The following is a 250,999-nucleotide window of genomic DNA, read 5'->3' as shown; positions in this document are numbered from 1 at the left end:
AAGACATCTGGTAAACAGGGAGTTGGTATTTCAAGCCGAGATGCTGGCAGACCATTTCTAAAGTAGGAAAATCGGAGTGATTAAACATAGTGAGGTTGTACGACTAGAGGTCTAAAATAAACTTTGGCTCATGAATCCAGTGAAGAAAATGATTAAAAATAATTGAAGCCAGTTTTTCGGTAATTTTTAAATTATTTTAGTTATTCAATATTTATCTCTAGTCTTCTTAGAACAAGTGTGAGGACCATATGATTGCAACTAAATATCTTACATGGACCAAATTTTTCTTTCTTAATATAGGCAATAGTTGGAGCTTTTTCAGATTTTACGTTAGAGCTAATTGCCATATGGAATATTATTGGGCTAGGAAATACCCTTTGAAAAAAGTGATGTTGGTATGAATAAATGTTTTTGAATGAATGAATAAAGCATTCTTTATTAGATGTTTTCTTTAAAATGAGTTAAAACTCTTCAAAGCTAGATAAATTAACAAGTTCTTTTTAGTTGAATTTTGCTACAGTATAGGCTTTTAATGTTTTCCTTTTGAAAGTTCCATGGCTACTATATAATCGTAAGCATAAGAAATATTTTACTTACTCTACAATCATTTTAAATTTCTTGGGCCAAATTCTCCCCTCAGATGTACTTTTTATAACTCCCACTGAAGTGAGTGGAAATTTAGTTACACTATCTGAGGGCAAAATTCGGAATCACATTTGCAAAATACTGACTTTTCCTGATTCGTGTTTTATTGAGTAATTGGACATTTAAATTGGCTAGGATTAACTGTAATAAAGCATTTGAACTGGATGCCATTTTGACATATTGGGAAAAGAAGAAAAATAATGTTTTACTGCAGGTTGCTAGTTTTCAGATTTTGACTTTCATTTCCCATGAAAAAATAAAAAACTGGAGAATTAAACACCTCTACATTTTCTCCTACTGAGCTTGAAAGTTAAAGAGCATTTCAATTGCATGAGTAAAATATTTTTTATAGCATTTAATAACAGTGGAGCTCCAGGAGACTGGCAGGAAAAGGGAAAGGAAATAGAGGGTGGAAGAGGGGAATGTATGTGAAATAACCGGACCCAGGAATTCAAAGTAAATGAACCAAATAGTTTTAAGATTAACTCATATTATTTCATCTCCACATTCTCATTGTGTGAAAACTATTACAAAGATTCCAAATAGTTCCATTTCTTTGGTGTTGACTTTAATTATCTTTTCTAAATCTCAAAGTAACAGCATATCCAGAAAAATTTAAGTCCTATGTAGACAGAATTTTGCAAGGCGTGTTGCTGATTGTGTGTTGTTTACTCTGGGCATCAGACCTTTATGGCAAAGCATGGATAAAGGTCATTCAGTTCTGGGTTGATAGTTAATTAACTTTGGAGGAACTTTTTGAGTACCTAATGAAAGATCTATTTAAGATGATAGGGCTCATTCTCTCAATGAGAACAATCTTCAGTTTATTCCTCACAACAGTATATCATGTGCTATGTGTACAATTTACTACATATGCTATGTACGTGTTGGGTTCTAGTATTTGTTCCATGTCTTCCCATTTCCCGGTGTGTAAAGAATCAGTTCCGGCCCTTGTGAATCCTCTTCTGTGTCTATCATGTCTAATATGTACCTCAAAATTGTTCTTTCCAGTTAAAATGTCCTATCAACTTCCACCTTTAGGAATTTTGCAGCCGAGTCTCCTCTTTGCTTGGGCACTTGCTCAAATACAAAGTGTTAATGCTGAGTTGTTATCAGTTGATGCTTAGGAAAGGCTGTCTTCTGTCCTGTGAACTCTGCCGGATGCTTGCTGTGTCCCTGCAAGACTACGGTGCTCTGTCTCTAATGTGACTTCTCCATTTCTCTGTTCCCTCTCTACTAGTAAAATAAAGGCTATAGTGACAGAAATGCTGATGAAGCCTCCTTGTCAGGAAGACTTTATTTCCCCACAAAGTCTCTGTCTCCAACTGGACAGCAACAAGGACTGCATGGGACATCCCTTGTAGCACATTAAAGAGGCTCCTTTTCTCCTCATCCCACCCTGAAGTAGTGTGTGTTACAGTGAAATTTTCACGCGCTCTTAAGTTTGCAAAGTCTGATAACTTGTATTGCTTGTTCCTTATGCTTGGCACAGAGTTAGGAGTTCTAGAAATACTTGTTGCAGGAATATATAATGCTCTTAAGGATTTACTTTTTAAATGGATGCCACATAATTTGAGTTAAAAAATTGAAGAACTTACGAAGTTTTACATAAATTGGGAGTATTATCAAGGACTTCAAACTAACAAAATATGTTCAACAGAATTTAACTACTGGTAGGTTTCTTTTCTCCCCCTTTGAGAGACACAGATGATCTATGAGCCCAGGGAAGAAAAGAGTTTCCTACAAGCTCTCACTGGGAATTTTTAGGGTACGGCTTGTCTCTGTGGAAGCAGCATTGTCTTATAGCTTGCATTATACAGATATTAAAGACATCGTTCTTGCCCTGGAAGGATGACTGGGGGCTGCCCTGTGCCTCAGTACAAGTTAATAGACTCACTTCTGTGTCATTATAGCAAAATCCAGATGGCTTGGTGAAGAACGCTGAAGTGTAGCTATGAAACTTAGTCCTGATCCATGGTAATAATAATAATAACTTCAATTTATTTTGAACCTATTTTGTGCCTGGGGCTCTGCAAAATAGGCATTCTCATCCTCATTGTACAGACAAGGAAATAGAGTTTTCAAGTGGTTATTAACCTTTCCTATGGTCTCATGTTAATACTTCTCATCTCTGTGATTCAAACTCCATATTTCCTGATTCCAAAATTCTTGCTGTTTCCATGGCTCCTCACCACTCCAATAGAGAGACTGGGAAGCTCTCCTAATAGAAGGGAGTTCCCCATGGTAGGAGCAATGGAGGGACACTCTTCTGGCAGTTATGTCTGGAGGAAGAGGTTTCCAGAAGCTATTTTTGTGGGTAGCCTGTATAATTTAGCACAGACTCTGGCACGATCTGTATGATTTTTTTACAAAGTCTTTTTGCTTCCTTCTGGTCTAAGGTTCTTTGTGGTAAAATTTTGCAGAAACATTCAGAAATGATGACTTGAGGAATCAGCATGATGCCAGTTTTTTCTTCACAGCTGCATAGTGGCCTTTTATAAAGAGAGACTTATAATAACTGAATTCCTCAGGCAAAGAGAACAGCAGTGCAAAGGCCGGCTGGATTATAATTCACGGAGGAAACATTTGACCCAATGATATAAGAGAATCTGTTATTTTTGCCGTATTTGATTATTTAAAATTTTGGGGGTATCTTTTCTCCAGAGAATACACCTGTCACACAGCCAGAAGCCTTCCAATTTCGTTTTCCATATGTTGACAAGTTTCTTATAACACAGGATTTAAGTTACCTTCAGGGCAAGCAGTATTAGTAACTTTCAGAATAATATATTGTTTCTTATTTCAGTCACGTATTCTATTTAAATACTATACTTCACAAGTTAGGTGTGGATATAAAAGCTTAAGATCTGCAGACCTGTTTCAGCAACAGAAAATTTTGTTGATGTGTTAGAAATAAGTGACATCCATATACCATTGCCAGTTACAAAGACTTTGAAACTAGGTAAACCAATGTTGATGTACATTATTTTCCTGAACTCACCTAAAAGGCTAAGTAAAAAATAATGTTCTTCATTCATATGTAAACATATGTTAATACGGTACTTGGTTGCAATTGGAAACTACAGAGGAAATTTTAAAATTAATGATCTTCAAACAGTATTAATTTGCTATGATTGCATTAATACTCAGCATAACAGGATGGAGTTAGAAACTTACCTTTCTGATGATGAAATACTATGTGAAACTTCAATCTGCCAAATGTAAGAAGAAAGAAACAGTGGGCAGAGAGGAGACCTCATGGAGACCCCAATTCAGTAGGGAATTACATCATTGGTTGTGTATGCTTCCCTTTGTACTGAGAGGTCACCAAGACATCAGCACTCAACTGTGATGCTTATTTGAAATAACATTTTCTATGGAAAAAGTTGGTTCTTGCCTCTGTGCTAAATAATTAGTAAGACATTACAATTATTATTATCATTATTTTTACTCTCTGCATAGTATCAGAGAGTTTATAGAAAATGATCACTTAAACTAAGTTCCTCCTTACTCATTTGGAATGGCATATTAAGAAGGTGATCCCCTCCCCCCTTTTAATAATAGTTCAGTAACTATTTTATTTTAGTAAGGGAAAAGGGAAACCAGTAGAACAAATTGAGTGGCTCTGACAAACAAGAGCATTGGTATTGCTTTTTGGTTAATTACTGAATCTTTTAAATATTATCATTTCTGTGGATTAAATATTTGTGGATGAGCTAGGCTGTGGTTATAAATAGGCTAAGCCTCAAAATATCTGCCAGGTTCAGAGAAACTTTCTGTAAAAGCAGGGTCTTATCTTATAGCCCTCTCTGCATAGGGGATATCTTTGGAGAATCATATAACTCTGTCTTCTCTTAGACACAGTCATTTGGATCAAACTGGAGCATCTGACCTCAGGATAACTATTTAGTTGACCTTGGCCAGTCAAGTTTTCTGCCCAGTTCTAGAGGAGTTGGAGGTGGATTGGGAGGGGACATGAAAGAGAAGAAGGAGAAGGAGAAAGAGAAGAAGAAGTGGAAGAGGAAGTGGAAGGGGAAGGAGAAGGAGAAGGAGAAGGGGAAGGGGAAGGGGAAGGGGAAGGGGAAGGAGAGAGAAAGATGGAGAGCTCTGCTTGTTCTGGAGGTGCTGCTAAGCCTAGTGGGAAGTGTAACTAGAGAGTGAGCCAGACTGAGTCAGCTGGAGGTAGAATCAAGGACATTGGAAACAAAGTCCTGAGTTTTTTTACCTCCACCACTTCATGGATTCATGAAATTGATTAAGATCAATCACTTCTCTCTTGTGTGTAAAATGGGGTTAGTGACATTTACTTTGCAGGGCTGTTATGGTAGGGCTTTAAGATAATGGATAGGAAGAACCTATCCAGTCCAGTTTCTGGCATATACTAGGCTCAATACATGGAAATAATTATCCTTCTTGGTTTCTTCCTCTCACTTTACTTCAGCTTCATGTTACTTTTCCATACCTGCTCCATGAACAGCACCTGACTTTTGGGGTGAGAGGACCACTGATTAACTCTTTGGCTTTTCTTTTTATAACATCACTCACTGTAGTCCCAACAACTTCTAGCTTTCTTCTAATTAAAGAATTTTATGATTTTTCTCTGGTACTGCATGCAAGTCTTTGGTGTCGTCATTCAAAACCAAGAGACTAAGGAAAATTTAATGTGCAGACTTTTTCAGGTTTCAGTGTCATCTTTCATGGCACTATTGCTACTGTGGAATCAATGCTATGGAGAGGATGGTTTCAGTGCAAGATTCCAACAACCCCACTCCAGATTTTATTTTTAAGGATTTTTTCTTTTCTTTTTTCTTTGAGTCACAGCAAATATTGGGTTGGCCAAAAGATCCATTTGCTTTTTTTCCATAAGATGGCTCAAGTAGCACTTAGTTGTCTTTCACTTCATTCAAAACAGTTTTCTTAGATTGTATGAGACAGCTGTCATATCAGCGTGCATTTAAAAAAAGACATCAAAATTGATGAATTTTTGTGTAGCCATTTTAATATTGAAGATGGAAGAATAAAAGCAACATTTTCAGCATATCATGCCTTATTATTTCAAGAAAGGTAAAAACACAACCGAAACACAAAAAAAGATTTGTGCAGTATATGGAGAAGGTGCTGTGACTGATCAAACGTGTCCAAAGTGGTTTGCGAAGTTTCGTGCTGGAGATTTCTTGCTGGACGATGCTCCACTGTTGGATAGACCAGTTGAAGTTGATAGCGATCAATTGAGACATTAATTGAGAACAATCAACGTTATACCACACGAGAGATAGCCGACATACTCAAAATATCCAAATCAAGCGTTGAAAATCATTTGCACCAGCTTGGTTTTGTTCATTGCTTTGATGTTTGGGTTCCACATAAGTTAAGCGAAAAAAACCTTCTTGACCATATTTCCGCGTGCGATTCTCTACTTAAATGAAATGAAAACGTTCCATTTTTAGAACAAATTGTGACCGGCAATGAAAAGTGGATACTGTACAACAATGTGGAACAGAAGAGATCATGGGGCAAGTGAAATGAACAACCACCAAGCACACTAAAGGCCGGTCTTCATCCAAAGAAGGTGATGTTGTGTATATGGTGGGATTGGAAGGGAGTCCTCTATTATGAGCTCCTTCCGGAAAACTGAACAATTAATTCCAACAACTACTGCTCCCAATGAGACCAACTGAAAGCAGCACTCGATGAATAGTGTCCGGAATTAGTCAACAGAAAACGCATAATCTTCCATCAGGATAACGCAAGACCGCATGTTTCTTTGATGACCAGGCAAAAACTGTTACAGCTTGGCTGGGAAGTTCTGATTCATTCACCATATTCACCAGACATTGCACCTTCGGATTTCCACTTATTTAGGTCTTTACAAAATTCTCTTAATGCAAAAAATTTCAATTCCCTGGAAGACTTGTAAAAGGCACCCACGTGGAACAGTTCTTTGCTCAGAAAGATAAAAAGTTTTGGGAAGATGGAATTATGAAGTTGCCTGAAAAATGGCAGAAGGTAGTGGAACAAAATGGTGAATATGTTGTTCAATAAAGTTCTTGGTGAAAATGAAAAATGTGTCTTTTATTTTACTTAAAAACTGAAGGCACTTTTTGGCCAAACCAATACATCTTTATTCTTTTCTGCTCGGGAAGTTTGGTTTTATATTCATTCACTACAAGTCCTTCTGACTCTCAGGAAACTAAAGATAAATAAACCTCAGTATTTTTTCCTGTCAGGCTTTTAATCTACCATGACAGTTGGAAACAGTCATTAATAATTGAGACACAATCAAAAGATTTTACAGTATGTGTGGTAAAATAATTATTTATTATAGAATTATAGAATTAAGTCTTCCCCTGTAATGAAAAACAAGGACTGCACCAGTACACAAGTTTGAATTCAATAACTAGAGCTTGCTTTAGGCATATCAATGAAAAAAGTTTCCTCCAAAAGCAAATTTGAAAATAAGGAGAAATGTATTTGGAGTCATTTCTCTTGTCTCAAGATAGTGCAATATTTTCTATAGTAAGTAAATCAGGTGCATGGTAGTACTTTAATGTCAATATTTTGATTTTCTTATTTTTTTAAGACTGGATTTAAACTCTTGATATAAAGCAGAATTTTAATTTCCCTTTTTTCAAAGACAATATTGAAAGGTCACTTTCTAGCTTTAAAAGTTTTAAGAAATGACTCATCGTACCACTACTGTCTTACAGGCTTCAAAATCAAATTTCTGGTCAGTGTGGTGCATTTTCATCGGGCAAGCATATATGCTTTTTTATGTGTTGTAAGAGAGATTATTATTAAGAGCTTTTTGTTGCTGTTTTCTATGTTTTAGGTGGTAGATCTTCAGAAAACTCCAACAAATAGATAAAGAGAACATTGCATGCTTTAATGAAATATACTGTTTGTATTAGTTGTAACAAAATCTCTGATAGAGATTCATAAAAGATCTAGAAAGTTTTTCATTTTATTAATCTCAGATTTATCATCACAAACTAATTTATTTTTATCACTGCTTCCTAATTAGTAAAGATGCCTACATTCAGAAAGTTGAGCATTCTCAAGCTGACAACTTCGTTCCCCAGACACATAGCAGCGATCAAAAGGGAGCTATGCCAAAGCAAGGGTCATCAGTGAATGAGGCTTGCGTCAGACCAAGTCCAGAAAACATTTCTTCTTCTCTCTAGTGATCAAAAACTGTGGAAACTTTTCTGCCCAAAGAGACATGGCAGAGCATTTGACTGAGGAGCCAGGGTGGCTTGAGGGCCAGGGCTGAAAAGCTGTGTGTGACAAAGGACTGAGCGCCCTGGGGAAAGTGCCATGGCCACCCTCTGGACTGTGGTCTGGTTCCAGCTGGGCCCAGTGGACCTGGTCTGGCCTTATCTTAGCACTGGCTTAAACGATTCCAGGAAAACCTACTTAGTCCAGATTCTTTGAGGAACAACAGTTGGAGTCTAGGCTCACCGTTGACTAATTTGAAAATCTCAGATTAGCCTCAGAATAGACTTCTAATCAAGACATATTTATTGAATCCCTATTACATGTTTCAAGGCCATCTAATTTCAAATTTCCCCCAAACAAACTTTGTTTATTTATTAATTCATATCCACCTACAGGAAGTTAGATATCTTTAATGGTAGGTCAAAGAGATCATAACTCAAAGAATGATTAAGGCATTGTTCCTCTCACCCCGGCAAAGCTACCTACCCTTCAGTTTAAAAAAAAAGAAGATCATTTATTTATGCTGTTCTTTAAAATCTCCAAATATTGCTATTACATGATTTTCTTCATAATGCTTTTTCAAAAACCTTTTTCTAAACTTTAATAAAATTCTCCTACTTAGGAAATTAGGAACTGTTTGTGTTCCAAAGCTTTCCTTAGTGCGGAAGACACAGGAATCATTTCCATGTGTGTTGCTAAAAACAAGACAACAGGCCCCAAATGGAGTCCCTTATGCTAAACTCTCCATCACCAAACTGAGACTTAATTACAATTTCGGCTCTTCTAGAAATGGAAGCTTAAGCCAGCCAACTGGGAGGTGCCTTGCCTATTCAGCATTAGTTAGGTAATGTGCCTAACAGACTCCCACCATCCCCTAAGAGAAAGATACCTTGCAATAGCCACTCCACTTTTTGCCTGGTATAACTTCCTTGCTCTTGCTCCCTTCTACCCGTAAAAGCCTTTCACTTTGTATAGCTCCTCAGAGCTCCTATCTGCCAGATTGGATGCTGTCCTAAACCGTGAATTGTTGAATAAAGCCAATAAGATCTTTAAAATGTATTCAGCTGAGTTTTTAAAAATAGTGTGGCCTTTAATTTTGTCAAAATTATTATTACTATTAGTTTATCAGAAACATCAAATATTTATTGGGAACATCAAATAGTTCCTGAGAAAAGAACCCAGAGTAGAAAATTATCAAAAATATCAAGAGAAATGAGTAGAGAGCACCCAGTTCCTCTTGAAAGATGAAACATCCTTCTAAAGTTCTTTCTGAGCGCCACTGCGATACCTACTAACTTCCATTAAAAACACTAAAAGAAGACTTATGGTGTTATTTCACGGCCGTGATTCCAGATTCCACTGTTCGGTCATTCCCTCTTATCTCCCCCATCTCTATTGCTCTATGTCTGAAAATCTGGAATTGGTCTGGTGATTTTCAAGGTAGAGAGGACTCAGGAAGAGCTCATCTTTGGAAGTGTAAGAATTTCCCAGGGATTAGGACACCAGAACAGAACTAGTTTCTACTGGATTTAAATATTACAATTGTTCACGACAAATTTTGAGTTAACTTGAAATGGATTAGCTGCAGGCTGCGTATACCCGCTTTCTCTGAACGTGAATCTACATATTTATTGGTCCCCTATGTGTTCGAACCTCTGAAACAAGCACGAAATAAACCAAAGATGCATAACTCAGATGTAAAAGGATTAAAATGTCCTTGACTCTAGGGATTGTTCTCAGTAGTTAGGCAGTAAGTATGCCTTCGGTCTAGAACTTCTAAAGTTGTTTTGGAGGATGGCCCCAGCTCGGTCAAGGCCCATTTCGTTTTGCATCCGAAGAGTGCAAAATTCGCCGACTGGGAGTACAAGCTCCGAGACTCAAAACCCAGAGCTGGTCAAGGGTGGGTCCGCACGCGGCTGCGCGGGGCGCACGGTGCGGGCGGGTCCTTCGGCTCCGCGGCCTCCGGGTTCGAAGCTCAGGGGTCAGCCCTGCCCCGGGCTCCACGCCCGGGAGCGGGTCCGAGCCGCTAACTTCGGGCCAATCAGCGCGCGGCGTCCCCGCGCCCGCAGCGTCCCGGCGCCCGCAGCGCCCGGGCCCGCGCCCCCCACGCCCCCGCGCCAGCAATGGCAGCTGCGGCCTCGGCGGCTCCGGGCCGAGCTAGACCCGGGACGAGGAGGGGCTGAGCCGCGGGGGATCCTGGAATCGGCGGGGAGGTGGGGATTCTGGGAGGAAAACTCCATTTCCTCCTTCCCCGCCGGCCTCTCCCCTCCACCCCGGCACCCCAAATTTCCATGTGTCGCCTCCCGGGCGCAGAGCGCCGGTGTTAAACGAGGCGGCGGCCGCGGCTGGGAAAATGCTGGGCATGTACGTGCCGGACAGGTTCTCCCTGAAGTCCTCCCGGGTTCAGGACGGGATGGGGCTCTACACGGCCCGCAGAGTGAGAAAGGTGGGTGACCCGGCGGCGGCCTGCGCGCCTCTGCTCCCGCTGCGCGCCCTGCGCCTCCCGGGCTCGCCCCTCCGCCGGGCCGGGGGCTCCGCGGGCTTCACTCGCGTCGCCCCTCGCCGGGCCGGCCGGGAGCCCCGCGGGGAGGCTAGGGCGGCGGGGGCGGCCTTCGCCCGCCGCGCCTCGCGAGCGGGCAGCGCCACGTAGGTGTCGGCGGGGCGCGCTCTGCAGCCGGCCGGTCCAGAGGCGGAACTGCCGCCGGCCGCCCTGCGGCAAGATGTCTTTCCTCCCCTGCAGGAAGTGAGTCGGGACGGAGCCTCCCTCTTCCTCGGCTCCGGGAGTGGGCAGCGGCACGCGTGGGCGGGTGTCTTCCCAGGCGCGCACGAGCTCCATCGCCGCCTTTCTTCCTGTAGGGAATGAATGCCTCACTTTCCCTGTGGGGATTGGGGGGAGCTGCCCAGAGCGCAGCTCAACGCAGGCCTTAGCATGTCATTCAGACACCCCGCAGTTCTTTCCTTCCTTCCAAAATGTGTAATGAGAATCCTGGGAGGTGCCAGCTAGATAATGCTTGAATCGTTCAACTTTTTTCTCAGCTTTTTTGGATTTTCCTCGGATCTTTCCTTACAGAGATTTAGAGACACGTGAGTAGGACCAGCACATGGCAGTGGCCCTAAGGGAACGGCCTGGAAATGTTGGATGTTGAAAGCAAAGGCCTAGGAGGAGAGATTACTGGACAATACCAGGTCTTTGGGTTCGATGAGACCTGTGTTATAGCCGTTTCGCAGGATATGTAAAATCTGAAATCACGGAGGCAGTGGTGAAATGCCCAGGGTCATGAGAGCCAGCGTTTACTGAGCAGATACTTGGTGCTAGGGCCCACGCTTGCTGCGTTACCTCTGTTAGTAACTTCACTGGCACAGTACTCCCGTGAGAACAGTCTTAATCCTCTTGTAGGAGAGGAGAAAGCAGAAGTACTTGGAGGTTAAATTTCCTGCTGAGTTAGTGAGTTAGGTTTCAGACCCATCGCTTCTTAGTCCAAAGCTCATGTCCTTCCCAGATCTGTTTCTGCTAGCTTCCCAGCACCCCTCACCCCCACTGTGTAGGGGGGAGGTTTGGGCAGGAGCAGGCTTGTTCAGTTAAGGTGGGCTAACGAGAGGTTCACAAGATGCACCGGAGACACCAGGATGTCTTTCATCTGAGTATGAGTCTTTCCCCACCCCCTCACCTAAGGAGCAGGTGAAGAAAGGTGCACAGGTGCTTCAGAAGGCCTTCATTGACAGCAGGGTCTGTAAGTATCTACCAGGGTAAAATTGGAAACAATAAACCCCGTATTTACTCCTTCAAATGGGAGTTTGGGAGAATGCTCCAAGGAGAAAAGCAGGTGTAAACACTTGATCTGAATAGATGTTTTTGCCAAAAGGGTAAATGTTAAAATCAACATTCTTTCAAAGCAGAAGTTGAGATTCTGCTTTTAATTTTCTCACAAGATATGAAAATTCCCAAATGGAGTTTTCTTGAAGGTCTCAGGACTAAATATAAGTACTTAAAAATTAAACACAGTTCTTAAACATTAGTTTGTTTTATGTTATTAACAGTAATATAGTAAAAATTGTACAAATATTATAATTATTAAATTATCCTTATTTTTTGCCCTATATTATTTAGGTTTTTAGAAACAGCTGGCCGATGTATGTTCTTTTGATATTTTTATTAATTACAAATTCTTTTTCCATGAAATAAGTTATTTGGAAGTTTTAAATTATTTTGGGGTGTAGAATGAACAGCTTCCAAAATCATATATTTCTGCATTTTATTATTGCAGTACTTATAGATACTTATCTTTTCCTGGTTTGTGTAACTTCAACATGTAAAACGCATGGTTTCATCCAGGTCACATCTAGAATGCTTACCTATAGTTCAAGTGAATATGCAGATGTTTGCAATAAATCCAAATGACATAGTGATATAGTTTAGTTGTGATCACAAGATAATCATAAGGTCATTGATCACTGACAGGTTCATTGATGCCAGAAATGACCCTGAAGTAGGCTTCAGCTCCTTTGCCTTCCAGAAGCTGAGGACAAAGCAGAAGCTGAATAGCAGATTTTAGCTATACTGTAAAGCTACAGCTGAATATCAGTGCATCCCTTACCAGTTTGCATATAGTTTCTGGATGCTTAAATATTTTTGAAGTTACCTTGTACTAGCTTTAACTCTGGCCATTAATCAAAGGGTCTGCGAAAAAGTATTTCAGCAGCTCTGTTAAGGACCTCACTTAAAAGTTTTTATGTTCTCTATTCTAAACAAATTTTGGAATGTATCACAGAAGTTTTATCACACTTTTACAACACGTATGCTTGTATAACAATTCTGTTTTTCAAAAACAGTTGCAATTCAAGTCATCTATTGATTTCAGTTCAGAGAATCTAATCCAGAGCTGTACTGAGGTTGGGGGATTTTGCTAGACCCTCTACCCCCGCTACATTCACCATATTGATTGGGGATTCCCTTACCAGTGGGATCCCTAATCCCTTTCTAGACCCACCCCTTTTTGTGCGGAGTCTCCTAGAGTGGGATCCCTGCGGCAGAGTCACCTAATTCCCTGGCTCCACCTTAGTCCCACTCGGTTTCCTTGGCAGTTGTCCTTTTTTGTAGGCCTGGTGCTGCTGCTTTTTTTTTTTTTTTCTTTTCTTCTATAAAATCTACAAAATGACAAGAAGAAGAAATGGGAAAGACTTCTTTTTCTTTTCTTGCCATTATGGAAAGTCCTTTCCTTTTCTTGCCATTATGGAAATTTAGAGATTGCACGAAGAGAGGGTCATCTGGTAGATATTTCTGTGTAAGCCATTATTCTTGGAGAAAGAATGGATGAGAGTCTGCTGGAAAGCCCTAGAGTAGAAAAAGGAGGCCTGAGTTCATTCACATTTATACGCATTGCAATTTGCTAATGATAAGATAAAAAATAATACAAAATACTAAATTTAACACTTTAGCATGCCAGACCCTGTTCTAAGTGCTTGCCATGTGTTATCTCATGAGCACAGTTTAATGTTGTAAAAAAGATGTGGAATTCTAGGTTACTATGCAGATTAAAATTAATGTTAGGTACTCAAAGCTAATATAGGAAGTATACATACAGTGAAAAGTTATGTAAACATCTCACTACATTACATTTTTTATATCATGACCATATTTTTCATTGCCAGCTTATATGCTTAACCAGGCCGTGGTGTGTTTGACATTGTGTTTGAACACAGAAAGTGGAGAGGTAAACCATAAGATTTCTTTGAGCTCTCAGATTCTGTGATTTTATGGAAAGGGTTAAGGTGGCAAATATACCACTACCAGTCTTCGTTTCCTTGAGGTTTGTTGTAGGCTGTTGGTTTTTCTTCCCCTCTGACTTTCAGTCATTTAGTCTTTTCAATTGTGGCAGGTACTGTGCTAGGCCTTGGGGATACAGACGTGTGAGAAACAGACAAGGTCTTTGTCCACATGGAGCTTGTGTTCTTGTGCGGGGAGAGACGTAGCAAACAGGTAAAGAAAGGGAAGATTTCCAAGACAGTTGCAGCCTGTGTTAAGTGAAAGAAATAAACGGGGTGATGCATTAGAGAGTGAATGGAGGGGGGGCCTCCTGGTGGGGCATTGATGAGGCTCAGGTCCCTTGATACACACCAGCCACAGGGAATTGACCCCACTGGGGTAGCTCAGTTCCTGGCTTCCTTCCCTCTCATCCCTGTGCCTTTTTGCCTTAGGGACTCCTGAGTGGCATCCTGTGCCCTTGAACCCTAGGGCAGTCTCCCACTACACTTTGTTCTTCTCTTGAACAAATGCAGGTTCCTAGTTCAAACTTGCCAAATACCCTAGGATCTTATCCACAGCTTCTTTTCAGGGCACAACTTATTGGCAGCACGGAGGCATTAGTTTCCTATTGCTGATTCCAAACTATCACACATTTAGTGGCTTAAAACAATACAGGTTTATTATTTTATGGTTCTGGAGAATATAAATCTAAGATGGGTAGGCAAGGCTGGTTCCTTCTGGAGGCTCTAAAGAGAGAGTTTACTTGCTTGGCTTTTATAGTTTTCTGGAGGCTGCCCACGTTCCTTGGCTCATGACCCCACATCATTCTGACTTCAGCTTTTGTCATCACATCTCCGTCTCTGACTCTGACCCTCCTGCTTCCTCTTACAAGGACCCTTGTGATTAGATTGGGTCCACCCAGATAATGCAGGGTAATCTGCCCAGCTCAGGGTCCCTAATGTAATCCCATCTGCAGAGTCCCTTTTACCATGTAAGTTATAACATACAGATTCTAGGGGTTAGGATGTAAACGTTTTCCGTGGGCCATTATACATCCTACCACAGCTCCAAAGTATAATTCTTCCTTGTCTACATTATGTGGAACATTTTACAGTGCATCCTTCCTCACATACTGGTCCCAATAAAATGTACGCATTACAGATCTACCATGTTGATTACTCTTCTGCCTTGTTTTCAGTGTTGATTCTAGCAGAGGTCAACAAGATTGGCATTCATGCAGTAAAGCCTGGGTGAGTGGTCCCCTTATAAAGAGGAAGAGAAAATATGTACATGAGAAGTAGAATAGGAAATAATAGATTCTGATGGTGTTCTGAATGATGGTGTTTAAAAGAACTTCAGAGGGAATCCAGCTTGCACCTTCTCATCTTACAGATGAAGACATTGAAGCCCAGAGAAGCTTCGCCTGGCATCTTGCTGCTCACAACTGTATTGCAAGCTCCTATTCCTTCCACAGTACCATCTCCTTCTCCCTCTCCTTCACGCCAAGGCAGGCACCTTGATTCTCTTTGAGGGATTTGTGGCAGACATTTGATGAGGTAAAATCCCAAGAGAAAAATAACTGAAATAAGGGTTTAAATCTGAGTTTGTGAAAATACAAGAAGCTAAAAAAAAGAGGCAAGTTGTATAGCGTTAGAAAAACATATGGGAAAGAGAAAACCCCCAAAGAAAAGTAAGTAAAAGCATAGAGGAAGAATCACCATGCATAAATTTTAATACAAGAAGACTAGATTTTGTGGAAGAAGGTGTTTTGTTGATCCACTCAGAAGGTGACTCTTCTGAAGAAATAATGGGTCTTTATACTCTGGCTAAAATTCTGCCAGTAGATGTTTGTTTACTGTTCCTGGTGGCTGGTGATAGCTAATCTGGAAACATAATCAGAGGGAAAATAATCACCATCAATGCCTGCCATATGTGCTATCTCTTTTCTGTGTTCACACATTTACACTCGACAAGAGTGACTCAATGCAGCTTTGTATTTCCTGGTGTTATGACAGATTCAGATTTTGTTTTTTGTGTGTGATTATGACAGCTACAGTTAATTCTTTCAACAAATATTTATTGAGCAATTGCAGTTGTTAGGCACTGGGCTAGTTGCTAGTGACAGAAGGGTGAGTGACAGAATTGTCACTGGATGTGTTACACAGTTTGTATTTAAGCCCTACAACAAGTCTGCGAGGTGGCCATTGTTGTCCTTGTTTTATAGATGAGGACACTGTGAGGAAGGTTATATCACAAGGGGATTAATCAGAATTGGAACTCACATTCTTCCATACATCCCTTTCACTAAAAAAAAAAAAAAAAAATTATTTTTTTCCATACTGATAAAATGCTATATCCATGAGCATTTCCATGAGTACAGACACATACCTATTCACACACTTTTAAAAAGTTATTTTACAAAAAGGAGAAAAGAGTATCATTTAGCAGTATCTCGTAGAAATCCCTCTAGGTAATCTGCTTTGCCTCTAATTTATTATTTTTAATAACTGAACATATTCTATGCAGAGGATATGACATAATTTTCATTTCTTTGGGTCTTGTTTTACACAGTTATTAAGTAAATGTTTATTACCAAGATTTGTACCAGCTGTTTGGAATACAGTAGTGAACAAAATAGAAATTCTGGCTCTTGCAGAGCTTGCATTTTCGTGAGAGGAGAAGAAAATTAACAATGAACGATTAGAAAAGTCTTATACTGTGTTAAAATGTGATAAATGCTGTAGAAAAAAGAAAAAGTAGAGCTGGGTATTGTTGACTTGACAGACTGTATGCGTTTGTGGGAGGATGTTTTTCTACATAGGTGGTTGGTCCAGTTAATCCTCACTAGCCGGGCAATTTGGGTAATGACTTAAAGGATGGGAGGAAAGTAGCCAAACATTTCTAGGGCAAGAACATTCTAGGCAGCAGTTAGAGTAAAGGCTCTAAGATGGGCGTTTGCCTGTTGTGTTCCAGGAATAAGGAGGCTGGGAGGCTGGAACGGACTTACCGAGGGGCCGAGTACTAGGGGAGGAGGTCAGAGAGAGAGTGAAGAGAAGGGTACCAGGCCTACATTTCTTAGGGCATTTTGGGGCATTGTAAAGCCATTGGCTTTACTTTGAGTGAAATGGGGAGCCATTGCAGGGTTTTGAGCAGATGAGTTACATGATCTGACTTGAGTTTATCAGGATCACCCTGATTGCTGTGTGGAGAATAGTTGACCAGAGGGTGAATGTGTAAACTGGGAGACTTATTAGGATTCTTTTTTTTTTTTTTCTAAATTAAATATTTTTTATGATTGTGAAAAAAAGGAAATAGATGTAAATTTAACAAAACATTTACAGTACTTGTATGCAGAAAATTATACAACACTGAGGAAAGAAATAAAAGAAGATCTAAACAAAAGTAGAGACATACGATGCTCATGGATTGGAAGATTCAACATAGGAAAGATGTTAATTCTCCCCAGAGATACATGGGTTTAACACAATTCTTATCGCAATCCCAGCCATATTTTTTTTGTAGATTGAGAAAAGATTATTTTAAAATTTACATGGGATGGCAAAGAAACTAGAATATCTATATTAGTTTTTGAGGGCTGCATAACAGAATACCACAAACTGAGTGGTTTAAACAATAGAAATTTATTGTCTCAGTTCTGGAGATTAGAAATCTGAGATCAGGGTGTCAGCTGGGTTAGCTCCTTCTGCAGGCTATGAGAGGAAATCTGTTTCATGGCCCTCCTCTAACTTCTGGTGATGTTTTTTGGCTTGTAGAAGCATCACTCCAATCTTTGCCTTCATCTTCACATGGTGTTCTTTTCCTGTACGTGTGTCTTCGAATTTTCCCTTTTTGTAAGGACAGTAGCCATTGGGTTAGGGACCACTCTAATGATTCTTTTTTTTTTTTTTTTAAATGCATTAATCTTTTTTTTTTTTTTTAATTTTTATTTATTTATTTATTTATTTATTTATTTATTTATTTATTTTTGGCTGTGCTGGGTCTTTGGTTCGTGCGAGGGCTTTCTCCAGTTGCGGCAAGTGGGGGCCACTCTTCATCGCAGTGCGGGGACCGCTCTTCATCGCGGTGCGCGGGCCTTTCACTATCGCGGCCCCTCCCGTCGCGGGGCACAGGCTCCAGACGCGCAGGCTCAGCAGCCGTGGCTCACGGGCCCAGCTGCTCCGCGGCATGTGGGATCCTCCCAGACCAGGGCTCGAACCCGTGTCTCCTGCATTAGCAGGCAGATTCTCAACCACTGCGCCACCAGGGAAGCCCTCTAATGATTCTTAATTTGATTACTTCTGCAAAGACCCTGTCTCAAAAAACAGTCACATTCTTAGGTTCTGGGGGTTAGGACTGGAATAGATCTTTTTTGGAGGGGAAAGAATGTGACTCAGAACAATAGCCAAAACAATTTTGAAAAAGAATGAAGTGTGAGTAATCAGTCTACTCCATTTCAATATTTACTGTATAGCTATAGTAATCAAGACTGTATGGTATTGGTTGAGATATAAACATATAAGTCAACATAAGAAAAGAGAATCCAAACATAGATCCTTCTTTTGCAATAATCCATGTGAGAAGTGACGGTGTCTTAGACCAAGATGGTGGCAGTGTTGGAAGTGTAGTTTGAAGATAGAATCTGCTGATGAGATAGGTGGAAGAAAGGGAAGATGATTCCAGGGGTTTTAGCCTGAGAAATTGGGAGGATTGGTTTGTCAGCCAGCAACTGAGATAGGGGAAGATTTTGGTGCAACAGGTTTAAATGGGGAAGATCTGCAGTTTGGTTTAAGGCATGTTGATTTTGACAAGTCTGTTAGACAACAGATATCAAAAAGACAGTGAGATATAGTTGTTATACCGGCAATTCCTCCTTCCCATCCTTTATGCCATCATTTTCATCTATTTTGTGTGTTATAAACCTTACAGTACATTTTTACTATTTTCCCTTTATACCATCAGTTACCTTCTAGAACAATTAAAAAATAAGGCAAATTGTGTTATTTACCTTTATTTCCATTTCTGGAGCTCTTCATTTCTTTGTTTTGAGTTACATTTCTGTCTGGTATATTCTGGTACCATATTCTTTGAGCATTTCTTGTATCACAGGTCTGCTGGCAATGAATTTTCTCAGCTTTTGTTTTTCTAAAAAAAGTATTTTGCTTTATTGTTTGAAAGATATCTTCGCTAGGTTGACAGGTGTTTTTTTTTTGTCATTGAAGATATCACTTGTTCTTTTTTTTAGTTTACAAAGTTTCTGACAAGAAGTCTGCTGTAAGTTACATTCTTCACGCATAATCTTTTTTCCTCTATCAAGGTTTTTCTCGTTTTCTTTGCATTTTAACCGTTTGAATAGGATGTCTTTAAAATTTTTTTAAAAACTTGCTTTTTTATTTTATATGTGGTTTGATGTCTTTTATCATTTTTGGAAAATCCTTAGCCATTTTCTCTTCAAATATTACTTCTGGCATAAGCTTTCTCTCTTCTGGGACTCCAATTACATGTATGTCAGACCAATTGATGTGATATTGTCTCACAGCTCTTACATTCTTTGTTCTTCTTTTTCTTTTTTTCTTTTCCCACTTTGTGTTTGTTTAGGTAATTTTTGTTGCCTTATCTTCAAGTTTACTGCTGCTTTTCTCAGCTGTGTTAAGTTACTTGGAGAGTCTGTCAAAGGAATTCATTTTTGAAACCATGATTTTTATATCTAGCATTTTCACTGGATTCTCTCTTATAGGCTCCATGTCTTAGCTGATATTTCCCCTACGTTCTTGCATGTTATCTGCCTTTTCTAGTACATTCTTTAACAAATTAACCATAGTTATTGTTGAAGTCCTTGTCTGATAGTTCTAATGTCTGTGTCATTTCTGCATCTGATTCTGCTGATTGCTCTGTTTCTTCAGAATTTGCTGTTTTTTCCCTTGTTTCCTTGAATGTTTTTATTTTTGTATTTTTGACTGAATGCCAGTGTCATGTGTGATACAATCAGAGTGTGGTAAATAGTATTTATGTTTGGAAATATGCACATGTTTTATTTTGTCAGCCTGTTTAGTGTGGGAGTTTGGGTCAGCCTAGTTAGGAGATAAGGTGGGTTTGCATTATGTTGTTGTTTTTGTTACTTTCAGTGCACCACAGGCTTCAGATTCTTCTAGAGTTGCCTTGTGATTAGGGTGGTGGCTGGAATGTTCCGGGTGTTTCTCAGCGTCTCTCTTCTGCTCTCAGCTTTCTCCTGTCCCTGAGTGCCTGCACCATAGTGGGGTTCTCTCGCCAAGTTGCCATGCTCTCGTCCTTCCCCCATAGTAGATCGCTGTGTTATTCGAGGTCTGTGTTCTCTCTGTTCTCTGTCTTGGTCCAGCTTCACTCTTATCTAGGGTTTATCAGCCTGAGCTCTGGGAGTTGGGTTTCCATAGCATTCCTACCTCTCTTTCCCATAGGAGCCAAACTTTTGTCTTGTATCAGTGATTGGTTCTTTTGTGGGAGAGTGTTTCCTGTACCTCACCCAATGGTAAGAATCCTTTGAGGTTGTGGTATAAATTCCTGAGCCTGTACTGCTTCCTTCAGCAGCAGTTGATCTTTATTTGTATCCTGGAGATGACAGAGTTTGCTACGTTCTTGTAGTAGCTAAAGGCTTCTCCTAATATGAGAGAAAGATAAGGGCAGGAGGTATGGGGTGTTGTGCATTCTTGCAGCGGCTGCTGTTTTCCTTCTGCACCACTGAAGGAGTCTCTCTGTCCTTCTTTCTGTCCCCCAATCTTTCCTATATGGGGAGACCCTTGGAAAAGAGTCTGTAAGTGTGTGTGAACTCCCCTTGGGTCTGGGGCTTCCAGTGGTTCTATACAGTCAAGCTGTCTCACATGCATTCTTCAGCAAACTATTAAAATGTTAATTGATTTCTTACTTGCTTGTGTGGTGGCCGGCAGCTCCTCCTTCTGTGATCCGCCATAGGTAAGCCAGTGCACTCTTCAAGAAAAGTTATGATTTTATAGTTTATCAGACTTTCTTATTATTAGGGTAGGAGTGATAGTCTTTCTAAATCTTTGATGGATATTGAACTTTGAAAGTTTTAAGATTAATGGCATTTTCTGTATATTTTTATTTATTATTTTTTATTACTTAACCTATCTGTCCAATTTTGAAAGGTATTTTAAAATCTCCCACTCTAGTTCTTGCGTTTTTTTAAGATTTCTATGCTACTGGTTTCTCACTGTTCTATGTTCTTCATAAATATGCTTTATATCATTACATAACGTTATGCTTTATTCTGTTTAGTGCATTCAGCTGTTAATTTAACCTTGTATGGTACGCTGTTGCCTTTCTTTTCTTTGCTTTTATCTGTATATCTTTGTCTACTCATTTTAATTTACTTTTTATCATTTTGTTTTATGTTTTTGTAATCATGTTAGCTAGGTTATATTTCATAATGCAGTATTACTATCTCATTTAATAAGAGAATTTAGCCTTTTCATATGTAGTGTAATGACTGATATAATTGATTTTTATTCTTGTCATCTTCACACTCATTACTTATTTTATATTGTTATAACTTATTTTGAATTTTCCTTTTTTTTGCTGTCTGTTCAAGTCACTGTTCGTTCTTTTCCCCCCTCTTGTTAATTTATTAGTTCTACTCTTCTTTTTCTTTAGTGATTTACTTCTTCTTTTCCTCTTTCATAATCAGATGCACATGATTTTTTTATTTGATAGCTAGAGCCTCAACCATTTTCTCCACAAAAAATATGATTTCTTCCACAAGATGTTCATTTCTCTATTAGTTCCCTCTTCTCCTTTCTTCCTGCCACCACTCAGCCCTACCCCCAACCTCTGCCTGCCCTGCAACTTTGGGGATGCTTTTATCTTCCTGCCTTTCTTCCCCCCAGATTCCTAAGTTTTGATGAAATGGTGTGTTACTTAATAGAATTTCTTTTAAAAGTATATCCCTTGTTTAAAGAGTTGTTATTTAACTTGTATATTCTGCATACCCAGGTGTGTATATACACCAGCTATTCATTTTCTTCTAATTTTTGTCCTTTGTTCTGGTTAATTTGTTTAGTGAGAGACTTTTTATGGTTCTTCTTCTCATTAAATCATGTGGATAATATTCTCTCTGAATCTGTGTATATCATCAAGTAGCTCTCCTTCCCATCTGACTGTAAAGGATTTCCTGACTGGGTAAGTGATTCTCAGGTTGTTGTATTTCTCTTCCAATTTATTCTCTAAAAATATTTAACTAGGAAATTATGTTTTTTTCACTTTTAAAAGGTTTTTTTTTTTTTGAGTGCTGTACTTGAATCTCCTTAAATTCTCTTATGTAATTGACATATTCCAATTAATTAATTAATTAATTTTTTTTTTTGGCCACACCACATGGCTTGTCTGATTTTAGTTCCCTGACCAGGGATTGAACCTGGGCCTTCGGCAGTGAGAGCGCGGAGTCCTAACCAATGGACCGCCAGGGAATTCCCGACATAATTCCTTTTAATTAAAGTACTGTGTCTCCTACAGATGTTCTGTTTTACAGAGTATGGATATTATTTTTCTGCTTGGTCTCCTTCATAGGCAGCTGGGCCCCTTTTTACAGGCAATTTGCCTTGGTTGTTTTATCGAAGCTCAAGACTGGTTATTGAAGAACACTCTGTGGTATCACTCCTTCCCTGTAGGCAAAGGGGTCTCTATTGTCATGGGCCTGCAGTGACAGATAGACTGTCAATTCCCTGTTGGCTTTCTGGTCTTCTTGCACTTTCCTGGGCTGCAAGGATGGGAAGGACTGTGGGCTATGGCCCCAGCCTTCTCTGCCTTTCAGGTTCTTCTCAGGATCCCCTAGTTGCCAGTCCTCAGCACTCTTCTGCTGTTTTTCAGTTAATTACTCAGCCCACTTTAGAGAATGCCTCACACCAGTTCTGTGCCAGAACCTAAGGCTTCACTTATACACAGTTACTCATACATGCTAGTAGAAGTTGTTTTGCTCAAGAGAAGCAAGTGGCTTAGAGTTGGGGTTAAAGGAAAAGGTGCTGCGTTCAGGTCACCATGTTCCAGAATCACTTCTCCTTCACAACTCTCCTGCATTTCCCATTTCATATTCATATTATAACTGATGAATTTCATAAAGAATAATTCTGCTATATCCTGGGCACTAGTGCATTTCTTTTGCCTGATATTTGCTGTATCAGCTCAGAGTAACAGAGACTACTGTAGTAATCCAAAGCTTGGGGGTTATGTTCTCTCTATAACAAGGTGAGCATTTGCTGCTATCGGTTCAGTGGCTCAAAATGTCAGGGTGGAAGTCTTTGCAGTTCTCTCGGCCTCAAAATGGCTCCTTTAGCCCCAGCTATCATGCTTTGATTCCAGGTGAGGAGAAAGAGGAAGTAACCAAGACATTAGGGTGTACCTCCTGACTTAGCTCTCATTTAAGAGCTTTTGTAGTAAGTTCATACAGTGATTTCTGCTTCCATGTTGTTAGCTGTCTTCTCTGTCTAAATGGGGAACTGGTAATGTCTTTTTTCTACCTGGATACATTAGTACCCACAACAAGGTCAGCATTCTAGTACTAAGGAGAATGGATATAGGGAAGCAACTTGTCTCTACCTGGGCAGTCATAGTAGGGAAAGAAGATGGGATATTTTTCATATTGAACTTTCTGGAAATGTACTTTATTGATGGCCTACTTGTATTGCAAGAGCACACACATGCATAGTACCTTAGCACTGAAATATAATTATGTTCTAAGTGAGGACTTGATAGACTCCTTCTGTGAAAAACATCATTATTTTACATATAAATGATTCAACTGCAGATTGATTCACTTGAATATAACTTATTTCATCTATATGTATATATTTTTTATTTGCTGAACCATTTCAAAGTAAATTATAGATATTATGACCATTCCTCCATATTTTAGCATAAGGACATTTTCTTAAGTAGCCATACTATCATTTTAACATCCAACGAAAATAATAGTGATTTCCTAATGTCTTTTAATTCCAGCCCATATTCAAATTGCTCCAAGTGCCTCCAGGATGTTTTTTTTTTTTTTTTAAATTTTATTTATTTATTTATTTATTTATTTTTGGTTGTGCTGGGTCTTCGGTTCGTGCGAGGGCTCTCTCCAGTTGCGGCAAGTGGGGGCCACTCTTCATCGCGGTGCGGGGACCGCTCTTCATCGCGGTGCGCGGGCCTCTCACCATCGCGGCCCCTCCCGTTGCGGGGCACAGGCTCCAGACGCGCAGGCTCAGCAGCTGTGGCTCACGGGCCCAGCCGCTCCGTGGCATGTGGGATCCTCCCAGACCAGGGCTCGAACCCGTGTCTCCTGCATTAGCAGGCAGATTCTCAACCACTGCGCCACCAGGGAAGCCCTCCAGGATGTTTTTATAGCTGTTTATTTTCGAACCAGGATCCTCAAGGACCACCTATTATACTTGGTTATGTCTATTAAATCTCTCTTTAACAGTTTCCCTCTTTCCATACTGTTTTTGAAAAAATAAGTTACTTTCTGAAGAGATCAAGCTAATTGTTTGTGGTGTATCTCACAATCTGGATTTATCTGATGGTTTTCCAAGGCACATTATTTAATGTTCCTCTATCTTCTGTATTTCTTCTCATCTGAGAGTTAGATATAGATTATTTTACTTTTTTTTTTTGAAACACACTGACATTGTGTATTAAACACTTCTCTCTACCCTCTGGATACTTTTTATGTTACAGAAGAGAGTGCAGTTTTGGCAGTGGGAGACAGGAGGGAACATAGAAAGCATCCCCTTCCCTCTCTCAACGTGTTTTATCCATGTGCTCTCTTCCTAGGTAGCAGGATCTCCCCAGGCTCTGGGTGAGAGGCAGGACAAGCGGGAAGAGTTCTGTGCGTGTTCACTTGCCCTTTGGCCTCTGGAGGTGCCTGGAGAGTTTAGCAAACACTCCTGTCACCTCCCTATGGCAGACACTGGGGAATGAAGGGCTAGAATGATTTACTTCATACTGTGTTTTAGCAGAGGGCATATAATATCTGGTTTTTCCCTGAGTAATACCAGCACCGGGTTAACGTAATTTTTCCATTGTAAAGATAATTTGTGCTTCACTGGTAACTGTGAGCTGATAGTGTATGAATACCTATTTTACTATCAACCTTTTACCTGATGGTTTTAGCATCCATTGATCATCCTTCCCTGAATCAGTTACATTATTAGGGATTTCAAAATGGGGATTTCACTTGAATGTTCCTCCTTTATTTATAAGCTAGCATTCCTCTGTAAAGAAGAGCCTTCCTTCATCGTTTGCTGCTGTCTGCTTATCCTGAAGTAGCGTAATTGTTGAAAGATAGGACAAGATGCTTAGTTCTTTCTCTTTATTAATTTTAGTAAGCTGTTATGCCAGCAAATGAGACATTTAAAAAATTCTTTTTTTTCCTCTCTCTAGCAATCATTGTGGCCTTAAGAATTTGTTAATGTGTTTCAATCAATTATACTCTTGTTCTCTTTGATCCCCAAATTGTTCTAAATTTGGTCTGTGGAAGCTCTCTCTAATAGGATTTGAGAGCTGGAAGGAATCTTAGAAATCAGCTAATCCAAATTTCTCAGTTCTATAGGTGAGGAAACTGAAGCTCACAAGTTTGTGACATCCTAATGTGTCACAGATAATTAGTGACAGAGCAAGGATTAGGATCCAGATCCCTGGAATACTCAGGTAGTGCTTTTCCCATTATTCTAAGAGAGATATCCGCAGTAAATCTTGGTTTCAAATTCCTGCTAATAATATTAATCAAAATGAGAGAAAATCACCCACATGTTTGCAATCGTACATTTTTTATTAGAAGTTATTGTCTAGCCCAGTGGGTCCCAAATTGAATGGATATTTATCTGCATTTTTTAGAAACAGCAAAGAAGCACCACTGTAGGCTCAGCACTGGGCCAGTCTGAGAAGTGAGTTTGACTTGGACATTTGGTATCTACAGGTTGAATTTATCTTAAAATCACATTTTATTTGATCTGCGCAGAATTTTGAAAACTTGAAATTCATTGCCAATGTGGAATAGTAGTGATTTCACGAACAAATTTGAGTTGTCAGCTTCACTAAAATATTTGCAGATATCTGGCAACACTGGACTCCCCCTGTGATATAGCAACAGTCAGTTGGAGCTGAAAAACTTTTTAAATGGGCATGCCCTCCAACTCACCTCCTGGCCACTCCCTACTGTGTCCTTCACATGCTTGTTGTCTAATGTTGTGCTGCTTTCCTGCCTCACCTTGTAAGCATTTGAGATAGTGACTCTTCAGATTGTTAGAAGTGAAGAATTCTCGGAAGGTTTTTTGTAATGTAGTCACAGGTTGAAGGTAATAATAATAATGCTGACGCACATTAACAGCAAGAAAATGGTAGAGTTGATAGTTTTTCTCCTGCTAGTATGAGATCTTCAGCAGCTAAATCACAAAAAGTAAAACCAATGATGATAGGAAGTCAACTAGAAATTTTTGAAATTTTCAAGATGATAGTTTGAAACATTAGTTTCCTTCCTACCATTAATTATGAACCTCACTTTAGGTGTTTAATATGCTCATGCACATGTATATATAATTTATATTATAATGAATCCTATGAAAAATTTTAATTTTTATAGCTCAAAAATGGTCAAATACTGGCAATATCATATGGTTCAACTCAAAGAAAAAAATTACCCATGGGTGCATGCCCTAAATCTTCCTTTCACGGGTATGTTACCCGAGCAGGTTTGAAGCCTACTGAGGCAGGAGAGGCTTATTCTTAGGTTAGAAATATCATAGGAAATGGTTAGTGAACAAAGCAGTGTATACATTAAAACTGTGATGATAAGAAAGTGCTGTTTGTATAGTAGAAATGACAGTGAACAAAAAGAGAAGGGGGTGGGTAGTAGGTGCTGGGATCTTTGGGGGAAGGCCTGGAGTGGGTCAAGTAAGTATAAAATCCTCATCAAAAACCAAATATAAATTGGTTTAATTATCTGCAGTGTTTCTTACCACAAGTGTATGGATAACTAAGAGTTGACTGTTTATATTTTTGTAATCTTGCAGCCACAGAAACTCAAGTTTATTTGACCACATCATCCCAGTATACTCACTAGTGTACTTTGAAGGCAATTTTACCAAATCGAGAAAGCCAAATATACTTAGAAATTTATCTCCTCCGTCTGTGTTTTTATGTCAGTGTTTTTCAGATTGGATTGCAACCCATTGGTGAGTTGTGAAATTAACTTTATTGGGTCAAAGCTAGTATTTTTTCAAAAGTGAAGTAAAATAGAGTAGACAGTATGGAATACACTGTACAGAGGAAGGGTAGTATTATTTTTAAAAATTTACATGTTAGTTTTATAAGTGTGTTTCTGTGTACACTTGACCTTTGAACAACAAGGGGGTAAATGCACACAGAATTTTTTTTTTTTTTTTTTTTTTTTTTTAGATTTTTTTTTTTTTATTGATTAATTGATTGATTGATTGCTATGTTGGGTCTTCGTTTCTGTGCTAGGGCCTTCTCTAGTTGTGGCAAGCGGGGGCCACTCCTCATCACGGTGCGCGGGCCTCTCACCATCGCGGCCCCTCCTGTTGCGGAGCACAGCTCCAGACGCGCAGGCTCAGTAATTGTGGCTCACGGGCCCAGCCGCTCTGCGGCATGTGGGATCTTCCCAGACCAGGGCTCGAACCCGCGTCCCCTGCATTAGCAGGCAGACTCCCAACCACTGCGCCACCAGGGAAGCCCTCACACAGAATTTATAGTTGGCCCTCCACATCTGTGGTTCTTCCACACTGGTGCATTCAACCGACCAGGATGGTGTAATTAAAATACCTGCATTTAAGTGGACCCACACAGTTCAAACCGTGTTGTCAGCTGTATAGATGTGAATATGCTAGGCTGAGATGCAAAATGTATTTCTTGGCTGAGGAAAAAAAAAATTGAAAGCCGTATTTATTATAGTTAGAGTTTATGATAGAGTGATTGCTCACTATTAATAGCAAGGCTTTAAACTCACGGTCCTGATTCTTATTTTGAATTTTCAAAGCTGTTAAGTCCTTTAATAATCTTCCTAGGCCTGCATCCAAGCAGGCTTTTTTCCCCAAGCCCAGTGCATTTACTTGGGTTTCCATCCCTTTCTTTTCAGTCCTTTGAATGCTGCTGAATTGATTGATACAATTTTCTATTTCCTCCAAATTTGTACTGCAAAGAGGAACTGACTGGCATGGGTAGATCTCTTGCATTGGAAAGCGTGTACTCAGATGATTTCCTTCTGCAATAGTTGATAAAGGCTAAATACATGACAAAGTGGAGTGAAAAGTTGGACTATATATGTATTAATACTAAATCCTCAAATTTATTACCAAAAACACACCTTAGTATTTGGTCTGTCTTCCAGATTGCCTGAAATAGCCAAATAGCAGTCTCCCTGTCTCTTTGGTGTACTTGTTTTTGGTTTATTTAGGATTATCGTCTTGATTTCAGGGATCCCTGTAGCATTTTCTGCCTCCAAGTTAACATTAAACAATAGGTCTTCAAAGCTTTGCCATTACTTGTGACTTTTCAGAACCTCTTTTCTTTGTCTGTAACATGAGGAGCTAGTTGTAAATCCTGTAAGTTTTAACATTTGACTGTTGCCTGGAGTTGGGTTTTCTGTTGTTCATTAAGTCATTTATATGCCTTGAAACATTGTTTTGGTGGTTATTTTTCCCCCTACAATGTTCATCAAAAATTCGTCCACCTCCTTGATCAGCTCGGTGCTTTGTGACCACCTAGAGGGGTGGGATAGGGAGGGTGGGAGGGAGGGAGATGCAAGAGGGAAGAGATATGGGGACATATGTATATGTCTAACTGATTCACTTTGTTATAAAGCAGAAACTAACACACCATTGTAAAGCAATTATACTCTAATAAAGATGTAAAAAAAAAAACTTAAAAAAAAAAAAAGTTCGTCCACCTCCCAATGAAGGGAAGGGTTCTTCTGTAGAATAGTCACAGGCAGGTTTGGAGGAGGCTCACGAGGGCATGCGTGACCCCCTACCCTCTCTGCACACACGTCTGTGGATCGTCTGGCTGGACAAGCGTGATCCCACCCTCTCTGTCTCTCCAGTCCTGCTTTGGTTGCCTTAGTTGTGAGAACAGTTTTGCTTACCCTTTCACCCTGCCTCACGGGTCCCTCCCTGCCGGGGCCACTCCTGGTGTCTGCCAGCAGCTCTCACCTGGGAACTTGTTCAAATGCAGCTCCACACATCCCACTCCCAGAGATTCTGATTTTAATAAGCACAGCATTCTGAATTTGTAATAAGTGACGCTGGTGACCCTCATGCTGGTGATTCGAAGTATGCACTTTGAGAAGCCCTGGTTTATAGAGTGCCCCTTGGTTGTTTGAAAGATTGGCAGGAGAATCTAAACTTTGTTTATGAACAGTCTTCCTCTGAGGATGGGAAGTCTACTTCTTTCTTGTTCATGATTGGGACGAATTTATGATTTTTATGGAAACCAGGTGGTTTTCTGCCTGGTGGGCTTGTCTCAAGTCAGGCAGGACGCAGTGCTTCTCATTTTAAGACCACTTGCCAGTGGCTGCAGAGGTTTGAAACATGTAAGTATAGTGTTCAAGCCTTGTCCGAATATAAATGTTGAGCGATTTAACCCTTTCATGTTGGCTCCTGTGTTGTGGATTTAGGCTCTTCGGCTAAAAATAGATTAAGTTAGATTTTAAATATGTAAATATCTTGTGTTGGGTAAATTAATATTTTAAATGTATCTCAATCATTGGGCATAAGGCTTTGGAGAAAAAAATTTTTCCAGAAGAGAAATAATAGTTTATTTTAGTAACTTGATTATTGATTATTATACTAATCCTTTTTCAATGTAATCATTACTACTCAGGGTGAAAAGTTTGGACCATTTGCTGGAGAGAAGAGAATGCCCGAAGACTTGGATGAAAATATGGATTACAGGTTGATGTGGGAGGTGAGGATGTGATTATTGTTTTAAATATTTAAAATATGTTTTTCTTTGTACTATTTAAGGCATGTATAAAGCTAAGTTAATAGATATTGATTCCAGTTGACAAAGCATTGAAATGTTTGAATTTTAAGGAACCTGAATACCTTGAAAGTTTAGCATTAAAGTTCTGTTGAAATATCTAACTAGACAATTCTTCTATAACTCTGAAGTTTATATACTTCATCATTCAAAAAGAAGTTATCCATGAATAAGGATGTTTGGATTTCAAAATAAGCATATTTTTTTTTTTGCATATTCTTTTTATGGATTTAGAATTTGATTTCTGTAAATGAAATTATACTTTTCCTTTAACTTTTATTTCCCAATTGCAGTGCTAATTGCCCAGAAACATTTCTTTGTTTTTTTTTTTTAAACACCTTTATTGGAGTATAATTGCTTCACAATGGTGTGTTAGTTGCTGCTGTACAACAACGTGAATCAGCTGTATGTGTACATATATCCCCATATCCCCTCCCTCTTGCATCTCCCTCCCACCCTCTCTATCCCACCCCTCTAGGTGGTCACAAAGCACTGAGCTGATCTCCCGCACAGAAACATTTCTGAGCTCTGTGTTAGAATGAAAATCCCAGCTTAAAATGTACCTTACCTTTAAAAACATATAGTTAAAGAGCTATGACTCTGTAGATAGTCTTTTGCAATCTGAAGTCTCTCTGCTGCAGGAATTTGTAATGCAAATATATATCTATATATTATGAGAATTTTCATCCTAGTTTATGCCAATTATTTTCATTACTGTTGTTTCATAATCTTTAGAAAAAGAAGGGCCCGAGGGATGGAAATAGAAAAGCAGAGGTGTAGATATTGTTAAATAAAAACTTGGAAAAGGAAACTCAGTCCCAAGAATTTTATTTGGTGGGTCCCATGAGGAGGATGGGAGCTGAGATGGTATAGGTGGGCCTAAGGGAAGTAGGATCATAAAATCAGAAAGATAAAGAATACTGAAACAGAACTACACATAAAATGTCTCTCTGTGCATTTATCGGTTAGGATCTCCAGAGAAACAGAACCAATGGATGGGTGTGGGGGTGTGTGTGTGTGTGTGTGTGTGTGTGTGTGTGTGTGTGTGTGTGTGTGTGTGTGTGTGTGTGTTTTCAGGGAATTGGCTCACATGATTGTGTGGGTGGCGGGTTGGAATCCGTAGGCTGGAAACTCAGACAGGAGTTGATGACGCTTCAGTCTTGAGGCAGAACTGCTCTGGCAAACCTCAGTTTTTGCAGTTAAGGCCTTTGTTTGGATGAAGGCCACACACAGCTTTGACAGTAATCTCCTTTATTTAAAGTCAACTGATTGTAGATGTTACCCACGTCTATAAAACACCTTCACAGCAACACCTAGGTTACTATTTGATTAAATAGCTGGGTACTACCATCGAGCCAAATTGACACATGAAACATATCATAATGTATTATCTGAAAGCAAAATACATTTTTAAGCATCACCATATTGCTGAAACTGCTTGATGTAGGGAGTGGGGTTGCTTGAGGTTCTTGAAAGATTTCTGAAGTGCAGGTGATGGAAAATGGAAATTCATAATATAGTCTTCACTACAGTTTAAGTAGAAAATGTTATTGGTTTGCCTTATTTTAATATGCTGTTTTAATTGTTTATCTTTATAAACCTGAAAATATTTTTAATGGCTTTTACTATTTTTCTATAAGATCTTAATTTTCTCAGCAGTTAATTTTTTTTTACCATGAAGGTTTTCAAAAGCCAAACATTTATGTGACAAAAAAGATAACCTAAATAAGTCAAAACTGATAAAAATAACAATTTTTAAGGGGTTGTTAATGACTTTTGATATTTGTTTTGTTATCTCTGAAAATTTTAGTGTAGTGGTCAGGTTAATGTCTTGCACAGCTGGTTATGATGCATTGCTAAGCAGATGATGATTATAATTTTTATTTTGAAAAAAAGACTTGCATATAGGAAACCTAAAGAGGCTGACAGTGCTACAGTAGCTCATCTAGTTTTGCATTATGTATTCCTGTGGTTCTTTGATGTCTTTACATTATTATTTGTTTTTACATACCAGTATACCTAGTCCTCTCACTTTACCACCCAAAGAGCTATTGATTTTACACATTTTATGTTCAGGTAATGTTACATTCACATAATGATTGCCATTCTTTATTTTCTTTTACTTCTTATGTTATGCTTGTGTTTTGAATAAGTAATATTTGTACTTTTGACACAATTCAGAAGGGTACTGATGAAGAGTCTCCTTGTCCCCTATAAGCCTGCTCTTTTCACCTAAGACCTTTGATCCCTTTAGCCCCTTAGTTCATGCACCTTTTCCCTCCCTCCTGTAGTTCTTCCTTCTGTGAGTCTGGTCTTCGGGGTGGATTGTCGGCCGGTCTCTGCTCTGTCCAGTTGTGCTGCCGGGCAGGGCAGGGGAAGACACTCTCAGTGGTATATCTTCCTGGGGGAGCACTTGAAAAACAGTCAGTACCTTTTGAACGGCAAAGATTTACTGCTTGCTGGCTTTAGTCCTATTCCTTATTATGTTAACTGAGAGAGCTGCTTCCCAGCCTTGAATTATATTCTTAAAGTCCATTTTTATTATTTTAGCTTTGGAGGTGCCAGGGTTCAGAAGGTGCACAGAGAAAGGAGGTTGACTGGTCCTACCACAGTCTTCTCCTCTTGGAAACTTTTGAGCCTTCTCAAAGGGAGATAATGAGCCTTCCCTCCTCTGTGGGTAAATTGGGACCGGTTATTTAAGTCATTTCTAATATGCCCCATAGCTCCAGAGCGAACTACCTGCAGCTCTCAAATGTGTGGTCCTTCTCCTCAAGCCAGTGGTTACCTATGTTGTGGTTCTGCGACATAAGCCAGGTACTGGGGGTGGTGTCTGGAAAACGATGCCTGCGAGAGAGCACGTGGCATAGCTCTTTCTCATGTTATATTTGCACTCGTGGTGCCAACAGTCCTGGTGGACAAGGCCAAGGGCCCCTGGGTGGCCATTTAACACCAGAGAGCTTGGAGGTACCAGTGAGGATTGCACCTGTTGGTGTGTGTGAGCCCCTGTTAGTTTGGGACGGGGTAGAGAGGCACCTGAGGGTTTCAGTGGGGAGCACTGTCATCGTCTGTTGCATCCTCCCCCCTCCCTCCAGAGGTGCAGCTTGGCACCCACTGATGCCCACTGGTTCAGAGCATTAAACAGCATCTCAGCCTCGTTCTGTGTTGGCCACCAGGATTTGAGATTGGGGTCTGAAGAGACTCAGTCTCCTCTGTCCTTAAGCCTTCTTGATACTTCAGATTTTTACTTTTATTTTAAAATTAACTGCATTAGCAAAAGAATTCTGGATTTCTCAGGCCTCAGGCCAGTTATAGAGCTTGAGCTTGGAAACCAGTGCTCCACTGTAAATGCTTCCCATTGATAATTTGAGGGAACGTGCCCAGTTGTTTGTATCGTAGTCTATCTTCCCTTAGTTAGAAGTCTTTTTGCGTACTTTTTCCCAGGTGGTTTGGAGCTTGAGATACATTTCCTTCCACTGTCTACCTACTCAGACTTGCTCTAAGACCAAAATCCATTCATGTAATGTTGCTAAAACTCTCAACAACCCTTTGTTTTTAAATCTCCAACATCTTCTCTTTCTATAATATTTTCTTTGGTATTTCAAACCACAGTTCAGATACCACCTCTGCAGGCACTGGCTCTTATTCTAGCACATACCTTTAAGTTTTGGTACCTGTAGTTTGCAGCACAGATTGTACATTTTCATCGCCACCTGCTCAGCCTATTATTCAAGTATTCCAAAGGGGCTGTTGATGAATCCAGTGTTTTCTTTTTTTTTTTAAAGGAATTCCTTTGTTTTTATTATTTATTTATTTATTTATTTATTTTTGGCTGTGTTGGGTCTTCGTTTCTGTGCTAGGGCTCTCTCTAGTTGCGGCAAGCGGGGACCACTCTTCATCGTGGTGCGCGGGCCTCTCACTATCGCGGCCTCTCTTGTTGCGGAGCACAGGCTCCAGACGCGCAGGCTCAGCAGTTGTGGCTCACGGGCCCTGTCGCTCCGTGGCATGTGGGATCCTCCCAGACCAGGGCTCGAACCCGTGTCCCCTGCATTGGCAGGTGGATTGTTAACCACTGCACCACCAGGGAAGCCCTTGATGTCCTTTTTCACATCTTCACTTTCATCCTTTTGCTGTTCACTGTGGTTATCATCACTTTCACAGAAATTTTTTAATTTCTTTTTTTCTTTTTTAATCTGTGTACTAGCTTAGCTTATTTAAGTGATTTACTTTCCAATTGTGATTTTCTCTTTCCTATAGATTCTTCTTTTCTGTTTACAGAAGACCTTTCACTGTTTCCTTTAGGATAGGTTTAGTATCGCTGTATTCTTTTCTTTATTTTTTTTATTTAAAATAAATTTATTATTTGGCTGCGCCAGGTCTTAGTTGCGGCACGCAGGATCTTCATTGCCTCATGTGTGATCTTTGTTGTGGCACGTGGGATCTTTAGTTGCGGCACGCGGGATCTTCGTTGCGGCAGGTGGGATCTAGTTCCCTGACCAGGGATCAAACTCGGGCCCCCTGCATTGGGAGCGTGGAGTCTTAACCACTGGACCACCAGGGAAGTCCTGCTGTATTCTTTTGGTTTTTGCTTGTCTGAGAAATTCTTTCTGTCTCCTTCTATTCTAAATGATGATCTTACTGGGTGGAGTATCCTAGGTTGCAGATTTTTCCCTTTCAGGACTTTGACTGTATCTTGCCAGTCCATTCTGGCCTGCAACATTTCTGTAGAGAAATCAGCTAATAGCCTCTGGGGGTTCCTTTGTAATTAACTCTTTGTTTTTCTCTTGCCGCCTTTAGAGTCCTCTCTTTATCTTTAACCTTTGCCATTTTTATTATAATATGTCTTGGTGTAGGTCTGTTTGGGTTTATCTTGTTTGGGACCCTCTATGCTTCCTGTACCTGGATATCTGTTTCCTTCTTCAGGTTTGGGAGGTTTTCAGTCATAATTTCTTCAAATACATTTTTGATCCCCTTTTCACTTTTTTCCCCTTCTGGATCCCTGTTTTGCATAGATTGTCATACTTTATATTATCCCATACGTCTCTTATATTTCTTTCATTTTTTTTTTTTTAATTTGGCTTTCTGTCTGCTGTCCTGATTGGGTGATTTCTGTTATTCTATCTTCCAGGTCACTTATTCATTCTTCGGCATTATTCTTTCTGCTATTCATTGCCTTTAGCTCAGTTTCCGTCTCTGCAAGTGACTTTTCTAATTTTTCTTGGCTCCTCTGTATAGTTTCTAGTTCCTTTTTCCAGTACTCTGCATTTCCATCAATAGCCTTTCTTAATTCCTTCAGTATTTTCATTACCTCCTTTTGGAAATCGGTGTCTATTAGACTGAAGAGGTCTGTTTCATTGTTTGTTCCTTCAGGGGAATTATCTTGGTCTTTTAACTGGGAGTGGTTCCTCTGTTTTTTCGTTTTACTTATGTATTTCTCTTACTCTGTGAGTTTAGGAGAAACAGTTATCTCCTGTGGTCCTGGAGGGCTATTTATATGTCTTGGCATCCCCGTGTAGCTTGTGTGGGTTAATATATTTGGCCCAAGGGCTGTTCTCAGTGTGGATGCCTGTCGCCTCTTTCCTCAGTGTGTGCTGGTTGATACCCCCTTGATGGGGGAGTGCCGACGCATGGCTGGTTTTCAGGTGGAGGCTCAGGCATGCCCCTGGAGCACACGATGGGAGCCGAGGCGGCTCCCGGACACGCCTGGAGTCTGCGAGGGCGGTGGCGGGGGGCTCGTAACCGCTCCTGGCATCTGGGCGGGCAGCAGTGGTGGCTCGCGACTGCCCCCGGAGCCCGTGTAGGCAATGTCCTGCCCGCTGTGAGCATGCGCACGGGTAGAAAGGCTGCAGTCCGGGTTCATCCTCTCCCCTTCTGCACCCTCCAGACCATGGCGACTGGCCAATAAGGTGGCCCAGGCTTCCTCCGCATACACCCTTCGTTGCAGTCGCAGTGGATTCCCCGCCCATGTGGCTCTTTCCACACAGCCATCCCCAGTCCTCTCCCCAGTTCTGATCTCCAAAGCCCGAGTTCCAGCACCCAGCCCCTGCCAGCACGTGTCAGGCTGGGGGGTGCAGGGCAGCGGTACTGACCGTCTGTGCAGTTCTCCCTCTGCTCTGGCTGCCGCAAACCGGCTGCTGATGTTCTCCTCTGAGGGTCTGATGCTCCCCTTCTGTCCCGGCAGATCTACCTGCCAGTGAGGGGGCTTCCCAAGGTGAAGGAACCTTTCCTCTTTCACAGCTCCCTCCCAAGGGTGCAGGTCCTGTCCTGATTCCTTTCTCTCTTTCTTTTTTTTTTTTTTCCTACCCAGTTACACGGAAAGTTTCTTCCCCTTTCAGCAGTCTGAGGTCTTCTGACAGTGTTGAGTTAGATATTCTGTGGGAAATGTTCCACGTGTAGATGTATCTTTGATGTATTTGTGGGAGAAGTTGAGCTTCACGTCCTACTACACCACCATCTGGATCGCTGCCTATACTCTGCTTCTTGAAGCTTTCCCTTTGTACCAGAAGTGTACAGAGTGGGTACTTGATACTCTGCTTCTTAAATCTTGGTCTTTGTGGCAAGAGTTGGGCCTGTAGAGGAGTTCTGAATATATTTGTCCATCAGTCATCGCACAGAGAATTGTGGCCTGACTCACAGGTTCAGTTTGCAGCATCTTAGAGAGCATGGGAGAGAGAGACAGGTCTGCAGTCTGCTGTGGAAGGCACACCCTGAGTCTGATGGCAGGTCTGCTTAATGCACAGCAGGGGGCTGGGCATGGAAAGGAGTGACTGTCAGGGTCTTAACAATTAGATAAAGAGAAGGAACCATGAAGGAGAGAAACCCAAAGTATATTTACTCTAATTTCTCTCTCTCATGGAGGAAAAAGTGAGGACACATGGGAAAAAAGGGAGTAATAGTTCTTTGCTGAGAATATATATATGTAGAATTAGCCTTTCTCTTTTCTCATACTGAGAAATGATGAGGCTCTTTGGAATTCTTTACAAAACAGAAATAGGCAGGGTAAGTGAAACATGATAGAAAGAGGAAGGATACCAGGGTCAGACAATCTTTAGTCTGATTTGGCCCTGAGGATCCAGTAAAGCTTTTGCTGTCTTGGAGTTTATGTTTCAGCAGGGAGAAAGATAGACATAAAACACCTTTAATGAGTAATATAAAGAAAGATAGTGATATGGGTATAAAGAAAATAAAATAGGGCAAGAAAACTTATCTCAGATAAGAACTTGAAAACATTGGTATTACTGCTGAGAGCAGCTACAAAAGACAGATTAAACATAAAAGTGATTGTGTAAGGCCATCAAAGAGCTGTTAAAGCAGAGTTCTTAGAGTACTGTGGTTCCGGAGAGGAGAAAGCTTTGAACAGATGAATCAATAATCTATAGCCTTTTTTTTTCTTGGGGGAGTGGTCAGAGCTTTGCTGATTCTGGATATGGGCAAGAGGCTGAAAATTTGACCTCAGCCTAAGTAGAGGTTAGTGTTTGAGCACAGAGAAACAGGTAGAGCTTTTTGGCAGTCTTGAGAAGTTGGAGTGACAGTATTGGAGACCCAAAGGAACTCAAAAACATTGCTGTCTCCTACTCGAGACATTTGCGGAATTATGAAGCTGCATGACAGGCTGCTGTAAAGTTAAACCACGTACTTCTAAAAGGCAGAGTGTTCTACAGGCTCATGTTGCTGTGGAGGGGCTCAGTGCACATCATACTTTTCATTTGGAAGCACTGTAGGGCGGTGCTGTAGGAATAGGATCGACTGAGGCCCGCCGAGGCCTGCCACAGCTGCAGCCAGCTTTGAATCAGCTCACTGCTTGATTAGCTTGCAGTGAACAGATTCCACTCTGCCTGGCAGAGGTTGGGGTGAGCCTACTCTGGAGAAATATAATATCTGGGTCCTCTAAAGTTCTTTTCCTACACAGCGTCCAGCATCTAATAGAAAATGACTAGATGCTAAGAGATAGGACCATGTGACTAAAACCATGAGAAAAGCTGGACAACGGAAACTGACATAGGATTCAGATATTGATTGGAGTTAGCTGATGAGGACTCTAAAATGAACATGATTGATATGTTCTAGCAAATGGAAGAAAAAAATGAAACAAACAGATGAAAAGGTGGAGAATTTTATTAAAAAATTGGGAGGTATAAATGCCAAATGGAGATTCTAGACAAGAAAAATATATGAACTGAAATTGAGAGCTCAGTGTTTGAATTAGATATTAGATATGACACAGCAAAAGACAGGATTAGTGAAGAGGAAAAGAAGTCAATAGAAAATATTGAAAATGAAGCACAGAGACTAAAAATAAATATGTGAGACAGTGAATACATCTAATGTATCTGTAACGTTAGGATCATTTAGCATTTGAAGGAGAAGAGGGAGAAAATGGGGAAGAAGCAAATTCCATACAGTAATGGCTGAGAGGGCTTCCCTGGTGGCGCAGTGGTTGAGAATCTGCCTGCCAATGCAGGGGACACAGGTTCGAGCCCTGGTCTGGGAAGATCCCACATGCCGCAGAGCAACTGGGCCCGTGAGCCACAATTACTGAGCCTGCACGTCTGGAGCCTGTGCTCCGCAACAAGAGAGGCCGCGATAGTGAGAGGCCCGCGCACTGCGATGTAGAGTGGCCCCCGCCTGCCACAACTAGAGAAAGCCCTCACACAGAAATGAAGACCCAACACAGCCATAAGTAAATAAATAAATTAATTAATTAAAAAAAGAGAAACCTTTCATTAAAAATAATAATAATAATAATGGCTGAGAATTTTCCAGAACTGTTAAAAAAAATTACCTGATGAATTGAAGAAGCTCTGTGAGCCTCAAGCAACACTCCTATAAAGAAAGCCACACTCGGGTATATCTTAGTACAACTATGGAAAACCAAGACAATCTTTAAAGCAGGCAGAAAAAACAGAGACAATACCTTCAAAAATGAAGCAGTAAGACTGATAGCTGCCTTTTAACAGAAAAGATAAAAAAGTAGTAAAGATAGTCAACAACTGAAATATATCTTTAAGGTAATAGAAAATAGTTGCCAATCTAGAATTCTATACCCAGCAAAAATATTTTAAAATGAAGGTATAGTTCTCTGGGCCTCTTCAAATGTGATCATCTCCCTGTGTGACTGTGCTTTGGATTTGTTTCACAGCATTAGCCTCAGCCGTGTCTTCACTCACTCTTCAAATTTGGAAACGAAGACTACGTCCAGATCCCAGACAGAGGAAAAATTTGCTACTCTGGATTTGCTGAAGGGAGGGAAAGAACAATAGGAAGCATTTAGATACACAGATATTGTATAACTTGAAATTGACAAACTTTACAAACTACCAGTGAGGAAAATTTCAAATATAACAAAAGTGTTAACAAACTCTGCAAACTATTCAAAGGAGGTCATAATTGATCTCCCAAGTCCCAAATTTAGGGGCAATGTTTGCTGACCATGTGCAGATGACTCCCTGGCTTGGGGATGAGAATGAAGAGATGCTGAATTATTTTCTCAACTGAAGTGACAGAATTTGAAGATATTAAATCATATTACAGAACATGTTTTAATTTTGCTAAAAATCCTTGCTTTAAAATAAGCTTCTTTGCAACTCATTTTATCTCAGTAAGAGTGGCAACCCATCTTCAATGTTGACTGAAATCAAATGGGAATCTGGGAAGGATCTGATGAAATATTTATGTCAGACACAAAATAAAGCTGTCTTGAAGAGGTAGCATGAAAGAAATCTCAGACCTTCTTCACCTTGTTCACTGATGATATGGATGCAGGTGCATGCAAATTAAGAGAGTTCATCAAAGATGATATTTGGCCATATCTATTGAATCTATTGATGATAAAGAAGGAGAAGGAGAAGCAGCTGATGTTCATAATGATGAAGGAGACTTGGTACATGTTGATGATGAAGAGGATGAAGGTGAAAGAGAAGATGAAGATGGTGATGATGTGGAAGAAGAAGAAAGATTGAAGAGGAAGATGACTAAAAGAATACTAATAGACTCCAACGTTCCTTTTATTTAAAAATTTTTTATATTCTCTTGAGCAAGTTTCCATCTCCAGTTTTTTCCCTCTTATGCTTAGTTCTCTTGTCCTAATGAGGTTTCTGTATTTTTTTGTCTCATAATAAAGAGATTGCCCACTTATTTTGTGGGAGGCTATCTTGAGCAAAATATGATGGGGAAAAATCTCTACACATTTCTTTTTTTTTTTTAAAGATTTTTTTTTTTTTAAATGTGGACCATTTTTAAAGTCTTTATTGAATTTGTTACAATATTGCTTCTGTTTTATGTTTTGGTTTTTGGCCACGAGGCATGTGGGATCTTAGCTCCCAGATCCCTGGTTGAACCCATACCCCCTGCATTGGAAGGCGAAGTCTTAACCACTGGACCTCCAGGGAAGTCCCTCTGCACATTTCTGGTTCAAGTTCCTTTTTATCCCTTCTTGTCTCAAAAAATGTGAAAGTAGTGATGTGGAGTTAACACATCACCATGCACTGTGGGGAAGAAGAAAATTTTCTCCCTTTGTTCTGCCAGAAGCTGGAGGGTGTTCATCTTCCTTGTGCTTGAAATTCTTGATTTTTACTTCTTTAAAGTGCTCAGAGATTACATTGTGACTCTATGTAATATGGGCATTAACATCATCACCATGTACATGCACTTTGTTAAAAAAAATCTAATAAAATGGAATTATATTGAGCGAGGAGAGGATGGGTTTGAGATGTTAGGGCATTTGAGTGTTGGTAGGAGAGGAGAGAGAGAATGGGGCAGAAACAAATTTGAAAAGATAATGGCATTAAAGTGTGTATTTTGACAACATAAATTACAGACCTTACAAATTTCTTTAATAAGTCATACTGTTAAAAAAAATTAAAGATGTTTTCAGACAAGCAAAACCCAGCAGACCTGCACCAAAAGAAATACTAAAGTAAAGCTAGCTCTTCTGGGAGAAGAAAAATGAATCCTGATGGAAACTCAGAAATTCAGAACAGGGCGAAGATCAACAAAGGGCAGATATATGGGTGAGTAAACATAAATATTGATGGTACTAAACAATTATAGTAATGATTCGTGAGTTTAAGAACATACACAATTTATATAATGGTAGAACAATTTGAAAGGCAGGAGGGAAGCAAATGGAATTAAAGCGTTTTGAGGTTCTAGCATTATCAGGTAAATTTATCTAACTAAATTATCTAAAATAATAGTAGAAGGTTGTTGTAACTAACAAGTTAAGAAAAGGAAAATGAGATAATAAGATAATTTTATTAATGAAAAAAGCCAGGCGAGAAGTGAGGAAAAAAGAACTGGGTCATATAGAAAGTAAATACCAAAATTGTATCTATAAATCCAACTAGGTTAATATTTATATAAAATTTAAATGGGTTAAGTGCTTCCATTAAAACACTGTTATTAATGGGTTGGATCCCCAATGAACCAACCAATGTCCCTTAACAGGCAATTTTAAAATATAAAGACAAAGAAAACCTGAAAATAGAAATAGAAAAAGATATATTGTGCCAGTACAAATGGAAAGAAATCAGGTGTAACCTTACTAGTATTTGACAAAGTGGACTTTAAGGAAAAGGCATTACTAAAAATAAAGATGGTCCATACACTAGACGATGTACATGTTCCAAATGTGAAAGCAATCCAGATGGAAGACTTAAGCACATCTTTCTCAACTGCTGATAGAGTAAGCAGGAAGATAAAACTGGAAAGGATAGAAAGATAATCTGATCAATATAATTAACATACATGGTCTAATTGACATATATAGAACACTGTACCCAATGATAGTTGATCAAATAATGCACATGGAACTCTTACCAAATTAACCATATGCTGAGTCATAAAGCACAAGTCAATTGGTTTCAAAAGGTGCAATCTCATTAAAAATTCTAGCAAGTTTTTATTTTTATTTTTATCTTTTGGTGGAAACTGATTCTGAAATTTATGTGAAAATCCGAGGGGTCATGAATTACCAAGGCAGCCTTAAAGTGAAAGAACCGAACTGGAGGACTTATCAAAACATCAAGGCATATTATAAAGGAATTATAATTTAATACTGTTATACTGGCGCAAGGATAGACAAAAAGACATTACTTTTGACAAAAATGTCATTAACAACATGGTGGGAAAAGGATGGCATTTTCAATAATAGTATCAGGTCAAAATAATTTTCTTATGGAAAAAAGGTATTTTATCTCTAACTCATATCATATATAAAAAGGTCAGTTTAATACAATTATAAATGTAAATATGTCAGGTAAAAACAGTAAACCTTTAGAGGAAAATATTGAATACCATAATCTTAGGTTAGGTGGAGGTTTCTTAAATAAGAAATAATAAACACTGTGAAGGGCAAAATGATAAATTGGAGAACAGTAAATACCATAAAGGGAATGAAAAAGCAAATAACTGAGAGGGAGAAGATATTGGTAATGTATTTGTCTCAAAAAGGATTTGTATCCAGAATATATTAAAAACTACAAATCAGTTAAAAAAAAAATGGGCCAAACACTTGAACGGGCACTTCACACAAGAAGATATCTAAATGGCCAGTAAATGTGAAAAGATGGTCATCTTCATTAGTCATCTTGGAAATGCAAACCAAAAGCACAGTGCCATGATATAGTCACCAGAATGACTAAAATTGAAAAGACAGATAATGTCAAATATTTACAAGAATTATCTGAAACTCTCATATGCTAATGCTGGGTTTTTAAATCAGTACAGGCACTTTGGAAAACTAGAGCTGAGTATATGCATGTGATGCAATACAGCAATTCCCTTAGACATATTCCTAGTAGAAATGCGTTCATATATTTACTAAAAGATTTGTACAAGAACTTTCATAGCAACACCATGAGAAGTTGTCTCAAACTGTACAAATGCATATTCATGAAATGGAAGATTACAAAGCTTTATGATAATGTATTACAACTATGCTTAGCAACATGAGTGAATCTCAGAAACATAACACTGAGTGAAAGAAGCTGGAGACAAATGAATTCATATTGTATGATTTTGTTTATATAAAGTTCAAAACCAGGTAAAGGTAATTTATAAATCAGGGTTGTGGTTACCTTGTTGGGAGGATAGTGACAGGAAGTAGGGACCTGGGCAGACTTCTGGGGTGCTGTTTCTTGATCTGTGTGCTAGTTTGTGAGTTTGGTGTGTTTACTTTGTGAGAATTCATTGAGCTGTGCACTTACAGTTTCTCTTTTTGTTGTTGTTGTTGTTGTTGTAATTGTATTATACTTCCACAAAAAGCTTGCTTAAAAAAATGGAACAGAACAGTGGGATAAAATGTCTTGGCCATGAGTGTCTACTTTAGCAATCTAGCTGGGCTATCAGGTTGTTCCGACACCTACACAACGAGGGTGCAGCCATATGAAGAAAACCTGGATAAGAGCCCAGGAAGTAGCAGAGGTGGCAGCGAATTTCAAAGGACAAAAACAAAGCCGGGGAAGCTAGTGGTTAATGGATGATGGGCCAGCGGTAGGGCATGGCATTAGAGAGGTAGTTGTAGGTCAGATTATGAGGTTTATTACAGCAGCAGTAGAAAGTCACAGAAAAGATTTAGTTAGGAGAATGATGTGATTCTGTTCATGCCTTGAGAAGAGCAGTGTGTCTGCTGTTTGGAGAACAGGCTTGAGGGAGCAGACACACCAGGCAGGAGTCTGTTGCTGTAGCGGAGGAGTGATCTGATGGTGACCTGGACTTGGGCCTTAGCAGTGGATTTGGTGAGAAGTGGTCGGCTTCTGGTTGTATGTTATTGGAGATAGGGGGTAGCTAACACCGATAGGGCTTACTCTGATGAATTGTGTGTTGAAAGAGAAAAGTCCAGAATGACTTTTAAATGTTCGGCTTGTGCCATATGGGTGGAAGGTGGTGACATTTCTGAGACAGGACAGCATTTCTGAGATAGGACAGTTGGAGAGTGAGAGTGAAGGGGCTGGGAGGATGGGGTCGTCTACTACATTGTAAACTTTCAAAGACAGTGCGTTGTCTTATTAATCTTTACTCCTCAGGTCTTAGCACAGTATCTGGAACATAAATATAATTAGCTAAAAGTTTGATTCATTTTGTAGTCAGTATTTTATTTTTTTTATATATATTTATTTATTTATTTTTGGCTGCATTGGGTTCCCGCTGCTGCACGCGGGCTTTCTCCAGCTGCGGGGAGCGGGGAGCGGGGGCTACTCTTCGCTGTGGTGTGCGGGCCTCTTACCGCGGTGGCCTCTCATGTTGCTGAGCACGGGCTCCAGGCATGCGGGCCCCAGCAGCTGCGGCATGCAGGCCCAGTAGTTGTGGCTCACGGGCCCAGTTGCTCTGTGGCATGCGGGATCCCCCCGGGCCAGGGATCGAACCCGTATCCCCTGCACTGGCAGGCGGACTCCCAACCACTGTGCCACCAGGAAAGCCCTGTAGTCAGTATTTAATCATTCACATTCAGTGAACATATTGAATAAGTGTATAAGTTATTTTCACCATTGGCCTTCTTAGAAAATATGTAATTTAAGGTTTAAAAAAAAAAACTGTTGATCCCTTGGTATTTTACTACCTTGGGTTTGCCTACTTTGTAGACATTTTTTTTTCTTTTGTCATGAATATGGTGATTTGAGTGAAATACAGCTTTTAAAGAAGCCGATTGGTTGGATATTAAACTGGACATTTTATTTAGACGTTTTTCTCTTTCTTTGCAGTTATTTTGTGATTACAGCTGTTCTGCTGTTTGGGCATTTGATTCAGCACCAGGTTTCCAATGTGTTTTAGTTCTTTGAAGAAATGTTTTCAATTGTTTAAAATCTGTTATTTTTCTTTATTGTTTATGGAAGTCCTTTTAGGTGTTTGGAACAGGAAAGTTTCTTTACCAAATGTTTCTCTTTTGTGGATGATAACATTTTGTTTTAGATTCCAAATGGAACCGCTTAGTGTAGACGTTAGTGGAAAAATACCACCTCAGAAGCCTTGTAGAATGCTGGGAATCCTAGAGCAGATGTCATGGTACATTCTTCCTGGCACTAGTCCTCTAGTTTGGGGTAAATCAAAGCGATTCAGTGTTACATGTCTTCCAGAAGTTCTGCATTTGTTTTGTGGTGGTGGTTTGTCTGCTCCCCACAAGATGGCTCCTGCCTGAGTATGTCAGCCAACTTCTGGCCATTCAGCCAAACCTGAGGTGTGATTAGAAGAACGTTGCGGGGGCTTCCCTGGTGGCGCAGTGGTTGAGAATCTGCCTGCCAATGCAGGGGACACGGGTTCGAGCCCTCGTCTGGGAGGATCCCACATGCCGCGGAGCAACTGGGCCCGTGAGCCACAACTACTGAGCCTGCGCGTCTGGAGCCTGTGCTCCGCAACAAGAGAGGCCGCGATAGTGAGAGGCCCGAGCACCGCGATGAGGAGTGGCCCCCGCTCGCCGCAACTAGAGAGAGCCCTCGCACAGAAACGAAGACCCAACACAGCCCTAAATAAATAAATAAATAAATAAAATTAAAAAAAAAAAAAAAAAAAAAGAACGTTGGGAATCCAGGCTGAGTAGTTTGGTTAAAAAGAAACAATCAAACAAACAAATAATATTTGTATTGTTGTTGAAGTACTTTCATCTTCCTTGTGATTCTGATCACAACTTAACAGCCCCATAGAAATTTTATGAAATAGACGTATTTGGCTACAAACAGCAGCAGCTCTAATTCATTTAAATAAAAAGGACAGTATGTTAAACAAGAGGAAGTTCAACAGTCTAGCAGGCTTCAGGGATGGTTGGTTAGTTAGCTTAATGGTGTCACCCAAGTTCTTTCTACCTCTCCACTTTGCCGACCTTGGTAGTGGCTTATATATTTCTTTTTTTAATTTTTTAATATTATTTATTTATTTTTAATTATTTGCTGCATTGGGTCTTTGTTGCTTCACGTGGGCTTTCTGTAGTTGTGGCTAGCGGGGACTACTCTTCGTTGCGGTGCGCGGGCTTTCTCATTGCGATGCCTTCTCTTGTTGCAGAGCATAGGGTCTAGGTGCGTGGGCTTCAGTAGTTGTGGCTCGTGGGCTCTAGAGCACAGGCTCAGTAGTTGTGGCGCACGGGCTTAGTTGCTCCGTGGCACGTGGGATCTTCCCAGACCAGGGCTTGAACCCGTGTCCCCTGCATTGGCAGGCAGATTCTTAACCACTGCGCCACCAGGGAAGTCCTTGGTAGTAGCTTAATCCTCAAGCTGGTGGAAGGTACCAGGCAAGTTTCAGACAAGGTAGTGTCCATAAAGAGCAAGGACACCTTTTCAAGAACCATCTTCCTGTAGCACCTCTTGCCTAAGATGTCACATCTGATTCCTGAACTGGCAAAGGGAATGGGATTGTTCTTACCCAGTCAGGCATAACCTGGTGCTGGGGTAGGTGAGCTTTTCCTTAGACTTCATAGGGGAGGGTGGACATCAGAACAAGTTTAGTCTTCTTTGAGGAAGGAGGATGGGCAGGGTGTATACTGAGAGGCAATGTCCCCCATGAGAATGAACGCATTGGTTATTTGTTCATTCAACAGCTATGTCTTGAATGCTTACTTTGTCCCAGACAATGTGATAGGTGCTGGGTTTACCTAGACAGATAGAAAAAAGTATTGGATTGGCCAAAAAGTTCATTTGGGTTTTTCGGTAAGATCTTATGGAAAAAACCAAACGAACTTTTAGGCCAACCCAGTATCTGGCAGAGAAGGTAAATCTTAATGTCTGGTAAGGAGTCCAGTATTTGTATCTTTAATTATTTCCATGTTCTGCAAATGATTTGATTGGGGAGCATAGAAAGCACATTTAGTAAAAGTCTTTTTGGTTATTAGAACTCTTAAAAGAACAGTGCTTCTGGGCTTCCCTGGTGGCATAGTGGTTAAGAATCCACCTGCCAATGCAGGGGACCAGGTTCGAGCCCTGGTCCAGGAAGATCCCACCTACGCGGAGCAGCTAAGCCCACGCGCCACAACTGCTGAGCCTGTGCTCTAGAGCCCGTGAGCCATGACTACTGAGCCCGCGTGCTGCAACTACTGAAGCCTGTGCGCCTAGAGCCCGTGCTCCGCAGCAAGAGAAGCCACAGCAATGAGAAGCCCGCGCACTGCAATGAAGAGTAGCCCCTGCTCTCCACAACTAGAGAAAGCCTGCGCACAGCAACGAAGACCCAAACAGCCAAAAATAAATAAACAAATGTATTAAAAAAAACCCAACAAAATAAAACAGTGCTTCTGTAGGTTGGGGAAAGTATTTCCAGTAGAGGGAAAGTGTAAATGAAGGAAGATACGTATATCAACCAAGTTATTAGGTTTTCATAACATTTATTTTTCATTACACAAGTAACACATGACAACATGATGGAAAAATTAGAGCAAAATACATGAAGTTAAAGTTTTACATTATCTTTTTGGTGTGTATCTACTCTTGCAGATCATTTTGTGTGCATTTCCATGATATATTTAAGACCAACAGGAATTATATGAGTTTTTATGTATATCCTGTTTCAACATATGGAACAGTAATATCGCATATCTGATATGTGGTCACTGAGAGAGCCTTGTCTTTTCACTGATAGTTTGTGCATAAATGTAGGAGGCATTTGTGAACTATTTTTATAGCAGCTCTATTGAGATACAATTCACATAACATAAAAGTCACCATTTAATATGTATGAGTAGTTTTCAGTATATTCATAGAATGTGAAGTTATCACCACTATCTAAGTTAGAATATTTTCATCACCGCCTAAAGAAACCCTGTACCTATTAGCATTTGTTTTTGAATATTTTATGTACCCATTAATATCATGTGTAAAATTAAATTTTAAAGTGCCATGTTTCTCTAAATAGTTTTCTGAAGGTGTTAAGTTCTTACACTGAAAGTTCAGTTAATGCTTTAGGGCTAGTTTCAGAGAAATGATTTCAGATCCCTAGAGAGATCTCAGCAATGATTGTATGCATTTTTGGAAGTAAAACCTCTAGCAATGCAGGAAATTTTTTGGTATAAGTTTTGGTGTTTATTGCATAAAAAAATAAGAGTTTCATGAAGTTAGTGGTAATCAGTTTTCCTGTATTTTTAGATTTCTAATTACATAACAGAAAAGACATTTAGCAAAATAAGAAAAAATTAAAGTACAGTGCTAGGAGGATTACAGTAACTGGTCTTTATTACCTTCTAGCCCTATAATAATTAATAATTCTATTTTCTTTACATTGAGAACTTAAAAAAATGAGGGCCAAGGGGGGGAAAAATCTAGGTAACTTACTTGCAATCAAATCTTTCATATCTCTTTTAAAAGAGCACTTTTTTTTAATTAAAAAAATTTTTTTAACATCTTTATTGGAGTATAATTGCTTTACAATGGTGTGTTAGTTTCTGCTTTATAACAAAGTGAATCAGCTATACATATACATATATCCCCATATCTCCTCCCTCTTGCATCTCCCTCCCACCATCCCTATCTCACTTCTCTAGGTGGTCACAAAGCACCGAGCTGATCTCCCTGTGCTATGCAGCTGCTTCCCACTAGCTATCCGTTTTACATTTGGTAGTATATATATAAGTCCACGCCACTCTCTCACTTTGTTCCAGCTTACCCTTACCCCTCCCCGTGTCCTCAAGTCCATTCTCTACATCTGCGTCTTTATTCCTGTCCTGCCCCTAGGTTTTTCAGAACCATTTTTTTTTTTTTTTTAGATTCCATATATATGTGTTAGCATACAGTATTTGTTTTTCTCTTTCTGACTTACTTCACTCTGTATGACAGACTCTAGGTCCATCCACCTCACTACAAATAACTCCATTTCATTTCTTTTTATGGCTGAGTAATATTCCATTGTATATATGTGCCACATCTTCTTTATCCATTCATCTGTCGATGGATGCTTAGGTTGCTTCCATGTCCTGGCTATTGTAAATAGAGCTGCAGTGAACATTGTGGTACATGACTCTTTCTGAATTTAAAAGAGCACTTAAAATAACCTTATTTAACCTTAGGTGTACAGACCTCCACTGTCTAATATTATAGCAGCCAGCTACATGTGGCTATGAGCACCTGAAATCTGGCTAGTATGACTGAGGAAACTGAATTTTAATTTTTATTTAATTTTATTTATTAAAATTTAATTAAAAAAAACTAAAGCAGTGTAAAATATTTTTCTGTTAAATACGGTTTTATTCTTTGGTAGGATAACATTTTACTTTTCCATTACATCATGTGAGATATTGTTGTATTATAGGTGTGTGTCAGCCATGTGCATTGTTTTCAATATTTTATAGAAACATGCCACTGACTTAATACATGTCAGTGGAATGATTCAAATGATTTTTCTGAAGATAAATGATTTTTTCTGTACACCTATGTAACATTGTAATGTGTATCTGAATATTTTATTCAGACAGAATGAGTTGCAATGATACCTTTATAATTAGTAATTACATAGAAGTATTTATTATGTGTCTTTATATATAGTGTTTTTATGTATATTTTTATATATTATAACAAGGTTATTTTAATTACTATGTCATTATATTAGCTTTCTAATATAAAAATGAAGTACGGAAAAATAGTGTATAAAGTATACAACTGATGCAGGATTGAGTGGATTGCAGAAGCTAGCACCACAACCAGAACAATAAAGGATAAAATGAGAATGGAAGAACATATGCCACAGATTTCACAATAATGGCAATTGTGTTTTCTGCAGCTGAGTAAAACAAAATCTATTTTTTAAAATAAAAACGTTAAAAGTAATAAAGATTACAGTATGAAGAGAGATTTTCAGCAAATACAGAGTAAATTTGATGTTTCCTTTCACAATTCAAAGAAGTATGAAATTGGTTGCCAAAAATCAGAAGTAAATGTACGATTAAAGAATTGCATATGATTTCAGCAGTAGCTGAGAGTGTAGTTTTGGCCATCTTGGTTCTTGCTCCAAGGGAAAAAACCCTTTTAAGTTGTAGAGATTACAGGAGAAATTATTTTCATTACTGAAAATTATTTGGAAAATTATGAGGAAAAAACATAAACTGAAAGATCAAATGATTGTAGAGTATGTGGCTGTTCTAATAATAAAGATCAATTGAGCCAAAGTTTGAAACATTGCAAGTCAGTTTGTTTGGCTTTAGATGAGTCATATGACACGCGACACCATAGAATTAATACTTTCTGCATAGTTTGTTTCAAAGGACTTACAAATTTACAAAGAACTGTCAATACATGGCCTAAATAAGTAAACTTTTAGTGTAGATTTTTTTTAAAAAGTTTGAGTGGTATGGAAGGTAAAAAAATCAAGATTTATGGAATATTTTAAAAGAGAGACTAATGTTTCCCTAATTCTCTTTCTCTAATATTGCTTAATTCTATTTCGTGATACATATTGAAAATATTTGCATTCAGTTCTCTGAGTAGGCTTTATGAAAAGTGTTATGGATTCAGTTGTTAAGGTCATTCATTTATGTGTGAATGATTTTAATCATTGCCAGTTTATGGAACTATTAAAAGTAGTAGAAGACAATGAATTTAATGATCTTTGCCAATAATCAGTGGCTCAGCTGTGGAAGAGTTTTACGAGGATCACTGTACTGCTAACTCCAAGATTTTCTTGAAAAAGGAATGCTTGTCAAATGCTCAATACAGACAAAAAAAATTCAGTATGATTTACGTTTTCTTACCAGTATCACACTGCATTAGCTAAATGAAGCTCCAAGGAAAGGAAAAGAGTTTTGTAACTTAGCTCGTTTTTGAAGTTAAAACTTTTAATAATACAAATTAATAAAAATGTCTTTACACATTTTTAAAAATGAAGAAATATGTAGATGATTTTAATTGTACATTGCATCCCTAGTACTTGTTTATCTTATAACTGGAAGATATATATATTGTACCTTTTGACCACCTTCCTCCAGTTTCCCCTCCTGCCCATTTTGTTTTCTTATTGTTGACTTTTAAGAATTCTTTTTATCTGTTAGATACCAGCAAAGATTTTCTCCCTCTGTGTGTGGTTGTCTTTCATTCTTTTCATGTATCTTTTACTGAGCAGAATTTTAAATTTTAATGAATTTATCTAACTTTCCTTTATCTAACAAAATTATCTAACTTTCCTTTCATGGATTGGTGCTTTTGGTATTGTAGCTGAAAAAGCCATCACCAAATCTAAGGTCTGTCTAGGTTTTCTTCCGTGTTATCTTCTAGGAGTTTCATAGTTTTGCATTTTACATTTAGGTCTGTTATGCATTTGGAGAAGTTAATTTTGAAAGTTTTAAGGTCTATATCTGGTTCATTTTTTGTGCATGGGGGGGGGCGTCCAGTTTTTCCGTCACCATTTGTTGAACAGACTGTCTTTTCTACATCGAATTGCTTTTACTCCTTTGTTAACCAGCTTATTTTTTTATTGAAAGTTCTTGCAGATTGCTTTTTAATCAAGCGGTGACTTCAGTGAGCTTGTTTCTTAGGGAATTAAAGTAAAGCACAGAAGTGAAAGTCTACAGAAGTTAGCTGCTCAAAAATTGTATATTCTTCTCTCTGGAATTGTTAGTTACCATATGGACGCATAATATTTATTAGGTATTTAAAATATAATTGAGTGACTTAATTGACATCCAATCTGAAAACAAGGTGGTTAGTTTTGTTTTTTTTTTAAATAATCAGAAACTAGTTACTTATTTTATTCTTCTTTCGTCTTTGTCATGTGGCCAGAAATTTTTGCATACCACATTTTATGATTTCCTGGGCAGTAAACATGAAGTTGGTCTAAAGATAATGTCGTTTTAATTGAAATTGTTCTTTAAACAGCCTGGAGTGAAAAATTGGTACCAGCAGTGGAAAAGCAACTGAATTGGTAAATCGGAAAGTTATCCCAGAAACGGAATGTGGTTATATCGCAGCGGCTGGCCACATAAATGATTGCTAGGTTAAACAAATGTTACGTTGATTACTTCACTGGCAATTCCAACTTGAAGGATGTGGTACATGAAAGTAACCATGGTCAGAAGTACGGGTGATTGAGGAGGAAACTATTTGCTACTGGTAAAGGTCACTTGTGTTTCAGGAACAGAGTCTTCTGTTTATTCGGTGACTTAAAAAATAAAGCTGAACTTGCTTCATGTTCTCTTATGAACCTACTTTGACTCACAGGTAACATTGGAGTCATTTTCAGCAGGCTACTCTTTATTTTTCTCAGGAAAATAAATGTTTTTTTCCGTTTATAATAAATTGTATGTGGTATTTCTCAGATGATTTTTTTTCTGGATAGGTCTTGATGACATAACTATTTTGAGTTTTGCAAGAGAATGTCCTGTAAGAGTTTGTTTTGTTTTGTTTTTAAGGATTCCTCTGAATTCGACTGCTCCCACATGGCATTGTAAGTTTCTGCCAGTATTTTACTAAAGTTACATAAAGCAGAATACTTCCTAGTTACTATAGCAATAGAGAATGAAGGCGGCTTTTATTTTTCTACATTTTTGCATGCATTCCTTCATGTCCTGGGGATTCTAGACTTGTAGTAAATAGAATCCTTGAATTTTTCATCAAATGTATCTCCAATAAATAACACTTACAAAAATTAATCTTATCCTGGAATATGTATCAGACCTGGAATTTATTTGGTGGTCTTAAGTGTTTTCAACTCTTTTCACTCTGTGAGATCTGTATGTTTTTGACCTTGTTTCTCTTCAGCTGTTTGGCTATACAGTTAGTTCTGCTATAAGGTGATGTGCATGTTCTTAAAAATCAGTGTGCTATGCAAAATTGTTCAATTAAAAACCATAAGGCTTATGGGGAAAATAGGGTCAGGAACATGATATGCAAAAACTTTGTCAGTGACACATAAAATAAAAGATAGGAATCTAATAAAAATGGTAGTGTAGTTTTACATATGTTAAATAGTTAAGGAATACATAAATAACTGGATAAATAGGTCAATTTACCTTTAAAAAGACCTGAAGTTTGCTTGTGGATGTGTACATCAGAAGGTTTGCACCTTGTGAGTTCTTATGAAGTGGTGGAAAGAGGGTTGTCTGGAATTGGATAGAAGGTGGCAACACCTGAAGTGGATGGGTGTATCTCATAGCACATATGGTAAACTGAAAAAGGTGGTAGATATTTGAGATGGAGGTGTTTTGTGTATTTCTGGGGCTCATTTCAACTGGGTGCAACTTTCTTTATTCACCTAGGGTTTCTGGGAGACAAAATTGTGAACAAGCGAATGCAAAATGTGTTATGCTCAAATTGTTCCCTAATATATTAGTCACTTTGGAACCAATTGACATTTTCTTTCTTTCTTTTTTGAGTTTAATTGCCATATAACATTAGTTTCAGGTGTACGAAATAATTATTTGCTCTTTGTATATACTGTGAAATGATCACCATGGTAAGTCTAGTTTTCCCTAGTCACCATACAAAGTTACAAAATGTGCAACACAACATTACTGACTCTAGTCATCATGCTGTATATTACATTGCCATGACTGACTTATTTTATGACTGGAATTTTGTACCTCTTGACTTTCTTCACCCATTTGCCCACCCTCCAACCCCACCTCTGGCAACCGCCAATCTGTTCTCTGAATCATTGAGTGTTGTTTTTAAGATTCCACATATAAGTGAGATCATATGGTGTTTGTCTTTCTGACTTATTTAACTTAGAATTATGCCTTCAAGGTCCATCTATATTGTCATAATGGTAAGGTTTTTTTCTTTTTAATGGCTGAGTAGTATTCCATTGTGTGTGTGTGAGAGAGAGAGAGAGAGAGAGAGAGAATCAGTGGACACTTAGGTTGTCTCCATGTCTTGACTATTGTGAATAATGCTCCAATGAACATAGGAGTGCATACATCATTTTGATTTAGTGTTTTTGTTTTCCTTGGATAAATACCCAGAAGTGGAATTGCTGAATCTTATGGTAGTTCTGTTTTTCAGTTTTTTGAGGAAACTCCATACTGTTTTCCGTAGTGGCTGCACCAATTTACATTCCCACCAACACTGCACAAGGGTTCCTTTTTCTCCACATCCATGCCAGCATTTGTCATCTCGTCTTTTTGGTGCTGTCCATTCTAACACCTATGAGGTGAAATCTCATTGTGGTTCTGATTTGCATTTTCTTGATGATTAATGGTGTAGAGCATCTTTTCACATATCTGTTGGCCATGTGTATGTCTTCTTTGGAAAGCTGTTTCTTCAGATCCTCTGCCCATTTTTAAATTGTATTGTTTGTATTTTTGTTACTGAGTTGTATGAGTTCATACAACTCCTTATATTTTGGATATTAACTCCTTATCAGATACATGATTTGCAACCACCTTCTCCCTTTCAGAGGTTCTATTTTTATTTTGTTGCTGGTTTCCTTCACTGTGCAGAAGCTTTTTAGTTTGATATAGTTCCATTTGTTTATTTTTACTTTTGTTGCCATTGCTTTTGGAGTCAGATCCAAAAAATATCTCTAACACCAATGTCAAGGTAACATCTGTGTTTTCTTCTAGGAGTTTTATGGTTTCTGGTCTTGCATTCACATCTTTAATCCATTTAGAGTCACTTTCTGCGTATGGTGTAAGGTAGTAGCCCAGGTTCATTCTTGTGCATGTGGCTGTCCAGTTTCCCCAGCACCACTTATTGAAGAGACTGTCCTTTCCCCATGTGTATTCTTGCCTCCTTTATCGTATTAATTGACCAGATGTGTGGGTTTATTTCTGGACTCTCTATTCTGTTCCACTGATCTATGTTTTTGTTTTTGTGGCAATAGCCTACTGTTTTGATTACTATATCTTTGTAATATAGCTTAAAATCAGGGAGCGTGATGCCTCCAGTTTTGTTCTTCTTAAGATTGCTTTGGCTATTTGGAATCTTTTGTGGTTTCATACAGATTTTATTATCTGTTTCTGTGAGGAATGCCACTGGAATTTTGATAAGGATTGCGTTGAATCTATTCATTGCTTTGGGGAATATGGACATTTTAACAATATTAATTCTTCCAATTCACGAGCGTGGAATATCTTTCTATTTATTTGTGTCTTTGATCTATTTCATCAATGTCTTATAGTTTCCAGTGTACAGGTCTTCTACCTCCTTGATTAAATTTATTTTTGAGTATTTTATTCTTTTCGATGCAGTTGTAAATGGGATTCTTTTCTTCTCTTTCTGGTACTTTGTTGTTAATGTATGAAAATAGAACAGATATTGTATATTGATTTTGTACCCTACAGCTCTACTGAATTTATTTATTCTAACACTTTTTGTGGAGTCTTTAGGGTTTTCTATATATAAAATTCTGTCATCCACAAATAGTGACAGTTTTACTTTTTCCTTTCAAATTTGGATGTCTTATTTCCTGCCTAATTGCTGTGGCTGGGACTTTCAATACTATGTTGAATAAAAGTGGTGAGAATGGGCATGCTTGTCTTGTTCTTGATCTTGAAGGAAAAGCTCTCAGCTTTTCTCCTTTGAGTATGATGTCAGCTGTGGACTTCTCGTATGTGACCTGTATTATGTTTTGGTATGTTCCGTTTATACCCACTTTGTTGAGAGTTTTTATCATAAATGAGTGTTGAATTTTGTCAAATGCTTTTTCTGCATCTTTTGAGGTAATTATATGATTTTTATCCTTTATTTTGTTAGTGTTATGTATCACATTGATTGATTTGTGGATGTTGAATCATCCCTGCATCCCTGGAATAAATCCCACTTGATCAGGGTATATGACCCTTTGAATGTGTTGTTGAACTTGGTTTGTTAATATTTTGATGAAGATTTTTGCATTTATATTCATCAGAGATATTGGCCTGTAATATTCTTTTCTTGTGGCATCCTTGTCTGGTTTTGGCATCAGTGTAATGCTGGCCTCATAAAATGAATTTGGAAGAATTCCTTCCTCTTTAAGTTTTTGGAAGAATTTGAGAAGGATAGGTATTTTTTGAATGTTTGGTAGAATTCCTCAGTGAAGGCTTCTGATCCCTGGCTGTTGTTTGTTGGGAAGCTTTTTTTTGCCATGAGACATGTGGGATCCTAGCTCCCTGACCAGGGATAGAACCCACCCTGCCCACCCCCACCACCATTGGAAGCACGGAGTCCCAACCACTGGACCACCAGGGAAGTCCCTGTTGGGAGGCTTTTGATTACTGATTTAATCTCCTTACCTGTAATCAGTTTGTTCAGATTTTCTGTTTCATCATGATTCAGTCTTGGGAGAGTGTATGTTCCTAGGAATTTATCCATTTCGTCTAGATTGTTGAATTTGTTGGTGTATAACTGTTCATAGTAGTCTCTTATGATCCACTGTATTTTTTTGGTATCAGTTCTGACTTCTCTTTCTTTTCTGATTTTATTTATTTGAGCCCTTTCTCTTTTTTACTTAGTGAATCTAGCTAAAGTTTTGTAAATTTTATCTTTTTGAAAAATTGTTTCTTAGCTTCATTGATCTTTTCTATTTTTTTAATCTCTGTTTTATGTATTTTCACTCTGACCTTTCTTCCTCCTTGTATTAACTTTAGGATTCATTTGTTCTTCTTTTTCTAGTTCCTTTAGGTATAAAGTTAGATTATTTGAGATTTTTCTTGTTTTTTGAGGTAGGCCTGTATCACTATGAACTTCCCTCTTAGAACTGCTTTTGCATCATCCCCTCAATTTGGGAAAGTTGTGTTTCCATTTTTATTTGTTTCCAGGTATTTAAAAATTTTCTCTCATTTCTTCATTGACCCTTTGGTTGTTTAGTAGCATGCTGTTTAGTGTCTGCGTGTTTATGGTTTTTTTTCCAGTTTTCTTATTATAATTGATTACTTCTTTCATACTTTTGTGATCCAAAAAGACGCTTGATATGATTTCAGTCTTCTTAAGTTTATTGAGACTTGTTTTGTGGCCTAACATATGATCTATTCTGGAGGGTGTTATATGTGCACTTGAAAAGAATGTGTAATCTGCAGATTTTGGATGGAATGTTTATATATATCAAGTTTATCTGATCTAATGTGTCATTTAAGGCCAGTGTTTCCTTGTTGACTGGCTGTCTGGATGGTCCGTCCGTTTATGTAAGTGGGGTATTAAAGTCCTCTACTATTATTGTATTACTGAGAACTTCTTTCTTTATGTCCGTTAATACTTGCATTATGTACTTAGTTGCTCCTATGTTGGGTGTATAAATATTTACAAATGTTATATTTTCTTGTTGGATTGACCCCTTTATGATTGTGTAATGCTCTTATATATCTTTTATTATAGTCTTTATTTTAAAGGTTATTTTATGTAAGTATTGCCACCCCAGCTTTCTTTTCGTTACATGTACATGGAATATCTGTTTCTATTCCTTCATTTTCAGCCTCTGTGTTGGTGAGTCTCTTGTAGGCAGCATATAGGCAGGTCTTTTTTTTTAATCCATCCAGCCATCCTGTGTTTTTTGATTGAAGAATTTGGACCATTTACACTTAAAGTAATTATTGGTAGGTATGCACTTACTTCCCTTTTGTTAACTGCTTTCTGGTTGTTTTGGTATTTTTCTGTTACCTTCTTCTCTTGGTCTCTTCCCTTGTGATTTGACGATTTTCTTTAGTGTTATGTTTTGATTCCTTTCTCTTATTTTTTTTTTTGTGTATCCATTATAGGCTTTTGATTTATGTTACAATGGAGTTCATATATAACAATCTATATATAAAGCAGTCAGTTTTAAGCTGATATTTGCTTAAGTTCAACTGCATTCTAAAACCACTACATTTTAATTCCCCAGACCACATTTTATGTTTTTTAGGTCATGTTTTATATCTCTTTATTTTGTTCATCCCTTAACTACTTATTGTTAGAGTTGATTTTACTATTTCTGTCTTTTAATCTTCATACTAGCTTTATAAGTGGTTGATTCACTACTTTTACTGTACATTTGCCCTTACCAGTGAGAGTTTTTTCTTTCATATGTTTTCTTATTTCTAATTATAGCCTTTAATTTTTCAGTTAAAGAATTCTGTTTAACATTTCCTGTAAGGCTGTTTTAGTGGTGATGTACTCGTTTAGTTTTTGCTTGTCTAAAAAACTCTTGCTCTGTCCCTCAATTCTGAATGATAACTTGTCATGTATTTTTAGTTGTACGTTTTTTTCCTTTTCACACTTTGAACATATCATGTCATTCCCTCCTGGTTTCTACAGTTTCTGCTGAGAAATCCACTGATAGTCTTTTGGGTGTTCCCTTATATGTAACTAGTTGGTTTTCTCTTGTTTTTTAAAAAATTCTGTCTTTATCTTTAACTTTTGACATTCTAATTATAATGTGTCTTGGTGAGAATCTCCTTGAGTTCATCTTGTTCGGGACTCTCTGTGCTTCCTGGACCTGAATGCCTGTTTCCTTCCCCAGATTAGGGAAGTTTTCAGCTTTTATTTCTTCAAATAGGTTTTCTGTCCATTTCTCTCTCTCTTCCTCTTCTGGGACCCCTATCATGCAAATGTTAGTATGGTTGATGTTGTCTTAGAGGTCCCTTAAACTGTCCTCCTTTTAAAATATTCTTTTCTCTATTTTGCTGTTCTGATTGGGTGATTTCCATTACCCTGTCTTCCATATTGGTGATCTGTTCTTTTGTATCATCTAATTCACTGTTGATTTCCTTTAGTGTATTTTTCATTTCAGTTATTGTATTCTTCAGCCCTGATTGGTTCTTTCTTATATTTTCTATTCTCTCTCTCTTTTTTTTGGCCATGCCATGTGGCATGCGGGATCTTAGGTCCCTGACCTGGGATTGAACACATGCCCCTGCAGTGGAAGCGCAGAGTCTTAACCACTGGACCACCAGGGAGGTCCCTCTGTTTCTTTTCTGAAGTTCTCACTGTGTTCATCCAAACTCTCCTGAGTTTGGTGAGCATTTTTATGACTATTACTTTGAATTCTTTATCAGGTAGATTACTTATTTTCATATCACTAAGGTCTTTTTCTGAGATTTTGTCTTGTGTTTTTATTTGGAACATATTTTTTTGTTTCCTCATTTTACTTGGCTCTCTGTCATTGTTTCTATGTATTAGGCAAAACTGCCTTCCTTGGTGTTGGATGAGTGTCCTCGTGTAAGTGATGATCTTTCTTGTTAATCCTGCCCTAGCTCTTGTTTGTCTTTTGATTCTTTGTGGTTGTACATACCACCTGATTTATTCTTTTTTTTGTGGGGGGGAGGAGTGAAGATGGTTCTATGATTCTTTCTTTCTTTCTTATTTTAACATCTTTATTGGAGTATAATTGCTTTACAATGGTGTGTTAGTTTCTGCTGTATAACAAAGTGAATCAGCTATACATATACATATATCCCCACATCCCCTCCCTCTTGCGTCTCTCTCCCACCCTCCCTATCCCACCCCTCTAGGTGGTCACAAAGGCGAGTCTCCACGTGATTTATTCTTGATATGCCACTGTTCAAAACTTGTCTGTTCCAAAGGGAGCAATCTCATTTAACACCTAGATTCAGGCTGATTAGAAGCCAGACCCCCAGGCAGCAGCTTTTAAAATATACAGGTATATACAGTCCCGTGGGGCTACAGTTATAATCCCTGCTGACCTCCAGACCAGGAGAACTAGAGTTGTCCCCTGAGCAACAGTTGTAAAAATCAAGGCTTTTGACAAGTGTTTGAGCAGCTTTCTGGGGAGTCTCATTGTGCTGTTGTGAGGCCAAGGGCATGCGCAGGATGGTGTTTCCTTACTTAGATTCCCCGGGGGCCTCTGCCTGTCCTCTAGACATGTGGGAAACCTGAATCCTGTTGCTCAGGGTGAAGCTCCAGGCTAAGTATATACACCTTTTTCACAGGAAGACTGGGGTTGTGTTGTAGTCTGCTGTCTGTGCAGTGTGCTGGTGGTCAAGAACTGTTGGCCTGTCAAGAACTGTTGTTTTCAATTGTTGTGGTCTTGTGGGCTCAGGAAAGCCAGCAGAGCCAGGTGATCATGGGGTGTCCCCTGTGTGGATTGTACCTTTCCCTGCTTTAGCGAGGCAGCTGGAGAGTGAGGGGCGGAGCTTGCATTCTTGCTTCTGGAAGGCAGCGGGAAAATGATTTGACTGCAGCAGCCTGTGGGCTTCAGCATTGCAGCCGGAGAGTGCCTAGTCTGTGTGAGAATGTCGGCCTAAACCACGAGTGTGAGAATACTGTGACTGGCCGCCCCTGCCAGTCCCAGCCAGAGAGCAACTGCCTGAGCTCTCTGGCTTCAGCAAAGTGGCTGGTTAGTGCTGCAGTAATCACTCTCCCTGAGTAGGGAGCACATTAGTGTCTGCTAGCGCCTCCCTGCGTCTGGGGGGAGCATTTCCACCATTCCCCACCCATTCAGCTGATGCTTTTAGATTCACAAATGACTCTCCGTTGCATAGAGTCTTGGCATTTTTCAAACTGCTGTTATTTTGCTGTGTTTCCACCGAGTGAGACCACTTGAGAGCCCTGTAAGAGGGGAGTCTTAGTTTCCTATAGCACTTTGGGACCCTTGCATGTCAACCCTTTTGGTTCTCTAAGATGTTTTGGGGGCTTGTCTTTCCAGTGTATATCCCAGGGGCCAGGGTGCCCAATGTGGGGCACCAACCCCTCAGTCCCCTAGGAGAAGGCCCACCTGGTGAGATGCCTCCCTATCATGTGACCTCAAGCTGGGGGTGGGAATTTTGGCAGTAGTGCTTCTTGGCCTGTCCTACCTGTCATGATGGGATCCTTTTTATCCTTTGCTGTGGAGCAGCTGTTCAGATAGTTCTCAGGTTCTTTCCAAGGGGGTTGATCTATATGTAGCTATATTGGGAAGAGCTAAGTTCAGGTTCTTCCTATGCTGCCATCTTGAATAGCCCCCCCCCCCATTTTCTGTGTATTTCATAGTAGCCATCCTAATGGATATGAAGGATAGATAATATTTTAAGATATATAGTCAATATTCAAAGACTGTTAGTAAGTAGAGTGATGGACCAAATACTTATATGACGGAATTAAACATGGATCAATGTAAAGTCAATTTTCCAAGTTCAAGATGAGGCATACCAGACTTGATACTGACTCATATGCAAATGTCTTAAGGTTTACTTGGTTTATGTGGACATTTTGGTTAGCAGTATTACTTGGTGGCTAGATCAAAAACCCAGACTGCAAATAAAGAAATAGAATCTTGTGATCATGGAGAGAAAAGTGCCATTATACTGCCTACTGGTCAGACCACATCAGGAGAGTCATGTCAAGTTCTGGGTATTAGATGTGAATCTGGAAATTGGTAAACAGGGGACATTCAACAGAGAGCAGCCATACACAAAAAGGGTTTGGAAACTGTGACCTGTCAATCAGTCAGAAGGGAACTGGGGTTCTTAACCTGGAGAAGAACAGGAGCAGAATCAGGTAATTGTCTTCCTGTGATTTAAAGTGTTGTGTGGAGACGGTGCAGGCTTAGCTTTCTTGTTTGAGGACAAAACTAAAAAAAGAAAACAAAAATAATTATGTGGAAGTAGAGAGAAACATGTTTCTAATCAACATGAGGAAAACCTTTCTGACATCAGGAGGACAGAGAGTTCCTGTTGTGGAAAGTGTTTGAGTCAAGCTGGATGAAGGTAGGAGCTTTGCTGGAAAGGATATTCCTCTCCCAGATGGAAACCTGGCACAGTGGATCTACGTAAAAACTGTTCTGTGCCTTCTTCCATGCACAAGAGAGTATGAGATGCTAGACAAAAAATAGTTCCGTACACAAAAGCCTAAAACACAGTAGGTGTCTGGTTTTGCTTGCCCGAGGTTAATCCTACCTGGACTGAGTGAATAAATCTCCCCTTAAGAAGAGTCTGGAACTCTTAGGTGTCCTGACTGCTGGGCATCCACTCAGGGGCGGTGACCCACTGCTGACCTCTCTGCCCTTGTTCTTGATATTTCCCGCTTCACACAGAACTCTTCAGTTTTACGTTTCATTCGCCCGCACACGTGCCTTTGCTTTTGCCAGTCCCTTTACTTTTTTGCCCATGGCCCCCCTTCTTATTCCTGCCAGGCTGGCGGGGGGGCGGCGGGTGAGGGAGCCTCTCCTCACTGCTCTCGGAATACCTGAGGCAGGTCACTGTGTTGGCATTTATTGCACACTGGGGTGTCTGTCCCTGCTCGCTGGGATTAAATGTTGTTGATCTTTGATTTCGTAGTGCAAACGAACCATGTTTATTGAATGGCATGAAAAGGGGCAGAGTCATTCTCCGTGTGCCCCAGTGCCTAGCCCAGTGCTTGGCACACTGTACTTGCTTATCACTTTGGAATAACACAAGAGTTGAATGCATGTTTTTTCAGTTTGGGTCATAACATCTTCATATAGTTCTAGAAACCTTAATCTGGTTGGGACGTATAGGCGGAATCTCAGAGTGGGCATCTCGCAGGCCCTTCTCTCCCATCTTCTTTTCTGCTTCTCTCCATCTTCCTTTTCCTTTCTCCTGCTCATCCCCCTCCCTCCTCCTCCTCCTCCTCCTCCTCCTCCTCCTCCTCTTCCTTCCTCAGCCTCCTCCCTCCTTCCTCCCTCTTTTCCTCTTCTTCCTCCATTTCCTCCCTTTTCCGACTACTACCCCTCCCTGCCTTAAAACCACGCAGCCTCCTTACACAGTGTTCTCATGCAGTTCGGCAGGCTTTTTACTCTGTAGTTCATGTATCAGTTAACTGAGCCTGAGTTTTTCCCAAGACCTCAGATCATAGATCATAACAGAGAGTCCAGATCACTTGTGTGTTGACACAAGGGTTTTTATTTCCAATATGGCAAATGAGGTTCACACATACCTTGTTCAGTTTCTACACATTTATCTTTTTATTTACTTGTCTTTCTAGTTTTTTTGTATTTGTGCCAGTCTCCCGATGCCAACCATCTGTGGATTCTTTAATATTATAGCAACACGGGCTCTGTTTGTATTCAGTGCAGTTTACATTTTTATGTTTGCCAAGACCTTTTGCTGTTATTATGTAGTAAGTTAAATGTGAGGAACAACAGGCAGGCTAGAGTTCTCTTTTTTTAAAAAACTTTTTAAAAAAAATTAATTTATTTATTTTTGGCTGCATTGGGTCTTCATTGCTATGCGTGGGCTTTCTTTAGTTGCATCGAGCAGGGGTTACTCTTTGTGGCAGTGCATGGGTCTCTCATTGAGGTGGCTTCTCTTGTTGTGGAGCACAGGCTCTAAGAGCGCAGGCTCAGTAATTGTGGCACGTGGGCTCAGTAGTTGTGGCTCACGGGCTCTAGAGCGCAGGCTCAGTAGTTGTGGTGCACGGGCTTAGTTGCTCCACGGCATGTGGGATCTTCCTGGACCAGGGCTCGAACCTGTGTCCCCTGCATTAGCAGGCGGATTCTTAACCACTGCGCCACCAGGGAAGTCCTTAGAATTCTCTTTATGAGCAGCTTGATTTATTTGCATCTGAGTATAGAAAATGTGTAACCAGGTTACTTAGTTTTTGGTCTGTTTTAGTAACAGATTTTAGCTCTAATTTATGTTGAATATACAGTGGGTTTAATGAATTTTTTTCTAAGGATAGGTATGGTGTTTCTGTAAGTCAGAAACACCAACACGTATGTAACTACTCTGCACACAGTGGAGGCTCTCCAAACACTAATGAAAGTTTACATAAAATTCTACCTGAGGAGTTTTGTGTTTTCTTTTTATATAAGGAAGCTTAACGCTCATGGACTTGAATACACTCCGGTTAATGATGTGGCCTGTAATTTCCTTACTGTGTGATAAATGACTACCCTGAACGTACATTGTTCTTAGAAGAATTTTTAGGGCAGCTTAGATAATTAACATTTTGATGTGCATATTTGTTATTTTTTAACTTTTGATTAACGAATCACTTTTTTTTTTTTTTTTTTTTTTTTGTCCGCGTTGGGTCTTCGTTGCTGCGCGCGGGCTTTTCTCTAGTTGGCGGCGAGCGGGGGCTACTCTTCGTTGCGGTGCGCGGGCTTCCCACTGCGGTGGCTTCTCTCGTTGCAGAGCACGGGCTCTAGGCGCGCGGGCTTCAGTAGCTGCAGCACACGAGCTCAGTAGTCGTGGCTCACGGGCTCTAGAGTGCAGGCTCTGTAGCAGTTGCTCTGCGGCATCTGGGATCTTCCCCGAACCAGGGATTGAACCTGTGTCCCCTGCATTGGCAGGCAGATTCTTAACTACTGCGCCACCAGGGAAGTCACCGAATCATGTTTTTAAAACACTTTTTCTTCTGTCAGGCCCCAGAGATCAGGTGAAACACATACATATTCCTTTGTCCGTATTGAAGATGGTAATTTTGTGTTTTACAGATGTCAGAGCTTTCAAAGCCCAAAGGAGGGCACCTTGCATGTTGTCTCCACTTTGCATATTAATAAGTAGATTGCAGGTGACCAAAGTGGCATGCGTTCTTACCTAGAGACTGTAGATCTTCACGTTGTGCTTGTGCCTAGTTTTTAATCTATGGGCTTCACTTCCAGGTCAAAGACAGCGTCGGGGTAGTTCTCCACACAGAAATCTGGTTTTTTAGCCCTTTTATAGACTGCCTACTCTCCGTGCAACCTTTTACACATTTGGCACAGTGAGGAACTCTGTTCCCAGGTAAATGAGCATGTTTTTCTTTAATTCTGTGGCACTGTACTATTGCCAGAGCACCTGTTATCATTCTAATACATTTATGTCATCTCTGTGGAGAAAAAGTACTCTAACGGGTTAATTACTCATTTTAACCTCTAGGTCCATAGACCTTTACCTGGAAATCAGAAATCTAAAAAGCTCTGAAAACCAGATTTCTTTTTTTCTTTTTTAATAACATGTTTAGCAGCAGAATCTGACTTGAACTTATGTGAGGCCATTTGTAGCCTTTTGTTTTTATCCTACTTAGATGACTATTCATACTTTTAGTTGCAGAAACATGAATATGTTTGATTGTGGGATGGTGTTCCCAACCCTGTAGAAAGCATTACATAAATACAGTGTATGCACCATATTACTTTTCTAAAATAAACTTTTTAAAAATCAGCTTTCAAAAACATATGGTAAAATGTAAAATGGATGGCTAGTGGGAAGCAGCCACATAGCACAGGGAGATCAGCTCGGTGCTTTGTGACCACCTAGAGGGGTGGGATAGGCGGGCTGGGAGGGAGGCTCAAGAGGGAGGGGATATGAGGATATATGTATACATATAGCTGATTCACTTTGTTGTACAGCAGAAACTAACACAACATTGTAAAGCAATGATAGTCCAATAAAGATGTAAAAAAATATATATATGGTATTGTGATATTGTATAGGGACATTGCCAGTTCTCGTTCAGGTAAAAGCCTAAGAACCGTAGATATTTCTGTAGTAGAGACCTATTAAAGGTAAATATAATTGGGTAATAATAGATGAGTAAAGCAGTCAGTTTTAGAGTCAGTAAGGGACTGTTTGTTAATAAAAGTAAAATCTTTGTATTCATGTTACAGAACATGGTAATAGCCACATGTCTAAGTTGTTTTGACTTGCAGGAGTTCATTGCAGGCAACTTTCCAATGTTGTTTCCATTTCACCCTGTGAACACATTTGGAAGGTGAGGTCCTGGGTCTGGTGAGCTGGTCATTAGAGTTTAATGTTAGGATTTTTGTTTGTGCATAAGACAGGTTTTTCTCATTTTTGAGCTAACAGCTGCCAGTAAAATGAGATATCTCTGGGCAAAGAAGGTGTTTTTGTCACTTTGTAATTTTAGATGACTTATCTTAAAAGGTAGTTTTTTGCAAAATTAAAAACACTCCTTTGGGGAAAGCCCTAGATTTGTAAGCACACTTTTAAAAACTCAAACCAGTGTTATATAATACCTTTTGATTTTCAATTTCCCCAACTTCTCTTCAGTGTGTTCTACATCTGTATTTTTAATGGTTTAATATGTCTTTATGAGGTGAGAAAGTAATAGAAAAATATTTATGGTCAGTAGTTTCCTTATGTGTTAAATTCTTGATACAAGTTTGATGTCTCTATATACACTAGTGAAAATGTACTCAGGCAGCTCTATAATAAATGTAAAAAAACCATAATTTAAAGTTTAAGATTTGGAGAGAACTGATGAAATGGGAAATGTAGAAGCATTTACTTTTTATTTTTTAAGAGGAACTGATTGTTTCTGTAACCTAAGAATTAGAATTAAAATTTAAAAAGAATGCATGTTAGGTCCCTTCCCTATTTTTTCTCTCCCCTTCTTTCATTTACTATAAGACTAAATTCCTTACATTAAACGTAAGTTTATATTATATTTAAAGGCATTCACATTCTTTTTTACATAATTAACATTATTTGCAGATTATAAATCATCATCTATTATGTCATCTAAAGTGAAAGAAGCAAGTCTCTTGGTCCTACAGCTTCAAGGACCTGGAGTTTGTCCAACAACCTGAGTGAACTTGGAAGCATATTCCTGCACAGAGCCTTCTTCACAAACCCTAAGCAGATAATCCCATTGAGCTCATCCAGCCTTCTTACCTATAGAACTGTGAGATAAGAAATGGGTATAGTTTTAAGCTGTTTGTGCTAATTGTTGTGCAGCGATAGAAAACTAATGTAGATTTTTGGTACCAGGAGAGGGTTGTTAGTTTTCTGCTTTTGCCTATAACAAATCACTACAAACTTAGTGGCTTAAAACAACATCCTTTTTTTAATCTTACAGTTTTATTGGTGAGAAGTCTAGGCGGATTCTCTGCTTAAGGGTCTTACAAGGTCATATCAGGGTGTTGGCAGGGCTGAGTAATCTTATCTGGAGGCTTTGAGAATCAGTTTGCTTCCAAGCTCATTGAGGTTGTTGGTTGAATTCAGTTCCTTGAGGTTGTTGGACTGAGTTCTTTATTCTCTTGCTGGGATTGTTTTCAGTCCCTAGGTTTCTTTGGGGTTGCTCTCAGGCTGCCTTGTGGCTTGTCCATCTCAGTAGTGCAGAATCTCCCTCATGTCAAATTCCTCTCATGCTTTCTAGCTCTCTGACTTCTTTTCTGCTATCAGCCAGAGAAAACTCTGCTTTTAAGCATCTTGTGTGATTGGATTAGGCTCCCCAAGGATAGTCTTCCATCTGCAATACAACATAATCATAGTGATATCTCATCATACTCAAGGTTCCACTCACACTCAAACAGGAGGACATTCTACAAGGGTGAGGGTCCTGAGGAGTTATTCTTAGAATTCTGCATATCGGTCAGCAACTGGTGACCCAAGGTTGTAAGTATATTGAGGTAGTGTAATGTGGTGGGCTTAGGAATTAGATTGTCTTGGTTCAGACTCTAGCTGTAGTACTTAACTAACTGTGAAACCTTGGACAAATTATTTATTCTCTTTGTGCCTCAGTTTCATCATCTGTTAAATGTAGTTAATATGTAACACCTACCTCATAGGTTATTTCAAGGAGTAAATTATATAGCATCTGTAAAGGTGCTTAGCAAAGTGCCAGATACATAATAAACACTCAACTAACAGTTAGCTGTTTCTGTTATTATTATTTGTTATTTAAAGCAGTATCATTTTCTTTTATGTTTTGATTTTCATGGAGTGAATTTGACTAAATCAAAGGCATATTTTCAGTAAGAGTGACATGATACCCAAAGGAGAGCCTTTTGTCATGGACTCTGACTCATGTGCGCGTCGCTCAGGTGGAAGTGTGAGCACTTCTCCCCTCTTCCAGGCAGAAGATGTGTGTTCTTAGATGGCCCGGGCCACGTGTGTGTAGGTGTGTACCTGTGTGCAGTGCCGTGGGAGATGGGTAGAGTGACCTGAGCTGAGACAAGACAAATCAGCACGTGAAGGGCCTCCTATGTCATGCCGAGGACTTCTGGCAGAAAATAGGCAGCTTCTAAATAGGCGTTAGCAGGGGGAGATGGGTGAATTACAGAGAGAACTCTGAGGAGAGTGGAGCATGGGTTTGAAGATGGCTTTTGAGTCAGTGTGGAAAAATACTCAATTAGGAAAATGCTCTTTATGTTCAGGTAGTAGATCATGGCCAGAACATGCCCCAAATCCAGTAGTTTTTCTTGACATCCTAACAAGAAAAGTTTAGGACGCTCTGATGGAGCTGAGGGTGGGTCAGTCCTGATGTATATGCTCTTGGTCAGAAAGAGGCAGAGCATCTGATCCAGAAGCAGGTCCAGGTTTGGGATTTGAGTCCAAGGGTAGATAAGAATCCAGGAGATCAGTCTTTGAGGAGCATCTGAGCTGATGCCCAGGAACTATAATCTGCCGTCCGGCTTACCCATCCCCGAGGAGTGGGACTGCTGGCATGTAGAGGACCAAGGAGCACCAGCTGGCAGGGACCTGGGCTGGCCTCCATCTGGCCTTGGACGCATCCAACAGTGCATGACGGCGCCCTGTTAAAAAAAAAAGTCGGGATTGAGGGAAAGGAATCCAATGAATAGAGTGAGGACGTTGTATGTAAAGCAAGCTGAATAGGATCCCAGTCACTTAGGGACTTGGTTGGGAATGAGATAGCAGATTAGCCCATGAGAGAACAAATCAAAAATGCAGTTCTAGGATTTTGTAGTACCGGAGTTGGAGCAGAATTGATATCAGGGCTGATTTAGCAATAGCACGGACTGAATAATCTCAGTGTCTGCCCATATCCTTCTCAAGTAGGCCATGAGCTGGCCTCAGAGGTGCAGAGATTTGGGAGTGAGGATTAAGTGGCCTGAGTGGTAGAGTCAGAGGGCCCACAAAGATAGCCCAGTAAGCCCCGGGTCTTTGGAAGGGACCACACTCCGGAAGAGTCCCTTGGATTCTCCAAGATTCTTTTTCTGAAGGGCTCTTTCCCAGGGGGATTTCTCATTTCCGTTGACTCCCTAGGCCTGGGCGTGTATGGCCAGCTGCAAAGAAATCAGATCAAGGGGAAAGCCCCAGCTTTCTTTATCAGAAAACATCCTCTGCTGCAATATTTGTGTTCCAGGTTTGGATGGCATTCCTTGCCAGGCCTTTTGTTGCCAGAGCATTACTGATGCCAGACGCAGCTTGGTCTGCAGCAGGGAGATACTCCTGTTCCAGTGATCCTGCTTCCTGGCAGCATGAGCCTTTTGGCAGAATTCTAGAAAATGAGCTGCAGTAAGAGAGAATTATGTACGACATGGATGTTGTGACCCCTTCTGAGGCTGTCCTTCTGTTCACATTTGGATGATAGGAAGCAAGAACTTTCTCTGGAAATTTTGAGTGAGAAACCTAAATCTTTCAGGAGCAAGTGAAGATCCACTCCTTGAAGAAGACTTCTTTTTCTGAACACTCCTTAATTCGGAGGATATACTGTTAATTACCCTTACCGATACTGTCCTGTGATACTCAAGGGCCTTCTATGAATTATACGTGAGGGTCATATTCCAACATCTTTCCACTGTACCACGACAACTATAGAGAGTAGGGAATCCTTGGCCAACCCACCTGAAGGGCTAGATGTGTGGGAGGAGGATTTGAGAAGAATTTTCTACTTTCTTCTCTGCTTGCATGTGACATAAATATTATTTAAATTTTGTGTTTGTATTTCTTCCTATAACTACCTTAAATATGCCTGTCTATCTTGTTTTGTCTGCTTTGGATTCAGACCTTCTAGGGGAATGGTCTGTCTGATTTTCCTTCTTCTATACTCTTTTTTTCAGGTATTAGGTGCCAACTTTCAAGGCTTCTAAACTTCCTACCCTTACCTCTTTCCAGAGCCTTATTATTTCACACCTAGGTCATGGTAATAGCCTATTTAATTCTTTTTCCTTTCTTAAAATTTTCCCTCCACACACAATCCATCCTGCGTATTAGAGTTGTTGGATGCCTACCCATCATCCATTCTCCTTCCTCCTTCCCAGTTGAATCCTCTTTCCTACTTTCCACTCTTCCTCCATGTAGTAGTACATTATTACCAAGAAGATGATTCCTGCTGGGCCGCATCCTGATTAGCCTTTGCACTTTCTGCTAGGTGAAGCACAAAACTTCCTAATTGACACATTTCCTGTTTATTTCCTGTTATTTCTCTGATTTTGCTGCTTGAACCACCACATTTGAGTCCCCTTGTTCTTTACTAGCTGTGTCTTCCCAACCAAATTTACCAGTATCGTTCATCTTGACTCCTTTGCACAAAATGACTCAGCTGCTCTACCATTCTTTCATTGGGATAACATTCCCTGCAGTGGAATCACAGCTTATGCAGGGCTTAGATTCTGAAACCAGTTCATATGGCAACAATCTCATGTCATTAAAATTATGGACCATGAAAAGGAACAGTCCTAACTATAATATTTATTTTCTTTCTTTGATTTTTTCTTACTTATTTTTTTCCTTTCATTGAATGGATGTGGTTTAATTTGTGTAATTTAAATATGAGTATGATAAAACTGTTGATCTTGAAATGATTTTCTACCTCTTCTGTTGACAAATTTGTATGCCATTCATTCAGCAACTGGAACTAACCTCATCTTGTGTGTTGGGGATTCCCAAGACTACCTCGCATTCAGAGATTCACTAGAAGACTCATGGGACCCAGTATGTAGTTGTACTCATGGGTAAGATTTATTTCAGTGATGTAGCAAGGCAGTACAGCTGGATCATAAGGGAAGAAGGCTCGGGTAGAGTCTGGAGGAACCCGTGTATAGATTTCCTTACGCTTTCTCCCTCCCGTGACGGGTCACACAGAGCTCACTCTTCTCCCAGTGATGAAAAAGCAGCCACACACATGTGATGTTTCTGTGCAGGGAGACCCATCGGAAATTCAGTACCCAAGATTTTTACTGGGGGCTGGTAGGCACCTTCTGCCTTAGCATGTACCAAAATTCCAGAGTCCCGGAAGAAAAGCAGGTGTTCAGCATAAACCGTAGTGTTTACACTGTCTAGGAACAGTGAACCACCCTTACCCATTAACTATTTACTGGGGGCACCCTGAGAACACAAGTTCCCATATGCCAGTCAAGGGCCAATCTTACAAGCAGGCCTCTGAGGCCTGCTAGGTTTACTCCTTTTGCAAACCTTGTCTGTTGAAAGATTTTCATAACATACTCTTTTCTAATATTTTATTTTCACTTCGGTCCATCCTCAGGACTTGGAACTGTATGTTTACATCTGTATGTACTAAATGTGTTTTTCGTTTTTTTTTTAAAAAATTATTTATTTATTTATTTATGACTGTGTTGGGTCTTCGTTTCTGTGCGAGGGCTTTCTCTAGTTGCGGCAAGTGGGGGCCACTCTTCATCGCGGTGCGCCGGTCTCTCATTATCGCGGTCTCTCTTGTTGCGGAGCACAGACTCTAGACGCGCAGGCTCAGTAATTGTGGCTCACGGGCGTAGTTGCTCCGCGGCATGTGGGATCTTCCCAGACCAGGGCTCGAACCTGTGTCCCCCGCATTAGCAGGCAGGCTCTCAACCACTGCGCCACCAGGGAAGCCCTGTACTAAATGTTTTTGAAATGAATGAAGTTTATTTGTATATCTACTTTATAATAATCAGGCATTGCTTTGTGAGTTTTTTGTTTAAGTCATGTTTTGTTTCTTTATTAATACTGAAGATGTTGAATAAAGGAACTATATTCTAGAATTTCATTTGTTGCTTCTCATGGCATATTTTTAAATAACCGATAAAGAACTGCACAGTAGATGTTGTTAAATAAATGTTGTTTACTGATAACTAATGTTACCTTTTAGAATTCTTCAGCACAGAACTGTGGTTGTTGGATGATAAGAAGGGAAAGGATGAACTTTAGTGATTGGGAAATACTTGATTACCTTAGGTGTGTTCTTATAATAAGATAATTTATTTGTTTCTTTATCGAGGAAGTTGCATATATTTTGAAGATGTGAATGAAGAGAGTACAGTTAATTTAAATGGGCTGGGCAGATTCAATTTTAATAGCTGTAGAAAAGCTATATATTTAGGAAAAATCTAAAAACAGTGACTACACCAGTGGAATTTGGGTTAGGAGATAAGAATCAAAGGAAAAATGGATCTTTCTTTTTTTTTTCATTTTTTCTCCCAGTGGACTGCACAGTGCTCTTTGTTATTCAGTGTTTCTATAACCCTTGCCCAGAAATGTTCAGATACAAAGCATCATCTTTTAAAAACAATATCAAAACTATGATCTCTGGATCTTGGAGATTATCATTGTTTTTTTACATGACCAACTCTTTGAAATGCTTTCATGTCTGATAAGTAGAATTTTGCTACTAAAATTTTCTTATTTTTGGCATATTTTCTGTGCCCTTTTAATATACCATAGGGAGGGTTCTCCAAAAGCTGACTTCAAGGCTTTGTCTGTCTAAGTCTCAAATCTGTATTAAAAATTGAGCAACGCTATAGGCTCATAAAACTTTAACCAGATTTAAAGTTTTGTGAATCATTTCTAATGGATCTGATGGATCACACCAAATTGTCAGAAGACATGCTGACTTTATTAATGTGGTTTTCTAATCCCTTGGTGAAATAACACTTTACTTATAGAGAAGTTACCTGCCTTATGATATTGACAAAATCAAAATGTAAAAAAAAAAGCCACTAAGCAGTCCAAATGGATGCCACAGTATTTATACACTATCCTTTGCATGTTCTTTACAGAAAACCCCTAAAGCAGTGGGTATTATAAGCTAATGCCAGCTATATTTACTTTATTCTGTATGCAGTAAAAAACTAGTCTATCCAAAAATGTCACTGAAATCTGACTGTCTGAGCATGTTTGTAAAACTGTAGAAAGGGACAGTGGCTACACTGCTAAGACTCTCTCATAAATTTACCATGGAAAAGATGATATGCTTTTCACTGTGTCTTTCACGTTGTCATGTCAGTTATTTCTTCTTTTAAAAAATTAGCCCAATTTAAAAAGTACTTTGAAAAGCAAGATATGGAGTGCTTTTAAAGTAAGTCTCTCATTACCTCTTATAAATTATTTTTGAACTTTTAAAGGAAATAAAGGCAAGACAGTTAAAAAAAAAAAAGACACATTAGCTGAGCTTTTAGTGAATAAAATATTTATTGAGACAGTACCAAGTAAAAGGTTTCCATCTCTGAAACAATCTGTACAGGTGCCCAAGAACAGGATTTGCTTACCTACAGAAACCTAACCGAGTTCCTCAGTTAAACTTGCCTTTGTGTCTTTGACAGTATCAGGGGAACTTCCTTGATACAGCTTAGGTGATTGAAAAGGCAACCTCAGCTAATAAGTGGCAACCAAAAAAGCTTTTGTGATTTTAAATTGCATCAGTAGAGACAGTGCCCAGATCATAATAGTCCTTTGTGTGCTGACTTCTGTCCCGTGTTAAGAGAGTTTTGACAAATTAGTGTACATCTATAAGGGGACAACCAGGATAGTGAAAGGAACGTTTATCACATCAGACAAGGAAAGAGTTATTTTCTTATAGAAGAGAAAATGTAGAGGAGGAGGAAGGACTCCTGCCTTCAGAAATTTGAAGGGCTATATGTAGGAGAGAAATTAAAACTACTGAAGGGACAGAGCTGGGATTGAAGGCAGTTGGTCACAGAGCAACATGTTTGAATTTGACGTAAGGAAGAGTGTCAACTCAGCTGAAACTACACCTGGATTTGCTACTACCTAGTAATGGCACCTGTTCTTACTTCAGGTGTCCAAGCAGAGGCTACTTGTATGTATTTGGGTTTGAATAGGGGTTTTTAGGATATCCTTCATGTTTGTTCCTTGAAAAAGTTGACGTGGCAGAAACATGGTACATGTGTGCCCAGCTGTGCTGTTGAAAGCAGTGTTCGTCTTTAAGAATGTCTGCTAGTTGCTGTGAGCCTCATTTTCCTCAGTGTACTGGTAACTTTGTGATTGCAGAATATTCATTGGTATAAAGAAGTCATGCATCTTATTCCTTTGATGCTCACGCAGTGTCTGTGGGGTCACAGGGCAGGGACTGTCATCCCCATTTTAGAGGTCAGGAGACCATGGCTCAGCTCAGCTAGAGGAAATGACTCACCCTATGCGATACAGTCAGAGCTTGGATCACATCTGGCCTTTTGATTCCTGGTCCAGCATTTTTACCATTTTTTACCACTCTAGAATGCCTTCTTGAGGTTCCTTCCAGCTTGAAATATTTAGGGCCCTAATTATTTATAATGAAAAAGAGACTTTATTTTTCTCATCAGTCTTTTTAAGTTATTTAATTTTGTGTGTATTACATTCTGGATGTTATTCAGTAAAGAGGCATCTGTAAAAGCCTGTGTTTTCTCTCCGTGTGCTTTCCCGTCTGAGGACGGGGATTCTGTGGATTAGGGTCACGAGATAGTATGTGGGGGAGACATAAGTAGATACGCTACGGTGATATGTGGGTGTGTGTGTGTTTAAAGGCACCAAAGCCGGGAAGAATTTTAGACTGAATACTTTGAAAAATCAACAGGAAAAACCATCCCTTTGCTTAGAAACTGTAAATCATTAGCATTTCCTAGGGATGATCTTTGCTGATTTCTGAAAGTGTGTCTCTTTAGTTTAAATCTGACAACAGTGTGCTGTCAGAATTGATTATTTGAGCACACTTAGTTTTTTGTGGTCCTAAAGATATGCTGAAGCCTGGGTAATTAAATACTGAAGGCAGGGCATCTGGCCTTACTTCAGTTAAAAACAATTGCCGAAAGAATGCCTGTAATTTAAATACAAAAATATGATGACATTTTATCCTCTAAAGACATCCATACTCTAAATCTTAGTTCTTAAAACTACCTTCTTTGAAAAGTCTTGTTGAAAGACAGAAAGGAAAATATATTTTCTTTAATAAATCAACATAACATATTGTGACTTCTAATTAAGGATATTATTTCTATATTTTTGGAACTGACTATATTTCACTGCCATGAAATTTTACCATATGTTAAATAAAATTCCATTGGGTAGATTTTGCCATGTCTGGGGACCAATCTCGTTGATTAGCTTTGCTCTGGGAACCCTGATGTCCTGTATGTGTTGAGTGAAAGATTCCTCAGGCATTCAAAATAATTGAAGGAAAATAGTAGAGTAACATTGTAGACCCTTCTACTGTGAAAATGAACCATCCAAGTAATAAATAAGCTTTTCTGTCTATAGTTGACACAATTTAACAGAGAAAATATTTAAATTTAAGGAAAGAAAAATTCTTTATATATTTGATTTGATTACATATTTCCATTTCTTTCATTTACATGTTAGGGTTTACTTTTGTAGAGCTGAATCTTTTTGTGATTTCTTCTGTCCTTTGCTGGGTGGGAAGACAAACTGTGACATATTTAATGCTGCTAATCTTTAATCTGGAAAAAAAGACAGATCCAGTGTAGCACATGTCCTGGACCTTGAAAAATGATGTCGGTAGCATCTGACAGAGAGTAGAGCCTGCCAAGTTCCTGCACAGTGATAATTTTCATTTAATTACAGTGACAAAGTCCTAGAGATATGAATGACTGGATTAAAGGGGGAAGGTTTTCATTTTCACATGAGGGTTTCTTTCCCTTTCCTACTTTAGCTAACTTATTTTTGTGTAACTGGCTTAGGAAGACTGTGCAGATCAGAGTTTGGAATTGAGATGGTTTTTACTGCAAGATGAGAATTTGACTTCTTTGTAGGCCCCAGGTATTCAGAAGATGATCCTCAGTAGGACAGCACCAATACACTTCATTTCCATGAAAATTCAAATAGAATAAGATGGCATTTGGAAGACTAGTTTTGAAAGGAAAAACAATACACATTGGCTGCAAAGGTCAGTTAGATGCTGGAACGTGATACTAAGAGGAATTTCGGATCTTCTTTATTCATTAGTCTTTAAAAAAATGTTCAATTTATTACCTCAGGGTTCAGTATCAAATTAAAATAGATAAATGGAGACTTTACTAATAGCCATCTGTCTAGAGTTTTTTTGATTTGGTTTCTCTGGAAAGAGGAAAGATGGGTTAGATTATCCTTGGATGTCTCTTAGATATTTCAGTGAGGAGAATGCCGGGGTTAGGGTAGGAAGATAAAAGTCATGTGAGCAGATAATCCAGCAGCTTCAGTGAAGTGTTGAAGACTGGAATGGAGGAACGGGGAAAGGACCAGCCACTCGAAAGCTGGAGAAAACAGGTAGCCTGCAAAGACTGTGTAGGGACTTAAGAGTCACTTGGGTAAGGATGTTTAGAGTAAAATAAATGGGCAGTGGCTCTGTTAATGAACAAAAAAAGTTATCTCAAATATGAATGTGTAGGCCACTGCAGTATATCATTATAGTGTTGTTATGAGAGTGTAAGCGATAATATATACATTTAGATTATTGAAAGTGACAAATCTTGTAAGAATTTCAATAAAAAATTAAATTGTGCATGTCTTTTAAGCCAGAATATGATGTGAGAAGGTAAAAGACAACCAGAAAGTGCATACATCTAATGGACTGGAAATGAGTTCCTGAGTCATTCAACACAGCTGGAGCCAAAGGGCCTGGGAAAAAGCTGAAAAAATAAGGAACAAACAATGCCCCTGGTAAAATGGGCTTATTATAATAAGTCACAGAGAAATCTTTGTTGTGTTTCACATCTTTGAAGAAAGAATTTCAAATGTCAAACACATCTGATATATATTGTACTTAATACTGGGTAACAAATGTATAACTGAGAAGAGCCATTAACTGCTTTCTGTAGGTAGTTCTCTCCTCTCAAATGCAGTCTGCCATGGGCAAGCACGCTGGTGTTTCCCTACATAGAATTAGTTGGACTGTGTGGATTTCAACAACAGTTGTAGGTTTTAGATTTCAGTTCTGAGAAAATTTATCTTTCGGGTATCTGGTGGTGATGCCACTTGTTCTGCTTAATTTAGTTGTTTGTCAATATAAACAGTTCTGTTACTGTAGCTGTGGAGGAGCCTGGAAAGGAGACTTTATACCCAGATATTTAGGATTACCTTTTTACTCTGCTTAAAGACATGTGAACTGGTGTCCTCTTTGAGGCGGGGGGGGGGGTTGTAGAGTGTCCTATTTTTCCCAGCAGTGTGGCTGGACATTTTTGGCAATACCCAGTGGGCAGTGAGGGTTCCGAGTTGACGGGTAAGCAGGAAGGCAGGACAGTTTTCAAGGGCCTCCCAAAGCAGATCTCAGCGTGAGATTGTTACTTAGTGAGAAATTCCCATAGCTTCACACCTAAACATACGAGATGTAAATATGAGGTATTTTATAGTCCTAAGTTCTTCTAGCAATTACAGTATTGAAAATTAAATCCCTGCTTTCCAGTGAGGGTCTGCCATTTATTAGAGAGATTTTTAAATGATTATGGAGGATCCTTGGACCCTTAAGAAAACAGGGATTGTTTGAGAAACATGGCAGATATAAGATACAAGGAGCAGGCTAACTGTATTTTTTCCCAGACTATATGTATTAGAATCTTGAATATCAGGCCTTGCAGTGCCCGCAGCAGATGTTTTTATACAGCAGCTTTTGGGTAACTTGACCCGTAGGGGTGGCTTCTTGGTTTCCGGGTCAGTGCATGGTCTGGCCTATGCCAGCCTGTCTGATCTCAACGCCCACCATTTTTCTTGGTGCTCCTTCTGTTCCAGCCTCATGACCTTCTTGCTGTTCTTAATTTGTTTCCAACTCAGGGCCTTTCCATTTGCCCTTTACTTGCTGTTCCCTCTAGCCTGGACCCACGCTTTCCTGAGCTCTCCCCTGGCCTGTGCCCTCCCTTCATTTAGGACTCTTTTCAGGTCATCTCATCAGAGAGGCTTTGCCTGACCACCTCATCTGGAAGAGCCCTTCTCCCCTCACTCTGCCTCCTCCTCTTACGCTTTAGTTGTCTTCACAGCACTTACCTGTACCTGAAGTGATATCCTGTGCTTGTTTGCTCTTAAGTGCTGTGAGGTCAGGCTTCACCTGTCTGTCTTGTTCACTGAAAGACTCCCAGTGCATCAGCAGTCCTTGGCACCATGGTAGGGACTCAGTCAGTATTTGTTCAGTGAATGAATGATTGTCCAAATGTACCATGACAATACGTACCTTATTAGGCTAGTTGTGCTTTACTTTGTAAAATTCTGGAGCTCTGGAATTTGTTTTTTTCCCACTCCAAGTCAGTGAAGGTATAGTGTTTATACTTGTGTTACTTGGTGTTAGAGATGTGGAGTGCTAATCACTCATTGCTTCCCCCCACTCCTCTCCTCGATTCCAATGGAAGATAAACACAAAATGAACATTGGGTAGAGATCGGTACATGTTTTATTAAACTGAGCAAGTGCCCAGTACCCTACAATGCAGAGGTTTTGAGAAGCTAGGTTCGAAGCAACTTGGATTCAAGAATGCCCAGTGGAGTCCTTGCTCCTTTGGCAGTTACCCTCCCCCCTTGATTGAGAGTTGAGTAAATCTGTCCGGGAGGGTTTATGGCAAGAAACGAAAAACAGAGAGCCCACCGTCGTTCTCAGCAAGACATAAGCAGGCCATGAAAAGACAAAATTGAACTTGTTTTATTCATCCACTAGTTAAAAATGTGAATTGTGGCCCAGGGGATGTCAGATTCCACTGGTTATATTAGCAAATTCTCCGCATATGGAAATGATTCAGTAAGCAGGTGGAAAGAGACATTGAAAGGATTTATCCAGCTCCACCCCCTCCCACTTGGGGAACCAAGCAGCCCTGCCCTCTTGGGTGGAAAGAAAGGGGATGGTTTGCAATTATAGTTATCCCCTGAACAATTGCATTTGTGACACATATATTAAAATACACCTACAAATAAATAATCTTGACCAGAAAAGAGCTATCAACACAGGATGTTTCTGAGAGTTGATCGCCATTGTGAGTCATCTAGACATCTGCCAAATTAAAGTAGGCTCTGTTTGTACATATGTTTAAAGGGAAGAACGGATGTTAATCGAGCATCTATTCAACACCTGTTAATAAGTAAAGGTAATACTTACGAAAAAATATCATGTTATTTTTTTAGTATGGGTAATCTATTTAGTATGGTTAAGATTAACTTCAAGTATAAATTCAGGAGCTTTTATGTTTCAGGTTCGTGGGAGTAAGGGAGAAGTTCTGTACATTTTGGATGCTACCAACCCACGGCACTCCAACTGGCTTCGCTTTGTTCATGAGGCACCATCGCAGGAGCAGAAGAACTTGGCTGCCATTCAGGTGAGCTTGTTTGCTTCTCATTTGTGCTCTGTCCTGCGAGGGGAATGAACTTATTTATAACTGTACTCCCTGTTTTAGATTTATTTCCCAATGACCTGCTTCAAATAACAGTAACTAACTCATAAAAGCAGAGAAATCTCATCTAGGCAGCATATGCAGGAAAGGGCAAGCCTAGCTGTAAATGGACACCAGATCACTCACTTAATGAGAATCCTTGAGGGAATGAATTACATGGGCTGATATTGTCCTTGGCGGATTCCGCTTTCAAGTCCTTTTAATTCACTCAGTGAATGTTTATTGATAGTTTTTCTGTTTGATGGTTTATTTGGCTCATAGCACCATATTCTATGTTATCGTTTGGGAAAGGCTTCATGGAGAAAGTTTATTTGGGTATATCCCTATGACTGTACTCTGAGCTTCTTGAGGGTATTGTATTACTCAGGGTTTTCAGAGAAGCAGAACCAATAGGATCTATATATCTATATCTGTATCTATGATGTATAGCTATCTATCTGTCAGTCCGTCCATCCATCCATCCAGAGAGAGAAAGAGAGAGACTGAGAAAGAGGTTCATTTAAGGAATTGGCTTATGTGGTTATGGAGGCTGGCAAGTCCATAATCTGCAGAGCCAATGTCCCACTTTGAGTCCAGAGGCAACAGGCTGCTGTAGAACAAGGAACAGCTGATGGTCTAGTTCAAGTCTCATGATCGGAAGGCTGCTGTAGAATCAGCAAGAGCTAGCGTCCCGCTTGAAAGGCTGTCAGGCCTGAAGGGTGGATATTCCAGTTTAACAGCCATCAGGCAAAAGAATTCTCTTTCACTTGGGGGAAGGAGACCCTTTTTGTTCTTTTCAGGGCTTCAACTGATTGGCCGAGACCCACCTACATTGTGGAGGGCAATCTACTTTACTCAAATTCATGCATTGAAACGTTAATCTCATTCAAAAACACCCTCACAGAAAAACCCAAAGTAATGTTTGAACAACTGTCTGGGTGCCCTGTGGCCCAGTCAAGCTGACACATAAAATTAACTCTCCCAGGTGGGATCAATGTTTTCTTGAATTCTGTATCCCTATATCTTAGTATAGTGCTACACACAACATTAGGCTCTAATACAAACTGTGAGTTGAACTTCGGTGATCCCTCAGTGGAAAATAAGGGAAGAAGAGAAAAAGTCAAGGCAAGGAATTTTTAGAGGGGCTCTGTAATTAAAACTCACTGAACAGATCGTTAATAAAGAGGGGCTTCCCTGGTGGTGCAGTGGTTGAGAATCCACCTGCCAATGCAGGGGACACGGGTTCGAGCCCTGGTCTGGGAAGATCCCACATGCCGCGGAGCAACTGGGCCCGTGAGCCACAACTACTGAGCCTGCGCGTCTGGAGCCTGTGCTCCACAACAAGAGAGGCCGCGATAGTGAGAGGCCCGCGCACCGCGATGAAGAGTGGCCCCCACTTGCCGCAACTGGAGAAAGCCCTCACACAGAAATGAAGACCCAACACAGCCATAAATAAATATATTAATTAATTAAAAAAGAGAATAAAGAAACATTACATTCTGTTGGGGAATTAACTTATCACATGTGAAAACTCAGCTCCTGAATCCTAAACTGCAGAAGAGGAAGTAAAGCTATGGTTGGCAGAAGCAAGAGGGAAGGGAAAAGAATAAGGGAACTAACAATTCTTTGAGTATTTACCCAAAGAATTTACCCAAAGCACTATTCTAGAAGCTTCATATATATTATGTTATTTATTCAAAACTCTGAGAGCTTATACTGATTTCACTCAATTCCAAGTCTAAAACCAACAGGGGCAAGAGGGAAAATGCACAGAATTAGGTTTTAAAGTAACCAGAAAACACAGTCATTTAGAATATTTCATTTCCTGATGTTATTAGCTAACCAGATTTTTTCAGTGAAAATAAGTAGTGGATCACCAGTGTGATTACTGTTTCTTTTTGTATGGATAAATGAGTGATGACTTACCAAAGGGCCACGTGGGGGATGGAAAATAGGATCTTTTGGCAGCCAGCTGTATTCAAGCCACTTTTTAGATTGTTCATGACATGTGTTGATCCAATCACACATTTAAGTTGATCTCTTTTTTTTTAATGCATAGACATTATTTTTTTTCAAGTATTTTATATTTTTTTATGGTTTTCTGAGGCATACTCATCTCACAGGATCTTCAGTTATATCCTAATTTTAATTTACAGACTCAGTTTAAGTGTTTCTTTGTACATGTTAACAATATCAAAATAGGCTGTAGAACCATGAAATCTAATTTAGGCAAACCCATTGTTTTGTAGGTTCTTCATTATTGTGTTTTAGAGAATATTATTCTGTTTAAACTAGATTCTTTTCTTCTTATGCTTAAATAATGATTTTAAGCTTTTCTCAAACTCCTTTTTTGGGCATTTCGTCCTATTGGCTGTTATTTCTGTAGCATCAGTAGCTGTCTCCATTTGCCCAAACTTTCAAGGTGTGATATGCTCAGCTTTGAGTTTTGCCTCAGAATCTCTCAGGTTATCCTTGTTGAAGAGTTCCCTTTAACTGTACAATTTGCTTATACTGAATTCCTTAGTTAACGGATTACTGTCAGTAAGTGTTTGTCTCCATCTTTCGCTACCCACATTTGCTACTCTATGCCCTGTTTATTTCATCATATTGTAGCCACCTACAATTCTCTCCTTTTTAGTAACCACGATTTCTAAGACTTACACAGTTTTCATGTTAATTTGGTGTATTCAATGCAGTACTTTTCTTCCTCTATTTCAACTGTGTTTCTTTCCTTGAAAGCAAATAGGAATCTACAAAAGATGACTGTCGCAACTTTGGTACTCCAAGACGTTATTGTTTGACTTACTACTAGGGGATGAAGTGGGAGTGGGATTAGAGTAGGACTCATAAACTAGCTAGAGGCTATGTGAAGTTTCACACTTGAATTTAATTAGAATCTCTGACTGTTCAGAGGCCACTGTGGGAGTCTTTGGGTGCAGAAGTGATGACAGTGCCTTTAATTCCTTTTAACATGGTTTTGGCCTCTCCTAAGAGGGGGGTTGAGTGCGGTGCTACCATGTTTCTTGCCATGGAGCACAGTATGGATCTTTGCTAACTCCCTTGAGGTAACGTCTTTCTTACTTGAACAGTAGCTGGAGAAGCGGATTGCTCAGGGTTCAAAATCACATCTGAGCTAGAGGCAGAGAGCTTAATATTTGGGTCATATGGCTGACAGTGATATCATCCTTCTGATTAGTTGGGATTATCTCCTGAGGACTGCGTTCTAGAAACACTGAATTGGTAAGAGAAGATCATAATGTTTCCTGCAAAGCATTATGAATCACTTGCATTCCAAATTGCATCTGAAATTTGGGGTATTCAGGAAATTTTTTATTTGAGCTGTACGTCCCAGGAGTGAAGTAAATGAGAAACATTTGTGGCTATGTGGCTTGCTTGGTGGAAAACGTCAATACTTGGTCCAGTTTTTTTGGACAAGGGATTAAGAATTCGAGGTCTGTTTTGGCAGAGGATGGGAACTCTTTTGGAGACTCAGTTATGCTTCTAGTTTTGCAGTTTATTTGATTTTGGAAGACTTGCTTTGGAAATGATGATTTAAATATCTGAATTACTGAAGAAGGGTCTCATAGGCTAACAATTCCTCCCACATGCGCACATTTCAGAATAATCAGTTGAACTGGATGTTCAGACCCATGAAAACTATTTCCAACTAAACCAGAAAATTCTAAGCATGCAAGATTTGGCTTAAAATGAACCAAGAGAATTCTTAAGCTCCGTAAGAAACGGATGATTCTTATTAAATGCTAATTTTATTATACTAAACGAAAAAAATATGTAATATTTGAAAAGTAATTGAACTACTTAGTGTTTTGCAGGCTTTTGAAAATTTCTGATCTTTTGGTAGAAAACTATTTGTTTAAATACAGAATTATGTCATTTAAAGTTAAAACTTGGAATTCTTTAGTCATTTCAGAGCTAGAGTATTATATCTCATGTTCTTAAGACATATGTCCAGACATACCTTTCCTGGGACTTTTCACAGTATATTATCTTATCAACGTAATGAAAGATGGCTTGTTGTTCTAAAAAAAAAAAAAAAATGGAGCATATGGAAGAATATTTGGGTCTTGGTCCACTACTCCGTGAGGGGTGCCAGGGTATGGGGATGGTCTAACTAAGTCTAGAGGGCACTGGGCTTTGAGCTGAGCTTGTGGTATCAACACAGCTCCACCCTGATTCCAATGTCAGTTTGGTTTCCCCATTACCAGGAAAGCTATTTTATTACATATTATTTGCTCTCCTACCTGTGCCTTGTGAGAGGATGGACAGTCTTAGGCAGTTTATCCCAGAGTCTTTTCTGGTGACACGTGGCATTTCAGTATGAAGAAGTGGGAGATCAAATGTGGCTCTCCAAGGAGAGCAGCAACTTGTGTGTTTTTAGAGCCCAAATAGAACTTTCTCCATTGTCATCAAGCCACCAAGGTCAACAGGCTTATCAAATAGTGTTGATGCAGAATGGTACCAGCCAAGCAGCCAACCAAAAGAAATATCAAAAGGATTTATCACTTATACCCAAAATTATACATAGTTTCCTCTAATTCTGTTTCTTCCCTATTTCTATTTTTTTCCTATCAGATTTATACAAATGGTATTTCTACAATATTTTCTAGACTCTGTATGTTACAGAATTGTAAGGTGCAGCTCTCTAGCGATTTTCTTCAATAAAATATCAGTTAAATAACTTGCAGGTCTGTCTTTTAATGGGTTATCTTCCAGTAAGGTACATATTTGTCTTTCACTAGGGTAAAAATTTAAATTAAATTAAAATCACAAGTAATTGGTCCTATGAGGTTTTAAATACCAACCCTGCTGTTGCCATATGTTCCTACAGGGAGTGGGGGAATTTTATTACTGATCAGTTTATTATTTTCAATGAGGTTGTAGTTTATTGGTAGGGAAAATGAATATGTATAGAGAGATCTTTAAGATATATAGTGATACCTTGAAGGATGAGTTAATCCTTAATAATGATGATGTTGGCAGCTAACCCTTTCTGCATGCTTACTATACGCCAGTAAATGGTGATATGTATTAAAACCTTGATACTTACTGTGACACTATAATTATCATTTCCCTTTGTCACCTGAGGATACTGGCACACAGAGAGTCTAAGTGACTTGTCTGAGCCACACAGCCTTTGGGTAGCTGGATAGGATTTGAACCCTGGTGAATTATCTCCCGTGTGTACTCTCTGAACCTCTGTGCTCTAATACCTTAGAGTTGAGATAAATTATAAAGGAGTAAAGTCAGATTTAAAAAACCTTCCGGGGGGAGGGATAAATTGGGAGATTGCGATTAACATGTACACACTGCTATATATAAAATAGTTAACTAATAAGGCCCGACTGCATAGCACAGGGAATCCTACTCAATACTCTGCAGTGACCTATATGGGAAAAGAATCTAAAAAAGAGTGGGTATATGTATATGTATAACTGATTCACTTTGCTGTACACCTGAGACTAATACAACATTGTAAATCAACTAACTATACTCCAATAAAAATTAAAAAAAAAAACTTCCATATATCTGAATTTGCTATTTAGATATTTTGAAACTGCTGAAAATTTGCAAAACAATTTAATTTTTTAAAATATATTTTAAAGTTATTTACATCACATATTCCTTGATCTTTTTTAAGTTCCCCAGCTACCCATAATTCATTACAAAGCATTGCACCTTCTTCTCTTCATATAGAGGTGATGTCTAGGCAATATCTGTCCTGGCCTCTTTTTCCCTTTGGTTCCTTTCTTTTTGTCTTAGCTGCTAGCTAATGTGTTAAAAATGAGATAAAGGTAACATTTAGATCTCTTGAAATTAAAAATAGTAAAATTTCAGAATCAGAGCATGTCAGGTTGGGTATAGGGGAAGTTTTCGAATGGGTAGGATTTTCTGTGTCTCTCAATCCAGAAACCATACAGGTAGTTTTCTCAACTACCTCCATTGAAGACCATCCTGCTTCCCAGTGTCCTTGTGTCACCCAGCAATAAAGTAGAATGTGTTGTTGCCTTTTGACTTATTCGAGGGTTCTACGAATCACTTTAGAGCTTTATTGGAGCTTGACTTTTGAGCTATTTTTTTTTTTTGCATTGACAATCATTTATTTCTTTTCTTTTTAAAAAAAATTTTATTGGCGTATAGTTGATTTACAATGTTGTATTAGTTTTCAGATGTACAGCAGAGTGAATCAGTTAGACATATACATGTAGCTACTCTTTTTTTTTTTTTTAGATTCTTCTCCCATATAGGCCATTACAGAGGATTGAGTGGAGTTCCCTGTGCTCTACAGCAGGTTCTTATTAGTTATCTATTTTATATATAGTAATGTGTCTATGTCAGTCCCACTCTCCCAATTTATCCTCCCCCGCCCCGCCTGCTATCCCCTGGTAACCGTTAAGTTTGTCTTCTACGTCCATGCCTCTACTTCTGTTTTGTAAATAAGTTCATTTGTACCTTTTTTTTTTTTTTTTAAGATTCCATATATAAGTGATATCACATGATATTTTTCAGAATGATTTTTATCTAGCCTATCTTATCTGTATGTATTTGTGGTTACATTAGTTATATATTTGCTGTGTAACAAATTTCCCCCACATTTTAACAGCTTAAAACAACAAACATTTATAATTCATACCTTTTCTGAGGGTCAGGAATTCAGGAGCAACTTAGCTGGGCGGTTCTGGAGTTCTGGCTCCGGGACTGTCACGAGGTTGCAGTCAGGTAGTCAGCTGGGGCTGTTTGGTCTCGGAAGACTTGATTAGATTCCACTTCCAAGTTCACTCACATAGCTATCAGCAGGAGGCTTCAGTTCTTAACCGTGTAAACCTTCCCTAGGACTCCTCACGACAGAGAGAAGCAGCTTGCTTCTCTGAGAGTGATGTGAGAGAGAGAAAGCGTCAGTCTTTTATAACCTAATTTTGGAAGTGACCTACCATGCCATCATTTCTGTAGGATGCTGTTAGTCACACAGACGCAGACCAGCATGGTACAGTGCAGGAGGAGACTTCACAGGAGTGTGGATACCAGGAGGTGGGTCATCACTGGAGGCCGTCTTCAAGGCTGGCTACAGCAGTGATCAGCGGGGGAAATGTGCTTTATAGAAGGATGGGGTAAGGTTAGAATCAATGACAAAACGAGGCCTTGATATAGAATCAGAAGGAATGCAGAACCCAGCCCAGTTCGGATACTGTTAAGGAAGGCCATTTTAAACAGTAGGTAGGTTCCTGACCCTTAACCTCACTGGCTGAGCAATTTATTTAACTCATTCAGTCAACCGATAGCTCCCAAGCGTCTGCTGTGTGCCAGGGCCTGTGCTCAGCATTGGAGATATTATAGTTAAAAAGATGATCTAGTTCCTGTTTTCATAGCAGTAAAAATAATCTTTAAAGCTCTTTGTCTCTTTTTGAATTAGTGGTAATAATACCTACCTCACTGGATTTTTGTGAGGATTACATGAAATAAGATAACATATGCAAAACCCCTGACCCCTATATGTGCCAATGTATGTTAGCAAGTATTTGCATTATCACTACCCCTGCCAGGTCCGTAGTTGTTGTCTTTATAGTTTTGTCTCTATGTAAAACAGAACGAAATCTGTTTTATTTCCTCTAAATTCCTCTCAAGGTAGCTAGTATAATTCTAAGCATGTAGAAGACTTCTCAGTAAATGTTCACCACTGACAGGACAGCCTGCTGGAGGGAATGATGGAACCATGAGGGGCCCGCTCCTGACTGTGGCTGCGGCCGCCTGGGTCCCGGCTCCTGGGCACCTCGGTTGTTGGATGCACAGGGACACACGCGTCTGCTAAGGCCACTGGACCACTGTTTACTGTGACTTTGCTGGCTGTGGCTGTGTGGCTTGTCTTCCCCTAGGAAAGATAATTAGGACTTTATAGACACAAGAAATGTCCTGACGTAGAAGATGTCTTGTGCTGTGCAGAGACCTTTACTAGGTACAGTGGTTTGGCAGCCTTAGAGATAGGTTTGGGATCATTATGATGTTTGTGCTAAGCCACTTTTCAGCTTTTTTAAAGAAGCAGGTTTTGTGCAGGTTGGCTGTTTCCTAGAGAACACATCTGCATTCTGCCTGCTCTCAGCTGTCTTTCAGAATGGTGAATGCTGGATACTAGTAGGGAGCGTCCCTAGAAATCATTTAAAAGGCTCATAATTTTGTAACCCAGCAAAGCATTAACCAAAAGGAAGCCAGAGGGCTGAAGAGTGTGTGTTTCCTAATTGATTTGGGGTCTTTGGTAACAGGGTGTTAGAGATAGTGAATGTATGAAATAGAATTGAAAATAGAAATTCTGTGAAATGATTCTTTGTGGAGGAAAAGGTGCTGAGTCTTATATTTAATATTTAATTTAAATTTATTATTATTCATTTAGAATTAAATTCTATTTAATATTGGATTTAAAACTTAAAATTTAAAACTTAAAAAATATTTAATTAAAACTATTCCCCACACCACCAGAACAGAAACCCAAACCACCTAATATATCGATGGTCTCACTTAGAGAAATGATTTATTTACCTATGAATTTCTGTCACTAGTCTGAGTTCCTCAAGAACGGTCTGTGTCAGTTTTGTTTGTTTGCACCCTGCCCACCCTGCATGGATGCGTCTAGTGGGGCCCAGTGGGTGCTTGCTCACGTCACTCCTCTGCTGACTTTTTCCGGAAGTGGTACACCTAGTTGCATGCGCCTTGTCAACTTGGAAAACCCTTATGTCTATTTCCTTTGAAATGACCAAGAGCAAACGCTTCCACTTGAACTCTGGCCTGCAGTTTGCGTGCATGTGAGTATTTGGTCTGGCAGGGACACTTTCACTCTGTCCCTGCTGAGTATGTATGGTACATGTGTACACATCTCAGTCTACAGTGTAGGCATTTTTATCTCTTAGCCAGACGACTGTGCAGCCAATAGCACCTCATCATTATGTCAAATCTTTTCTTTCTTTCTTTCTTTATTTATTTATTTATGGCTGTGTTGGGTCTTCGTTTCTGTGCAAGGGCTTTCTCTAGTTGTGGCAAGCGGGGGCCACTCTTCATCGCGGTGCGCGGGCCTCTCACTATCGTGGCCTCTCTTGTTGCGGAGCACAGGCTCCAGATGCGCAGGCTCAGTAATTGTGGCTCACGGGCCCAGTTGCTCCGCGGCATGTGGGATCTTCCCAGACCAGGGCTCGAACCCGTGTCCCCTGCATTGGCAGGCGGACTCTCAACCACTGCGCCACCAGGGAAGCCCATGTCAAATCTTTTTACAGACATAACCACAGACAATCAGAGTCTTAAATTCAGATACTCTGTTGAGTAACAGCTAGACAGTCCAGTCTGGACTAACTCAGAAACCTGGGATATAGAGGAATGAAATAGCAAAGGTTAATGGGACAGGAGGTCTTTGCTGTGAAGTGGTAGGGTTCTTTCAAATCACACTTAACAAATGTAATAATGAAAGATTGGTATTTGAGAATTAATCAACATTGCATTAAATACACTGGAACCAGCCTATGCCATTACAAAGTTTAAGAAGAGGTATGGTAGAAATTAAAAAGAAGAAAAGTTTAAAATCTTTTAGTTGCTAAAAAATGTAGTGAAAAGAAGAGGTAGTTGTTATTGATGCAGTGAAGCAAACAACATGAATACCCCATTTATCAGAGGAAGAAATTAAACTAATAAATATAAATATTATATATATATTATATATGAAATTTATTTTTAAGTGTTAAAACTAAAATCTAGACACCTAAAATTAAGTATACATACTACTTGTTGCCAGGCAAGATTTTTTGTGTGTGTGAACATAAAGAAGGAAATGATTTGTTTTTGTTTTTCAAAATTGGAGATATATTTTATGATGTGTTTTAGATTTAGTTTTTAATGATTGGTATTAAAATAGGTAATAAACTGCAAAGTGCAATCAATTTAATGCATATAACAGAAAACACTAGAATTAGCCACACTTATTTATTTATCAGTGACAGTTGGGTTTTCTACGGAAATTTCTATTTAGAGAAAACTGCTCTATCCAGTTCATGAACAGATTCTCATAAAAGGTTCAGCTACTACTAGTCAATAAAAAGTAAAATGTGAAGTTCCACATTCCATCACTGAACTGATAAAATATTCAAAAGAAGGTGTACAGTTTCTCTTACAATTTATGTATCTTTCAATTAATGTAAGCTGCACAACAAAGTTACACTGTATTCAGCTAAGTGTGTTAAATTCAAGATTTTGAGGAAACTGGCTCACAAAGCCTTAGGAGAAATGTTACCTTAGAACCTAATCTAATCATCCTTAATTGTGTCTTCGTTGTCTTTGGAAATCTCACATGATTCAAAAAAGACAGGTTGGGGAAAGGAGAAAGGACGACTGCTTACTGGGGTGCTTCATTGCATCAAGAGAAACAGAGTCCAGTGGAAGAGGAGTTCTGAGATTGAGTATGGCGTTTCCTTTCACTTGGAACTTTGTTTAACAGGAGTCTAGAAAGTAATTAAATGTATCATTATCATGACTGATTTATGTCAAAACTATACACACTTTTTATCACACAGTCATCCTTCAGTATCCGTGGGAGATTGGTTCCAGGACCCCTATATATACTGAAATCTGTGGGTATTCAAATCCCTTATGTATAAAATGGTGTAGTATAGTCAGCTCTGTGTATCCTCAGATGCAGAACCCATGGATGCGGGATACGGAGGGCCTACTGTACTTAATTAAATGGGTAATCAATTGACTAATGTGTCTGTGATTTCTTAAGTTGGTATTTAATGAACATTTTTATTAAATTCACCTCAGTGCGCAGAGATTAAAGCAGCATTTCCTGGTTTCTTTTCCTGTGGTAATTAAGTCCTTTGAGATATGGTTGTGTACACTTTATGGTGGTTTACACATCTGTCTGTTCTATTAGTTTTTCAGACAGGAGACAGGAACAAAAAGGCACATGGTCATTCTTGCTGAGAATTTACCCTACTTTTCTTCAAGCAATAGCATGTAAAGCCAGCTAGGCTTTTGAGAGCTTTCCCTATGTGATTTAATTCTGTGCCCATTTCTAGACTTTGGAATGTAGTGTGCTTATATGTAGCTTTTATTTTTCTACTTTTTCAGATTTAAAATGCTTATTATCAAGCATTTATATGCTTGTATTAAACTTCTATAAATATGTTCTGCTTTGTTTCAATTCAGTAGGACCAATGTCATGTTGTACACAAGGGAGATTCATAATAATCCCTTGAAATACTTTGCACCTTGGTGTTGGGTAACACATATGTTAATACTCTGTTGACATCATCTAAAACCCATAGGAAACCCCACGATATTTTTACCTCTAGAAAGTCAATCAGTAGGTGAAAACAAATAAAAACTGATTATCCATGCTTATGAAATGAGAATTCAAACTGTGCGACTTTGGCCCATTATAAAAATTTGTAGAATTTTTGCATCAGCATTATTTCATTTAACTCCAACAGTTCCCCCCAAAGTAGTAGTATTATACCCATTCTGCAGATGAAAAAGCTGAGGTCAAGTTGATAAAGCCTAGAAGTGGTCGAGCAGAGCTTTCTGACCCAGTTAGTCGGACATGCCATTTTGGTATCCAGGTTCTCCCAGAGACAGAGGGATGCTGAGCCCAATTTTTATCTAGAAGACTCAGAGGAATACATGTACATTTAAAGCAGTGACGAATATATACTTCAAATATTTCTTTTTGTTCACCATGCTGTACATTATATCCCTAAGACTTATGTCATAACTGGAAGTTCATACCTTGTGACCACCTTTACCCATTTAGTCATTAAATACATTTTCAATAAATGAAATTGCGGAGATGTTTACAATTGACGTATTGCCAAAATTAGTGAAATATGTAACTGTGAGACTTACAGGAGAAATCACAGGCAAAAGTTATTTGGGATTGAGTACACTTGATTTGGGGGTTCAGTAGTCAGAAGTATGCTTCTATAAAAAAATATAAGTAGCCTGTTTTAATGTGTGTAAATACTTACAAATTAAAAAGATGTTCTAAGAACATACATTTTTCATTTATTTTGGTGAATGTTAAGAAAAGTGATATAAATAATACTTACAGATTCTGCAACTTCTGACATCAAACATGCACACCTACTTACAGCCGCACCTGTTCTCTCTCCTTTCTCCCACATAGAGAAGGGTCCCTCCTCTTTCTTAAGAACAGGCCTTCCACCCGTGTATCTCCTCCTGATGAACACTTACAATTGGTTATCCCTTTTCTCCATTTGATATTTACCCGCTCACACTCAACAGGATTCTTTTCATTGGTTTTAAACATCAGGTTTCTCTTTCTATTCAAAGTCTTTCCCTCTTGATTCCATATTCCCTTCCAGCAGGGACCCTTTCTCCTTCCCTGAATTGTCCATATGCCGGGTCTCCGTTTCTCTCACCACCAGTGCCCTCAGCCCACCCTGACCAGGCTTCTTCCTCCCTCAGCCTTCCAGTGGTTCTCCCTCAGGTCACCTCTGCTCTCCAGGTCACTAAGCCACTCAAGGCTTTTTGCTGGATCTTTGCAGCAGCATTAGGTGTTGCTGACAAGTGCCTCCATCCTGAAACACCTCTTCCTTTGGCTTCTCCGAAACCACCTACCATCCTAGCCAGCCTCTTTCTTTCTTTCTTTCTTTCTTTTTTTTTTTTTTGCACCTTATACTTTTTGTCAGCTATTAAATGTCTGAGTCCCTTCCATTGCTTCGCACATGCATTTTCCCTTTGCTGGGTTCTTCCTATTTGTGTCCTTCGAATCCAAGCTAAGTTATCACATTACCAGGAAGCCATCCCTGAACCCTGGAGGAGGTGACCTCTCTCCGCTACATGCTCCAGTAGCACCATGTCCCTCTCTGCTCTCACACTTATCAAGTCATTTTCCATTTCTCTCGTGGTTGATTCATGGCAGACTCCACTCCCAGTCTGTAAGCTCTTTGAGGGTAGGCACTGTATCTGTTTTACTTCACTACATTATACTTAGTCCTTGCATAGTTCTTGGTACGTAAAGTGCTCAAAAAATTCTTTTTTCAAATGAATTACTTATCTCTATCGGAAGTGTTTCGTTTTAGTTAAAATAAAAACTCATGTCTAGGTTAATATGTTTTCTTTCACCAGAAGATATTTCAAATGTACTTTAGTTTTTCATATAGATTCTACTGTAACAGTATAACAAACATCTTAAATTTTAAGTTTCATTTTATTAGCTAGGGTTCTCCAGGGAAACAGAATGAATAGGATGTATGTGTGTGTGTGTGTTTGTATATATATAAAGAGATTCCTTATAAGGAACTGGCTTACGTGATTGTGGAGGCTGACACGTCCCAAGAGCTGCAGGATGAGTCAGCAAGCTGGAGACCAGGGGAAGCTGATGCTCTAGTTCCAGTCTAAGTCTGAAGGTCTGAGAACCAGGATAATCAGTGGTGTAGTTCAAGTCTGAAGGCCCTTAGGCTTGAGACACAGGAAGAGCTGATGTTTCAGCTTGAGTCCAAAGTCTGGAAAAAGCCAGTGTCCCACTTTGAAGGCAGTCAGGCAGAAGGAAATCGCTCTTACTCCCTGACAGGTCAGCCTTTATTCTGTTCAAGCCTTCAGCTGATTAGATGAGGCCCACCCACGCTGTCCAGGGCAGTCTGCTTTACTCAGTCTACTGATTCACACGTTAATGTCATCCAACAACACTCACACTGACACACCCAGAATAATGTTTGACCACATATCCGGACACCCTGTGGTCCAGCCAAGTTGACACATGAACTATACCATCACATTGATCAAATAAAAAAACATCTTACAGTTTTCTACTTTCCATCTTTTTTCTGTCACGTCAGCTTGTTGTGGTTGCCTTGTAATTTTCCTGAAATGCTGAAATTCACAGGGCATGTTTAATCTTTGCCTAACTTTTCAGTACTTCCACGTGTTGAAGCTGCTTTTTCTGTCTAGTTTTCTGCAACTTTCCTGTAATGCCCAGTGTCCTAGCTAGGTTTGTTCTTTTCATAGCGCAAATATACCCTCTGTGATGCTGTGACTTTGCTGATGCTGTTTTCCCTACTTTAATAAACCCATTTTCTCATGATCTTACCTTGTCCAAAACCCATCCAGCTTGTGAATTTCAAACACTGTTGTGAAATTACCTCCCCAAATTCTACAGCTGCTACTCTCTGTACAACTGTCTTGGCCCTTTTTGCACTTTATTGTAATTTAACCATTTTGTTCTGTTTCCACTGAGAGCATTTTAAGTGCTTCAGGACAGGAACAAATATGGGTATTCTTCTGAATGTGAGTATTCTGCAGTACTGTGCACATTATGTGCTACAATAAATGTGTTGAATGAATATTCAGTTTCTTTAACAGGTTTTTGAATTAACTCTAGGTATGTTGAGTGGGGTATGCTTGGCCTGACTCTGGTCTTCTTTCTAGGGAATACATCTGCTTGTCTAATTTGTTCCCTTATTTCCAGTTGGTTGAAGTATTCCCAACTGTTGGCTAACTTTTGAATTCTTAAGAATTTGTTAGGGTTGGGAAATGGATTCTAGAACCCTCTTTGTAGTGAGTTTCATGTCCCTGAATGACATTCTTGCTTTTACTGTCTTATTAATTCAAAAGGAAATTGCATTTGTTTCCCTCTTACTTAGTTCAATTCAGCAGATCCTTTGTTGACAGTCTTCGGTGAGCAAGGTGTTGCATCAGTATTGCGATTCATACAAAGAGAAATATACTAGAGTGCCTGCCCTCAGGGAGCTGGGAGTCTTTGGGGAAGGGAGGAGACAGGAGAAGAGAGTGTGCTTAGCTAACGCTTATGCAGTTTAGAATGATGACTGTTTGGTGAATGATAATTTATATATGATACAGGTAAATAGTCCCTTCCCCGTGCACTTTACAGCCCAGTTGGGGATACAGCTAAATAAATACAGATCAAGGGTAAATACTTTGAGAGGGCCAGCTAGATGGTTAGGGAGGAACGTTTGGGGGACCTATAGCTCCGGCTTGCTTATATAATAATTTGGGTGAGACCCTGTTTTCTGATGTGATATGGACCAGTACTTGGTCAATTAATAGAAAAAGAATTATCATAGAATTGATATTTCAACCATTGTATTTTAACTTGTTTTAGAAATATACATTTATTTGCCAGGTTTTTGATCTGTGACCAAATTCTTTTTGGTTCTGCGTTTAGGTTCCCTCACTAGAGTTTGCTACCATATTTTTTTTCATAACCACTCTGTATAGTATCCAGTTTTACTAAAAGGCACAAAGGTAAGACTGTAAAAAAAACCTGTCAAATTACACAAAGCAAAGCAGTTATAGAAGATGGGAGGAAATCATACAAATAGAAGGATTCTGCACTCAGGTTGCTTTGCAAGTCTTTCCAAAACCTTCAGTTGATCTTCTTAGAAACTATTGAATTTTTTTCTGCCTCATATATTTTTGCTTTATGTAGTGTTTAGCTAAGTTGCATAATTACATTAACTTGTACCAGTGGCATAAACCGGCGCGGGAACAAACACAACTGACCCTTGGGACTCAAGCAAGCAAGTCAAGTGATGAGGACAGGAGCGTGTAGGCAAGCCAGGGTGCAGGCTGCTGACTGAGAGGGTGTGGCCTTGGGCGTCATTCGGCAGATTTTAGGATATGCAGAGTGTCAGGTAAATCTGGGAGCCAGTTAATTGAAGGTCAGTTAAAAGCATTTCCAATATAAAACAGAGCAAAAAAGGGAATGAAATGTTGCCATTTGCAGTAACATGGGTGGACTTGGATGGCATTATGCTAAGTGAAATAAGTCAGACAGAGAAAGACAAATACTGCATGTTATCACTTATATGTGGAATCGAAAAAAAATACAACAAACTAGTGAATATAACAAAAAAAGGAAGCAGACTCAACAGATAAACCACAAACCTAGTGGTTACCAGTGGGGAGCGAAGGGGAGGGGTGGGGGAGTAGGAAGTATAAACTATTGGGTGTAAGATCGGCTCCAGGATGTATTGTACAACATGGGGAATGCAGCCAATATTTTATAATAACTGTAAATGGAAAGTAACCTTTAAACATTGTATATGAAAAATAGAGCAACTGTACTGTAGGAACACAATATGCCTTTTAATCCCTTGTATATAAAATAGCTACCCTATTCTCCATAGCATTATCTTATTCTAGAATTTTTTGGCCTGTCAATATTGATAACTTACCTTTAAATAAAGTAGCTGAGGTATAGTAGTTTTCTTTTTTCTGTGAAGAGCCAGTTTCTTAGGATCACATCACTTCTTTTCTATATAGCAAATTTTTCTTTTTATTCTTCTCGTCTTTTCTCTTGACTTTTTTTCTCTATGATGTCAGATTTGTTTCTTATGATGCTTCAAACATTACTATCTCAGCTTGAACTCCTCAAAGAAAGATACGTATATGTGTTTGTGATTTGTAATTGATATTCTTTGCTTATAGATTTGATTTTTTGTTTAATATAGTATCCCGTTCCTAGGAATCTTATTAAATTTTTTTCTTGCTATGTGGCTAATTATGAGTTGTGATTAGAAAAGAGACAATTTTATTTGCATTTGTCTTCATTTTTCTTATAGGAACTTTAATGCACTTTAAACATGAAATTAGCTTATCTTGCACAATTCACTATTTTAAATACTATTTTCCTTGATTGCGAGATGTTTTCTTCTCACTCTCAAAATAATTTTTAAAAATGTTATTTTGCTTAAGTTATTGTATCAGTCAACTTTTGCCAAGAAGACTGCTCTAACAAACAACCCTAAACTTTTAGTGGTTTATAGCAATGAAGATTTATTTCTTGTGCACACAAGTATGGGCTGCTGGAAGCTGCGATTCTGTCCACAGCTCCATTCCACTTGGTGTCTGAAGGAACGCACTTATCAGGGACATGCATTTTCCTGACACAGGGGAAAGAGCAGTGACCCACACATGTGATGGCTCTGAAAGCTTTCCCTTGGACATGGTTCACTTTGCTTCTAATCACATTTCATGGGTCAGTGCAAGTCACCTGGTCAAACCTGATACAGCATGCCCCCCACCTGCAGCACTCTGAGCCACATGGCTGCTTGGCCTCGTCCTCCTACTGGGAGGGGAGTGGTGAATAAATTGGAATGCTATGATCTGTCATAGTTATGTCTCATTTTAAGGATTTTTGGTTTTATTGTTAGCTCAAAATTAATAGATACAGTTGGTGAATTTTGCTGCGGAAATGATTTTTTTTTTCCTGATTTTTTTAGTTTTGTGTATGGAACTCTATAGAAATGATGTTGAGACTGATTCAGGATTTTAGTAAGGAAAAGTTAAGTGACAGGATATTAAATGTGGAATTTTTACTATTTCATTATATTTTCTTTTCTCCACCTTCGTCACTTGTCTCCTACTTCTATTGATTATTGAGTGGAAGTCCAAACTTACCCCGCCCCACACTGGTATAGATTGTTTGAATTTGTAAGACCAAGAATTGTTTTGAAGATACTTCCTTTTGTGCTGATTACCCATTAGTCGTCTTAGCTAGATAGTCTGGATTTTCGCAGCTTACTACCTTTTCAGTACAGTGAATTGGGCCTTTGCCAATTTAAAAATCGTGGTTTTTCTTACATAGTCCACATGTGGACGGCAGTCTGCCAACAAATAAACAAATACCAAGTTAAGTTACAGACAGATGCAGCTGAAATACCAAGTCACCCATGGCCTCTTCTGGAGTTATGTTTATTTGCACACAGTGAGGGTTAGTATTTCTTTGCAAAACAAGAGACAGTTACTTTTGCTGTTTAGAAATAGCAGAACTGAACCTCAAATGCATGAGTTCAGGAAATCTATCCTAGTGAGGCATGGTACTTCAGAAGGGACAATGGGCAAATTGTCAGAGAAAGCTGAGGTTTATACATAATGTCGGATGTCAAAGGGAGATAGGAAATTTAGTTACATCTCCTAGATGTCCAGGAGTAAATGTTTTGAGCTGGTGATAGAATCAGAAAGGATTAGACTGGAAGGCATGTTTAGTTTATTTGGTCCTAAGTGTGGTCACCGTACAGAAGCAGTCACATTGACGAAATCTTACCAAGTGATGGCTTACGTTATCTGATGTGATTTCCAAGGAGGGGCCCTCTAACCTCACAAGGTTGTATATTCCAGCTTTTCCTTGACAGCCCAGTTAAATGGGTCTCTCCATTCCATTCCTTCCGGTAGAGTGAGGCCCGAGAGGAAAAGCTGTGATCACATCAGCACGTAGGCGTACTTTTCCCTTCATATTCATTAACTCGGTTTTCATGAAGATGAGTTTATTTCACTTGTGCTTGAATCCAGCTCTGGAAGGAATGAGAGAATAAAAGTTCACCTGAGTCATTTTCCAGAGGTGATAGGAGACTTGCCTAAGGGGAAAGAGTCCAAGCGTGGGAAAGCCAAAGCTGTCTTTTGACGGGGTATTTCTACTTTATGGTTGAGGAAATTGAGGCCCACAGGGATAAGGGAGATGCCCGCATAGCCGGAGAGTGGCAGAGTAGTATCAGTTCCTAGATCCCACTATCCTCGTCCTCCTGCCTAGGCCTGGGTTCTTGCTCTGGAGCGGGGGCTGGGATTCCTTTGCTCATGGACTGATTCCTGTGGTGGAACTTCCTGGTCAGTGTGCTAAGGTACCCTGGTAAGCGAAGAATAGGTTCCTAGTGTGGTATGAGATATTGGTATTGATGATAGTATTTTTATTTACACTAAGTTAACGCATTCAAAATTCATGACAGTTGAATACATCTGTTCATACGGCTATTCTTCTATACTTTCTGAATTCAGAAATGATTCTTTTAGTGCATACGAACTTCGGTGGAGCCCCCTGCCTCGAGAACGCTCTGTAGTGGCCGTACCACGTGGCACTACCTCTGACTTTCCTGTTGAATCATCCCAGTCAGATTATTGCTTTTTTCTGGATTTGTTTGTCTTCATTACATACGTTTGTTTTGGAAACTCTGACAATCAGAATTCTCAGAGATGTTTTTGTGTGTGTAAATTTGCATGTAAATCTGAATTCCATAATACGTGATGTTATCACAGTGATGACGCTAATAAAATCCAAGCCACCACTATTTTTTTCAGCTTTCTTAAGAAACATGAGAATTCTATGCTTTTGTTATCAGAATGCATTGGCTGTTCAGAGGAAGAGCTTTGCAAGTAGTTTATTATCTAAAAATAAATTTTTTTCCATTGGGGATTTTGAATGACTCTTACTTTGCAGATTTGTTGAAGAATAGAAATTAGCTTTAGGGAATTCCCTGGCGGTCCAGTGATTGGGACTGTGCGCTTTCACTGCCGAGGGCCTGGGTTCGATCCCTGGTCTGGGAACTAGGATCCCGCAGGCTGAGCGGTACGGCCACAAAAGAAAAAAAAAGAAGAAAGAAAGAATAGTAATTAGCTTCAAAACGGCTGAATTGACTAATACTCTTGGGCCCCTGAGTGAAGGACCACATGAAAATACATTTATACATACAGAGAAGATACATATTTAAAGCAAAAATGTGTAGTTGGTGTTTTAGTTTGAATCCTTAGGAAGAATTATTATTATGTAGAGTAACATCTGTGAACTCTTGAGGGAAAACTTCATCACCTTGTTCTCCTCCTTGACCCTTCTCCTCCTCCCGCACTCCATATACAGTCCGTCAGGAAATGGTGTCAGTTTCTCTTCAGATCATACTCAGAATCTGATTACTTCTCACCATCGCCACTGTTTCCCTGCCATAATCCTCCCATGTCACCACTGTCCGTGACCTGGACTACTGTAATAGCCTCCCACCAACAGTAAATGAAGGCAAATATTAGTGAACTTTTTACTAGTAAGTGCTTTTCTTCTGTAGACACAAGCATATTAGTGTTCTCTTTTACTATGCATATTTGTAAAATATTGAGCAACTATTATGCATATAGCTTATGCTGTGGGGATGCATGGCGATTCTTGTTCACTTCCTTGAGGAAACCATCTTTGGGGAGACAAGAGGAACACATGAATGTCGTTGATCACATGAATTAAATGATGAAACCCGCAGAAATAAATTACAGGTAAGTGTCGAATTGAAGAACTCCCAGAACCTACATGAATGTAGTAGATTAGAAAAGGTTTCATGGAGGGTGAACGTGAGCTGTATCTCAGACGTTGCTGAGGAGTCGTAGCTGGGAGGCCAGGTGGCATCTTTGCAGTTGTACTGAGGAGGAATGAGTTCAGTGTTTTCTGAGAAGGAAGTGTCCCATTTGGACTGAAGAACAGAAGGCAGGTTAGCTTGAAGGATAGTTGGGGATGAGAGGATGAAGTGTGGGTTTAGATTACCAGTTGGTAAGCCGTTGGAGCCATATTTGGGACAGGACTGGTATCATATATTGAGAATCCTGAGCTGTTGGATACTGCGGGGGGGGGGCAGTAAATATTATTGTTAGGAAATCTTTTTTTTTTTTTTTTGGCTGCACCATGTGCCCTGTGGGATCTTAGTTCCCCGACCAGGGATTGAACCCGTGCCCCCTGCAGTGGAAGCACGGAGTCTTAACCACTGGACACCAGAGAAGTCCCAGGAAATGTTAAGGAGAGCTTAGAGTGTGCTTTGGAGAGCACGATGGGTGTAGCTAGAGTGACTCACGGTCCTGGCTTGCCCAGGACTCTCTCAGTTTCAGCACTGAAAACCGCATGTCATGGAAACCCCTCAGGGAAAGCAGATGGTTGGTCACTTAAGGTATAGTATAGATCAGACAAGCACTTGGTACCTCAGGTCCAAACCAGAGTAAAACATGAGCACATTAGCAAGTGAACAAAGCATGACAATCAGAAATCCAGAGCATTTCAGAGCTCTGGTAGGCAGGCAGTGGAGTTGAATATATTTTGGCTGACAGCAGTTCAGCCAAATGAAATTTAGCATTGTCATAGCAACTTAGCTTATGTGACAGTCTAATTGGAACAAATTTTGAAAAATAAATATTTTAATCACTGACTTTCAAGTTTTGTTTAATAGTAATACTAATAATGATAGCAGTACTTAATGAATACTTAACTTGTGCCAGGCACCTTGCTAGATTTTACAAATACTCTCACCTTTAATCCTCACAACCAGCTTATGAGATAGGCAGCATTATTTTCTCCATTTTATAGATGAGGAAACTGGTGGTTTGAGAGATGAAGCTGTTTGCTCAGTTCCACAGCTAATTAATCATAGAAGGAGACTTGAACCCTGGCCATCCCAAAGCTTTTAGTTACTATTTAGTACCAATTCCTGGTGTCACGGAACCTGGTTTATTATTTATTTTTTCCTTTTACTACAAAAGTAATACTTGTTAACTCTAGAAAAATTGAAACACGTGGGCTAGCAGGAGACTATGCAAAATACAGTTTCCTCTATTTAGAAACAAAGTCTGTTGACACCTTTGTTCATATCCTTTTCTTTGGGGGGCACATTTGATATATGTTTTTTTCTATACAAATGACATTTGATAAATCTTTTAAAGCCAATTGTTAGACATTTATTATTTTTCAACTTATTTTGTTGGATGTTTAGGCTGTTGTAACTTTTTGATACTACAAGCAGCTTACAGTAGACATAATTAGCTGAAGACGATATACAAATAAAATAAAGCAAAATGAAACAAGACTGAAAACCACAAAAAATTCATAATGATGGACAATAATGCAGGAGATGCATAACAGTTGTAAAATCACTCACTCTGTTGTATCTGGATCACCAATACAGTGAAAACCAGTGACTAAGGAGCATTTGCTTTTGAACACACCATGATGTTGAACAGCTTTCTTTCAGTTAAAGTTGAATTTTCAGCAAAGTCCCCTAGAGCCCGCGACAGGATCCATAAGCAGGACCCCAGCCCCCAGGCAAAGTCCCAGGAAGGCGCTTAATCCCTAAAATGTAAATGCAAGGAGTGATTCTGCTAGGAGGACCTGTGTTCAGGGGAATAAGCCGCAAACCCAGCGACCAGAAACCGTAGCTGAAATAAAGAGAAGTAAATTTAAGGATCAGAATATTGAAACAGTTATCAAAGCTGGAGGTCATGGCCAGCCTAATGACAGCTGGGAGTTGATGCTCAGTCCCATAGTGCTGGGTCAACGCTGTTTAAATCCTTCTTGCCAAAGGGCCGGAGATTGGGCCTGGGATGAACCTACAGGTGGGGAAAATCACCCCAGAGAGTTTGAGAGAGCTCCAGGGATTAGAAGTCCGGCAGGTTCTGACAATCAGAGGTTTTGAAGAAGGAGAATAATATAATGAAAGGTTGTTGAGTGATTAAATCAGTAAGGAAGCAATTTAACAGGATACTTCTTACAATAATTTTATTGTGGAGGCAAATGAAAAGGAAGAGGCTCTTGGTCCGGGTAGTGGTAGGAATTATATGTAGAGAGATATCTAGATATCGCCATTAAATAAATAGATTGGAGCAATACCTGTCATGACATTCCTCTTATCACATGTTTGGCATACAGGTAGAACATGTACTTGATCCTTGGAGCTTGTAATGCAGCCATTACTTTTATTAAATTGAAGTTTTAACTGGTATGTTAAAATTTTCTTTTATTACAGAACCCCTAAATAGGCATGTTGTGTCTTATGATTGCCATTTAAGTTAATGCTATCATGTTTTACAATTAAAAATTATTATCTTCTCTTGGTGCTATGAAGGTCATTCATTATAAAATTAATGACTAATATGCTGGAAAGACATTTCAATTAACTTTCTTGGGTATTGATCAGATAACCACTAAGATTTATGATTATTTTCTGAAATCTTCATTAGGTGAGCCCTTTGTTGCTTTGGTGACTCTTTTAGCAAGTAGTTTCCAAAACCTGGAAAGTGCCGCTTCTGAGTTAATTGAAAAAGAAATCTTTCTTTTGCTGAGTGTCCACATTAGTTTTTGTTTGTTTTTGTTGCATTAAAAGTAATAGTTGTATAGAAGTTAACTGTGTTCTTAATTAGAAATAACTTTCTGTGTTTCTGGAGGTATGAAATTCATGAACTTCCAAGAATGCTGTAAAATATTACAGGAACTTCATTTAATTAACTGCAGCTAATGGTTAAATGTGCTTCATTGCTTTGAACTTTTGAATCAATCCTCCCTTACACAGTATTTGATAAATGTGATCATAATTTCTGTCTCATTCATGGAATTTTCTAATATTTATTGTTTTTAAAATGGCAAAGTAATCTTTGTTGTAAGAAGAAACTAAAACAGTATTCAATATAGACTCCTACTTCTTCCAGCCTCAAAATGATGACTTTATAACAGTTTGAGGCATATTTTCCAGTTTTTCATGGGGTTCTGCTTGTGTATGCATACATATAGATACATGCATACGTTCATTACAGATTTCTCCTCCTCCTCCTCTGTCTCTCCCTCCCTCACCTAGGTGCTATGATATTGCCAAAGGAGAGGAGGCTTTGTTCTGTGTTCTTTGCTTTATTGGATTTCACTCCTGGGTGGAGCTTACTGTCCTCCTTTCCCTCACTTGCCCACCGCAATTCAGGTTATGCTTTGCTTCTCTTTATCCTCAGCAGCCAAGCTAGGAGCCCTCCCAGAACAAATCCTCAACTGTGTAAAAGACATCAATTCAGGGTGTTTCTCCTGGGGACTGCTGGCTAAGCAGCCCCAATTCTGGCTTCCCTGGTAATTGGCCCCAGGCCCAGAGGGGCTTTTTGTATCGTTGGTTCCAAGTATGAAGTTCCTCTGGGGTTTCCTTGGGTTATTCTTTGCTGCATTCCTCTTCTCAGTCTGTTATGGGTTGAGATTTCTTCTGCGTTAGCAACCCTGGCTAATTTCTTCTAGAATTTTCTAAAAAATGGTGGTACGTTAAGCGTGGAACTTGCTTTCTTCTTCTGTCATTTTAGTGGCATTTAGGTACACATGATGACCCAGTCAATGTTTTGAACCTTCCAGGTACCTAGTCTTTTCTCTATTCCCAGTCCAGCTTTTTGGAAATTCTTTCAGGGTTCATTTGCAGTTCCTCTGGTTTGTGTTATAACTTGAAAGTTTTCTTCTTCTAGAGTTTTGCATTTTATATGAATCATAATTAAATCATTGATATCTCATTGCTCTCTGTTTGGGTTCAGAAATGACACCATTACTTAACAGATTTATTTTCTACCGCATTTATGGACCTCCACAAGGTGTTACTGCATAAAGCCAATCAATGGTGCAAAATTTAACTTTTAGAAATTTAAATAATTATCCTTATTTCATTTGATAGGTATAAATGTCACTATCTTTAATATATATTTGTAGTTTATTTGCCAGGTGACTAAATATCGTCAGTTTCCTTTTTCAGTGTTCAGATCCAGTGGAGATATAAAAAAAGGAATCGTAACTTTTCATGAGCACATGATACTCAGTGTATCTTAAAAATGATTTCTTAGTTACTATCAGAAAGGAATGATCTAGCTTTTTTTTATTATTGAGATATATTGGTCATATTACAGCATATATTTTAAATTTTGTCTCAGGAAGGAGAAAACATTTTCTATTTGGCAATTGAAGATATAGAAACAGATACAGAGCTTCTGATTGGCTACCTGGACAGTGACATGGAGGCCGATGAGGAAGAACAGCAAATTATGACCATGATCAAAGAAGAGGAAGGTAACGATACTAAAGGACGCTCAACAGCTGGCAGAAAAGGTACTACCTCTAACTGATGGTCCGAGAGAATGAAAACTGTAGGAGAAATAAAGTTTGAACTGTGCTTGATGATAATTGCAATATAGTAGGGTGTTCTCAGAATAAAGTTAGATTTTGTCAGAACTCTCGGAGGATATCCAGTTGTGTGCCTCTCTTCCAGCAGGAAGGGAATGATGGGTTGGGGTGGGTGATGAATGTGCGCTGTAGGACTGCCAAGGTCAGGGGCAGCTCCCAGCTTCCACTGCTCTCCCTGGTGGGTGGCTAGTAATGAGGATTTTTGTACTCTAGCCCCGCGTCTGCCATTCATCCATGTTATAACCAGGCAAGTCACTAACTCTGAGACTTTACTTTCTCATCTGCACATGGGGAAAGGTGAGTGCAGAGGTCCTGCTGGGCCCTGTGGGATTATTCCTGGGCCTCACTCTTAAGATCCTTTGAGAATCTGGAGCATCTGGAAATCCTTCTCTGTTCTGATCATAGAGGCCTGCAGCACTGCTGGGTTGTTCTAGTAGGGTAACCAAAAATGTGTGATGACCATAGGTAGACTTGCTTAAATCAGCCCTGCAATCTAGGAGATAGATGTCACTTGTTTGTCATCTGCCAGGGAATAATCAATTGTTACTAGGGCTTGTTTCTGTTATGTTGTGTTTTACTCCTGATGGGGTTTGAGGGAAATTTGAATGGTGTTAAGGGTGTTCACATTTTGTACAAGGCTGATACTTAACTATAGAGAATTTTTCCATTTTGCTTAACAAAGCCACTTCAGAAGCGACACTGGTTTCTTTAGTCACTGTGGTATTAATGTCTTTTATATGAATTTTCTATTCTAACTGTATGTCATTGGCTGAAAAAGTATGAATATTCCCAGTATTGCCAGATTATGCTTCTGTTTCTTTATTTTAGTTGGAGTATTTAAAAGGAAGATGAGGACAGGCTATCTGTTTTGTCTTTCCAAATAAGCATTATGCTGTTTGGAATGTCAGATTTGGGGTGTTGGGAATTATTTCTGTACTATTCTGTGTTTTCTTTATTTTTCTATTTATTTTCAACGTTGCCCCCAGGGTACGGTATTACTGTGTCCACTATTTTACCTTAAAAATAAGTCTCCTACTTATTACCACCCTGATTTTTCTTTATTTAGTTAACAAAATATCAATTTCTATTACTTTTGTAAGAAGAATCAACAGAAACTTACACAGATTCTTAGAACATATGAATCATGTGCTTATATTGTTGATATTTTTATTTTAGAATTCAGTTTTGTTTATAAAAGCAAAATATAAAACCCAAAAAGCAAACAAACAAAAACCCCCCAAAACAGAAGCAAAACCAACCAGTGATCAGAAGAAACAAAGAATCCACTCAAATGTCAAGCAATGGAGAGTTTGGTTAAATAAGTAAATTATGGTACCTTAAGTTTAAAAAAAATTAGACTTGAGAAAATATTAAATGGAAAAAAGAGCAATACATGAAATTGCATAAAAAGTATGATCATAAAGGTTCTTAGACTGCGTGTAAAATATGAACGCACAAAAGACAACTCAGGCATGGAAATAGATTACAGCAGTTGTCTCTTCAGGGTGGGGTTATTGGTGATTTTTATTCTCATATTTTCTGCATTTTATCTGAATCTAACCTTGGGACTTCCCTGGCGGTCCAGTGGTTAAGACTTCTCCTTCCAGTGCAGGGGGTGCGGGTTCGATCCCCGGTTGGGGAGCTAAGATCCCATCTGCTTCGCGGCCAAAAAACTAAAACATAAAACAGAAGCAATATAGTAACAAATTCAATAAAGACTTTAAAAATGGTCCACATCAAAAAAAAATCTTTAAAAAAATTAATCTTATTTGATAATCAGAAAAAATATGTAATTTAAATAGCACACTTTGAAAAATTTGGGTAGAGCCATGGCAGCCCATATAGGACTGACAGCCAGAGAGACCGTGCAGCCTCACTCCACCTACTGTAATGAGTGCTGTTTTTATGACCTTGGCCTTTTTTCACATATATGTGAGATTCCCCTTGGTAATTCAACATAGTTCCCCTTGGTTGGGTTTTTCTCTTCTTGCAGCTAAAAGTGAACTCAAGATGACCCGTTTCAGGGAAGACTTTGGTGTTGCAATTCAATATTTGTTATAACTCTTTGATGTGAAAAGTTAATGTTACAGGGTAAATTAAAGATTGATTTTGATTTTGTATTAATTTGGTGAAACACAAGTTAAATGATTTAAAAAACAATGTATTGTTCTAGTAACACTTCCTATTATTTTTCATGGGCAACCTATTCATACTCATAGAGATAATAAAAATTTACTAATCTGATACCATTAAGCACAATTAATTTTGATTTTAAAATGAGGGCAAAACTGAGCAGTTCTTGGCTCTTCATTTTTGTCTTACAAATCTGCTTGCTTGTAAATACGCAGATCGCTTTGGCTGTAAAGAGGACTATGCCTGTCCCCAGTGTGAATCGAGTTTTACCAGTGAGGAAATTCTTGCTGAGCATCTTCAGACATTGCACCAGAAACCCACAGAGGAGAAAGAATTTAAGTGCAGGAGCTGTGGGAAGAAATTCCCAGTTAAACAGGCTTTGCAAAGACAGTGCGTACATTCAAGAGTATATCTCAAATTATAAGCTGACACGTTGTTTAACTGTTTCATTCAGTTTGTCTTATAGTTTCTAACCTGTGTGCGTGTGTGATGGTGTGTGTGTAGAAATGAAGCATTCTCTATTGTCACTGTCGTAAACTTTTCTTACTATAGTACATTGATTTTTGAAACATTCTGATTATGAAGTTTAACCAGTAAACATTGTTTATGCTAATCGATCTTTGTCCATTTAATAACTTGCCGTTAAATATTAAGCTCATTGGTGTACTAATTTGAAATCTGATATGCATAATTTAGCTAGTGCTTTGAGGTGGCAGATCAAGTTTCAGCGGTCTGCATTCGATATTCCCTCTGAAATCTGTAAAAAAAAAAGAAAAGAAATAGTTTAAGAAATGGAGAGAAGTATGAAGAATACAGGGCCATTTTGGGAAGCACTGTTTATTTCCTAGCAATGTTGGAGAAATAATTTAAAGATGAATATGTACAAGATAGATGATGAAATGAATTAAATGGTCCCAATTATTGCTCTGCACCCTTTATTATTTTAAATATTTATATTAACAGCATATTAAGTTATCCTTTTACTTAAGTATTTCACAGTATCATGAATTATTAAAAATGAGAAAGTGGATACATATATTTACAAACTTATTTTTAACAGAATGTCACCTTGCATATGAGCAAGAAATCTTTAACATAGGCTTAATGTTTCATTTTTTAATTCATTAAAGTAAAATTCTGAAACACGCTGTGTTTCATATTAAGACAGTTTTCATATATGCATCCACTTTTGCTTATGAAATTTGAGATGAAAAATTTCTGTTGAAAACTTAAACTTAAAACTTGGAAATTCTCTTACACACTCTTTAAAAAACCAAGCAAGGGCTGTATAGTTTTTAATGAATAGATTTAAAAACTGTGTTCTAGTCAGCTTTTATTCAATTTAGTATTATATATTCTACGCCAAACATACTTTTGCTGAGCTTGAGTCTTAGAGTTAAACTGTAGGTGCTACTTAAAAGTTTAAAGGGCAAAAGGCAGAATGAAAAGAGAGATCATGAATGTGACTTTATTCAAAGTAGAGATATTTTCATAAGTTTTTGTCTTAAGACTTCCAGTTTTTGTTTTTTTTCTATTTCCCCTCAGTGTTCTTCAGTGCTCAGCGAAAAGCAGTCTGAAGGATTCTTCACGAAGTTTTCAGTGCTCTGTTTGCAATTCTTCCTTCAGTTCAGCATCGAGGTTTTGTATCTGAGTTATCAGATGGCTGTTAGATAATTGCGGGTCATTATTGGCATGCATGCTTTCATGCTTCTTAGTGATTTAGTATCATATGGCTACAGAATTTCAGTGCTTTCCTTCCTACCTGCCTAGGTAACACTTGTAATGACCCTGAAACTCTACTGGGGAGCATGCATTACAAAAGCCAGCCTGGATGTTAGAAGTTTGTAGTTTGAAGTTTGAAGTTTGTAGTTTGTCTTCACCATTTCTTCTCCCTGTTTCCCATTCCTGGTTGTCTTGTAGTTTTGAGCAGCACCAGGAGACTTGCCGGGGAGATGCCAGGTTTGTGTGTAAGGCTGACAGCTGTGGAAAGAGACTGAAGAGCAGAGACGCCCTGAGAAGACACCAGGAAAACATCCACGCCGGTGAGAACTCATCAGAGGGTTGTTTTCAAAGGGGCTTCCTCTCCCCAGGCCACAGCGATCTGTTTTTAATTCTCACTCTTGAGGAGAGAGCTTGCTTTTCCGTTGTATTTCACACAGATGTAGAGCTCTGGAAATGGAATTTTTTTCTTTCACTGAGCACTGTTTCTTTTTGATTTCAGCAGTATTCGTCATTTTTCCTATCTCTGAATCAATCATAACTGGAAACCTAAGCTAGAATCTAGTTGTGCTTGGTAGCCAGGTGCATTAAGAGTTAATGTTTTAAATAATAATTTTAATATTTTAGCATATGAAATTTCTCTTTTAGTAGATATATTTTAAAACTATTAAGTGATGCCCTTCTGCCTTAATATTTTTACAGTAAAATTCCATTTTTAAAAATCCTTATATTTCTTCTATATTGGAGAAAATTACTGGCTACATTTTGACATGCTAATTGAATATATTTGGATTTATAAAGTAGATACTATTTGAATTCCTTCTAATGGCTAGCTAAACAATAAGACAAATAGAAAATTTGTCACTTAGATTTCATCTGCTTAGCACATGGTAAATGTATTTTGACTTTAGGGATTGAATCTGTTGCACTAAATCGAACAGATGACTATTGTCAGAGTTAATGTTTTATTTCTTCAGTGTCTTTTCCTTAAAGGAGGCTGAGGTTCATGGCACTCCTCTTATCCTTCTATACTTACATTTTTCTCATGTGTTTACTTTTGCCGTTGGCTTCTGGGTGGAAATGTCTTTCTGCATATGAGGAAAGTGTTATTTCTTTTCTCCTATCCTGTTTATTCTCACATTCAGGAGAAAAGAATAATCAGTGCTCAGTTTCTGTTTTGTATATTTGTTCATTGTCCAAAAAGTGTCTCTTTTAATGCTAGTTACAACTTCTCACCAGCAGTTCGGGCTGCACACTCAGTACAAGCCATATTTGAAAGCTCAGGGTGGCAGAAGGTATGGGCTTGTGAAATGTGGCTTCAGAATGGTGCACATCACTTGGACTTCACAGTGTTCTGATTTCTTTCTTTCCTTTTGAGGGATATAGAGATGATGCCATTTTTCTGAATTCTTTATACTTGGGCCTTTCCTATCTTTGCAAAAGGCAATCATAACTTTTTTATAGACCTGTCTCTTCCTAGTTTTTGTTTTTTTTAAAGCTGTTATGTTTAAAATGCTGTTCTTAATTTTCTCCATCTTTGTCTGCAATGTATTATAACAAATCTTTCATGTCATTTTTAAAGTTAACTTTGCTGAACTAAGTAAAAAACCAGATGCACACTGAAACTCTGGAAACTTGCATTCTTATTATTGGGCATGTGGTCTTCAGACTGTGCTAGAAGCATAATTTCTTTTGAGGCTTCTTGTAGTTGGTCTTGGATATTAAAATATTACTGATTCCGAAAACTTATGGTGATTTTGTAGGAAATAATTTATAAAGGGAAGTTTTTTATTTTTCTGTGTTGTGGATCACATAAAATATGAAACTTACACTCTTTCAGCCAGAGGCCACCATGCATACTTTTTGCTGGAATTGGTACTCAGTCAGTCATTCATAGCCTCTCTCTTGCTTCTTCCCTTGCGTCTGTGAGCTACACAGACATTTGGGGAAAGAATATTCCATATTGAGAATAGCGAAAAAAGCGGTGTTCATACATGTGGTCGCAGAACGCTTTACTGTAGAAAGACGAAGGTATTCAAGGAAAGAGAAGATCTTGCAGCTTTCACCACCGACAATGACAAATGTTCCTTGTTAGGTGATATGAACTGAAGATGCTGAGAAGAGAGAAGCTGAATTTTTAAACATGGATCACATTTTTCCATAGAAACTGTAACACATGGCGGGTAGGTTCTCAGACTAGCTCCTAGAAGCACACTTAACCCACATCGCGCTGAAACTCGCAGTACTTAAGTGACTACGTATTCAGTACAGTTGTATTAATTTTCAGTGCATCTCCTCCTACCTTTGTAGGTAATGTGTTCCTGACTGTTCTTGAAAGCTGAATCAGAAAGTCAAATGTCAGACTTAACCTGAATATAGTAAAACTAAAATGGTGTAAAGTCTAGCTGTGGCTTTGTAGATGCTATTGTCCTTGAACCTGGGGAAGCTTGTAGGGTGACCTTCCCAGTTACTCAAGAGGAAACAGTGAAGGGTCTAACTTCCTTAATTCGCCTTAACCATCTTTCTCTTTTGATTTCGATTCTGTGGATGCTGACATAGAGATTTTGTATTTATGGGAAATAACATTTATCTGCATTCTCAGACAAACAGTCATAAACTTTTCCCATGTTTCTTCTCTGAGGAACTAGGATTCCAGTCCTAGGATGAAGAATAGAAGCTCTAGGAGGAGAGAAGAGATTGAAGAGTAGGGATGGGGGGTTGGTGTATTTCCTGTGATTCTAGCTGGAGGACCCATGGCAGGAGTATTGGGATAAGGTGAAACAGGTGGTTGTGGAAATGTCACTTCTCTTTCTCTTCTCTCCCTCAAGACTGACCTACCTTGTGGGAAAGAATAAGGTCTAGTCTCAGAGAGCAGCTGATTTGAGGGATAAGCTAGGGAAATAAAGGATTGTGGATTAAAGGAGGGAAATACCAGCTGGTGCAAGCTAGAAAAGAGGGAATATTCTTTCTCAGTGGCCCCTCATGTATAATAGATATGGATGAAGAATTGCTGACCAAATGCATGCTGTCAGGTAATCATTTTGCTTGGGAGAATTTTCTCCTTTAATAGCCATTTTACTTGTCAATCACCAAGAAAATTTTTCTTGGCTATACTGTTTGGCATGCTAAAAATAGTGCATTATATGAAATCCGTATCTTGAATGATAAGACAAAAATTAATATTTTCCTTTTTCTGAAAGTGTTCCTCTCTCGTAAACACAGTCTTTTAATAAAGTCATTTTGTAATCTTCTTTTCTACTGATTTTAGATTTCTTTCAAGAAAATAGAGAAGTAAGGTAGTGGATGGGGTTGAGGTTTTGGCAGAAATAGCCATGGATTGGTCATTTTGAGGGCCAGGCAGTGGATACATGGTGGTTCATTTTATTATTTGTTTACTTTTTGAGTATTTGAAATCAATCAATTAAAAATTGAAAAACCATTCTGTGGTTATTTATGGTAGTGCAGATGATATTGTTATTATATCATATTTGAAAATCTTGTTTTATTGAGTCTTTTGTTTTTTATAACCACTGTGAAATTTGAAATTTGAAATGGTCTACTATAATTATAATCACTATATAAGAAGACAAAATTGAGCTTTGTTTTGATTTGTAAAATAATATGAATGCCAATATAATGTTTTATTGTTCTTGATTTTACTTTATTCTCGTTTTTAACATTAATATGATAAATCATATACTCTCAGATCTTGCAGGCTGATCAAGTCTAGTGCTTTTAGAATAATCTGTGAATTCCATTTTTAAAAATCCAGCTGATTAAATCAAATATTCTGTTAAAATTTAAAGCAAGTAGCAAAATCAACTTATGAGTTAATAAATACAGTTTTCCTTTTATGTACACATTTGATTAATTTTAATTTTTCATGGAAGTGTGCTTTTCTCTTTTAATACTAAATTAGTACTTGGAAAGGTGAAAGGCCCATTTTACATATGTAGAAAGTGGTATACCAAGCTGAATATTTCTCAAATTTTGAAAGCATTTAAAATGTAGCCTCTTCTTTATCTGAGTTTAATGGATATATCTACAACACTGAAAATTTTGGAGTTGTAAGTTAAGAAGATGAAATAACTGTTTAGAAATTATAAATCACCTAGAAACCTGTATCTAATACTCCTCTTAATATTCTCATATAAATCATGATGGTATTTTATTTTATTTTGTTTGTTGTTTTTGTTTAGGGGATCCTAAGAAAAAACTCATATGTTCAGTGTGCAATAAAAAGTGTTCTTCAGCATCAAGCCTGCAGGAACATAGGAAGGTCAGTAAGATAAAGACTAATGCTCATCATAGTGTAAGATCTTTTAGTCATTTATAGTGTCGGCCATGAAAATTTTTAGCTGATTTTTATATTGTAAAGACAGAGTTTTGTCATTAATTTAACTACTAACATATTCTAAAATGCAAGACTGATATGCAGAAAAGTGAACTCTCGCAAAAGAATATTTTGAGTTGTTTATTGTTGTTCAGAATTAGTAGAAATGTTTCTCCAACACAGTATTGTGTCTGACTGACACCTCATACTGGTTTCAAGCTTTCCCAGTTGCTGTTTGCTCAGGAAATACTATATATTTGAGGAAACCGTATATTTCTGTGTATTTATGATATGCTCTGCAGTGACATTTAGCTTAAAATGGATGCATATTATAGTTAAGTGTGGCAAAACAAGGACAAAGAGCTCTATTATTTTGATGCGCTAAAAATAATGTAGAAGAATGTCAGAGTGTTGTTAGCAGAAACGATTATGCAGTTGACCCTTGAACAACAGAGGTTTGAACTGTGCTGGTCCACTTATAGCAGACTTTTCCAGTAAATACATACTCCAGTACTACACGATCAGGGGTTGGTTGACTGTGCAGATGCGGAGGGCCCACTGTAAAGTTACACGAGTTTTCCACTGCAGGGAGAGGTTGGGGGGTGGGAGTGGGGTGCAGTGGGTCCAACCCCCAAACCCCCGTGTTGCTCAAGGGCCAACTGTATTAGGAGAAAATAAATTTAATACATTTTGCAATAAGCATGAAACTAAGTTGCTATTTTAATGTGAAAGTTATCCTGAAAAGTAAATGACAGTTATTAACCCTAACAACATTAGCACTAGTTAATAGAATTTATGACAGAATAGAATTAAATTAAAATTTAGATTTTGTTCATATCATGGCAGAGTCCAAAAATATTTTTTATGTTATATTACAATAACAAAGATATAAATGATTATTTCCTGAGTTCATATATTATTTTTTCAGAATATCTAGGCGCATATAATACTGTATTTTAGTCATTTAATACTAAAGAAGAGAGGAGATGGTACTAGTGAAAGTAAAATTTTACTTTTGTTATGGTTTGTAAATTGAATTTTGTCTCTTTATTTGTGTGTCTCTATATTGCAAAATAACTTGACAGGCCTTAAAATTCATATGATATTCAATGCCGTAGCTCCAAGCATGTGCTGTGGATTTAGCCTGTAACATATAAGATAGTTGAATTGTTAAGACGTCTGATGTTATATCCTACGTGTTGAGTGATTATGATCCTTAGGGAGAAATAATGCAACAGCACTGGACAGGAGTGAAGACAGTGGATGTCACCTTCTTCTGTCCCTAACCCCCCATGTAACATTGGGCCTGTGTTCTCTCATTTATTAAGTGTGACTTTGAACTGATCAGTGCCTTTAATTACTTCTCTTAAGTGCCATGAAACTACATTTTTTTTTCTTTTCAGTTTCCATGTGGTTATTTTATCAGATTGTTTAAAAATATGGAGTACTTCAAGAATTTGCATATCATTCTTGTTCAGGGACCATGCTATTCTTCTCTGTATCATTCCAAATTTAGTGCAAGTGCTGCTGAAGCGAGCACTGAAGCTACTTTTTAAAGGAAGTTTTGCACAGAACTCCAGTCCAGACGCTGCTGCTTTTACGTCTCTCTTCCTCCCTTCTCATCACCCTTAAGGTTTCTGAAGCAGAACCTGGTCTGAGACAAAAAGATTAAATCCAGTTGAATAAACATTAAAAAAAAAATCCTCATACTTTTATAATTCTTTGATTTCCTTCCCTGATCTTAAGAAGTTGAAATTTAAGATATCTTACCAAATTTCAGATTTTCTCAAATAGACTATTTCAACAAAATTGGTGGTGGGGCATACTTCTGAAAAGTGTTCTCTTTTCCATTTATTTTCTTCATAAGAACTTTTCCCCCAGGGAATATCCTGGTAGATTTAAATCCTACCTGGTGGTGGTGGAATACAGCCATTCTGTTTCTGCAGATGTTAATAACTTAGTAGCTCAGTGCAGCTCTTCATTACAGCATAACTCTTCTGACTTAGCCTTTCTGAATCCACAGGCGGCTTTTACTGACTCCATTTTTGACTATTCTTATAGTTGGGTATGTCTAATGTCTAATAGAGTTTGGTTGTAGTATTTCACCTTGCCAGTAGATGGTGCTGTATGAATATGTCAAATTTATACTATAGTCTAGAACAGTGTCTTACATTACTATGTACTGCCCTATATTATACTAAGATATATTATGATCCTTCCTGAAATTTATTTAATTTGGGACTTCAAATGATAAGTTATTACCCTCCATGTCAATTTAATAAGCTGGACATTTTACAAAAGTTACTTTACTTAGCATTAGGCATTAATTAGTGTCATTTTCACTTTAAATCTGATTGTTTTATTAAACTTTTTTAGGAGTTTTGAAAATAGCTTTGGATTTAATTTTCCACTGTAAATAAGATAGTCAATACAAAAATGCTTTCCTGTACACTAAATATTCTGTTTTATAATTTTGATAATATCAATTCAATTCAACCTTTAAAAATGTTTCATGTTTCAGAAGCCATGAGAGTTAACTGAACAAATATGAGTATATTTTGCAGTAATTTATTTAACAGCTGCCATTTTTATATGGATAAATAATTTAAAATTTGTATATACTAATTAAAATTTAACATTAAAAATGAAAATGAATATGTTTTCATTTATATATGTTTCAGAAGGCACATCATCATTTTTTAGAGTAGCTTATTATAAAAGATATATGTTACAGAAACAGAGTTTAAGAATATAAATCTGTTCTTATTATCTTTAAATAAACATTACACCTCATATCATTGCTGTGAGGGTCTTTGATGATCGAAGATGTAAAATTTCTTAGGCTGAAAGTTTTCCTGCTGTACTATGTGGTACTTGCCTTCCGAGTACTTGTGCGGATCCCACACTGTTTTCTGAGGAACCATAGAACTCTCTGGACCCTGTATATCCCCTGATCAAGATTAGAAGCCACTGCATGCAAGCAGGGGAATAAGTCAGATTCTAGTGGAATGATGTCTTTCTGCTCTGTCTTGTTTGTTTACCTTTTCTCTGTTATTCCCAGCTGAGCTTACTGACTCACAAAGAATCAGACCTGACAGAAACAGAAGGCAGGTTGGCAGCCTCAGACCTGTCATGTGGCTGGACATAGGCTTAAGTCACAGACTGCAGACCAGGGATCTGTGAGCCTCGCCCCAGCTTCCGTTTTCCCTTCCTGGTGCCGTCTTTTCACCATTCCTGCCTTGAGTTCTTCTGTGGTCACTTAGATCAGGGGAGCTGTTTACCCGTCCTCCACTCTTTACTCATTGCTGAACCAGTTCAGGGTCTTCTGCCTTGACTTTCACTCTGTAGTGGCCCTAGATATCCTGCAAGGATAACCACAGCATCTTGGCTTCCTGCAGAAGGACCTTTGCTTGTCTGGGGTTTAGTTTTGTGAGCGCTACCTTTAATGAGGTTGAAGCAAAAACAGGACCTCACCAAAACCATTTTTGAATCTTCAGCAAAACAGTATGATGCTCTTATTCATTGGGATGATCAACATTTCTAATATAAGGCTTCTTGCAACAATTCCTTTTAGAACTTTTGTACGTTGTTACTGATAATAAGCTAAGCTTCTGCTTTTCATACCGCCTATTCATTTTCTCTGATTTAGTGTCTGGGAGGGAAAGAACTCAATTTAATATTAAATTGTAATATTTATTTAGCCAGTCGTTTGCCAAAGTTATGCTCCTCCCCCTTATTATTATTTTTTTAAATAAAACTAATAAAGTTTTTTATTGTGGTCCTTCTATCCTGTGAGAGTTTTGCGGTGAGCTAAATGCTTTTCAGAATCATATATCTCCTTGTCTTTAACATTAATTAATGTGTTGTTCTGTACTACATATATTTAAGTTTAAAGTAGTGTTGACTACTGTAAAGGGAATATTTTTACTGGCAAGCTGCGTATTTCCAAGTCTAAATTTGTGCATAACAGAGACTTAATATATACTAGGTATAATTTTTTAGAGAGTATAAATTTATTATGCACTTTAAAAATAGGTCAGCTGTTTTACATATTTAAATAACGTGCAGTCTTACATTTTTTTAATGATATGTTTCTACTAGGTAACATGTTCATTGCATTTTCAATTTATGTAGGATAGTGTGAACAAATTAGGGCTGAATTATATAGTTTGGATATTGCAATAGCAACTGTCCACATGTTTATACTTTTACTTGAGCTCTACACAGTTTTTGGCTTTGATAGTTGACTTAACTGTCAATTTAACCTTTTGCAGATTCATGAGATATTTGATTGTCAAGAATGTATGAAGAAATTCATTTCAGCTAATCAGCTGAAACGTCATATGATCACCCACTCAGGTAAAATACATATTTTTCCATTTGTATTGAAATCACTACAAAAGATTCACCTTGTCATTTTCAAGAGCTCTGAGAGTGGTAATCAGGAGACCTGGTTATTAGTTCCAGCTTGGCCATTGACCAGCCATGTGATTTTGAACGAGTTACTTAGCTTCTCTAGACCTCAGTTTGTTTCTGAAGCAAATGTGGTTGGACTAAATGAAATTGAAGATCTTCAAACTCACCATTTAATTCATTACCTACTCCTCCTTGAGCCTCAGTTTCTATATTCTTCATCTGTGAAAAGATATCCTACCTTTCAAAATTGCTGTTAAGGTTAAACGAAGTCATCTATGTACCATGCTGGCAGAGTGTCTGATATTTAGGAGCGATTCAACAATTATAGTGCCGACATTTCTAGATATTTTCACATTCTAACTAAGGAACTAATAAATGTTAGTGAGAAATTTATAAATACATTTTGAGAATATAAGTTTTTAAAGCCATAGTTTCATTTTAAGCAAGTTTGAGTAATAGGTCTGTTACACAGACTTAGAAAAATTCAGCTCTGAAAATAACTTTTGCTTTATGAAGTCTCTTTTCTAGAGTTTAGAATGTCTGTACTTTGAGACTATTTAAGTCAGAATGTTTTTGAGTAGCTACTTTATCTGGAGACAGGTATAGATATTTTGGCAAATGAAAACGAAGATCGAAAATGGTGGATCGAAAATAGAAGATCTGGCGGCCTTCAGATATGCTTTGTTTGAAAAAGTTGTCAGCATTACATGAATATTGTATAAATGTGGATTTTACCCAACAACCTAAGTGTGCAGTTTCTGCTGAGAATTGGAAGCTCGGCCTGTGTGGGGTCTATTGGCCCAGCAGGAGGCAGGTCTGTCCTTTACCTTCATCACTGTCAGGCCACTCACCCTTTGCATTGGGAGTTGTGACCCTGACTTGAACTCATACCAATCAGCAGATTTTTCATCTGGAAGTAGGATTTCTTCCTTGAATTTAAACTTCATCTTTATATCTAAGCTACTTTATACATTTAGTTTGCAAATAGGTCAATAAAAGAACAAACTGATGTTTCTTTTGTGAATAGGCTCACATATCTAACAGATGGATTGGGTAATAGATTGTTTCAGTTGTTTGGATCCATAAGAAGTAATACAAGGTAAGGCTGTTCTCCTTTTTATCCTTTACCTTTATATAGAGATGAGATTGTCTCCACTCATTTTTCACAGAAAAACGACCCTATAATTGTGAGATTTGTAATAAATCTTTCAAGAGGCTCGATCAAGTGGGTGCTCACAAAGTAATACACAGTGAAGATAAACCTTACAAATGCAAGCTTTGTGGAAAGGGATTTGCCCACAGAAATGTTTACAAGAATCACAAGAAGGTAAAAGCTTATTAATCTTGTTATAAATATATGTATTTTTGCTGATTTCCTGATATAATTACCAATTGTTTACCTTCAAAGAAGATTTTGGATATCCGAGTCATGCTGTACATATGAAATAATTGGAGAAGATCTTGCTTCTGTTTTCTGACCACTCACTCAGGCCATAACCCCTGTGGCCTTGTTTCCGATGTGTATTCTCTACTGAAACTATTCTCCTCACAAGCAGAGTGTCATCCAGTGTTTTCCAGCGTTGCAGTAACTGCAGAGTCTTCTCTTCCTTCTTTCTACAAAGTTTGACACTCTTGCTCACGTTACCTTTTGGAAATGCTCTTCATCTGTGGTACCATTTTAGTGACTCTGCTAGGTCTTCTGCCAGTTTCTCTGACTGCTTCTTTGTTCTCTGAACCCTCCCCCAGGGGGTTATCCTGGATGCTTTGACTGTAGGCCTCTTCTATGTTCTCTGTGTCAGCTATATCCATGAATTCCGGTACAAACTCTGTACTGATGATTTCCAAGTGATTTATTTTGTTAATCCCAGCTCTCAGACACACATTTGCCACTGCTTGTTTGATACCTAACTGGGCACCTTTTGGCCTAATGTATTTATTAGCACGCTCCAGATAACTTCACTTTTGGAAGTTTCTGTTAATTTCTGTTAATGACAAAAGCATCTAATTATCCCTGTCGCTTTGTTTAATATTAGCCCCTTTTTAGAGTTAGAAGCTAATTCTTAAAGATTGTACCCTCTACGTTGTCTTATCACCGTCACAATCATCCATTGCTTTACCATTTCCACATCCTGATCATGGCTCATCTTCATCACTTTAATACCCATCTCATTCAGCTTCTTGTCACTTATCACTTCCCACTTATTCAGCTGACTAGATAAATCATCCCAAAGCACAACTCCATCACTCTTGTACTCTAATATTATAAGTAGATTTCCAGCACCTCTTAATATATGATGCTTTACCCTGTCACTCAAGAGTTCTCTACACCATGACCTCAGCTTCCTTTTCCAGCTTTGTATCCTCCTATTTTCTGCATGAGACATATCAAAAACAACTCAGCATGACCTCTCTAACTTCTCCCCTCCCTCCTTTCTAGCAGTGCTCTCTTGAAGTTACAATCTCTTAGTTTTGTCTATTGATTTTTGTTTGCATTTCCTACATTTACCTTTACTCAAGTTCTTGTATCAGAAAGTTAGTTTTATCTAATCTACTTTGTGTAGATAATAATAAATAATGTTTGAATTGAATTCAGAAAATGTGTGCAAAGATATTCATTGTCTTAGAAGTGTATGTTTAAATTTGTGATGTGATAAATATTTGCTGATTGGTTTTGGTATATTGTAGGATGCTGTTAAACAACGTATATATAATGTATTTTCAAATAACTTGTTACCTTTTTATTGGCAATATTCCATTGGAAATATAGTTATTTCAGTATTTATTGGGACTTTACAAACACATCATTTTATCTCTTTAAATCATTTAAGAAGTTATGATATCAGTCTCAGCTTCAGTCTAAAAAGAAAAGAAAAGGCAGATTTACGAAAGAATAAACAGGATTGATTGATGGTATACCAAATCATCTCTGCATAATTTCTTGCTGACCGCCCTTATGTTTAACTCAAGGATTATATATTCAGAGGCAGGACCACATTCATTACTGCTGCATTAGAATTACATGCCTATAAAAAATTATCTGGCTAGTTTCCTGCTAAGTCTCTGGAACCCTCTTGCTCCTTTCTTTGATGAAACTGATCTACCCACATTTACGAGTTTTTCACAGTTTGACTTATGTTATATGCCATATGGGAATTTGACACAGGATCCTTGCACCATCTCTCATACCTTTAATCATAAATCATGTGAAAGTAATAATGATGCCTTGGGAAGGATGGAAACATTGATGCCTGTAATTTCCAAAGTGGAAAGCACATTCAGTCCTTCTCTGTGGGCAGTTGTGCTTCTCACTGTGTGATGATCCTAGCGTGTGTTTGGTATGGTTACATGAAAATGTCTAAAATACTTTCCAAGAGTTATGGTGAAAAAAGCAAATCAACTTTTTCTTCCTTCACTATTCATTAGTGGCCAGTTCCAAACCTAAAAAGTAAGGATATGCAAGGAAAGCAGGAAAAAAACCACTAAAAGTCAGACCCATCTTCATCATGTAGCGTGACCAAAGGTTGTTATTTTAAATAAATTATTCTTTGGGGTTTTTGATTACGTAACTTGTGCATTTCTATTACACTTATTTGGTTTATTTTGGGGTCAATTCTTTTAACATTTAAATCTGCTTGAAAAGGAAATATTTTCATTGTGATTGACAATAGGGCGTGAAATTTTGAAGGAGTGATTTCTGTTTCTTAAACTTAATTACTTGTTTCGTCATCTTGCCAGTTATACAAGCTCAATAGGTCAAAATTAGTTTTTCTTTTCTCTGATCCTTTCTGACAATGATTTAACCTGATTCATAGTTGTATTTTTTAGGATCTAGTTAAATAAAGATTGTTTATCTGGATCCACCTATATTCTGTGATCCTTTAAATCACAATTGGACAGACATTTCAGAACCGCAGGAAACAGAAATTAGTTAATTAGTCTTCACCCTCCATTTTGTTCCCTGTCAGATTTAAAGCAAAGCCAAATTGAGATGTGTATAGTACTGTCCTCCTCCTGTGATGGGTATGGTGTCTAGATGGACTGAGCCATCTTGGATCCTGGAGCTGGCACTACTTGCTTGATGATGGGAATGAGTACAGAGAGGTTTTGTCCTGATTAAGTCATAAACAAGCTCCTGGGGGAAAGAGCTGTGTCTATTCAAATAAGAGACCTTTTTTCCTGACCTTTACATAACCTTCAAGGAATGAACATTAGAAGCCGATGAGGAACTCTGGTCATAACCTCTCCTAAAATAATTCCATTGGGTGTCCTCTGCTAACACCTCATCCAGTGATTTCCAAATTCTGGGCCATGACCACTTTGTGGGTCTTGAAATAATTTACTGGGTCATGAATAGAATAGAATAGAACAGAACAGAATAGAATAGAATAGAATAAAAAATACAATAGAAAATATGAGAGTAAAGGTCATTTAATGAAATAATACACGTGTGTGCGTGTCTGTGTGTATGTGTTAGATTTTGATATGAAAATTATCTTTTTGGTCATGATCAAACAGTTTGAAAGACACTGCAGGTCAGACTTTGTGCAGGCGAGATTTTATTAGACCTTAAAGGAAAGGACAGGTCTCTCTATAAAGAAATCAGGGATTAGGTTCTAAAACCATAAAATATGGCATAAATTTTATGTAATAAAAAAAAAAAAAAAATCTGGGCTTCCCTGGTGGCGCAGTGGTTGAGAATCTGCCTGCTAATGCAGGGGACACGGGTTCGAGCCCTGGTCTGGGAAGATCCCACATGCCACGGAGCAGCTGGGCCCGTGAGCCACAATTGCTGAGCCTGCGCGTCTGGAGCCTGTGCCCCGTGACGGGAGGGGCCGCGATAGAGAAAGGCCCGCGCACCGCGATGAAGAGCGGTCCCCGCACCGCGATGAAGAGTGGCCCCCGCTTGCCGCAACTGGAGAAAGCCCTCGCACGAACCGAAGACCCAACACAGCCAAAAATAAATAAATAAATAAATAAATAAATAAGAAAATCCTTTAAAAAAAAAAAAAAAAAAGAAAACAAGGGAATTTAAAAAAAAAAAAAAAAATCTTTCGCAATCTCTAAGGAAGGTGCCAAGTTGTAGATTGAAAACCAGTGGCTGAATAATTCCATCACAACCACTTTTTCCTTCAACTTTGCATCAGATTTCTCTTCTTCAGGTGGGTTGTAGGTGAAGTAGTGGGTGGTTCATTTAAGGTGGTATATGTCCAGAATTGCCTGTTTTTGTGTTCTAGAAGCACATTCACAAGGATGAGCTGCTCACACTAAGAGGGACATGGCATGTAGGCATTGAACTTGACAGAGGAAAGTAACAGATACAGATGTTTCTCTGAAGCTCACTTAGTTAATGGCAAATTGCTTACCCTGTTTAAATTATTTTTTTAGGTGGATGATGGGATGGCATCGTACAGTTTCTAACGTAAGCCCCTTATTTCTCGTACTAGACAATAACCTTAGAAGATAGATGCTGTACTTTAATTCATGGCACCTGTTGACCACATTGTGCTTTGAACGTGGCAGGCATTTTCTGAATGAATAAAAATTCATGAAAAAATTACCCCAAATAAATAAGACTTAATGTTCTTAGTTAAATGGTAGCTATAATACGAGGAGTGATTTCTCTACATCTATATTTGCAATATGTATTGCAGCATTTTTCCCTTTCTGAGCACTCTCTTTCTTGACTTTATGAGCATATTAGTGATCTAGTGATACACTGAAAAATCATTGTTGTATTCCTTCTGCACTGGGTTTATCAGCCCGAGATATCTAAGAACTCTTTAAACCTTTCATTTGAAGACACGGCACTGTTCTAATTTTCTGAACCCTTTCCTGGCTCTGAGGTAGTTATTTCACATGTAGCTCACTTACTCCCAAATCAGTGATGGCCCTTTGTCCCCTGAGGAACTTTAATAGAGGAACCTGCCTCCCAGCTTGCTTCTACTTCCTCCACTCCCCCAACCCCCAGATTATGATTGAAGAGCCATCAACTAAAGACTATGCTTTGTTGTTGCCCTGAACCACAGCCTTGCTGCTGTTCTTCAGAGCTTTCTTCACCCCGGTTCCTGTGGGCACAGGGCCTTGCCTTCCAGATCTCTAGCCTCTGACTCTTGCCTTCGCCTTAAAGCTTCAGACTGACTCTTACCTCCAGAATATTGCCTTTGTTCGTTGCTCTTTACCAGCCCAGCCCAACCCAGGGGTTGAGCTCCCTTTACTTGACCCGCCTGATCAAGTGCACACCAGTAGCCTTCTTAAAACCGCAAAGGGAAAGGTTCTTTATTTTTTAGTTAATTTTGTTTTCCTTTTTTTTCCTTTGTAGTAGACAGCTTATGAAAACAAATCCCTAAAGTCATACATGAATGCAAGGGTAGTCAGTGATGCAGCTTAGGTTAGAACCCCCAGCACCAGCCACCTTCCCTTCTGCCTACCACGTTTCCAGGCCCCTTCCTAGTGAATCGCCTCTGGGCTTTCCCAAGTATACTAAAAACTGTGCACGTTGTTGTACAAATTATTTGTTCATTATTACCACATCTACTGCTATATTCAGAGGCAGGTGATTGTAGTCACTGGAGGATATTTTGTAGACTGAGTAAAATTCAGTTTTTATCCTCAGCGTAATGCCGTTGACATACTTTAAGTCACTGTAACGGGTTGGAATAGAGAAGATTAGAAATGGGAAGATGCGAGCTGGAGGTGGTTGGGTGGCAGAGCTGGGAAGGTGGGGGGCAGAAGGTGGGAAGGGTGACCATTGGAATGGAGAAGAGAGTGTGAGAAGAGACTCCAGAGTGTTAGGTTGGATGGGCGTTTTCAAATGCTGTTAAGTATAGAGCACCTCCTTCATCACCCTAGTAAATTGTCAGGAACTTCCACGTTCCACACTGATGTTTCTGTGTAAGCGGATGTTCTTTTTGGGTGGAGCTTGGAGAAAAACACAAGGTCTCAGCTACCCATCTGGGAGAAAAGTATAGTTAAATGTAAATGGTTTTATGACACAGATGTCATTCAGGAACTTACTTCTTTGCCTTGACATTGTGACTTGGAGAGCATTTCAGGTAGGTTCATATAAAGCTACTCATATTTTATGACCATTACTATTTTGATACTTCAGTGAACATCCTTTTACATAAAACTTTGTAACTTTGCCAAGAGTATTTACGCAAATAGCTCTTAGGTATGGAATTTATGGGTCAGATATTAAGTTTACTTTAAATTTTTATTGCTCCTGCCCAACTGCCTTCTGAAAAAGCTCTTATTTTCACTTAGTAGTGATGAAAGTACTCCTTTACCTGTGCCATCACAAACATCTATGTTATCAACCTTTTTTTTTTTCAGTCTGAGAAGTGAAAAGTGATGTTTCATTGCATTTTAGCAATGGTGGGTGAAATTCTATTCTTTTTATGTTTTTTTTTTTTCCATTTTTCTTCTGAGAAATGCTTGTAGGTACTCTTTGTCCTTTTTCTACTGGCCTATTTAGCTGTTTTCTTATTGATTTCTAGGAGCTCTATAGATATTATGAATATCAATACTTTGCTGTTTTTGCTTCTAATATTTGTCCCCATCTATCAACTTGCATCTTTTGAATAAAGAAGTTTTACATTTTTATGTTTTCAAGTATGACATGGATTATGAGTTTTATGGCTTCTGAGTATTTATAGCTTCTGAGCTTTAAGTCTTATTTAGAAAACTTTCTTATTCCAAGATTATGCAAATACTCGTCAATGCTTTTAAAAGTTATATCTGTTTCTTTTTTAATTGGTATTTTAATCCATCAATAATTTATTTTTAGGTATGGATTGAAATATTGATTCATACCACTGCTATCACATTGTTGAACGCCTCTCATATAAATCTATTTTTGGACTCCATTCTGTTCCATTTAATCTGTATTCCCTTGCAATATCAGACTGTTTTAATAGTTGCGATTTATAATGTCTTTTAATATCTGTTGGACAAGGGCTCCTTTGTAGTTTTCCTTTTTCAAAATTCGTTTACATGGTGTTTTGGGAAGATTAATGTTAATAGGCAGATGTCTTATCACTGCTTCCTTTTTATCTTCCTGGAAATCAGTGTCATATATTAAAAAGCAGCTCTTCACAAAAATTCTTCAAATATACCCTTGCTCTTCTGAATGGTTTGGTTCAGAAATGTTCAGGATAGAAAAAGCAGGAAATAAAAACAGTTCATTTTCCTCTATTATCATTAAATTAATTCTCCATTATCAGTATATTTCTTATTTTTTTCATGTATTAAAACATGTTATTTAGTATAACATGGAGATCCTTCCCTTGTCCCTTTCATTTCTATTCTACCTGAAATTCTACCAAGTTTGGTTGACTTGTTTCTCAGCCCAAAGGATCTATTAGAAGAAGACTAAGTGAAAGAGGATTGGGGAAAAAAAAAAAAAAAAACTCAGGTTAGCCATAGCCAGAAGACTTGGTGATGGTTTGTTACACCCAGAGAAGACAAAAAACTTTAAAAATAAACTGTGACTCATAGAGCATAGCAAATGGGGGAGATTTAGCATGAGGGCAGGAAGTGTACTTATGTGAACCCTCAGTAGACAGGGTAATGAATTTTAAATGATGTTGACAGTCTTAGGGAATAGGTAGTATAAATTTGGAAGCTAAGTTAAAATAAATGGAAAATTATTACGTTTTTTAAAAAGAGACACTCTTCTCTCTTCTATAACAATTTGTATCAAACTAGAAAATGCCACAAACCTGAACCAATGAAAACTAGAACTGTACAAATGAGAATTGTATGTTATAATTAAAATATGCTGACGTGCAGTATTTTCAGTAAAAAATAAGCTTTGAACCCAATATCACATATTGGGTGTTTTATATTTAAAATTAGAAACTAGAATCAGTTTAGAATCAAACTCTGATCTTTTGACTTTGTTTGCATCTGTATTATGTTGAAAATAGATTTGTTTAGTTTTTATAAGGGTTTCAATTGAGAATATGTCCTCTGGCCATGTTGACACTTAGATAATTGGGTGGTGGTTTAAATACACACACACGTACACACACAGACATTTTACTTTCTATCTATTCCAAATATTTGGAATCCTATTCTCATCCTATTTCCTATTATCTGTTAATTTCTAGGGATTTATACTATAAGAAAACTATTTCCTGTTAAAGGACTGGTATTAATTTTTAGAGTAATTTTTGGATAGGACTGGAATTGATCCATTGTTGTTTGCTTGTCTGTTTGTAGTTTAGGAATCTGCACTCGTTTCTCTTTGGATGGCACATAAAGTTCAATGCAAGATTACCAATTTATTTAGCCATCTTGCCTAGCAAACAAGTTATCCACTGAAGGAGCTAGTATAGCTGCTATGATGTGTTACATATGACTTATAAAAATTAGGAGGCCTACTTTTATGCAGAAAATTCTGCTTCACATTATTGTGATGTATCTGAAAACTTTACCTTCAGTAGTGAAGCCAGAAGGGTCTGTTATCTGGACAGTTTGTGAAGGGACATGGTTACTGTCTCCAGATATTCAGAGAGCTGCATTTGGAAGTGAGAATAAACTTGTTCTGTGTGGTTGTAGACTAGCTGTAGTAAGTAGTGGCCATGCAGAGGCAGAACTTCTAAATGCATGGTCAGATCAGCTAGCCTGAAGAGTCATGTGTTGAAAGCACTGTTTGCTACAGGCATCCCTGGTTACAAGTATGAGACACCGTCTCTCAGCAGTATAGTAGAGGGGAAAGCCCCCTGAGCTGCCTTCCAAGGAAGACTTCATCTGAAAGCCTATGATTATTTCTTCTCTTAGCAAATCCCCTTTGCCTATTACAGTTGGCCCTTTGTGTCTGCGGGTTCCACATCCACACACTCAACCAACCGCGAATAAAAGTATTTGGAAGAAAAATTCCAGAAAGTTCCAAACAGCAGAACTTGAATTTGCTGTGCACTGGCGACCATTTACATTGTATTAGGTATTATAAGTAATCTAGAGATGATTTAAAATATACGAGAGGATGTGCATAGGTTATATGCAAATACTATGCCATTTTTTTGTTTTTGGAGTATAATTGCTTTACAATGGTGTATTAGTTTCTGTTGTATAATGAAGTAAATCAGCTGTATGTACACACATATCCCCTCCCTCCTGGACCTCCCTCCCACTCCACCCCATCCCCCCATCTAGGTCGTTACAGAGCACCGAACTGAGCCTCGTGTGCTTTATAGTATGTTCCCACTAGCTGAGCATCCTTGGATTTTGGTGTTCTCTGAGGTCCTGAAACCAGTCTCCTACAGATATGGAGGAGGAGTGTCCTTAGGGCTGTGGGGACTTCAATAGTTGGCCCCTTGAGGTTATGGTTTTGTACTAATGAGTTGTGGCTTTCAAGCAATGGAAAGGTTGGGCTGGCTACTCAAGGCTATATACTCCATCTTAACTTCTCTGTGTAGAATGAGCTACCTTTTTCTGTACTGAGCTTAAAGAAACTGATTTCTTTGGTATTTCTCCAGTTTCTGTTCATTTTTGTGAGGAGGAGTCCTTTTCAGGAAGCCAGTTGTAAGTCTGACAGTAAAAATTTAAGCCACAGACCTTGTAAACAGCCAGATGACACACATTTTATAAAGCCTTAGGTTTATTATGTGACCCTGTGGGACAGTAATATACTTTTATACAGACTTCAATAATGAGATTTTTTTTAAAGAATAGTTCTAGCACATGTATCTCTGGAATATTTTTTCCAATTTTATTTTATCTCTACTTATTTCCCCTTATTTCTTTGTCATAGTTTTCTTGTTTTGCACATGACTGAAAGAAGAAATGTCATTCCAAGCAATATTGCTAACTGTGGAGCTGTATATATTACTGATAGTCAAAGTTATTTTTAATTGTGAATCGGCCTGATGAAAATGCAAATCTGTTCTCATGAAATTAGCATTTGGTTTGGTTGGCTAGAAGTGTGATAATTTGTTAACTATTGTATAAAAATTATGTTGTAAACTTTCTGAAGCATTCTTGAGACATTTTACTAGGTGTTACAGGTAGTGCAACACATTTTCTTATGTATTTTTTACATCTGCAACAATAATCAGACATGGTGCATAAAATGATATATTTCATAGTGCTAGTTCGTGGACTAGTTCATTTGTTACATCAGCAGATATTGGTGTCTCAGTGCTTGGCATTTAAAAGGAAGGTGTTCTGGAGCTCAAGGATAATGTGATGAATAAGTCAGTGGAAAGTTTGGAACCCTGTAGAGATGAAATATTGAAGGATAAGACACCTTTTAAGAGGGTTAATTTTATTTGGTATTTGTAAAATATATCTTGGAGACAGAAGTCCTCTATCCACAACTTGCAGGTATTTCACTCCCACCTTACTTAAATGAGATTGAATGCTGAGACTTTCACAAGTCATGCCATCACAACTCCGTGGTGTTGGGTGTTGGAATCTTTTTGACAAAGTATTTATTCACCTGGCTATGTACTAACAGCTTACTGCTTGAAACGTGCTACTGACTTCAGGTCAGTATCTAGAAGTTGTGGCTTTGGTTTGGTTAACATAGGTCTAAGGCATTATGCTGTCCCAAGTTCTTTAATCGTTAAGCAACTAAATCATATCCACAGGTTGTTTTGTCCTAGATTTGGAAAAAGAGAAAGAATGGGTTAGGGTGGAATATATTTTTGGAAGATTAAAGCAACCCTGTGTTCCAATTTGGATGCTCTAAAAATGAAAGAGTTTCTTTCTTTTTATAACGATATTATCTACTAATTGTAGAAAATTAAAACATCAAAGAAAGTTCTAGAGAACAAAGCAAAAACTCTGTCAAATACCACTGTCCACTTGACTGCGAAAACCCTCCTCAGTGTTTTGTAGAACATCGTCCTAGACCCTGTTCTATGTGAGTATGAACATGCCATAAATGGTATTCTACTACATAGTGCTTTGCATTCGGCTTTTGACTCTCAAAATATGTTATGGAGACTCTTCCATATCAAAGAAAAAATATATTTAATAGTCACTAGAATTTAGTTAACTAGGTTTATAACTGTCAATGGGAATTTAAAAAAAATTCTTTATTTTTTTTTTAAAGTTATACAATATTTATTTATTTATCTGTTTATTTATTTATTTATTTGTTTGTTTGTTTGTTTATTTTTGGCTGTGTTGGGTCTTCGTTTCTGTGCGAGGGCTTTCTCTAGTTGCGGCAAGCGGGGGCCACTGTTCATCACGGTGCGCGGGCCTCTCACTCTCGCGGCCTCTCTTGTTGCGGAGCACAGGCTCCAGACGCGCAGGCTCAGTAATTGTGGCTCACGGGCCCAGTTGCTCCGCGGCATATGGGATCTTCCCAGACCAGGGCTCGAACCCGTGTCCCCTGCATTGGCAGGCAGATTCTCATCTTTACTTTTTAAAAACTATTGTGCAAGGGAATTCCCTGGCAGTCCAGGGGTTAGGACTCCATGCTCTCACTGCCAAGGGCATGGTTCAGTCCCTGGTCGGGGAACTAAGATCCCACATGCCGTGTGGCGCTGCCAAAAAAAAAAAAGTGCAAAAGTCGGTCTGATATATTTCTATAAAGGGAATTGGTTAGTCAAGAGGTCTATGTACGGTTATCATTTTGGTAAATAGAGCCACACTGCTTCTCAGAAAATTTACATTCCCAATTACCAGATGTGAGATTGCATATTCTTACCCTTCAGACAACACAGAATGATATCTATTTTCTTCACTTCTGCCAGTCTGATAGACCATAGATAGTATTTTGTTTTAAATTTTTCATTCTTTAATTGCATTCATGGCTTGAAGTATTAATACTGTACGTAATCTGACATCCCCAAGTTTTATAGCCAGTAATCCAGACTTGAAATATTCAACTGCCTGTTGACATCTCTTAATAGTCATCTGAACTTGTCCAAAATTGAATCCCTTATCTTTTACCCAGACTTGTTTCTTGCTTGCTCTTTCACATATTCGTTAATGGCTGATCCATCCTACCATTGCTCAGGTCGCAGTTTTGGAGGCATGCTTGCTTCCTTCTTTCTGTGTCTTATGCTTCATATCCAGGTCTCTCTGCAAAACCTGTTCACTTTCATAATAGACCCAGAAGCCTCTGACTTTTCTTCACATTAGTGGCTACCACCCTGGTATAGGTCTTAATCACCTCTTGCTTGGTTTATTGCTATTACTTCTCTAGTTTCTCTGCTTTCCCTTGTCTCCCTACATCCTGTTCTCAACACAGCCACCTTAGCATCCTGTTAAATGCCAAGTGAATCATGCCTGTTATCTGCTTAAAACCCATTAGGGAGATTTTATATTTCTCTCAGTAAAAGACAAAACTCCTGCAATGGCCAACCAAGCCTTACATGATTTGCTTCTCCCGTTTCTCCACCTTCTCCCATTTCTGTGCCGCTTCCACTTAGTTCACATCACACTGGCCTCCGTGGAGTTTCCTGCCTAGATCACCCAGAGGGAAACCTGCCCCTGTTCCCCCAGTGCAATCAGATCTTCTCTCGAATGTCACCTTCTCAGCCAGAATTTCCTTGACCACCTGTTTAAAATTGCTACCCCATTCTCTGAAACATTTGCTGTCCTCTTTCCCTGCTTTATTTTTCTCTGTAGCATGTATCTGATATTTTATCATTTGTTGATTGTTCCTCTCTCTCTGCTAGTGTAAGAGCTCCACGATAGCAGAAACATTTGCCTTTTTGTGCCCGGAACTATATCCCCAGAATATAAAATAGGACTGGCATGTAGCGGCCTGAAGTGCATATCATAGACTGGGCACAAAATAAATAATCAATGATATTTTAAGAGTGCTATTTGGAGGAGAGTCCTTTTGCCCCTTTGGGGGAATTTTTATATTATTAATTTGCTATAACTCTTTATATTAGTAATTTTAAAATTTTGGTTTATGTTGCAAATATTTTCTGTGTCACCGAATATTTTTGCCTTGCAGTTTTAAATTTAATTCTCTCATCTGAGTACCCGGTTTTCTGCCATGCTTAGAAAGCCTTTTCCTACTCAAAAATTATTTAAATATTTACTCATATTTTCTTGTATATTTAGTGTCTTATTCTTCACATTAAAAAAAATATAGCTGAATTGAAATGGGATTTATCTCTTGTAATGGGTGGGGAATAGACACAACTTAATTTTTCCTGAATATCTATACAGTTGCCTCACAACCATTTACTAAACAGTCCACTGTTCTTACACCAATTTGAAATGCCATATTTTCCTATACTAAATGTTCATATATCTTTGGTAATGAAAGAAACCTACTCTTTGTTCTATGTTATTGATATGTTTATTCCCACCTATCATTTTCATATCGCTAACTAAATAGCACATTTGAATATCTGTAGTTTATCCTGAGTTTTAAATATTGTTCCTCCCGTCCTTTTTCTATATTTTTTGCAGTCAAAAACAGTCATGATAATTCCTTTCTCACTAACATTATGTTAATAGGTAATATTTATATCTTTAATATTATAGTGTCCATTAGACTAAGAAAATGTATAACTCTGTATGCTGTGAATAAAGTGACTTTTCTTTAAATAATTCCCTTTATTTTTATACCACAGTTATCATAACATAACCCATCAATTATATGATTTGCTTTATTTTAATAAGAGAACATAGTTCAGTTTTTTACATATTAGCATTTATGAGCATTGTTATCTCGCCATCCGTGGTAGAATAGAATTTTATTTACTGATTTGTGCCAAATGGGTTAATCCTGATGTGTAATGGAAAACAGGTGAAGTGAGTAAGCTGTTTTTACTGTTTTTTGTTTTTGTTTTTGATTTTTAGATCTAGCAGGTGGATTTCTGTTGTTTCTTGTTTACACATATATTTTTGTCTGTCATGTGATTAATAGTGCTTCCTACATCTACGCTGCTTGACATTTGGCACGTTACTGAAACTTTTTGAGCCTTAGTTTTCTCATCTATAAAATGGAGACACTAATGGTATTTTATTTTTCAAATTGCTGTTAGAATTAAGTGAAATAATTCATGTGAAGTGTTTAGCATAGCATTTGATCCAAAATAAATATTTAATTAATGATACCTGGTGTTAATTATAACATGAGTAAATGTTCTAGTTTAATTTAAGGGAAAAGCAGCACCTAGGACTGAAAATTATTTGAAGTTAGTCAGTGAAGTTGAGGGAAAAGGGTGGAAACAGCCTCCCTTATGCAGTTTCCTTTGTCTGTGTTGAAAATGTTGTACCAGCATAAAGTCTGTCCATTGATAAAGCAGGTTTAGTCTTTAGAGAAATTACGTATCATTTCACTCTGCAAAGTAGATTCTGAGAAATCTCAATGTGTATTGAGATTAGCATTTGCGATTATAGGAGCAATTCCCTTTACTGTTTATCAAGTTTATAATTAATTAATGTGAGAAGTTAAAAATACAGTCTTTTTTCTCCCATGAACACAGCCTATTTGTGTTTCCAGTTTTATGGGGGAAGAATGTCACCAGAAGAACAGGATATTGTCCACCTTCCTCTCTTTCCTGGTCCCCATCATGAATCCAGGCTCCAATTATTGTAATGACTAGTTGATTCTAGAGAGTCCTGACTCACTGTTTCTTTCCTCTGCAGACCCACTCTGAAGAGAGGCCTTTCCAATGTGAGGAATGTAAAGCTTTGTTCCGGACCCCATTTTCTTTGCAGAGACACCTGCTCATACATAACAGTAAGTCGCAATCCAGGCAGTTGAGGGCCAAAGGGATTATATCATATTTTGTTCTTAAAACCTTTGAGAATGTAGGCATCACAGAAGCGGACCTGTAAGTAGTTATGCAATCTGCTTTTAGACTTAAAAAGGACTGATAACTGCCTTTCACCTTTTCGTCCTTTATCCTTGATTTATTTTCCCACAGTAAGATCAATCATTTTATGAGACATTTTATTTTATATCATTTTTTCGCACTATTTAAAGCTATGTATAAAAACATGTTCAGTAAAGTGTCTTTGAAATTTGTTCTGAAACACGTGTTTGTTCCCTTTTAAATGTAATGATTAAGGAAACATGCCTGACTCTTTAAAACATGCAGATATCTGGCATGATTTTATTAGCTCACAGGCTTTTAAAATTGGAAAGGGTCGGAGTAAACACTAATTTAACCTCTTCATTGGAGGGGAATTGAGAAAATTGAGACTCAGAGAAGCACAGTGACATACTCAGGGTTGCACAGCACTGGGGTAGCATCCAAGCCTGTTAGTCCGGTGTTTTTCCTGCCTACTCCACTGCCTCTGATTTGTTACTTCTTTTGGCAAGGGAATTTTTGGTGGGGGTAGGGGGGAATTAAGTTATTCACATACATACCGTGAAGTCTGTCTAGCAGTTACACTGAGAGCTGATTTTAGAATACCACAGTTTTTAGCCATGTCACTTTATTCAGAGAAGAAATTGTTATTGCTAAACAGAGTTTTAAAGTGGGTTCTGTGTTCAGATGTTGAAGTAACCAGAGATTTACTACTTTATTGTATCTAAAGTTAAATAAAAATGGTATAGCATTTCTATTGTATTAAAAGTAATACATTTCTTCTAATTTGAGTTGTTTAATCAGTAGAACATCCTCTAACATGTAGTTTCTAATGCTTAATTTCTGAGGAAAGCAAAACAATCTTGACATTTGATTGTACAGATAAGATAGTATCTTGGAAGAAATTTTCTCTGGTCAAGTCAAAGTACCTCAAATGCAAAATAATAAAGATACTAAAGTTTTTATATTTATTGAGTGGTAATGATTGTGATGAAGTGCGTCTTTTCCTATAGGAAAGACAGTGCTGAGATCTCATGTCATTCTGTATTCACCTTACAGCTCTGGAGAAGTTGTTAGCACCACTTTCCATTTTCCTTATAAAGAAAAGCTATGCATTTAAGGAATAAAATATGTCATGTAACAGCAGGAATTTCCATCCCATTTCACTGTCATTTGATTAGGAAAATGGCCAAAATAGAGAGGACAAAAGACTAGATCTTGTCTTATACAATAGGAAAGTTAAAACCCATTTAACTTCAAAACATGAGGATTGTTTTAGAAACTTACATCATCACTGTGGCTCCAAATATGAAAAATAAGTTGTCATAATTATTTTGGAAATTATTGTTATTTCCTAATACACTGAAAACCAAAAGGCAGGTTACTAGCTAGCTTCTTGGTTTTAAGATAGGGACAAATCCTGATAAATTTAAGGTAAAGAAATCTGATTAAAATCTCGTATCAGAATTTTAAAGTTCTGATAAACTTAAAACAAAAAAATCTGGAATTAAAATATGAAAGAAGAAAGGTATGGACTTCCTTGGTATAGCTTGAATAAGAATTTTGTACATGGACCAATACTTTGATTCACTTAATAATTTAATGGAAATAGTTTGATAGGAGCAATCGTGGAGTATTTTTTTCCAGTGCCTGAACAGATTTGGTATTATTAACATTTACAATTTTATGTCACTTGTCCTTTTACTCTCACTGGTTATACATTTTATACAAATATCAATAAAATTTTAAATAAATCTAGAAAGATATATGAAGACAAACTAGGTGACAACAATAACACCCTGCAACAAAAAAGCACAAAGGCAACATACAAACACAGCTCTCAGAGTCTATACAGTTCATGCATGGTTTGGTGTGACTTGGTTTCAAGTATTGAATTTCAGCAACTCAACAGCTTCCTTAGAGACTTTAAGAGAATTTGAAGAGCCATACTTCTGTTTGAAAAGACGAAGGGAGGGTAATTTGCCTTTTCCTTTTTGTTTTCCTTCTTCTTGTCATTCCTTCCTTAAATTTGGTGTGACGAAATAATAGTATCTTCACATTTCTAAATTTATGTTAGTTAAATGGAGGGAAGGTAGAAGAGCTTGGTTGAAATTGAGGTAATCTCTTATTTAGATGTAGAAAGTTACCTGCATATTTTGTCTCATAGTGAATATAATTTTTGAATCTGTGCTATTACAATTGTTCTCTAAAAAGGGAAAATATATGCAAATACTAGTCTGTCTTTATACAGGTTACATATGTTTTATATCTTTCTGGGAGATTCACTCTCTTCTAATTGTGTACATTGATCACTTAAAATGGACTTAAAATGGACTTTAGTCGTAGCATGGTATGAAAGTTTAAAAAGTCCCATAAACTCCCTAAACATAGCTTCTGGAGTTGCTTTCCTGCAAGCCTAGGCTATTTGATGGGAAGGTGAAAACCCTCCCAGGTACCCTGTCCGGGATGCATTCGGAAGTCGCTGTGTCCCACCACGTGTCCCCTGCTCGGGAAAGAAAAGGGGCCTGAGGGCACTGCCACCCTAGGGCTGGGGGGCCCTTTGAGGGGCTCTAGGGTAGAAAAGGGTAGTTGCCACTCTGGGTCCCCCTGCCCCAATCCAGCTGCCTCTTTGAGAGGCAGCCCCCAAACAGTCTGAGAGCCTGGAAGTTGAAGCCCTTCCCTAGCCATTTCACAGCAGACCAAGGACTGCATTAGGGGGCCTCCAGACCAAGTTCCTGAGATAGTGGAGTTGTAGCCCTCTCCTGTCCCGGGGTGAAGGATCTGCTCTGACGTCCGCCTTCGGGGGCTTCCCTCCAGTTTACTGCCTGTGAGCCAGTTCTGCCTCTGCCCCTGAAGGCCAGAGGGAGAATGGTGGGGTGAGGGGAGTTCAGGAGGGGCCCCAAAGGCAACTCACTCTGCAGAACAGAGACCTTTTGTCAAACCCAAGCCCCTGCCTTAGAAATACATACTTTTAAAGAAAATTCATTAGAACCTTTAGAAAATTAGCTAATTCAATCCCCACATTTTCCAGTTAAAGGCACTGAGAATCTATGAAGGTTAAAGGACTCTCCCTCCCCCCACCTGATTCACACAGGGAATTAGCAAATATGGAACTGAACAGTTGTTGGAAAAATGACCTTTTATGGTTATGATAAATTGTTAGAGCTGTGAAGCTGAGTTTTTGGAGAAAACAGCAGTAAATCTGGTACATATGAGGGGGAGTTAACAGCACCCTGCTGTTGTGTCTGTGTTTCTCTTATTTGACTTTTTCATTTCTAAGGTGAGAGGACTTTCAAGTGTCATCACTGTGATGCTACCTTTAAAAGGAAAGACACCTTAAATGTTCATGTCCAGGTGGTTCATGAAAGACACAAGAAGTACAGATGTGAGCTGTGTAATAAGGCATTTGTTACACCTTCAGTGCTTAGAAGTCATAAGAAAGTAAGTAGAAGCCTTCCGTGAGTTTGAATGGATTGCGTATTTTAACCATACAGGCGTGTATGTTAATTATCATGTGATAATCAATTTTATATGACTTTATCAACATATTTACTCAAAATGACAAATAAGAAACCCATGATTGATACTAGCTCTTTAGCAAATGTCTGTTTTCTTCATTTTATCAGAAGAGAATATATTTGTCATATGAAAGCAAACCTAGATTTAGGTATGGACGCTACACAGTCCTAAACTATGCTGATAGATGGGTCATACGGTGTACTCGATGAATGGGAGCTTTTCGACTTTATACATTTTTGGATTAACGTAGGTTCCTTTTTTAAAGATATTGAGTGGAGCTTTAATAGTTTTATTTTTCAAAGCTAGTTCAGCTATCTATTGACAAGTTATTAGACTGACTTCTTCTAGGATTAGAGTGGTCCTTCTTTATCTTGCATCCCTAGGACCTAGGGAAATTCCTGGTACAGAACAGGGACTTGATAAGTATTTGCTCCACTCAAATAAAATGATGTTCATTACTGATGGTGTTTTGGAGATTATCTTATTTGTGTTATGCTAATTACCTCCAGCAAATCAACAGGTTATTTTTACTTGTTGATTAAATACATTTTAAGTATATTTTTTAAATAGCAGAATTCATATTATAACTAATGCAGTTGAAAGTTGTAACGCTGACTTCAGAAATGACTATGAAGTGTGGTAGTTCTCTGCTGCTCAGCGTGTCCTGCCTAGTGAATGTGAAGTGACTCCTGTGTTGTTAGGACTTTTATTTTGGTACCCGTCCTGAATACAGCTGTTTCAAAAGGGCTGAACTGAGTAACTTTCTTTTCTTGTATCTTTAATGCTGATTAATAATGATACTGTTTTCTCTTTTCAAAGCTCTGAATAGAATAATCTTTCAACTTTCTTTGATTGGATTACTTTTTCATGAATTTAATAGACTTCTGTTGGGTTTTAATCAATGAGGGAAAGTATAGTGAATTTTCAAGAAAGATATAGTTGTTTGTCTGCAATAACAGATTATCACAGAATATATTTTGCAGTGCATTGTTCATTTTTGTCTCATACATTTATCCAATATTCTCATAGTGATGTTTCCATGCTTTCTTACCATATTTAAGATTTTTTAGTGTTATATTTTCAATGTCTTTTAATACCAGCCAATCAAATTCTGTAGCTAATAATAATATATATTTTTGAATTAAGCCGAAAAGAACACTTTCATTATTTTAATTAATATTGCCGTAATGTCCTTTAGTTTGAAACTTACATTACTGAAGTACTATTAGTAACTGAGTATAAGTAGGTGAACAATGAAATACTTATGTAGCAGCAAAAGAAATCCTGTGGATTTTATAAAGATATTACAAATAACTTGGTAGTTTCCTGTTTGGAATAATCCCATGTTGTAATAATAGATGTATACAATTCCTAAACAACCTTATATTAATCAGGGAAGAATTACCATATTTTGTCCCTTCTGTCAGGGAGTGAGAAGAACACAGGTCTGTTATATGTTAAAATGTTACACCATTTCCTTTAAATTGAACCATAATGTGGACCATGGGAGTAACAGCTCTTGCTGAGGTGTAAAGAATGTATAACTGTTTTGTGTAAGAACTTGTAATGAAAATGGAAAGTTAAGTGCTGCCAAATGAAGAATCCAGGAGATGTTTGTTGTAGACAGTATCATTGGCTAGTGTGGCTGTTGATTAGACTGTATTCCTCAAACCTGAATGTAATATAAATCTTTTTCAAGGGAAAAGAATCTAAAGGACACTGAAGTTGACTAAGATATTTCATTTATAACTCTTTTAAAAATTACAAATATGATAGTGTATATCCAAATATAGATTATAATTCAAATATGAAAATTTATAAATTAAATATCAACCAATAAGGTTATAAACCAATTATATTAAAGTTAACAATTGATTTAATATGGAAGATGAGAATGTTTTGCTAAGTTAGTGGTTCCTCGAGGTTGTCGGGTTCTGACACAGTTACCCCACCCTTTTTTCTCTATCCCAGCTGGCCTGTCTTTCCTTTCTGGGGACACATGATTTTTAAAAAACCTTTCCTGTTCTTTCTGCATTAGCTCATGGCAATTCAAATAACAATACTTGCTAGCAATTTGCGTAAAAACACAGGCAAACTACAGGTCCTGGAAGTTCTGTTTTGTGACGGTGGTGGTAACCCAGATGATCCACTATATGCTTTTATTCATATTTAGGTTACCATTGAAGTTAACAGTTCTAAAAAGGGTCTGAGAGAATGTGCAGGTATCTGAAGTAATTGCCTCCTTCTCGTCCTTTTCCCTTCTCCTAAGTTTGAAAACCAATGGGACTTGAGAAGTAGCTCTGCCGCCTCATTTATTGGAATGACCTATTTTGATGTTGGTAGAAACACTGGTCGCCTGATGAGATTGTGAGACAAGTTGAAAACACTTCATCTGCCTCTTTTTTTGGGAGAGGTCACTCTTTTTTTTCTTTGAACTCTCTAACATTGTATTGAAACTGGCTTTGATGATACTCATTCGCCTTTTCTTGTGTGGTGGTTTTATGCCCAGGTTAAAGGTATTGAAGGCAGCAGTGATCTTTCAAATTGACTGTTCAGTTAACACCTGCTGATTTTAAAGATCAAATCAGATTTATATTCCTTTTTGCTTTGCAGTAAAATCAATCCAGTCTGACAAACATGATGCAAGTAACAGATTACTTTATTGAGATTAATTCTGTCCTCAAGCATTAAATACACACAAAGAATGTGAAAAATGCTTCTAAGGAAGTGTTTCTTGGCAGCAGTCAAGGGCAGCTGTAGCCCCATTTTGATTATGTGGTTTTGTTAACATACACTGGTTTTGTATAACTTAATCATTTTTAGATGGGGGCTCCATAAAGGCTTAAAATGTAAACTGCAGAGTTATTTTCAAATTAACACTAACGCATGATTCTGAGAGGTTTTTTTGAACCAGTGGGAATAACCATGATAAACTGTTTAAAATCTCATTGTGATATTAAATCATTTTAAAGGAACATAATCCTGGGAAAAAAAGGATTTACTGTTGTCAGAGACACTTAATCATTTTAACCTCATTCTTTATATTTGTTCTCAACCTTTATTATTCCTTTCCGTTTAGACACATACAGGAGAAAAGGAGAAAATCTGCCCATATTGCGGCCAGAAATTTGCCAGCAGTGGTACACTGAGAGTTCATATCCGTAGCCACACAGGTATGTAGATTGTAATCGGTGATAAAAACAACATAGAGAAATCAAATTCTTCCAAGAGAAGGAGTTTATAATTTTACAAAATGACTCCAAGATTAAGAATTAATCTTGACTGTTTTCTCTCTTGTAAAGTTTTATAGCATCTAGTTTCTTACTCTAGAAAAATTTTGAATAAGTACACTTTCCCAAACTAAGTTAAATATCTAAAGTAGAAACTGATTAATGTTTGGTTGTGAAATAACTGTGATTTACTTTATATACTATTCTAATAGATGGAATAGGGTGTAGCAGTTTTATAGAAGGCTAAGGGCCTCCTCTTAAAAATCCCTCCTGTAACTCGCATCAAATGTGGCCTTTTAAAATGTAGAAAGCCCTTGGAATGTGGCTTGAATGCTATAAGATTTTATTGGATGCAAGGGTGATGTGACCATAGTATCTGTTATGCCATGAATTGCTTCCTAAAGGGTTTTGTTCATTTCTTACAACTTCCTGTGTAATTTCTCCCATGAGAGAGGGCTGTGCCCTAGTGAAGGGTGAATGAACAGCTAAATATTCTTCAAAGAACTTTGTTGTATGTTTATCTGTATGTTTTATCTGTCATGTACAGAAGTTCTTGAAAAGACTTGAAAGAATACTCTTAATTTTGATAGCCAGATTATTGTGTATGAATCTTAAGTGGTTCTCAGTAGCTGGACTGTGTTTGGTAAACTGTGTAACTGGATTAAATTGCTGAAGCTTTTTATTCAAGAGCCGTAGTATCTGACTTTCTTTATCATTGTGTCCCTAGCTCCTAGCTCAGTGTTTAGCACAATAACTGTGTTGTGAATGAAGAAATGTTAGTTTAAGCAGGTCAAAGAATAATACTGTGATTATCATACAAAGGTGGAGAAAAAAGGGCAGCCATGCAGCATAATTTCTTATTTTGGAAATTTTCTGGCTAAAGCTGAAAAGCATAGGTCAACTTAGTAGTTGTCATCTTAGAATAGCCTCTTAAATACTTTCAGATGAAACATATAACCAAGAACAGATCAAGCATTATACATGATGGCTGTGGAATAATGGGCGCCCTAAAGAAGGAAAGGAGATCTTCTTGACCAGAAGTATCTAGAGAAAGTCAGGCTTTCAGGACAAAGTCCAATATGTGTAGCAGAAACAGAACACAACAAAAAGAAAAGTAGAGAGAAGCAAAAAGAAAAGGGCAGCAGAGAATCACGCTGAGGACAGGTGGACTTAAAATAGTGCCAGAGACTCTTAGCACCATGTCCTGATTGTACAGAAGAGGCAAGTAAATGATGAAGAGAGAGGAGAGAGAGCTCTGAAGTCCCAGGCCAGCCCCGGAACCTAATAGTGTAGTCTTTGACGTCAGTGGGCACCACTCTCTTCTGTGTATTGGGGGCCATGCGGAATTGTGGCAGACATGGTTAAGGGCGAGAGTGAAATCAACAGCCTTCCATTCTGGATCCGTAGTTCTTAGAAGACGTCTTTGTGCCACCCTGAAAATGTAACTTACAATTTGCTCCGCAGATTTTATGTCTGTATGTGTGTGCTTGTGCGTATAATTTGTATATGGAAGGAGGGCAGCTACGAGATGGGGAAAGTGTATTATTTCTGTGTATCATAGTAATAAGTTTAGAGTAATGCCCTGAGACATTATCATGTAATTGAATTATGGTTGATATAGTGTGTTTTTAAAACGTAGTGATTATTGTTCAGAATGCATTAAAACATGCATTTCAGCATAGAAAAGATGAATCCAATCATAGAACACTTGATTATTCAAAATAATTCCATCCTTGAGAATTCCATGTGCCTACATTTTATTTTACTTGTAGAGGATAGGCAGTGGAGAAGAATAAACTTAAACTAGTAATTCCTTCTAAAATTTTAATTATTATTGACTACAAAGTTGCAATAATAATAAGATTTTTTTGAGCTCCAATAATTCTCTGTGATAAAAGTATTAATAAATATATGTAGTTTTTTTGCTGTCATGTTATGTTCTATAGTATCTGTAATCTAAAGATATTTTTTAAAATTCAAATCTTTTTTATATGATCTGGTTATTTAAATGTTGTACAGGTTCTGGTTTATTGGTTTCTGATCAAGAAAACTGGCCACCTAAATTGAGACAACAATGCTAAGGCACAGTCAGCCAACATGTACGTTTAAATAAGTAAAGTAAAAATATAAAGGTGGCCTATGTGTTTATGTATGTCCACACAAATAGTTGTATAATTATTTATTTACAATTATTATTTACTTATAACTGGATTTTTCTGTTTAAAATCAGACTCATTTCATTTTCACATTTTACAATTCTTCTTTGAGTTATTTTGATGTGAAGCCTATGTTTTTGGTGACAGTTGCCTGGCAGCATGGCTGGGGCTGTATTTGAAGTGGTCGGTGTCAAGCAGCAGAGGTGACTGCGGAGACCTGGCGGGTTGCTGGTATCGGGGCTTCCATAACAGTCCTGGCGTGGATTTCTTTTCCTGCATGGACTAATGCTGCTTTTGCTTCTCTTTTATTCGCTTTGTCCTGTCCTCCAAATCATGTGCATCCATTCTCCCTTTCAAGCTGGAACCTGGCTCAGTGACCAAATGGGTTTATGTAGTTATTTTGCTTCTATGATGATAAAGCTCGCATTTCGAGTTCTATAAATTCACTTTTTCTCTCTTTATTATTTTTTCTTATGAAATCACGTGATTTAATTCAGCCCTTTCCCACACTAGGTTTAGCGATTTATGTTTGCGCTATAGGGTAACACAGGTACGGGGTCACAGCCTATTCTGCAGGAAACATTTAGTCATATACTGTCAGGGAGCACGCAGTGCAGTGGCGAGGACCCTGAGTGGAGATGGGGTGGGGAGGGTCAGGACACACAGCTGATGCAGCCCCTGAGGAACAGGGCCCTCTGGGTCATCGGTGCTCACGTTTTGGCCTCAACACTCCATATCATCTCAAAAATAATTGAGGACCCTGGGAAGCTGTCGTTTGTGTGGGTTGTGTCTGTAGCTATTTACTATATTAGAAATTAAAGCTGAGAACATTTAACAATATTTATTAATTTGTTAAAAATAACAATAAGAAACCCATTACATGTTAACATAAACAACATATTTTTATAGAAAGTAGCTACATTTTTCTAATCAGAAATAATATTGTGAGACGGGAGACATTGTTTTACATTTCTTTTGTTTTTTTTTTAATGTATTTATTTGTTTATTTATTTTTGCTGCATTGGGTCTTCATTGCTGCACGAAGGCTTTCTCTAGTTGCGGCGAGCTGGGGCTACTCTTCATTGCGGTGTGCGGGCTTCTCATTGTGGTGGCTTCTCTTGTTGCGGAGCACGGGCTCTGGGACACGTGGGCTTCAGTAGTTGTGGCACTCAGGCTCAGTAGTTGTGGCTCGCAGGCTCTAGAGTGCAGGCTCAGTAGTTGTGGCACACGGGCTTAGTTGCTCCGCGGCATGTGGGATCTTCCCAGAACAGGGCTCGAACCCGTGTCCCCTGCATTGGGAGGCGGATTCTTAACCACTGCGCCACCAGGGAAGTCCCTGTTTTACATTTCTGAAACTCTCTTTAATGTCTGGTTCAAGAGGAGACAGGTTCTCATGTCTGTTTCTTCATTCATCCTGCTGCAACATGTTCTTTTGATTGCAGAATTTGAAGAAAATCTGGCCTCACATAGGTATGCAGTTAGAAGAGTTCTTAACTAGCCTTCGTAAATAATTCTGGATATTATTTGTTACTATAGTAAAGCTCAAAAAGGGGTAGTTTTTGTTTGTTTTTTTTTTTAGGGCTTGTGTTGTGGAACTTAAAATCATCTCCGTGAACTTCTCTTATTCTGTCGCATTAAAATCCATTGGTGTGTCTTGCACTTTGAATGATCTTTTACCCATGCGTGATTCTGTAACATGATGCACAGATTATTTGGAAAATATTGGCTCACTGAGTTACGGGGATCCTCCACGTGTGTTAATGTCATCACCGATCTCATTAGGCAAGTCTTAAGTATTCGGAAGCCTTCAAGCACATGGTAGCATGTACAGATTTTCCAAAATTCTAAATTTGGCTTTGACTGCTCTAATTCTTATGTTTGGTAAGAAACACTTCCCTCCCTCCCTCCCTTCCTCCCTTCCTTCGTTCCTTCTTTCCTTCCTTCCTTCTTTCTTTTGAAATGACAGGCTTCTTTTATTTTCAAAAAACAAATGTTTACCAAATACCAAATCTGAATAACCATATTTTGTATGTCAGTCATTTTGTTTCAAGTAAAAATGGTGTTCCATGAAGAAAAGCTTGTTAGGTGAGCTCATGACTCAATCACACAAGTGCTTTTCCTTGAGACAACTTTAATATATCAATATGCATTACAAGTACTTATTTCCCATTTTATAACTAAGAATATTAAAATATCATACTCAAGAGTTAGGGTTTAATGAAATTAATAATTTTTACTTCATCAGGGCCATCCTGTTCCTGAAACCGGCATGTATTTCTGTTCTGAGTGTGTGGCTGTGAAGATGCCTGGTACCATCAGATGCCACTGTCTTGATCTGCCCCAAGGCCCAGCAGTTTTACCCACTGTTACTTGTGTACCATTAGTGCAAAAGCAACACAGTGTAAAAGGAAAATAGCATAATAATATTATTGTGAAAGTAGTTTTGACCATGAAGACCTCGTGAAAGAATCTTGGGGATCCCCAGGAGTGCACAGACCCTATTTTGGGAAATAATGCTCTAGAAGGACCACCTAGCCAATGATAAATGCCTAGGAAAATAGGAGTGTGTGTGTGTGTGTGTGTGTGTGTGTGTGTGTGTGTGTGTGTGTGTTTGGGGGTCAGGTGAGGTAGAAGTTGCAGAGAAGAATGTGTTGCCTGTGCAGGTAAGGATCCAACTGACAGAGACCATCCTGTTTAACTGACACCATATCTCTCATTTGATTGCTCAGACTGGTTTGGTTCCAACTGTTACTCTGTGTTTTGTGATAAATTCTTAAGCTGCTGCTGCTGCTTCTACTGCTACTGCTACTGAAACATGTTCATGTCCATTGTCATAGCCTTTGCTGGAATCTGGATTTTAAAAAGGCAGGTGATGAGTAGGAGGTGTGCCAACAGTGCACTTTTATAGGTGCTGTTTGCTGTTGGGTTGATATGTTACGTTTATGATTGTAAACAGAAAACCATTTAAAGCTTTCCAACTTTGGGCATATTTATAGATATACTGCAGACCTTACCTCTCAAATTTGCCTGCAGATAGAACCTTTCTAAAAGGTTATCCTACCAGTAAGCTATTTCCTGCTATTTGAAATCCTTTAGTTGGGGTTTTGGAGGAGTCTGAGTTATAGTGAGATTGCACAACTTTCCCCACTTAGAGAGCTGTCCTGCTCAGTAGAAGCGAGTCCCAATGTGTCTCCTCCTCTACCTTCCTCTGCCATGGGAGTCTACTCTGGGTAATGGAAAGGGCAGCACTTCAGAAACAACTAATTTGAATTCAAATCCTGACCTCCGCCACTTACTAGCTGTGCAGTTTTGAGCAAACTACTTAACCTCTCTGAATCCACTTTACCTCATAAGTCCTTTGTGGAGAATAAATTGAATCGTGTCTGTAAAATACTTAGTGCTGCTGGTTCATAGTATTAATAGATGGTCAATTAATTGTCATAAGTATAATCTCTGAAAGTCTTCTGTAATATTCCCACTGAAGACTACTTTTCCAAAATTAAATGAATCATTGAATTGTATTCATTAACATTGGGTGGCAAGGCTTTATTGAATGATGTAGTTTCCTATATTATCTCTTCCTCCTCTTTGGTTTTTCTTTCTTACAGGACATCGTACTGAGAATTTTATGTTCAATATCTTTCCTTTTCTTTCTTTCAACTTTATCAAGATCTTAAATTGTTGAATATGCTGAAACTTTAATAACTTAGTTTATAAATATAATCTGGATTAACTATTGATAAGGAACTAAGTTAACATCATGATGTCTGGCATAATCATGGAATTTTCTTAACATATTACCTTTGGAAAAATGCACTTTAGATGGGTATGTTCCTGATTAACTAAGCCTTTCTTTTTAATAAGTATTTAAAGGGGAACTCAGTTGGAAAAATTATTTTTGGTGGTATTTTAAAATCTGAACTATTATATGCCTCACTACTTTCTTTATTGAAATTAAACCATAATGACCTCCAGAATAATCTTTCACAAATTAATTGACCATATGACATCAAAACTTGTCCTTGGCTTTTAAAATTATTACTACCTTCTTTATTAGACATAAACCCTAAGTATGCTTGATTACTAAGTCCAAAAAGGCAGTAAGGTTTGTTTAAAAAATATTGTCCTGTTTCTTGAAGAACTGTTTATAAATAGCAAAAAATTGGAGATCGAGCCCACATGTCCAACATTTAGGAGATTGGTTATATAAATTATGGTATATCTATAAATTGGCATATTATATAGACAATAAAAATGATTGTCTAAATGTATATTAACATGAAAAGAAATGAGAATGATAAGTTACAAAATAAAATAGTATATTTTTGTAAGGATAAAACATTGTTATATTAAAGTCTTAAAGGTTAAATACTAAGTTAGTAACGTTATTTCTGTGTATTGTGAATATGGATAGTTTGAATTTTCTTCATGATTTTCTGTGTTTTCTAATTTTTCTATAATTTTCTTGTACAATAAAAATATTTAAAGTATATTAATCTTATATTATGATTATGCAGGTAACTGTTACTATCAGAACATTCCTGCTAAATTACTTACATGTGACATGTCTTTGCATCTTACTGTCAAATGGGCCAGCAAGAAGAAGTACGTAGAAAAATATATGTTGAAGAGAGAGAAATGAGAATAAGAAAGCAAATATGGTAATATTAAACCCAAGTGAGGGTATATAGTGTTCATTGCACGATTTTTCTAATTTTTCTTCATGTTTGAAAATTTTCATAATTAAAAGTGGGAGCGTATTATTTCAATGAGAACAATGGAATGGACACAGGTGCCAACTAGGTGCAGCTGAGCTCTGTCTCCTGAACATCCAGCTTCATAGCTCACGTCTTGTGTACATCTCCCTCAGAGCCTAGTTCTTTCAGCAGGGAAGACTATATTCTTTAAACAAAGCAGACTTTTGTTGTTTTGTTTTTTGCTTACAGTTATACTGTTCAGAGAGAACTCAGATTCTTCTGAAGAAAGCAGAGTATCGTTACTTCATGCTTAGTCACCTTGAAAAAGGAATTCCATGAAATTTGCAATTCTCATGGATTATTCAGAAGTTTTTTTTGAAATACTTTGGAAAGCATATGTATTATTTTATAAAAGAAGGTGTAAAGAACTGATGAGGCTCACCCAGTCAAGCTATTATCCTACTTAAAACTTTTCAGTGGTTTCCCCTTACCTTGTGCAAATGAACATCCCTTGCACTTGACATCCCAGGCTCCTTTACTGGGCTTCTTTCACTCCCCTCCAGTCTCCAATTAAATGTTACTTTCTCCCTGATGTGTTACCTGCCCATCGCTTCACTCCCCTCTTAACTAGGTTGGCATGCTCTATGGTGTACTTCTCTCCACACAGCACCCTTCAGATGCTGGCACTTTTTCAGTAGTTTGTAGATTCTCACTTCCTTAGGGCTGTGCCCATATCTGATTTCTTACTTGTTTACTATTCAGAGCACTACTTGGCATAGAGAAAGAACTGAGTGAATGTTTCTTGAATAAGTAAAAGTATCTACAAGTAGATTGCAGTACCTGTAGGATAGTGGGAAGGATACTGGCTTCATAGTGAGAAGTCCCAGATCTGAATCCAAATTTAATTGACCATAGAACCATTTTTTCATATAATACCCACAAAAATTTGTGGAATTCGCTTCGAGAAATGTTAACATCAAAGAATAAAATTGCTAAACTCCTCAATCTGTCAGCTGGGCCTACTCACAATGTAGTAAGCTTTTGCTTTTCTTTCCATTCTTCACCTCTTTGTTTCACCATGCAATTGGTGGGAAACAGATTGTATAACAAATAATAGTCAGTAACATCGTTCAAGACTTAGCTCACCAATGCATATAAAATTACGACACTTCAGTAAAGGAACAAAGAACAATGTTTAGCCAACCAGCACTCAAATTTACTGTGACTCCTTTTAGCTTGGAATTGCCTAGTTTTTTAAATTGTCATTAGAAAAAACAGAGAGGAATACTAGCCCTGACAAATTGCCCATCCATTTTGTTTGATGAATCAGTTCTATAGGAACTGGAAAGATTACAAACAATTGTGTGGTATATTGTAGTCTCTTGCACTATGTGGCCTCTCATCTACTAGAGGTTTTGAGGGCTCCCATTGTTTGGTATATATGAATGTCTCTTCTCAGTTATGATATTATACTCACTTTATCTGTTCCCTCACTAGATTCTAAGCTGAAGGGCAGGGCAGATCTAGCTCAGGTTTTCAATCAAGTTTGTTGAAGGAGGGAACCTTTCTCAAATATTTTCTAAGTTAATCCTTTCATAGTCAGTGTGGTGGGTTTCCAATATCATTCTCATTTTCTAGGTGAAGAAGCTGAGATTCAGAGAAGCAAATGACCTATCCGAAGTAATAAGATCCAAATCTTTTTACTTCAAATTCTGTTTTATTTTTGTGTTACCTCTTCTTTTTTTTTTTTTTTTTTTTGCTACACGGTTACATAGCTGCTACACAGTTGTTATTAGTACCACAAAAATTTTATAACTTTTCCAGTTTAAAAGATGAGTGAAATTCTGAGAGTATTATATTATTTCTGTAGTATGAAAATTGTATGCTTTAGAGCCAAATGAAAGGTGTTTTGGTGTTTTGATTTTTTTTTAAGCAGCATTTACTTGGTCATTTACTTCTGACTCATTTTTATAGTGGACAGTAACACAGAGAAAATGATGATTAAGTTTAGTTTCACCAGATTCTTTTTTTTTTTTAATTGACTTTCTTTTTAGGGCAGTTTTAGGTTCACAGCAAAATTGAGAGGAAGGTACAGAGATTTCCCCATCTACTTCCTCCCCCTATGCATGTGTAATCTCCCCTACTATCAATATTCCTAACCAGACTGGTATGTTTGCTATAATTGCTGAACCTACATTGACACATTATAATCACCCAAAGTCCATAGCTTACCTTATGGTTCCGTGTTGGTGTTGCACATTCTGTGGGTTTGGACAAATGTGTAATGACATGTATCGACCATTATGATATCATCCAGAGTATTTTCACTGCTTTAAAAATCCACTTCACTTTGTCTGTTCATCTCACAGTTCTCAACCCCTGGCAACCACTGATCTTTTTACTTTCTGCATAATTTTTTGTTTTCCAGGATGTCATATAGTTGGACAGATTACTTCTTTTATTTCTGGAAAATGATTATTAATTGATAGTTGAGCCTTTCAGTGAGATGGATGTACATTTGAATACACTGCAATGTGATGAGATTTTTATAGAGGTAATAGTCTTTTCATCATTTTCCCATTATGTTGAAGGAGTCAGTTTCACTTTGTTTTTATGGTATTCAAACTGTACATCAGTATCTGGGGAAGTCAGTTTTCTTTTTTGTGACATCAAATAACACTAAGCTTTATGAAGAAGAAACGTGATTTCAGTTTATGTTTCTTTCTTCCAGTTTGCCATTTGGTATCTCTCATCATGTCCTATTTGGTATAGTGACAGTATTGCTTTGTGTAGTGTTAAATGCAGTTTTCTGCGTGTTAACTTTCTTACAGCAGGCTTTATTTTATTGACTCATGGCTGTGGTCATTCTGTAAGTCGTGATCACTTAGCTATTGGATTACTACCCGTCTTTTAGTGCTGGAAGGGATCTTCCTATTTATGTCTCTGTTGTCTTTTTTTTGTTAATAGTGTTTAAAAACTACATTTTAAAAATCTCTCCAATTCTTTCATGTTTCGATTAATTTTTTTCCTTTACTACCTTAAATAACCAACCAGTTGTATCCTTGGTTCACCTTCTTTCTTCTTTGTCTACTGCCTCTCCGTCTTCTATTCCCATTGCTGCCATATCGTACTGCTAAGGTGAAGTATGGCAAAACTCTGGTTTTTCCATTAACATTGAAAATATTATTTGTCACAAACCTTGTATCTACCTTCTAAAGTCCACTCATTCTTCATAATTAGGTGATTAGAATAAGGACATGCATGGCAAGTGTGCACAAGACATCTGCTTGTATGGATTATTAAAATATAACAGTCTTCACTTTTAGAAAAGAAAGGAACTTCAGAAGTTTTCTAGTTCAAGCCTTTTAATTGAACTAATGCCCAGAAAAATATAATGATTTGCTAAGGTTACATAATTTATATGTGGTTCTTCTAGAACTAAACTAAGGCTTAAACTTTTTCCAGTATATCACATTGCTGGTATTTTTATTTCTTCTTCTTTACCATGCCTCCTAACCTTTACTGTTACTCTCGAACTCACCCTAGAATTATGTAAATTCCTTCCATAATGCATAACGTTAGATGATATCATGTTGATAAACAACCAATTGAGGATAATAACCTCGACTTGGAAACTTGAGAGTATGTAGTTTGTTAATTATGGTCTAACTGAGGTCTTTAACTCTAGATATGGAGAAACTTCTGCACCACAGAATCAACCGTCTATGATACCATATTATTTTATACCTGGTTTATATCCAGCGTCAGATCCTAGAGTCAGATTACAGGTTTTCAAGTTCCATTTTACTGATTTCCTCCTTGTATGAGCTATCATAAATTGCTTGACCTCTTCAAAGCTTAGTTTCCTCACCTGAAAAACAGGTGTAATAAAAGCACCAACTTCGTAGCCTTGTTTCAAGGAACAACTGAAAGTGTAGGCAGAGAACTCTGCACGGTGCCTAGCATGGTGTAAGCATGCTATGATGTGAGCTCTTGCTGCCAGCTGTGCTGTGTTTTGTTTTTGTTATTCCTACTTGTATTTAATCACAGGTATATTCATACTCCCTTAATATAAGGTCTGACCCTCTAGTCCCAGTGTCGTCGTCGTCATCTTTTTATAACCTTTAGCAGCAGCATATAGATCATCTCTAGAACACTGATGAGGGTTTGCCGTCAAACAGGCTGGTTTGGGGTGAGTGAGGGTGCAGGCACTGTGTGTTGCCATCATCGTTAGTGAAGGTGAATGTTTAGGTCTGTGCCTGGCAGGCAGCGCTGTAATTCATCATCCAGTTTCCTATGTTGGAATGACAGAGATGGCACTCTGCGGGTCAGCTGAAATAGTAGAGCATGTTCTCCCGGTGGTTTATAGCTTCTTAGGGTCAGTGAGAGCTGGGGTTAATTCCACGAGGGAATCCATGGACTGTGACATGAATTCCATCCGTCGTTCATAAATTATGAAAGAAATTCTAGGAACTGCTTTTGGGGTTTTAAAGCTCTGGGCCAGAAGGTTAATTACTTGCCTACAGTTCCAACCAGCTTTCCGTGTTAATAGATACCGGCTGTGTTGGCCCTTCTGTTCTAGGCTTGCTTGCACACTGTTATTTGAATGTAGTAATAAATCACTGTCTTAGGAAATATTTAATTTTTTAGTAACTACCTGTGATCATCTCGGAAATAAAGAATTGGTATATCATAGTTTGATAATACTTGGATTTTAGCCACTGTTTTTCCTTCTTCTCTAATAGTTTTTCTAAAGGAATTTTTTCATTCTTTGTAGAATATTTATCCAAAGTTAATAAAAACAGTAGCTATAAATAATTATAAGTAACTATAAGGTAACAATTACAATTAGTCATAAACAAAAATAAACAATTAACAGTCATTGTAAACACAAATGAAAATTTAAACATGTCTTTTCACATTTTTATAATTAGATAACCTCTGTATTTTGAGAGGGAATTTATTTTGCTATCTTTATTTTCTAAGTGGTTAATTACTAACGTTAGGTCAAATCATATATTCTTTTACCCACAGGTAATCTAAGAGTTAACAGAATAGTTGAGTATAGAATCTGCATAGAAATAAAAGATTTCCTCTACGCCCCCCCCATCATACTTCAGAGATTGAGATGTAGAGCTTCAGATTTTCCCTAAGAAGTCATACTCATAGGTAGAGTCTTGAACTCTATGTATGATTCTTATTTTCTCAGTGTGATTTTGATACTTCAGATAATTTCTGATCAACCACATCAGCGGAATAAACCATTTTTTTCTCTTTTCTGTATTTATCTCTTCTCTGGTTGATTTTGGGCTAGTAACAAGCATATATAACAATTTAAGAGGGAGAGACATTCATTTTGACTTTCATTGGTAATGTGATTGTCTTTTTTTTTTTTACGTTTTTCGAAAATATCAAAGGCCCTAGTTTTTTAATGCAAAAATTATAATGCTTATGTCAAGGTTAGTCATAGACTGGGCTATGGGGCACATAGGGAAGAGTGAGGGAGTGACATTGTCTTGGAATATAGTGTGATGAACAATCATCAAATGAATTAATAGTACAGTCACAGGGACCATGATAAGATGGATCATTTAAAATATATCATCATTTATGTAACTCTATTTTTATCATTTCTTTCTTTTTTTTTTTTTTGATCTACTGGGATCCTCAAAAACAGAAGTGGCCTATGCAATGATTTTCATTATTGAAACTGTATTTCAGCAGCTTTATTGGTAAATTATTAGCTAATATTATCAGTAGCTGCCCCTGTTAAATCTAGAACACAGCATTTTTTTTTTTTTTTAGTTTAGGAAAACTGAAGGAGATTTGATTGCCTCGGATATGTGCTTTCTCCTACCATTGCTACCATGTTTCCCCCCAAGAACAGCTTCTCTGTGTGTTGTTTTTCTGTAGTTCTGAGTTGTGCCTCAGGCCTGGGGAAGGTTTTATAGCTTTTCTAGGTTTTGGATAAGAGAATAGTTTTCTGGGTTCCTTGCTGCTCACAGTTTTATACTCTTGATTCTTCCTTGCTGGCCCTGTGAACAGGAAAACCCCTCTGTGTGCAGGCACCTAAGGTTTAACTGCTGCATCACTGCATGACCACTCTTCACAAACTATGCTCGTAAATACTGGGTTAAATAAAACTTATGGTAGAAATTCCTAAAAACGGAAAACTACTGGGTGAAAAGATTAATGATTTTCCCACCAAAATCTGACTCCCTAGCAGCAAAACCAAATCAGTGGTTACCTTATTTTACTTACCAACCTTTCTGTAAAGTGTCTCTTCACATAGCAGTGTGGAGAACTCATGTAGGAGTTTTTCTTTCTGGTCAGAACCTTTAAAACTTCCTCAGTGTCTGGATTGTGCTGAGGTTTCTCCTATTAAACAATCCACTTTGCTTCTGTCAGCACCCATATCGAGGACCTGAGGAAGGCATCTTGCTCCCTTCAGACAAAATGACATGTAATGGGTGTCATTTACATACCTGGTTGGCCCAAGCCAGGGCATCCTGAGTAGGAAACCTTTTACTTTCTCTTCCTAGTTCATTATGTTTTTAAAATATTCATTAACTGTTGTCCTTTCGTATTCTGCATCTCATATCCCGTTTTGTTTGCATCAGTAAAACTGTTTTTGTTTTGCCCTCCACCCATAAGTAGGTCTGGCTCTTTATTATTTCAGACTAGAAAGTTAGTGGGCATATGGCTCTCCTGTTTTTCTTCTTCCCAGTGAACCTCACCTCACTTGATTTGGCATCTTTTCAGAAATGAGGATGGGATACCGTAACTGAAGACTCTTAAGGAAAATAATGCATCTTTTACTGTTTTGGAGCTCCATAGAAACTTGCATTTTTTTAAAAAAAGACTCAGTTTGTTTTGATTCAGGTGGCCAAAGCAAAGGTCCCCTCAGTCACCTTTTGATTTTTACATTTTATGGCCCACTTCCTTACAGTAGTAAACTCTTTAAACTTTTAAAAGTAGAGTATTTCTGTAATTGTAAAGTTCAGATTTTGTTGTCTTTTTTTTTGAAGATGGCAAGTGAAATGCCACAGGATTTGATGAATAGTATTCCAGGACTAACAACATGGGGTTCAGTGAGGTCAGTGGGGTGTCGTGACTCTTTTCGGTGCAGAAGAAAAGTATTTCAATTCATAGCAAATTGCCAAGAATGAACTTGAGCTACTCCCATTAGTCAGCATAACATTTCACTTCTCTCTATGGTGTGCTGCTAATTTATTACATGCTCCATAGGTTGAGGGGTTTGGAATGGTGGAATTGGAAAAAATGATTGGGTAGTGCTTACACAATTATATCTTTGGTTTAATTTTCATTTAGAATGAGTGACTTTGATGTTTTGTAACAATTTCCTTAGTCCACAATAGCAGAATAAGCCAGTCCCATGATATTTGTGAAAATCAAATATAAAGTTCTAAGGAATTCCCGTATAATACATATATTTTGAAGTTCAACCATGTGGAACCATCTGAGAGTATTTTTCATGAAACATACACTTCTGAGGTTTGCTTTTTCATTTGAAAGTGGCCGTGTCCAAAACTTAATTTTAGAAAAATCAAAGTAAAAATTAAAACTACGGCTCCAAAATCCTTAAACATTATGTAATTTAACTCTTTAAACATTATTTATTTTGGATTCATCGAAAATAAGAGTTTGACCTTATTCCATCTTAAATTGCATTTTCTCTGTATGTACATTTTTTCATATTTTCAGAGATTTATGGGAGTTCCCTGAAATCTATGTAGGTTTTTAAAAATATACTAACAGAATAAAAGTTAAAATTATTAAAATGCTTTCTGGAAATAGTCTGTTTTTACTTTAATCAAAATGTCTTAAAACATACATTATGTAGTAAACTTTTCCACTTGTTTAAAAATCTCTCAAAGTATAAGGCTCATTGGCCGTACGCTTTTTTAAAAATTGTGGTAAAGGGACTTCCCTGGCGGTCCAGTGGTTAAGACTTCGCTTTCCAGTGCAGGGGGTGCGGGTTCGATCCCTGGTCAGGGAGCTAAGATCCCATATGCCTCGTGGCCAAAAAAACCAAAACATAAAACATAAGCAATATTGTAACAAATTCAATAAAGACTTTAAAAATGGACCACATCAAAAAAAATCTTCAAAAAAAATTGATTACGGTCAATATTACTAAGTTTTTTGCATTCAGTGTGTTTAGTGGTATGAAATAATATTTGATTTCTGAGCTTCTGACAAAGTGATCAAGTTCATATCTGAAATTAAATCCATGGTCTAAATTTAAGAATATCAAGATATCTAACATAAGTATATCAAAGTTTGCAATATTTTTCTGTACTAATTTCATGTTGTGTAAACAGAGATCTTTAGAAAGGATTTGGTCAAGAGGGACGTTGGGGTGATTACATGGCAGTAGATGGATGTTCAGTGGTTTAGTGGCTTTAAGATCTTTCCTTTTATCATGAAGATTCATGCTAGCCTGCATTCCCTTCACACATTTTAAGATATTGTTTTAATATTAGTATGCTAATCCTTTAGTGAGGCCTGGAATTCTTCTGATGTGTTTAATTATATTGCACAAAATAATGGTAAAGTCAATAAATTCTAATATTAATGGCCTATATTAAACTAGAATCAGATTTTTTTTTCCTATTGTTTTTGCCCATACTTGCCAGTGGATGGTTGTGGTCATAATGCATTTTCTTTGTAAAAGACTCAAGGTAACTTATTTGGGGACCAGGCTAGACTCTGGTAAAGTCTTCCATGTGGCACCCAGATGTCCCCTTTCATTACCACCAGCTGCCTTTTGGAAGGCCATCTGCAATTTTCTGGAGCTCTTTTCTGAATATCCACACAGCCCCTCTTGCATATTTCAGATACTTTTAAGCTTCTTCTGTCTCAGGTGCGCCAGCAGTGAGAATTTGGAGGCACCTGTTTCAAGTCCAGTAAGCTGAAATGCTTGCAATTCAACGATGAAGGGTCACAAAAAAGTGTGCTTGAATTGGCATCTAGGTACTACAGTCATTCGATTCTTTTGCCTTTCCTAATGACCTTTTCCTAAGTCCTTTTCCTGTGCACTCCCACCAGAGGCCTTTCTTAGACCTCTCTCCTTGTTTTATTTTCTTCGTACAATGTCAGTATCTGGAATTATCTTATGCTTTTTTCTTAATGTTTACTTGTCCTTCTCATTACACGAGTAAAATTGAAGAGGCTGTGATTTTGTGACTCTGTTCGCGACTGCATTCCCAAAGCCCAGGACAGTAAGTAGAAGGTGGTATGTGCCCAAAAAGTATCTATTTAATGAATGAATAAATTAGCTTCATGGACCTGCCTACTTTGTGGCACCTTGTAAAGTCAGCTTAAAATCAGCCTTTTACAGTTGTCATCATGTTTCTGTATGTTCCTTGATGTTTTTGAAGAAAACACAAGTGGACTGTAATGATATTCAGTGTCAGAACATAATTTAAAGAAAGAAACAGATGCAAGGAACTCATCTATTTTCCTTAGTTAAATGAGAAATATTTTGCTGTTAAGTACACTTCAGTATTATTTATGTTACTGTGCTTATTGAATCTAGCTACTGGTAGCTAAATCTCACAGTGTAGTATGGGATATTTGCCAGTACTGTTTTTCCCTTCTAAATGTTGAAGGTGGTTACCTATATGTAGTTCTCAAGGCATAGTTTAATATTATGTCAGTATTTGCATCCGCTTGGGATCTGCTTTGAGATATAACATACATTCCTAACCTGCCCCTGACTTTTTCCTGATGAGCTTTGGTAACTAAAAGAATGCCTCGGTGTACCAGTCAGAAAGATCTGGTTAATGTCAGCTGTAACTGCAAGAAGCAGAGTTTTTGTCAGTAACTTTAGAAAGTCTAACCTAATTTATATAAAATACTAGCCATATTATTAATTTATGTTATGGTATAAGAGTTAAGGATTAAGGGTTAAAATTCTGATTCCACTATTTAATAGCTATGTCATCTTGAGCAAATCACTTATCTTTTCTGTGCCTACTTTTCTCATTTGTAAACTAGAGATATGAATTCCTAGATCATAATGTTGTTACAAGAAATAGAATTACTAATATACCTTAAGTATTCTGAACCGTAGAACAGAGCCTACTATTAGGCTCTGTGTGTTTCAGCTGTTGCTTATATTATTTCCATTTACGTTGGTTTTTAAGCTCAATTTTTTTAGCTAGTTTTAAGATAAACTAATTTTCATGTTAGTCAGAATTTGAATATTGCTATGAGCCTAGGCAAAATGTAAACCGTCAGTATCTAAATCTACCAGATATTTAAAAGTAATTGTTACTTGGATTTGCACCATATTGTACATCAGAACCTATGTACTGGCAGTGTTCAAGCAAGAAAAAAGATCTGTGTTCTTAGAGTTAACTCAAGAAAATTCCTGTTCATACCAGGATAATTTTATATGTAGACAAAAATATTTCCTGGAAACTTACTCATCACAATAACTTGCAGTAACGAGGGAAAATATCACATGCATAATGTGAAAAAAAAATCCCTAAGAATAACAGCTTGTCTTTAATATGCAAACTAGACAAATAACTTTACTATTTATCAGCATGTTGACTTATACACGTAACCTTCAGCTTTAGATTGTGTAGGACAGCAGGTAGCTTTGTCCTCAGAGTCTAAGAGAGGGAGGAGGCTTGCCCTAAACATGCTCCAGCCAAAAGGGTAGAGAGGGTAGCAGCTTAATGTAGCCTAGGCTGATTTGCAAACCTCATACTCTAGTTTTCAAATAACTTCTGTTTATCAAAGCCATTTAGCCAGTGACATCCTTTAAAACTGGAGTTACATCCTGGGGTAGTGGAATGAATGAGTGGAGTGGGACTTACCCGAGTTTCCCAAACCTATCAACTCGGTATCGCTGGATCTCAGGGTTGGAGTGGGGATGGGGTGGAAACACTGACCGTCTAGAGTACCAGTTTCTCTCCTGAGCAGTCTACACAGGCCTCGCAGACAGCAGACAGACAGACAGACATCAGTGAAGATAATAATCGCCTCCATTATGAGCAGGGTGATTGTATGAGTGTGCTAGGACTGTAACAAAGTACCAGAGAGTGGCTTAAACAACAAAAATTTGTTGTCCCGCTGTTCTGGAGGCGAGGTGTTGGCAGGACTGTGCTCCCTCTGAAGGCACCAGGGAAGGATCTGTTCCAGGCTTTTCTTCCGGCTTCTGGTAGTTCCTTGCTGTGGCAGCGTAACTCCACTCTTCACCTGGCATTCTCCCCGTGTGTCTCTGTCTCTACGAGGCCATGTTCTTACAAGGACACCAGCCTTATAAGATTAGGGACCCAGACTACTCTAGTAACATTTCCAGCAGCCTTATTTCCAGATACGGTCATATGCTGAGGAACTGGGGTTAGGACTGCAACATGTGAATTTGGGGGGCACAATTCAATCCGTAATAGGTGACCATACGTTTTTATTGTCCCAGTTGGGTCACTCGTGTAAGTGAAAGGGAGTGCTACTTGTCGTGTGGTAACTGGCATAGAGACTGCTTTAAACAAACCTGAATGTTTGGTCCCATTTTTCAGAGGTTCAGTGAAGTTGCATGACTTCCCCAGAGTTACACCTAGGAGAGGATGAGCAGTATTCAAACTCAGAACAATCAGATTCTGAAAGAGGGGAACAAGCTCATGTCTGTAGTGGAAATTTCTGTATCATGACACCAGGTAAAATGGGGAATGAATTTGTTTTGTTCCATTCTCTAAAATTCCTTAGTATTATCTATATTTCTTTCCTTGCTTAATCAATTTTGGCTATCATGAAAGAAAATAATAATTCAATATACTACATTAGGTTTAATTAACATATAACCTGATGACTGTAAATCTTTGATTTTTTTTTTTTTTTTTTTTTGCTGGCTATTCTATTGGTATTTGGAGAGTAATACCACACATAAAGCTCTGTGATACAAAGAGAATAGCTGTGAATATTAATTTATGATTGCTAAAAATTTGTGAAACAACTTTTCGTGTCAACCACTTTACTGTTTATCATGCTTTATCTATTATCTAGATTGATTTGATTGTTAATAGATAAATAGGAATGAAACATTTTAGCATTCTTCTTAGCATTAATGTAAAACATTTACTTTGAAAATCTAAAAAATTACTTTGCTTTTCGTACTTTATGAAGAAGAAAATAAAAAATTACCTGGACTTCTGTGATACAGGAGTTACCCCCATGAGCATTAGCATCTTGCTGTTTTCTTCCAGTTCTTTTTCTCTGTGTGTGCATGGTTGAAGGTTAATGATTAAGAAATCAATTAGTAATTGTTCCTGCTACTACTCCTGCTGCTGATGCTATGAATATTATTTTCATTCTTGCCATCACCTTCAAGGAAAAAAAATCTAGAAATATCAGAGAAGTGAAATTAGTATGACTTAAGAGGTTAGAGGTAGGGAGAAGTGAGTAAAAAAAGGGCATCTTGAATGGCTGTTTAAGTTTCTTATTTGGTAGCTGGATGATTGTGGTATAACTAATCAGGACAGGATATACAGGACACATGGGATCAGAGGATAAAGCTCATGAATGCTGAATTTGAGTTGTTTGTGAGATACCCAAATGAAGATACCGGGTGGGCGTATGGATGTCTCAAGACAGAGGTTCAACAGAGAGATCTGGAATGAAGATAAACACATATTATTGACTTAAGGTTAAAATAAAATTATATTTTCATAGTTTTTCAAATAAATTGGACTCTAAGCCTTGATCTTTTGTGTGTATGAAAAGCCACACCTTCCCAGGTTCACAACCATAATAAAGTAAAGAATCCAGGTCGATTTACTTAGTGCAAAAGTTGATTTTGTCTCACAGAAGAAATCGGCAAGTCTGGATAATTCATTAAAGAGTCCTGTTCTCGTTAGTGTTGCCATTGTTATTTTTAGGTTTCTGTTTTTGTTTTTTCTATCTTGGGTGGTTGTCATTCTCTCACAGTGCCCACTTCAGAGAGAGTTCAAAGGGAGTGACCTGAATGCTCCTCAAGGAGAGGTGGGTAAGTTGCTGAGCCGGGAGCTCTGCCCCAGTTGCTTCCATGTGATGTCACCGCCAACAACACAGGGTTCAGAGATCAGGGCAAAGCCTCCTGTGCCATGCAGCCTCCAGGCCCAGGAACGTGGCTGGACATTTTGTGAAGCAACTGGGGAGAGGTCAGGGAAGGCCATGATGAAAAGTGACCATTGGATTGAGCCACTAGGAGCTCATCGTTGACCTGACGGGGGCGTTCGCTGGCATAACTCGGGTAATACGTGATTGAACGAGAATGAGACTCAAATGGGATGTGAGAGAGCAGAGGATCGGTACACTGCTTGTCAGAAGGCCTGTCTCTGAGGAGAAGGAAATGAAAGAATCAGTAAATGAAAGAATCAGTAAATGAAAGAAACAGTAAGTGAGTGATTCTAAGTTACTGTCCCTTCTGAATAATTAGGCTTTCACCACTGGGCAGCTTCAGGTTCCTCCTGGAGATTAAATTTTGTCATATTTTTGTCAGCTTACAGTAGAATTTTTTAGAAAGCGTGATGTGTATGAGTATGCTTGCTTGTTTTAAAAAAAATGGTTTGGCTGTTTTCTAAATAATAATCTCTAGATGTAACCTCTACTCAGTTATAACAGAAGATGATTCTGTTTAACATGCACCAATTTTATGAAGTTCTTTTAAAACTCATCTCCTTAACTGAGATAGACTATGAAATCTTTTTTTTTTTTAAACAGCTTTATTGAGGTATAATTCACATATCATACAATCTACCTAAAGTGTGCAATATGTTGTTTTTAGTATATTCATAGATAAGTGCAGCCGTCCCTACAGTCAATTTTAGGACATTTTCATCTCCCTAAAAAGAAACACTTTACCCGTTAGCTATCACTCCTGTGTTTCCCATCTCCACCCCCAGCCCTAAACAACCACTAATCTACTTTCTGTCCCTATTCTGGACTTCCATATGAATGGAATCATATAATATGTGGCCTTTTGTGTCTGACTTCTTTCACTTAGCATAATGATTTTTTTTTAATGTCTTTATTATAGTATAATGGCTTTACAATGGTGTGTTAGTTTCTACTGTATAACAAAGTGAATCAACTGTACGTATACATATATCCACATATCCCCTCCCTCTTGCATCTCCCTCTAGGTGGACACAAAGCACCGAGCTGATCTCCCTGTGCTATGCTGCTGCTTCCTACTAGCTATCTATTTTACATTTGGTAGTGTATATATGTCCATGATACTCTCTCACTTCGTCCCAGCTTACCCCTCCCCCTCCCAGTGTCCTCAAGTCCATTCTATACACCTGCATCTTTATTCCTGTCCTGCCCTGAGGTTCTTCAGAACCTTTTTTTTTTTTTTAGATTCCATATATATGCGTTAGCATACGGTATTTGTTTTTCTCTGACTTACTTCACTCTGTGTGACAGACTCTAGGTCCATCCACCTCACTACAAATAACTCAATTTCGTTTCTTTTTATGGCTGAGTAATATTCCATTGTATACATGTGCCACATCTTCTTTATCCATTCAGATGTTGGTAGACACTTAGGTTGCTTCCATGTCCTGGCTATTGTAAATAGAGCTGCAATGAAAAATGTGGTACATGACTCTTTTTGAATTATGGTTTTCTCAGGGTATATGCCCAGTAGAATTGCTGGGTCATATTGGTAGTTCTATTTTTAGATATTAAGGAACCTCCATACTGTCCTCCATAGAGGCTGTATCAATTTACACTCCCATCAACAGTGCAAGAGTGTTCCCTTTTCTCCACACCCTCTCCAGCATTTATTGTTTGTAGATTTTTTTTGATGATGGTCATTCTGACTGGTGTGAAGTGATACCTCATTGTAGTTTTGATTTGCATTGCTCTAATGATTAGTGATGTTGGGCATCCTTTCATGTATTTGTTGGCAATCTGTATATCTTCTTTGGCGAAATGTCTGTTTAGGTCTTCTGCCCATTTTTGGATTGGGTTGTTTGTTTTTTTAACATAGAGCTGCATGAGCTGCTTGTAAATTTTGGAGGTTAATCCTTTGTCAGTACTTTGTTGACAAATATTTTCTCCCATTCTGAGGGTTGTCTTTGCGTCTTGTTTATGGTTTCCTTTGCTGTGCAAAAGCTTTTAAGTTTCATTGGGTCCCATTTGTTTATATTTGTTTTTATTTCCATTCCTCTAGGAGGTGGGTCAAAAAGGATCTTACTGTGATTTTTGTCATAGAGCGTTCTGCCTGTGTTTTCCTCTAAGAGTTTTACAGTGTCTGGCCTTACATTTAGGTCTTTAACCCATTTTGAGTTTATTTTTGTGTATGGTGTTAGGGAGTGTTCTAATTTCATTCTTTTACATGTAACTGTCCAGTTTTCCCAGCACCACTTATTGAAGAGGCTGTCTTTTCTCCATTATATATTCTTGCCTCCTTTATCAAAGATAAGGTGACCATATGTGCGTGGGTTTATCTCTGAGCTTTCTATCCTGTTCCATTGATCTATATTTCTGTTTTTGTGCCAGTACCATACTCTCTTTATTACTGTAGCTTTGTAGTATAGTCTGAAGTCAGGGAGCCTGATTCCTCCAGCTCCATTTTTCAATATCAAGATTGCTTTGGCTCTTTGGGGTCTTTTGTGTTTGCATAAAAAGTGTGAAATTTTTTGTTCTAGTTCTGTGAAAAATGCCATTGGTAGTTTGATAAGGATTGCACTGAATCTGTAGACTGCTTTGGGAAGTCTGGTCATTTTCACGGTGTTGATTCTTCCAATCCAAGAACGTGATATCTCTCCATCTGTTTGTATCATCTTTAATTTCTTTCATCAGTGTCTTAGAGTTTTCTGGCTACAGGTCTTTTGTCTCCCTAGGTAGGTTTATTCCTAGGTATTTTATTCTTTTTGTTGCAGTGATAAATGGGAGTGTTTCCCTAATTTCTCTTTCAGATTTTTCATCATTAGTGTATAGGAATGCAAGAGATTTCTGTGCATTAATTTTGTGTCCTGCTACTCTACCAAATTTATTCAGTAGCTCTAGTAGTTTTCTGGTAGCATCTTTAAGATTCTCTATGTATAGTATCATGTCATCTGCAAACAGGGACAGTTTTACTTCTTCTTTTCCAATTTGGATTCCGTTTATTTCTTTTTCTTCTCTGATTGCTGTGGCTAAAAATTCCAAAACTATGTTGAATAATAGTGGTGAGAGTGGGCAACCTTGTCTTGTTCCTGATCTTAGAGGAAATGGTTTCAATTTTTCACGATTGAGAACGATGTTGGCTGTGGGCTTGTCACATATGGCCTTTATTATGTTGAGGTAGGTTCCCTCTATGCCTACTTTCTGGAGCGTTTTTATCATAAATGGGTGTTGAATTTTGTCGAAATGTTTTTCTGCATCTATTGAGATTATCATATGGTTTTTCTCCTTCAATTTGTTAATATGGCATATTACATTGATTGATTTGCATATATTGAAGGATCCTTGCATTCCTGGGAAAACCCCCACTTGATCATGGTGTATGATCCTTTTAATGTGCTGTTGGATTCTGTTTGCTAGTATTTTGTTGAGGATTTTTGCATCTATGTTCATCAGTGATATTGGCCTGTAGTTTTTTCTTTCTTTGTGACATCTTTCTTTGGTTTTGGTATCAGGGTGATGGTGGCCTCGTAGAATGAGTTAGGGAGTGTTCCTCCCTCTGCTATATTTGGGAGAGTTTGAGAAGGATAAGTGTTAGCTCTTCTCTAAATGTTTGATAGAATTTGCTTGTGAAGCCATCTGGTCCTAGGCTTTTGTTTGTTGGAAGATTTTTAATCACAGTTTCAATTTCAGTGCTTGTGATTGGTCTGTTTATATTTTCTATTTCTTTCTGGTTCAGTCTCAGAAGGTTGTGCTTTTCTAAGAATTTGTCCATTTCTTCCAGGTTGTCCATTTTATTGGCATATAGTTGCTTGTAGTAATCTCTCATGATCCTTTGTATTTCTGCAGTGTCAGTTGTTACTTCTCCTTTTTCATTTCTAATTCTATTGATTTGAGTCTTCTCCTTTATTTTCTTGATGAGTTTGGCTAATGGTTTATCAATTTTGTTTATCTTCTCAAAGAACCAGCTTTTAGTTTTATTGATCTTTGCTATTGTTTCCTTTTTTTCTTTTTCATTTATTTCTGATCTGATCTTTATGATTTCTTTCCTTCTGCTAACTTTGGGGTTTTTTTGTTCTTCTTTCTCTAATTGCTTCAGGTGTTAGGTTAGGTTGTTTCTTTGAGATGTTTCTTGTTTCTTGAGGTAGGCTTGTATAGCTATAAACTTCCCTCTTAGAACTGTTTTCACAGCATCCCATAGGTTTTGGGTTGTCGTGTTTTCATTGTCAATTTTTTCTAGGTATTTTTTATTTCATTTTTGATTTCTTAGTGATCTCTTGGTTATTTAGTAGTGTATTGTTTAGCCTCCATATGTTTGTATTTTTTACAGATTTTTTTTCCTGTAATTGATGTCATTGTGGTCAGAAAAGATACTTGATATGATTTCAATATTCTTAAATTTACCTAGTTTTGATTTGTGACCCAAGATATGATGTATCCTGGAGAATGTTCCATGAGCACTTGAGAAGCAAGTGTATTCTGTTGTTTTTGGATGGAATATCCTGTAACTATCAATTAAGTCCATCTTGTTTAATGTATCATTTAAAGCTTGTGTTTCCTTATTTATTTTCATTTTGAATGATCTGTCCATTGGTGAAAGTGGGGTGTTAAAGTCCCCTACTATGATTTTGTTACCGTCGATTTCCCCTTTTTTGGCTGTTAGCATTTGCCTTATGTATTGGGGTGCTCCTATGTTGGGTTCATAAATATTTACACTTGTTATATCTTCTTCTTGGATTGATCTGTTGATCATTATGTAGTGTCCTTCTTTGTCTCATAAAGTCTATTTTGTTTGATGTGAGAATTGCTACTCCAGCTTTCTTTTAATTTCCATTTGCATGGAATATCTTTTTTCATCCCCTCACTTTCAGTCTGTATGTGTCCCTAAGTCGAAGTGGGTCTCCTATAGACAGCATATATACAGGTCTTGTTTTTGTATCCATTCAGCCAGTCTGTGTCTTTTGGTTGGAACATTTAAGCCATTTACATTTAAGGTAGTTATCGATATGTATGTTCCTATTACCATTTTCTTAATTATTTTGGGTTTTTTATTGTAGGTCTTTTCCTTCTCTTGTGTTTCCCTCTTAGAGAGGTTCCTTTAGCATTTGTTGTAAAGCTGGTTTGGTGGTGCTGAATTCTCGTTGCTTTTGCTTGTGTGTAATGGTTTTAATTTCTCCATCAGATCTGAATGAGGTCCTCACTGGGTAGAGTAATGTTGGTTGTAGGTTTTCTCCTTTCATCACTTTAAATATGTCCTGCCACTTCCCTCTGACTTGCAGAGTTTCTCCTCAAAGATCAGCTCTAACCTTATGGGGATTCCCTTGTATATTATTTGTTTCTTTTCCCTTGCTGCTTGTAATATTTTTTCTTTGTATTTAATTTTTGATAGTTTGATTAATGTATGTCTTGGCGTGTTTCTCCTTGTATTTATCCTATATGGGACTCTCTGCGCTTCCTGGACTTGATTGACTATTTCCTTTCCCATAATAGGGAAGTTTTCAACTAATCTCTTCAAATATTTTCTCAGACCCTTTTCTTTTTTCCTCCTCTTCTTCTGGGACCCCTATAATTCGAATGTTGGTGCGTTTAATGTTGTCCCAGAGGTCTCTGAGACTGTCCTCAGTTCTTTTCATTCTTTTTTCTTTATTCTGCTCTGTGATAGTTATTTTTACTATTTTATCTTCCAGGTCACTTATCCATTCTTCTGCCTCAGTCATTCTGCTATTGATTCCTTCAAGAGAATTTTTAATTTCATTTACTGTGTGTTCATCTTTTTTTCTTTGCTCTTTAGTTCTTCTAGGTCCTTGTTAAACATTTCTTGTATTTTCTCCCTTCTATTTCCAGTGTTTCGGGTCATCTTTAGTATCATTACTCTGAATTCTTTTTCAGGTAGACTGCCTATTTTCTCTTCATTTGTTTGGTCTGGTGAGTTTTTACCTTGCTCCTTCATCTGCTGTGTATTTCTCTGTCTTCTCATTTTGCTTAACTTACTGTGTTTGGGGTCTCCTTTTCGCAGGCTGCAGGTTCGTAGTTCCTGTTGTTTTTGGTGTCTGCCCGCAGTGGCTAAGGTTGCTTCAGTGGGCTGTGTAGGCTTCTTGGTGGAGGGGACTGGTGCCTGTGTTCTGGAGGATGAGGCTGGATCTTGTCTTTCTGGTGGGCAGAACCACGTCCGGCGATGGGTTTTGGGGTGTCTGTGGTCTTATTATGATTTTAGGCAGCCTCTCTGCTAATGGATGGGGCTGTGTTCCTGTCTTGCTAGTTGTTTGGCATAGGGTATCCAGCACTGTAGCTTGCTGGTCGTTGAGTGGAACTGGCTGTTAGTGTTGAGATGGAGATCTCTGGGAGAGCTTTCACCGTTTGATATTACGTGGATCTGGGAAGTCTCTGGTGGACCAGTGTCCTGAACTCGGCTCTCGCACCTCAGAGGCTCAGGCCTGACACCCGGCCGGAGCACCAAGACCCTGTCAGCCACATGGTGTATAGCACAGGGAACTCTTCTCGGGGCTCCGTAGTGATCTGCTAGTGTTGGTGGGCCTCCTGCAGAGGCAGGGGATGGCTGTGGCTCACCGCAGGGACAAGGACGCTGGCAGCAGAAGTTCTGGGAGGTACTCCTTGGCATGAGCCCTCCCGGAGTCTGCCAGTAGCCCCACCAAAGAGCCTTTAGCCTCTGAAATCTTTTTTAAAAAACAAAGTATCGGTGAAACAGTGATCCCTGTAATGTGCAGTATGGTGACAGAACAAATTGATACAAAATCGTTTTAACATTTTCTTAAAATTAGGAGATTTAATTTGGGCTCAAATATTAAAGGGAAAATGGAGTGAGCCTGAATGTTGCTTGTTTCTGAGTGCTGGAATTGCTCTGGGCTCACAGCCTCTCCGCAGGAGGGAAAGCCTCGTCCACCACCCTGAACTGCCCCAGGTGTTGGCCGTGCTCTGCCTGAGCCTTTTCTTGGCAATGCAGGAGTGTTTGTGGTGGCCAGGATCTGGTGCGGGAGGAGTGACGGTACATGCCTGCTTTGCTGCTTTAGATTTTTCTGACGGGAAGCTTTCCTTTATCTTGTAGGTGAGCGTCCCTATCAATGCCCTTACTGTGAAAAAGGATTCAGTAAAAATGACGGGCTGAAGATGCACATTCGTACTCACACCAGGGTAAGATTATATTCTCTCTCATTAATATTTATTATAAAATCCATACTTATTTTTTAAAGTTTTAACTTTACCTGAGAAAATAAAGGCAGTATATCCAAAATCATATGTTTATATTTATGATGAACATTTGGGGATAATTTTTTTAGACACAACAATGAAAGAAACGAAAATTAAAACTCCCAAAGCATCCCCATTCTTTGAATTGTGAACCAGCTTTTAGGAGTAATAGGAGTTATAAATGACAAACTGCCAAGTAAAAAGAATGTAGCATTTTAATACTGAAAAATACAAGCATGCTGTCTGGCAGAGTATTTGCCAGTAATTCAAATGCCAGCACTTCTTGAACAGAGGTGCGCCTGTCAGCATGTGACCATTAATTAATGCATATGAGCAAGTATATTTGCAAGAAGGACATTGAAAATAATTTGAATTATCATGGGAGGTGGCAAACAAGGAAGGACAGATTCTTGCTCTACAGGGCGTGCCCGGTGCTGTCTTTCTTTCTTTTTTCCCAGGATGCCCTTTGTGCCTGTGCTGTCAGCACCTCTCACTGGACTATTGTCATTCTGTTACTTATGGCTTTTTCAGACTCAAGCATCTGCCTCACATGCTATAAAAATAAATGAGTGGCTCACCTTCCATGCAGCTACATTTCTTACCTCACTGTTCAGTTTAGGACACAATTAGATACTTTACACGAACTTTCCACTTGAAAATTTGATGTTGTTTTTAAATAGCTCTTCTTGATTTTGCTCTGTCCCATCTTTTTGCTGCATTACCTTTCACACAGCTCTATTCAGCTTGGTCTTTTAAAAGTGCTTATGGTCTGTATGTAAATGCCATATTTTTTCAAATTTTAAGAGACATGCCTAATCCCCTTAAGAGCAATTCTAATTTAGGCTTCTCCTGGATTTCGCTTTTTACCTGAGCTGTAAAATGAAACTTTAGAGAAAACACATAATAATAGTACCTTTCCAGTGTAATAATATGCTAGCTTTCCACTTCAGTTCTGTAGGCCATAAAAGATAACCTCTGAGGTCCTGTTAAGAAAATACTCCTCTTTGTGGTGGAGGAGAGAGGGGGCTTCTGTGCTCATTAGAGCAAGTCCACATTGCATTTCTCATATGATATAAAATATCATATTCATAGTATATGTATATTAGGAACTGGAGTAATGGCTAAGTATAAAATTCTTTCATAGACCATAAAGGATTAGACAAATGTTACTGTTCACAACATGACTTAAATGTAGATACTCAAAATATTTATTTCACAGTGAGCCCTATTAAAGAGGTTTAAGTTAGTTTAGTTTAGGAGGTTGTTTTATGTGTGTGCAGTTGTCACAGTAGTGCCAATAATGTGTTTTAAAGATATCAACCTACAGGCAAAGGAGCCCTGGTTTCTCTTATCAAAACTCATGAGGTTAACCAAATAATTATACCTATAATTATACCTATAATTATACCTCAGAAGAGGCTGTTCAAATTACTGCAGAGAAAAAATTACCTTTTGTGTTTTCTCAAGAAAGGGTGATATAGTATTTCCAATTCACCTATTTTGGCTTTTACTTTGTTTTAATACAAAGTTTATTAATGAGAATAATACTGATAGTTAAATACAAAGGCCACTAATCACATGCCAGGTACTATATTCTAGAAGTTCACATTTATTAATTCATGTAAGCCTCACAGCAATTCATGAATGCATTTAACAATTCACTTAAGCCTCTACGAGGTAGGTATTATTATGATCTCTTCTTTAAAAATGAGAAACTGAGGCACAAGCAAGTGAGTAGCAGAGTCGAGATTGGAACCCAGGTAGTCTGGCTTCAGAGACCACCCCCTCACCTACTATACACACACTACATGCCTTTTATTCAATTAATTCAATTAAATATTTTCTCATTCCACTGACTCTGATATACTTTCCTTTATATTTTTAAACTAAGCAAACTGCAGTAATGAACCCAAAAGTTCATTTAAAATTTATTTAAAAGTCTCATGTTCCTTTGAGTATTTGGGCCTTGAGTCCAGGATCCCGGAATGCCTCAGGGTGTCCAGGTGCTGGTGGTATCTTTTTTAGCAGCTCTCAGGCACTGACTTCACAAAAAGAAAGCAAATCCCAGCCTGTGACTAAGGGAACACCAGAGAAGGCCTCGACTAGAAGCCCCAGGATTTTAGACAGAATCCCATACAATTAGTAGAGAGCAAAGGAAGAGGTATGGTAAAGAGGTACAAAGAGGCCTTTTGGGTTTTGCTTCAAACCCTTTAAAAATTTTTCTTTTTCACGCATTATTTATACAGACTGCATCATTTTGAAATGCTGTTTCCTAAGCATTACAGATATTCTTTGCATATCAGTGCAACTTTTCAAAAGCTAGTTAAGGTTATTAGCTAATGCAATTAAATTAACATCAAGAACCAAAAGAGACTTTTTAAAAAGCGTTGTAGAGGAACAGTCTCTGAAAGCTTATATTTTTCCAATATTATTTGGGTTTGTACGACTCAATTCAAAAGATACCATTACGTTTGGATTGTAACACTTTTCAGTTTCAATGTTTTATTCACCTTACATTTAGTATTTAGATAGCTCTAACTCCAGACATTTTTTTTTTGTCCTTATATCAAAAGCTTTTAATTCCATTACAACAACAAGTGTATCATTCAGCAGGTTGCATCTTTGAGAAGTTTTGGTGAGACAACACAAAATTGCATGCCACGCCAGCCCCCTCCAGATTTGCATTCTATGAAACTGCACAGACGCCTTAGGGAAGGAACACACAGTCCTTCACTTTGGGAATTATTTATTGGATCCAGCAAGGGCCCCAAGTGTGGGAGATGATTTTGCTAAAATCTAAATTTTGCTCAAAGGCTAAACAATCATTAGTCTTTCACGGAGAGGCCAGGACTCAAGGCGAGGGCAGGTAATTTATTCATTTCCCACAATATATTCTCTTTATTTTTGGTTTCCAGCACTTAGACTATGATGTACTAGATATGTCCTTCTTTATTCATCCTGCTTATATTTCTGGTTTATTATTACTAAATTTGGGAAACTTCTCAGCTTTTTTCCCCAAATATTTCTTTGGTCCCTTTCTATTTCTCTTTTTCTAATAAGGTGCCAGTTACATATGTTAGAATGTTTGATATTGTCCCATAGCTCTTGGTAGTTCTGTTCTGTTTGTCTCTTTGTATCTTTGTGTTTCTAATTTCTTATTTCTCTTGGAGTGTTTTCAGTTTCACTGATTCTTTCCTCTACTGTGCTCAGTCTGCACATTGAAGGATTTCATCTTTGATATCATCATGTTTTTCATTTCTAATATTTCCATTTGGCTTTTTAAAAATAGCTTCCATGTCTCTGTTGCAGTTGCCCATTTGTTCATGCATGTTGTTCACCTTATCACTGGATTCTTTGACAATATTAATTACAGTTATTTAAATTCTCAGGTAGTTCTACCATCTGGGCCATCTTCCAGTCTCGTTGTGTCCTCTATTCTGTCTCTTGGTAACGGGTTGGGGGAGGGTGTGCTTTTTGTGTGTCACACAGAATTTTGATTGAATGCCTATTATTGCACGTGAAAGAATAGTATAGACTGAGGTAAATACTATTTATGCCTGGAAGTAGGCACACCTCTTCTTCTGCCAGGCCCTTAATACGAGAGGTTGAGCTAATCCAGTAAGTAGTTACGCTGGCTTTGGCTTATGTTGTTGCTATAGTTACCATAGGCTTTAATCTCCTCCCCAGGTGGTCTGCCATTTCCATGATCTTAGTGGGAGGCCTGGAGGGCCAGGGGATTCCACAGTAGTTCTGCTCCATCATCAGGTTTTAGCAGACCCTGCATGTCTTTGCCACAGAAGTGGTCTTTGCCTTTGCCTGTCGGCTGGTGCTTGTTACTCAGCATTAGACCTGAGTGGGGTAGGGGATAGGCTTGGTGAGCTTCAGTGAGGGTGTTGGCCTTGTGAGCAGTTCCTTATCTCTCTCTGTAGGTCCTCTCCTCATCCACCTTCTCGCTTGGGTGATGAAGGAAACAGCTTTTGGGAAGGAGTAGGGCCTCTTTAGGGTGGGGTTGGACAGGTGTCTTAGTCTGGACACTGTGGCTTCAACCAAGAATTATAAAACAGCCTCAGTGATAATATTAATTTTCCCAGGACTTTTAGGCTTGGAGATGCTCCAGGCATAGTTCCAGGACCACCCCCCCACCCCATCTCTGTTGTCTTTTGTCTAAAAGGTCTTCTTGACCACCCTAAACTATATCTGAGGTATAAATGTCATTTCTTAACTCTTTATGTGTAATATCTCAAGTCCATTTTAGTACATTATACTTAGGAACTATAGATCACCTGAAAATCATGGACCTCAGGTTTATATTGTTAAGATACATTGAGCCACAATACTCGCTGTCAGTGAGGTAACATAAGTGCTCATAAGTATCCATTTTGTAAACATTAAGTTCAAAGACATTGTTTTTTGTAACGTTTTACCACAGAAAGCTTCATGTCTTGTTTAATCACTTTTGATGTTCAACATGGAAAACACCTGGACCAATTAGAAAGTTATTTCAGAAACCTTGCCTTTGGAACACCAGTTAAAACACCCAATTGGCTTACACAGGTTTCAGGGTTCTAAGATTACAGCTGAGTCTCCAGCCTTGTTTGCAGGAACAACCAGATTAGTTAATAAAAATATTAAAATGGAACTAATTGCCAGTGGTTAAAAGTAACGGCAAGTCTCTTATGTCATTTTATATTTTGTTAATTTTCTTTCGTGAAACTTCCTGTCCCTGATCCTTAGGCAGTTCAGATTTTTGGTGGGTTTACAAATGTGTGCACACTGCACTTTCTTTAGACACCGTGTAGTGAGACCCTGGGTCTCCAAGGCCAGACTGGAGTGGGTGTCTTTGACATCCGGCACTGCTGGATTTATCTGGAGGCTTTGGGGTGGTACAACGTTGTAGCAACTTGTAAACTATGCAACAATTCAGACCAGAGCGTCCAGCTGGTGAATCATGTGGGAGCAATGTAAGCTTGATGTTGGAGGAAAAAGAAAAGAGTTAATTTCTTATGGGTGAAGATGTTGGAGGAGGATTGAGCAGTGGATGTCAAGGGGAAGAAGAGGCGAGAAGGAGCTCCCTAGCTCCAGGAGCGTGGGGTACAATTTCTCAAGGTAGCCTTGGTTAAGAACAGAACGAGGTCTTTTAAGGAAGAGAGTCAGCTTGGAATCCTCATGAACACATTATGAGGCATGCCTAAAAAACTTAGGAGACAGATGCAGAAGCAAGTCTGCTGAATCAGGTAGCGGGTGGGCGAGTTGATTCCAGAAATGCTAGAGAGAGAGGGTGGTATTTGAGCTGAGCTCTGAGGGTGGTGGAGGAGGGTATGCTGGGCACATGTAACCACATGGACAAAGTGAGAGCAGTATGTACAGACCCAGTTAGGGTGGCCTGTCCCCTGGGACCAAGTCCGGGGATGCACGTTGAAGTCGGACTGCAGCTGAGACGGGCTAGGACCAAGGGGTTGGTCTGAATCCTGGAAACATATCTTGTTTTGTGTGGTGTGTCTTACTTTGAGGGGTGGGTCACATCATCAGCCCTCTTTTGGAAAGGTTGCTCTGAAGTCATCCTTGAGAGTGAATCGAGGCAGGAATGGAGGCGGGGGCCCCGAGGCAGGCATGCTGGAAGCGGCTGAACGAGACAGAGCACCCACACCAGGCAGCCTTGGGGTTTGAAAGTAGGGAACTTGTATGAGAGACACCTTTGAAAGAGTCTCGACAAAGTCTGGGCGTGTAGTACACGTAGGTGTTGGAAAGTAGGGAGGGGGCTGAACCTGAGATCCTAGAAGGGGCACTTTGGGGGATGGGGAGGTCCCACAGACAGGAAGAGTAGGTAGTTGATTTAGAGAGAGAAAGTGGGGAGAAGAAGGAGGAGGTGCCGGGCTCATACTTGTGCAAGAGTATGTGAGGCCAAACATGCTCAGCCATTTCTGTTGTTATAGCTCAGCCATTTCTGTTGTTATAGCTAGGTAAGAGGAAGAGATTTTTTAAAATTCAATAATTTTTAAGTTTATTACAATTTTAGAGAAAACTGAATTTTTTTAATTTTTGTTTTTCTAAACTTCATCAGCTCTTGTGATATAGGGACAAGAGGATCTGGCTCATTGCCATTATTCGAAAACATCTTTAATTTCGTTTTGGAATTAATACATCTTTTGTTTCTAGAACCCACATATTTCTTGGGGGATTTTGTATGGCCTGCAAATGAATCGTTTAAGATACCATTCTATTTTATTTGGCTCAGAAAACATACCTGCATGAAATGGAACATGCTTATTCTATCGCAGTAAGCTCCCTTTTCTCTGTAAAAGGGAAAATCAGACCTGAAAAATAACTTTCTTTCTAGGGACTGACATTGTCCTTTTCTCCCTTTCTTTCCCCTTTTTCTCTGTGGAAATTCTTCCTGGGGGTTGCCATCAACCCCCGTGGCAGAGTGCCTCCCCTTCTTATTCTCTGTGCAGCTCTGCTCTTGAGCTAGTCAGCTCTCTTAAAATCACCAGCAAAGAACGTCAGCTTCTTGGTTAGGAATACTGTTTTGGCATGCCACATGATGGTCCTAAAAGTAGGACTTTGGGTCCAGGCATTCTAGGATCTGAGGAGTGGTTCCCTGAATTTCCCTAGGCTTTGAGAGTAAGAGGTGAAAACTTAAGATAAGTTGGATCTCATATGCTTGACAAATTTATTGGGTAGGTACATTATCCTATAGGAAAATAGACAAAAGTCTTATGTGGAATGAAATTCTGTTTCACTGTATTTAGGGTTATAAGAGTAGCGTTCCACTGATGTGTGGAATTGAACTGGACCTAGGCATCAAGTGTGATTTTTCTGCAGAGTTTTTTAAATAGTACTTACATTTTCATTGAGTATTTTTGTGCCTAACTTGATTTTTAGAAGGAAAAAAAAAAAAACTGGGACTACCCATCTAAAGCATAACGTGCATTAGTTGGAATAATGGTGTGGTGAGGTGGCCTCCGAGATGGTCGCCCTCAGTTTCTTCCCTCCCCACATGCATGTGCTGCCCTTTACGTCAACAGGTAGAGCCTAAGTTCCCTTCCTTTGAATCTGGGTTGGCCACAGTGACTTGCTTGACCAATAGAATGCAGCAGAGGTGATATTCTAGGACTTCTGAGACTAGGTAGTAAGAAACCTTGCAGTTTTTGCCTACATCTCTTGGAACCAACCACCACGCTGTGAGGACCCGAGGTCACGTGGAGAGGCCACAGAAAGGCGCTCCACAAAACAGCTGACAGGAGCTGCCAGCCATGTGAGTAAGCCGTTTTGGATACCTAGGTGACTTCAGCTGCTCCCAGCTGACTGCAACATCAAGAAAGATTCTAAGGGAGAACTTTGCCTGTGTAACAGTCAATCCACAGTCAATCCACAAACCCAGTCACTCCCACAAAACAAATACCCCCCAGTCAGTCCAGAAAACCGTAAGAAATAATAGCTTGTTTTAGGTCACTTAGGTTTTGAGGTGGCTTATTATGCAGCAGTAGATAACTGGACAAGGGCTAAATATTACATAATGCTGAAGAAGTACGATTTTAATTGTGAAATATGCTTCTATATTTTAAGGTCATTGACATTTCTGGACAAAGTGTTAAAATGAGCACTTGCAGAGGTTAGCTGTTGTATCACAATATCATCATTTAGCAATGGGAGCCATATTTCGTAATTGGAAAAATATAATTCTTAAAATTCAGTTTAAAAAATGGTACAGTTGTTCAGAAAGGCATACACTGTTCTGAAAAAGGATTTGAGAGACCTAGAAACATGAACTATAAGGCTCTCATGATACTTATGTGCTATTTAATTCATAGATGCAAAGTCTGGTGGCAAGTTTGCTTATGTAACCCTGAAATATGTATAAGTGAGCTAAATTAAGAGGTTTCCTTTCAGTAATAGGCCTTATAATTGGTGTGGCAATGGGATGGCTGAAGTGATGAGACCCATTGCCATTATAACATTTTCTCTTCCTACTTTTTAGAAAGGTAAATGGACAACCAAAGAGTTTAAAACGAGGTTATCTATCAGTATGACAAGCAGGAATGATCCCTGTTTGGGGGCCTCTGGTGTGTAATTCTTGCCTTTGGGGCTGGGGTCTGGCAGACTCAATTATGGGTGGTCTCAGTTCAGAGGTAATGATCATGAGTAGCCGGTTACTTGCGTCATTTCCTGTTTAGGACTTTCTATTTGATTTGGATACTTTCTGATTGCAGCTGTTTAAAATACACAAACCTCTGTTTTTGAATTTAACAAATTGACTGTTATAATTTGTTTATATGCTTCTCCTTTCTAGACCTTCACTTTCATGTGGACAGAAATTTTACACCTCTTTTTCCTCAGCGTCTGTGTGTGCCTGACACCTACTGGGTTATCGCATTTTTTGAATGAATGCAGTTAAATTGTATCAATAGTAAACTATATTAAATTTACCAAATTAACTCAGCAAATATATAGGTAAATAATATATATGAATTCATTCATTCATTTACTTGACAAATATTTATTAAATATTAATATAAATATTAAATATTAATGTAATGTGTAAATTTATAAATATTAGGATTAATTATAATTAATTAGGATTAATTATAATTAATTTATAAATATTAATGTAAATATTAAATATTTTACAGCATGCTGTAAACTGAGACTATAGCAATAAACAAATTAGACATTGTCCCTACCCTCAGTGGAGCTTGAAGTCTGTTTATCGTAATAAGAGTAGTTCTTACTTAATCTGCAATGCCTTCTCATACTCAGAAGGCCTGAGAAGACAAGAGTGTCTTCAGCAGATATTTGTGATGTGTCCATCATGTGCCAAAAACTGCTGTGTCACAAGCCCTGTCTGTGTCCATCAGGAAAGATGAACGCTAAAAACGTTATTTTAATTAATAAATAAAATTAAGTGTGCAAAGTGGTGGAGAGGGAAATACTGGGTCCCAAGTGTGTAAGCAGGCACTAAGCCTGGTCCTGAGATCCTGGCATCTTTGTTGTGGCACTTTCCTGCCTCACGGCAGTCCTCCTTCATTGTGTTGGTTTTCTTCTGTTACATGTGCATCTCCACGTTTGCTCACGTTACAGTGAGTAAAAGCCAGTTCTCTCTGTCTAGGCAGGAATGGGCCCCTGTATACCTTTTGCTCTGTGCTTGATGTACCTTGTTTGTGTGTACTGGGCCCACTTTCCCCTGCCTGCCTTCTTGGACTGTTCTTGTCATCTGGCTTTAAAGACTTCGTTCTGAGAGGTCTGTTTGCCGAAGAGGGAAGCTGGAGGTCTGTGGTCCTGTGATGGAGCCATTCCCACCCTTTTTATCTGCCCTGACACACCTGGCAGAGGAAGCTCAGGTGGGCTGTGCCCCTCAGGCCGTAGTGTGGGCTACGCACAGTGCTTCAGGCTCCAGCCTGAGCCCCTGCTGCTTGTTTGCTCCCTGAAGACAGCATCTGGTATGGACACGAATGATCACGTTATTAGGGGATAGCATGGAAACTCATCTCGTTTGTAGAAAAGGAAGTAGATCATTTGCAAACTGTAGTACTTTATTATTAATGAGAAATCACTTTACCGCTATCTATAGTATATCACTGTGCCAAGGCTTTGAGGTTGTGCCCGTTGATCTAAAGATTGTCCCTTTTAGAGCCGAGGATACAGGATAATTCATTTATTCTGCAACTCTTTATTAAGCCTACTATGTGCCAGGACTGTACTAGGTCCCTGGGATAACGTGGTTGACTGTCTAGTACAAGGTGCCTAGGAGTTTCAGGTTCTTTCATGTGACGGGTCGTGGTATATAGAGAGGGTGTAATAAAAAAAGAGGCTTCCAGCGTGGGCAGAGGACAGATGATGAAGGTTCTCTGGATGCTGGATGAAAGTATTTAGAATTTACCCTCAGGGCTGTTGAGAAGTCCCGAAAGGTCAGGGCCTCAGCGTCTTGGCTTTTTCAGGCCCTTCTAAGTACTTTGTTTATAGCTGATTACTGGCCAGTACCAGCCCTGCTCTGACTGTCAAGTGCCCTTGTTCTTAAATGTTCGAGGTCTCTCTGCTCCATGGTCATCCTCAGCACTCAGAGATCCCTGGGACTCTCCTTAGCCTGCTGATGCCTTTTGACTACTTTGCCCAGGGAGTTTTGGGCAGGGACAAGGGAGTGCTTCCAGGCAAACCGTCCCTGGAGAAACAGTAAAAGCCTTTTCCAGTGACCTTTTTCTAGTCTACGTTCGGTTTTCCTTTTTTCCCACTGCTTTAGAGTAAGGAGTAAAACATCTGCCTAAAATCAAATGACTCTGCCACCCATCCCCCCTCCAAACCTGGCAGGAGAGCTGTTTTCAGCATTGTAAGTGATCCACTCTTTTCTGCTCCAGTAGGGTAAAGTAACACAAATACATAGATCACACGAGTGCCTTTTCCCCCATCTGTCACATAACCCTGAGCGACTCTTAACACAGCTAGGATCCACATGATGTTTTAACTGAGGCATTGGTGAGGCTTTGAGTTCGTTATCATTTGAGCTTATGGGTTATGTAAAATTGAGGCAGAATTTCATTTGAAGAGATTATTATATAAATTTATTTATTTGTTTTTATCTTTAGCTGTGTTGGGTCTTCGTTGCTGCACGCGGGCTCTCTCTAGTTGCGGCAAGCGGGGGCTACTCTTCGTTGCAGTGCATGGGCTTCTCATTGCAATGGCTTCTCTTGTTGCGGAGCACAGGCTCTAGGCACTCGGGCTTCAGTAGTTGTGGCACGTGGGCTCAGTAGTTGTGGCTCGCGGGCTCTAGAGCGCAGGCTCAGTAGTTGTGGCGCACGGGCTTAGTTGCTCCGTGGCATGTGGGCTCTTCCCGGATCAGGGCTCGAACCCGTGTCCCCTGCATTGGCAGGCGGGTTCTTAACCACTGAGGCACCAGGGAAGCCCTGAAGGGATTATTTATGGAATATTTGGTTGACTGATTTATGATGCTGTTATCCTGAACAGTAGGAATAAAATCAGATCCCTGCGTTTTAAGTTGCAAATACTTATGATAACATATGGCCTTTCTTGATTATCTCACATAATGTCTTAAAGATTGAAAACAAAAGAATTTATCTTAGAGCACTCTGTGACAGTTTCTATTTAACTTTTCTTAACAATAACTTCAAACAGTTGTTGCATAGAGAACACCTAATTAAAGAAGAAATTTTTGACAGATGTGGTATGTTTCAAATTGTAACTCTTAAGATTTAGAAGAGCATACATTTAGTCTCAGTTGCCCTTTTAAGTTATGTGCTGTATATTCAAGGAAGGGTTAAGAAAAAGGGTTAGCTCTTAAGTATTCTGGGGGAAAAGATGATCAGCTAGAGCATAAGAAGCCCTGTGAGAGAAGTATTCCAACGGTGTTATAAACACACAGAGGAGGAGTACCTGCTTCACCAGGGGAGAAGGGTATGGGCAAGGAAAGGTGTCAGGAGAAACATCGATGAGAGTTTAGTCTGCAGGACTGGAAAGCTCACTCACGAAAACTCCATGGAATGAAAAGAAAAGGCAGAGCAACAGAAGATTCTCCGAAAGGAAACCAAGAAGGAGCAGCCAAAGAGGCTGAAGGAGAACCAGGGGAAAAGGGGTGACACCAGAGCTCCAGGAGAGGAAGAGATTTAGCATTTCAGGGAAAAATCACATGTGCTATCTTCCCCTTGGAGTTCCATGACCTATAAGCATACTACAGGTTGGAAAGTCCAGCAATAAAGATATTTCATGTATTGTTTGTTTAACCTAGCATTTACCAAAATAATTAGAGCAGAGTCAATGAGTGCGTGTGTGTGTGTGTGTGTGTGTGTTACATCTCACGGAGGGTTGTGTTCTACAAAACACTATTTAGGAAATCTTGGTCTAATTCATCCCATGATTGGCTGCCACAGTAATACTTACAAAGGTCAACTTTGATGTGTCTCAGTTACTAAAGGAAACAAAAATGAAAACAAACCCACAGTGGCTCCTCATTGCCTATAGACTGGCACCCAGACTGGCCTGAGGTGCCCTGTGCCCTCCTGGCCATGCCGCCCCCCACCCCTTGTCCAGCCCCTCTTTCCTTGAGTACACAGACACACAGCATTGAGAGCATGTCCTTCTCCCACAGCTCACCATGTTTTTCTGCATCTGCTTCAATATTTCTTGAGGGTACAAATAAAATAATCCTGTTCTCTGGCCTCTCCCTCCTTCCTGTGGAGATCTTAGCTCTCCTTAAAACTCCTGATCAGGCATCAGTTTCTCCACAGCCTTCCCTGCCACCCCTGCCATGGACATACTTTATTGATACATTAATTATACTATACTAAATCAGTTTTTTTCACTTTCATGTCATAGTTTTCCTTTTCTTCTTTTTTCCTTAGCGCTCGGTTCATTTATTCATTCAGTAATTCAGCAATGTAACTGTATGTCTTTTAATTTTCTACTTATCCTTATTGGTGTTTATATATCTTTTCTGTAAAAATGGAAACTTTCTAAATAGTAGGAACTCCTTAGATACTTGTTGAACTGATCATTACGTGTCAGCTAATCATAAGTCATGGGGCTTTAAGTCAGTGGCCTTTTAGTCCAACTGCCTCTTCCTCTCCCCTGGCACCCACGGTGGAAACCCGACACGTTGGCCGAGGGCTCCTGGATCCGCCTGAGCTGTGCCTGGGAGGGCTGGGCTGGGGCAGAGTGCTGTCAGAGAACGTCATCTCTGTAATAATAAGGCAGTTGTTTCAGGGATGTCTGCTGAACTCCTTCATGAACTCGGTGTATCAACAAGGGGTGTATGTAGAGCAGTTTGCAGATTTAGCTAAAATAAAACTCTATAAATATTTAGCATTTAAGCTGATAGCTGCTTTGCCACCACTATATTATCTTTAGACTTTAATAATATACTTCAGGAGTTAAAGGAAAGTACATACCGTCAGAAATGTGTAAAGAGAATTTTTCTTTGTTTTTAGGATAGACAATATACAATTAATTTTTAAAAGAAATGAGGCCATTAGTTTTAGAAAAGTAATATATTTCTATACTATTTTCTCTCTGAAAGAGAATTTTATATTCATCTTGCACTCTATTCAGGGAGTTTTAATTACTAAAGTATCATGAGAATCTTGAAATAAAGGACTGTCTATTTATATGAAGGTCCCATTAATGGAGTTCAAGAACAATGCCATATTGAGGCTCATACATAATTTCCTTTCTTTATAAAATCACCTCATTTATATTGTCATGATTTGTGTGCCTTTTTCAATTTTGAATTACATTATTCATAAGCATATTTTGATAATACATAGAAGAAAGCAGGTTGATATAATATATAAAATACCCTTATTGAATTCCTGTTATGGGCTAAGCATTATGATAAGCAAAATCCTATGAAATAGGTATAGTATCTCATGTTACAAATGTGGGAAGTGAGGCTTGAGAGATTAGGTAGCTCGTCCAGAGTCATACGACTAATAGTGGGCAGCACGAAGATTGGAAATCAGATCTCTTTATTGCTAAAGACCTTATTCTTTATTACTACGTATATTGCTACCAAGATGTTCTAAAGGATTATGTTCCATATTCCATGAACCAGTCTCTTACAAAAATTCTAAGAATAATGGTGTTGACTTCTCCAGTTCGGAAAAAACTCATGGTTGCTCCTAAGTCCACTGGACTCCTCCCCTCCCAACCCCCCTTGCAAGGTCCCCAGGATTCATGCTATAGTGTCTTGCTGGAGAATGCTCCACGATGACTGTCACAAAGGCACCCCTCATAGAAAATTATTCAACAGTACCAGTATGACCTCTATAGGCATTTTCCCTTCACTTGCATTTTAAACTATTTTCAAGAAAATATTGTTAATATTTTGAAAGCCACCAGGGAGAGATATTTCATGTGCCTCGTAATCCATTTAAATAAGTGAAATTTCAGTGTAGGGAGATTTACTCCTCACGTCTTATGTAAATCCCTCATGTTGCAGTTTCTCTGCATCATTGGAAATTAAAACAGCATTTTCAATGTCAGAACCTTTCAGATCTTTGAAGATGGCTATTTTAGGTATAATATTTTTCCAGGAAGATACATCTCAGCCAAGAACGACTCTCACAAGGTCACATAGCAAGTTGATAACAAGATCAGCGGTCAGGACATGTGAACTATGGCTTTGAGGGACCCGTCAGGCTGGTCAGTCATGCTGCCTTCATCTCCAGGAGGTTATGAATATTTTTTAAATGCTTTGATTTCAGTATTTAGGATAGAAGTCTATTGTTTTTGATTCAATTTAAATTATCATGTGGGTGTTCCCTTTTTCTCCCTAAAAGAAGCTTTATTCTTTTGATTTTTTTCACTCTAAAAGAGGCAGTTAGTGGTTCTAAGAACATGAATATCATTTACAATTTGACTAACCCAGACCATATTTATGTTAAAGTAAAAATCTGCTTATCCTGAGAAACATTGAGGCTCTGGCTATCTCCTTTTTCACTTTCCCAAGACTAAGTCCTTATGTTCTGTATAAATCATGGTTCATTAGAGAGAAAATCACCTCCTTGTGGGGTCCTAGATGCATAGCTTCTAGGTGGGCTTTTGCCCCACTGCTTTTGAGGACTATTTAGATGTGCTACTTTAACATTTTTTTATTGAACATTTTAACATTAATTTAAACATGTAAAATTCCATTCTTTACCTTCAATTCTCATCTCATTTTTATTTCTGTTCTCAATTGTAAATTATTATTTTTTGTCACAGATTTGGCTATTTTCCAGTCAAATCTTATTTCTTGTGTCTGTCTTCTATTTAGTTGATCTCCTTGTTATGGGAAATCTGTCTAATGTGGGTGCTTCCCTTTCTTGTGACCTCAGTTCTTCTAGGAAGTATTTAAGTACAAATATTAAAAGGTTAATGCCTTGCCTGTAATGCAACACTGAGCAGAGTATGTATGTGGTGGTGGATCTTGCTTGGTGAGAAAGTGAAAGAGGAATTTGTACAAAAGAAGTGACTCTACCAAGTTCTATGATGTCATGTCCTTGCAAAATGAAAGCAGGCATTAACTCGAAGAAAAAAAACCAATTGGTCTTTTTCATTTTTATGAATATTTGGACATTATTAAATGTAACTCTGTTCTCTGAAATCATTATTGTATGGAAACAGAATCAGAAAGAATATATATATTTATATTTAACATTACATGTGATATAAATATATAATTACATAATTGTATAATATATAATTTATACATAAAAATATAAATTATACATAATTTTTATAATTTTATAAATACATAAAAATAAACATAGGGTATTTATAATTTTAGAAATCTATAAGATCTATAAAAGTATAAAAATATATCATATTTTTTCAATTTAGGTTCCTCTATAATTATATGCTCAAGATTGTAAATAGAAATAGCAGGAACCAGAATTGAGAGAAGTTTCTCAAGTACAGTTTTGTCACTAAATGTTATTTATATGTTAATGTTTATAGTATAAGATTTTAAAGACATATCAGACAAATGGATTGTGTTCCTAAGTTTTCTTTTGTAGAACTCTGATTTATAGTGATAATGGTGGTGCTGATTGCCTGTGGCCTTGACGCTGGATTGTAACAGATACATAGGGTAGATTACTGATTTGAGATTTGGTGTTCTGGAAATCATGAATCAGGAGGAATGGGCAAGAGGCTTTGGGGACTAGTAATCAGATCTGAAACCTTTGACTCCAGGGTCAGTGGCTGAGCTAGGGCAAGTTGTGAGTGACATAAACCACTCGTCCGAGGACTGATCCTTAGAATGATGGAAAACCGATGGTCTGAGGTTCCTCAGTGGTACTTTCAGAGTATAAAGTACTTTCTGCCTCAGCAAAAAGTGAAGACATTTGAGAACCTTCTTAAGCTTTAGCACTACCCTTGAGGCTCTCTGAGTGCCTGGCTGCTGAGCCCTAAAGCCGATGGTACTGGACTTGACCCAGGTCTCAAATATCCCGGAGTATTCATACCAGAGGCAGGCTGGATCCCAGCCCCAAAACTCAGCACATCAGTGGGGGAAATTCTAGATGTTTTCCGAGGATTAGTCTCAATAAGCATTACAGTGTGTTAATTTGAATTCCACTTACCTCAAACTTTTGTTATTACCATATACATCATATCTATATGTATACATACCATGTATATATACACATATACATATACCTCTCTTATGCATGTAGTTTGCTGTTGCAGCTACTCCTTGTATTCGGTGAATGGACATATTTGGTTCACTGTGCCAGTATAAGTTAAAATGAACATTTTGCTAGAATGGATGTGCCTGACTGCTTTGGATTTTATGTGTATATTTGGCTTTGTAGAGGCAACAGAAGTGAAGGAACTAAAATTAACGTGTGTTTTTAGACATGCAAGCAGTGTACCAAGTCATTGCCAAAAAGATGACATTCCATCTACACTATAGTCTTCAACATGCGGGACAGTTTATCACCAAGTAATATATGACTGAATGCCTGAATTTTGAATTTTTGAAATATTAAATTCTGTTTATATTTCCCCATTGGCAGGACATAAGTGAGTTCTCCAACATCTGTCCTTTTAAGAGCTGAGATTTCTGTTCCTTCTTATGCAATACTGGGCTTAGAGCCCCAGGGATCTACTCTACTCCCCATCCCCAGCCTCATTTTTGTGTCTTGGGATGATCAGTGTATGTTTCATCCCTTTCTGAAAAGAGGTCTTTGGAGATTGGTTGTGTACTTTATTAGATAGGAAAGAAACACATGCATTCACTGAACTCTCCCTGAGCATGTGGACCTCATTGTGGCCTAGGTCCTTTCTGTGCAAACTAAGAATTATGTTAACTGACTCTTCCGCCAAGTGTATTATTTATGTTGATTTGACTTAGACAATATCTGGCTACTATAGAAAAACCATTGCCACCACACTAAAAGGGAGAGAACAAATTTCTAAGAAATTGTACTGGCAATTCTTTTCTTACATGTCAGTATATTCTGAAGGGACTGGTATCTCTTAAATCAAGAGGTAAATGTAAAGAATTAAATCGGTAAAACAAGATCAATATGCAAAAGAAAGGCTCAGAATTGAGATCTGTGATTCCATCAGGTTCCTTGTGTCTTGGAATTTAGTAAAAACAAGGAAATGGCCTCAATTAAGTCTTTTCTTTTACCTAATATATTCTAAGAGAATGATTTGGACAATTTCTGAGTAACAGTTCATTTCTGTCAAAATGTTCTTCCTTTAACAAAACAATAAAACAAAAACCACCTTCTTGAGGGAAGAGCATTTTGTTTGGCCAGAGCAAAAACTTGGCACTTCACCCTGAAGTACTGCTTTTCTTCGTCCTTGTGTCCCCACTCCCGTACCCTTAACTTATGCCCGCTGGGATGGAAGCCACTCTTCTTGGTGGGGATCATCAGTACTTTTCCTGGTAGCTGAGTTCGTCCTGCCAATGAGAGTGTAGACTGTGGCTCTTTATACATGGGATGAGAGAGCAGGAGAGAGGATGAGGGGGAGTTTAGGCAGGGCTTGTGTTAGCAGTCTCTTTCCTATTTAGTATGTTGCTCTCTCAAGTGATGGCTGAGCAAATTTACAGGGACGGTGCATATAGTTGCCTAGATGGTATCTAAATGGGACATTACAATGGGCTGTCATTCCTAAATTCAGGTGGTGCTGGTTAATAGAGAAACCAACTTGGCATTATCTTGCTCTTTGCCCCACAGTGAGGGGTTTCCTGGAATGTGGGACTTTTAGGGCTAAAACCAGGCTAATCGGGGGTAAATGGGGACAGTTGGTCATACTAGTCATGGTTCTTGAGATCAGTTATTGAGAAATCCCTTCACAAGGAACATATTGAACCTAAAACAATCAGAAGCTACTATTAGGTAAAAAGTCACCACTACTACCAAAAAAAGCAGAATCTGATTTGTTACTGGCTGCTGTTGATGACTGTAGGTTATTATTTTTAGGGGTAGGAATGGTATTTTGCAGAAGCTGTGAAGTATACATCAGCCTGCTGGAGTCTGTGTAGTAGCACCAGAGATGACAAAAAGTTTTCACAAAAAAAAACTCACCTATTTGTAAAAGAAGATTGAGCTCGATTTACTCACTGAACAAAACTATGTCAGATGAAAAGGGTAAAGAGTGGAGATGCTAATTTTATGAATTTCTTCCTTTTTTAACATTTTAGGCTGACCTACTTTTTGTCAAAACATTTTATGACTTGAGCACATTCAGATATAGCAAGATCTCTGCCAGGACAACTATGGAATTCTCACCTGTGCAAATAGACAGGCTGTTTTTTTCAGCATCTTTGAGGTTTGAAAGGGGCAGGTTTATGCTACTAGCTCCTTGCCATCTGTGCAGTGTGTTGATTCAGAGATGTAATTTATATTGATGATATGATTTCCTCTGACTTCTGCCCACTCCTTGATGGGTTTGTTTCACCTGTTGACATGAACTTGGCTGAAATGACTGCTCTGTTGGCTATTGAAATGGGTGAATTAGTTGCATGTGTGATAGCACCTTTCTGCTGTGTTCTTATTATTTTCAAAATTGTGTAATGGGATAAGTATGTTATTCCTTTAGAATTAGATACCCTTTTTCTAAGACTCTGCATTTATGTAATTCCTTTCTTCTAGAGACCTCTGAATAAACTTCATGGTTTTATTCAAGATGGATTACACTTGCCACCATCACATATATCAGAAAGCATGCTTGTTATTTTTGGAAGTAGGCAAGTTGAATTAACTCAATTCTCTGTGGACTGATTGCATCTGCCTCTTAAATGTAGTCTGTGACTGTATTGAGTTCTCATTCACATCATTCTCTGTACCCCTATGGTATGCCCCCTAAATCGACAGGGATATTTGGTATGTGCTGAATACCATATTTCAAGTTGTGTAGCCACAAAAGCTACACAAGTAGGACAAGTGCACCTCAACTCCGTCTACTCCATCTGCCCTGTCTTTGCTTGGCAGACCTGTTGCAATCTTCTTGAGGATAAAGACCGCATTTTAAACCTTGCTGTGTTTCCCACAGTTCCTAACACAATGTCTTGCTCAATATACATGGGGACTTTTGCTGATAAATTCACCCTCAATTACATCATCATCTAATCATGGGAATTGTCTTGATTGCTGTCAGCTCACTTGTAAATAGAGCTTGAAACATTTAAATTAATTGGTTTGTAAGCTTAAAATATTAGTTCAAATGTAGGAAAGGACCTTTTTAGAGGAAGTGGTGAATATTTTTCTTCCTAAATTTGCCTTTGGTGGTGGATTACTGTGTCTGAGACTCTACATTTCTTAGGAACATTGGTAAATAGAGATCCCTGGAACATGCAAGAACAGAATTAGGCGGTCTTAGACTTGTAAGACTTACTTTGATTTTCAATAGCAAATTTTGGGGATACAAACAAACAAAAATGTTGAAGATAATATGTGACAAACGAGTCAGGCAGTTGCATTACCAGCCTGTGCTCTCGTAACTCTGACAATTTGTTTCTCATAATTGGCTTCCATTTGGATTGTTATTTGAAACTCAGCATTTTTGCCTTGGACACTGTATTTATGTCTTGTCTGTGTGTGTGTGTGTATGTATGTATATATATCCTCTATATTTTTTATCATACTTATTTCTCTTCTATTTCTTTCCTTTATTTTTACATTATAATTTGCATATAATCTTAAAGTTTACTTATAATTTTTAAGATGGTGAGCATAAGTTTTTCCTTATTACAAAATTTTCCTTTTCATACGATTAGTCTTCTTTTACATGATTTTTGAGGGGAAAAAAGCTGAACAGTTTTGTTTTTTTTTAAATAAAGCAGGTAGGCTTTTTTTTTTTTTTAATTAATTTATTTATTTTTTGGCTCTGTTGGGTCTTCGTTTCTGTGCGAGGGCTTTCTCTAGTTGCGGCAAGCGGGGGCCACTCTTCATCGCAGTGTGCGGGCCTCTCACTATCGCGGCCTCTCTTGTTGCGGAGCACAGGCTCCAGACGTGCAGGCTCAGCAATTGTGGCTCACGGGCCCAGTTGCTCCGCAGCATGTGGGATCTTCCCAGACCAGGGCTCGAACCCATGTCGCCTGCATTGGCAGGCAGATTCTCAACCACTGCGCCACCAGGGAAGCCCCAGCTAAACAGTTATTATCCAGAGAAAGAGTTTCCCTTTAGATAATTTAAACAATAACACTCTTTCACTTAACCAGCATTCCTTTTCTTCTAAAGATTCTTACAATGCACAGATCTCATATTGTTCTCAGAATTCTTATCAGCAAATATATTTTCAGCTCCTTTTGAGCTCCCTTCATGTGTATAAGAAAAACACTGCTGTCTAAAAGAACACTCACTTCCATTTTTAGAGCTGGGGGTTCTTAGACTGTGTTGAACATTATCATTTTTAATAGCCAGCCACTGACTTCGAGTTTCTTGTTCATTATCATATAGTTATATAGCGTTATGCTTCAGTCTGAGCTAGACGTACTCTCTTTCTCTAGAATAGAGCTGCCGGAATAGGACGTGATGGTCGGGAAGATGTAGAAGGCAGAATGCTTTCATAGCTACATAACCGAAAGCCTAACTTAAAAGGGCTTAAACTGTGGTATTTATTAAGTCCCATAACAAGACTGTCAGAGGTAGGGCCAGCCTGGGGTTGGTTTATGCAGTGGCTCAGCAGGGTCTTCCGTGGCCCAGGTCCTTTCATCTCTCCTACCGTCCTCAGTCAGTTCCTCGGCAGCCACTCGGGCATCACCTCTGTACGTGGTCGGCCTCATCAGGCAGAGGAGGCCTTTTCCCGAATGCCCTGTGGACTTACTTTCTCTTCAGTAACCACAGACATGTCATATGCTCCAGTCTAAACCCATCACTGCAAAAGAAATGGAGTTTCCATCATTGGCTTAGCCTAGCAGTTTCTAAACGGGTCTGCATATTAGAATCTCCTGGAGAATCCCAGGCCACACCCCAGAGCAGTGCATTCACGCTCTCTGAGGGATGGGTCACCGGCATGAGCAGTTTTTGAAGCTCCCCAGGTGATTCCATGGGCAGGCAGGTTTGGGGGCCAAGGCTGAGCCTGATCAAGGTTCCCTCTCTTGGCTGGGCTCTGGAGTCACCTGTTCCAGAGTGCTTGACCAAGGGAGGGGTGTGCATGGGGAGGAAGCCACAGGTCACCACAGACCCCAGCCCTGGAGTAAGAGTGCCTTATTTTGAGTTCTGCCCTCTCTACCTGATTGTATAAACCTTGGAAATATTTTTAAATTAATGTTTCTTCATCTGCTAAGTGAGAATAACCATACCAATTTGCAGCATTGCTTAACAATTAAATGGGGAAACAAATCCTTAAAAGTTCCTAGCACTTTGCCAGCCATAAAGTAGGCAGTCTGTTAACATGCACCAGAGTGCCCTGGTGGTAAAGCATAAGTAATAGTAAGAGAAGGGGAGATAGAAGTTATTGCTGCTGTTGTTGTAATTATTACTATTACAGTTATTACTTGAGAGGATGGTGAACCAGATCGTAAGTTCTTACTATTCTGTTCTGGTTGCACATTAGAAGAAGCACCTTGAGAGCTTTTAAGAAACACCAATGCCTGGCCACACCTAGACCAGATAAATCAGTCTCTGTGGGGTGGGACCCATCATCAATTTTTTTAAAAAGATTCCCAGGTGATTTGAATGTGCAGGCAGGTATGAAATCCACTGGGCTAGAGCTTAGGAGAGTGAAAGTATGAGGGAAGTTTTAGTTAGGTTGGTTTATCTGACTGTTCCAAATGGACCAGTTTGTGTCACCCCTGTGGCCGCAAGAAAACAAGGTTTTTGAGCTAGTTTGGGCAATTCTTTGCTTGGTTTATGCCAGACAAGCTCTTCTATCACCTCTGTGCTCTCAGTGATAGGACTTTCTTCCAGCCATGTCACTTACACACATTATTCTGTGGGCTTCAAGAGTGGATTAACTAAAAAGTGACTGAGTGCTTCCTTGTTTCTATTTAAAGTCTGTATACATCCCTTAAATATAAAAATTATATTCTGTTTACTGGGCTTATTTTTAGTTTTCTGTATGTGAACTGTGCAATACATTTTCCCAGTTTACACAAAGTGTGTTTTCCATTAGCTACAATGCAAGACCAATTATGGATGTCTTGTGTAGAAACCTGCTCTAAATATTCTCCTAGCTTTCCGTAGGCTTCCCTAAGAGTTGGAATTTTTAGGTGCGTTGTTTACTAGGCCTTGGGTATGTTTTGTCATACGTTGAAAGATCGCACCAGCTATAAAAATAAGACGGTGAATAAAAAGCCACAAAAGCTATAAACATCTGTAAAAGAAGTTTTCTAGGCGAGGCTGCTCGTTAGAGGGAAACTCAGTGCCTTTTGATGGTGTGCAGCTGGTGGCACGTGCACTTTCAGAAACGGGGCCATTAGGAGGGACTGTCAGATATATGGCCTGCCGTCCTGTGGGCCGTAGATCTGTCCGCTGGGCTGTGTGTGATAGCAGCCCCTGGGACCACCCTCACAAACCCTCCTCTAAATGCCACCCATAATTCTGTTGCCAAGTGGATGTTTTATAGAAACAGGTTGTCATCTTTTGGTCACAAAGCCAGCGTCACCAAGAGAATTAGTTGGCTCCTAGGAAAAATCTGGAAATTTCAGCATGGGCTTCACAGTGTCTGCCACGCTGAGGAGCACACGTCAAGGCTGACCCCTGGTCAGTGGTCAGGGCCACTGCACGACGCTGCCTAGAGCTTTCTTTTACTCTCAGAGCATCTGTCATGTGGAGTCCCACGTGAGGTCCAGACGCTGACCCAGTTACACAAGACGCCCTCTTCTCTGGACGCACGTTTGAGCGAGCAAGCTGGGCGTGCTGGGCTGGGAGAGAGGAGCTGGGTTTCGGGCCTCTGCTGCTGGCCAGGCCGCGTCTCGTGGCTTACAGCAGGGCCGGTCACGGGAGCGCCGGGTCATCTCTGAGAAGCCATTTCAGAGACAGTGTTTCTGACGTCTGAGGTGGCTTAGTTTTTACCCAGTCCATCTTCCTGATAGCAAAAAGGGTCCCTCTAAAAAAAGACAGGATCTTTCGAGCAGAACGGTGATGTTTTAAGTTTTAAAATAACATGAAACCAAAAAATAATAATAATAATAACATGAAAGCAATTTTTAAAAAGTCCTTTAACTTTTTATAAAAAAAATTTCAAACCTACAGAAGCAGAGAGAATAGGATAATGAATCTCCATGTACCCTCACCCAGGTTCAAACAAGTATTCATTCTTCCTCCATTTATAACCTCCCTACCACCTCCAGCCATAAAACTTGGAATTTTTATATGTAATATTAAAATGATATTTAATTCAAGGTTTAGGTGTAATTATATTTTAGAATTTGTTCACCTGGATGATGATGAAATTGAATCATGGACATCCTGTGATCAGACATTTTTATTCTAGACCAGTGCTATTCAAAGTATGGCTGAAAAAACAGTACCAGCCCACAAACTCTTCGTTTCTGGTCTGTGATGAAATAAGTACGAAAATTATGAGGAAGTGTTTAGAACTTTTATAGCATTCTGACGTTGCTGCACATCTAAATGCACGACCATTTTTTTTTTTAGTAATTCATTTTAAATATATTTTAGAAAAGCATCAGTCAGCAGCACATTGAGAAAAACACAGTCTTTCACTACAGATGGTTCCAGAAGCACTCTTCTGTACAGTGCTTTTGCCATTTTGCCACTCAGGATACATTTGGTAACATGCGGAGATATTTTGAGTAGTCACAACTTGAGTGGAGGTGCTATTGATACCTACTGGGTGCATGGGATAGCCCCCTCCCAACCAAACAAAGAATGATCTGGCCCTAGATATCATAGTACTGCGGCTGAGGAACCCTGCTCCGGGTCACAGCGGAGCTCTGTGCCTTGTCTCAGGAACGTTAGGCAAATGGGTCTTGCCAAGGTTCAGACTAGAAAGGGGCTAAGACTGTCTGTATGTGATCTTGCCTTACACTTGAGTTGCCATATTCCACTTTGGAAATTAGTGAGACACTCTGCAGATGGAAAAGTCTGAGGGTTAAAGGACATTGCCCCAAATCCTTTAAAAATATAATGTAGCCCTTTTAGTTACAAGTTGCCCATTTCATCTCTGCCAAAGTTTGTAGCATGTCCAACAGGAGAAAGTCAACCACTACTGTAGCAGCTGAGAAAATGGGAAACTAAAACCTTACAAAATTTTTGTTTATTTAGAAATTTCATATTTAAGAAATGTATAACTTAACAAAATGAAATTCATGCATTTAAGAAACTCACAATTCGTATTTAAGAAATTCATGAACCTCTGCTTCATGAGGTGTTTTGGATTTTCTTTTAAACTTAGAAATAGGAAGTGATCATCTAGTAAAAGACTTTGTTTTTCTGAACTCTAATAGGGTAAATATTAATAGCTATAAAATAACCTTAATCTAGAAAACGTAATCAAGTGAAATTAATTTGTACCAAAAGATAACTTTTAATTCTAACACACTTGTGTGTGTGTGAGAGAGGGAGTGTCAGAGATACTTGTTTCTACATCTGTTTCCTCTTTAGTGAGTTTCTTCTCTCAAATTGTACTCGATACCCAGGTTGCTCACATGGAAATTATTTCATTAACAGCACAGACACTCTTGGTCTCGTTACAGCTTTGAGCAAGACAAATAGAGAAAAGGTTTGTCTGTCAAGTGAACAAACTTTCATTTAAGATATAATAACCAAGTGTTTCACTCACAAGTTGAACCGACTCATAAGCAAACTGTGTGTATATATATTCAGAATACCACAGGCTCTGACAGTCTTTACCATACTCACTAGCCTGCCTGTGTTCTTCTAATTGCTTTACTAATTTTCCTTTCTTAATTGTATTGAGATCAGGCTACCACTGCCGTGAAAGAACATTTATTAACCATCATTCCATGACTTCCTGACACCATTTACACTGACCTCTGACTACATGGGAAAATGCTCATTCGTGATATTTTCTTTTTCTATTTGATTGTGGCCTAGCACAAAAACACTCATAGGGAATCTTTGGATTATGTATCTGCAGCATGTGGATAATCTGCCCATGATCCATCCTTGTCTTTGGTGGTCTGTGTAATGGGGGACGTGCTTCTTTACCTCTTGGCAAGCAATTCTTAACTATGAGAAAGCCTCCAATAAATTTCTATTTCAAAGAATTTCAACATTTAGACCCCTCCAAGATTTATAAACAATGTGATTTTTTCTACAGAGCCCTCTGAAATGATTTTGAAATTTAGTCATTCAGTTTATGTTGGCAAGATATATAACATCTGAAGTTTCTGTTCCTTTAATAGATGGGCACTAGCACAAAAATATGACTTTTTATTAGCTACATCACAAGGTGCAGGGCATAAGAGCTCTATAAATCCTACCTTCTGAATGAATTCTGCCAAACGCTGTTTGATTAAAGCTAGGCTGATTAGACTGCTGATGAATTCTGCCTTTGGTAGATTACACAGTTTAACTGACAAATAGATTGCCTCCATTTCATAATGGCTCCCCAGTTATGATGACAAAGGACAAGCTATTTGTCAGTTAAACTGTATAATCATTCAGAAACAGAATTCATCAAGAACCTAATCATTTTGTCTCTAGGTAAATCCAGCTAATGAGTTAAAATGTGTAATTTATACTATGCATTCCATTCTGAAACAGTTACAATTTCCATAATACTTCACTGAATCAGATTTTGTGCCCAGTTTAAAGATTTCATAATGGAGGGAAAGATAGCGGAAGAGAAGTAATGAAGTTAGGATGCGATTCATGTTAAGAGGACGATGTTGTCGTGTTCTTTGTGGGGGAGGGGTGCTGAGGCTTTGGAGGCCCAGCAGTATCCAGACATGCTTGCCGTCCCGCCGCAGCGGCCTGCAGGCTGTTTTCCGGTGTGTCCTTGGGAAGGGAGTAGACAGCTCAGCCACAGTAAGAAGCCTGTGATGGCCTCCTGAGCTTTCTCTGTCACGTGGTCCCTTGCCGTGTCAATCACTAATTACCTAACCACCATCATGTTCAGTGAACCTTAATGCAAGGATAGGCAGTGAAGATCAGAACGGAAGTTCTCGTGAACCCTTGCGCACAAGCGTGGATTCTTCTGGATTGCTAAGTTAGGGCTGAGTATACTCAGGAATGTTCTAGAGGCAGCAAAGATTTTTTCACAATTTTCAGAGAAAGGAACAGGAACAGGTGCAGGTGTCTTTGTACCACTCAGCTTACTCTCTGTGCCCGACTGTGTTTGCCATGTGAAGGTTGCTATTTCTTTAACATGGCTGATTAGGGGTAATGGAAGAAATTAGTAAGGAAGGGGGGATGAGAGTTTCCTTTCTGAGAAAGAAAATGCATGTATTTCCTCCTATTTCAGTTCATTTGATATTCTTAAATTTGAGATGAGTGACCCATGACCTCCTGGCTCTTCCTCTGGCATAAAAGCTTTTTCTGGAGCAGGAATTCTCTAATACTTGCTTTGGCAACATTCACTGTAAATTGGAATCCCTTCCAGGGTGGGCGTTAAAGGTCCTTCCAAGGAGTACTGTAAGGCAGTCTGACCAATATGTGTCACGAGTTATATCCCTCCTTGCAGGACCTTCAGGAAAAGTATGGACTCTTTGAATAAGAACTAGGGGTGAAGGAGACAGACAGACCTTTGAGGGATAAACATGGCTTCTTCTTACGATACTTTGCTATGGCCTAAGCACTCGGAGAACCCTTCTTTCTGGACTGACAGGGAAATATGATTTTGGGGTCCTTTGTGAGCTTATCTGAGAGCAAAAACCGCAGGGAATTCCTGGCTACAAATGGTTCTTGGTAAAGAAGAGAGTCCAGGAAAATACAGAGCTACTTAATCAAACGGATCCCTCTTCCAACGGTGATTCTCAAACTTTCTGAAGTGGAGGGACCTTTCTAACATTATAAATTTCACCCCCCACTTTCCTGCCAACATACACATAGAAACACATGATGGCTGTTGCACTTTTAGTGTCTTATAGGAGAAAATAATTAAGTGAAAGTGATATAATTCAGTGGCATTCGTAAATGAATATATTGAGTTAATCACCAATAGGATCTGTAAACATTTGAAAATATCACCATGTGGGTGAGTGTATGTGTATGTATAAAACATTATTTATTCAACCCAAGCCAATGCATATAACGTATTTGAGACTTCAAACCTCTGGTGATAACTGCAAAGCCCCTGTGATCCACCAGAATCTTCATATACTGGCCGGGAGCCTCCCAGTACCCACAGGGCCATCTCTAGGATGCTGACCTAGATAGTATCTCCTGTGAGGAAACTGAGGAATGAGTGAGACGGATGGTCTTAATCAGTGATGCTCAGAACTTGCTTTTCACTGCCTTCTCTTCCCTGAAACGTCTCTCAGGATGTCATTCAGCTAGTTGGTCCTGTCTTAGGTTGTTCTCTGCCCGACATTTACCTGTCATTGGCAACTGCCACAGTGATATGCCTCTCACTTCTTTACAAGATCTCGTTTTACAGATAAATTGCAGGGAGAAAAGCTTTCCTTTTTTTTTTTTCTTCTCATATACATTGTATTGATATGTTTTATATGCTTTAAAAAATTAAGTTACATGAAACATTTGGATATAATAAAAGCTTAATAAACAGTCACAGGAATTCCCAGAAATTTTCTGATCTAAATACTTAGAACTACATTTTCCTTTTAAAGTTTTTTTTTTTTAAACTAGGCAGTATTTGAAGAAATAATAGATGCTAAGAATAATGCAACATGTGAAAAGAGATTGTGTTTATTCAGACTAGAGGGAAAGGCCATAAACATCGTATTTCGTAGACTGCCAGTAAAACGCAATTACTTTTTTCCTGTTGATTGTGAACAGTCAATTAAAATACATTTTTCACGTCCTGAAACTTATACATACAGTTACTTCCGTTTCTGGCAATATGGTAGACTCCATTTCCTGGAAAAGATACCCCGTACAATGCTATCAATGCTGGATAAAATAAAGCAAACAGCAAATATCTGAATGTGTAAAAAAAAAAAAAGTAACAGTGATCTCCAGGACCCAACAAACAAAACTGAAACCCAGCTCCAGAGTGGTGAGGTCAAGTTGAGGATGCAGCACCTTGCAGGGTGTTTACAGTTTCGGTAAACTCAAGACTTGGTTTTTAATGGTGCTGGAAAAGGAGACAAGCTCTGGGTTCAGGTTAAAGGGCAAGACGGAACCACACCCCCCCATAATTCTGGGACCTCAGAAAGACTGTGCTCAAAATGAAATCAGAGGCTAGAAATCATCTACTTCTGGCAAACAGCAATGCTCGGGCTGTTTAACTGTCTTGAAGTAATTGCTGGCTAGAGAAAGAGTTCTCCTTAGAGTTTGTAACCACAGCCCTTCCCTCAAGTGTGTTTGGAGTTTTCAGCCTTAAAACGCTTGCCTGACCAGAAAACCCTCGGGCAAGAAGTAAACCTAAAATGGTCTTTGATTGATAGCATCCTGGAGTGCCTGGCAGAAGCAAACACAAATGCTGTCTGGAGGGACTTACCCTCAACCTGGGGGTCACAGGAGTTTAACAGCTAAAGACCACCAAACATGAGTTCATGATTTCAAATTCCAGAAACACCCAAGGAAACAAGAGCCATGAACAGGAGACAGGAGAAACCACAAATAGCAGAACTGGACTTCCACAAAGCACATAAGATAATGATTTATCAGATGAAGAAAGTTGTATAAATGCCTAGAATATTTTTAAATAGGCATAAGCAGCATGAATAGAAAGTAAGATTGTATCAAAAATTTAAGCATAATTGAAAAGAACCAAATAAAAAGTTCTAGAAATTAAAAATACAGTACAGGAAATTAAAAACTCAAGTGATCCTGTTAGGTAGCAAGTTATTCATACCTGAATTGAATTGATCATCTGATCCTAAAGAAATTACATAGAATGCAATACAAAGAGATGGAAATGGCCAAAAGCAGGTTAAGAGACATGAAAAATAGAAAGATCTAATTGGGGTTGTAGGCTTCCATTCAATGACAAATGAGAAGCAAAGCCACTTTCAATCAAAATCAGAATTTACTATCAACAGATCCTTGGATATTCAAGTATGTAAGAAAGTATGAAAAGTAAAGAAATTGTTAAAGTGTGTAGGGCTAAACCTCACTGATTGTATAAAATAATAATGATTCCATACCGGGCATTAAAAATCAAGATACAAATGAAATACTGCTACACATAACATGTAAGACAGCATTCTAAAGGGCATGTTAATTAATACGAGGTAAAATAAACTTTAATTGTGTTAAATGTACATGGTAAAAAGAATTTTAAGGATAACCAGTAAAAGGATAGAAATAGAGTTTGTAAGTTCTATAATAATGCAGGGGGGAAAGGAAATCCAAAACATGAAAGAAAATATAGGGGAAAAAACCTTAGAAAACAAGCAAGATAAAAGCAGTACACAAAATAAAATGTTAGAAATTTATGTACACAAAATTAAATGTTAGAAATTTATTTAAATATATTAATAATGATAAATATGATACTATTGTATTTTATTTATTATAATGGTAATTAAATTCTATTATAACTATAATTTTTTAATGATAATAAATATTAAAAAGCAAAGTTCACTATCTTAAGAAAAATGCCATCGGTTTGGGTTAAAAAATTGAGTCGTATGCTGTTTACAACAGACGCTTATCATACCTAAGGATATATAGACTGTTTGAAAGTAAAAAGATGAATATACCAGGCAAATCCTAATTTTATTTTTTGCCTCTCTTTTTAAACAGATATAGTTGACATATAACATTGTATAAGTTTAAGGCATGCCACCTGTTGATTTGATACATTTGTATATTATAGTATGATTACATCATAGTGTTAGCTAACACCTTCATCATGTCATGTAATTATCATTTATTTTTTGCAGTGAGAACATTTAGGATCTAGTCTTTTAGCAACTTTTAGCAACTGCATACTACAGTGCAGTTGACTATATTCACAATGCTGTGCATTAGATCTCCAGAACTTATTCATCTTCTAACTGCAAATTTGTACCCTTTGACCAACATCTCAGCAAGTCTCCCAAACCCCAGCAGATACTAATTTTAAAAAGCTTTTATAACTATATTAATACCAAATTAATTTTAAGGTAAAAAGGATGATTACAGAAGAAGAAGGTCACTTCAAAATGATAAAAGGTCCTATTTTCCAGGCGTAGAATAGTTTTAAACTTACATATACTCACCGTGTACCTAATGAGAGTTTCAAAATTTGTAAACTACAATGATAAAATTATAAGGATATACTGGATATTGGAGTGTAAAATGGTTTACTCACTTTGTAGAGCTACTTGGCCATTCCTAGAAAAGTTGAAGGTGCAGTTCCACTTCTAGATATACATGCCGTAGGGAATTATGCTCACCTGTGTTCAAGTATACATTTACAAGAATATTCAGAACAACTTTATTTGTAAGAGTGAAAACTTGGGAAAAACTTCACTATCCATCACTGGAGAATGTAGCCATGGAATGTCATACTGTACTCACTAAGAATGAAGGAACCGGAGCTCACGTTCACAAGAATGTGCCGTTTCTCAAGCTAGCCGATGGGCACACGTATGGGTGTTTGATTGTTTACATTCCGTTCTGTAGGTCTGAACATTTTCATAATAGTCTTTTAAATACCAAGGAGAAAATATAAATAGAACTTGTCTACTTTAACATGAAATATAAAACATATATACACACTACCTCAATTCAAAAAGTGTCGATAACAATATTTTTGAAGCTATATTTGAAAAAACACTGCAATTTTACTTTAAACAAATCTGTTTATCAATGCACTATTTAGTAATTAGTGGCCTGCTGTTTTGATGAAACAATGTTAATTAATTTATTTTGCAATTTATTCCAAGCTAAAAAGATGGTGATGTAAGTTCCTGGTATCAAAGATGGCTAAGGAATTTGGATCATTTTTTCCTTTGCCTATGGATATATTTCTTTTCCTTAAGAGTCTATGACCAGCTGTAAAAAAAAATGCCTCATTTAAAAAAGTAATTTAGATTTTATAAAAGAACATCCTACCTAGGAAAAAAGATTGGACAATAGAAATGCTAACACATATATGTGGAATCTAAAAAAAAGCTTCTGAAGAACCTAGGGGCAGGACAGGAATAAAGACACAGACCTACTAGAGAATGGACTTGAGGACACGGGGAGGGGGAAGGGTAAGCTGGGACGAAGTGAGAGAGTGGCACGGACATGTATACACTACCAAATGTAAAATAGATAGCTAGTGGGAAGCAGCCGCATAGCACAGGGAGATCAGCTCGGTGCTTTGTGACCACCTAGAGGGGTGGGATAGGGAGGGTGGGTGGGAGACGCAAGAGGGAGGAGATATGGGGACATATGTATACGTATAGCTGATTCACTTTGTTATAAAGCAGAAACTAACACACCATTGTAAAGCACTTATACTCCAATAAAGATGTTAGAAAAAAAAAGAAATGAAAATACTTAAAGCACAGTTGAGCTCTAACTTCTTAAATTTACCCCCAAAATCTGTTGAACATTTGGTTCTGAGCTTTCATTCCCAGGAATCCCTTTGAGGCAGCGAACAGTTTGCACCATCTAAGCCAGGGGTCCCAAACTGTCTTGCTCCACGAAGCCCTTATGGCAGGCACTCCGAAACCAAAAGAAAACATAAGTTCAGTTCAGTAAGGAGTTAGATCACAGCAATCATGCAGAAGTCTCCCTTTGCACAGATAGGACTGCGTCGAAAAAAATGTTGTGCAGTCTAGTGTTGGAACTGTGAACCACCTGGTAGTTTTAAGACTGCCCAAGAGATTTTGAGTACTCCTGTTTTCCCCTGAAAATTTAAAATAATTCATGACACCACTGTGAATGTGCTGCAGCACCTTGCAGAACTAGATAAGACACCCTCCCACGTACACCTTCATAAGGAGGGCTGTGCATTCACTCGAATTCATGGTCTCTTTTCACTGACTGCAGGAGAAGCCATACAAGTGCTCAGAGTGCAGCAAGGCCTTCAGCCAGAAGCGAGGCCTGGATGAGCACAAGAGGACGCACACCGGAGAAAAGCCTTTTCAGTGTGACGTGAGTTTGGCTTCCCTTTTCTTTCCCTAGTGTCCTCCGGTAACCTCCGGTAACAGGAGATATGTATGTGTGTGTGGGTGTATCCATGCATCTATTTGTGCATGTATGAGAGAGTGTGTGTGTGTGTGTGTGTGTGTGTGTGTGTGTGTGCGTGTGCTTTACAGTGCTGATCTGTGTCTATTAATGTCTTGTGCTCTTTATACCTTTTGATTGCATAATCCATGTAACCACGTTGTAGCAATGTTTTTTATCCTAGTTTACTGGCAGCAAATGAACTCTGATTTTCTTTAAGACTTGCTTGTACCCTGTTTTAATGCAATTGAGTTGTTCTTCCAAGGTATAAATACATGATGATTCAAGACAGCTTTCATGTGTCTGTCCAAGTCTTTGACAGGTTAATGATAGTTAAACCAGAGATTTAACTGGTTATAGATATTATTTATTTTGTTAAAGCCAAACAATGAATTTCTAAAATATGCATAAACTCCTTTGTTTAAAAAACGCCACTGCTAATTGTTTAGATTTTCTGCTTATGACATTTGAAGTGAAATGAAATTATCGACGTAGTTCACATTATTAATGAAAGGACAGAAATACTACCATTGTCAGTAAAATTAATTGGATCATTGATTAATTTAGAGAAAAATGGTTCATCGATGAACAGCATCACCATTCTGTGTAAGATTGACAGTTGACAGAAAATTGACACAGGTGTTAGGGAAAACATTTACTTCTTGTTCTTATTTCTAACACAAAAATAGCAAAAAAAAAAAAAGTATTAATGTAGCTCAATGTAAGAAGAAACATTAAAGTTGTAATCTGTGAAATTGCACAGTACATAGTTCTCTTTAAATGTTGAGGGAAACTTGAGTACTCAGTCCCCTTGGCATATCCCAAAGGATAAAGGATGGAGTAAGCAGTCCATATGAAAGGAAACTCACAAACATAAGATGTTTTCCTTGTCTTTCCGTGAAACTCTGGTGGTAAGGTTAAGGCAACAACGTACTCCCAGTGGGCCTACTCATAAAAATACCTTTATCAACAGTGAACTTCTTTAAGGGGAGAACTACTTGTAGAGAAAGAAATGTACACATGGAGAGCTCTATCCTGAACTGGAGGTACAGCCAGTTTCATAATTTAATGGATTGAATGTTCAGTCCATTGGTGCTTTTATTGGAAGCATTTTCATAAAAGCAACACTTTTTTTGGGTTATTTAATTGCACAACTACACAAATAAGTGATGGGAGATAGAAATTAAATATTAACTGTGTATGGACATCTTCCTTCCATCACGCTCTACCTGACTTTTATTTATGCTGAATATTTTTGTGGACTGCTTCCTTACATAGACTGGACCATGATGTTATTTTTTAAAAATTATGTTACAAGCATGATTTTTTCTATCTACTTCTATCCCATTTACTTCTGTCAGATGTTCAAATCTCTCTGAGCCTTACCTGCAGTCCGGACTGGTCTGTTGAGAAGAGATCCAAGTTTAATGCCTCCAAAACTTCCCTGAAATGCAGCCTGGTCAGGGAACTGGCTGTCTGTTCCAAAATCTTATTCTCTTAACCTACCCATTCCAGATAGAAGTCATCCTTTCTCACCCCACTTCCAGTCCATCTCCTTCCTAAATAGTTCTCAAATCCATGACTTCTCTCTGTTTCCATTCCCACTAGCAGTGCGTAGCCTGGACCCTCACCTCACTATTTCTTATTACATCCAATCTCCAGTGTATGTGCTCTCCACCCCACCAAGGTGATTTTTTAAAAATCGAAATGAAATTCACGTAACATAAAATTAACCGTTTTAAAGGGAACACTTCAGTGGCATTTAGTGCATTGACGGTGATGTGCAGCCGTCACCTCTGATTCCAGAACGTTTTTATCATCCGCACGTAAAGTTCCACACCCGTTAAACGGTTATTCCTCACTCTCCCCAGACCCTGGCAGGCACCAGTCTGCTTTCATTTCCATAGCTTTGCCTCTTCTGGATACTTAATATAAATGAATCATACAGTATGTGACCTTCTGTGACTGGCTTCTTTCACTTAGCACAATGTTTTCAAGGATAATCTACATTGCAGCTGGTATCAGTACACCGTTACTTTTTATGGCTGAATGATACTCCATTTTATGTCGACAACACGATTTATCTGTTCATCAGCTGATGAACATTTGGGTTGTTCCTACCTCGTGGCTCTTGTGAACAGTGCTGAGACAAACGTGCGTATACAAGTTTTAAGTACCTGTTTTCAGTTCTTTTGGGTATATACCTAGGCGTGGAATGGCTGTGTCCATATCGTGATTCTGTGTTTGACTTTTTGAGGAACTGCCATACTGCTTTTCACAGTAGCGGTACCATTTTATATTCCCACCAGGAACGCACGAGGATTCCAATTTCTCCTCATCCTTGTAAACACTTATTATTTTCTGTTTTTTAAAATTATAGTCATCTTAGTGGATATGAAGTGGTATATCATTGTCATTTTGATTTACATTTCCCAGAGGATTAATGATGTTGAACATCTCTCCATGTACTTGTTTGTCAGCCATTTGTGTATCTTCTTTGGAGAAATGTCTATTCAAGTCCTTTGCCCATTTTAAAATTGTGTTGCTTGTCTCTGCTGTTGAGTGTGAGATACTGGATACTAGACCCTTATCAGATATGATTGCAAATATTTTCTTTCATTCTATATGTTCTCTTTTTGCTTTCTTGATAATATCCTTTGATGCACAAAACTTTTCAGTCTTGATGAAGTTTAATTTACCCATTTCCTCCTTCTCATCATGCATTTGGTGTCATATCTAAGAATCTATTGCCAAATTCGAGGTCATAAAGATTTACCCTTATATTTTTTTCTAAGAGCTTTATAAGCTCTTACATTTAGGCCTTTGATCCTTTTTGAGTTAATTTTTTGTATATGGTGTGAGTTAGAGGTCCATTCTTTTGCATTTTTTCAGTCTTTTACCATTAAGTATGATGGTAGATGTGAGTTTTTTGTAAATGTCCTTTACTGTGTTGAGGAGGTTCTCTTCTAGTTCTCTGAATATTTTTATCAAGACAGGGTTTTGAATCTTGTCAAATGCTTTTCTGAATCACTTGAAATTACCATTTTCTTTCCTTTTGTCCTGTTAATGTGGTGTGGTACATTGTTTGATTTCCTTTTATGTTGAATTACCATTACAGTCCTGGGATAAGTACCACTTGTTCATGGCTTATAATCCTCTTAACATGATCTTGGATTCAGCTTGTTAGAGTTTTTTGTTTTGTTTTGTCTTGTTTTTTTGTTTGTTCATTTGAAGATTTTTTCATATATATTCATAGGGGTATTAGTTAGTCTGTAGTTTTCTTTCATTGTAATATCTTTGTCTGGCTTTGGTATCAAGGTCGTGCTGGCGTCACAGAATTAGTTAGGAAGTATTCCCTCCTTTTCTATTTTTGGGAAGAGTTTGAGAGGATTGGTGTTAATTCTTCTTTAAATGTTTGTTAGAATTCATCAGTGAAACCATTGAGTTCTGGACTTTTCTTTGTTGGGAGGTTTTTTGATTCAATTTCTGTACTTGTTACAGGTCTTCTGAATTTTTCTGTTTCTTCTTGAGTCTGTTTTGGTAATTTGTGTATTTCTAGGAATTTGTCCATGACAACTAGGTTATCTAATTTGTTGGCATACAGTTCATAGTGTTCTCTTGTAATCGTTTTTATTTCTTTGGGTTTGGTAGCAATATCACAATGTGACTGTTTTAATGTAAACTCAATCATGTGCTTCTCTATGATGGCTTCTCACAACCTATAAGGTAAAATCCGCCTTCCTACTTGACTGAAAAATTATTATGGTCTTTCTCAATTCTTATTATTTTATGTCTTAATAATCTTATCTGTCAGTACCCTGCAGTTTCTTTGCACTAACACTTAGAGTTTCCGGAAGTAGTGATACTGTTTCATATCTCTGTCTCTTGTTCCAGGTACCTTGCATACACTGTTCCCTCTGCCTAGAAAGTCTTTTTTCTGCTCCTGTTCCCACTGTCTACCATATATATATATATATATATATATATATGTGTGTGTGTGTGTGTGTGTGTGTATATGTGTGTGTGTATATATATATATATATATATATATATATAGTAGACATACCATATATATATGACATTTGAGTGGCATTTGAGCAAAATTGTAACGAAGAAACTGATGCATATCCATTTCAGTTCTTTACAGTTTTGCTCAAATGCCACCTCACTCGTCAGCACTACTCTAACACCTGAGGCCCAGCGGTTGCATGCCACGCAGCTCCCCCAGCATGCCATACCTGTTCAACTTTAAATATCTTTAGCTACTACACATACGGTAGATGACTTCCAAATCTTCCTTTCCCTGCCTAGATTTCTCTGTGAACTCTAGACAGATATTGTGAGGTGCCTAGGAGACATCTCTCCTGTATTCCAGACTGAAATCATGATCTCCCAGCCTTCTCAATCTCTCAACATGTTTCCTTCAACTACCCATCTCTCTGAGAACTCCACTGTCTCCAAATAGCCCAAGCCAAAGGTCTGAGCCTCATGCCAGACACCTCTTTTTCCCTGAGCCATGACCAATAGCATCATCTAGTTGAGCTTCTGTAGTTAGAAAGACACAGTGATCCATAGTTTGTATACAGTCTCTGATTTCACTACAGTCCAGAAATATGTAGGTGTTATTTCCACCTACAGGAAGCAATCGAGGCTCCCTGGGGTTGAATGACTTGCCTATCATTCACTGCTTGTAACTGGCCAAATCAGGATTCCAGGGATCAAACCCATGCAGCTTCCTCTCAGCCCCAGTAATTCCTGACCCTCTTTGCTTGTCTGTATTTCTCAAACCTATCACCTTCTCTAAATTTCCATTGCCACCTTCACTTCTCTCTTTCTGTCACCCCCTACATCCAGTGCAGTAGCAAATCTGATTGGCTTTGTATGTAAGTTGAGAATGTGAACGCTTCTTACACCTCCACAACTACCAACCTAGTCTCCTGGAACAACACAATAGCTTTTTAATTGATCTCTCTCCTTCCATCTTTGCTCCTTAGTCTGTCCTCAACTTGCCACCCACAGTGATCTTTCTAAAACCCGAGTCAGATTTTACGTATGTGTGTGTAGATTACATATGTATTACACTAGTCTCATTGGCTGAAACCCTCAACAACCGTCCATCTCATTTAGAGTGAAAACCAGAGTTGTACCAGCGTCTGGAAGTGGCCACGTGACCTGCACCCCCCGCCCTTCTGCCCCAGCCTCTCTGGCTTCACCGCCCCCTCCGCCTCACTCCAGCCACATGGCTTCCTTGCTGTTCTTCCAGACGCACTGAGCACACTCCTGTGAATAGGTCTTTGTATTTGCCGTTTCCCCAGCCTGGAACGCCCTTCTCAGGTATCTTTATGACCTGTTCCTGTGCTTCTGTCAGTTCTCGGCTCAAATTTCTTTCTCTCTTATTTCCATTACTTGCTTAACCCTCACCCCATAGTCGTCTTCTCCTTCACTGTACTTACATCTGCCTGAAGTATTACGTATTTGTTTGTTTAATTATTTATCATTTATTATAAGCTCCATGACCACAGAGTTTTTCGCTATTGTTTATTGCTGTATTCCCAGCCCTAGAACAATGCCTGGCGTATAAGAAATATTCAAAGAATATTTTAAAGGAATGAATAAATGAATCAATGACCACTGTCTGAGTTTATGTCCAAATCATTTCTGGCTTGGTGTGGAACATTGTTTAGCCTCCCTGATTCCAGTTGTGTACTCTCTAGCTTGCTGACTAAATTATACTTCGGTTTCAGTCTCTTCCTCAAGTCCCACCGCTTGCAGAATATACATCCTTCCAGTTTCTAATTATGATTATCAGGGTCTCTAGGATTTGGCTCCAGCCTTCTAACTTTCTTTTCAAGTTATTCCCCTAACAATGTCTCATCTTCAGCCTTAGTGAACAATTTTCATTCCCCACCTGAGCCTTGCTCTTCACCCCTCTGTACCTTTGTACATCTTCTTCCTTCTCCCTGGAATGTCACTCCCCACCTTAGGACATGATAACCCCTGTGCATCCAGGAAGAGTCATCGTGCCCTCCTGTGTGTCTCTCTTGGCATTATGTTCATGGCATTACGAGTATTTCTCCTTAACACTGTGGACTCCACTGAGGCAGGGCGGAGTGCTCTTTGTCATTGTTCTTACTGAAGTGGTGGACACACTGTATGTGATAAATATTTGTTAACTGAAGATGTCTATAAAATTCTGACATTATCTCCAAGGACTTTCTATTAAGCATGCTGTTTCCCTTTACCTTAAGACAAAATCAGTTTACCTCTAGCCTAGAGAATGAATAAAATATTTCCCCATTTTTTGGGAAAGTGAATTAATACTAAGTTGGAGTAGGCTGAAGGGTTGTATAAGAATCACATGTGGAAAGAAAGAAAAGAAAGCATCTCTGTGGCACTATTGGAACTCCTTGCTCTTCCCTATTTTTAAAATGACTATAAAAGACCTTACATATGGCTGATTTATACAGAGCATCAGTTTGAAGTCTCTTAATGACTGCATTTAAGTTCATGAAAACATAGCTTTTAATGTCTAGGTAGTCAGTTTCACAACCGTGACATCAGCTGCTCTCTGCTGACATTTAATCCTCTGCCTTGGCCCTCGTTCAACAATCTGTTGGATTGTTCCAATCCCACGTCCTATTGGAGCTTCTCGAACTCCTTAATTCTGAGCCGTCATCAATGACTTCAGCATCCTGCTCAACTTCCTTTCCATTTCTCCAGCTTGCCACTGCCGTAATTTTCCCATGGTGACCATGTAAATGGACTTGCACTTCGTATCCCTCACAACACACTGGTGAGCTGAACTGAGAACCTCCTTTGTTTGTTCAAAGAGATTTTTATCTCTTAAAAATGGTGTCCGCCAGGCAAATGGAAGAAAGTATAGTGGGCTCACATATCTCTGTTTGAAGTGAGAGACTTTTTTAATAGTTGGCCCTTGTGGGAGTGGTATAGACTCTGAACCCAGACTGTCTGGGTTTAAATCCTGGAGACCACTTCCTCATTCTGTGACCTTGGGCAACCTGCTTGAGACAGAAGTGTGTGTGTCAATTTCCTTCTGTGAAATGGGGATAATACCTAAAAGGGTGGTTGTGAGCATTGAACAAGCTAATGTTTAGAAATTGCTAAGGGTCATTCCTGGCACACGGTGAAAGTTGATGCCAGCCCTTAAACCTAGTCCCGGTGCCAGAAATAAATAACTAATAAAACAGTGAACAAGACGCCATGTGCCCTGCCCTCATAGAACTCACATTCTTGTGGAGTACAGACTTAAGCAAATAAACCTGAATAGATGTCTCATTGCATTTTATGATAAAGATTGGAAAAGGAAAAAATGGAGTGGGCTATGAAAGAGTAGTTAGGGAAGAATTCTCTGAGAAAGTGACTCTAAGTAACCTAGAAGATGAAGAGGAGCCATGGGGGAAAGAGCATTCTAGGCTCAGGGAACAGAATAAATCAAGGCCTGTAAGTGGGAATGAGCATGCAGTGTTAGGGGAAGTAAAAAGGCAGGTGGAGCTGGAACCCAGGGAGAGAGGAAGAGAGGGGTGCAAGGTAAAGTTGGAGAGCAAACTGGTAGCCTTTCAGCCACATTAAGGAATTTATTTTGAATCTAATTTCAACAGGAAGCCATTGAAGAATTTGGTATCTATTGTTCTTTTGACATGAGGTTTAGAGAAGGAGCCAGGGAAATAGAAAATAGGGAATAAATTTTAATTCTATCTTACGCATGATCACAAATTTTCATTTATACTTATAAAAACAATGTAGAGTTTCTTTTACTTGAAAATAATCTCGAAAGACACCTTCTTTGGTTTCTCCAGAATTATTCCACAGCCTTTGGGTTATTTATATTGCTCACAGGGATTGTGTCTATCAATTATCTACCTTTCCCTTTCTTTCTTTCTTTAGTTCAACAGATATTAATGGAATGACTACTCTTGCCTTCCTGTTCCTTAGGACTAGTAAGGAGAGACATTAAAAAGCACACAAATAATTAATTACACTCGAGGTAAGTGTTATAAAGGAAAAGTAAAGGCTACTAGGAGAGCATTTAACGGAAGACTTCTGTCAGAAAGATCATACAGGCCTCCCCGAGGAATGCATAGGAGACAGCTAGAAAGAGAAGTGAGAAAGTACTGAGGCAGGAAGGCTGTGGTGTCTTCAACAGCCTACACTAAAGCTGATTAGTTGGGCTAGAGTTTAGGAGCTTCCCTTAAAGTAAGTAAGGATCCAGTAAGGACCCATGGAACAATTTTATATAGTAATATGACATTTATACTTCTAAAAATTCCTCCACCTGCTGGGTGGAGCATGGACAGAAGGGGTTAAGGATGGATGCAGAGAGATTCAGATAGTATTTATCACCTTTTGACAGTGTAAAATTGTCCATACATTACAGGGAATTTGCATCTCCTCTCCTATATAAAATGCATGCAGCAACCCCCATTCTTCAGGACAGTTACACACCTCCCCTAGTTCCAAACATTTCCTGAGGGGAGGGGAAACTGTACCACCCATTTGAGAACCACTGACACTGGCTATTGCAATAATCTAGGCTTTGGTTTTCAGAGTGAGGAGCTGCATATCCCAGGAGGCCTAGGAGACATCCATTGGGAAATGGGAAGGAAAGATTACAGTTTTGATCCCTGCTTATTGTGTATTTTAAAACTAAGAATAAAATTAAACTTTATTATCATTGAATAGCAGGCTTGACTTCGGTGCCCTCTATTACTTTGGTACCCTTGTTAACAGCTGGTTTCTTGTGATGTACAGTACTAAATGTGATCTGAGGGAAGAGTGGCAATTCCATGGTGATGCAGGTTGTCACTTGTTTGTTTTCCGTGCTTGCTAGGATTGCGATTTATGTGTTCCCAGTTAAGTGGAGATATGGATTCTGTTATCTGTTTTTAAATAAAATAATCTTGTACAAAAGAGTCCTTTACAGAAACTACAGATTGAAAATAATATTAATAATACAGACACAAGGTAACAAAAAGAAAACAACAGAGTTAATATTACTAGTCAGCAGCAAATTTAGATTAAAAAAATGCCACCGTCATATCTGGAAAAAAGTAAACCAAAAAACTGAAATTATCCAGAAGACATTTGAAATATGTATTTGTCTACATTTTTGTTAAAAATGACTTTGACCCTAAATATCATATCTTAGATGTTGCCTAATGAAAATACGAAGTCATAATTATTAAGACAAAAACGTTTATTTCATCTTTTTCACATTCTCTTAAAAGTTTGTCTCTACTAATATAACTTATAAATACCTTAGTACACTTGGTATATTTTATTTAAAAATACAGATAATAGGTGCATGCTGAAACGTTTTCTTATTGCTAGAGAAGCACTGGTCTAGGCCGGTCATGGTTTTCACTCAGGCTGTGGCAGCACAGATGGAGACAATTAAGTGTCTTCTAGAAATGTGTACAGGGAAGAAGTGGTCATTGACTAAATGAGGTGGGGATGAGGGAGACGCTGGATCAAGGCTGACCGCCGGAGGTCCAGCAAGTGTCAGATGGATGGCACATTTTTGTTTTGAGACTTAGATTTGGGAGACAAAGAGTCTTTTTCTTAATTGAAGTATAGTTGATATACAATGTTACACAAGTTACAGGTGTACAATATAGTGATTCACAATTTTTAAAGGTTATATTCCATTTGTAGTTATTATGAAATATTTGCGATATTTCCTGTGTTGTACAGTATATCTTTGTAGCTTAATTTGTAACCCTATAGTTTGTACCTCTTAATCCCTTACCACTATATTGCCCCTCTCTCCTTCCCTCTCCCCACTGGTAACCACTAGTTTGTTCTCTGTATCTGTGAGTCTGCTTCTTTTCTGTCACATTCACTAGTTCGTTGTATTTTTTCGACTCCAGTTCAACTTTCGACTTACTAAGCTTGCAGCCCCAGTGAGCTGTCCAGCAGGCAGTTAGATCCTCCCCTGTGCAGATCAGGAGAGAGGACTGGCTTCAGAGGTAAGATAGTGGCGAGTGATCTCCACATAAACAGTAACACAGAGCACGACGATGATGAAGATCACCAGGGGAGGAAACACCTAACGAACGAAGAAGTGGGCTGAGGAACAGGCCCTGAGATCCAAACTTCAAGGTTAGGGTGGAGGAGGAGCCTGTACAGGAAAGCGGAGGGGAAAATAGAAGGAAAACAAGGAGACTAGGTCCTTACGGACACTAAATGAAAGGCGGGAGGGGAGTGGCCAGGTATGTCAGATGATACTGAAACTTCATGTTAAATGAGGATGCAGGAGTCCCCGTTCCATTTAGCCATGTGGAGGGAGTTGGTGACCTCTCAAAGCTGTTTAGGGAGTTCAAGCACTTGACGCATAAGTGTGATGGCAGTGGGCTTGAGGCATGCGTGGAAGGTGAGGATGGAGAACCTTCACTCAGCCAACGGTATTTTTTTCATTCCAAAGTAATATTTGGAAGTTTGTTTCCTTTTTTGTTCCAGAAAAATTAGGAAACACAGAAGGGAATAAAGACAGAAATAAAATGATTCCAAATTTCTCAGCTGATGTCAACTAATATGAACATTAATCTCTTGATATTTTCCTCCAATACTTATTTATACAGATACAGTTACCGTCTTTATTTCAGTATTGTAAATTGTGCATTAATCTTGTTCTGTTTTCTTCCCTTTACATTTTCCCTTGCCTTTACATATTTTTTGAAGTATGATCTTTTTTTTAACAGCTGAGAAGTATCTCTTCATCTCGTTATAACAAAATGAATATACTCATTAACTTTGGGCAAATAAGTTATTTGTAATACTCCACTTTTATAAATAATTCTGGGATGAACATCTTGTATATACATCTTTGACTAGGAGCTATCATACTGGTAGTACTCCTGGTTCTTTTAAGGCTTGTGAAAATACTAGTAGTAATAACCTCTGTCCGTCCAAGGTGCTTTTGAGGAAGGGCTACTCAGTACCATTGCACTCTCATCAGCACCGTTTTCTACACTTAGGCACATTCCAATCCCCCTTGTAAAATTATGTTTGGTGTGTGTGTTGTTTTAAGTACGTTTCTTGAAAATAGCATGTGTTTGCATTTTCCATTTTACGCTAATTTCAGAGCCTTTAAGGGTACTCAGTATTTTATATCACTTATCATAACTCATGTATTATATAGTCTGTCATTGTATTTTATGCTCTTTCATGTTCCTGGGTCTTTCCTTTTTATCCCCTGATTTTTACTACATGATGTGAACTTACCTGCTGTGTTTTTCAGTGACTTTAAAAGTATATAGTCTGTTTTAAATTATGATTGTAAAATGTATGTTTACAAAGTTATTTCACAAGAAAAACGTCCTTTCCTCAGATTGATTGGAAGCATTATGTTTGTCATGGAAAATTATTCTGTTTGCTTCAAAATCATTTGTATATTGCAGGGAGCTGCTACTCTTTATAGTAGCTGTGTTCTCTCTCGGACCCCACATGTGGTAGCTGTTGTAGTCTCTTCTTTCCAACCTGCTGATGATTCTTTTTGCCAGAGAAGATGAAAGAGAAAAACTAGGCACTAACGTTTATTGAGTGTCTTCAATACAACATCCATTTGCGTAGATTACCTCATTTAATCTTAGTATTAATTCTGTGAGGTAATGATCATTGTGATCATTTTATAGGTGAGGGAACTGAAGTTAAAAGGCATAGTTTGTTCATTTAAACTTCCTTAGGAAATGATAGAATCAGGTTGAAACTTGGTTAGTTAATTCAACAAATACTTATTTAGTGCTACTCTGTAGGCACTGTCTTATCCCTTAGGATATACGAGTGAATAAAATACATGAAGATTCTCTGCCTTCATGGATCTGAGGTCAGGGTGCCAGAGTAGTTGGTTTTTTAGTGAGGGCCTTCTTCCTGGTTATGCCTCACATGGCCTTCCTTGGTGTGTGCATGCAGAGAGAGAGAGAGAGGGAGAATCTGTGTCGCTTCCCATTTTTATAAGGGCATTAATCCCATCACTCCACCCTCATGAGCTCATCTAACCCTAATTATCTCACAGTGGCTGCACCTCAAACACCATCACATTAAGGATTAGGGCTTTAACTTATGAATTTTGAGGGGACACAAACGTTCAGTCCATAGCAAACTCTAAAACTTATTTTCTTTATGTCACACTATGCTACTACTGTGTCATTCAAAATACATTATTATTGGATTACTCCCTCTCCTCACCAAACTGAGGGCTTGCCCTTCTGTGTTTCTTGTTGCTGAGAATGTAAAATCCCCCTTCTCCCATAAAGAGAGAGTGAATTTTTTATTTGCTTTTGTATTTTCACATGCTTCACCTCATTGAGAACTTCAGCTTTCTTTCCAGTATTTTTTACAAGGCTTTACCTCTCCCATTATATTCACTATGTTTTTCAGGGAATTTTCACATTATTTAAGTATTTTATTTTACAGTGCATGTGCTTTTGAAGAATTTCATGTAAATGGAATTTTTGTGAATAACACCAAACTTTGAATGAAAATTTGGTATTATAAAAGAATTCCATTTCATTTTTATTTTTGAATAACTATGCCTCACATCTTCTTGGTTAATTTAATATTTTAAATGATTGGGCTGTTTAATGTCTGTTGAGTCAGGTGGCAATGTCGCAGAGCTTACATGAAGAAAATGTGAAGTATTTTTAATTGGAAATAAAGAACTGGAATAGTGGATAACGAACTTCTGCTTAGGATGCTTAAAGCAGTGTTAACCTTTTACTTCACAAATGGGTCCAAATTGAAGGGATCACTGGTGAGACATGTCTTGTGCTATTTATGCCATATACTAGAAAGGTGCCCTCTAGATCAAGGCATTTTGTTTAAGAGGTTTAACATGAAATTGTCAATACACTGAATTATGGGGCGAAAGATACTGTTTCCAGGGAGTTGTGTCTTTAGAGATGTTTAAAAATATAGTAGCCGCGGGAAGGGAGAGTGGTTGGGATGCAGAGGACACACGTTAAATGCAAACAACTCTTGGAACTATAATTAATTTTCTTTACCTTTTACCTTGGATGTTAAGTTCCATTTATTTCAAGAGCACTCTTGTTCTTATGCCTTTCAGTATATACTTGATAATAGGAATTTGCATATTGTATTTTGTATAAGTGATAACTTGGTGTATCTTCAGATTTTTCAATATAATATGATTGGTATCTTTGGGTCTTTTCTAGGTTTGTGACTTGGCTTTTAGCCTGAAGAAAATGCTGATCCGACACAAGATGACTCATAATCCCAATCGTCCACTGGCAGAATGCCAGTTTTGCCATAAGAAGTTTACAAGGAATGACTACCTCAAAGTGCACATGGACAATATCCATGGAGAGGCTGACAGCTAATGGTAGCTGTAAAGGAATTAAGCCATTCAGAAGGGCTCCTAATACGAAACCCAGATTTCTCTCAGCTGATTAGCGTAGGAGAAGTAGCCAAAAGTAATTCACTGGTCTCACAGTTCTTATTTGCCTACCTTTAGAGTCTGTAGATACATATGCAAAATAAAAAAAAAAAATCCTACTTTTGTCAAGAAAGGGTACAAATGGAAAAAAATAACTTTGTAGCCTTCCAAAATACTACTTGTGTTATGTCTTATAAAAATGGAAAAAGGAGCCATGGCTCTTCTTCTTGGCCATCTCTCTATAGTGAAGTTTATTAACATACTCCGTTATTAGGCTTTTTTATTTTATTGTTATCCTTGTGTGTGTATGTGTGTCTGTGTGTGTGTGCACTTGTGATGCTGGTTATTGCAACTGGTTATTACTAGTTTAGCCAGGAAGAGATTAAGATTTCCAAGATATTTCACTGCAGATAAGGATAAGGGGCAAGAGTTTTCAAAGTCTCAAGCATGATAACAGGATAAAACTTGCTAAAACAGGCCAAAAGTTGATCTTATTTAATAAATAGCTCTTTATAACAGATCAGTTTAAAATAAAGAGGTATTTAAGAACTAAAACATCGATTGAAATGTTGCTCATTTTAGAAAATTCTCAGGAAACATTATTTCCTCTCATCATTCATATGCTGACATTCATGGTCTAGATTAAGATCAACACAAAAGTGACCATAACACTTAAATATTTATCAGGCTGATCCTCCTAAGTTTATACTAGCGAGCTTTAGAAATTAACAATATATAAATATATATAACTAAAAATGGAAACAAAATAGGTTCTCATTATCTGCTGACTGACAGGGTAACAGGACGGTAGGTGTATTACAGTATTAGTCATGATACACCTGGCCCTTTACCCTCTCATTTCATAAATGTGCACAGAACATGTTAGTACAGACATAGCAGAGTCCTCAGAGCATTTACATTCTGTTTCACAAAAGACATTTTTCAGAATCTTGGCAGTAGATGATTCTGAAACACTTTTGAATTACTCTCAATCCTATATAATTAGGAATCCAGAATAAAAAACATAAACCTGGCAATTGTTATGATTGAAATTATCACTGATGCTTAAGGGGAATTGAAGCAAGAAGAATAATTTCTTCCTTTAGGTTATATTTCAATTCAATACTTGAGAGCAACATACAATGAACAGCTTGTTTTGGGAGAAGATATGATAAAATGTAATAGTGTCAAAGCAGTGTAGAAGAAGCCAAAAACCAGAAAAAAATTAAAATGAAGCCCAATTCATGAACTTTCCTCTTTGGAGACCATTCAAAAGAGAGAGGAAGTGTAATTTTAAGGAAGTTTTTTAGTTCTAATGATTTCTGGAGACAGGTTATCTGAAGACCGTTCTTTGAAGTCAGGAATCTTGTTTTAGAATTATATTTATGCTCAGTTGCAATTTTAAAAAGAAACATAAAGATTCGTTATAGATGTTTAAACTCTGTGAAAATACTAAATTTGAGACTCACCAGAGACAATTTAAAAAAATATAAATGCCCAGATTATAATTTAGAAGATATCTAAGTATGGCTATAGGTAGCATTTGTTCTGAAATTATAGACTGTATTTTATCAGATAGATTTTGGTCTTGTTTCTTCTCACTGTGTCATTTGTTTCAGTAGTATATTTTTAGATCTAAAGTGTTTTCAATTTAACATGACAGTGTGCTTAATATCATTTGAATATAAAAGGACAGCTGTAAAATTTAGTAGTGTGTATTATTTAAACACGTTCTGCTCATTCCTTTGGATGCTGCCTTCTCTGTATGGGATGCTTCATAGCCCGATTATGTGATGAATGTGAAACTTGAAAGGAAGCCAAATACCAATTTTGTATAATCTCAGTGACTCACAATTTACAGGGCTGCTGAGGAAATTACCCTCAAAACCATGTTATGTCCATGCTGCGGAGTGAGCTGATGAGGACGAGGTGCTGGACCTGATCAGGCTGAAGGTTTGTAGTCAAGCAAAACTTGAGAAAATGGTGTGGAGAGACCTACTGGTACACCATCCTTTCTTTTCAAAGCACTGAAACCAAAACAGGTCCTTAAAAGACTATTTGCGTGCTGTCACCTTTTATCCAAAAGAAGACTGATTATTTATAAGCATTTCAGATATATTAGTATTTGTACCCTGGAACTTTTAAATCACTTAGCAATAACAAAAAGATAAGTGATTTGGTTTGAATGAGAAATTAAGAGCATAAATAAGACAATCATAGAGGGAAAGACTTAGAGGCAAGCTGGAGTGCAGGTACTCACTTTGAAGTATCTTTCTCTTTTCTGCTGTAGAAGGTTATGGCTCCTGTACTATCTTGGGAAAAGGCCAAATTCTTACCCTGAAGTCAGGGCTAAATAATTTTGAAAGGTATTCAATAATACGGGTAGGTTCAGATATGTTTTTATATCTTTGTATATTAACATTCAAGATATTTGTATATCTAGAATTTCTTTTTGCTTTACAATCACTGGCTTCTATTTTTTTTTTTTCCATTCCTTTTTTTTTTTTTTTTTTTGGTGGGGGGAGGTAGTTTTTGGCCATACCAAACACATTGTTAATTAATCATGATTAACAGTTGCAGCATAAACGTATTCATTGGTGATTCATTCTTGGGTTTACACAGGATAGTTAAAATGCTACTTCTAAGAAACATTTTCTATATCCGTTGTGTGTGTGTGTGTGTATGCAGAGGATCACTTTTATGAAGCGCTTATATGCAAATATATTACTTTGTTCAAAACTCTTCTGACCTATTTGGCAGCCGACTCATTGGATAAGTGTGAATATGGATCACAGAAGGTCTTATAACCTTAGTTTTTGCATTCAATTTTATGTGCTGCTGCCTCTCCCAAAGCTGAAAGGGAGGGAGGAAAAGAGGATAGGTACTGGAAATATTCATTTTTTTCCTTCACAAATCTAAATATTGCTTGTGAAAACTCGTCTTGGGGTTGTGAATATATGGAGATGGGTAGGTAGGAGGAAATGTGTCTATTTAAAACCCTAAGATTTTATCATTAATAATGAGGTTTATTTGCATGTACATATATAAATGCAGTATTTGTGAATATAGCAGAACTTGAATAGCATTTTATTTTATTATCAATCTATAATCTATATAATCACTACCACAGTTGGGGTTAGCACTGTATTTTACTACAGGACTGTCACTAGCACAGTTCTATCGTAAAATCCAAATGAACATTTTAAAGTTGTTTTTGATGAAAGAAGAAAACGTAATTGCCATTACTCCCAGACCTCCTGTTTTATAATTTACTTCTAAGTATTTCTAGATCTGGAAAGTACCTCTACAGTTAAGCCGAGTTGATTTCAGGGCCACAAGAGAGAACACGGTCTTTAATTCTCATCTCATTCTTGGTCAAACATAAGCACCGTGTGAAAAGCAACATTACTACTAATAAAAGAAACGTGACTTATAATATTATTTCTGATATTCACAAATATAATTTAAGGATGATTAAAGAAGTTATGGCTAATGATTTAGGTGTTCCTTTTTTAAAAAGTGGCATTTCATCATTTTGGTGTTGTCTCAATCTTGTGAGGTTTCCCTGATACAAAAAAATCATCATCATCATCATCATCGTGATTCTCCAAGTAGCAGATTTAGAAATGATACATTCATTTAACTTTGATCTGTCAGAATTCATTTAACTAGCTGACGCACTAGTTCTTTGGAATTTTCATAGCCTTAACTATCTTGGGCTCAAAACTGTGTTATCACTGCTGGTTGTTAATTAGTTGTATGACAGAATAAAAAACTAACTCTGGAGCCTTCAGTCTGGGCCATGTCAGAATATTCTAGATTTTCTAGGCCCATGGACTAGTTCAGAATGCAAAGGGGATCTTATACCAGAATGGTGCTGCTGATGCAGTGTCAAAGTTTACTTTCTACGTTTTTTAAAAAAATGCTTAACACAATACTGTAAAACAGCATATATAAAAATGTTTATATTTGTTACAAAATAGGCTTCCTAAATACTTGGTATATTTAACATCCTAACCGTGCAAACATTTAGGCACTTAGAGTAAGTTTTTAATGCCACCTTGGTATATTCCATAGCAGAAGGAAACTAAGATTTTAGGTAATATTGACCATTCTTGTGCTGAAAATTGAGACATGGGACCACTGAAACTTGATGATCTAAATTAATGTAAAGGAGTTTATAAAGAATATCACTGTTTCTGACAAGAAACACTGTAGACTTACTAGGCATTAATTACGTAGTAAGCACATACACACAAAACGCATTTGCCTCTGCAAAATAATATAAAAATGAAGAGAATTCCAGCTTGTAGTGGACACCTCATTTTAAAATTTTGTCTTCTTGGAGAACATCATCAAATAATGCTCTATTCCTTAAAGTTAATTTCATGTGATATCTTTTACATAATGTTTTGACTGGCATACTTTTCCCCCCCATTCTTCTACTACAGACTATTCTTAGAGTATATGTACATTTTGGATGTTTCTAATAAAGGGCTTATGGTAAGATTTCGCATTTGTATCCTCTGAAATTGCTGTGTGCTTTTCATTTTGTGATGATGAATCTGTCCTGCCTTTTCTAGTCTCATCTAGCCTTCATGTGGCACACTGGGCTTCTATTGGAGTCTGTACTTAGGGAGAAGTTTGTTCGTTACCCCTAACATATGAAATTCATCATCACCAATGTGTAAATCTGATAAAAGCCTGACATTGTAGACATAATTCAAGACCCTCCTTTGTATGGTTCTTGCTGACCTATGGTAGCTCCTGATGCACAACTTGAAACAAAAGAGATTCCTTAAAAAGTATTCCTGGGGCTTTGATACCATGGACGCAAGTATAACTGCTAAAATCTGAATGAATACACCACCATTATCGGGATTCAGTTGTTGAAACAATAATGTCCTTTGTTCATTTTTTAATATTTGATAAAGCAACCCATCAAAAGGGAAGTACGTTGACCTCCAACTCGATATTTGTTTTTCCTTTCTAAAGTAAGTATTAGCACCTGGAGAGCTGAAACTGTCTTTGATGAACAAAAGTCTGAAACTAATTTTTATGAAATTGAAGCAAACTGTACAGTTTCCTATGCTAAGTAGGAACATAAAAGCATGGGGAACAAAATCACACTTAATTGAGTCTAAAACTTTTATTTAAATTGGCAAATTGATGAGTCTTTTATGGAATATTACATATAGTAATTAGAAATTCTGAAAAATTAAATTTTGCGGAAATCAGTCACTACTTTTGACTGTCTTAAATCTAGTTTTATTATTGAAATGTAGGAAATCTTCTGACGTTACTTTCTGGTAGTCAGGTTTAGCACATAATAACTGTTCACAGGTCACCTTCTACCTGGCAAATACACCACTGTCTCCAGAATGTAACATAAAGTAAAGCAGTGTCGAGTGCAACACCCTTCAGTGTCACTTTCAGCCTTTCCTGCTCTTCTCACGTGGAATCCATTTCTTGTGCAGTTTCAGCTGCTGCATAACTTCGTGTAGTCTCCAGTTTCACCATCAGCTGGGTCCTGAGAGTGACAAGTTGGTATTGTTCCCAGACTCAAATTATGATATTTAAGATATTAAGTTGTATCCTTTCTGTCCTGACTATAAAATATGAAATTGGGGCAGACGAATTTAGTTGATTAGGGTATTATTAGACTAAGTATGTGAGTTGAGCCAATTGGCTTTATACTGAGAGACACTATTCCATAGTTTTCTACGTTGCAGATCTTACCCCTAATTGTGCCGGCTTTGTAAAGGGCATGCGTCTTGTTTCGACTACAGATCCTGAGAGAGAGTCATGAGGATAAAAGAATTCCACAGGTATGTCCTACAGACGGGAGTACAACAATACCCTTCTAAAAATGGGTAGGTTGGAATTAAAATTTCAGGTAAGAGTATTGCAATGTAAGAACTCAAATGTCTTTCCTAAGGCTTATATATGATAGAGTTGAGATCAACCCTCCATCTCATGCCTTCTCTTTCTTTTACTGGAGATCAATCACATCACACTTATACAACACCACTCTTGAGTCTGAGTTTTACACATATGTAGAAAAGGATGGGATCTTCTAAATGTCTGACACATTAAGTACTCCTTTAAAGGAGTTATTTATAACTTATATACATACATATGATGGTGCATATTTATATTGATATTCAATGAGTAAGTTAAAACCAATGTTCAGTTAGACCAAAATTAGCTGAGTCAGAAAAATAAGGAAAATATATTTTGGGGAGGGGGACCAAAGTCATTGAATTTGAGATAAGTGTTACATATAGTTCATAATTAGAGACAAATTTTCAACAGCTTATTTAAGTATTAAATTAATAGCATATTTCCACATTTCTTGTATATTTCACCTTTATAAATAATATTTTTAGCTTGTTTCCTGGATGGTCTATTGCAAATGCACACACATATCATGGGAATTTAAAATACACACACAAAATTGAACACTACATAACCAAATTTCATGTTTTAATCAGACAATAAGATAAGTTATAGCCACAAAATATCCTATACACTCCTGCTTTGAGGAAGTACTTTAACAAAGGTATAGTGTAACAAACCACTGAGAATTTAGTTACAAAATATATTTTACCTGAAATTCAAAGTTATATAAATCCACAATTCTCTCATACTTAAAAAGAGGGAAGGAAAGAGGAAAGGAGGAAGGGAAGGGAGAAAGGATAGAAAGGGATTAAACCTATTTCAGACATGGAAAAAAAATCAAGAGGTGAAAACAACTGTTTTCCCATTTGAAAGGGAAGGATGGACATAAGAAAAAGGGTTGAAGGATCATAAATTTGGAAAAATGATAAATTTTAACATTTATCAGCTGAATTATGTCAATTTCCTTAACAGTAAAATGGATTTATTAGTATCTGCTTGTTGGTTTTGTTGTGAGAAATAAGTCAGAAAATGCATATATTTCTGCAAAGGATGCCTGGCACATAACTGGAGTTCAAATAAATAATATTACCCTAGTATTCCTTGAGGTAAATCTCTTACATATATGCTATTCAGAAACTTCCACTACTCCCCAACATTCCAGCTCATACCTTGAAGCGAACTTGTCACAAGCCAAATTAGACAAGTTTTAAATTGTGTATCCCTGACATAATTATGGTGACAGAAGCATTTCATTTAGGAATGTTTTTGAAAATTCTTAAATACTATGTCAGTTTAGAATTATCATACTTTTAGAAATGACCTGTTCTTTTAACTTAAGCATAAAAATAAGATTTTTGTTAATTCCTAGATTATCAGGTATTATTTTGTTCTGCTTAAACTACATTTTACTATTAAAGCACAATCTAATCAATAATTTTGACTTTATACTTGAGCTACCTACCTCTCCACTAACAAAGTAGTAGTACCCAAGTGTTCAAAGGGGAACAACGCTATTATATTGTTCATTTTTTAAATGCCATAGCTCACATCAAAATGAAACTCTGCTATAATATCAAGTAACAGAAACTGGGTGATTCCATATAAATTTTAGGATTATTTATTCTAGGTCTGTGAAAAATACCATGAGTAATTTGATAAGAATCACATTAAATCTGTAGATTGCTTTGGGTAGTATGGCCATTTTAACAATATTCTTCCAATCCAAGAGCATGGGATATCTTTCCATTTCTTTGAATCATCTTCAATTTCCTTTTTTAATGTTTTATAGTTGTCAGTGTATAAGTCTTTCACCTCCTTAGTCAGGTTTATTCCTAAGTATTTTACTTACGGGGGTGGGATTTTAAAAGGTATTGTTTTTTACATTCCCTTTCTGATATCTCATTTTTAGTGTAAAGAAAATCAACTGATTTCTGTATGTTAATCTTGTGTCCTGCTACCCTGCTGAATTTATCAGTTCTAGTAGTTGTGTGGCGTTTTTAGGGTTTTCTCTATATAGTATCATGTCATCTGTATAAAATGACAATTTTATCTCTTCCCTTCCAATTTGAATACCATTTATTTCTTTTTCTTGTCTGATTGCTGTGGCTAGGACTTCCAATACTATGTTGAATAGAAGTGATGAGACCCCATGGGCATCCTTGTTCCAGATTTCAGTAAGAAGGCTGTCAGCTTTTCACCATTGACTCTGATGTTAGCTGTGGGTTTGTCATAAATAGCTTTTATTATGTTGAGATATGGTCCCTCTATACCTCCTTTGGTAAGAATTTTTATCATGAATAGATGTTGAGTTTTATCAAATGCTTTTTCTGCACCTATTGAGATGAACATGTGATTTTTGTCTTTTTTTTTGTTTATGTGGTGTATCACACTGACTGATTTGCAGATGTTGAACCATCCTTGTGAATGTGGGATGAATCCCACTTGATCATGGTGTATGATCTTTTTTATGTGTTGTTGGATTTGGTTTCCTAATATTTTGTTGAGAATTTTTTCATCTATATTCATCAAGGATATTGGCCTCTAATTTTTTTGGTGGTGTCTTTGGTTTGGGTATCAGGGTGATGGTGGCTTCATAGAATGTCTTTGGGAGTGTTCCCTCCTCTTCAATTTTTTGGAAGAGTTTGAGAAGGATTGGTATAAGTTCTTCTATGTTTGGTAGAATTCATCTGTGAAGCCATCTGGTCCTGGAGTTTTGTTTGTAGAGAATTTTAAAATTACAGATTCTATTTCACTTCTAGTGATTGGTCTGTTCAAAATATCTATTTCTTCCTGATTCAATTTTGGTGGGCTCTATGTTTCTAGAAACCTGTCCATTTCTTCTAGGTTGTCAAATTTGTTGGCATATAATGTTCATAGTAGTCCCTTATGATTTTTTCTATTTCTTGGTATCAGTTATTGTGTTCCTTTTTCATTTCTTATTTTATTTGGATTCTCTCTCTTTTCTTGGTGAGCATGGCCAGAGTTTGTCAATCTTCTTTACTCTTTCAAAGAACCAGCACTTGGCTTTATTGATTTTTTCTATTTTTTAAAATTATTTTATTTCCTGATTTTTATTATTTCCTTTTTTCTGATTTTAGGTTTTGTTTGTTCTTCTTTTTCTAATTCTTTTAAGTGGTAGGTTAGGTTGTTTACTTGAGATTTTTCTTGTTTTTTGAGGAAGGCCTCTATTGCTATGAACTTCCCTCTAAGAATTGCTTGCGCTGCATCCCATAGATTTTGTATGGTTGTGTTTTCATTGTCATTTGTCTCAAGGTATCCTTTAATTTCTTCTTTGATTTCATTGTTGACCCATTGGTTTTTCAGTAGCATTTTTAGTCTCTGTGTAATTGTTTTTTTTCTCATTTCTTGTTCTGCAGTTGATACCTAGTTTCATGCCATTGTGTTCAGAAAAGATGCTTGAGATAATTTCTGTACTCTTAAATTTGTTGAGTCCTGTTTTGTTCCCTGGTATGTGGTCAGTCCTAGAGAACGTTCCATGTGCACTTGAAAAGAGTGTGTATTCTGGGGGGTTTTTTTTTGTTGTTCTTTTTGGGATGTAATGTCCTGAAAATATGAATTAAGTCTGTTCTGTTGTATCATTTAGGATCTCTGTTGCTGTGTTGATTTTCTGTCTGTCTACAAGATCTGTCCATTGATGTGAGTGTGGTGTTAAAGCCTCCTACTATTATTGTATTCCTGTCAATTTCTCCCTTTATGTCTGTTAGTATTTGTTTTATGTATTTGGGTGCTCCAATATTAGGTGCATATATGTTGATGATTGTAAAATCCTCTTCTTGCATTGATCCTTTTATCATTATGTAGTATCCTTCTTTATGGCCTTTGTTTCAAAGTCTGTTTTGTCTGATATGAGTATTGTGCCCTGCTTTCTTCTCATTCCCATTTGCATGAAATGTCTTTTTCCATCCTGTCACTTTCAATCTGTTTGTGTCCTTCACCCTAAAGTGGGCCTCTTGTAGGCAGCATATCGTATGGTCTTGTTTTTTAATCCAATCTGCCACTCTGTGTATTTTTTATTTTTATGTTATAATGGAGTATAGTTGATTAACAATGTGTAACTTTCAGGTGTACAGTAAAGTGATTCAGTTATACATATACATGTTATCTATTCTTTTTCAAATTCTTTCCCATTTAAGTTATAACAGAGTATTGAGCAAAGTTCCCTGTGCTATACAGTAGTTCCCTGTTGGTTATCTGTTTTAAATATAGCAGTGTGTACATGTCAATCCCAAACTACAAATCTGTCCCTCCCCCCACCCTTCCCCCCAGGTAACAAAAAGTTCATCCTCTGTGTCTGTTTAGTCTCTTTCTGTTTTGTAAGTAAGTTCATTTGTATCATTTTTTTTTAGAGTCTGCATATAAATAATATATGATATTTATCTTTCTCTGTCAGACTTACTTCACTTAGTATGATAATCTCCAGGTCCATCCATGTTTCTACAAATGGCATTATTTCATTTTTTAAAAAAATGGCTGAGTAATATTCTATTGTATATATGTACCACATCTTCTTTATCCATTCATCCATCGATGGACATTTAGGTTGCTTCCATGTCTTGGCTACTGTAAACAGTGCTGCAATGAATATTAGGGTGCATGTATCCTTTCCAACGATCTTTTTCTCTGTATACATGCCCAGTAGTGGGATTGCTGGATCATATGGTAGCTTTATTTTTGGTTTCTTAAGGAACCTCCAAACTGTACTCCATAGTTAGTGACTGTACCAATTTACATTGTCACCAACAGTGTAGGAGGGTTCCCTTTTCTCCACACCCTCTCTAGCATTTATTGTTTGTAGACTTTTTGATGATAGCCATCTGACTGGTGTGTAGTTTTGATTTGCATTTCTCTAATAGTTAGTGATGTTGAGCATCTTTTCATGTGCCTGTTGGCCATCTGTATGTCGTCTTCTTTGGATAAATGGCAATACAGGTCTTCTGCCCATTTTCTGATTGGGTTTTTTCTTTTTTTTATATTGAGCCACATGAGCTGTTTGTTTGTTTGTTTTTAAATTTTGGAGATTAATCCCTTGTTGGTTACATTGCCTGCAAATATTTTCTCCCATTCTGTGGGTTGTCTTTTCATTTTATTTGTGGTTTGCTTTGCTGTGCAAAAGGTTTTGAGTCTGGCTAAAGGTTTATCAATCAATTTGTTTATCTTTTCAACAAACCAGCTTTTAGTTTCATTGATCTTTTCTATTGTTTTCTTTCTATTTCATTTATTTCTGCTCTGATCTTATGATTTCTTTCCTTCTACTAACTTTGGGTTTTGTTTGTTCTTCTTTCTATAGTTGCTTTAGCTGTAAGGTTAGGTTGATTATTTGAGATTATTCTTGTTTCCTGAGGTAAGAATGTATTGTTATATACTTCCCTCTTAGAACTGCTTTTGCTGCATCCTATAGGTTTAGGATCTTTGTGTTTTCGTTTTCATTTGTCTCTAGGTATTTTTTGATTTCCTCTTTCATTTCTTTGGTGATCCATTGGTTGTTTGTTTAGTAACATATTGTTTACCCTCCATGTGTTTGTGTTTTTTACAGTTTTTTTTCTTGTAGTTGATTTCTAACCTCATAGGGTTGTGGTCAAAAAAGATGCTTCATATGATTTCAGTTTTCTTAAATTACCGAGGCTTGATTTGTGGCCCAGCATGTGAGCAATTCTGGAGAATGTTCCATGTACACTTGAGAAGAACGTGTACTCTGCTGCTTTTGGATGGAATGCTCTATAAATATCAGTGAAGTCCATCTAGTCTAATGTGTCATTTAAGGCCTGTGTTTCCTTATCGATTTTTCTGTCTGGATGATCTGTCCATTGATGATAGTGGGGTGTTAAATTCCCCAACTATTATTGTGTTACTGTCGATTTCTCCTTGTTAGCCTGTTATAGTGTTTGCCTTATATATTGAGGTGCTTCTATGTTGGGCCCATATGTATTTACAGTTGTACCTTCTTTTCGGATTGATCCCTTGATCATTATGTAGTGTCCTTCTTTGTTGTAACAGTCTTTATTTTAAACTCTGTTTTGTCTGATATGAGTATTGTTATTCCAGCTTTCTTTTGATTTCCACACATATATGCTGTCTACAAGAGACCCACTTCAGATCTAGGGACACATACAGACTGAAAGTGAGGGGATGGAAAAAGCTATTCCATGCAGATGGAAATCAAAAGGAAAAATCGACAGTAACACAATAATAGTTGGGGAATTTAACACCCCACTATCATCAATGGACAGATCATCCAGACAGAAAAATCAGTAAGGAAACACAGGCCTTAAATGACACGTTAGACCAGATGGACTTCACTGATATTTATAGACCAAGAGCAGCAGAGTACACATTCTTCTCAAGTGCACATGGAACATTCTCCAGGATTGCTCACATGCTGGGCCACAAATCGAGCCTCAGTAAATTTAAGAAAACAAATCATATCAAACATCTTTTCTGACCACAACCCTATGAGGTTGGAAATCAACTACAAGGAAAAAAAAACTGTAAAAAACACAAACACATGGAGGCTAAACAATATGTTACTAAACAACCAATGGATCACCAAAGAAAGAAATCCAAGAGGAAATCAAAAAAATACCTAGAGACAAATGAAAATGAAAACATGATGATCCTAAACCTACGGGATGCAGCAAAAGCAGTTCTAAGAGGGAAGTTTACAGCAATACAGTCTTACCTCAGGAAAGAAAAATCTCTCTCAAACAACCTTACTACACCTAAAGCACCTAGAGAAAGAAGTACAAGCAAAACCCAAACTTAGCAGAAGGAAAGAAATCATAAAGATCAGAGCAGAAATAAATGAAATAGAAAGAAAACAATAGAAAAGATCAATGAAACTAAAAGCTGGTTCTTTGAGAAGATAAGCAAAATTGATGATAAACCTTCAGGCAGACTCAACAAGAAAAAAAGGGAGAGGACTCAAATCAATAAAATTAGAAATGTAAAAAGAACTTACAATTGACAACACAGAAATAGAAAGGATCATAAGAGATTACTACAAGCAACTATATGCCAATAAAATGGACAACCTAGAAGAAACGGACAAATTCTTAGAAAGGTACAATCTCCCAAGACTGAATCAGAAAGAAAGAGAAAACATGAACAAACCAATCACAAGTATGAGATTGAAACTGTGATTTAAAAACTCCCAACAAACAAAAGTCCAGGACCAGATGGCTTCACAGGTGAATTTTTATCAAATATTTAGAGAATAGCTAACGCCTATCCTTCTGAAACAGTTCTAAAAGATTGCAGAGGAAATAAAACTCCCAAACTCATTCTATGAGGCCACCATCACCCTGATACCAAAACTAGACAAAATACCACACAAAAAAAGAAAATTACAGGCCAGTATCACTGATGAACATAGTTGCAAAAATCCTGAACAAGGTACTAGCAAACGGAATCCAAAAATATATTAAAATGCTCATACAACATGATCAAGTGGGATTTATCCTAGAAATGCAAGGATTTTTCAATATCTGCAAATCCATCAGTGTGATACACCACATTAACAAATTGAAGAATTAAAACCATATGATCATCTCGATACAGAAAAAGCTTTTGACAAAATTCAACACTATTTATGATAAAAACTCTCCAGAATATTGGCATAGAGGGAACATACATCAACATAATAAAGGCCATATATGACAGACCCACAGCTAACATCATACTCAATGGTGAAAGCCTGAAAGCATTTCCTCCAAGATCAGGAACAAGACAAGGATGGCCACTCTTGCCACTATTATTCAACATAGTTTTGGAAGTCCTAGCCACAGCAATCAGAGAAGAAAAAGAAATAAAAGGAATTCAAATGGGAAAAGAAGTAAAACGGTCACTGTTTGCAAATGACATGATCCTATACATAGAAAATCCTAAAGATGCCACCAGAAAACTACTAGAGCTCATCAATAAACTCAGCAATGGTGCAGGATACAAAATAAATGCATAGAAATCTCTTGCATTTCTATACACTAACAATGAAAGATCAGAAAGAAATGTAGGAAACAATCTCATTTACCATCACATCAAAGAGAATAAAATACCTAGGTATAAACCTATCTAAGGAGGCAAAAGACATGTACTCTGAAAACTATAAGATGCTGATGAAAGAAATCAAAGATGACACAAAAAGATGGAAAGATATATCATGTTTTTGTATTGGAAGAATCAATATTGTCAAAATGACTATACTACCCAAGGCAATCTACAGATTCAGTGCAATCCCTATTAAATTACCAAGGGCATTTTTCACAGGACTAGAACAAAAAATTGTAATATTTGTATGGAAGCACAAAAGACCCTGAATAGCCAAAGCAATCCTGAGGATGAAAAATGGAGCTGGAGGAATTAGGCTCCCTGACTTCAGACTGTACTACAAACTACAGTCATCAAAACAGTATGGTAGTGGCACAAAGACAAATATAAATTAATAGAACAGGATAGAAAGCCCAGAAATAACCCAAGCACCTATGGTCAATTAATCTATGACAAAGGAGGCAAGAATACACAATGGAGAAGACAGTCTCTTCAATAAGTGGTGCTAGGAAAACTGGACAGCTACATGTAAAAGAATGGCATTAGAACACTCCCTAACACCATACACAAAAATAAACTCAAAATAGATTAAAGACCTAAATCTAAGATGAGGTACTGTAAAACTCTTAGAGGAAAACATAGGCAGAACACTCTTTGACATAAATCCCAGCATTATCTTTTTTGATCAACCTCCTAGAGTAAAGGAAATAAAAACAAAAATAAACAAATGGGACCTAATTATACTCAAAAGCTTTTGCACAGCAAAGGAAACCATACAAGAAATGAAAAGACAGCCCACTGAATGGGAGAAAATATTTGCAGATGAAGCAACCAAGGGATTAATCTCCAAAATATACTACCAGTTCATGCAGCTTAATATCAACAAAACAAACAACTCAATCAAAAAATGGGCAGAAGTTCTAAATGGACATTTCTACAAAGAAGACATACAGATGGCCAAAAAGCCCATGAAAAGATGCTCAAGATCGCTAATTATTAGAGAAATGCAAACCAAAACCACAATGAGGTATCACCTCACACTGGTCAGAATGGCCATCATGAAAAAGTCTACAAACAATAAATGCTGGAGAGGGTGTGTAGAATAGGGAACCCTACTACATTGTTGGTGGGAATGTAAATTGGTAAAACCATTTTGGAAAACAGTATGGAGGTTTCTCAAGAAACTAAAAACAGAACTACCATATGATTCAGCAATCCCACTCCTGGGCATATATGTGGAGAAAACCATAATTCGGAAAAATACATGCACCCCAATGTTCATTGCAGCACTATTTACAATAGCGAAGACATGGATGCAACCTAAATGGCCATCAACAGATGAATGGATAAAGAAGATATGGTACATATATTCAATAGAATATTACTCAGCCATAAAAAAGAATGAAATAATGCCATTTGCAGCAACATGGATGGACCTAGAGATTACCATACTAAGTGGAAGTAAGTCAGACAGAGAAAGAAAATTTCACATGATACCTCTTATACGTGGAATCTAAAAAATTGATACAAATGGGAATTCCCTGGCTGTTCAGTGGTTAGGACTCCGTGCTTCCAGTGCCGAGGGCCTGGGTTCAATCTTTGGTTGGGGAACTTAGATCCCACAGGCCACGTGGCATGGCCAAGGAAAAAAAATGATACAAATGAACTTATTTACAAAACAGAAACAGACTCACAGACATTGAAAACAAACTTATGGTTACCAAAGGGAAACGTGATAGGGAGGGATAAATTAGGAGCTTGGTATTAACATGTACACACTACTTTATATAAAATAGATAATCAACCAGTAACTACTGTGTAGCACAGGGAACTCTACTCAATATTCTGTTATAATCTATGGGAAAAGAATCTGAAAAAGAATGGATATGTGTATATGTATAACTAAATCACTTTGCTGTACAACTGAAATTAACACAAAATTGTAAATCAACTATACTCTAATATAAAATAAAAATTAAAAACTGAAAACATGTAGAGAGACCCAACTGTCTCAAATGAATCCAACCCCTAGCCAACCTGTCAGCTAATGGTGGTCACATGGTTGAGCCTACACAAGTCCAGCGGCAGAAACACCTCAGACTAACCAAAAAATTGTCAGAAATAATAAACAGTAGTTTTTTTTTTAAGATATTCTGTTTTGGGTGGTGTGTTATGCAGCAATAGATGACCAACACTGTCCCCTTGACAACATTGAGAAGAACCACAAATATAAAGTAAGAACAAACGTATTATGGGTTTTCCAAAATTTTTATCCTCCAGTGAGTGTTTAAGTCTTTATTATTTTATTTAAAATTTACAAAGGTGACACCACAGCTGGACTGCAGTCTGGAGGTATGTCCTCTAGCTGTGCATGTGTGTGACTGTGTGTGTGTGTGCACTTGGAAAGTTTTATACAGACATGTCCTAAGAGAGTTTTAAATAAGTATAACCATTTTCTTAGGTTTTTATCTCTGGAAAAATGATAATATTCTCAAAATGAATTTCACTTACTGTTATTTCAGAGAACTGAAGGTTTAAAAGTATCTTTTAAAACAACTGATGAGACCCAGCCTAAAGAGGTTGGCTCAAACTATTTTTAATATCCTTTCCATGTGCTATATGACAGCAGATTTTACAGCTTGTGAGAATTTGGGTAAGGAAAATTTATCTTGCAGTGTTTAAAAGAGGAAGCCCTTAACTGTTTCTCACTAAGAAAATTCCAAATGCTAAAGTCAAATTTTTTTACTTAATTTACCAATTAATTAGTAAAGAGAAAGAGATCTTCAGGGAATCATTGACTTCTAATGTGGAGGTTCCATAGAAAACATACTAAGTTCTAGAGCAACTAGAACTATGCAGCTCACCTTGCCTGTGAGTTGAGCAATTGCTTTATCCCCATGTCCAGAGGACAATCTTCAGCACAGACTTGTCCAAGACTTCCTGCTGACCTATCAACCTGAATATACACAAATTACCAACTTCTGTGATATTCCATTTGTAAGTTTTATAGTTTTTAAACAATAACTATTTAATTAGTGACTAAGAGATATTTGCAAATATGATTGGCAGTTTGGGGGATAACCTGCAGTTTGAAGAAGTCAAGAAATCCCAAATGGTCTGTTAGCCCTGGAGGTTCTGCCTACTGCAGAGCTATAGTGTGTAGTGCTCCAGTTGTGTCCCATCTGGACTTGGCATTTAATTCTGAAATGGATCATACTCATTAGTGCTTATATTTCTCTTTCTCTACTTTCCTTTATGTGCCAAAGACCTGGTTGTGACCAAAATGGAAGTTAAACTAGTTCCATTTTACTCTGGACTAACCTTAATTCCTCAAGTGTGACTTCAATATATCTATTTAGATATAAGTGTGAATGAGTATAATGTTATTATCATATAGGTATGCAGTGTTAACAATGGGAGAGAGCAGTGGCAGAGATTTCCAAAATATAATAAATTCAAAAAGATACATTTTGCCACATGAAAAAATGCTCAACATCACTATTAGAGAAATGCAAATCAAAACTATAATGAGATATCACCTTACACCAGTCAGAATGGCCATCATCAAAAAATCTTCAAGCAGTAAATACTGGAGAGGGTGTGGAGAAATGGGAACCCTCTTGCACTGTTGGTGGGAATGTTAATTGCTACAGCCACTATGGAGAACAGCATGGAGGTTCCTTTAAAAATAGAACTACCATATGACCCAGCAATCCCACTCCTGGGCATACACTCAGAGAAAACTATCATTCAAAAAAGATACATGGGGCTTCCCTGGTGGTGCAGTGGTTGAGAATCTGCCTGCCAATGCAGGGGACACGGGTTCGAGCCCTGGTCTGGGAAGATCCCACATGCCGCGGAGCAGCTGGGCCCGTGAGCCACAACTACTGAGCTTGCGCATCTGGAGCCTGCGCTCCGCAACAAGAGAGGCCGCGACAGTGAGAGGCCCGCGCACAGCGATGAAGAGTGGCCCCCGCTCGCCGCAACTAGAGAAAGCCCTCGTACAGAAACGAAGACCCAACACAGCCATAAATAAATAAATAAATAAATAAATAAATAAAATTAAAAAAAAAAAAAAAGATACATGCACCCTAATGTTCACTGCAGCACTATTTACAACAGCCAGGACATGGAAACAATCTAAACGTCCATCAACAGAGGAATGGATAAAGAAGATGTGGTACATACATACAATGGAATATTACTAAGCCATAAAAAGGAACAAAACTGGGTCATTTGTAGAGATGTGGATGGACCTAGAGAGTGTCATACAGAGTGAAGTAAGTCAGAAAGAGAAAAATACCGTATGCTAACATATATATGGAATCTGAAAAAAATTGTTATAGATGATCTTATTTACAAAGCAGAAATAGAGATGCAGATGTAGAGGACAAACATATGGATACCAAGGGGGAAAGGCGGGGTGGGATGAATTGGGAGATTGGGATAGACATATATACACTATTGATACTATGTATAAAATAGATAACTAATGAGAACCTACTGTATAGCACAGGGAACTTTACTCAGTGCTCTGTGGTGACCCAAATGGGAAGAAAATCCAAAAAAGAGGGATATATGTATACGTATAGCTGATTCACTTTGCTGTACAGTAGAAACTAACACAACATTGTAAAGCAACTATACTCCAATAAAAATTTAACCAAGAAAAGACCTTTACATTTTGCAATGTAAATTTCTATCTTTGGATGCAATCGGATACAGCAAAATTAACTTCAGTGGGAATGGAAGGAGCAGATCCCCAGATGCTGAGTTAAGGTTCAGTGATGGGATATCAGCAGCTAAGGCAGCAAGGATTCTTAGGTCGTGTAGACAATGCCCTGCTAAAATGAGACAAGAACAGGAGTTCAGTACTTTAGATTCAACAGATATCATATCAGGCTTGAGACTCTGTGCTCATCTCTAGCCTAGGACATGCCGGATATCACAGTCTCTGGGATCTGCTACATCCTAAGAACTTGCACACGTGGAGATCACAGTGTCTGAACTGTTGTTCAGAACATGCAGCTATCAAATGTTGTAGATACTGCAGTTGCTGCAACTGACACCTTCCAAGGGACGATTCTTTTGGTTCATGGACCCTCAGAGCATCCATGTCATGCATTTTTAGACAATGCCCCTGGTGCAAGTTTTCCAAACAACTAAATACTCTACGATATTTTCATCCCTAAGGTGCTCTCGACTTTCTTTTTCCTAATACAGGCCATATCACTCACCAACAACCACCCCTAGGCTCTGCCGTGTACTGCCCTAACCTTTCTCCTATGTCTTCTGACACTGCCTCTTTGTTTTCAGCATGCTTTCCTATAGCATGCAGTTTTCTCTGAGTGTTTACTTCACCTTCCAATTTTGCTGAAACATGTCTCAAATGATGGATGCTTTTTCTCTTATGTCTCTCAGACCTCAGAGTCAGTAGGTGGGATTGGTGCCAAGGGATGCAAGTTTGGCTTAACAAACATTCAAAAATCAATGAAATTCACAATATTAACACGTAAAAAAAATTGATATGATCATTTCAGTAGACACAGCAAAGCATTTGACAAAATTCAACATCAATATCCGATAAAATTCTTGGCAGACTAGAAATAGAAGGAGAGTTCCTCAACCTGATACAGATCATAAGCAAAAATCAACAGCTAGCGTCATACTTCATGGTGAAAGACAGAATGCTTTCCCCTGAGATTAGCAAGAAGATAGAATGTCTAAACACTTCCGGTCAACACTGTATTGGAGGTTCTAGTCAGTGTTATTCACGGATAGTGTGGTCATCTATATAGAAAATCTGATAGAATCTACAAAAAACCAACTCACTAATAAGTGCGCTTAGCAAGGCTGTAGGATACAAGATCATTACACAAAAATCAATTCTATTTCCACACACTAAGAACGAATAACCAGAAATTGAAATAAAACTAAACAAAATCATTTAAAACAGTATCAAAAATACAAGGTACTTTGGGATAAACCTAATAAAAGATGTGCAAGATCTGAAAACTACGAATCACTGCTAGAGAAATCTTAAATACCCCAATAAATGAAGAAATATGCTTTGTTCATGAGTTGGAAGACTCAACATTGCTAAAATGGCAGTTCTTCCTAAATTGATCTATAGATTCAACACAATCCTGACAAAAATTTCAGTAGGGTTTTTTTTTTTTTAGAAGTCAATAAGGTGATTCTAAAATTCATATAGAAATGCAAATGATCAAGAATAGTTGGAACATTATTGAAAAAGAGTTAAAAAATGGAAGACTTACCCTAATTTCAAGCTATAGTAGTTAAAACAATACAGTTTTGATGTAAGTGTTAGTTAAACAGATCAACAGAAAAAAGAAAGGGCACAAATATACGGACAAGTGCTTTCCAATAAAGGTGAAAAGGAAATTCGGTGAAGAAAGGGTTGTGTTTTCATCAAATAGCACTAGAACAATTGGATACCCACATAGCCTCATGTTGAGTAGGAGCACAAATGCAGCCTGCGCCAGAGATGTGCTGTGCTGGCGAATGAAAGGCCATGAACAGCACTGCCATCTTCAATCTGATTCTGAGAAATGGTGAGCAACTCCTGGAAAACTTCAGAACAAAGAACAAAATGAAACAATCATATCTCAAATGGTAGCAGCTATGTTCCTGGAAAATTCAGTATGTATTAAAACTATGCAAAAAGATTTATATTTATATATGAGATGAAATTAGGCTCAGTTAGAATAGTGTCTGGTCCATAATGTACATTCGATAAAGAGTTATTGAATGAACTAAATAAGGGCTGCTTTCGAATTTTAACCTCTTGTCACACCCTTTCCATTTTTAATTTTAAACTTTCTCAAAGGCAAGGGTGAAATGCTTCAAATCTCATCCATTTATTCAGGGATATATTTTGCTCTGAGAAATATAACTAAGTATCCAAGACTCCCCAAACTTACTTCTCCTCTAAAATATAAGCTGTAGGAGAAATTATTGCTGATCCTGAGCCATAGCTCTGGGTTAATCTCCCTACAGGAAAACTGCAGGGAGACAGTATTTCTCTCTTCCACTAAAGACAGCACATTTCGAAATAACGGGAAGCCTTCGTAAGACTAAGATGTAGAGCCTTATTAAATTTGATTTACTGGTTTTCATTGTAATTAATCTACTCACATGTTGTCGAGAGTTTGTCCTCAGCCTCTTCCTGCTACAAGCCCATGGTCAGGTGCAATTTGTCCAGCTGCCTACTGCAGGAAGTCAGAATCATTAACAAACCTCAGTGTGTTTCAAATAAAATTTCCCCTAGAATAGCAACTGTATCAGCTGGAATATCAACTATAATTATTCTGATTACCTTATTTTCCATCCTGAAGAATCTCTGAGAACCATTTTCACTATTTCTTTGCCATTTCAGTACAATAACCAGATTCAATCAAACCAAATCCACAAAAAATCCTGAGAAATAAGTTTTATTGCTGAGAAGGACATTTGTTGCATCTTAAGGGGGCACCACCAATTCTAAAAATAGCACAAACACCTAGCAAAACACAAAGGTTCCCTATAGCGTGAAGTCACCCATGCCTAGGGCATGGGGTGGTCTTGCAGGGCTCTGGATACACACGTTGGCAACAGTAAACATCTACACCGGGCTGCAAAGTATAAGATCTTTATCTATTTTTTATAAACCTTCCATTTTTCAACAAGGATTTAGGTGGCTTAGAAAGGATTTTATCTGTGGAAATGTTTGACGGAAGTTAGTTATCTTAACTAACTTATTAAGTATTAAGTGACTGGAAACCTCAAAAAGCCTGGGATGGACAATAATTCTGCATGCAACATCTGCTGGATAATGTGGGCTTTTCTTGTTTCAAAAAGATGCAAATAAAAAGGTTCCATTCTAAGAGGCTTCCCGTCAGTGAATAAACTCCCATTATTCTCCTCCATACATCAATTTTTAATTTCCACTGATGTTTTTATCTTATTTTGTCTATTAGTTGTCAGTTTCTTTTAAAAGTAAAGCAATCTACATTCTTCTGATTCTGGTGGGTACAGGATTCAGCATTTACATGTAAATAGGTTCGAGCTAGTAGATCTTTGCATTTTATATACTACTGAAGAGAACAGAACTTAATTAGGTCTCCCTTTCGCATGCTTCACAGCTTGTCTCTTTACTAAATCACTGTTTTTGCCACTTGCTTATATGTCATACTTCTGCCATCTTCGGTGTTTCTTTCCAGCCCGTAGTGAGACGTTCACTCTAGCTTTGATGAGGTACAGCCAGTGGGGCTTGTTGGTCGGTCAACACTTTGGACAAAACAGATGGGAAAGCAAAGAAGTGTGTAACATAAGACATGCAGAAATTTGGATTGCTCTAATTAATCATGGTTCACAGTTGACAAAAAATGACAATAATTTATGTGACCCTTAGAGAAACAATCTGGAACTTCAGCGCCCTGAGAAATCTTGTTCATTTTTGCTCAGCTACTACTGAATTAATGTATGTTATAAATTGCTACTCAGAAGGGCACTTCATAGTCAGAGCTTCCAGGACAAATCCCATACCATAAGACACTCCCCAAATCCATTCTTCTGGCTTCTCACCACATGCAGGGTTGTGTCACCTACTGTAATAAGCACGGTCCCCAAATAAAAGATGAGCGTGCCAATGCAGTGCATTTTGCCAGTGTAGACAGCCTTCATAAGTCGATTAGATCTCTAGGAGGTTTACTTGTTAGGTTGAAATGTCTAAACTAGTTGCCTGTCTTGGAAAAATTTGATGGCGTATGTATTCCTTTCACTGGCTCTGCAGCCATAGGACTGGCCCCCTCTGCTCTTTAACGTGTGGCCGCCCCTCGAATGATGATGTAACTATTGGTCAGGCATTTTTCTTCCTATAAAAGGTGGGAGCTTACACACAGACAGTACACCTCCAAGTTCCTTACCTCAGTAAGGCAGAGATCCCTGTGTAATGCAGTACAAGATCTCCAGAGCAAGCACAAACATAAGAAACATGATTCACTGGGGTTGCAAGAAAATATTACGATTTCTATTGATAGCTGATTCTTAACTGTAAAAAAGAAAAAGCCTAATTCATTTTCAGTACAGAGACTGACACTAGTCTCCTTACTCAGTTCATATATCGGTAAGTCCCATCACATAAAGTAGGTAAGGTGAGAGTTCTACATCCTGGAGAGATTATCCTTGGACTCTCACACATTTGCTTTCAGCATATTGCCAGGCACTGTAGTTAAACAGATTGATGGATTACCTAGTTTTGATTACTGTACTTCACAAAATAAACACATGCCTTAAAAAAGTTCTATAAATAAATCACGGATTAACAACAATACCAATAATGCAAGTAGAAACAACCAACAAGGAAACAGGAATGCTAACGCCTATTTCTACTATTATCTCTTTGTCAACAACATAACAAGATAAGAACAATGATTATCTAAACAGATCTTCTGAGATAATGGCCACAGCAATTTGAAATTATCAAGACTATTTGAAATCAGGATTTACATCTACTGTCATTAACTATAGTTAATAAATTAAAGTTTAAATACTGTATTTCAAATTTAACTCCTCTTTAAGATTCACATTTTCATATGTTTTATAATGTATATAATATATTAATATGGTAGGATATGTATGTGTTTTGTGAATGAATGAAAATGTATTGAGTATACATATTAAAAATGTTTAAGAGATTGAGGGCACATTCAATATAGATTTTTTTCTTATTCAAAATAAAGTGTAGTCAAGTATGAAAAATTGGTGAGATTCTAATTACTCAAGGTGTATAGCTCTAAAGTTATATTTTTTTTAGTAAAAATTTAAACCTAATTACAATTAAGTGGTTTTTCTTTTTTTTCAAGCTTGGAAACCTAAGATACTTTATAAGGATAGTCAGATTGAACTCAGGTAATCACTAGTGGAGGGTCTTAACATTAACTTAATAACTTATCTAAGAGTAGAGGGAGGACCCCATTTTCCACACAGAAACTTCATACTATCTTCAAACCAAAACTAAACCAAAATCTATAATCAACAGAATATTAAAACCAAGGCTTTTCATGTGAACTTGGGTGGATGTGATCTAGGAATGGAGTGAGATACATTGTAATGTGGTGCCCATTGGACCAAACTATCACCCTAACTTCATCACTGGGTAATAACAGTGCTGTCACCTGCAAGCATGCCATAAAATGAAGGTGAGTAGTAGCTGTAACCTCTACCTCCTGGGCACTTTCTAATGTTAAAGCTCATTTCACCCTCACATTAGACAAGGAAGTGGCCACTATTGTGTGCATTATACAGATGAGGAAACTGATGTTTAAAGTGATAGATTTCACAAGCCAATAAATGTCAGCAAAATATTGGAATCCATTATTAGAAATTTTGTTCCATCAGAAGCAGAAGCAGAAGCAGATGTGAAATTCAGGGAAACAAATATTCCTTCAATATGACAGAGTTCAAAAGAATTTTGTCTGTCAAATATTCGAATGGGGGTGCTCCCAGAGAATGACTTTTTTCTTTCTAGAGAGATGGATGTGATGGATAATTTCTATTTAGTGATTTTTCTAGAGGGGGATTCAGATGTTGGATAGGGCTTAGGAATAGATGTTGTTTTTCACTGTCCTCACTCTATGATACTATAATTTTATCCCACAAAACCTTTTTTGAAGCTTCAAAGTTTTCTGGAGCTAAGGGGGATTATGTTTATTATTATATTTATTATTATAACCACTCACACCAATATACAAAAATAGCCTAAGACAAAATTATAATGGATTGGCTAATTCACAATTTAAAAGGGTATTCATTTGCTATGTAGCTTTGACAAAAAAGGTCATTGTTTCCTTCTCTTTGAAGCTCAGGAACTAGTTATTGCCGTGATAATTAGGAATAAATGCACCTAGAGCAGGTAAAGACATTTGTTAAAGGACTGAATGTGATTCTGTGTTCTGCCTTTATAAATAGCTCTAAAAAAGTAGGCACTTTTTTTTCAAGTTATGAGGATGCAGTTGTCATATTAAAAATTATACAAGATTTTTCTATACACATTTATACATAACAGTATAGTTTTATTACACATACATACAGGTAGGTAAATACATAATATATACACACATTCAAACATATAACACATATGCCTTTATAAAATCATAAGGACTAAAAACTATCTGTCAAGAACTTTGAAGGGTCTAAAATTTTACCCTACTTACAAGGTAACAAATTAACCTACCAGTTTCATGGATACCGGCAGAAGATCCAAGACTCCTGGGTCAGAAACAAAAGATAGTTTATTACTCATAGTAATAGCGATAGCCAAAGTATCACAATTTTTGCACCAATTCCTGACCCCCAAGTCATATGGGACAATGCAAAGAAGGCCAGGTGACACCTTCTTCTGCATGTGCACTAAGCTGTGTTAGGAAAGAGGATCCCTGAGTTTAGGGGAACCAAATCTTTTATAACAGGCAGTAACATTGTTTTTATTGTACTGGACACTAATCAAAAACCTGCCCTTTCCTCAGGAGGGAGCACAATTTCTCTCTTCCAAGGCTGTTTGCTACACTAATACCCTTGAAGAGATATTCCAGAACAAAGGGAGTCAGTGCCTCTGTTCATAAGACATGCGGAAATGCAGGAGATGCGTGGAGAATTGTCTGCCAACACCACCAGAAAGACTTATTGCCAGCATTTGGTTTGAGAAAGGGTACATGGTACAGTGCTTGGGAAAATCATCTGGCCTTTGATCCAGTAATGGCCAAACATAACATTAAGACAAGGCAAATGTATGGACTTTTCCACATCACGTTTGCTGGAAAGCGTGTTTCCTATTCAGGAGTCACTCTGACACACTTGGCACTGCTGGACTTGTGTCTGCATAACTTGCTGTCAACCTGCCTTCTGAGCCCCCGCAGAATGGTGAGTAGTGGAGCATTAAAGACCAACAATCTGGGTATCAGAAGGGCTTAATCTTTTTAAGCCCCACAGGGATCTGGGTGAGCAGCAAAATAAGCATACCAAATGTGACTTCCACTGACTCTTTAGGCAAAAACGGCTAAAACACCAGTGAGAGCATCCGAGGCTCAGGAGTGTCTGTCTTATAAATGGCATATTAAGACATCTTCCGCTAAGGCAGCAACATGGGAAAGTCAGTGCCAGACTCTCCAGCAGGCTGCCATGCGCTCCCTCAGGGCACCAGCAAATGGGAACTAAATGGAAACAGTCTGAAAAGCCCACATTCAATGAATTTATCCACGAATTTACAGAGGTCTAGAATTGAAGTATTTTCAATTTTGGCTTACGTTGTACTCTTGCGATATTTTAAAAAATACTCTTTTACTCTGAGTTACATATTATGGTGGTGGTTAGGTGCTGCAGGGCATAATTTTTTTTTTTTTTTCAATTCTTATGGCCTCTGAATATGGCCCAGAGTCCTGTGGAGGGAGCATAAGTTCTGAACTGTCCAGGATTTGAATCCTGATTCTAGGCAAGTTACTTATCCTTCAGTTTCCTCACTGATAAGTACGAATAATTATTTATTCATATAGGACTGTTGTGAAGATTGGAAGAAAAAGCACATTTAAAACACTCAGTATAATAAAAACAAATGTCTATAACAAAACAGAAACAGACTCACAGATATAGGAACAAACTACTGGTTGCCAGTAGGAAGAGGGATGAGGGGCTATGGAATTAAGAGGTACAAACTACTATGTATAAAATAGATAATCATCAAAGATATATTGTACAGCACAGGGAAATATACCCATTATTTTGTAATAACTTTAAATGGAGTATAATCTATAAGAATATTGAAATGGTATGTTGTACACCTAAAACTAATATATTAATAATGTTTCAAACCAACTATACTTCAATAAAAAAGGGAAAAAAAGTCAGTGACAAACTTGAAGTATGCTAAAGAACCAGTTCTAATTTTTTTCTGAAAACGGTAAATAGAGAAAGAATCAAGTATTCCACCTGCTTTTCCTATACAACCTCAGGATAACCAAATATCCTGAGGTTTATTTTTATAAAATTATCCCAGCTAACAAATAACAGAGAAAGAATTAGAAGATCACCATTTTGCAAGCCTCCAATAAAATAATGGATCTAGGTAAGTATATAATCAATGGCTATTAACATCACACAAAGAAAAGTGGACACTATGTGCCTCCTGTTGGAATTATGAAATACATTCTATGAAGTATTTTTTGCCAAAGCATCGACCTAAGTCAAATCAAGATTCTGGATATAACTCAGTTTATGGGAAATACAGTGGTAGAAGAACATGTTAAATATTACCATAGAGCTGGCAATCAACAAAATCCAGAATGTGAGAAATACTACAGAACATCACTAGTGACTCTATTTCTTTACAAATAAATTGTAAGGAAAACAAAAAGGGAGGAGAAGCTATAGTTTAAAATGTAATGTGTGGATGTTGTTAGAATCCTGATTCAAAAAAATACTGTAAAAACAAACTTATGAGATGTAGGAATATTTGACACTGGGTTTTTTTTATATGGAGAAATTATTACAAATATTCATGTAGATTAAAAAAAACAGTATAGAGTATAACACATCATCAATACTTAAGATAGCCTTATGGGGTGGCCCGATACCCAAGGCCTGCCTTTTGTTTGAATTTGAGCCACTAATTCTGTGGAGCTATAGGCTTTTATGTCAGTGGCCATGCCAACTAAATACTCAGATTGCCCAACTTAGACTAAGCTCGGGGAAAACAATAGTTGATAAAAACTGCCAGAGTCACTTCCTCTCCTGAAACTATAAACTTCTGTTATAGTGCTGTGTTTATGTTGTAATCGTCTGTGTAGTGAGTGCGGGGAGGAGAAGTCATTTGAGAGGAGCTGTGGTAGCCCCTGAGGTACGAGATACACACAGAGAGAAATGTGCTGATGAACCGAAATCCATGAGGTGTCCCTTGGTGTCAGCTGTACCCCATCAGCAGCAAAGATGTGTGCATGTATGTGTGTGATTAGCAAAAATGCTTTAATGTGGATATAATTACCATATGCCCCATGGATGAAATAATGTCTCTAGCCCACATTATCTGCCCACATTTACAGTATAAACTAAACAGCGTTAAGTACTGTGGTTTATTTCATCAACACAGGCCCTTCTCTCTGAACACAGACCCACTTCCAGCTCTTCACTGGGTGAGTGGAGTTTGTAAACTCCTCTTTTATAGTCCCATGCAGCCTTCCACTTTAAAATATGCCTTTGTTTGAACAATTACTGTTGTTTGTATTTTATTTTAAATCCCCATATGGAAAAATATGCTTAGATACAGCTTACTGGACATGTTTTCGAAAGATGCATTAATAAGAGAAATGTGATTCAAGTGTGTCAATGCAGGCTTATTTGGAAGATGGTTCCGATTAACTAAGTACAATATGCTACATATGTTATGTGGCATGAAAATGTATTTCATCATTTTATTCTGAATGTTATGATATTTGATTAATTTTTGTCAAATAATGAAGGTAAATATGAAGTAAAATATTTAAAGACATGAATGATATCATCTATTTTACAATATTAATATTTCTTCAATAATCACCTCTGAAGATATAGTTAAAAGGTCTGTTGTCAAATTTATTAACACATTCTTCACCTAAAACTGGTACAGCTGAATCAAAATGGGAAATATTTTTTCTATGTATTTTTAAAAATTCTACAGCCATACATGTTTCAATGCCTTGCACTAAGTCAATGTTCAAATGCTGAATCAATGAATGAGGATCCAGAATAATGGTTAATATCCTACAGTATGCTACGTATAACACATCGTAATATGAAACATTTCTCTGGAACTTCCTCCAATTTTTCTTCCTGGTGGTTTAAATATTTATGATATTCCTACATCATTGTGCCTCATCTTCTTCCTTTCTTCCCCTTTATTTCCATATTTGCTTTTTCATTCACTCTTCTGTCCCTCCCTAGCTTCACACCCTCTTTTACTCTCTTTCTCCCTTCTTCTCTGTCTCCATTCCTGATTTCTTCCCTCTCTCACTTCTCCTCTTATTTATAAATTCTTTCAGGGCAAGGATCACAGTTGATAAGTATCCAAGACTGCCTATTTATATTTTATTTACAGACACTACAAGTGATGCCTACCTGTGGTTTTACATTATCCACGTGTCTATTAATTCCATTATTCTAAGTAATACCAAGTTGACTCATCTGACTATGGACTTGAATCTTGCCTAGCACAATTTATGAAAATAATTTGAAAAGTTAGGTATTTAATTCTAATATTCTATTAGTGGATTTGAGAAATAAGAAAATCTCTTTGCAGTAATAAATCAATCAACAATACCCCCTTTGGGCTGAAATATGAATCTTTCCAAAGCCCAAAGTCATAAAGGAATACCCTTGGGCTTAAGTTTTATTGTTTAAGATGAATGCCGAACACTGTCTACATTTATGACATTGCTGGGAGAGCTTGCTTTGGTTACACATGATGTTTAAACGCGGAATCAGACTTAATTAGGTGACAGTATTGATGTAATTTTATTTTTATTGAGTAAAAACATACATTATCTCTAGTTGCTTACCCTTATTCGTGAGATCCATCAGAAAGTGTTCAGTAGTAATAACACCAAGTTGAAATCGTCTATAAAGAACTGCAGGTTGCCCCCTAACACGACCACCAGAACTCATATTTTCTTTTATATTGAATATTATAAAGTTTATTTGGCTGCAATATCCTAATTCCAGTATGAATTTTTCCTACATAGTTCTTTATAAATGTTTTTAAGGAAAGGACCTCCAAGGAAATTAAATTCAATTTAGTAAGTACTTACCAAGAACATATTTGTAGTCAGGTTATAAAAGTGACACTGCACTGGGGGGGTGGAGTCAAGATGGCAGACTAGGAGGATGTGGAGTTCACAGCTCCGCACAACTAGGGCACCTACCTGGCACTGGTGGGGGACCACGGACACCTAAGGGGACTGGAGGAATCCCCCATTGAGGAGTGGGACGTGGGTGGGAGGGAGGGGGAGAAGAAGTGGAGGTGGGACAGGATTGGCAGCCCTGAGGGGCGGCTGGGGGAGGGGAGGGATTCCCACGCCCAGAGGGGCCCACCCATGATTAGGGGATCAACGGGGACAGGGAGAGACCCTCGGGAGGGCAGAGGATTGGAAGGGATCGCTGCCAGCGTTTCCCCTGCTCACTGGGCCCCGGGGAGCCTGCTGAGGTCCGGGGCCTGATCCTCTGCCCACCTAGGCCCCCTCCAGCCACGTGGGTCCTGAGGGAGTGGGAGGGAGGGAGGAGGGAGGAAAAGTAAAGGCCAGACTGACGGGACTGGGCCCCTGAGGGGCGGCTGGGGGAGGGGAAGGATTCCCACACCTGGAGGGGCCCACCCACAGTTAGGGGATCCGCATGGACTGGGGAGACCCTCGGAAAAGTGGAGGATCAGAAAGGAATGCGGCCAGCAGTTCCCCTGCCCACTTGGGCCCCGGGGAGCCTACTGAGGTCCCTCAGGCAGCGCTGAGCCTAAGCCCCACCCAGGCACCTCCACCCAGGGCCTTACCTCTACACACAACACTGCGAGACTCCCTCTGACCATGCTGGGCCTAAGCCCCGCCCAAACACCCCCATCCAGGGCTTTACCTCCTAACTCCGCACTCTGAGGCCCCCCTCCTGCGGTACTGCCTTTCCCGGCTGCTGCATGGGTCCTGAGCCTAGACCCCACCCCCGCCCTAAACCCTGTCCCTGCCTAAGCTCAGCCCCTACCTAAGCTCTGCCTCCCCAGAGGCGAGGGCTTTTCCAGCCTTTTTTTTTTTTAGGTTGTGGTTCTATTTTACCTTATTGTTGTTGATTCATTTATCTTTTTATTTTTTCTAATAAATTTCTTATTTTTCTAATTTTATTTTATTCTTTATACTTTGTTATTGTTCTGCTACTTTTGGCTTGTTCCGCCCCCCCCCCCACCTTTTATTCTTTTTTTCTGTTGTGGTTCTGTTTTGCCTTCTAGTAGTTGTTTCACTTATATTTTTATTTTTCCTAATATATTTTTTATCTTTCTAATTTTAGTTTATTTTTTATTCTTTGTTATTTTACTGCTCCTTTTTCTTTTTTTTTTCTTTTCTTTTGTTGTGCCGTGTGGCTTGCAGGATTCTTGGTTCCCAGGTGGGGGGTCAGGCCTGAGATCCTGTGGTGGGAGCTCCGAGTCAAAACTGCTGGACTAACAGAGAACCTCAGACCCCAGGGAATATTCATGGGAGTGAGGCCTCCCAGAGGTCCTCATCTCAGCACCAAGATCCGGCTCTACCCAACTGCCTGCAAACTCCTGTGTTGGACCCCTCAGGCCAAACAACCAGTAACAGGAATAGAGCCCCATACATCAAAAAAAAATGAGATGACAAAACAATATGTTACAGACGAAGGAGCAAGGTAAAAACCTAGAAGACCAAATAAATGAAGAGGAAATAGGCAACCTACCTGAAAAAGAATTCAGAGTACTAATAGTAAAGATGATCAAAAAACTCAGAAATAGAATGGAGGTATGGATCGAGAAAATACAAGAAATGTTTAACAAAGACGTAGAAGAACTAAAGAGCAAACAGTGATAAACAACACAATAATTGAAATGAAAAATACACTAAAAGGAATCAGTAGTAGAATAACTGAGGCAGAAAGAGTGAGTAAGTGAGCTGGAAGATAAAATGGTGGAAATAACTGCCGAGGAGCAGAATAAAGAAAAAAGAATGAAAAGAATTGAGGACAGTCTCAGAGACCTCTGGGACAACATTAAACACATCAATATTCAAATTATAGGGGTCCCAGAAGAAGAAGAGAAAGAGAAAGGGTCTGAGAAAATATTTGAAGAGATCATAGTCAAAAACTTCCCAGACATGGGAAAGGAAATAACCACCCAAGTCCAGGAAGTGCAGAGAGTCCCATATAGGATAAACCCTAGGAGAAACAGACCAAGACATATATGAATCAAACTAACAAAAATTAAATTCAAAGAAAAAGTATTAAAAGCAGCAAGGGAAAAGCAACAAATAACATACAAGGGAATCCCCATAAGGTTATCAGCTGATTTTTCAGCAGAAACTCTGCAGGCCAGAAGGGAGTGGCAGGATATATTTAAAATGATGAAAGGGAAAAACCTACAACCAAGATTACTCTACCCAGCAAGGGTCTCATTCAGATTCAACAGAGAAATCAAAAGCTTTACAGACAAGCAAAAGCCAAGAGAATTCAGCACCAACAAACCAGCTTTACGACAAATGCTAAAGGAACTTCTCTAGGCACAAAACACAAGAGAAGAAAAGAACCCCCAAAACAATTTAGAAAATGGTAATAGGAACATACAGATCGATAATCACCTTGAATGTAAATGGATTAAATGCTCCAACCAAAAGACACAGACTGGCTGAATGGATACAAAAACAATACCCATATATATGCTGTCTACAAGAGACCCACTTCAGACCTAGGGACACATACAGACTGAAAGTGAGGGGATGGAAAAAGATATTCCATGCAAATGGAAATCAAGTGAAAGCTGGAGTAGCGACACTCACATGAGACAAATAAAGACTGTTAAAGGAGATAAGGAAGGACACTACATAATGATCAAGGGATCAATCCAAGAAGAAAACTTAACAATTATAAATATTTATGCACCCAACATAGGAACACCTCAATACATAAGGCAAATGCTAACAGCCATAAAAGGGGAAATTGACAGTAATACAACAATAGTGGGGACTTTAACAACTACATCAATGGACAGATCATCCAGACAGAAAATAAATAAGGAAACACAAGCTTTAAATGACACACAGACCAGACAGACTTAATTGATATTTATAGGACATTCCACCTGAAAGCGGAAGAATACACTTTCTTCTCAAGTGCACACAGAACGTTCTCCAGGACAGATCACACCTTGGGTCACAAATCAAGCCTCAGAAAATTTAAGAAAATTGAAATGGTGTCAAGCATATTTTCTGACCATGATGCTATGAGATTAGAAATCAATTGCAGGAAAAAAAAAAACTGTAAGAAAAAACACACAGGGAGGCTAAACAATATGCTACTAAGTAACCATGAGATCACTGAAGAAATCAAAGAGGAAATCAAAAACTACCTAGAAACAAACGACAATGAAAACATGATGATCCAAACCCTATGGGATGCAGCAAAAGCAGTTCTAAGAGATAAGTTTATAGCAATTCAATCTCACCTCAAGAAGGAAGAAAAATCTCAAATAAACAATCTAAATTTATACTTAAAGCAACTAGAAAAAGAAGAACAAAGAAAATTCAGTTAGTAGAAGGAAAGAAATCATAAAGATTAGAGAAGAAATAAATGAAATAGAAACGAAGAAGATAATAGCAAAGATCAATAAAACGAAAAGTTGGTTCTTTTAGAGGATAAACAAAATTGATAAACCTTTCGCCAAACTCATCAAGAAAAAAAGGGAGAGGACTCAAATCAATAAAATTAGAAATGAAAAAGGAGAAATTACAACTGACACTGCAGAAATCAGAACACTGCCTAACACCATACACAAAAATAAACTCAAAAGGGATTAAAGACCTAAATGTAAGACTGGACACTATAAAATTCTTAGAGGAAAACATAGGAAAAACACTCTTTGACATAAATCACAGCAAGATCTTTTGTGACCCACCTCCTAGAGTAGTGGAAATACAAACAAAAATAAGCAAATGGGACCTAATGAAACTTAAAAGCATTTGCACAACAAAGGAAACCATAAGCAAGATGAAAAGACAACCCACGGAATGGGAGATAATATTTGCAAATGAAGCAACAGAGAAAGGATTAATCTCCAAAATATACAAGCAGCTCATGCAGCTCAATATCAAAAAAACAAACAACCCAATCAAAAAATGGGCAGAGACCTAAATAGACATTTCCCCAAAGAAGATATACAGATGGCCAAGAGGCATGAAAAGATGTTCAACATCACTAATTATTAGCGAAATGCAAATCAAAACTACAATGAGGTATCACCTCACACTGGTCAGAATGGCCATCATCAAAGAATCTACAAACAATAAATGCTGGAGAGGGTGCAGAGAAAAGGGAACGCTCTTGCACTGTTGGTGGGAATGTAAATTGATACAGCCACTGTGGAGAACAGTATGGAGGTTCCTGGAAAAACTAAAAATAGAACTACCATATGATACAGCAATCCCACTCCTGGGCATATACCCTGAGGAAACCATAATTCAAAAAGACACATGTATCCCAATGTTCACTGCAGCACTGTTTACAATAGCCAGGACATGGAAGCAACCTAAGCGTCCATCGACGCATGAATGGATAAAGAAGATGTGGTACACATATATAAAGGAATATTACTCGGCCATAAAAAGGAACAAAATTGGGTCATTTGTAGAGATGTGGATGGACCTAGAGTCTGTCATACAGAGTGAAGTAAGTCTGAAAGAGAAAAGCAAATATTGTATATTAACGCACACATGTGGAATCTAGAAAATTGGTACAGACGAACCTATTTTCAGGGCAGAATAGAAACGCAGACGTAGAGAATGGACATGTGGACATGGGGTGGGGGAAAGGGGAGTGTGGGATGAATTAGGAGGTTAGGTTTGACATAAATACACTACCATGTGTAAAATAGATAGCTGGTGGTAACCTGCTATATAGCACAGGAAGCTCAGCTTGGTGCTCTGTGATGACCTATATGGATGGGATGGGATGGGATGGGATGGGGTGGGGGAGGGAGTCCAAGAGGGAGGGGATATGTGTATACATAGAGCTGATTCACTTCACTGTACAGCAGAAACTAACACAACACTGTAAAGCAATTATACTCCAATAAAAAAATAAATGAATAAAAATAAAATAGGGGCAAAAAGAAAAAAATAAAATAAAAGTGACACTGGAAAGAAGATAACGAACTAGGAAGTTTCAGGCCCTTGTTCCCTGACCAAGACAATGAGATAACAACAATATAAGGACCAAAATATGCTTGTGAGAACTCTAGAGACCAACTGAGAAACTACAGGACCCAGGCCAATGTTTCACCAAGAAGGGACTCTAGTGAAAGGGGCATTGTAACTTCCACCTTGGTCTTTTGGGTCCTCAGCTCTGGGGGAAGCCAGCCCCCGTGTTGTCAACACAGTCAAGCAACCCTGTGGACAGGTCTAGGTGGAGAGGAACTGAGACCTCCTGCCAATAGCCACTGAGTGAGTCAGTGGTGAGTGAGTCACCCTGAAAGTGGATTCTCCAACCCCAGTTAAGCCTTCAGATGACTGCAGCCCCAAATGATATCTGATGGCAAACTAATGAGAGACCTAAAGCCAAAACTGTCTAGCCTCGTTGCTCTCAAACTCCTGACTCACAGAAACCATGCGAGATAATACATTATGTAAGACAGTAAATTTTAGAGTAATTTGTTATACAAAAATAGATAACTGCTAGATAACAATAGATAACTGTATTCCCCCCCACCACCCAATTCATATCTTGAAGTCCTAACCCTCTACCTCAAAATGTGACTTTATTTGGAGACAGATCTTTACAGAAGTAATCAAGTTAAAATGAGGTCATTAGGGTGGGCCCAATAAGACTGATCTCCTTGTAAAAAGGGAAAATTTGGACACAAACATGTACACAGGGAGAATACTATGTGGAGCTGAAGACAGAGATTAGGGTGATGCTTCTATAAGCCAAGGAACACCAAAGATCGTCAGCAAACCATGAGAAGCTAGGTGAGAGGCATGGAACAGATTCCCTCTCACAGTGCTCAGCAGGAAGCAACTCTGCCAACGCCTTGATTTCAGATATCTAGCCTCCAGAACTGTGAGGCCATACGTTTATGTTGTTTAATTAAAAAGAAAAAAAAAGTGACACTGGGCCAAATATTATGTCTTGATACTAATATCCTCATCTTTTTAAACCCTCCTCATACTGAAGATGCTGATGGCCTGGAAACTACATTTCCCAGGTTCCCTTGAAAGTAGGTTCCATAAGTTCTGACAATGAGAAGCACTCCCAGAGGTCTGCAGAGCAGAGGAGTAGGATGAGGCATAATTCTCCTAGTGGCTGCTGTAGTCAGGTATATGGGCTTCCGCATGGGGCCTTGGTGGGTGCGTGGCATTTGGTGTCTTCCTGAGAATTGTCCACTTTGATACTATCTGCAATTGAGGTCACTGGTGGTGGTTTTCCTGTGATCTCTGCTGTTTTGAGTTGGCTAAAAGTGGCACCCCTGACCTTCACTCACCAAGTCTCTCAACCTCTGAGTTGTGCAAGCCTCTGTATCCTTTTATTTAAGCACTTCCTGTTGAATCCATCTAGAATGGTCCAGTTTTACTGACTGGTCAGGGCAAAGGACACACATTGCCATTGTCCTTTAAGATCAGGAAAAATGAGAAACACCAAGCATTACGATATGAGGCTGAAGAGTATAAACGGCATATGAGTGCTATAAACAAATTGCTACGAAGCTTCAATTCTAGAAAATACATCTGTTAGTGGAAATCAGCAGAAAGTTCATGAATGACTTATCTGTGCAGAACCTTGTAAGATGGGTAGGTTCTGATGAATAGGTAGGGATTTGGGGTTGTAAAATGCTTCAGGTGTATATAGTATTGAGTAATTGACTTATTAAATTAAAAAAAAGATTACTTTGTTCTAGGTCTAGGAATTGTTAGCTATGTGATGTCAGTTAATTAAGCAAACAACCTTCCATCTGTAAAGTGGAGATAATAACCCCTACCTAGTAGAATTGCTGTGAAAGTAAGAGATAAGGCCTACAACACCAAGCACAGGGTGAGTATTGAACAATTAGTAGCCGTGGCAGAAAGTGAAAGGCACCATTCTAAATAAAAGAAGTAGCAGCAGTAGTGATATGGAGGAAGGACCTCATATATTAGGAAAATAGGGTCTGGCAAGCTTGGCAGGGAACATACTGGGGGCAGAAGATGAAAATCTGTTACTATCGGTGGTATCATGTTTTATTTGATCTCTTCTCTGATCAATATATCCTCATGGTGATCATTAACGTCGCAGTGATCAATAGACATTTGTATCTTAATTTCATTCTAGGACTGCGGCAGCAGATTCAAGAGTTTTCACCAAAATCTTACAGTGGACTGCTGATAGGAAAATGAAAGTTACTGTTCAAAATCATGCTGTTGATTAATCTCAGCAGTTAAGAGCATTAAAAAGACCTCTTAGACAGTCTGTATTACAATTTTCCATATAATCAGCATACATAATGTAAACCATAAAAACACAAAGAGAAGTGAGATTTTATGTATTTTGTGACTCACAAGCTGATTTAACAAAATATGCCAAAATAAAAGCGGTATGGAAGTAAACCAATATTAGCAAAAGTTAATATTTTATAATATCTTATAAAAATATGTGGCATATAAAAGTTTTGTATTTCTCTGTAAATTTCCTCCACATATTTATTTTCACTAATTCTCACCAATTTTTCTTAAAGATTATGTTACTTATTTAATGTAGTTATGGTCAAACAGGTATTCAGAACCAATTTAGTATATTTATAAAAACAAAAGCCTTAGGATGATGGGTTTCAGGTAAGTCTTCAGCAAATAGGCTCCTACTTTCAACTGAAGGAGGGGTAGAGCCCCTTCCCTTTCGTCTTTGGCTTCTAAGTTTCTTCTAGTTTTGATTGCTGCTGACCATCACAAATAACATGTCACATGCACTATCATTACTGTCATCCTCCCTAACTAATATTGTTCTTAATTTTCTATGTGTAAGACCTTGCAAAGAACAAATGATTTTAATTGTTAAAAGTACACATATCCATTTTAACCATGAATTAACTACCTTCTCTAAATAATAATATTGTTAATATTAACAGTAGATTTCTTAAAATGAAATAATGTCCTTAATTTATCCTTTACTTTTTGGGGAGGTGGAGTAATTCATCTAAACATTTTAATTATTTGTGTGTAATGACAATGAGATACTCAGAAATATATCTTATTCATCACAGAGCAACATGAATGTTAAAATACCAACTGCTTAGTGAATCATTATTTTCTAAAAGTTTAGTGGTGGATGTCTAGTCTTTAACAGAATATTTTGGAATATGGGTTACAAATAGCTCTTTATAATTTGAACCACATAAATGGCTATCAGCTAATAGCTAAAATACTAAATATACTATATTGAGAAACAAAGGAAATTAAATGCAGCAATGTCTGACATGTTCAGCATTTTGGGAGGAATTCTATAAGTGAATTTTCTAGGATTAGTATGATTACTTTTTTAAGGAATCAATTGAAAAATGGTAACTGTTTTTATTTTTTCGGATTCTTAAATATTACATACTAAAACCATGGTCAGAATTATGCTAAATTCTAATATAAAATAATTCTGCCTATTCCCAGGATCAGTCTTCTGCTGACAGTTTGACTCTTAAGACAGCTGCACACTTGTGATCCACTGCTTCTAAGTTGCTATGATTTGATAACCAAATTTCCAATATTGTTTGAATTAAGTATAAGCAAGGAATCAATGTGTTTTGAATGAGGGCCTGAAGGCTCTTGTAGGGAGGCTGGAATATAAGTAGAATTATGTTATGATATACCCTAAAATATATATCATTTAGGTTATAGTCATTCAGTATACAATTTTAGCACTGTGATTTATCTGCCCTTCTGTTGACCCAGAGCTGTCTTCCACCCCGCTATCCTTCTTATTTCTTGGTACTCTTCTGAACTTTGCAAATCTTTTAGACAACTAGGTTGTGCGTGCGTGGTGTGTGTGTGTGTGTGTGTGTGTGTAAAGTACAGTTAGCTGTTGCATGTGATTATACGTATGTGTGTACAGTGAGTGTCCATTGAAATATTTCAATTTACCATTTTATTCTCAGTTCTCCTACCAAGTATATTAAATATTTTACTATTTGTCATAAAATGATGTTATGGCACATGGACTCTAAGATTTAATACACTGTTTTTTGAAAAGGTTGAAATCTAGTATCCTGATCTCAAATATTACAGAAACTTTAAACAGTTTAGCTTAGTTGGAGAAGGCTGGGGCATTTTTGAGAATATTATGTGCCTATATTACTCCTTAAGAAACGGACTTTCTGGGTAATGGCTGTAACACTTGACTCTGTTATATATCACACGAAGACTAAATAATTGAAGGTGAAGGAACCTGACCCTGGAAATAACAAAGACAAATTAGACAGAAGGTACTGATTTCGGATGTAACAGATGGCCACCTGATGGAACTGTTTTTATTTACAGAAAGTGAAGCCAAAGTACTTTATTTTTCAGAGGTACTTTTTAACAGCCCAACTATTAGATGAATACAGTTTTTAAAAGATTCAAAGCAAATGTTACTAATTTGGAGTCTGGATATCCTAGTTCACAGGGTCACTTCTAAAACTTATATCCGGCCCTCTGATCAATGGATGTTGGCTCTGTATGTTTGGGGAAAAAAAGAACTCAGAGTGGTAGAATCACAAGCATCCTTTAACCTCAAAAGAGTAAACAGATTATTAAATATTCTACATCTTTTCCCTTCTCTTCCCATGATGTAGTTATAAACACCAATATGTTCTTCTAAAAAATAATTTACCAGACTTAAGGCTTAATCTTCTGATTTTTCAAGGGAAGACAGAAGTCCAGATTTCATATATATTCCTCTTATTTTAAAACATTACCAATTTAAAGATTTTACAGCACTTCCTGGGCCAAGCAAAATACATCCATAGGTTGGATACAGCCCATGACCTGCCAATTTTTACCTATATTCTTCCTAAGGATCTCCAGCCAAAATGAATATAACTAAGACTCTTCTACTCAAGTAAGTTCTCATGTAATAGCAAAAGGTTGTTTTAAATGTTTTTGAAATTATATC

The 250,999-nt window shown here is 38.1% G+C and overlaps 1 protein-coding gene, 1 non-coding gene and 1 pseudogene across 2 annotated transcripts; 2 read left to right on the top strand and 1 right to left on the bottom strand.

Moving 5' to 3' along the window:
• The first annotated feature begins 9,833 nt into the window (after positions 1-9,833).
• On the top strand, positions 9,834-211,358 carry PRDM5 (PR/SET domain 5). Its single transcript, XM_057547362.1, has 16 exons — positions 9,834-10,306; positions 29,459-29,542; positions 78,412-78,534; positions 103,069-103,243; positions 105,667-105,841; positions 106,997-107,089; positions 107,372-107,493; positions 111,370-111,449; positions 115,778-115,862; positions 117,089-117,246; positions 131,493-131,586; positions 134,940-135,100; positions 138,258-138,351; positions 165,450-165,535; positions 197,560-197,664; positions 210,927-211,358. The coding sequence occupies exons 1-16, from the start codon at positions 10,214-10,216 to the stop codon at positions 211,089-211,091; spliced, it is 1,893 nt and encodes a 630-aa protein (XP_057403345.1). The 5' UTR covers positions 9,834-10,213; the 3' UTR covers positions 211,092-211,358.
• On the top strand, positions 35,242-39,626 carry LOC103005984 (protein SET-like; annotated as a pseudogene).
• LOC114236497 (U6 spliceosomal RNA) lies at positions 112,937-113,043 on the bottom strand. Its single transcript, XR_003622441.1, has one exon. It is a non-coding gene; the product is annotated as a U6 spliceosomal RNA (small nuclear RNA).
• Positions 211,359-250,999: the final 39,641 nt, after the last annotated feature.

Source organism: Balaenoptera acutorostrata, chromosome 5, assembly GCF_949987535.1.
Source record: "Balaenoptera acutorostrata chromosome 5, mBalAcu1.1, whole genome shotgun sequence".
NCBI classification, from domain to species: Eukaryota; Metazoa; Chordata; class Mammalia; order Artiodactyla; family Balaenopteridae; genus Balaenoptera; species Balaenoptera acutorostrata.
Note: the sequence above shows the minus strand (reverse complement) of the source record. Positions and strands in the feature narration are given on the sequence as shown.

What these genes read in the sequence shown, in the direction of transcription:
- PRDM5 (XM_057547362.1), top strand. Translation starts at nt 10,214, where the DNA reads ATGCTGGGCATGTACGTGCCGGACAGGTTCTCCCTGAAGTCCTCCCGG. An exon ending in TCATATGATCACCCACTCAG is followed by an intron (nt 115,863 to 117,088) that starts GTAAAATACATA and finishes CATTTTTCACAG; the next exon opens with AAAAACGACCCTATAATTGT. An exon ending in AAAAGCCTTTTCAGTGTGAC is followed by an intron (nt 197,665 to 210,926) that starts GTGAGTTTGGCT and finishes GGTCTTTTCTAG; the next exon opens with GTTTGTGACTTGGCTTTTAG.